The sequence below is a fragment of the Hippopotamus amphibius genome, chromosome 8 (genome assembly GCF_030028045.1).
Source record: "Hippopotamus amphibius kiboko isolate mHipAmp2 chromosome 8, mHipAmp2.hap2, whole genome shotgun sequence".
In the NCBI taxonomy this organism is placed as follows: domain Eukaryota; kingdom Metazoa; phylum Chordata; class Mammalia; order Artiodactyla; family Hippopotamidae; genus Hippopotamus; species Hippopotamus amphibius.
The window spans coordinates 75991198-76279555 of NC_080193.1; the positions used below are offsets into that span (position 1 = coordinate 75991198).

General features: G+C 43.2%; 4 protein-coding genes across 14 annotated transcripts; 2 read left to right on the top strand and 2 right to left on the bottom strand.

Annotated features, from left to right (window-relative positions):
• Positions 1–30757: 30757 nt before the first annotated feature.
• NGEF (neuronal guanine nucleotide exchange factor) lies at positions 30758–73148 on the top strand. The gene is made up of 13 exons (XM_057746853.1): positions 30758–31033; positions 31745–31887; positions 37344–37642; positions 59108–59268; positions 60553–60705; positions 61953–62082; positions 64937–65011; positions 67120–67209; positions 68284–68447; positions 68919–69074; positions 69839–69918; positions 70664–70768; positions 72167–73148. The coding sequence occupies exons 1-13, from the start codon at positions 30927–30929 to the stop codon at positions 72355–72357; spliced, it is 1854 nt and encodes a 617-aa protein (XP_057602836.1). The 5' UTR covers positions 30758–30926; the 3' UTR covers positions 72358–73148.
• A 2343-nt stretch (positions 73149–75491) lies between these two features.
• Positions 75492–218620, bottom strand: GIGYF2 (GRB10 interacting GYF protein 2). Of its 10 annotated transcripts, none has more exons than XM_057744115.1 (31): positions 218562–218620; positions 213788–213852; positions 194559–194642; positions 184882–185011; positions 183885–183980; positions 173901–174012; positions 170022–170133; positions 169120–169160; positions 146486–146665; positions 142829–143046; positions 142581–142737; positions 142304–142489; positions 139066–139262; positions 137911–138070; positions 132418–132584; positions 129835–129926; positions 128657–128764; positions 127176–127276; positions 125379–125479; positions 123427–123588; positions 122063–122221; positions 118649–118885; positions 107106–107228; positions 103803–104015; positions 103466–103671; positions 102154–102308; positions 100405–100613; positions 98191–98338; positions 82016–82147; positions 75750–75932; positions 75492–75659 (listed from the first exon to the last, which is right to left on the bottom strand). In XM_057744115.1, exons 3-31 carry the CDS (start codon positions 194597–194599, stop codon positions 75550–75552), a joined length of 4236 nt encoding a protein of 1411 aa, XP_057600098.1. In that variant the 5' UTR covers positions 194600–194642; positions 213788–213852; positions 218562–218620; the 3' UTR covers positions 75492–75549. The 10 variants fall into 10 exon arrangements, 9 of the variants coding, with proteins under 9 accessions (XP_057600098.1, XP_057600099.1, XP_057600101.1 ...); XM_057744116.1 differs by lacking the exon at positions 218562–218620 and adding an exon at positions 215292–215350; XM_057744118.1 differs by lacking the exon at positions 218562–218620 and adding an exon at positions 215281–215350 and having other exon boundaries at positions 100411–100613.
• On the top strand, positions 157899–165783 carry KCNJ13 (potassium inwardly rectifying channel subfamily J member 13). Its single transcript, XM_057744123.1, has 3 exons — positions 157899–158002; positions 162686–163161; positions 164891–165783. The coding sequence occupies exons 2-3, from the start codon at positions 162702–162704 to the stop codon at positions 165511–165513; spliced, it is 1083 nt and encodes a 360-aa protein (XP_057600106.1). The 5' UTR covers positions 157899–158002; positions 162686–162701; the 3' UTR covers positions 165514–165783.
• A 9597-nt stretch (positions 218621–228217) lies between the features above and the next one.
• EFHD1 (EF-hand domain family member D1) lies at positions 228218–273922 on the bottom strand. Of its 2 annotated transcripts, XM_057745817.1 has the most exons (5): positions 273561–273728; positions 273001–273086; positions 247680–247827; positions 240701–240835; positions 228218–229518 (listed from the first exon to the last, which is right to left on the bottom strand). In XM_057745817.1, exons 3-5 carry the CDS (start codon positions 247791–247793, stop codon positions 229384–229386), a joined length of 384 nt encoding a protein of 127 aa, XP_057601800.1. In that variant the 5' UTR covers positions 247794–247827; positions 273001–273086; positions 273561–273728; the 3' UTR covers positions 228218–229383. The 2 variants fall into 2 exon arrangements, with proteins under 2 accessions (XP_057601800.1, XP_057601799.1); XM_057745816.1 differs by lacking the exon at positions 273001–273086 and having other exon boundaries at positions 273561–273922.
• Between the last annotated feature and the right edge of the window lie 14436 nt (positions 273923–288358).

The window sequence follows — 288358 nt, forward strand, 5'->3', positions numbered from 1 at the left end:
GAAACAAATGTGGACCCCAAGGAAAGGAACCATCTCTGAACCACTTTGAAAAGTACTCCACCCAAAAGGCTTCCTGCCAGAGGCCAGGTGGACCTTGGCAGAAAGAGGCTGCAGAAACTTGGGGCATCATGCGTGGCCAGCTTGAGAGCTTTGCACATGCCCCAAAACTACAGTCAGAGACCCCCAGCAAGGTATCTCTGAGGAGCCCCACAAGTGCCCCACTTGGAGGGCCCAAAGTGCAGCCAGGGGGATGGGGAGAAGACAGAGCACAAGGCAGAGGCTTCCTAGCTGTGGGAGCCCTGGATGAGGAGAAGGAGTTGGAGTTTTGAAACAGCTTTCAGGTGCGCTTTTCATACCCAGCAAAAGAGGCCATTTGTTTATAAGCCGAGTGACTAGAAAAGCTTTGCATGTGGTCTGCCTGAAATTTCACCCAAGGCTGGGCAGGTGATGCCAACCCACAGAGCAGGCTGAAGTGGGGAGTCAAGGGGAAGTTGAGAATCCTTCCTGTCTGCTCCACTGAGTCAGCTTGGCCCACAGAAGTCACCTGTGCTTTCTTCCGTTTTGGGCTTAGTGAGGACAGAGGTCTTGGGGAGCCTATCTAGGTCTCAGGGGCCCCACTATGACATTTGTTTCTATTACATTTTCTGAGCTGGATTTGTATGGCCAGGTACGTCACAATGTACCTGCTACAGAAAAGCTTTCTAGGCAAAAACCTCCTGATTAGCTGTCCGGCTCCCAGAGCTTTGAGATACTCCTTTTATATGTAAAGTTCCAATTATAAGTTTCTCCTGGGAAACACTACCATATGACAATTAATGAGCCACCACATCAGTATTTGCTTGACATGAGACATCTGGGGTACCATTAGTGTGTGCCATCCATCCTTTTCTGTTCACTCCTCATTTCACTAGCACCTTGGCATTCAGAGGCTCAGATCTTTTTTTGTGTAATTTAACCTCTGCTCTTGCCCACATCTCTGTGTCCCTATCTTTACATACTGTGTCCCTCATGTAAAGTGCCATGGTTGACCCTGGCCATCTCTTGTTCAGTTTCCATAGTCACTTTCCCAATGCTGTTAGCCATCCATTCCTGTTGAAGTCCCCTTTGCTGTAAGCCAGGAAAATAATTCTCTGCCTCTTTGCTGATTTGTCCCTGTAAATGCAAGCTTCTGATCTAAATTTGACCCCCCACCCCTACCCCCACCCCCCAAAAAAAAGGAATAATAGAGAACACTATATGATACAAAGACTGGAAGCAATTGAAGGACTAGAGTGTGATCCGTGCTGGGCCCCAAATATTTTACCCCTCTTTTTTGTAATTGTCACTATAGTAAATGCTTTCACAAAGGCACTTATTAAAGGAAATTTTACATTACAACAGCATATACAAATCTTGGGTGTATAGCTTGATGAATGTATTAGTCAACTTGGGCTGCCATAATGAAATACCATAGACAGCTGCTTAGACAACAGAAATTTGTTTCTCACAATTCTGGAGGCTGGAAGTCCTACATCAGGGTGCCAGCATGGTTGGATTCTGGAAGGACTCTCTTCCTGGCTTGCAGACAGCTGCCTTCTTGCTGTTTCTTCACACAGTGGAGAGAGAAAGTGAACTCTGGTCTTTTCTTCTTCATGGGGGCCCCACCCTCATGACCTCATCTAAACATAATCACCTCCCAAATACCATCACACTGGGGTTTAGGGCTTCAACATATGAACAATGGGGGCAGGATATGATTCAGTCCATGGCAATGAACGTTTACATACATATACACCCACTTTACCATCAACCAGAAGAAGATCTAGAACATCAACCATGAAGCTAAGACCCTTTTCCTGTTAATACCCATCCCTCTCAGACAGAACCACCTTCTGATTTCTATCACTATTAGATGAATTTTGCTGGTTCCTGAACTTCATAAAAATGGGATCACACAGTGTGTCATCTATGGTGTCTCTCTTACTTTGCTCAACATAATATTTGATATTCATCAATGTGTGTGTATCAGATTGTTCTTTTTATTGCTGAGAAGTATTACCACAATTTGCTTATCCATCCTTCTGTTAAGGAATATTTGGATTGTTTCTAGTTTTCAACCATTATAAAGTTGCTATGAATGTTCTTAGAAACGTCTTCTTGTGGATTACATTGCTATGAATGTTCTTAGAAAAGTCTTTTTGTGGATATATGTACTCATTTCTCCAGGGTGTATACCCAGGAGTGGAAGTGCTGGGTCTTAGGATAGGTGTTTATTTAACATTATTAGAAACAGCCAAGTAATTTCTCAAAATGACTGAGTATTTTACACTCCTACTTTACACTCCTATCAGCAAGATATCAAAGTTCCAGTTGCTCTAGATCCTCGCCAATGCCTGGAATTGTCAGTCTTTGTAACTGTATCCACTCTAATATATTGTGATTTCTCACTATGGTTTTAATTTGTATTTCTCCAATGACTCATGATGTTGAGTACCGTTTCATATGTTTGTTGGCCATTCATGTAACTTCTTCTGTGAAGTTCTTGTTCAAGTCTTCTGCCCACTCATTATCATTTTTCTAAATTTGTAGGATTCTTTATACATCTTGACCACAAATCCTTGGTCAGATAAATGAATTGCAAATATGTTCTACCAGTCTGTGGCTTGTCTTTTAATTTTCCTGTTTTTTAAAGAGCAGAAATTTTGATGAAGACTAACACCATCTTTTTCTTTTATTGTTTGTCCTTTTCCATTCTAAGAAAGATTTGACTACTTCAAAGTCAAAGACAGTTTCCTGTCTTTTTTATGGATGTTTTATACTTTTAGCTTTCACATTTAGGTCTATGGTCCATATGGATATCCAGTTGCTTTGGCATCATTTATTAAAAAGACCTTCTGTTTCCCCCAATGAATTGCATTGGTGTTTTGTTTGGTTTTGATTTTGTTTTTCCAAAAATCCACTGACTGCAGACACATGAGTCTTTTCTGGACTTTTATTCTGTTTCATTGACCTAATTAATTAGTTTTTCCTTATGCCAATATTACACTGTCTTAAATACTGTAGCTTTATGCTAAATTTTAAAATCTGGTAGTGTAAACCCTCTAACTTATTCTTTTTTAAGATTGTCTCGGCTATTTTAAGTCCTTCGCATTTCCATATAAATTTTAGAATCAGTGTGTCAATTTATGCTCTGAAAAAAAAATTTGCTAGGATTTTGGTTAAGATTGCATTATCTCTATAGATAAATTTGGAGATTACTGACACCTGAAGATTGAACAATTTAAGGTACCAATCTATGAACATGTTCTAATTTTCCATTTATTTAGATACTTCTTAAGTTAATCCAGAAGTGATTTTGTAGTTTACTATAGAAGATTTACACATATTTTAATTATATTTGTTCTTATGCATTGAATGGTTTTGATCCTATTTTAAATGCCTGTGTTTTATAATTTCGTTTTTCACTTATTAGCAGTATACATAAATACAATTAATTTCTGCATGTTCACTCAGTACCCTGTGACCTTGATACGTCCATTTGTAGTTCTGTTTGTATATTCCTTTGGATTCTCCACACACACAATCCTGCCTTCTGTGAATAAAGATAGTTTTAGTTCTTTCTTTCCAATCATCATGACTTGTATTTGTTTTTTCTTATCTTATTGCACTGGTGAGGACTTCCATTATGATATTGAAAGAAGTGGTGAGAGTAGGAATCCTTGTCTCATTCCCTGGTCACAGTTGCTTTGATTGCAAAGATCAGCGCCTACTCAAATTTGTTCAAGTAAAAGGAGCACACAGTAAGGATGCTGGAATCCCAAAGAATCCAAGTAAAAGAGATGAAGCCCAACTCTACAGGAAGGGAAGAGCCATCAGGAGAACCACTTTCTCCTTTTCTCAGGGGTCATGGGGCCCACTCTTCTCTGCTCTGTGAACTGCCTTATTCTCCTGCTCTCTCCTCAGACCAGCTTCTCCTGCTTGTCATATTGCATATGACCCAAAATGGCAGCCATAGCCAATATGACCTTTCAGCTTGGCTCTCCACAGCCAATGGGGACTTTTGTGTCTCTTAGAAAGAATTTATAAGGAAAAGAATCTGATTGGCCATCCTTGGGTCAGGTGTTTAGCTCTGGGCCAATCAGCTAAAAGAACAGGAGGCAGGATTAATGAGGTCATTCCTACTTTAGAGGCAACTGTGTTGGGGAGAATCTTTGAGAAGTATGTGAAAGAGAGCCAGGCCCCCCAAATGGACCTCATGTAGTTAAAGTCTGGGTCTTCCACACAAGGAAATGCCAAAGGGGGCGTGGCTGAGGTGAGAAGCAGCAGAGTGGAAGTTAGAGCAGTAGGGGCTGGAGGCTAGATTAGAGGATTAACGTCTTCTGAGACCCAGATGGTCAAGGACACAGTCCTCCATTTGCTAGAAGTTTGGGTGGTGCTGATTTTCTTCTTAGTGGTCAGTGCCTATTCCCAGAGGTTCTAGAATTGTACGCAGCTCACCCAAGAGGTGTCCTGCAAGTTCGCTTCCATATGCCCACAGGCAGGGGGTCATGATGCTGCTGGGCAGTGCAGCAGGAGGGGAACACAATTACTATAGACAGATGTGCTAGAAAGAGGAGTACAAGAAGGGAACTAATGTCTATTGAGGGACTTTAAGTATACTATCTCTTTAAATTCTCTTACGTTATTCCCATTTCCCAGATTAGAAAACTAAGACTCAGTAAAAGTTAGTAACTAGTCTGAGGTTGCACAGCTAGTAAGAGAGCCAGACCATGAACCCAGAAGCTTCGACTCCACATCCCATGATCTCCCGCTCCCCTGGCTGCCCTGAATGGAGGTATTGCCAGAGTAAACTTGGCTGTGAGAAGGAGGGTGTTCCTGTTAACCTGCCCACAGTGGGCAAAGCCCAGAGGTACCTCCAGTCCATCATCAGATTGGTCCCTTAGGGGTCCTCTCAAGTCAAGGTGTTATAAGTTGGGTCTTTCCTATAGATGCAATGTCCCAGAAATCATTTCACATCATAAAAGTGCCAAATTGATAAATACAGATACACATATATGAAAAAAGAATAGAACTCAAATGTGCTTTTATCAATTGACATTTTGATAGAAAACTAAACTACATCATAAAATTTCACATAGAGCAATTTTTCTGCATGAACTGAGCAGGCTGATGCTTCTTAAAATATTTGTCCACTGACCTTCTGACTGAAAATGCCTTTGTCTTTTCCTGGCTATGCCCTGAGGGAATTGCAGGAGTTTCCAAGGGTGGTCAGCCTCCCTTAAGCATTAGAGTCACCCCAGGGTTGACACTCTCGGGGCGGCCAGGGGCAGCCTCACTAACTGTTAACAGCTCTGCTCCAATTGGTCCAGCCAGACCTTCCTAATTATTAAATATCGTGACTATTATCCCTGGATCCATCTCCAAAATCATCATTGCTGTGAAATTCCTCACTGCCATTAAAGACTTGTGCGTGGCACTGCGAGTCTTTGCATGCTGATATGAGGCAAGGACCAGTTTCCATATTGGAAAGTGTACATGTTTCTATGGAAATATACAAGTTCCGTGTATTGCAGCCCCAGAGGTAGCTTCTCAGATGTTCATAAATGCTAGTTGGGGTTGTCACTAGGAGAGCCTCATAGTCTTTACAATCTGTAAACACAAGAAACAGATGTTGAGTCACTGCAGATTGGGGACTGCCTCTTTAATTCAAGGAAGCTGTTTTGGGTTTTGCCATTAGTCATTTGGGGGCAGTACAGGAGATGAAGAAACGCAGCTTGACTCCGATCAGCCTCTAGAGCTACCAACTTATAAGAAACACAGGAGAGACAGGAACCAGTAAAACACACTGCAGTTGCAATCAACAAAACGACCCAATTTCTCAACTAAGTACAAGGAGAAAACAAGAAAGTGAGGTAGCGATTCAAATGTTCTCAAGCGGCACCAACCAACTGCAACGCACAGACCTTACTTGACTCCTGTTTCAGACAAACAATGTGTCCCTTTTCTGGGCAGGAAAGTTTCAAAGACAATCAGGGCGCTTTGAACATGGATCAGATGTTTGATGAGACTAAGAAATTATTAATTTTTTAAGGCATGTTAAAGGTATTTATAGCTATTTTTAAAGTCCTTTACTTTTAGAGATACATTCTGAAATATTTTGGATGAAATGATATGATGTCTGGGATTCGCTTCAAAATAATGCAGGCCCAGGAAGGCGTGGGTAGGAGTAGAGATGAAAGAAGATAAGCCATGAGTCTGTAACTGTTGAGCTGGTGATAAGTATTTGGGAAGTTCATTATACTTTTCTGTCTACGTTAGTGTATGTTTGAAATTTTCCATAATAAAAAACTGACTTTTTATTACATTTTTTGAGAGCTTATTTTTTAAAACATAAAAAGGCAGGCGTGGAAGTAGAGACCCCTCAGCCCCTGCCCCCATCCCCCTGCCTCTGTCCGCTTTTCCAGGAGACAGAATCGTCAGCCCTCACCACTGATCATGGTGGCCTAGGGGCATCGACAGTAGGCCCCCTGAAGGCAGGACCATGCCAAGTTTTGTTCCCCCTGAGCACTTAGCATTTGCTTGACCCACCAGGAGCACTCAATATTTGCAGAGGCAGGGAGGCTCCCTGGGCAGAGGTTGCAGCGTGGGAACTTGACGACCCTTTGAAGGCACACCTGTGCGGACTAGCCCAGCAGTGGCCCAGGGCTGTGCAGATCAAGGCTCTCACAAAGCCAGGTCACAGTATCACTGGGATAGGTAACTACTCCCTGCAGCCCTGGCAGGAATGCAGCAGCTCTAATGTGGAGGGGTTTGCCGGGCCAGCTGCCTTCTGGAGATAACCCACTTCTCCAGCTTCCTCACTAAGACAGGAGACCCAGTACCCTCAGCAATAAAAATGCAAATGGAGCACCATCAGTTAACTTCCATTCTGGCATCCCTCCGCCTGGGCACTGGCTAAGCCCGGAAGTGCCCACCCCATCCGAGCAACACGAACAAGGACACCTGGTGCACTCAAAGGATCTCAGGCCACTTGGACACGGTGACTGAAGAGGTTTAGATTTTCTATCTCCGAAATTGTTTCTATTCTTACACTGTCTCTGAACAAATATAACTGTGACTTATGTTTCACAGTTTATGCAGCTAATTTCATATACTTTTGACAGCTCTATCTTATTTTCAGCAGTTCTAAACTTTTTTTCCTTTTGGGAAGTTGAAGGACCGTATTCCCCACCTCCCCACCAGGCCTTGACACGGGCTGCAGGGCAAGTGGCTCTTTCAGGGTGGCCTTGGGATGGGCATGGCCGCCTGCTTTCCCTCCTCCTGCCCGGCTCAGAGGTGGCCAGACAGAGGCTCGGGAACGTGCAAAGGACTCAGATCTTAAGAGGTTAAGTGGACAGTCTCCTGGACTTGCTAACTCCTTTAACATTTGAAATAACGACGATAATAGTAATAATAACCGGCATCGGGCTGGACTTGACACATGGGTGTTTTGTGTTGTTTTTTCTTGCCCGCACTGCACACAGCTTGTGGGATCTTAGTTTCCTGGCCAGGGATCGAACCCTTGCCCACTGCAGTGGAAGCACAGAGTCTTAACTGCTGGACTGCCAAGGAAGTCCCTGATGCATGGGTTTTACCTACGTAATTATATCTTTAGTGTCTTAAACTCTTGACATCTTCTCGCTTGTTAAATTGTCCTTTCAGGTTTACTTTGCCTTAATTGGGTTATTCTTTACCTATCATTCTTTTAATTTTTAGCCTTCCTTATTTTACTCTTTCACCTTCCTTCTTGTTCTCCCTCTATTTAAATCACCTTTTAAATATTTTCCTTTTGCATTTTAACTTTATAATTATTTCCACTAATGGAATCCAGTGCTTTTCAATGAGGTATCACCTCACACCGGTCTAAATGGCCATCATCAAAAAGTCTAAAAACAATAAATGCTGGAGAGGGTGCAGAGAAAAGAGAACCCTCCTGCACTGTTGGTGGGAATGTTAATTGGTACAGCCACTATGGAAAACAGTATGGAGCTTCCTAAAAAAACTAAAAATAGAACTACCATATGACCCAGCAATCCCACTCCTGGGCATATACCCTGAGAAAACCATAATCCAAAAAGAAACATGTACCACAATGTTCATTGCAGCACTATTTACAATAGCCAGGACAAGGAAGCATCCTAAATGCCCATCAACAGATGAATGGATAAAGAAGATGTGGCACATATATGCAATGGAATATTACTCAGCCATAAAAAGGAATGAAATCGAGTTATTTGTAGTGAGGTGGATGGACCTAGAGTCTGTCATATAGAGTGAAGTAAGCCAGAAATAGAAAAATAAATACTATATGCTAACTCATATATATGGAATCTAAAAAAATGGTACTGATGAACCCAGTGACAGGGCAAGAATAAAGATGCAGATGTAGAGAATGGACTTGAGGACACAGGGTGGGGGGGGAGGTGAAGGGGAAGCTGGGACAAAGTGAGAGAGTAGCATTGACATATATAAACTACCAAATGTATAGATAGCTAGTGGGAAGCTGCTGTATAACACAGGGAGATCAACTCAATGATGGGTGACGCCTTAGAGGGCCAGGATAGGGAGGGCGGGAGGGAGGGGATACGGGGATATGAGTATAAATACAGCTGATTCACTTTGCTGTACAGCAAAGACTGGCACAGCAGTGTAAAGCAATTATATTCCAATAAAGAGCTAAAAAAAAAAAATCCAGTGCTTCTGGCTTTGCTCTAGTACCAAACCCTCCTCTCCCCCCACCACCCACTTTATTTTGTTTTTATCTTACTGTTTAAATCCCTAAGCTTCTGGGGGTTTGTAGGTTTTAACTTATTGTCTTATTTCTTATTTCTTTTTAAGTTATAATCCTTTATGTGTCCTTTTATTTTGTTTGCTTGACTGTTTACAACCATAACTTTTCGGTAACCTAATTTTGTTCTTAAATTATTATTTTATTGGTTGTATCCCTTATGCATAATGTTAATTATTGTGTTTCTTTTGTTAGTCATAATCCTGTATCTTATGGGTTGTATTTTTCTCTAATTCTTTTGAATTCTTTTTTTTTTAATATTTATTTATTTGGCTGTGTCAGGTCTTAGTTGCAGCATGCAGACTCTTAGCTGCGGCATGTGGGCTCTTAGTTATGGCATATGGGATCTAGTTCCCTGACCAGGGATTGAACCTAGGCCCCCTGCATTGGGGGAACAGAGTCTTAGCCACCGGACCACCAGGGAAGTTCCCCTTTTAAATTCTTAATTTTAAAAATTTTACCTCCTGGGCTGGCCTTGGGGAGGATGTGGAAGCCGGGGCAGTGGACCCAGGAAGCCTGTTTCTCTCACCTTCAAGACCCAACTTGCTCCGACCTTAGGAGGTCCAGGCAGGAGATGAGAGAGGTTACTCAAGTTGGGCTTGAGTCCTGGGTTGTCCTCATACCAGCGTGTGGTTTGGGGTAAATTCTCACCCCTCCCAAACCTCAGTCACCTCATACTACAAAGGAAAAGAGCCAAGTTTGAAACCAGAAAACACATGGACAGGGCTGAGCACATACAAGTACACAGTAAACTATATCTGTCCTTGGGGGCATCAGAGAATACCTACAGTGTGGTTTCATTTTTGTAAAATTCAGAAACCTACCAAACTAAACAAGGTGGGCAAAACCTGAGTCGAATCATAGAAAACCTCAGAAAAACCAAATCAAGAAACAATCTATAAAATAGTTGGCCTGATATCATTGTGTCAAGGTTACAAATGCCAAAGACTGAGCAACTGTTCCAGATTGAAGGAAACCAAAGCAGCTAGACACCTAGACATACTGGGTGACCCTGGATTGGATCTTTTTGCTATAAAGGACATTATTGGGACAATAGGTGACATCTGAATGGAGTCTGAAAATTAGTTGGCAATAGTGTATCCAAGTTAACTTTCTGATTTTGGTGATATTTTGGTTATATAGCAGTTAGTCCTTGGTTGTAGAAAATGTTCACTAAAAAGTATTTGGGGGTGATGGGACATCAGTCAGCAACTGACTCTCCAGTAGTTCAGAAAAAGTTTAAAAAGAGAAAGCTTCTTTGTACCGTACTTCTTACTTTGCACGGTATTTCATACTTACAACTTTTGAGATTTTTTCAAAATGTAAGAAAAAAATGTAAGTATCTTGCGTCTTGAAAATAAAAAAGGCTGCAGGCTTTTGATCCAGACTCCCAAGTTTGACTCTGGCTCCGTTATCTACTAGGCGTGACCCTAAGCAGCTTACTCAGGCTTGCTTTGTTTCAGTTTACGCATCTTTAAATTGGGGGTGATTGCAGTGCTAACTCACTGGAGGCATTGTGAAGAAAACTAAGTTACTATCCATAAAGAGCTGAGAACAATGATCAATACCCAACATGCACTACCTGTTATTATGTCTCAAGGATTTTAAAGTGCTCTCACTTCAGGGCCTTTGCACCCGCTTCTCCATCCACCACTGTTGCCTGGATACTTTCTATTCATCCTTCAGGTCTCACTTAGCTTCTTCCAGAAAGTCTTCCCTGACCTGCCATCCCTCCCTCACTTCCTGCCTCGGGCTGCATTAGAAACTCCTCTCTCAAGCTCCCACAGCACCATGTACTATCCTCATCACATATATTAATTTATAAGTTCCTGATGACATCTTTTCTATCAGGTGATACTTAGCTCAAGGCCCAAGATAGTATATGAATAAATGAATGCATGAATGATCTGCATGCATGCCTCCCCTGTCATAGATTTGAGAATGAAACACCCATTGTTTGAGGATGTGCTTCCAGGGCACAACTTTGGAGGGCACCATTCACACTATATAAAATGGACCCCTGGAGTTGGGCAGTGCACAGCCTGAGGTGCTGTACATGGCAGCCCTGAGGACAAATCAACAGTTGCCTTCATAGATGATTTATTCTGCTATCCATATACCAGTAGGGAGAATGAATCATTTTTGTGGTTAGCTGCTCTAAAACAAAAATCATTACTCCTGGCAGATGCTTCACCCCTCCAAACCAGAGGACTCCATTTATTTATTCATTTAATGAATATTTATTGAGTACCTCCACTGTTCTGAGTGCCGATTTCTATCAGAAAACTCCTTATTTGGTGACTTGGGGACATTTAGCAACCACTTCACTGGAAACTTCCCAGAAAGCTGCAATGCCCTGAAGCCCATGGTCCAGGAGCCTATTGTTGGGCTCTAGTTGTGTAGCTCTGATGCATCCCTGCTTGGAAAGGTTTCCAGGCCCCAGTCACCTCAAATCATGCTCCATGGAAAGAACTGCGACCTTGACTATATGTGTCCTGGAACAAACACAGAACAGGTCTTCCAGGGAAGATTCTGGCTCTAGGCAGATCACTGAAAAGTTTGTGCCACTTAATTTTCATAGAAGGGTGTATGTCAACTGTCCTCTGGCCTGATTTATCACTGTTTGTTTCTCATTCAGTCATTTTGAGCATGTTGGTTGTGTAGGAGTAGTACTCTCAGATTTAAACCATCAATATCAAGAGGTAGATACACTAATCCCTTTTCAAAGGGAGATTGAGCAAGACAATTGATTATGTTGCCAAGACTTTCCAGCAAAAAGATGGTAAGGTTAGAAAATACAAACCCCCAAAATGTTGTTTGGCAAATAACACTATTTCCTTGTAGAAACTGACACATGAAGTTATCTACTATTGGGAAAATCATAGTAATTACTGTGAGAATAATCAATAAAAAGGTACTAGATGCAATGATAGATCATCCCCCAGAAATCCTGGAACTTACATTGATTGTCTGGTAGATAAAGCAGTGTACAAGAAAAAAACAAATGCCCAGCAGCAGAAAAGTTTCTGAAATTTAATAAATATTATGCTACTCCACAAAGTCATGAGAAATCAGTGAAATCAATGAAAGAATGTATGGAAAACATTTAAAACAGTGCTTGCCATAGAGTAGATGCTTGATAAATGTCTGCTGGAGTTTGAATAGCTTGAATTTCCTCTGCAATTCTTACATGTATTATCAATTCTTATATTACATGGTTCTTATATATTGTCCTTGGATTTATATTCATATTTCCAGTTTCCATTCATATTACTCCGGCTTTATTTTTAAAGACCTGCCTTAATCGCCATGCAGAGCACACATGGTCCAGGTCCTTGCCTGAGGCGTGAGCCCCAGCCTGTCACCAACAGAGCCCTCCTGGAGGCAGCTGAAGGTTTTGTGGCCCTTTTATCCTTTGGTAACCTGGATTTCATCCCTGGATGCACCAGGCCTTCACAGGGCTCTGTACTTTCCCTCTACCTTTCAACTCTAGCAGCAAAGCCTCCCCTAAGCCTCACTTCAATGTCCTGCCTCTGGCTTAGTTACGAGATAAGTCAGCCATAGAAAGACAAATACTGTATGTTTTCACTCTTGTGACATCTAAACATAAACAAATGAACTAAACAGAAACAGATTCACAGATATGGAGAGCAAACTAGAGGTTGCCGATGGTGGGGGTGGGGGTGGGGGGGAGGGGGTAGGCAAGATGGGGGAAGGGGGTTAAGAGATACAAACCACTGGGTATAAAATAAATAAGGTGCAAGGATGTAATGTACAGCACAGGGAACATTGCCAATATTTTATAGTAACTTTAATGGAGTTTAATGGAGCATAATCTGGAAAAATATTGAATTACTATGTTGTGCACTTAAAACTAGTATTGTAAATCAACTATACTTCAATTTAAAAAAAGGAGATACCATAAAAAACTGCTACTCAAAATTTCCTGTCACACTGACTACAGCAATACCGTGAAGCAGGTCATCTTTCATACCAGAGTAGATGGGAGAAATGACTTCTTTTGCTGGGATTTCCATTGCACATGAGGGATGGGGCGGGGGCGTGGGTTACAGAGAGAGAAGAGAGTGATGTGGCCCTCGGCACTCTGGCGGCACCCAGGGCAGGCAGCACGCAGTGCCCTGGGAGTGTCAGGCCTCCCCCCGTGCGTTTCTCGCTCTGACGTGGGTAATTGGCACCACTGGGCTCCTCAATCCTGACACTGTCAGCCATGCAACTATAAAACCTCCAAATGAAGATCTTGACTCCACTCTGTGGAATAAACACATGCTCTGTTTTGGCCGAGGTTAATTACTATGCCAGGAGTCAGGTCTTCCCAGGTTGCAAAGCCGTGTGCCAGCCAAGACAAGGCCATCACGCCTGGCCTGGGGAGAGCGCTAAGGACCTGTGTGTGAGCCAAAGAAACGAGATGCTGAATTTGGGTTCAGGTGGAACATCAAATCACGGGTAGTTCATTTTACAGAAAGAGTCTGCTACATCTAAAGGGGGCACAGGAAGTGCCTGGGATGATGCATGTGTGGAAAACCCCATGCTGCCCGAGGTAACTCCTGGCCCAGCAGAGAGGGCTGAAGGGACAGTGGCTTCGGCAGAAAGGACCCTGTGTCTTTGTCCACTTTGGGGTCTCTGCTTTGGCAAGTGTCAAACACAAAATGGGAAAGCGACACTGGTTGTCCTCAGAATTTTCTGGCAAAAAGCTGAAGGAATGTGGGGTAGTCCACCTCCAAGACCCCCGGTGACCCTGCTGCCCAGTAGTCACTGCCACCCACTGAGTGTGGGCTGCACTTTGTGACCACTTCTAACTGGCAGGCAGGCGTAAGGGCATGTGAACTGGAGTCAAGGTCATACAGGCAGCAGGCATTAGTCTCTCCCTCGCGTGGATCACTGCCTCTGGGGAAGCCAGCTTCCACATCATGAGGACAGTCGGTAGCCCAAAGAAAGGCCCGCGTGGCAGCAGCTGGACCGCGGCCCCATGAAAGTAGCATGTGCTTCCTGGTCCGGGGAAATTACCTGAGAGAATAAAGGTTGCTGTAAGCTGCAAAGTCGTGGGGGCCATTTGTTACACACCAGTAAATAGTTAACACGTGGGGAACATTCTATAAACCAGGTTAGAAAGTAAATTCTACCCATGAACACTATATGCTGGGTAGAATGCTTGGCATCAGGTCCCTCTGACCCTATCTGTCTTTCTCCTGTTCCCTGCCATCTGGGGCACTACACACACACACACACACACACACACACAGGGTCCTCACATGCCTCAGGCAATGACTGACACCAAAGTATAAAATTCCAGCTTCCTTGTGACAAGGGGCAGTTAATGTCCCAGAGCCTCTGTGGGAGAGCTGAGACTGGGGCTCTGCCTGAAACCCTCGTACTTGGCATTTCTACCCCCTGTCCTGCTTCTCCACTCCCTCGCTCTTTTCTCCCTTAAGGAGTCATCTGCGCTCGAATCTTGATCTCGAGGGAATCTGACCTAGGATACCCCATGTTAAAACCCACCCTCCTTTAAATAAGAAAAATAAAGATGCCAAGTCTTAACTGAAATTTCCCCTTAAAGTTATCAGATTCTTAAAGAAATTTTTCCATTCCAATAATTAACTTTTAAACAAAATATGTTTACAATTCTAAGCATATAATATAGCCACTAATTTTTCAAGAAGTATTTACTAGGCCTCTATGATAAGTAAGTTAATAAAATAAATGCTTCAGCGACTATAGATGAAATAATGTGCCCTCAAAGAGTGTCTCTACAGAAACCATCAGTGTAATATTATCAGCATCACGTTTGCCGTTTGGGGGTTTGTGAAGTGTGTTGGATGCTCCAGCGGACGCGGACGCCTGGTCATGTGCAGGGGCTGAGTGTGGATGCTCACTCATGGAATTAATTAATGACTGGACACAGTGGCAGCTGGTACACATCTGTCCACTGTTCTTCCTTTTTCCTGAAGCATTCAGTGAAATCAATCATATGTTAGTGAAAATACATGTATAGGGACTTCCCTGGTGGTGCAGTGGTTAAGAATCCATCTGCCAATGCAGGGGACATGGGTTCGATCCCTGGTCCAGGATGATCCCACCCCCCGTGGAGCAACTAAGCCCATTTGCCATGATTACTAAAGCCAGAGCACCTAGAAACCATGAACCTAGAACCAGTGCTCCACAGCAAGAGAAGCCACAGCAAAGAGAAGCCCACTCACCACAATGAAGAGTAGCCCTCGCTCACCACAACTAGAGAAAGCCTGCATGCAGCAAAGAAGACCCAATGCAGCCAAAAAGAAAGGAAGAAAGAAAGAAAGAAAGAGAGAGAGACAGAGAGAGAGAGAGAGAAAGAAAGAAAGAAAGAAGGAAGAAAGAAAGAAAGAAAGAAAGAAAGAAAGAAAGAAAGAAAGAAAGAAAGAGAAAGAAAGAAAGAAGAAAGAGAAAAAAGAAAAAGAAAATACATGTATACATATTCACTTCAAAAAGAAACAAGAGGAAGAAGAAGTAACTGAAGAACCAAAGAGATTTCAGGGCACAGGAAATGGCAAGGAGATTTTCTTTATTTGAGGAGGCACCATTAGTTTTTGAGGTACAGGACCCAAACGCAGAACGGTACAAGAAGGTTGCAGCAGCCGTTCAGAATGCAATCCAGCGCTACTGTGACGAGAAAAAAAGAGCTACTACCCAGACATCACTGGATCGTTTTTTCAAGAGGGTAGATAGAATTGAATCCAGCAAGGAACCAGAACCTGTGCCGTCAACATTAGGCGTGATTCACTTCATTGTACAACAGAAACTAACACAACATTGTAAAGCAACTATACTCCAATTAAAATACGAGAGAGAGAGCGAGAATGAACCAGCACACAAGGCCAGTCTGGTTTTGATGGTGACAGTTTCAGAACAACTGTCTCAGACAAGGGCAGGGGGACAGGCAGTGGTGAGGGGACTTCCTAAAAGTGACCTGAGGTCACAGCAACTGTCAGGACTAAGAGCCCCGCCCCGACCCATGTGGCCCTGGAACAGCACGTGTCCATGGCGAGAGGTCCTGCCCTCTTGGTTGTTCTTTTTGTAAAATCGGAATACAACTGTCTAGCCTGGCTGAAGGCAGGGGCTGGACCAGGAGACCGTGTGAGTCCCTTCTCCGCGCCCCCAGACGCTCATCTCCGGGCCTAACACCCTGCCCCATACTCTAGTGGGAAAGTGGAGTCAGGAGTCCTGGGGGCTGGGGGAGCCAAGGGAGAGTGGCTGCAGAGCCAACCCCACTGCCCATCACTCAGTACCGGCAGCCCTCCCTGACACTTCAATTCACACATATCTTAGAAATGTTCTTTTCCTACAAAATGAGCCATGTTTTTTCAAATTTATTTATTTATTTATTTGTTTAAATTTTTTTTGGCTGCACCTTACAGCTAGTGGGATCTTAGTTCCCTGACCAGAGATCGAACCCAGGCCCTTGGCAGTAAGAGTGCAGAGTCCTAACCACTGGACCGCCAGGGAAATCCTGGGCCACATTTTTAAAAAAACTTATACAAACAACACAGCTCACTGAATTTACAAATCCATTATAAAACCACATAAACCCTAAAATTAAAACAACCAAAAGATACAAAAAACGTTATCAAACCAGGTTGGCTTTGCCCAACACGCAACAAGCCAAAATGCTAAGACTCTGAAGTTTGCAGCAAGGATAGGGTTTATAAAGAAAAAGGGTGAGTCGATGCGCGTGGGGAGCCTGGGGAGCGTGGGGAAAGGAGATTGGGAAAAGGTGTGGCCATCATCGTTCTGAGCAGGTGTAACTAAGCTACAGGCCTCTGCACGTTCAAAAATGGAGGCTCTTGGCATGACCTGAGAGCAGGGTTTTCAGCCCTCTGACGTCAAAGGGTCACTGAGTGAACATTTGCTTGTGCCCAGTAGGAGGGTCAGTGGTCCTATCCAGTCCTTTTTTTTTTTTTTTAATAAATTTATTTATTTATTTTATTGGCTGTGTTGGGTCTTCGTTGCTGCTCACGGGCTTTCTCTAGTTGCGGCGAGCGGGGGCTACTCTTCGTTATGGTGTACGGCCTTCTCATTGCAGTGGCCTCTCCTGTTGCAGAGCACGGGCTCTAGGCGCATGGGCTTCAGTAGTTGCAGCCAATGGGCTCAATAGTTGTGGCTCACGGGCTTAGTTACTCCGTGGCATGTGGTATCTTCCTGGGGCAGGGATCGAACCCGTGTCCCCTGAACTGGCAGGCGGATTCTTACACACTGCGCTATCTAGGAAGTCCCCTATCCAGTCTTAACCAGCCCAGCTCGAACTAGACGCCACTGACTCTCAGCCCAGCTCAAATAGAGGCAGCTGACTCCATGTTCTTGGAAAACAACTCAAGCAAACATCTTCCTGTTTAGGTTAAGCGCCACTTGGAAGACACACAAGTCTTAGAGTGACCTTGATTAGTGAAGGCAGGTGAAATGGATTTGACTAATTACCCACGGTTTCAAAAAGATTATTCTCAAAAGAAAAATACAAAACGGTCATAAACACACACACACACACACACACACACAGAACCCAACTTCACTAGTAAAGAAAAACATGCAAAACAGAACAAGATATCATTCCTCAGGTATCAAACTGGCAAATTGCTTAAAATTCTAATACTGAATACTGGAAAGGATACAGAGACACTGGTTGGTGTAAATTATTATAACCTTTTGTAATTTCATGATATATGTGAAAAGCAATAAAAATGCTTTTGACCAAGAGTCTATCCTGAATCTTTGACCAAGAGTCTATCCTGGAAAAATAATAAAAAATCAGACAAAGGTGTTTATCACTAAGCTATTCACACTTCATTGTGTTAGATGCTTTCAGCACCTATGAGGATCCAGGCTTTTCTCTAGGCACCAGAAGGTCAGCAGGGGACACAGGAGACCAAAACCTCTGCCTTCCTGGGACTCACATTCCAGTAGGGCCTCCCACGCTTGGCAAGGTGACTAGTAAAGGCCACTTCATTCCCTCAGCCTTTACACGGGCTTGGCCAAAAAGTTCATTCAGGTCTCACTCCCCTGGAACTCATCACTAAAGTGATGAACGTATTTTCTTATCTTTGTTTTAATATTTATTGGAGTATCGTTGATTTACAATGCTGTGTTAGTTTCAGGTGTACAGCAAAAAGGGATGATTCAGTTATACATATACATGTATCTATTCTTTTTTGCATTCTTTTCCCATTTAGGTCATTACAGAGTATTGAGTAGAGTTCCCTGTCCTATTCAGCAGGTCATTATTAGTTACCTATTTTATATGTAGTGGTACGTATATGTCAATCCCAATCTCCCAATTCATCCCACTACCACCCCTTTCCCCCTTGGTATCCATGTGTTTCCCCCAACTTTTTATAAAGAAAAAAATTTAACATACAGAAAAATTGAAGGGAAAGTACAATGAATTCCCACGTACCCTCAACCTAGACCCCCTAAATTATTAACACCTTGCATATTTGCATTCTCTTTCTCCCTCCTCTGTTCCCACTAAACCACAGGAAAGTAAATTGCAGGTATGAAACACCTCACCCCTAAATATCCAGTGTAAAGCTTCTAGGAATAAGAATATTCTTCTACATAATCACAAAGCCATTATCACACCTAAGAACATTCATAATCATTCCATAGTCTATCTAACAGCCAGTCTATATTGAAATTTCTTCCAATTGTCCCCAAAATGTCTTTTTTTTTTTTTTTGGAGGGAGGGGTGGTGTTGTGCTGCGACACTTAGGATCTCAGTTCCCTGACCAGGGATTGAACCCAGGCCACCGCAGTGAAAGCCCCGAGTCCTAACCACTGGACTGCCATGGAATTCCCCCCAAAATGTCTTTCACAGCTGGGATTTTTGAATCAAGGTCTAATTAAATTTCAAGCACTGCATTTATCATATGTTCTCTTTAGACTCCTATAATCTCAACAGTCTCCCCATTTTTTTCCATGACTGACTTTGTGAAAATCCAGGCTTATCAATTGCAGAATGGCCCCCATTGTACATTTGTCTGACTGCTTCCTTTGGCAGAGTTTTAACCTGTTCCTTTACTCCCTACATTTTCTTTATACTGAAAGTTAGGGCTAGACGCTTGGTTAGATTCTGGTTAAACATTTTTAGCAAGAATGCATCCAAGTGGTGTGCACTTCAAATTGCATCCTATCAAGAGGCACTAATGTCAGCTGACCCACTATTCCTGATGCTAAATTTGATCATTTGGTTAATTCAGAAGCTACCAGATTGTTCTGAAGTAAAGGTACAATTTTTCCTTTTGCTACTAATAAGTTATCTGTAAAGTAATAGCTTGAGACCATGTAACTATTCTCTTTCCTGAATCTTTCACTCAGTGACCTTTTAATAGCCATTAACAATCCTTCCTGAATCAATCATTACATTGGAAATTGCAAAATAGGAATGTTCTATTATTCCTCCTACTTACATTAGTTGATATTCTTCTATGAAGAAGACCTCTCCTCTGTTTTTTGTTCTATTTTATTTTTGAGTTTCACTGTGAATTCACCACTGTGCGTGGTGGTTGTTTTTTAATTCAATATGTCCATTGACTCCATTACTGTCTTATTCCTGTTGATGTTCAAACTGTCACAGATTTGGCTAGTAAGAGCCCCTTTAAGCTGGCTATGATGTCCCGTTGATATATTCCTTCACGTCCTTGAGCACTTCCTTACTTTCTGACACAGGAAGATACTTTATATAATGTCTATATCCCAGCCCTGGAGTCAGCCATTTCTCCAAGGAGCCTTAGTTCCTTTTGAAGGAATGAAACTTAGAAACCAAAATCTTCAGGCTCAATGTGTTCATTACTATTGGAAGATCATCGCTTCTAGGACTGTTCAGTGGACAGAACTAGGAGACGTGTGTGTTCGTATGTGTGTGTGTGCATACGTGTGAGTTCATATGGAGACCTTCAATGCCAATCCGACACACAGCATTCCTCCTCTCTCTCCCTATTCCATATTTTCATCTCCCTTTTCTAACAGTGTGGCCCTTGGTTCTCAACATCAATATTTTATAGAATAATGCTCTATTCTATAAACACTCCAAGAAGAATTTCACAATTACTCTACCAGTACCATAACCAATAACAAATCTACCATATTAGTTTCCAAGAGCAGCTGCAACAAACTACCACAAACTGGGTGGCTTAAGAACAACAGAACTTTGTTCTCTCACAGTCTTGGAGACTGGAAGTCCAAAATCAAGGCAGGGCCACGCTCCCTCTGAAGGCTGCAGGGGAGACCCTGTCCCATGACTTTCTCTTAGATTCTGATGTTGGCTCACAACACTTGGTGTTTCTTAGCTTGTAGAAATATCACTCCAATCTCTGACAGTGTCTTCACATAGTGTTCTCCTGTCTGTGTCTGTGTCTCTGTGTCTAAATTTCCCTCTTCTTATAAAGACACCGGTTATTGGATTAGGGCTAATCAGTATGATATTATCTTAACACCATTACATCTACAAAGACCCTATTTCCAAATCAAGTCAATTCAAGCTACCAGGCATTAGGACCTCAACGTATCTTTTCATAGGACACAACTCAACACATAACGTCTACTAAGTTTAAAATGTCTTTGCTTTTTTTAGTCCTAGAATAGATCTCAGTAATGACACAAAGACAGAGCACTGCCTTAAAAATTACTTGAATTTTTTGTGTCATTATGTTATCAACTTGATAATAAAGTTCATTTGTTTCAGTTTATTTTCATTTCTAGCGTTTGATTCCCCCCATACTTTTAGATTTTTTTAAATTATTTGAATATATAAAATATCTACATGGTTATACATTCAAAGCTATATAAAAAGTACACTCAGAAAGGTCTTACTCTCTACCCTAATAGAGGGAGTAACCTATCTTTACTAGCTTTTCTTTTTTCTTTCCTGTGCTTCTCATTTGGGACGGGGTGGGATGCAATGTATAATTGCATGACTTCCTCTTCTTTAGTTCGCAAGCTGTGTGTGCTCTTCCATACCTTGCCTCTTTCACGTAGCACTGGAAATCACTCCATACCGGTTCAGAAATGCCTTCCTCTCTCTCAGTTCTGCTACATAGGACTTCATCGTGTGACTATAGCATGGTGTAGTCAACCAATGTTCTTTGGATGGGTATGTAGTTGCTTCCAATATTTTGCTACCAAAAATAATGCCATGAAGAATGACCTTGTGCGCATCTTGTTTCGTATTTCAGGAGGTGTCTTCTGGGTAATTCTGAGAAATGGAATTGCTAGGTCAAAGGAGAAATGCATGTTGTTTTAGTCTGATCAGGCGCTTATAACAAATTTCCTCAGATTGGGTGGCTTATAAGGAGCAAACATTTATTTCTCACAGTTCTGGAGGCTGGAAAAGCCAAGACCAAGACGAGGGATGCCTCGGGCCTTTTTTATAAGGGCACTAATCCCACTGATGAGGACTCCACTCTCATGACATAATCATCTTCCAAAAGCCCCACTTCCATCACCTTGAGGGGTTAGGATTTCAGCATGTGAATCTGGGGGGACGCAAACACTCAGTCCATTGCACACACGTGGTTCTGTCAGTTACGGTCAAATTCCCTTCCATAGGAGGTTAGGCAGATTTGCTCTCCCATCAGCAATGCACAAGTGCCTGTTTCCCCTGAAGATTTTCAATTTGGCCATACCAGAAAATTTAGGACACTCTGTCTTTAAGACACACACACCGTCGGTGGAGATTCCAACATGTGAAGTGTTGAAACAGAGGCCTTGGGTTACCGAAGGGACACCATGTATTCTCAGGTGCTCTCCACAGGAAGGAATTTTCTGGTTCTGTTCTATTGTTTCTCTGACTCACTGTGTCGAGGAGGCTTTCCTCTCTCCTGGTAAAAATCCATCACTTCTTACAGAAAACACTCCACTGATGACAGGTTAGAGACTCTTTTTTTTTTTAAAGAACAAATGCTAATTTCAAATGGAAGAATGTATTTCTGGTGAGCTTAAGACCTTCCTCTGAGACCCCCCTACAAAAGACTCTCATGGCTAGGAAGAAAAGAGCGACTAATAAGGACCATCTCTTTACCCTGAGCCTAACAAAGAAACAAGCTTCAAGATCCCGCTGACTCTGTGACAAATAAAAGCTACTCCAAGGGCTGAGCAACACATTAGAAATAGCAGTAATTTAGCATGCGATCTTCACTGCATGGAAAAAATGAGACATGCGTTTAAAATTAGGAAAAGAAGCATCAACTGGTCAGCTCAGGGGAGGGTTGAACAGTCAACAGGTAAAGAAACTACAGTGAAATTTCACTTCTTTGCTAGCAAACTGACGTATCCCCCAGGAAATGATGGTATTCGACTAACAGTGCACTCACCTGCTAAAAGAGTAGCAAGGAGAGAAAGTTTGTATTTAGTGAGGGAAAGGAAAGGGTTTGTAAATGTTTCTATGACTGTAATTTATCAAGAAGCACTGGGATGAGACCAAAAGAATGCCTGTGCTTTCAAGCTTCCTCCACTCCACCGCCATTCGGTGACTATGTCTTGAGCCTCCAGGATGTACAAGGTCTGTGCAGGCGCAATGAATGGGGTGAGTCCTGTCTACATGAACAGTCCAGGAGGACAGAGGATTCATTCTCCAAGAAAATGATCACACCTTAAGAGCAACCCTGGTGAAGTGCTACAGGAGATCCTACGTGAGGGAATACAGCCTGCCATGGGATGAGATGCAGGGTGGGCTTCATGGAGGAGGTGGCATTTGAGCCAGCACAGGTGGGATATAGCCACGCAGGAGGCAGGGAAAGGCTGGTGGTGTTAGGAGACCTGCCTTTGACGGGAGGCAGTCATTTCTTTGATGACTCCTTTGATGGGACCAGAACTTCAGTGGAAAAGGAAGCAGCATTCTGGTTAGGAGCTGTACACGTGGGTTTATGGAAGGAAAGGGGGAATTTCTGGAAAAGGGACTATTTTTACAACCAGGCAGATTAGAATATCAGGTAAGTGCTTTAATTTTAGAGATGCCAGGAAGTGATCTACTGTAAAATTTGAATTCGTGATTCTTTGGAAACTGAAGAGGTTTTTAAAAGATAGGTTTATGTAATGAATTGAGCTGTATTCCCCCCAGTAAATCTAGAGAATACAAAATAGCTAAGCCCCCTTTTCCAAGTTTATCAGGGTTCCCTGTGGTTATGTGAACCCTTTAAACTCATGTACTAAATGTGTGCACACTAAGGGACTGATTTTTTTCAAGTAACTTTTTTCCCTTATTACATAAGTGACACATTTATTGCAAAAAAAAAATTTTTTTTAAACACGTTTAAGTAAAAAAATGAAAATTCCCTCAAAATCTGACTAATCAACTAGAAGTACTGTGAAATGTTTCTGGTGATCATTCTTCCAGTCCTTTTCAAATACATACGTATGCTTAAAAGTCCTCATATATAACACTGTCGATAAACAAAATAAGATAGTACTCCCATTCAATTTGGGAATTTGCTTTTCTAGTCAATATATTATAGGCATCTTTCCAGATTATTAAAGATTTTCTAAATCATTTTAAGGATATTCCATTTTAGAGACGTCATAATTTAAACAGTCGGTCTCTTATTATCAGACTTTTAGACTACTCCAAATATTTCACTAAGTGACACCATAATAAACATTCTTGTAGCTAATTTTTCACATGGATTCTCACAGTTCATTAGGATACATTCCTAGAAGTAGAATCGCTTTGCCAAAGAGTATGGACATTTGCAGATTTATGACATGGGTGTCAGGGGGCCCTCTAGAAAGTTTGCATCAACTTACACTCCCACCTCCAGAGGCAAATGACAGTTTCCAAGCCTTGGCTAACGCTGACTGTTCATTTTCTAAATTCTTTGATTGCTGTGTATCTGATATGCTTTTGAAATGTTGCGCTTTCTCTTTATTATAACATTCGTTTGTTGTACACTGTGGTCACCAGTTTCCTTATGTTAGAGCCTTTGAAATAGAAATACCCAACAGTAGTCAAAAGCTCTGAATTCCTGGGAAGAAAGGCATTTCCATCAAAGTGATGACGGGTAGTCAGGGACCTGGAACCGGGCACTTTGTCTGGTAGGACACCTCATTCGTGTTTCTAACAGCTCTCGTTTTAAAGTGACCAGTCTCTACCAAAGACATAGTGGTCTTTTTAAGAGGCTCTAAATCCTTGAACGTTTAGTCCTGGTGACTCAACACAGAACATTCTTTCTATTGGGTGTTAATGGCGAGGTGATTTGTTTCAGTAGGAAATGAAAAGTTGTTATACTACTTACTTCTTGTTAAGGAAAATATTTCTCTAAAATCCAATTATTTGCAATTTTCAAGGAACAATGTGTGAACAATGTTTAGTTATTAATTCTATTAACTACATGCTTTTCCTTCAAGTCTATTTTATTTACGAATGGACATCTTTTTCTTTCTTGTTTCATATCTTAAGTAGTTTTGCTACATTTGGTTAATAGTTAAGGAAATGCATTCTCCATTACAATAGTGAATATATTTTAGTGCTAAATGTAGACTTCCTAAATAATAATAATAATAATGTCACTTTGTATAGTATACTATGGTTTACAAAATGCTCTAATTAATATAGGACTAAATTAGATCTAACTATATAGTTTGTAAGGTGATTTAAAATGAATAAATGTTTCAGTGGAAGGAATGTGCTATTAATGCCTTTACAGTTTGAGTTCCAACTAAGAGCGTATAAACCCTAAAGGCCACAACCTAAAATGTAAATTATTAGATGAGGAATGTACCAAGGCAACTCCTAATCTCATTTTCTCCAAATTTCATGCTCAACGTATTTTGGAAATAACAGTATTTTCCTTAAGTTCCCCTTATTTCAGAAATGTTCCTATTGGTCAAAAGTATATGACATCCCCCATAGCCAAAATCCTCAGGCCCTTTGTGTCCCCAGCTCCTGGTTAGGAATGTTCCAAAGAAACCCACATCCCAGGCCCTCTCTCATTTTCTGCAGTTTCAGACAAACACATAGCATTATAGTGCTTTATCCATGAGTTATTCTGGAGAGCCTGTTTTGAGAAATACATTTCTATCAAGCCCATACAGTTGTCTGCATCTCACAATTGATGATATGGCCACCAACTGTCTCAGCCTTTTAAGGACAGTACTAAGGACACGTGAACCATCAAGATGCTTTGGAAATTCTGATATTTTACTGGCCAAGCAACATCATCCAGGCTGCCTCTCACGCCTGCAAGTGGAGCAAAGCTCGGCTGCCTATTTTTGATTCTGAAAATGTTTTCAGCAGAGCAATATCCAATCTTCAGCAGCTAAGCCCTAAGACCGCAACGCCTGCTTCCTGTGATCACTGAAAGCTGTCCAGCACTCGCATACCTGCTTCAACCAGACAGAGATTTGTACACATCTCTTCATCCCTCTGGGCTTTTCCCTTTTGAACCCAAACTATAACAACTGTCCCCCATAGCAGCCAAAAGAACAAAAAAAGAGCAAAAAACAAAAACAAAATGCTCCTCACCTCACCCAAACAGTGAATCCAGTTTTAGTGGGGTTTTTTTGACTTTCCACAACAGGTCAGTTACCTCCCCCATGCTTGAGGCACCAACCCCAGAAGCCTGGTAGTTCCCAAAGAGGTCAAAGAAACATCTTCATTAACCAAAGAAGGGCAAGATATAAGACCAAGGGAGTGCTAAGGCTATACTCAGTAACTAGAAGAAAGACGGAAACCAAGGACATGTCAACGTAACACCGACCAACTTCCCCATATTGCCTTATTCACTGGCTATTTCCTGATGCCTCCTGGCTGGGCTGGATGCCAGTGATGCAGAGATAAATGACATCTTCAAAGCTGCCCCGCCCCCAAATCTCAGGTCACTGAGAAGAGAAACCATGCAAGGGGGTGATAACAGGGCAGAGCTAACAGACCACAGGTAGGGCCATGGGCGCTCTCAGGGGTGACCCAGCTCCCATCTGGGCAGCCCCAGTCTAGGCTGCACGTTAACTCTGTTAGCAATGAAGTACCAGCAAGGTATTGGGGGGTTACTGACGATAACAGAGGTGTGAAGACAGATGTGTTTGAGGAAAACTCACCCGGCAGCTGCGTGTGGGACAGACTGAGGGAGAAAAAAAGAGATCAGGGAAAGGAAGGCTGTAGGAGGAACGTGGTCACTGTACTCTAAATCAGATTCAAGGCTTGTAAGGTTAGGGGACAGCCCACAAGACCACCCTCAGTTCACAAACTCACGGGAAGGACTCAGAGCTGTCACTCACCGTTATCAATTCATTACAATGAAAGCCTATGGTTTTAAATGAGACAAGGGTAAAGATGCATAGGACAGAATCCAGAAACGTTCCACTCAGAACTTCCAGTTGTCTTGTCCCTAGGAAATTGTGCACAGAGCTAATATTCCCAGGTGACAATGTGTGTCAATATTGCCAACCAGGAAGCTCATCTGAGCCTGGGTGCCCAGAGCTTTTAATGGGGCTCCATCCACTAGCACCGGTTGGCCACCCAGATGGCTAACCTCAGTCTTCAGCCCCTCTGGAGGCTGAGCTATTGACCCACAGCCCAAAGCCTGCCCCTTATCTGAGGTGGCTCCAGCCGCCAGGTAAGCAAAAAGACTCTTATCAGACATTCCAGTGGCTTAGAGGTCACCTCCCAGCAGCCCAAGGAAAAGGCCAGACCTCTCTTTGGGTAAGATTAATTCTTTACTAAACAGGGATAAATTGATTGTGTTTTAAACCTATTTCTATAACATGTTACAATCCCACATTTACAAATTATCCTCATGATAGAAAGTAAGGAAAGATCTCCACCTTCATCTCACCAGTAAAATACTTCCAACCACTTTCGGACAGTCTCCTTGTGCGGAAATCTTTTTATCCACTGAATACAGTTTCTCTTGGAGCTTCAGTGAGACAGGCTACATCTTGTTTTTCTCCTAATTTTCTCCCTGGATTTGAGGGGTCCATTTAGCCTCAAGCCTATAGCCTTCTGTGGATTGACTGCTGGGGCTACTTCTCTGGTTTAAACTTGTTGATTTTCAAAGCAACTGAAAAAGTCTTTTAAGAGTGACAAAAATAAACTGTTTATGGATTTAAAAGATGCACTTAATTAAACGTTTTCCAGCACCTGTTTCTAGAAGTTTTTAAATGTATATTTGAGGATCATCTTCTCACTACAAAATCATTTTCCTACTAGATTTAAGAATAGACATGTTTTGGACTTCCTAGGTGGCGCAGTGGTAAAGAATCCGCCTGACAATGCAGGGGACACAGGTTCGAGCCCTGCCCTGGGAAGATTCCACATGCCACGGATCAACTAAGCCCGTGCGCCACAACTATTGAGCCTGTGCTCTAGAGCCCGTGAGTCACAACTACTGAGCCCATGTGTCGCAACTACTGAAGCCCACATGCCTAGGGCCCGTGCTCCACAAGAGAAGCCACTACAATGAGGAGACTGTGCACCACAATGAAGAGTAGCCCCCACTCACAGCAACTAGAGAAAGCCCGTGTGCAGCAACGAAGACCCAACGCAGCCAATAAATAAATAAAATAAATAAATTTAAAAAAATTATTAAAAAAAAAAAGAATAGACGTGTTTTAACCCATAATAAGCTCGTGGCATATCATGTGACCCTAAAAGTATTTAGAATAAGAAAATAGAGGGCTTCCTAGGTGGCGCAGTGGTTGAGAATCCACCTGCCAACGCAGGGGACATGGGTTCGATCCCTGCTCCAGGAAGATCCCACATGCCATGGAGCAACTAAGCCCGTGTGCCACAACTATTGAGCCTGCGCTTTAGAGCCCGTGAGCCACAACTATTGAGCCCATGTGCTGCAACTACTGAAGCCCACGCACCTAGAGCCCATGCTCCGCAACAAGAGAAGCCACAGCAATAAGAGAAGCCATGGCAATGAGGAGCCCGTGCACCACAATGAAGAGTAGCCCCCACTCACCACAACTAAAGAAAGCCTGCACACTGCAAAAAAAAAGACCCATCACAGCCAATAAAATAAATTAATTTTAAAAAGTTATAACACAATCGTAATAAGATTAATAGTTTAAAAAAGAAAAAAGAAAATAGAAATTTGCAGTTCCTTATCCCACACTGTAGTCCTGACTTACCAGCATATACTTCCAAAAGCTGCCATTAGCCAGCTTTGTGATCTTGCGTTTGTCATTTTAACCCCCCGGTTCTGCTTCTTTTTCTACAAAGTAAGAGTTGGACCAGATCATTTCTAAGTTTCCTTTTGCTTCTAGCAATTCTCCCTCAGCATAAAGTGACATTTTATAAACATAAATGAGAACGCCTGAAGGCTGAGGTTGCTACATAAATAGGACTCCACTTTGTTTCCAATATTTACCTTTTATAACCCAAAGGAAGAAATAATCTTTACATAAAATATATAAAATAACAAATATTTTTTAAAAAATATATCACTAATTCCTTAGCTTATAGAGCACCAACCATGGACTAATCAGGTGTAAATATTTGAAATATTTACCTACACTTTATTTTGTGAATGATTCAGAGCGAAATGTCAGTTAAATGGAGATTTTAATAATAGCCTGCACAAGAAGCACTAAGTATGATAGAAAATAGAACATGGGGAATTTAGCTTAAGGTTATATGCCTTCAGAACTCAGTGACTTTCTAAACTGATTTTATAATTAGAAGGGTATTTTTAGCTTATTTTTCAATTGGAAGGTTTTATTATACTCATCTTAATATATATAATTTCACTTGAATATTTTCTGATTTAAAAAAAATAAGCGTTTCTCCTCAGTGCAACAAACTGTGAAAGTAACAGCTTCCATCTACTGTTACATCAAATTTCAGGGGCGGTGAAACCATGCAAAGCACCAGGTCCTAGTGACTGCCCATCCACGGCACGTCCTCAGATCCCGATGAAAGATGAGCAGGACACCAGGGTGCCCACCCTGGAGGGGCCCATGTTTTAGTGTAAGGACGGCCCTATTCACAGGGAATTACAGTGCCAGGCAATGCCATTGGTTATACAGGGTGCCCCAGGGAGCCTCAACCAGTAAGGGTGAGGGACTTGGGGGGTGAGGTGGGAGGGTCTAGTAGAGGAAGATGGCAAGGAGTGGGACACCTGGTAAAGTGCCCATTAGGGAGCCACGAGGTGGCCTTCACCCACAGGGGATGGGAATCCAACGGAAGTTTCTAAGCAACAGAGGGAGGAAAGCAGACCCATAGGTTAACAGGAGACAGAAGGATGGACAGAGAGAAGAGGTCCAAATACCAAGGAAGAGTCTGCTTTGAAAGACTCTGGGGATCCAGTGGGCCCAGTGAGGCATTGACACGCGGGGTGACAGGAGGTACAGGAGCAGCTGAGGCTGGCTTTCATGCTGTGCCTGGCCTCCTGGTTGGCTACTGGCCGTGACCAGGATGTGAGTGTGCTGGTGGAGTGTATAGCAGACCCCAGGTGGAGATGGCCAACAGACAGAGGAAAAGGTAGAGCTCAAGAGAAGGCTGTCTGGAGATACTCAGAATGAGTCAAGGAAGGGAGGGGCTTGGGTTGGAAAGAGAGAAGAGAAGAGCAGATGGTTGTCCCCTCAGGCCTTAAGGGCAAGAGGAGATCAGACCTATCCGTTCTGGCCCTCGAGGGGAATGAGGGCTAAGCGGCAGCTTTAGGAACTGGTTTGCCTCAACCTGAGCACCTTTTCCTGGAGTCGGATGGAATGTGCACCGACCGCCGGTGACTCCAGCTGAAGTCTGGGACGGGAAGTTCCCATCTTGGCAAAAAGGTCCCTTCTTAAGCTGCTTTCTCTCCTTTTCCACCCCAACTCTCCCTTTACAATTGCGGCGCTCTAGACGGCTGTCTAAGGAATGCATGAAAGCCAGCCTACTAACTAGTAAGTGAACCCCTCCCACCAGGAATATCTGCATCGAAAAATGAGGAATTTGTTAATTTAAACAGATGCCCGGTGGATGGACTGTGCTGACTAAGGTGCCGAGAAGATTTTTCACTTCGGTCTGCAAAGCGCTCCCCCCTCCACCCGCCCGCAGGTATAACTCCGGAAAGCGGGAACTGGCCGTGGCCCGGCCCGCAGAGGCAGGCCGCCGTCTCCGGCACAGCCCAGCGGAGCGGGGAACGGGGAGCGGGCGGGCTGCCCTTAGAAAGGGACACCGGGGAGGGCGCCGCTTGTCTTGCTGGACCAGGAGTCGGATTTTGGAGTTGTCCCTCTAGATTTCCAAGTCACACTGGACCACTCACACTCCCCTCGACTCCAGTTTCCCATTTTTGCTTGCTCTCTGTATTCGAAAGCGAGTTGAACAAGCAAACACAAAGGTGTAGATTCCAAAAGTCAATGTGACGGGGAGGAAAACGGGTGGAGCCTTGGGGGCACTTTGTTTCTCCTCCTCTCTCTCCCCTATACCCACCCCGGGCCTCCAGGACCTCAGGGTATCGAGGGGCAGCCACACTCGTCCGGGAGAGGCCTCCGTGCTGGCCCCCTCTCCACAGTCAGGTCAGGAGCGGACGTCCTCGAGGGTCCCTCGTGGCTGGGCCCGGGACGGCAAAGGCGGGGGTCTCCGGGTCGGTCCCTGTGAAGGATCGCAGAGGATGCGCGGCGTGGGCAAGGCGGAGGTTCGAGGGCGCACGGGGCAGATGGTCCCCTCGCCCCTACCTTCCAAGTTCGCCCCGCGAGCTGGCGGGGTCTGGCCAGACGGCAAGGAAGGGGTGGGAAGGCCAAGGTGCAGCTCGCTGGCGCCCACCCATCCTGCCCTCCTCGTCTTCCCTGGCGGGGCACGGCCGCGGAGGAGGAGGGAGGCGCGGGCCTGGCGGGAGGTCCCCGGCAGCAGTCGGCGCCCGCGGGGCCTGGGTCGCGCCCAGCCCGGGCTCCCCCGCCCCGCTGCCGCCCGGCTTCGCCCCCGCCGCGCGCGCCCCTCCCGCCTCCCCCGTTGCCGTGGCAACCCCGGGAGCCTCCAGGCGCGCGCCCGCCCGCCTGCGGGAGCGCTCGGCAGTGGCAGCGGCGGCGGCGGCGGCGGCAGCTCGGGCTCGAGCCGAGCGCTCTGCGACCCCGCTCCGGAGCCAGCTCGTCGCCCACGGCCCGGCTCCGGGCTCCCAGCGCGGCCCCCGACCCGGCCCCAGAGCCTGCCCGGCTGCCGGCCCCCATGGAGCTGTTGGCCGCAGCCTTCAGCGCCGCCTGCGCGGTGGACCACGACAGCTCCACCTCGGAGAGCGACGCGCGCGACTCAGCGGCGGGACACCTGCCCGGCAGGTGAGGACGAGCGGCCGTCGCGACCCCCGCGCACCATCGCGGCGCGCCTGTGGCCCCAGCTTGCGTCCCCGGCCTGGACGCCTACCCGACCGGCCTGTCCCCCGCCACCCGGCCCCCGCCCCGCGGGCCTCGCCGCGCCTCACTCCCCCGGCGGCCCCCATCGTGCCCGCACGCCGCCTGGGCTCGGGGGTGCGCCCCAGCCGGACCGCCGACATCCCGGTCCCTGCCTCGGGCCGCCTCCCGCGCCCTCGCTCGGGAGCCCTGGGCACACGCGTCCCGTTCGGTGCCCCCGTCTCCGCGCCGCGTGGCCCTGGGACGGGAGGATCGCTACCCAAAGGGTGCCGGGGGCCGTGTGACAGCGAGCGGCGCGGGGTGCGCAGCGCGTGCAGTGCTCCCGGCCGCTGGACCCGTCGGGGCGGCGGGTCGGCGCCGCAGAGCGGGCAGGGCGCGCCAAGTTTCCGACGCCTGCCCGCGAGCTCCGAAAACATGAAGGTTTGGGCGGGCTGGTGTGGGAATGAATCACCCGGTCGCGCCCTGGTGCGGTGACAAAAAGGGGCCTGTGGGGTCCGCTTGGCCTGCGGCCGCTAGGCCTAAACATCCAGGGCAGGGTCCAGCTGGCCAGGGCCGCCTGTGCGGACTCCTCTCTCTAGCTGGCCGAGGTGTGTCGTTGCTTAAAAATAACCAGCCCCTCCGCTTCTTGCTCTCTGGCAGCGAGTCGTCCTCCACCCCGGGAAACGGGGCCACACCCGAGGAGTGCCCGGCGCTCGCCGACAGCCCCACTACGCTCACTGAGGTCCTGCAGATGATCCACCCCATCCCCGCCGACTCCTGGAGAAACCTCATCGAACAAATAGGTGGGTTGTCCCCGGCGGCGGCAGGGCGTCACTAAGGGAAACGTGGGCCCCTGGTGGACTCTGAGGGTTCCCCCGCTGTGGGATGCCGTTGCGTTTCACCTGGGCACATGTATTTGACGCGGAAGGTTATTGACATTTTCGGTTCTAAATGGTTCCATAGGCAAAACTGCCACGTTTTAATAGTGGCTGTATAGTTGGGCTTTCAGTAAATGCATTTCTTTCCTGCTCTCTTGGAGAGGTGTGCTTGCTTTGCCCCTTCCTGGGGAGGGCTCTGTGTCCTCTTGTCTCTTCTGCCAGCAAGTCCAGGGGTGAGGCGCTTATGGACCACGCGGGAGGGATGGCTCTATGAGCCCCCTCCATCCCCACCCAGGGGCCTGGGGAAGATCTGGAAAGGGAGGGGACGCTGCAGAGGGGACTTCTGGAGAGAGTCAGGCTGACTGGGGCAATTCAGGAAGGGGTGGCAGTGGCAGACTTTGCACAAGGGAAGGAAAGTTAAAGCAGAGAGAAGGTGGGAGCCCCAGAGGCCTCTGGGTCAGGAAGGGAAGCCTGACTCCACCTGCCTGTCCAGAGCATGGCCGAAAGTGTGGGGCACAGTCCGCCTGTCCAGCTCCTGCACAGCTGCAGCTGCAGCTCTGTGAAAGCAGAAAGTGGATTGAGAAGGCGTCCCAATCCACTTGCACTTAAAAGTCAAAAATTGCTGATGACATCACACTAGTTCTCATCCTCGTCACCAGAGGTGGCAGTGAGTGGGTGACGTGGGTTATTCAGGAATGGTGCTGCCTAGAAATCTTTTTGTTCTTCAGTGTTGTCAGAGCAGCAGTTTATTCGCTAAATTAAAATTTTGGCTCGAAAATTTCTTGCCTGAGTTCATCACTGTCCTCCATCACAAACTTCAGACAGACGTGAAGTGTCTCCAGTAGAAGTGGACCTTCCGTTGCCCCTGGAGACCCGCGTTTAGGAGACCTTTGGGGCAGGTCCCCTCTTCCCTGGCTGGGGATTATTCCGGACTGAACCCTGGGAGGAGCTTAGCCCTTGCAAAGCTGAGAGTGGAATGAATTGGGAGATTGGGATTGCCATATATACATTACTAATAAGAAAAAAAATACCAAATTGTGCACTCTAAATATATACAGTTTATTGTATGTTAACTGTATCTCAATAAAAGTTCTTAAAAAAAAAAAATCTGAGGGGGGAGAGCACACTGCACACTGTTAAGCTGCGCTGACTCCAGGGATTTTGTTCCCAGCAGGCCCCCTGTGTGTCGGGCTAGGTGGTGATGGTGGTGGTGGCTTTTCCTTTTGTTTGCTGGGATAGATGGAGAGGGGCTGATCTGAGAACAAACATTTCTGAAAATTTCTTTCTCCCGCCTCTGCCACATTGCCCTTGTGAGGAGGGCCACCTCGGCCTTGGCGTGCCCTGGAAGCCTCGACTTCCACCCTCCAGAAAGGGATCCTCTGAGATCAATGTCAGGACGAGGAAGGAAATCCGAATGGGGATGGGGAGATCCGGGCCTCCTCTCACAGAGAGAGGCGCTCCCTTCTGCAGTGTGGGTGTGTGGAGACCTCCTTCCTGGAGAGCCCGTGGCATAAGCTCAAGTCTGGGAGTTGGGAGCCCTGAGCTCTGGTGCCTGCTCATCCTGGCCCTCAGTTTCCTCATTTGGTAAACAGAGACTGACATTCCAAGGCTTTTCTCCCACTGTCTGCTGGTGGAATGGTGAATGTGTTTCTGGCTTCTGGGCTGGATGCATGGTGGGTGCTCAGCAGATGTGCTGAATGACAGCACAGGGCCGAGGCTGCCTTCTCCTCACATCCTTCGTCATAGACTCAAGGCCTGTGCCCAGCAGATTCCTACAAGAGGCCAGCTGCTTTTAGCTCAATGAATGAAGTGAATTCTTTGCCAGGTTATCAGGAAATGACAACACGTTCCTAAAGACACAGTGGAATTAAGGGAAGAGGAAAGTGGTAAGACTCTGTGGGCATCTTGTAGACCACTGTGTTGGATTTTGCAGTGGCTCCCACCCAGGGAAGAACAGAGTGATGCCAGGACTATGCATGACATGGTACACAGCTGTCACTGTAATTGGTGGTGGCCCCGAAGATCATAGACCGCGAGACCCTGTGATTGTGCGTGTGTATGCACGCGTGCGTGCGGGCGTGCATGTGTGTGCCGTGACTGTCTCTGGCACCTAACAAATGCTTGGTGCATAAAAGGTGCTCACTAAAAAAATAAGTGAATTCCCTGCCCTTTAGAAATTTCTATGTGAAGGATATAGCATTTCTATATGAAGGATACAGAATTTTTTCAAAGGAAAAAATTATTCCCTTCAGAAAGTGAGATTTTGAAGGCCTCCAGGAGCCGTGCTTATCCTCCTTCTGCAGGGTAGCATAGCCAGCCTGATATATATAGATCATTTTAATTAGGAGAGATGGGAACTGAGCCTTCTAATTCTGCCTGGATATAATACCAGGTGCAAGATTTTACAGGTAAAGTTAATTTTGCTTACTGAATGTACAAAATAGAAAATAGAAAAACATGGTATATCAACAGTATATCTCAAGTACAAAAATTTAATCAGATAATATAGTTTCTCAGGCAAAGCTGCTCTATTTCTGTTGTAATCTGATTTTTAAGGCTAATAAAAATAAACAGGTTATGAAAAATGGTTACACAGTGTGTCAGACAACTCTTTGTAATCACAATAACTCCAGGAAAACTGGTATTTAAATTCATATTCTGAAGACTTAAAGAAATATGAAGGTTTGAGAAAATGCTAAAATTACTTGGATTGGGAGTCTTTGAGTGTAATAGAATATCCAGCCAAAAAAAAATGACCTTAAAGAATGAAAGTATTCTATCTCAGTTAATGAGTTAAGGAATGAGGTAGGAAGTTCTGCAGTTGGTTCATTAAGTCAAGCAATCACCTAACTCCTTTCCCTCCACCATTCTCAGCATTTGGGCTTCATGTCAAAAGATGGCTGCCACAGCTCCATGCATCACATCCTCAAGTAGTCATGTGTAAAAACCAAAAAAAGCAGTTTATCTTCAGGTGTCTCCTGGGGAGGGACATCTTTTTGAGAAGCCCTTCTCAAAGATGTAAGATGTCCCCTTACTCTCCTTGGCCAGGTCGTGTCACATGCTCATGTCTAAACCCAGCAGTAGCAAGGGGAAGGGAAACATCATGGTAGGTTTTGCTCAGTCAACATTCACCCACTTCCCTGAGCACAGACTGGGTTAGCACCCAAACAAAACCCCTCCCCTGCCAGCTGGGAAGAAGGGATGTGAGGGGTAGAGGAGAGGCAGCCACAGTGTCTGTCACAATGTGATTGCAGAAATATCACGTTCAACCCAACTACCCACAATGCTGATATTTTTGTCTCTTTTCGGCATACATGTAACATCATCATGTGAGGTGTTGGAGATAGCATTTGCCCATCATGGTATGCATGACGTATTTTTGAACCTTCGAAAAGATGCCAAATTGGTAAGATATTTTTGAGAAGCTGGGAAACTGCGTTTTTAAAGATGTTCAACTCAACAAATATTTGCATACTACTATGTGGGAGACACTGTGCTAAGCATTGAAAAGTAAATCCAAGTCAACTCGTGGAATCTTGGTTTCTTTCAGCCTCTGTAAAAACATTATCAGAATCACAGGAGATTAATTGGTTTGATGTTTGATGTTGACAACAATAGTTACATCTTATGCTCATACTGAATGAGTGTATGTAGTGACTTTAAACCTCTGGCTTTATAGATCTTCAATCTGGGTTGCATTTAGCATAGATTTAGATTTTCTTTTTCATTCCTTTGTCAAATTAACTCCATGTTGTAATCTGCTGGATTATAACATTGTAAAATCACAGGATCTTTTTTTTTTAAGCAAATGCTATACTTGGCATAAAGATTTTATAATTTAGCATTATGGAGCATAGGAAGCCAACTAATTTGATCCACAGGGTAATTTATTGGGTTCCTGTTATTTATAAATTATGAATATAATTTATCCAGCCGTTTTTCAGGATTTTGAAGATAGTCTGTTTTTTCCTTCCTTTTTCGTACTGTTTAGATATATTTAACAATTAAAGAAGGAATAATAGCTGATGTTTGTATTGCATTGCACAAGAAAGTGCTTTATAAGTGGTACACTTATCTGAGAAAGTCACCTTTGTTTTATAGATAGATATATCGAAGGGCCCCGACTGCCCTCCCAGGCTCCAGACCAGTCCAGCTGCCCACTGATTCTCTCCACCTGCGTTCTCCTCAGGCGCACCTGGATCTCTCCACCACCCATCCCCCAGTCGGACCCTCCTCCCATGTTCCTCGTCTCCTTGAATAGGGCCATCAGACTTCCCTGCCAACTAGTCACCCGAATATCATTCATGACCCAGCACCAGCCAGTCACCAGGACCTGTCTTCTACTTTATAACTGTCCCTGAATCAGGCACCTGGCTCCATCCCTCCACCACCACTGCAGTGCAGGCCTCCAGCATCGCTGCCTTGGAGAACTGGCATGGCCTCTTTCTCCCCATCCGTAGGCCTCCGAAGATGTAGACCACAGCCACTTGCCCGGGGCGGGGGGGGGGGGGGGGGCTTCCCTAGGGGCTTTCCTTTTGCTGGAAAGATAGACAAGACCCTTGGGGTGACCTTCTCTCCTCCCAGACTCATTGCCAGTAGGACCCCTCCCCCCATCTGGCTCCCCTTCCCCTCTCCCTAGGCGGAGAGCCCCCTTGCCACTGAAGCTTTTCTGCTGCTCCTGTGTGGAGAGACCATCCCTCTGCCCCACAGCCAGGATATCAGAAATGAATTTTCCTCTGTGGAGATGCTGCATTTTTACTAATTCCTCATATCCCCAAATCTCCTTGGAGACTTAGAATGCATTTATTTCAGGTCAGGAAAGTAAGTCTGAAAGCGTGAAAGCAAAAAATGAATGTTTCCCTTTTGAATCATAAGGTTGGTGAGGTTGGTTTTTTCCTTCAAAATGAGAATTTACAACTACTCCCATTTCACAAATGAATATACTTGAGTTTTAATATTGAAGCATTCAGGCTTTGAGAAGCATCCTGAAGGGATACTGAAACATAATTGGGCTATTTCCATCACCTCCGCGCATTAGTTATTAACACGTCAAGCTCTGAATTCTTGTTGTTTGCCAAGTATGTGTGTGAAAAGCATATATTTTTGTGACTGGATTTTGAATCTGTTCAGGGATTTCTTTATTCTTTGTTGAAAAAAAAAAAAAAAAACTTAGGCATGCTGATCCTTCCCATGAAATGAAGACAGTGGCAGTTTGTTCGGTGGTAGAGCCTTTCCTGAGACCTGTGGGTCTGGCTTTCTTTGTATTTTCCTAGGCAGAGCATTTGCCCTTGATAGGAGTCCAAAGCCTTGACTTAGTGATTCATAAAGATCTTGATCTGAAATCTTTTTCATGTCTTCAGTACAATTTGATTTGGTTTCAGGGCTCCTGTATCAGGAATACCGAGATAAATCAACTCTTCAAGAAATTGAAACCAGGAGGCAACAGGATGCAGAAATACAAGGCAATGCAGATGGGTCCCCGGCTAGCGAGGAGACTCCGGAGGAGGACGAAGAGGAGGAGGAGGAGGAGCTGGCAAGCCCACCCGAGAGGAGGGCTCTGCCCCAGATCTGCCTGCTCAGTAACCCCCACTCGAGATTTAACCTCTGGCAGGATCTCCCGGAGATTCGGAGCAGCGGGGTGCTGGACATCCTCCAGCCGGAGGAAATCAGGCTGCAGGAGGTAATGGGCTGCCCTGGGGTGGGAGATTCTGTTCAGAACGTACAGGTGTTTTAACCCGCATGAGTGAGGCTTCTTCTGTGGGATGAGGCTCCCTGGCTGGTTCACCAGAGGAATTACTGGCAGGGTACATCTGTCCAGAACATGCAGGAAAATTCACATTATTTCATTGGCAACAAAAACTACTGAGTTACCTTCTAGGATAGCTCAACCCCAGTGTTGAATGTTCTCCGCATTGCTATTTCGTAAGATAATAAGCATTTTCTCTCGGTTGTTCTGGGGTATTTCCTTGGCGCGCATGAACCCTATTGCAGCGGGCGATGCTGAACTCATTGTGACGGTGAACTAACTCCGTCATCCAGCTGTGCGTCACTTTTCCCTCGCAGTCTTACCCCACGTCTTCATTTCGTAGTCACCTGAAGCTTGGATGAGCGGGGTCTGAAAGAAAGCCCTCGGCGGCATTCCCACCCCTCCTGAGATGGTGCGGGAATCCGGAATTTGTGTCTCTCCCGCTTTGTCTGCTGGCGCAGGCAGACTGCCGGGCAGTGAGGCTGAGGCAGGATCACGGAGTCGCCTAACAGTCTGTTGCTGACGGGGAGAAATAATCCATACACCACAAACAGTCATAGAAATGAGTAGCTAAGAAGTCGGAGTGTTCCTTTTAGCTGAACCCAGATAGTTTGGGTACAGAGGGGAAATTCGTGGTGCGGAGAGACAAGTGTGGTCAATTGTAAGGGGAGAGACTGGTGGCGAGAAACGGTGACTCTGCAGGTGTGTGTTCATCGTGAATGTTAAAAAGTGGATGAAGAGGGAAAAGTGAAGAAATTTGTTTTTTTCTTTTTAACTTGTCTAGTCCACTTCCATCCTCTCTGTCCTCTCTCTCACGCTCCCTCTCGCCCTCAGCCCCACTCCCCTCCACTCACGTGCCAGTCCAAGCCTGTCCTTGAACTTGTTCCTAGCTGCAGTTCTGACTCCAGATATTCTGTGCGATTTTAATCCCCGCAGTTCCCCTGTCTATAGAAACGTTCATTCTTCGTATTTATTTAAAAGGCGAAACTGCAAACCGTGCGCGCAGGCAACGACCAAGACGGAGACTAGCTCCTGACCAAGGTCATTCAGCACAGACTCAGGTGGCACAATGCGTTTGCCCCTCCAGAAGGCCTGATTGACACTTGATGCTTGGAGGGCCACCCAGGGTTCACTGCATCCTGCCCAGTAGACGCAAGAGGGATTGGTCTCAACTCTGACATCACTGTGACTCATGAGCAGTGCTTTGTAAACAGTGCCACAGGAGTTTTTTATGAAGCTTCTGGTGTCCGTAGTGTCTAGTCATCCTGACGGGGCTTCTCGCAGCTTCTCACCAAGATACTGGTGAGGGATGTAAAGAACCACGCACCCCACCAGAAGTGAAGATGCATGGTTGGGGGGATCTCCACGAGGCAGGTGGAGCTGGACTGAGGAAAGCCCTGCAGGCTTTGCCACTGAAAGCAACCACGTGGACGATGCCAGAAGCCACAGAGAAATCCGCCTGCAGGTGGCCGTCCCTCCTACCTGAGAGACACCAGCCACTGACAGAGCCATCATCCCTAACTTTTTTTCCTTCCAATTTTCTTGAGATATAATTGACCCACATCGCTGTGTAAGTTTCAGGTGTGCCGCATGGTGGTGTGCCTTCCATGCACTGTGAAATAACGACCACAGTAAGCTTGGCGAGCATCCATCATCTCATATAGGTACAACGATAAAGAAATAGAGGAGAATTTTTTTCCTTATGATGAGGACTCAGGATTTACTCAACTTTCATGTGTAACATGTATTTAACAGCAGTGTCACTTATATTTATCGTGTTGTATATTAGATCTTATAACTGGAAGTTTGTACCTTTTAACTGCCTTCATTCAGTTCCCCCTCCGCATCTCCCTACCCCACCCTGCTCCACCCCTACCCCTGGTAACCACAGTCTGATCTCTTTTTCTATGAGTCTCTTTTGTTTTTGAAGTATAATTGGCCTACAACACTACGCTGGTTCCTGTTACACAACATAGTGATTTGGTATTTCTATACATTTCGAAATGGTCACCTAAATGTTTTGACTAAGTCTAGTTACCATCTGCCGCCATAACAAAGGTATCGCATAGGTATTGACTCTATTCCAAGCTGTACATTTCATACCCGTGACTCATTTATTTTGCAACTGGAAATTTGTGCCTCTTAATATCCCTCACCTCTTTCTTTCCTTCCCTACCCTCTTCCCCTCCGGCAGCCACCTATTTGTTTTCTGGATCTATTTCTGTTTTGTTATGTTTGTTCCTTTGTTTTGTTTTTTAGATTCCACATACAAGTGAAGCTTTTACACTTACAAGTACGGTATTTGTCTTTCTCCGTCTGACTTATTTCACCTAGCATCATACCCTCTAGGTCCATCCGTGTTGTCTCAAATGGCAAGATTTTATTATTTTTTATGAATGAGTAATATTCCATAGTATATATATATACCACATCTTCTTTATCCGTTCATCTATTGATGGGCACTTAGGTTGCTTCCATATCTTGGCTATTGTAAATAGTGCTGCAGTGAACATAGGGGTGCAAATATCTTTTGAATTACTGTTTTCATTCTCTTCAGATAAATACCCAGGAGTGGAATTGCTGGATCATATGATAGTTCTATTATTAATTTTTGAGGAATCTCCATACTGCTTTCCATATTGGCTGCACCAGTTTACAGTCCCCCCAACAAGGCACGAGGGTTCCCTTTTCTCCACATCCTCACCAACACTTGTTATTTGTTGTCTTTTGGATAATAACCATTCTGACAGGTGTGAAGTGATCTCATTGTGGGTTTGATTTGCATTTCCCTGCTGATTAGTGATGTGGAGCATCTTTTCATGTGTCATTGGTCATCTGTATGTCTTCTTTGGAAAAATATCTATTCAAATCCTCTGCCCATTTTTTAATAGAGTATTTTTTTATATTGAGTTGTATGATTTCTTTGTATATTTTAGATATTAACCCCTCACCAGATATATCATGTGCAAATATCTTCTCCCATTTGATAGGTGGCTTTTTCATTTTGTTGATAGTTTCCTTCTTTGTGCAAAAGCTTTTTAGTTTGACAGAGTCCCATTTGTTTATTTGTGCTTTTGTTTCCCTTGCACCATCCCTAACTTTGACTTTCATGTAAAAGGAATTATACAATGCTATTTTGCATTTGGCTTTTTTCACACAATATTATCACCACGGGGCCTTTTTTTTAGTCCTCAAAATAAGGAAAAGTGTCTCGTTTCTGGAGGAATGCTTATTTTTTTACATTGATAATTAGATAAATAAATTTAAAATAATTTGGAAAGCTTAGAGATAAACCCCAGTAGAACTTAAAACATGATATAAACCTTCTACAACAACAAGCCAAAAGCAGAGAAAGCAGGGATCTTGTATAAAAGGAAAGCAAACAGTAAAAAAGCACAAAAAACAAATAGCCTAAAATAAGGTGGCTGGGACTTCCCTGGTGGTCCAGTGGCTACGACTCCTCGCTTGCAGTGCAGAGGGCCTAGGTTCAATCCCTGGTCAGGGAACTCGATCCCACATGCCACAGCTAGGAGTTCACATGCCGCAGCTAAAGATCACACATGCCTCAACTAAGACCCCATGCAGCCAAATAAATAAATAAATAAATATTAAAAGTGAAATAACATAAAATAAGGTGGCAGGGTTCATAGTAAACGTATCTGTTATAACCATAAATGTAAATTGTTTAAATCCTCTATCGAAGGACAGAAATTATCCAACTGATTAGAAAACGAAACCCATGATATTGTCATACAGATTAGAATTCAGGGCAAGAACAGTTACCAAAGGGAACATTAAGTCATTTTGTATTGTTAAAGGTGATCACTTTATTTTTTAAAGTTTTACAATTAAATAAGCTACTCATTAATACATTTTCTTTGTTTAAAAAAGTGCAATGAAAGCACAGGTGTGCAGGCCTTTTTGCAGCTCCTGGGTTCTCACTGGAGGACCAGCTGTGTTCGCTTTCTCCCTCCTGGTGAATTACAGTCATAAGGCATCGTGTGATTGCGGACTTGAGACACTTGTGAAGACGCTTAAGTGCAAAATCCTTATAGATCTTTATGTTGTTTCCCCTCATATTTTACACTTACTTTACTCAAGAGCAGTTTGATTTGGGTTTTAGTTTTTAGCAATTAGACTTTAACTGACCTCTTAGAGCTTTCAGCTTCCTTTTCATAAAAACAGCTCCCTTTACACTGAAAATTCTTTAGTTTTTAATCACTTAAGGACATAATTGCAGATCAAGTACGACTGGCTTGAATAAGTTTAAGGACACACACAGGGGCTCACAGGTGGGGAGAGAAGTGTGCCCGTGTAGGGAGTGGGAGGGTGAGGGGGTTGGCAGCCTGTGCCCAGCCCTCAGCGGATCCTTGCAGGGCTTTGCAGGGAAACAGTGAATGTGACCCGGGCCCATGGGTCATGTAGAGCTGGGTTAGGAGAGCTTTTGTGTGCCTACATCTTCGTGCTCGTGGGAGACCACAGCTGTAGGAGAGATGTCCAGAAGTGGAATTGTGGGTCAAAAGTGAAGTGCACTTTAAATGGTGGTGGATGCACCAAGCTGCCATTCTAACAGGCAGTTCAAATGTCATACAATTACAGCAGTGAGAGAGAGCACACGTTCACACACCCTCCTAGCCCTGTTAGCAAACTTCTTGATTTTTGCTCTAATCTGTTGGATGAAAAATCATGTCTTGTTTTAACCTGCCTGTACTTGATGACTTGTAAATTGTGGATCTTTTCTTATGCTTATTGGCTGTTTCCGTTTCTCTATCCATGGATTGCCTGTTCTTATTCTTTGCCCTTTTTCTATGGGGTTGTCTTTGTTTGTCTTCTTGATTGATAGCAGCTTTTTACATGTTCTGGATATTATTTGTTTATATTTTCTTTCCACAGTATAATGTAGGGGAAGTGATGTAGCACAGAGTTTATGCACAAAGGCACTGGCGCCCAACTGCCTGGGTTTGACTCTCAGTTCTGCCACGTCTTAGCTGTGTGGCTTTGGGCAGGTTACTTAACCTCTCTGTGCCTCTGCTTTCTTATCTGTAAAACTGAGCTCAGACACAGGGTTGTGAAGATCAAATGAGTTAGTACAGATAAAGAGCTGACAACAGGCTGACATTGATCAAGCCTCCTCCAGTCGTGGTATCTTTCTCCACTTAAAAATCTTTTCTCATTTTTATGGAAAATCTGTCAGTCTTTTTATTGATTTAAACCTGATCTTCTGGCTGTTGCCAGGTACGATTAGGAAGGCCATTCCCAAGAGGTCCACTTTACAATGAAAAGGTAACTATGATAAAGTAACTTGAAACCGAAGTCAAATAGAGCAGAGTCTTCAGAGACATGAGCAGAAGCTGCCATACACACAGTACTCTTTTTTTTTTTAATAAATTTATTTCTTTATTTATTGGCTGCGTTGGGTCTTCGTTGACCACTTGAGGTGGCTTCTCTTGTTGCGGATCACGGGCTCTAGGCATGCGGGCTTCCGTAGTTGCAACTCGAGGGCTCTAGTGTGCAGGCTCAGTAGTTGTGGCGCAGTTGCTCCGCGGCATGTGGGATCTTCCCGGACCAGGGCTCGAACCCGCGTCGCCTGCACTGGCAGGCAGATTCTTAACCGCTGCACCACCAGGGAAGTCCCCACACTATACTATTTCTGTAGGGGTGGGGCATAACAGGGATGCAAGGAATCTGAAAAAAATGAGGTTGACTTTAGTTTTACTGAACTTCGTAGTCTCTAAAGCTGCACTGCCCACTACGGTAGCCCCTGCCACGTATGGCTCCTGAATGCTTGACACGTGGCTAGTCCTAACTGAGATGTGCTGTGTGTAAAATCCACACCAAATTTTGCAGACTTAGTACAAGGGAAAAGAAAGTAAACTATCTCATTACTAATTTTTATATTACATGTTGACATATATTCTGGATATATTGGATTAAATAAGACATATTAAAATTTCCCTGTTTCTTTCTACCTTTTTGAATGTGGTTACTAGAAAATTTTAAATTGTGTATGAGACTCATATTTCTATTGCCTGCTCTAAAGAGAGGCAATATTTTATTTCCCAGTGTCCATAAATACCACCAAAAAGTGGCCATATATTAAGCCATAAGAAAAAGCTTAGTAAATATTTATTAAAATTATATAATTTCTCACTACAATGCAGTGAAACAAGAAGATAAATTTAAGCAATGTAAAAACCTGAAATCAGAAATGTTTAAAATGCTCCTAACTTTTGAAATAGAGAAATAAATTTTATAATTACAGATTATTTCAAAGATGATGAGGAGGATACTACATTTAAAAACATATGGAGGGGGCTTCCTAGGTGGCATAGTGGTTAATAATCCTCCTGCCAATGCAGGGGACATGGGTTCGATCCCTGCTCCAGGAAGATCCCACATGCCACAGAGCAACTAAGCCCGTGAGCCACAACTGTTGAGCCCATGTGCTGCAAATACTGAAGCCCATATGCCTAGAGCCCGTGCTCCGCAACAAGAGAAGCCACAGCAATGAGGAGCCCACGCACCACAACAAAGAGTAGCCCCCACTCACCGCAACTAAAGAAAGCCTGCGCATGGCAAAAAAAAAAAAAAAAAATATGGAGGGGCTTCCCTGGTGGCACAGTGGTTAAGAATCCACCTGCCAATACAGGAGACATAGGTTCGATCCCTGGTCTGGGAAGATCCCACATGCCTCGGAGCAACTAAGCCCGTGCATCACAACTACTGAGCCCATGCTCTGCAATAAAAGAAGCCACTGCAACGAGAAGCCCACACACCACAACGAAGAGTAGCCCCCGCTCACCACAACTAGAGAAAGCCAGCACGCAGCAACAAAGACTCGATGCAATAAATAAATAAATATTTTAAAAGAACAAAAAAAATATGGAATGCTGCCAAAGATGCATTTGGATAAAAATTCACAACCTAACATCCTTTAATTATTAAATAAGGAATAAATACAAAGGTAAGTGAACTAAGATGGCAGCTTGAGACATTAGGGGGAAAACACACACACAGACACACTCCTGGAGAAAGAAGGCAGGGTCAAGATCTGAAAGATATCGTGTAAAAGTCTTGGTGAGATGAGTGATTTTCTAGGAAAATATAAGCTACAAAAATTGACTTAAAAATAAAAATTAAAATAACCACCAAAATATATCAGTAACTTTAAAAATCTGCAAAAGAGATGTTACACCCAGATGACTGAGTGGTCCCAAATGGTCAAAGCACAGAAGAGTCCCGTGTTGCTTAGAACAGCCTGGACCACTGCTATCCAGCAGAACTTTCTGTTATGTTGTGTATATTCTCTATCTGCATCTCCAATAGTCAGTAGCCACATGTGGCTACTAAGCATTTGAAATGTGGCCAGTGCAACTGAGGAACTAAATGTTTAATTCTACTTAATTTAAACTAAAATTAAGCCATGCCATTGCTAACATACTGGTCAGTGCAAATTAGAGCAGGGATCATCAAACTTTTTCTTAAAGGGCCAGATAATAAGTATTGCAGGCTTTGTGGGCCATACAGCCTCCTTCACAACCACTCAGGTCTCCATTGTAATGTCATAGCAGCAAATAGACAACGTGTAAAGGAATGGACATGAGTGTTTTCCAATAAAACTTTATACAGTTACAGGTGGCCCGCCCTGACCCCTGGTCTAAAGATAAAAAGGAGGGAAACACAAATTATTTGAGGGTAATATAATATTAGTAACCAAATCTGGTCATTAGAGCACACACACATTAAAAACATAAACCATAATTATAGATAAAGACTTCAACATTCCTTTCAGTAATTAGTAGAACTAGGACAGACATAAAGTCAGTAAGGATATAAGAAGAATTGAATGCCAACAACCAACTGGAACTAATTAACATTTATAAAGCATTCCACTCAGCAGTAGCAGAATGCACATTTTTCTCAAGTGCACATGGAACCTTCACCAAGATAGACCACAGCACACTTTAAATTAGAAGAATTTAAATCCTACAAAGTATGACCTGATCATAATAGAATTAAACTAGAAATCAACGACATAAAGATAACAGGAGAACTTCCAAGCACCTGGAAATCAAGCAGCACATTTCTGTGTAATCCCTGAGTCAAAGAGAAAGTCTCCAGGGAATTTAGAAATAAACTGCCCCTCTTCACAGGTGATACGATTGTGTATGTAGACAATCTCAAGGAATCTCCAAAAAAAATTCTTAGAACTGCTAATAATAATACACACTGGCTAAAAAACAAAACTTAAAATACAATACCAAGTGCTGGTGTGGATGCAGATTAACTGGAACTCACACAGTGCTGGTGGGATTACAAAATGGTACAGCTGCTCTGGAGAATTGTTGGCAGTTTCTTATAAAGTGAAACATACATTTACCTACAGCCCAGCAATCCCAGTTCTGGGTATTTACCTAAAGCACTGTCTCCACAGCAACACTATTGACATTTGGGCTGGATCATCCTTTGTTGGGGGGATGCTCTCCTGTGCATTGTAGGTTTGGAAGCATCCTGGCCTCTGCCACCAGATGCCCGTAGCACCCTTACTCCCAGCTGTGGCAACCAAAAATGTCTAAAGACCTAGCTGAGTATCACCCAGGGAGCAAAAATAGTTTGTGGTTGAGAACCACTACCCCAGAGAAACAAAAACCTATGTGTACAAAGAAATCTGTACATGAATATTTATAGTAGGTCTATTCATAATTGCCAAAATCTGGCAGTAGGTAACAACCTAAATGTCCTTTAACAGATAGGTGGATAAACAAACTCTGGGACATTTGTACAATGGCATGCTACTCAGTGATAAAAAGAAATGAACCATTGTTACACATAACTCAGATGAATCTCAGAGGCATTTTGCTAAGTGAAAGAAGTCAGAAAGTTTACATAGCGTGTGATTCCATTTATATGACATTCTGAACCGGACAAAGCTATAGGGACAAAGAACAGACCAGTGGTTGCCAGGGGTGGGGGGAAGCTGTGGCTAGAGAGGGAAAGCACAAGGAGTGTTTTGGAGTGATGGAATTTGTGTGTCTTGGTTGTAGTGTTGGTTACAAGAATTTATACGTGGGTCAAAATTCATAGAACTGTACACCCCCAAAAGTCAGTTCTACTGTATGCTCATTTAAGAACTAAAACATTGTAAAAAAGAATAGATATCCTCATTTTGTTAAGTACTCTCCTACCCCTCCCCCAAAATAAAACGTAGATCTATCTCTCTCAGAATTAAGGCAGAAAGTTACATGAAACATAAGTAAATCAAATCTGGAGATACAGTTAAAGAATTACATTGAGCACAGAAATTACTGCAAAGATGGTATAATGTTTGAAACCAAAATTTATCATATTAATAGGCCAGAGGGGGGACTTCCCTGGTGGCACAGTGGTTAAGAATCTGCCTGCCCATGTAGGGGACACGGGTTCGAGCCCTAGCCCGGCAAGATCCCACATGCCATGGAGCAACTAAGCCCGTGCGCCACAACTACTGAGTCTGTGCTCGAGAGCCCGCGAGCACAGCTACTGAGCCCTCATGCCACAACTACTGAAGCCCCCAAGCCTAGAGCCCGTGCTCCACAGCAAGAGAAGCCACTGCACTGAGAAGCCTGCACGCTGCAACTAGAGAAAGCCCACGTGCAGCAACGAAGACCCAATGCAGCCAATAAATAAATAAATGTATCAAAAATAAATAAAAAATAGGCCAGCGGAGAAAAATACCCTGATCTTCAAAGAGGTTGAGAAAGGAAGTAGTACATCAATTTCCATCTAAACAAAACTCGGAAGGATACTTTCTGAAATTTACAAAGAGTATCAGATCTATAACTAACATCCTACTTAATGAAGAATCATTGGTGGCAATAAAGGTGAGAGGACAATGCTTGGTAACCCTGCGGTTGCTCTGGAAGCTGTGGCCAGTGCAACACAATAAGGAAAGGAACAAGAGATAACTCCATAAAGAAGGAAAGTCAAAAGCACCCTTATCTGCCAATGACGGCTGCCTACTTAAAAATCCTGAGGGAGTAAAAAATACTGGATGTCAAAAGGCAGTGCAGGGAGGTGGTGGATTATAAAATAAACATGCAAAAATTAGTTGGTTTTGTACACATCAGCAAAATCCAGGTTTCCATCAATTAGAAAGTTCTATTGATGAGAAAAAGATAAGCACCCTAAAGAAAAATGGGCAAAACAGTTCTCATAGAAAAAGTGGCCGGTAATTAAATGGAAAAAGGAAAAAAATCAAACTCACTGGTAATGAAAGAGGTACAAATTAAAGCAACACTGAGGTGCCGGCATTTCAAAATGGCAGAGACTTTTAAATATAAATATCTTTAAAACCTAGTGTTGGGGGGATTTTTAAATGACTATTCTTGAACACAGCTGATGGAAAGAGTATAGCCATGCTTGTATTAACCCCCTTACAAGAATGTTTGTATACTGTCTAGTGTTTCTGTTTCTAGAAATTTATCTTGAAAAATAATCAGAAATGTACATGAATACTTATTAGGCTGTCCATTCAAGCAAAACTTAGGGGAAGAACAGAGGAAGAACCCTAAATGCCCAATGATAGGGAATTATTGATTTAGTAAGAAAGTGTACAGCTGTACAAAGACACAAGCATTAAAAAAGTTTGTCCTCAAAGAATGAAATAGGTGAATATTCATGACATTTTTTTAAAAATGCAGGATAGACCATTACATGAATAGTAGAGTGGGCATAGAAAATAAAGATATTTAATAAGTTACATTTTTGTCATTTCCAGTGGATCAGATCAAGTTATTTAATTAAGTTAGGATGACCTAAATATAACTGCTATCCTATGAAGCAGTGAACAGCACAGGCACACGCGCTTCAGTGCATCTCTCTCTCTCTCAGTCTTTATAGACTGACTTTTCATATTTATTTTAAAGCGCTTAATGAGAATTTCTATCGTGTTTAATATCCAGCAATGGACACTGAGACCTTCCAAATCTTCTGCATCAGATCATCTTTCCATTTATCAAAGCAAGTCAGGCAACTTGTACTGGCAGCTCAGTCTGTTGTTGGAACATCTCTTTAGCTACAAGAGCAGCAGGTCCCAATGAACTACTGTTCGTACAAGGAAAATACCCCCACATGATGGCATTTTGGTAGGTCCAAGTCTTAATCAGTCACTGAAGAATCAGGATTTAAGAATAAAATTGTATGTTTTCTGCCTCCTTTTTAAAGTAAAACTTAGGCAGCTGCAATTGGACAGTGTTATCTTAGATGTTGTGTAGAATTTTCTTGGTTTACTTTTTGTTTTTTAACTTATTCTGAAGTGCTTGGTTCCCACCCTCCTATTTGGAATGGTTTCTCAGTTACTGTTTGAGAACACAGTGGTTTGAGAAGACACTTAGACAAATATTCAAATTACAAAGTTAGGAAGGGGGCAGCTGGGGAAGGGTCCGGTGTTCGAATGGGGGAGGTGGGGACAGTCACCAGGACAAAGCGTCAGGCAGTGCTCGACTCTCGCCACACCCGACACCGGTGTCGTGAGAAGTAAAGGCGGAGCTGGAGGTGCCGCCCCAGCACCGTCCCTGGAGCAGTCGCTCCTGCCGCTGGCGTGGCATGCGTCCCCAGATCAGACAAAGACGGACTCCACGTGGTCCCTGATCTTGGGGAGCTGGCTGTGCACAGATCGAAAAATGAGCAGGGAGTAGTTTGAGCATCTCCATGGAAGTAGGGATACACGTACACTCTTGGGGAGTGGTCCGCGCAGGCTGACTGTCGTGGTGGCACCGCCCCTACGTGCCTGAACTAGACTTCCAGCCTCGTCCCCGTGGAAACGAGGTGGGAAGGGACTTCCCAGGGAGCTAGGAAGTTTGGGTATAACTCAGTCTGAGTCTGCTCGGCTTCTGAAATCAGAGCTGTATTTTTGTTGCCTTTCAACTTGTTTTCACAACTTAGAACTGAAATATACTTTCATTTTTTTTCCAAAAGAAAACTGTTCATTTTAGAAAGAAATTACTTACGGTTTTTGATATGATACACTTCTATCAGAAAATTAAATCATGATTGGTATTTTATTTACCAGCCTTCATTGAATCATATATTTATCTCTGTTGGATAAACCCTAACCACTCAGCAAATAAATCCCAAAGCAGGGATCTTTGCCCCATGCTTTAAGGTGGACAATAGCCATCACCCAAAATATCAGGTATCTCCTGTTCTATCTGATTTAGAAAGCAAGCACCTATACCTACTTTAGCAAAGTGACAATGTTACCATTTATCATTTTTAAAGTAAATCTTTTGGATAAATAATTTATGCACCTGATCTAAAGTTGAAACAGAGCAAACAGAATTACAGTGAAAAAATTTCCCCCGCCAACCCCGGCCCTCAGGACCAGTATGTGTATGTGCGTGTGTGTGCATATGTGTGTGTATGTTACACAAATGGTAAACTCTGTGTACATTGCTATGTGCCTTGCCTTTTTTTTACTTAGCAAAATATTTTGACAGTATTTCCAGATCAGCCCAGAGTTCCCCATTCTTTTCTTTTCTTTTTTCTTTTCTTTTCTTTATTCTTTTCTTTTCTATTTTCTTTTCTTTTCTTTTCTTTATTCTTTTCTTTTCTTTTTTTCTTTCTTTTTTTTTCCCCCTAGCTTTATGGAGCTCCTTTGTTTATGATATTCCATAGTTTATTTAACGAGTCACCTGTTGATGGACATTTCTAACTGGAACTGTTGGGTTAAGGTTTACATACTTTTTAAATTTTGAGAAGATACTGCCAAGTTGTCTTCACACTTCAGCTGTATGAGAGGGTGCTGGTTCCCTATCACCAATATGGTATAGCATCCAACGAGTTTATCTTGACCAGTGTGCTAGATGAGAAATATTGCGTTGTTTTACTTTGCATTTCTCTTATTGTGAATGAGGCTGGACATCTTTTCAAGCATATGTCTTTTAAAATTTATATCTATTTTAGTATGTACTTTTTTGTAAGTTATCTTATTAACCAGGTCATCTTGAGAAAGCTGAACAATTGGCTTGTGGTGTGTGTGAGCTTGCCAAGGCTTGGGTTTGGGCAGCGGGTAGTGTGGGGTTGCACTGGGCGGCCCAGCGCCTGCATGCCAACTCACATTTAATGTGTGACCCGTAGTCCCACAGCAACCCCAGGAGTAGTTGTCATCACCCTAGGTGACTGTGAGGCTCCGTGACTCCTGTGAAGGGCCTTGGTCTTGGCCCTTCTTGTGTTCCCGCCCCCTCGCCCCGACTAGAGACCACGCTGCTGCACAGCAGAGCCTGGGCTCTGGAATCCGACTCCATCGTCATTATTCAAGGATGCGAGAGATGCTTTAGTGGCTGCTTCTTAACTAAAAGCCTTTTCAGAGTCACTTCTGTCCACCCTAATGCCTGTGGGGTGTGGATTACTCTTCCAGCCACAGAGGTGAGGAAAGCTCTGTGCCTGGACAGTCGGATCACGTGGGATCCAGCAGCAGGACTCAAGGCCCAAAGCAGAGAGCAGTCGTGGCCTCTGACCTCTGACGGAGGACACCCCTCCCCAGCTCCTGCTGACAGCCTCAGAGGAGAGGGGAGGCAGCTCGCCTGAGCAGCTGGGGCGGCCTCAGATCTTCGGGGGCCGAGGGCTTGTCTTTGGGTTCTGTGGGCTGCGCAGGGGCTGAGCACCTTGAGCACAAGGCTCAGACTCCAGCCGACCAAGGTGGTCACGACTCCCGCCCGCACAAGGGCACAGAGCCTGGACTGTGACGTCCCACGGCCTCTAAGGTAGCCTGAGCCCGAGGAGGGTCCCCCGAATGCTGCAACATTCTGGCCCAGCTTTCTCGCCATCTCCTCCCACCATCCTGGCAAAAGCGCTAATAATGAAGTCAAGCATCAGGCAGGTGCGCTAATGCTTAGGACCCAGGGTGAGAAGTACAAAAGAAAGGTACCCGGGAAGGTTTTGGGGCTGGGGGGCACCAGGGGTCCTGAAACTTTGCCATGCCTCAGAACAACCTGGGGATCTTGTTAAAGGACAGGTTATGCATGGGGCTGGGGAGGTGCCCAGGAATCTGCATTTTCACAAACACCTGTCGTCTTGGGACCAGGCTGAGAAATGCTGGATTTTTTTTTTTCCTTCTTGCCTGGCTAACTCTTATTGGTTATTTGACTCTGACAGCCCCTTCCGGAAGCCTTCTCTGGCTTCCTGCCTCCCCCTCTCCCCCTGCCAGGGCGAAGTCCCCCCCCACCCCTCCATTGTGGGCATCACTGCAGGGCTGTCATTGGCTGTGCCCAAGCCGCCTCCTACATGGTGTGTCTGTGTCCCTTTGTGTCCCCAGCATCAAGCCCAGCCACTACCTGGAGGTGGCTCTGGGCATGTGTTTGTGGAGCGAGTGAGCTGGGGAGGGCAGCACAACATCACGGACCCCAGCCCCCCAGGTGTTGTGGTCTCTTGAGCTGGTGACCTCCCAGGGGCAGAGATCCCCAGTGCCTGCAGCCCACAGCTCTTAGTAGGTGCTCAGTAAACATTTGGAGTTTCCTGTGTGCTGCACTGGGGCCAGGCCTTTCAGGAAGCCACCTGGTAAAGGAGATGGGACATTGGACGTCCAGTCCAGCAGGAGCCAGGAAAGGAGGACGAATGATGGGACATGGGGCCGTCTGTGTCCTTGTGAAGAGATGCAGGTGGCCCTGAGGAGGAGAGGTATGGGAGCCAAAGTTGTGAGTTGTGGGCACGACTCACCCACCTGTACAACCCAGAGAACCAACGCCAGGCCTGCTTCGCATTTGAGTGCTGGTTTAATTAGAGGTTTTCCCTTAACAAACTTATTACCAGGCACCTACCTGAAAGCACCGTGTAGAGCTAAAAAGATGACTAAGGATCTGGAAAGAGCCTAGGGTGGGAAGGAAGGAGCTTCTACGTAAATAACAGCAGGCCGACCTGCGAGGAGAGGGGGCACCAGCCTGGCGCCACTGCCGGCCTGCAGGCTCGCAGGAAAGCCTGTGCGTTTGTGTGGAAGGGCGTCTCTAGCAGAGCAGTCAAGGCACAGAGCCCTGAGGTCAAAAGGATGGGGTGCAAACCTTGGTTTTGCCACTCACAGGCTGTGTGGCCTCGGCACTCTTGTCCGCACAGTGGGGACAGTCACACAACCTCCAGGGTTGTCGTGAGGACTGAGAGAGGTGACACGTTGGAAGTACTCAGCATCACGCCAGACATGGGTTGGGAGTTGAGCAAATGGCAGCTGTTACTATGATTTGCCCGCTGGTGCCATTTATATCTGATAACCCTGCATAGACAAGGTGGAGAGAACAAGGACATTTATGGTCACTGTTTACCAATGAAGTGTCACGCTCATCAATGCGTCTCAGACAGGAAGGTAGTGACTAAGAGAGAAATGTAGCCAAGAGTTTACTGGATTTGGAGAGAAAGTGATGCCCAGTCTGGCAAAGGGGCATCGGGGAGTGGTCAGCAGTTGTTGACCTTTTTCTCCCCAGTGTGAGTTTTTGGAAGCAGCACATGCTGTTTTACAGAATATTGGTGAATGGTCATCATTCTGGTCTGAACCTCCCCAGTGACCTGGGAGCCTATAGCAGAGAATGTCTCCTTTCTCTGAACTGTGGTCCCAGGCCTCGTTTACAGCAATTTGGGATAACGTCTGGCATTGCCTTGTTCCTCGAGGGGGTGTGTCCTGTGTCAGGAGGGGCCCTCCTGCCCTCACCCTCCAGTCCACAATCTGGTCAGATGGGTGGTGAAGGCAGCATGGACTGAATGTCCAGTCTGGAGGATGGAGAGAGACAGAGTTCTTGGAGTTGGATTGAAAGCAAGTGGTGCCTTGGCCAGCTCAGGCTGCCGTAACAGAGTATCTCAGACTGGGTGGCTAAACTACAGACATTTATTCTCACAGCTCAGGGGGCTGCAAGTCCAAGATCAAGGTGCTGGCAGGGTTGGTTTCTGCTGAGGCCTCCCTCCTTGGTTTACAGACGGCTGCCTTCTAACTCTGTCCTCACATGGCCTTTCCTCTGTGTGTGCACATCCCTGGTCTCTTCCTCTTCTTATAAGGACACCAGTCATCTTGGATTAGGGCCCTACCCTTATGACCTCATTAACTGTAGTTACCTCTTCAAAGGCCCCATCTCCAAATGCATTCACACTGGGGGTTAGGACTCCAGCACATGAATTTGGGAGGGGACACAATTTAGTCCATAACAGGTGGGAAAATACAGTCTGCCTGAGAAGATCCTTTCTGTTCATCTGCTCAGACAGGAGCTCATACCTGGCCACTGTGGAGAGTCTGTCCTGGGAAGAACCTGGGACTCAGCCAGAGGTGAAGGGGCCTCCCGGGACTTAGGGGCAAGGGGATGCTTTTGGTCCCTGGCTGTGCCGACAACACACCAGACAACATCAGCAGTGAAGGGAGGTAGTGGGCAGTATCTGTCCTCGGTCAGCCCGCCTTTGTCTCCAACCCCTGGTGACTCAAGCCACACCATAGCATCTTAATAGAGGTCATGGCATCAGAGATGGCTGTGAGTCATTGACACCGAGCTCAGGAAGCTGAAACCAATCCAAATCAAGATAGAATGACCACATATGGGATCCACAGGGACTCGTGAGTTGTAAGAAGGAGATGTGCAGGTAAAGAACGAGACAGAGGACTGTTCAGCCTGGAGCTTCGCTGATGCTGTAAGAAGGAAGGACCAGCACCAAGGGGGATGTTGGTGGGGTGTGGAGGTCGATGGGGTGAGCTGTCCGGCTGGACCTTGAGGACCGATGTCGGACAATGAGATACCACAGGCTGAACTGTCTTAGATCACAGGAAATTGTGGGTTGGTAAACTGAGTTCTTAACAGAGAGAGCTCTTTGTGTTTTGGGGGCTGTTTTTTCACTTTTTCTTTGATCAGAAGCAGACTTTTCTTGGTGTCCCAACCTATTCTTTCATCCCTTTGCTGATGGATCAGGGGTCTCCTCTATTTCTTCTAATGCATTGCTTGACTAAGGTGGTCCAGATGGGCCTGACTCAGGGCCCTCTGGTCCCAAGGCCTCATGAGGTCACTGAATGCACACAGCACCAAGGCCTGGGCTGCATCTGGGGAGGAGTCCTGGCTCTGTGCAGCTGTAGGTATCTTCCATTCCGTGGGGGTGGTGCTGACGTGGGGTGTGCAGGCTTGGAAGTCGGGAGATGCTCACCGACCAAAGCTGAACCTTCTCTACTGATCTGAGAGTCTGTGGTGATGGTCCGGGATGGAACTCCTTTGATTTCTCTGATACATTGTTTCCTTTCTTTGGAGAAAAATCTAACTTTACTGAGAAAAATATGATCCAACTCTTACCAAGCCTGTGGGGAGACAGGCGTGTCTTCTCATCCACAGGCTGGCTGGGGAAGTGGCCCAGGAGCCCAGGAGTAGCAAGTAGCCCCCCGGGGACTCTGGAATGCAAAGCTGTGTGGTTCAGGTCCACGCAGAGGCCAGCAGGGTGGAGTTGAAACTGTACACGGGAGCCTGCTGTGCCCCCACATGACCGCTCTAGTGGGCTGGCCACCAACCCCCCTCCCCCAGCTCCCTCTCCGCCACCCTGTCTCCTGCCTTCACCAGGTGCCCACACCCCTTCTCTGCACGGGTCATACTTTGGGACTCAGACCCAGTGTCACCTCCTGGTACAGGCCCTCCTTGACCCCTCTGGCACTCAAGGTCCTGTGAAGGTGACACCCAGATGTCAGATGGATCATGACATCTGTCTGCCAGGTGCTTTGAGATGGGCCGGCTCCAGCTGGGTCTTTCCTCTGGGGACCAGGGTCCTCGTTCTGCACATGTGGAAACCGAGGCTTAGCAGGAGGAAACAATTCCCTGGCTAACTCCAAGGCCGAAGCCTTGACCCCTCTTGCTCCTCAGCGGCCTGCGGTGGACACCAGGCCCAGTACAGCCCTCACTAGATGCAAAACCACCTGGACTAGACCCTCGAAGAAATGTCCAGAGTTGACCGGGTCTTACCCTTGGCAAAGAACCCAGACGGGAATTGGACTTAGTAGTCGTGGGGCTGGGAAAAACCAGGAAGCAGATCGTGACTGTTGGTAGATACCAAGCAGAATAATCAAGCACTGAGCACCATTGGGAGACCGAGCCGTGATTCATAACATCTGGGTCAGTCTAACTGAGCTCCTGAGGAGCATGGTCCCGTGTGAGCCCTGCAGCCCAGTGGTGGGCAAGGAGGGGCCTTAGCCAGCGGCAGAGCAGCAGCTGCTTGTGTCAAGGAGGGATGCTCTGCAGTAAGTAACTCACGCAGTCACGCTCACACTCACTCACAGATACACACTGACCTGTACCCACAGTCACACAGTCATCTCGTATACAGTCTCGTGTGCTCACACACACTCACACCTCTTCCCATCTGCTCGCAGCATCCCTCACACCCGACGGGATGCACTTCGCTCCTGTCTGTGTGCCTTCACTACCCTGAGATAGACGCTCCCAAGGCAGCAGGGAGTTTGCCATGTTCACGGAAGAGGAGTGCCAGGTGCCTGGACCAGTGCTCATCAGCGTTGGAGGGCGAATGAATGAGTGAGTGACTGAGTGGATGAGTGAGCTGGACCCCTGTCAGCGCCACGTGCTGTGCAAAGGCTTGAATGACTGAGAGGAAAAATAATATTGATGAGGAAAAGACAACCGTATTGACGTGGCAAATTATTTGACATATAAAATAAAGACAAACACCCTGGAAAACTAAAATCCACGGATGACTAATCACCTATAAACAGAGAAAGAGGGAGTGAGTGTGGTGAATGGGCACAGCTGGGATCAATTAGCAGTGATTCAGGCCCAATGCCCGCTGCGTGTCAGCAGCTGAGAGGCCCACCTGCCTCTGCCCGGTGGCCCCCGGCCCCTCATCCTCCTGGAGATCAGGATGCTGATGCTCTCAGGGGTCTGGGCACCTTTCCCATGTGTGATCCCAGGTGTACCTCACAGGCGTCGTTCGGGAAGACGTGGTTTAGCAGACGCGCCTTATCTGTGGGGCGACATCCTAGGCATGGTGGTTTTTCCTTCCCTTGGTATCTGCAACACTCATCCATCTCAGTTAGGGTTTTTTGTTTTTTTTTTTTCAAATTATATTTGCTTAGAACGTGCAAGCTATAATGGCTTGCCACTTTCTTAAGAAACTTAAATTTAGCAGCAGGAAAGTGATTTGTTTTCAGCATCTGTAACGGAGACGCTTCCAGGAACTTCCTGTCCAGCGAGTCTCAGCCTTGCCAGGCAGGGCTTGGGTGGACGTTGGCAGAACAGAGGGTGGGGCCTTCCGTGCTGGGGCCTCAGCTCTGCCGTGAGTGAGGCCGGCAGGATGTTCTTTGTGTGGCTTTGTATCTTTAAGCAGACGAAGCATCTGTGACTTGGGACCGTTACAGAGAGGCCACCGGCTCATTTCAGTGCCTCATCTCATTCTCTTGAGTGAGGCACAGACAGTGGGGGACCGGGTGGGCTCTCCTCTACTGGCGGCCCACGGTCTGTCATTGGTCGGCCACCCTAGAGTGCTGTCTGTGTGAACGTTCTCATTGGTGCTGGGCAGGTTTATGCTGTTAAGCACCCCCAACTTACAAATCTGTTGCTTATTTTAAAGTGCTTTGCCAGGTTGGCTGTTTGTCCGCGCTTTGCATGGAAGCAGCGGAGTGGCTGCCTGACAGCCCGCCTGCGGACGCCACTGAATCTCCACTCTGCCTGTGTCTAAGTCGGCAGGGGTGGGTAGTGGTGGGCAGAGCCCAGCACGTGGAAAAACCTCAGGTGGAATCTTCCATCCTCCAGCAGTCACTTTGGGGGCATTACTTAATCTCTGCATCTGGGTCCCTTTTAGTAAAATGGAAATTTCTGCATGGCCCTCCTGGGGGACCAGTGGGGATGAAATGAGAAAGCGCCTTGTGTGTTTGGAATACGGGCTGATCCTTCCTCCCTCTTCCCTTCCCTGCCTCCCTCCCTTCACTATCCTTCCTATCTCCGGGAGCACTAGCTTTCATTGCCAGAGCCCTGAGCTCTGGAATAGGGTTCTGGCCAGTGGGGGGGGGGGGGGTGGAGGGCCCCAAAGGAAGTGAGACGTAGGGTGGTCGGGACACTGGGAAGGGACCGGGGCCCCCGCACTCAGCACTGTCCTGTCTCCCCGCCCTCCTCTGTCCGTCCGTGTTTGTCTCCTAGGGCTGCTGTAACAAATTACCACAAACTGGGTGGTAATTTATTCTCCCTTAATTGTAGAGGCCAGAAGCCTGAAATCAAGGTGTTGGCAGTTCTGCTTCTTCCGCTTCCAGTGGCTCCGGGCGGAGCTTGAGGTGGCATCACTCCAGTCTCTGCCTGTGTCCTCACATGGCCTTCTTCCCTGGATGTCTGTGTCAGATCTCCCTCTGCATCTCTCCTATAAGGACGCCTCTCATTGGATGTACACCCTCAATCCAGGATGGTCTCCTCACCTTGACATCCTTAACTTACATCCACAAAGACCCTTTTGCCAAATAGGTTCACATTCACAGGGGCTGAAGGTCAGGATGTGGACACAGCTTTGGGGGGGGGTTCAATTCACCCCACTACACGGTCCCTTCTGGGCAGCTACTGTGGGACCTGAACCCACCCTAAGTTGAGGAACAGCGGAGAGAGATGGGGGGAGGAAGGTGAGGGCGGTCCCAGGGTGGCGTCAGGAAGAGTCATGGGTTTGCCTGAGAGCGAGTTAGGAGGGCGCACCAGCATCTACCGCCCTCGCTTCACAGATGACACGTGAGGGAACAGAGGTCCGGTTAGTTTGCTGTTTCACAGGCTTGATGAGCAGGTAATAAGCGTGATAGAGAACGAAGGGCCTGAAAAAGCTTATTAGATTATGGATTTGCTTCTCTTTTTTCTCTCTGTCAAAATGAAAATTGCTTTAGGACTACATTATAAAATCAGACCTTGAAAGAAACAATATGTACTCATTCTTGGGTTTTTAGACAATCGAAAGAGTAAAAAGAAAAGATAAAAGTCACCCCCTGCTGACACCTGTGGTTGACATCATGGCCTGTTTCCTTCCAGACATTCTTCTGGGCGTGTGGAAGTGGGGGGTCCTTCTACTGCTGACTCGCTCACCCATTCCACACCAGGAAACAGTCCAGAGTCACCCTCAGCAGCTGTCAGGGCCCTGGTGGATGGCTGAGCCCTCGTATTTGACCTGGCTCCGTACTTGGACACGAGGCCATCTCCAGCTTCACTGCTGTGAGTGGGGCAAGCCGTCTCTGCAAGGGTGTTGGCCGCCGCAGTGGCAGCACCTTTCCAACACAGATCCTGACACGTTCACTGATGAGGGCACAGGTTCGATCCCTGGTCAGGGAACCAAGATCCCACCAGCCATGCATTGCAGCCCAAAAATTAAAATAAAATAAAACCTTTGCATCTGCCTGAGAGTAGGGGGAGGCGCGTCCTGGGTACTGACCACTGGCCCTCCTCGTCCCAGGCCATGTTCGAGCTGGTCACTTCCGAGGCCTCATACTACAAAAGCCTGAACCTGCTGGTGTCCCACTTCATGGAGAACGAGCGGCTGAAGAAGATCCTGCACCCGTCCGAGGCGCACATCCTCTTCTCCAATGTGCTGGACGTCATGGCCGTCAGCGAGCGGTGAGCCGCTGCCCCCGTCCTCCGGGGGCTCTTCCTGTCCCTCGTCCTCGCCTGGGGCGCGGCTGGGGCTGGTGGCGCGCGCCCGTTACACTGGCTTCTCTGCTTTTGTATGTTTGGCATCTGGTGTAATAAGATATAACTAAATACTTAAACCCAAAGATCTGCTACGCTCGCAGCACAAGGCTGGTCGCGTCCCCACCCCCGGACAGGACGGTTGCCTGCAGGTCCCTCCCGCCCGCGCAGGTGCTCCGTGTGTCCCGCACAGTCAGGCACGTCGGTGGCAGGTGTCACAACCGGGTCCGGGGGTGTCTGTGTGAGCTGCTCTTTATCCTGACGTCACAAGGCCCCGGCTTGATGCACGCAGGGCGCAGGCCCTCTGAGGGCCAAGGCGGAGCACAGTCCCGGATTTACACTTTCTCTCCTCCAGTTGCGTGGTGTTTGCAAGAGTGTGTGGAAGTGGCAATTGGGACTGTGCATGTATTTTGCCGAAAGAAAGATGGGATGCGCTTACGTGGAGAAGGAATAGACATCTATTGACTCATTATTGCAAAGGAAAATTGAACTCCAATCATTCTGTTGGGATAAAAGATCCATTTACCATTTTCACTGTAGCCTGGGGAGGTTTACAGCTAAAAGTGCAGAACTCAGCTTTTTGCAGCTGGTCCGACCCCACCTGTTCAGATGTGAAATGGCACTCAGGCAGCAGTAGCCCCACGCCCATGCGTGGCTGTCTGGGGACCCTCCTGAACAGGTCCCCCTCCACACGGACACCCCACCTTTCGGTTTGCAGCCCCCGGATCCTTGTGGAGCCCCTGCCCGGTGGGCTCAGGAAGGTGAGAGCTGACTGAGACCAGAGCAGCCTCGGAAACCCCTCTGCCTATGCCGCCCACCCCTGCTGAGAGAGGAGTATCTGCTTATGTATCTATTTATATTTTACTATGGAAAATCCCAAACATGCAGAAGTAGAGACGCCAGTGTAACAAGCCCACACTGCAGCACCTAGGTTCACCCACATCCCCACCCTGCCCCACCACCCACGGGATCCTTCTGAAGCACATCCCCATCGTCATCTCACTTCATCTGTGAACACATCAGTGTGTATGTAAAAGATGAGCGCTCTCCCTTTTAAAAATGCTCCTTATGTCATTATCCACCTAAACAACGGAACAAGTAATTCCTTGATGTGATGGAATATGCCCCCTCGCTGGGCCCTCCTCCTGTTGTGTTGGTTGGTTCTGTGGAGACATGTCCGAGTCTCCCCTAACCCAGCCGCTGCCCCTTCAGGTTTCTCTTGGAGCTGGAGCGCCGGATGGAGGAGAACATCGTCATCTCGGACGTGTGTGACATCGTGTACCGCTACGCCGCCGACCACTTCTCTGTCTACATCACCTACGTCAGCAACCAGACCTACCAGGAGAGGACCTACAAGCAGCTGCTGTGAGTGTGGCCGGGCAGCGGGGCCGTCGCACAGGCGCAGCCCAGGCAGCCTCCTGCTCTCATGCCAATACTGAGCTGTGGTCCCTGGACCTCTGCTTTCCCAGAGTAGCAGCCATGCCCAGCACGTTCTGGGGCTTTCAGTGTCACTAGGGAAATATTGACCCTGGGACAGTCAGCCACTGGACCTGTGTCCAGACGGCTGTGCAGAGCTCTGTGCAGTTTAGGAAAGGGGGTTTGAGGCCAAGAGGACAACGTGATGCCCAAGATGGCAGGAAAGTGGTTTGACAAAGGAAGGGGTTGGGGGGAGGGAGTCTTTTTGGTGGTTCTTCAGCAAAGCCCTTGAATTTACGAATCTGCCCATTTTGTAAACTTCCTTGGGGTTTCCACTGATGAGAGGATTTTTTCATCCACTTGCCCCTTTTGAATTCTTCACATTTCTGTGCCATGTCTCAACCACAGTTGAACTGGTGGTGTGTTCTGAGCACGCTCACGGGCACCAAAGGGCTCTCCAAGTAGTGACCTCTGGCTGTTATGTTTCACTGGGTCTTTCCATCAAGCCATGCAGCTCACTGGGGATGTTTTAAAGTTTGAGCATTCAGGGACTTGGATATTTTACATTTGGGGTTTGAAATTGGAATTAGAGGGAATCGGGATGCCAGTTTTGAGGACGAACATTGAGAAGACAATCACACAGGAGAATAGGACTCTAGATGCTGCAGTCCCCAGGGGTCCACTGGTGTGGCCCGTGAGAGCAGACTCTCTGGGCCTGAGTGCCATGTCCCTAATGACCTGCAGTCCAGGGCCCGCGTCTGATCTCCAGCAGTGGTTCCCACTGCCCAGCCCATCTGCAGGCGAGACATCCCCGCCTGGCAGGAGTAGCGCAGGTTCTCCCTGCAGCCGTCTCCAGCTCCTGTCGCTGTGTGGCTTTACCTTGCCACCATTTCCTGCTGGTAAATCATCAGATTATGCATCTGATTCATAGTCTTGGCCACGAGGAATTCTTGCCCTCCCACACACAACATATTTTGCTAAGTCTTCATGGGCCTGGCATGTGAAATCACTATTGTTATTTAACTTGTACACGAGCAGTTTATTTTCCATTAAAAAAAAAAAAACAGCAAAAGAGAAGTCAAGGTGTTTCTGTGCATATAGGCTGTCTGGTTCCTATGAGGCTGTGGATGTGGAGGAAGCCCCTTGATTCGTGCCTCCTACGAGCCAGAGACCTACTCTCTTGTCTGTGTCCCCAGCCAGGAGAAGGCAGCCTTTCGAGAGCTGATTGCGCAGCTGGAGCTGGACCCCAAGTGCAGGGGGCTGCCTCTCTCCTCCTTCCTCATCCTGCCTTTCCAGAGGATCACGCGCCTCAAGTTGCTGGTCCAGGTACTGGCCTCTCCCCCGACACATGCTTCTGCTGTAGGCTGTTTCCTTTGGTCATCCCAGGTCCCTGCTGGCTTTCTAAGAAGTCCATTTGTCCCACAAATCCTAATTATGCTCCTACTGTGTGCCAAGCAGTGGGAGACTCAGCCCCTGCTGCCAAGGAGCCACATTCTGGTGGGGAGAGATCAACACACACACACACACACACACAAACACACACACACAAACACACACACACACACAAACACACACACACACAAACACACAGAAGAAGTGGTCATGGCTGAGGACAGTGAAGCAGGGTGACATGATGGGGGTGACTGCCTGCCCACTGCCAGTTGGGGGATCAGGAAAGACTCTCGGATGAGTGACATTTAAGCTAAGACTTGGCTGACAGGGAGGAGCCATTCACCTGACAGGGAACTGCTTATGCAAAGGCCCTGGGGCAGCAAGCTTCCCAGACGGGGTGGCCAGCAGTGAGCTGGGGGAACATGATGGGAGTGCGTGTGCAGATGTGGGCAGAGGCTGATCAGGGGCCTGAGGGGCCAGGTAAGACATCAGGTTCTATCCTCAGTGTGACAGGGAGGCACTCCATCTCGTTGACGCTGGTAAGAGCTCAGAGCAGCTGCCTCGTGGAGAGTGTTGGGCCGGTGGGCAAGAGTGGGAATGGGAGAAGGGGTTAGGGAGTGATTGGAGAAAGGAAGGTGGGTTGTCGGGGTTTGGGGTGGTGGGCCCTGGGGGGGACGTCAGTGAACCCAGCTGTGCACTTGCTTGTGGAGAGAGAGGGAAGGAGGATCTTTGGTTTGAGCAGTTTGGGTGACTGTGCTGTTTCCTGAGGTGGAGACGGCGGGGTTCGGTGCTAGAGCAGCTGAGTTTGGGAGGACTTTGAACCGTTGAATATCCAAGTTTAGAGTCAAAGGGAGAAGTCAGTGTGGGAGTTCTCAGCATCAAGGTAGCATTTAATAGAAGAGACCACCATGGATGGAGAGAAAGGGGTCCCGAGACCCAGCCCTGGGACTTCCTGCCCAAAAAGGAATGCAGTGAGGGAGGAGGCAGCCCAAGAGAGCTGGAGCCCGGGACGCCTGCAGAGGGTGCGGGATCTGCAGCCGTCAGGCTCCAAGCAAGACGGGGTGGAGACCACCCTGCGGCTGCCGCGTGCTGGCGGGTAGAGGGGAGCCCCCCACCACCAGGCAGATGACGTGGGTGTTGTGGATCCCAGGTGTGGCTCAGAGAGGAACAAGCTGAGATGGTGACCTGCGAACCACAGTTAGGGGAGGTCAGAGGTCAGACAGGCGGGAGGCCAAAGGCCATGGGCAGCTAGCTCCATGGGAGAAGGGCAGTATCAAAAAGAAGAGGTCGGAGCCTGGGAGGAAGAGGCTCAGAGGCCTGGGACCAAAGAAACCCGAGTCAAAAGACGGCCGGGCAGGGGTGGGTGGTGAGGGCGACAGTGCTGTGGGGAAAACAACAGGGACCAGCCCAAGTCATAGGGCGCCATGAGTGAAAGTCACAAGGGAATTTGTTAAACTTGGAAACAATGAAACGAAAGACAGTGACATTTTCTACTTACGGAGAGAAAAAAACTTTTTTAGGAAAAGGTCATATAGGGATATATAAAAAATCTTAACTTTTGGATGATAAAAGCCAGCAACACTAAAATCAAGACCTATCTTCATGTTGTCATGAGGAAAATGGTAGAATGGGGGTGGGGGATGGGAATGGATGGTCTGAGTTCAGAGGAAGCATGTTCAAGAGGTGAAGGTGGGTGGGGTGTTCCAGGTAGAGCCGCCAGTCACTGCCTGGGTGGGGAGGGCGCTCACCAGAGAGGAGGCTCTTGCACCAGGCTGAGGAAGCCACACCATCCTCTGTTTGAGGCCAGAAGCAGGATCTGGTCAGATGGGGTTTTATTGCAGTGAGAAAAGGTGGCGCCTGAGCCATACTGTTCACTGGGAGATGGATTTAAAAGTCGGGGGATGGTTAATGGCAGGGTTTGGTGACCCCCATGTGGGTGGAAGGCGGGGTAAGGAGTCACTGGAGCTGACTGTGTGTCTCTGGCTTGGAGGCGGGGCAGGTGACCACCCAGGAGGCTGGGGGCCTGCAGCTGAGGGACAGTCCAGAGGCGGGAGGGATCTGGGTCTGGTCTGGAGCTCCAGAGAGAGTGAAAAGGATGCCATCATTCCGGGGTCCAGGTGGCGGGGGTCGTCCTCAGTGGTACTGGGTGGCTGGAGCGGGTGGGGGTGGGGGGGTGGCGGAGGTGGGCGGTGCTCGGATGCACCCAGACCTCTTTATGGGACGAGAGCAGGTCCAAAATGTGGGCATGGTGAGACCTGTGAGCAGAGACCATGTAAAGTATGGAGAGCAATGCAAAGGTTGTCATTTAAAGGCAAAATTCAAGCAAATCCAACTGTTGGGGAAAAAAAGACTTTAATCAACAAAACCAGAGTTACCAAAGCCTCAGGGTCGTTGCTACTTGGCTTCAAATGGCAGACCCACTGGTGCTGCTGCAAACACTGAGCTCACCCCAGGGACAGACCAGCCCTGGGAGAACCGTTCCTCACTGCCGGGTCCCGCCCTCTCCCTTCCCTGCCGCACGTGGTCCCCCGCTGCTGGGAGATGAGGGCTCTGGCTCGGCCCTCGCAGTGAGTCCTCCTGGGAACCCTTGGCTCACGGTTGCCATCTTAGAGCTGGGCAAGGCTTGTGTGCGATGCTTGGCGCTCGGCCAGGGGAAGGTTCTCCCACCCTCTGTCGGTGCTCTTTGTGCATGGATGTTGCAGCCAGGAAGCTGCCGCTGCAAACTGGGGTGAGAGGGGAGGAATGGCCGTCCGTGATGAAACTAGATGCGGACTTTCCCTGTGCTCAGAACATCCTGAAGAGGGTGGAAGAAAGGTCCGAGCGGGAAGTCACTGCCTTGGACGCCCATAAGGAACTGGAGCTGGTGAGTTGTTCCTTCTCTTTCCACGTTTCCAGGTAAACTGTCTTCCTCCTCCAGACCCGCCTTCCCGTCCCGCTCCCTCCTATCTCGGTGTGTCTCTGGAACATGTAAATTCATTTTCATATTTGCTTTGGCATTCCGGAAAAGTCGCTGGGTCTAAAAAATAAGTCAGCTGGGCTACCTTCTCACCCCAGGCTGCTGGCACGCAGGGTGGGCCAGGCCGCGGCTGGGCGCTCTCCACCTGCACACACATTCGTGAACCCCTCCTGCCAACCCCCACTCTGCGGGCGCCCACAGGCCTGGGCGCTCCCATCAGCGACCCTCGGAGGCCCCACGCTGGTCCTTACCTGTTTCCCTGGCTGCGCTCTGAGGCCGGTTCTAGCTCTTCCTGGGCCCTGATGCAGCTCTGCCCTGCACCCCTCTTCCCCCACCACCCCACCACCACCCCGCCTCTCCTGGCCCTCCAGCTGCACCTCTCCTCTGTCTCTACGAGAGGACTCACCGGCCCCTCCAAACCTGGGCCCTTCCTGCCCAAGAGCGGAGAAAACATCTCCGCTCCCCATCCTCGGAGAGCAGGGGCTGTGCGGGAGGGGTCAGGGAGTGTGTCTGTTCCCACAGGTTTGTCTTAAGGGGCTGTCTCGTACGTTTGGCTCTGGGGTGTCTGCTGGAGCTGCGACTTGGCAGCCGTGTGGGGGCCACTCTGTCATGCTGGTGACCCCCTAACGGATGAGAGCCTGGTGTTGGGAAGTCCTTTCTGCTCAGTGTACCAGGGGCAGCAGCTTAGTGAAAAGACTAGCCCCCGTGGGCATCAGGTGGTGGTGCTAAGCCACGTTGAGCCACGAGGACTTTGTAAAGTAATGCAGTCTTTTCCCCTCAGGGGCCTCTCCTCCCATCCCTCACGGAGGCCAGTTGGCCACCAAAATCCTTTTGGCGATTATACCCTTTGGATACTGGGAAAAACAGCACTCCCCTCCCAGCCTAGTTGGGGAAAGAGTAGAGCCTCGAGCAGGCTGGTCAGGGAGGATCAGTGACCTGCCAGCCAGGCTGCATCTCTTGGGGCCCTCTTCCCGCCCCTGGAACACACACACCTGATCAGAGGGGAGCTTCATTCCGGCCCCCACTGGGCAGCCGGCCACACTGGGCCCCAAGGGGGTCTCTGGACACTGGCAAGTGTTTTCTATTTTCAAGTTCTTTTCTGCTTTCATCTCCCCTTCCTTTCCTTATGATGAAAGGTATACTCTTAATTCTCATTATTTGCCTTTTTAAAATAAAGGTGGTTTTCTCCCCCCTAATTTATAAAAATTATGCTGAATATAAACAAGTCCACAAACTGTTCATAAGCAAAAAGAAGCTGGTAAAGATCAGCAGTTCTCCCGCACCCCACTGCCGACATGCTGGGGCCTGCCCTTCCAGACCCCTTTCCAAACAGACACCCGCACACACAATTGTATTCTCTGCAGAGAGGGCTTGTGATTTATGAGTTGGCTTTGCTTTCCCTTTTAGTGCATGTAAAATTACTGCACTTTTTCATGATTTCAGAGTACAGTGTTAGGTGGATTTATGAGGTTAATCAATCCCCGTTGACGGACATTTAGGTTGAGGACAGTTTTCCTCGTCCTGAATGCCACTGCAGGGAACGTCCCAGTACCCACGTCTTTGGGCCCTGTCCTCGTTCCTGAGTGCCTGCTGAGTGCCGGGCCTGTTCTAGATCCTGTGCAGATATCATCTTTTGGAATGAGTCCCCCAAATCCCAGAAGATGTGGCTTCATTCAGCTTCTTGGTACCTGGCTTGCCTCCCAGGAAGGTGGGGAGAACCTGTGCTCCCCCCACAGTGTGTGAGACAGTCTGATCCCCAGACCTCGGGCATTTCCAGTCTGACAGATGAGAAGGGGCGTCTTCCTGTTGAAATTTGCACTCTTAGGTGATATGAGGTGTCGGTATCGATTTATATGTTCTCTGGAGTTCACATCCCAGCAAAGACAAGGCCCTAACTTTCTCCACTGGAACTGAGACCCAGTTGAGACTGACCAGCCGTGGCCTGAGTGGGCCCGAGGAAGTGACCAGAGACAGCTGGCTGCTGGTGGCCTGATGCGTCCTGCTTCTTGTCCCAGGTGGTAAAAGCGTGCAACGAGGGCGTCAGAAAAATGAGCCGCACGGAGCAGATGATCAGCATTCAGAAGAAGATGGAGTTTAAGATCAAGGTGAGCCTGTGCCCGGCCACCTGTCCCCGACCCAGCCCGGCCATGTGTCCCCAACCCATCCCGGCTGGCCTGGCGCATCAGCCACTGGCTGGGCTCACTAAACGGCCACCCTTGGGTCTCAGCACAGTGTCACCTCCACCGAGGCCTTCCCCAACCCCGTAGCTGAAGGCCCCCACCTGCCCCCAGTCACCAGGCCATCACATTGGCCTAGACTGTCTCCTGCGGGACAGTGCAGGGACCCAGGAGCTGTCTGCTTTCACTTACTGGCTGTGTGACTTTGTATAGTCAGCTCACATGAAGAACATAACATGGACCCGTCCAGAGATTCTTAAATCTGGGTGATTTGAAAATCTAACGGAAGTTACCGACCTTCTCCCCCAACTTTGTGTAAAGCTTCAGGCATTAGCAAACCTAAGGGCCCTGAGGGCTTGGGTGTCTGGTGATGTGGGCACATAAGTGACGGTGCCCACCGAGGGTCCCTGAGGTCATGCTGGGTTTGGGAGTGAGCCCCAGTTGAGGATGCAGACCTCTGGGCCCCCCACGGAGCTCCACCTGCAGGCCGAGTGCTGGGAGCTAGGCGCTGGGTGCCTGCCCGGGAGCCACAGAGTGGGGACCTGCAGGCCCGGCCTCTTTGCTCTGTGGGACCCAGTTCTCTCCTCTCCCCTATGAACTTGGCCCCTCCTCTGATTCTGCATCACATAGGCTGAGCCTAGTAGGGGGATGACCATACACACACACACAGAGGCACCCACATGTCCACACTCACACGTGAGTGTGGACACACACAGGACACATAGATACAGTTAGACATGACTATGTATACGTAGAAGCAGACATGGATACACAGACAACAAGACAGGTACACACCTGCCCACGCAGGTGCACACACGCGCGCACACACACACGCCCTTCCCAGCACCCGTCCATCCCTCCCACTAGCGCCCTGTGTGTCCTGGGCCCCGCGCGGCCCTCACATACAGTTACTTGCGGTCATCACTCCAGTCGGAGCACCGGGGGAGCCCGGGGGAGCGCGGAGGGGCACAGCCGTCCTGACGACGTCCCCTCCTCGCCCAGTCAGTGCCCATCATCTCCCACTCACGCTGGCTGCTGAAGCAGGGCGAGCTGCAGCAGATGTCAGGTCCCAAGACATCCCGAACCCTGCGGACCAAGAAGCTCTTCCGGGAAATTTACCTCTTCCTCTTCAACGACCTGCTGGTGATCTGCCGGCAGATTCCGGGGTGAGTGGCAGGCAGGAGGGATGGGGAGTCACCGCAGCCTCAGGGCGGCGGGCGTGGTGACAGGATGCTGCTCAGGCTCTGCATCCGGTTGGAAGGTCTGCTCCATTCTGGTCCAGCCTTGGGCCTTTAGGCAAGTTTACTTAAACACACTGAGCTTCTGTTCCCCCTCCTGTCAAGCGGGGACCGTACCCCTAAAGATGTGGAGAGCCCAGCTCAGTGCCTGATGCCTGGGGCGTGCTTAGCAGAGCAGCCGCTGCCCTGTCATGGGCCCTGACTCCTTGTCCACCGTCCACACGGTGTGTTGGGGGGGGTGGGGGGGGATGAGGGGGACAAGGGGTCAGGTGGAGGGCTTCCGGAAGGAGGTGAGCAGTGGCAGCAGTGGGGTGGTTGCGCTGGCCAGGGTGGGGCATTTCCTGGGAATCCAGGCCTCCTCGGGACTGACACACCCCTCCTGCAACCCTTGATCCCCAGAGACAAGTACCAGGTGTTTGACTCGGCCCCACGGGGCCTGCTGAGAGTGGAGGAGCTGGAGGACCAGGGCCAGACTCTCGCCAACGTCTTCATCCTGCGGCTGCTGGAGAACGCGGACGACCGGGAGGCCACCTACATGCTGAAGGCATCCTCTCAGTGAGTGCCTGGTGCCACTGTCACCTGCCCAGGCACACTGCCAGCCCTGCTCCCATCCTTCCTCCACCAGACCCTGCCGGGAGGGTTTCTGTGCAGTGTTAATGTTGGGGTATGGGGTAAGCATGTTGCTGGGTGAGTGTGTGTGTGTTCCCTTGAGCCTCAGATTCTGGGCAGGCCCCTCTGTTCCAATGAGCTGTTGTAGAGCCCTCGGCCAGGCGGACCAGTGGACCACTGTTGCTGTGTGGCCTCAGGCCAACCTGTCACCTCCAAGCTGCCAGGCCAGCTGCCCTGCAGCCCCAGGGCTCTGAGAAGGACAGCCAGGGTCCACGTCGGGCGATGCTCTGTGAGCCCTGGAGCCAGGACTCCCTGTATGGCGCCCAGCCCCCTCCACCCCAGAACTCACAGGTGTCGCCCAGCATATGGAGGTCCAGTTCCGACTGCCTGGGGTGCAGATGGTGTCAGCCTCTCCCAATTCCACAACCATGGCTGAGGGCAGCTGGCCGCCAAGGGCTCCCCTCTGGGTTAACTTTGGAGTGTCTTGGGCTCGCCTTCACCCACTGACTTTAAGGATGCACCAGGGAGGTTCTATAGGGCTCCACCCGAGCCTCGCCATTAGATTCCTGGCCCCTCCATGCCGTCCTGCCACGGCCCCATGCCAGGCTCGGGACCCAGTGGCCAGCCTGCTAGATGCCTGGTGCTGTGGTTCCCCTCGTGTGGGGGCCAAGGCTCTACGGTTGGGGCATTTGTCCTCTTCCTTGTCCCAGGAGCGAGATGAAGCGTTGGATGACCTCGCTGGCCCCCAACCGAAGAACCAAGTTTGTTTCCTTCACGTCCCGGCTGCTGGGTAAGTGGCCCACTGGGGAGGGGGCGCCCGCCGGCGGGGCAGGTGAGGGTTGAGGACGCCTCACGGCGGCTTTGCCCTTTACAGCTGCATCAGCCTCAGGGGCCTCTGGCTCCGCCTAAAGGGCCTGTGAGGCCCACTGGAAGCCTGCTTCGACTGCCCGGGGGTCCTTAGCACCCCACAGAGGACACAGGTGTGCCTGAGCTTGGCAAATGTTGTGATGGTTAGTGAAGAAATAAAAGCCACTGGGTCATAAGTGGCAGATACTGCAAGGAAACCAAGAGAGACTTGGGCCCAGAATGCAAATGCCAGTGTTCTCTGGGGCAGCCAGTTGTCTGAAAACCTTACAAAATATAAAAGGGTGCAAGCCCAGCTACCTGATAGAGAAGCTGCCATCCTGACTGTGCTCATTGAGTCCTGACTGTCCCCAAACTTCTCCCAGGGCCCAGCCCAGGACCGAGGAGCTCCTTCTGAAGTCTAAATAAGAGCCCCTCGTGGCCTGTTCACCCCTGTATCCACGTAATTTTTGTTCAGAACTCCTGGATGTTTTAACTGCATTTTCTTTGAAGCCACACTCATCTCTCCTTCAAATGAGCACTTTTTTAGTTGCTGCGGGAGTTTGCATTGTCTCTTGGACAGGCAGCGAGTCCCTGCTAACTGCAGGGGTGGGGGTGGGGGGGTGGCCTATGTACAAACCAGGGCAGGTGACATGGTGATAAGGACATGCCACCCCCCCTCCTTCCTTCAGACTGCCCCCAGGTCCAGTGTGTGCACCCGTACGTTGCCCAGCAGCCGGATGAGCTGACACTGGAGCTGGCCGACATCCTGAACATCCTGGACAAGACAGAAGACGGTGAGGCCCGGGACTGTGTGCCTCTCCACTCATGGCTCCCTGCCCCCACCTCCCGGGGCTCTGCACCAGCCTGAGGGATGAGGTGGGAGCATTTCTGCCCCACGTGGAGAAGCAGGCGGGAGAGCCGGCTGAGAGGCAGGCAGAGCCCAGGGCCCTGCTGCGTCTCTGCTCCCCCAGACCGTTCTGCCCATCCTGGCTTCCCCTGGGAGAAGGCATCTCTCCCAGTGCCTCTGCTCTCCTTCCCCGGAGCTGCAAGGTCTGCCTTCCCCACTTAGCAGGAGGCCCAGCCAAGCGCCTGGCTCCATGTCCCCTTACCCTCCGTCCAGCCCTGGCATCAGGCCCCACCCCCATCACAGTGGGAGGGATGATGACCCTGACCCTGACCCCATATTTGCAGCAAGCTTCCAGATGAGCCTGTGACCACCAGGCTTGTAGCCCCACATGGGCCAGGAAGCCACCCGCTGGGACTCCTGCCCATTTCTGCTGTTGGCATCAGTGCCAGAGGTTTGCTCCCCTCCCCTGAAAAATGGATCCCTTATTTCTACATCAATTGTTCCTAAGCTAAAGCCCCCAAAGTGCACGAAGCATCTCCCCCAACTCTCGTTCCTCCTCTTTTTTGAGGTCCTGGCTGGAAGGTCTCAGGCTGGTGACCTCCAGGGAAGGCCATTTCCACCATTCCCTAATCCTAGGGGCTCAGCATTGGAAGAGCAGTGTTTTCTATCCTCCCCCCCACCACCACCACTCCGCAGAATATGAGCAGCCTGACAGCCCTCCCACGTGGCCTGCAGAAGGCACGTCCCTGGCCCTTAGATCTCAGGTCTTAGCCCTGCCCCAGGACCTGCAGTTCGGGCCATAGGCCCCTGGCAGAGACACTGTGGTATGGGGGTGAGGGGTGGAGTAGAGAGCCAGGCCACTCGGCCAGCTCATGGCTGGCCACTCTTGGCTGACCACCCAGCTCTCAGGAGGCTGAAGCTGAGGGAGGGACTGCCCAACAAGAGGGTGATGGTGGCATTCCAGGTCGGGTAGCCACGCGGCCAGCCCCCACCAGCCCCTTGATGCCTTTTGCTTTTGTGAGTGGCCCTTGGGGTCTCCTGGCCTCATGTGGGGCAGCCTAGGATTGTCAAGGGCTTGGGAATGGGTTCCAAAGTCAATACATTTGGGACACGCAATGACACAGAGGGTAGCTGCTTCTGCCAGTGCCCTGGGCACACACACACAGCTTATGGGGGGTAAACCTGGTCTGAGCATTTCCAGCAATGGCTTTGAGGGCAGGGAACCTCTGGAAAGACTGGTTGGACTCCTGCGTCTCCCTTACCTCTGCTCCCCACACAGGCTGGAGGGAGGCCCAGCCCACGCCACTCACAGAGCTGCCGACCCTCTCTTTCCCCCGCTGTGCAGGGTGGATCTTTGGTGAGCGTCTGCATGACCAGGAGAGAGGGTGGTTCCCCAGCAACATGACTGAGGAGATCTTGAATCCCAAGATTCGGTCCCAGAACCTCAAGGAATGTTTCCGCGTCCACAAGATGGATGACCCTCAGCGCAGCCAGAATAAGGACCGCAGGAAGCTGGGCAGCCGAAATCGGCAATGACCCCTGGCCCCCAGCCTGGTGGAGGGATGTGGGCAAGCAGGAGCAGGGCCTGGCAGGCAAACCCCACAGACAGGGCAGGGGCTCGGGGGGAAGGCCGGTGCCTCCCCGGGCAGCAGGGTGTGACCTGGGGTGCCTTTGCAGGAGTCGCCCCCACCCCTCATCCCTGCCACATGGTTAGTGCTCATCTGTCTCATCCCCTCGCTCACAAACTGGAGAAAGGGTGCCCATGTCTCTCCTCTGCGGCGTTTGTAAATGAGAAAGTGTATTTTAAACAGTGTTACACCACTTCTTCTTCTTGTCTCGTAGCGGGGGTGGACAGAAGATGGGCAGGCTCCAGGGCCCTTCCCAGGCACTGAGAGGCCCCAGACCCAGGGTGTTCCTGGCCAAGGGCAGGTGCAAAGGTGATATGTCATGACCCCTGCACGTGTCCTCTCCCCTGGAAGCTGTTAGAATTGGCCAGGCATACAGGTGGACCACTCTTGCCTGCTGAGTTTGATGAGTGGCCCTTGATCTCCAATTCAAAGGACTGAGAGACCAACCGCCTCTGTCCATCTCCGCCCCAAGCCTCCGCCAGCCTCTGGCTGCACGGCCAGGCCCTGCCTCATGGCAGGCCTGCCAGAGCTTGGCTGAGGACCCACGCCACCTTTGGCTCCCTGACAGGCTGGACGTAACTTGTATCTTCTGGCCCCTTCAGGAGCCCAGCTGTTATAAAGGAATGACTTGGTCACTACATCCTGTATGGGTCATGGTTCCAAGAAAAGCAAATATCATTTTTGGCTGCATTAAAAGAAGCATCATGTATAAAATAAAGGAGAGGAAGATCTACTTTTTATTACTCTGGTGCACACAGGAATGAGGTGTTTCTGTCTGGGCAGAGAAAGAAGAGGCCCCTTCAAGGCTAGTGGAGGAGGTGTGTTCCAGGGAGAGGGTTAAGGAGGCTTCTAGTGGAGGAGGAAGCAGCTGGGGTTGGCGCCTCAGGATGGAAGTGGATTTGGACCTCCACTTGTGGAGGGACTCCAGAAACAGAATAAGCTGTTTGAGGCAATGGGGGAACACCCTCTGCAGGTCCAGAAGGCAGGTTTGGCAGACCACTGTGGGACAGAGGTGTTGGTGGTGGTTCCATAGGGGATCTGACCACCAGACTTGGGACTGGGACTTCCTACCTGGCCAGTCACTGACCTGGGGCACTTCTTCCTGCCTTCAGAGGCAGTAGCCAGTTACCTGGAGGCTGCAGCTGGCCCTCAGAGCCACCCCACCCCTGGTTCAGTCCTGGAATGTGGAGGGCCTTGAATCCAACCCCACCCAGCCCAGCCTGCCTGGGGCCACGCCCGTTCTGCCAGGACACACTTTGATTAGAAGCCCAGGATTTAGATCACGTGGGACACTGCAGCATCTTCCCACAGGCCACAGTATAGCCCTTGGCATTCTTGAAACCTCAGAACCTTTGAGAATTGGGTGAATCCCTGGAAGATGCATACACGTGCAACATGCTGGTCCAACTGGAGAGGGACCCCCTGGTCCCAGTGAGGGACTGATGCTCTTGGGGCCTCCTTGCTGCAACCCCAGGGGGGAGTACCTGCCCCTGAGTTTCCCAGGAGATGGGCCATTTCTGAGCCCTGTGCTGCTCTTGACAGGGCTAAGGGGGTGGGGGGTGGGTCGTGGTCCTGGCCCTTATCCAGCTTTTCTTTTGGGAACTAGGAAACAGCATCCTGATCTGGGTCATCTGCTCAAATGAGGGCTTGGCTACTGGAGGTTACGTGTAATCACGTAAACAGTTTCATGAAAACTGGTCCGTTTTATAACAGTCTTTTATAAGCAGAAACTTGTAAGCCATGATATGTTTGGGGGATTGTGAGTGGGTACCACGTGTGGTCATCTGGAGTATCCAGGAGAAAACTGGCCTTAGCCAGAACAGGTGTAGTCAGGAGCTCAGAGAAACCAAGGAGGCCAAAATAGTTGCTGGAGACAACGGTGAAAAACACAGAAGAGGAACAGCTCCCTCCACCAGCACTCACTCGGAAGGATCCTCTTGTGGCCCAGGCGTGAAACCATCACTGGGGCTGCAGACAGTCTCCCCTCTAGGCCTTAGGGTCCTCACTCCACGGGCCTTTGGGGGTAGAGAGAGGACGCAGTTCTGGCTTCTTTCCTGCTGCACCCAGAGCAGGTAAGCCACTATTTTAAATTCCTCTCTCTAAATTATAAAAGTTAGGCTTCCTGGGAAGTATGGAAGACAGAGAACATGACCACGGACACAGAGCCACGGCCAAGCTTGGGGGCGGGGAGCGCAGCTGGGTGGTTCCTCATCGCTCATTCAGTCCCCGTGATTTCAGGGCTGAAGTGAAAAGAGTTGAGCTTGAAAAGTCTTTTTGTTTTCGTTCTCTAAGCAAACAGCCTCCCGCAGTGGGGTTGCCCGCTCTGCCAGAGCCCCAGCGAAGCCACTCTCGCATGGAGCTCGACCCCAGCCAGGCGTGGGAGGCGTCTGGGGCTGTGGGTTGGGGAGCCGGGATAGGGGTCCACAGCACCCGGGCATCACCCCTCCTCTCATCGCTGCTGGGGTTCCCTGGCGTAGAGCGGTCCCCAGGGGTCCTGAGGGTGCGGGTCTGCGGCTCAGAGGCCACAGACAGCGTCCAGGCTGCCAGAATCAGAAGACGCCCCCACCCCCAAAATCACCTGGCCTCTGGCTGGGAACCGGAACAGCGGGTTACGCTGACCCCGCCATCACCCAGCGCGGCCACAAGAAGCAGGGCGGTGGGCCTGGGGCAGGCTGGTGCCTCTCCCGCCACCCCCACCGCCCCCATCCCCGAGTCTCCCGCTGGTCCGCGATCGCAGCGCTCCAGGGCCCAGCGGAGGGGATGGTCAGAGGGCAGGCCCGAGGCAGGTCGGGGACGACCAGGGGGCTGAGGCGCTGGGACTCCGCGCTCCCGAGGCCTCGCGGAGGCCTCTGCCCATAGCGCTTCCCAACCTCGCTCCCGCACCCGGCGGCCTCCGGCGCACGCGCACCGCGCCCGAGCTCCTGCAGGGGCCCCGGCGCACGCGCGCTCACGCACGCGCACGCTATCGCGCGCCTCGAGTCCCGAGCACGTGCACGTCGCCCTCCCCCGCTCGTCCACACACTCACGCGCCGACACACCGACACACGGGGGCGCGCACCGCGGGGTGCCGCCGAGCCGCACCGCGGCCCCTTTATTCGCTTCAGGAGGCGGAAAACTTTCTCAGCGCGACAACCACGAGCGCCAACACCACGCAGGTGGCCAGCAGGGCGGCGATGACGATGGCCGCGATGGCGCCGGGCCCCAGCGAGCCTGCGGAGGACGGAGGGCCGCGTCAGCCCCGAGGCCCGGCCCCCCACCCCCTCCTCCCGGCCCGCCCGGGCCCCGCGCCCCCGCCCGTACCGCCGCCCTGGTCCAGACGCTCCCGCGCGGTGCTGTCCTCGGGGCTCGGCGCGGCGGTGGGCGCGGGCGGGCCGCTGACCGCCGGCTCCCGGGCGGGGCTGGTGCTCTCCACGGGGCCTTCTCCCGACGGCAGCTCGGCGGGCTCGTTCCACAGGGTGGGCACGGGTTCTTGCGGGCCCTCGGCTGCAAGGCCAAGGACGCTTGTGGGGGCGGGCGGCAGGGCCGACGGGGACGTCGCCCTGCCGTTGACCGACTGGGAAGGGGTGCTGGGGGCGGGGCTCTGGGGCTCAAAAAGGTGCTTGCCTTCCTGTTTCGCAGGTGAGGCGTCAGAGGCCGAGTGGCCCACGTGTGGCCCCAGAGCCCCCACTGGGGCCAGGCAGCCCTTGCCCATTAGGGGACCGGTTGATGGGGGAGGAGGGCGCTAAGGGACCACAGCCCCCTGGGAGAAAGCTGGGAGAACTTCGGGCTGGCAGAGAGCTTCGGGGCAGGGCATGTCGTCTCCCAGCACAGTCTGGGGTTCCCCATCTGGACTGCTGGGCTCTGTAGGCCCCGGGGAAATGACACTTATGAGGGATCTTCTCCCTGCAAGGGCAGACACAGGGCAGCCTTCACCCTGGAGAAGGCACCAGGAGGGTGAGGCAGTGCCCTCTCCAGGAAGGAACCAGGGTTCCTGCCTACCCAGGGTGTGAGGGGCCACTGCTGTGGGAGGTGGAGAGGAGACGCCCACCCCACACCCCAGGGGCAGCCAGCCCTGCTTCTCCTTGGCCCTAACCTGGACAGAGAGGAGCAGCCCACAGGGCACGGGGTCTAGCGCCCACACAGGCCTCCACATGCCCGGGATGGTACAACGGGCCTCTATAGCCTAAGACACTGTGATGCCAGCATACTGCTGCCTCCAGATAGAACAGGGCCAGAGGGATGGGCAGGGGTGTCTATGGTCAGTATGAGGGAAGCGCCAGGAAAGGGTAACCCCTCAACCCCCACACTAGCTGGGGCTCAATCCTCACATCAGTCTTTAGGCAGCCTTTTCTGCAGGAGCCTTTCTCTGCTCATGGGTTGGGAGTTAGCAGGATTTAGGGTACACAGGGGCCCCAGGGAACAAGAGGGACAGGCTGAGAGGCCTGCATGATAACCCCAGCCTCATACCCCTACTTTGGCCCCAGCCAGCCGACACCAATTTTGCTCGCCTTTCAAGGATCCTAGCCTGAGGAGCCCCACAACAACAACCCCAGTCCTGGTGCCAGACGCCCAGTCAAGTTCAAGACGAGGATGGTAAGCAGGCTCCAGGTCTCCCCACCCCAGCCCTGAGTGATCTCTGTTGTGATCCAGGGATGCTAGAATGGGCTTAGTGGGCATCCCACGGCATACCGTCTCATTGACAGCAGCTGCTCTGTGGAACTGTCGTATCCCTGGCTTCCGAGAAGACCAAGGCTCAGTTTCAGCTGAGGTGGGTGCTGGCAGTTAAGTGCTGCTGGGGATCAGAGCCCCTGGACAACACAGTAACAGGTTGTGCTTCCCCAGAAACTTCCCCAGAAGTTGTGATTCAATCAGTACAGCCCTGGCCAGCCCATCTGCAGGTCCCTGGGGCACCTTTCACTCTTGGGGGCTCCACCCCTGAGATCTCCCTGTGGGCACAGACAAGCCAGACCCACACCCTGCTTCCAGGCTCACCAGCTGCTGGAGAAGGAGGTGCTCTAGGAAGACACAAAGGTACTTCCAGTGTTCTTCTGCCAACAGTGTCCACCTGGGGCAAATCATGAGTGAACAGCCAAACCCAAATTCCAGGGCAGTCTTAAAATAACTAGGCTTTCAAAAATGTTAAGGTCATGAGAGACAAAGGCGAGGAATTGTTCCAGATTAGGGACTGAGGAGTTGTGACAACACAATGCAATGTGAGTTCCTGGATGGAAATTTATGGGGTCCTTTGGTGAGCTATGGATTAGGCTGTAGTTTATATAATGGTACTGCATCAATTTTCACTTCCTGATTTGGATAACTGACTATGTAAGAGAATATCCTTGTTCTTAGGAAGTATTTAGGGGCAAAGAGGCATGATGTCTGCAACTTACTGTCAAATTGTTCAGCAATCAGATAGGTAAGTGAGTAGACAGACAGGAGGACAGTGAGAAGAGCAAATAGAGCAAAATATTGGTAGTCGGTGGATCCAAGTGAAGAGTCTGCTGGAGTTCATTGGTTTCCTCTTGTAACTTTTCTGTAAACTTAAGATCTTTTCATGATAAAATTTTACAAGGTCCCCAGCTCCCCAGGCCCTGTGCCTGGCAGCCTCTCTCAGGCCTTGGCTAGATCAGTTCCCAGGCTCAGCTTGCAGGCAGGGACCACTGTCACATTCCCAGGCTTTGCCCGGGCCTGTGCCCCTTTTCAGAAACACCCCTAGCAAAGAGGCCTTCCAGGGATGGAAGGTCCCTGCACCCAGCTGGGGGAATCATCCCTCTCCCAGGGCCTAGGCTGAACTGCAGTGCTGGTATCTGGGGGCCACCCTGGTTCACCACCTACTTCAGAGATTTCCCTGTGAGGAAGGGGAGAGTGACTCTGTCAGGCCTCCCCTGTCACTGCCTGGGAGGGCTGGAGTCTGCAACGTTGTAGCTGCCATGGAAGCTCCAGGCCCTAGGCATGCTTGCCCTGGGGCTAAGCAGAAAAAAGGCCTGGGTCTCCCCACCGCTTGGCAGGCCCTGAGGTACAGGGCTCGCAGACTGCCTGTCTCCCAGATAAATGGACAAACCACTGGTCCCCACTTGCTCCCCACACAGCCAAGATGGAGTAGCAGCCAGGCACCTCCATGTCCTACCACCACCAGCCAAAGCTCACCTCCAGATGCCAGGCATCTGGCCAGGGAGGCCACCACAGGGCTACTGGGTACCAGGGCCAGCCAACCTGGGTGGTGTCTGAGGAATCAGCCCCAAGCTCAGGAAGAGAAGTGACAGGCCCCACAGCCGCTGGAGGGCAGGGGCTCACTCCCAGGACCTAGCGGTCACCCTCTGTCTGTTGCCAGAGACTGGGAGCCATCTCTGGGGGATGGAGGCCCTCTGAGCAGGGTACTCGGGAGACACACCCAGACCTTCTCCTCACTCTGTTCCTCCCCATAGAAGCCTAGACCTTCCCTGCCAGACACACCATCCCGGGCTGCCTCGTCCCTGCCGTGTGCACCCCCTCCCACCCCTTCAAGGCTCAGCCAGTCTGTGAAGCTTGAGAGGCTGAACCCATTGACTTCCAAATCAGGAGGGCTGGGTCCAAATCATGGTACCATCACAGCTTCACCCTGGGACCATGGCAGACTGACTTCACTGTCTGCCCTCACTTCCCAACCTGTGAAATGGGTGTTAGACCATGCCTCTCACGACCCTCACCAGTTGGTAACTGCTGTCAAGGCCATCATCAGCTGCCGCCTCTGCCCTAGGGCCTCTCTGGCCTGGGCAGCATGGCCCTCACCACTCTGTGGGCTGTGAGCCTGCTGCAGCTGACCATCACAGAAGACCCCCAGAGGCTGACCCGGACTTCAGGGACTCATCTGCACCCAAGCAGCCAGGGCCCCAGGCTCCCTGCCAGCACAGGTGGGTGCCCCAGTGGCACACATGGGCCAGAACCACAGCCTGAACTCAGTCACCAGCCCTCCAGCAAAGGAGGTGCAGCCGCCAGGGAGGGGCCAGGCATTTTCCTGTCCTCATCTGCGTGCCTCAGTGTTTTCTCAATTTGCTGCAGGAAGAGGGGAAACAAATGTATCCCCCAAATCTCTCCTTCTGGGGAGTCATGAACAGAAGCCGTCGTCAGGCAGTCTCCCCACAGCAGGTCCCATGTGAGGAGGAGGAAGATGGGGGAAAGAAATGCCAGGAAAGGGACTGGCATGAGGGCAGGTGTGGAAGGCGAGCAGATATGTCAAGTGAGGACGGAGAAGGGGGAGGACAAGGACCAGCGAGAGCAGCGTCCTGTGACCCCACACTCTGACCGAGGAAACCAGGAGAAGTGGGGGCCTCGTGACCCTGCCACAGGCCTGGGCACTGTGGGCTCTCCCCCAGCCCCGCTGCCCCCAGCCGCCCTGCCTTTCAGTAAATAAGTTTGTTTAACGCTCACTCTGACCACTGGGCCCTGAGGCCAGGCACCCGAGCTCACAGACGGCCTTTGTGCGGCCATGAAGGGCCTTTTCATCCCTGCCCTGGCCTCCCGCCTGCTCAGCCTGGCCTGCTCCCCCCACCTCAGTAGCTGCGGCCACGGGCAACCAGCAAGGAGGGCAGCAGGCCAGGCCTGGACCTCAGCCACAGGGCCACTCCCTCCCCGCCTGCCTGCTTAAGACCCCAGCCCAGCGAGCAGCAGGCCGGGGGCCTGTGGGGCCTGCTACACACCTGCTCTGGGCCTCTAGCTGGGGGCGGGGCAGCCGAGAGCCTCCCCAGCCCCCTCCCTCCCAGGAGGGCAGGAAGAACAGCAGCCAACCAGAACCCCAAAGACTCCAGGGTGGGGTTGGCCTGCCTGCCCTCGGTAGGACACGTGGCGGGACCTTGGGAGGTGAGGCCAGGTGAGGTCCCAGTTCTGCCAAACACGAGGCTGTCCCCAAGCATTCCTGTGGCAGCAGACGCAGCCCACCCACCCGTGTTGTGTATGCACAGTCTGATCCAGCGCCTCTGGCCGGTGGCCTGGCTGGGAAAGCTGGCTGCATGGGGACCAAGAAACTGGACAGAAGCTTCCCACACAGCTCCAGACCCCGGGCAGACGGGCGCCAGCACCTTCACCTCTACCCACTTTGACCACCAGGCAGGAGAAGCTTTTCCCTGGGGTGGATGGGGCACAAGGGAGCCATGGAAGATGCCCCCCTACTTTACATCACTTCCCCAATTCCCTGGGTGCCACACCAGCCCCCTGGCTTGCCTACCTGGTGCCCCTCCCACCAAAAGGGAGGCTGGGTGCTTTCCCAGTCCTGTGAGGAGGTATTTCTGCCCTGAGACTATCCTGCAACCAGCACAGGGGCTGGGGACATTTATACATGTTCCCCTAACATTCACCGAGTGCTACCAGCTGCCTAGCCTGTCCTGAAAGTTCATGTGTGTGAACCTGGTAGACCTAGCGTCTCACGCGAGAGGAGGAGGCACTACAGTTATCACCGTTGTATAGAAGAGGAGAAGCACAGAGAGGCTGAGAAACAGTGAGGAGGACAGAAGCAGAAGGAAAGCCAGCCTATGAGCTGCTTCCTACGGCAGCATCTATTGAGAGGCCACCAGGCCCACAGGCTCCTCACCAACCTCCTAGTTCCTCCATGTTTGTGCCTGAGTGTGTGGCTGTGGGAGTCCCCCTAGGCCTCACATCCCCCAGCAGCTCTCCCAGCACTACCTCCACCCAATGGTATCACTGCCTCCCCGCAGATCCACAGACATTCCCCAAAACCCGTGCTGCAGAGGGTCTCCAGGCCCCCAACCACCTGCACATTTTTCCAGCCCCAGGACTCCCCTCAGGAGCCCTGAAACACTTCTCTTTGGCCCACCTCATGGCCATCAGAGATGGCTTTCTTCCAGGAGAAAGACCACCCATGACCCGTCTGTGCCTTTTCTCTCTCAGGCTTTGAAGCCAGCCTGGGCCAGCCCCTCCCTGCACAGGGCCCCACAGCTGTGCCCAGGACTGGGGCTCAGGTCCCAGGAGCCTGCCACCCCAAGCCTGGTGGAAACTTTCTTCTCATCAGACCCAGACCTGGCCATTTTCAGCTTTAGGGCAGAGCCTCAGTCCAGCATCCTCATGGTTTTAAAGGGGTCTCTGCTCCTGTGCTCCCTCCGGAATTTCTCCCAGGATGGAAACAGTATCTGGGTCTTTACTCTCAAAGGACACTTCAGAAAACCAGCAGAGAAGGGCTTGCAGGGCTTGAAAAATAAATGGCTGGGCTCTGTGGTCTTATACCCAGGGGCCTGGGGCCTCTGCCCCTCAGCTGCTTGCCTGGTGCCTGGTGCCCCCTTCTGACTCCCAGATCTGAAGGCCTTCAGATTTTAGGGTGCTGGAGTGATCCCTATGTCCCCTAGGCAGCTAATGTCCCTGGCCCGACTCCCCAAGTCACCCTCCTACTTCAGAGATCACTGTCTCTGTGGCTAACAATTCCTGAGACCTCTGATGCAGCTGCTGCCAGCTGGCCTCAGGGGAGCCTGTCACAGAATCACCCCAAACGGCCACCCCACCTTCTGTGAATCGCTTTGCCTGGTAGGCATTAGAGATTCTGGCCTAAGGTACTTCTTAGCCCTGGGAGGCTGGTGGTAGTGGAGCCCAGGGAGCACCCTTACCTGTGAGCACCGCAGGGGCCAGGACCCCGGAGAGGAGCAGCAGCACCATGCGCAGGGCCAGACAGGATGCCATCCTGGCCCGTGAGTGAGCGCAGCCAGCGAGCAATGTGCACCGGGGACTGAGCTGGTTAACTTCAGGGGAGAGGGAAAGAGGCATCAAAGGGCTGGGAAAGGTTTTCATCAATGCAAACTCTGTCCTCCTGGGACACCGTGCCCGCCCCCCACACATGAAAACACACACACACAGAGCAAAGCTTACAGAACTGACCACTTTCCTGAACTCTGGAGCAGCCCCACCCTCAGAGAGGGAAAGAGGAAATTGTTCTCTTTCCCGCTCTCCGTGTCTCTCTCTCTCTCTCTCTCTCTCACACACACACACACACACACACACACACACACACACACACAAACACACAAACCTGGGCCACTGAAAGTAAGAGATTCTCAAACCTCCATGTGCAAAAGACTCACCCAGAGAGCATGATAAATGCAGATGGCCGTGGCACTCTGTTTCAGTGGGTCGGGATGGGCCCGGGAATCTGCATGTTAGTGTTCAAGGCCCAGGCTTGGGAGACTCCAACCCTAGGCTGGCAGCACTGAGCAGGGCCAGATTCCGCTCACGCTTGGGCTCTCGATGCCTGGCGAGGAGTGGGCGCTCAACAGAGCTTGTTAAAGCAGCACTTTTAAAGCAGTTTCCACCCAAACCTTCTGGCAGCTCTAGTCTCTCCAGAAAAACCCATGTCATTAAAACGCTCTGTGTCCCTTCTTCTTGCTCTCTGTTCTCCCAGGTACCTGGGACTTGAAATAACCACCTATGTGTTCATGACACATGTTTCCAGCTCAGGTCTGGCCCAGAACTTCAGCCCCATCACCCACTGCCTCCCAGACAGCCCCAAGGGTATCTAATGAGCATCTCCAACTTAAAGTGTCCAGAATAAACCTGACTCCACTGCCTCCCCAGCCCTGCTCAGTCAGTTAAATTCCAGCCCACCACCTTCCAGATGTCCTAGCCACATAATTAAAATTTATCTTTCCTTTACTCACCATGTCTTATCTCTCAGAATGTACACCCCCCTACTTCAAACCCTTCATGGTTTTCCAGTGCTCTTAGAATAAAAAGCCAAACTAAGGACTTGCCTTGGCCCTGCTATGTTCAGTCTGCTGGCCTTGATGAGGTTCCTCAAATACACCAAATGTGACCCTGCCTCAGGGCCTCTGCACTTGCTGCCCCCTCTCCCAGAAAGCAGTCTCATGGCTACCTCCTGATCATCATTCAGCTCTCAGCTCTGATCACGCAGCCCCCATTCGCCCATCACATCACTTTAAATTTCTTCTTAGCATTTATATTTATGTGAAACTCTCTTGTTGCTTTTACTTTTTGGTTAATTTTTTGAGGAATGATCTATATATTGTGAAGTACACAAATCGTACTTTACAGTTTGATGAACTTTCATACACGTATACACCTGGATAAACACCACCCCAAAATCAATACAGAACATTTCCAGCACACCAGCAGGATTCCTCCTGCCCCTCCCTAGTCCGTGCCCTCAAAGTGCCACTCTGTCTTCTGTCACCATAGATTAGCTTTCTCTACTCTTGAACTTCAAATTAAATCATATGACACAAACTCTTGGTCTGGCTTCTTCTGTTCAACATTCTGTGAGATTCATCCACATCATTGCATGTAGCAGTGGCTCATTTTTTATTGCTGAATAGTATTCAATTGTATGACTATGTCACAACTTATCCATTCTTTTATCCATTTATTTATGTCAATTTGGGTTATTTCCAGGTCTGAACTTTTGCAAATATAGCTCCTGTGGGTATTCTTGTACCTGCCTTTGGTGAACACATACACTAATTTCTCTTGGTTATGTATCTAAAGATAGAATTGCTAGGTAAGAGTATAGTGTTTAGATTCTGTAGATGCGAACAGCGTTCCAAAGTGTGTTCTTATTTATACCCATCAGCAGTATGAGAGTTCCAGTTGCTCCACATCCTCACCAATACCTGGCATTGCCAACCTTTTTATTTCCAACCGTTCTGATAGGTATGTAGTGGTGTCTCATTGTGGTTGTGCTTCCATGACTAATAAAGGTGAACACCTTTTCATGTTTATTGACCACAGGAATATCCTCCTTTCTGAAGGGTCTGCTCAATTTTTTTGCTGATATATCTATTAGGGTGGTCTATCACTATGAATTTATTTTTAGGATTTTTTTGGTGTGTGTACCCAGACAAAAATATGTATTTTTTTCAGATATATGAAACGGTGCCCTTAAATGAAGTGTCCATTGGTTGTCTGTCTCTACTCTGTGACTAAGTCCCAGACAGCAGGGATTATGTTTAGTTCACCAATGTATTTCTAGAACCTAGTACACGACAGGAACTTAATATTGGAATTCAATCAGTTGGGATTTCTAGGATAGAAGTAACATCGAGCATCTTCTCACTTCACTCATGTGTTGGTACTGCTTGTTTGCTCTGTCTCCCATCCTCACCTTTCTGTGCCCTGCAATGTAACGCAGAGTCAGATTCCCAGATCACACTCCTGAGAGATTCTTGCCAGCTGACTCCCTGTTAGCATCTGCCAATGGAGACACTGGTGGGAGATGAAAGGTGGGAGAGGAGGAAGTGACTCTCTTTCTGATTCAGACTTCTGACAGTATCTCTGGCAATGGCAGCAGCATTGGCTACAGTAACTTCAGTAACAAATAAGTTACTGCAGGGGCAGCCTCAGAAGGCTGGACGTGCAGGCTCCGGGATCCTTGTCAGGAAGCTGAATCCAGAGCCTTAGTGGACAGTGCCTTGGCCTTTGAGCAATCTTTCTTCTCCTCCAGGCAGGCTGGTGTCAATTTCTGAGCTGCAGCTGCTAATTTAGACAGTCCTTTAGACATCTTTATAACAAACTCCTGTATTAAATCTCTTTTGTTTGAAATACCTAAACTATTTCCTAGTCAGACTCTGACCAATATAATGCTTGGCACCTGGAATGATCCCCAGAAACAGACCCTAAAAGATACGTTTTCCAGTTTGGTTTGCCACCCTGTTTGAGCTTGAACGCAGACAAGACCTCATTGCCAGTGGAAAATGAGATCTGTTAACACATGGCATACCACATACTAAGACCTGTGGTTGTTTAGCATGAAGTGCCTCTTAAAGACAAGGCTTAAAGGACCAAGTATATGCTGCACCTAGTGATGACGAGCAAAAGGACAGTGAAATGAACTGGCTACTTTTCACTGCCTTGGGTGCTTAAGGAGAAGCTCAGGGCTTTAAATTCAAAGGTCAAGGCATGATCAGAGAGCTGGAGAACTTCTATGGCAGCCTTTTAAAAATCTCTTATTTCTTGCCAGAGCTTAATCGGCAGCAAGACAGGCCCCAAATGTTTTTGGTTTGCAGAATTACAATCTTAAATTGAATTCATAGCTTTTGTCAGTTTTTTTAGGTGAAATTTATGGCACTGATTGGAAAGGACTGAGACCTTGAGATTTGGAATGGGGGGTATGTGGGTAGACCCAAACAAATCTGAGAATCTTCCACTCACAAATCCTCAGGCCTCCCTTACAGAAGCAGCAGCCTCCTTAAAGAAATGGCTAATTCCAAATTTGGAAAAGTAAAAATAATGATAAGCCTAGAATATCTCATGACAAATTAAGAAAGTGCTCAAAGGATGATAGGGGTGTGGCAAAAGGACACACAAAAGTCAACTTGGAGGAACTCCAAATGGACAATTCATGCACCAAAAATAGTATCAGATTATAACCTACAGTGTGTGTGTGTGTGTGTGTGTGAGAGAGAGAGAGAGAGAGAGAGAGAGAGAGAGAGAGAGAGAGAGGGAGAGAGAGAGAGAGAAGTGCTTCCTTATAGTAGAATGCTGACTAATAAATTACAGGAAAGCTTGATAACTACTAATTGTTCACGCAAGAATCATCAACAACCGCTAAAACTAGTGGATAAAAGTTTGATGAGAACTGGATATTTACATAATCTCAAAGTAGCTCCCATAAAGAAAAAAAAATCATTACAGCGGAGAAACCAGGCAGATACCATATTTAATTAAAGTTAGCATCACCAGTAATGGTTCAAAGTGACATCATATGCCTCCTGATATGAGGCATCAAGGACATAACATCACTTCTGTAGTATTACTGCCCAATTGCATAATCTCAATTAAATCATGAGGAAAATACCAGACAAATGTAAATTGAGCACATTCTACAAAATAATTGTCCTTTAAAAATCTCAAAGTATGATAGAGGAACTGTTCCAGATTAAAGACTGGAGAAACATGACACACAAATACAAAAAGCAATTATGATGGCATCCTGCACCTTTTTGTTTTTCCTTATAAAAGACATTAGTGGAACAATTGGTGAAATATGAATGAAGCCTGGATATTAACTAATAGTATCATATACTTTATTTCCTAATTTTAGTAATTGTATTGTAGTTACGTAAATGTCCCTGTTTCAAAGAAACACACTCTGAAATGTTTAGGGATAAGGGACATAAGGTCTGCAGTTTGCTTTCAAGTGATTCATAAAATATAGTTACTGAGATTCATTACTGAGAGTGTAGTTATCGAGAAAAAAATGATAAAGCAGGTGTGGTAAAATGTTAGCAACTGGAGAATATGGATGAAAGATACATGGGAGTTTTTTCTACTGTTCTTGCAAGTTTTAAGTCTGAAGCTATTCAAACTGAAAAAAATCCTTCTCCCCAAAAAGAATCACTATATTTCAATGAATAATGAAATAACAGACCTAGGCAATGATCATCAATGAATGTTAAAACTGCTACACGAAAGATCAACAGAAATTTTATAATGGATGAATCAACCTGATAGCAGCAGGACTGATGAATTTTGACATAAGTAAAAATGGGACAACCAGATAATGCTGTCTGTGAGGCAACAGGACGTACACCCATTAAGTATTCCTGGGGGGAGGGGAGAATCTGAATCTAACCAAGTCTCTAGTCCTGACTACGCATTTATAGAAAATGTAGGGGAGATTAACAAATTAGCACCGTAAGGGTGCTTCTTGCTGAATCCGCATTATGAGATGTTCTGTGGGTAAATGATCTTGTTTTCTCAATTTTTTTTTTTTGGGAGGGGAAACTGGTTAAAGAGACTTAAACAAAGCAACCAAATGTGATCCATGAACCTCATTTTGACTCAAACATTTGTAAAGAGACATTTTTGAGATGACCTCAAAAAGTCATAAATGGACTGAGTTTAGATATTAAGAAATTATTAATTTTGTTAGTGTGGTATTGGCATGTGCTTTTTTTTTTAAGGTATCTTTGTTACCATGCATATTAAAATATTTATTAGTGACTCAATGATATCTAGGATTTGTTTTAAAAAAATTCTAAGGGGGAAAAGGTGAAATTTAAAAAACAAAATTGGAAAAACGGGGACTTCCCTGGCGGTCCAGTGGTTAAGACTTTGCCCTCCAATGCAAGGGGTGTGGGTTCGATCCCTGGTTGGGGAACTAAGATCCCATATGCCTCGTGGCCAAAAAATCAAAACATAAAACAAAAGCAATATTGTAACAAATTCAATAAAGACTTAAAAAAAAAAGGAAGTTCTTAAAAACAAATTGGAAAAATGTAGGAGTTTGTTACATTAGTTGCTATGACTAAATGTTTGTGTCCCCCAGCACTTGTATGTTGGAAATCCTAATCTCAACGTGATGGTATTCAGAGGTGGGGCCTTTGTGAAGTGGTTAGGTTTAGATTAGGTCATGAGGGTGGGGTCCTCACAATGGGATAAAAAAAGAATGATTTTTAAGAGATGAAAAGATGGGATAGAAAGACCTGAGATCTCTCTGCCACGTGAGGACATAGCAAGAAGATGGCCATGTGCAAACCAGGAAGATGATTCTCAACAGACATGGGATCTGTCAGCACCTAGATTGTGGGACTTCCCAGACCAGACTAAGACTCTCGTCTACTTCAATGTATGCTTAAATTTTTTCATTTAAAAAAAAAAAAAAATGAACTCGGGCGAAAGCTAATTGAAGACGAAAGCTGCAATAACCTCAGGACTGTTAAGGACTCAAACCCATTGGGAATGAAGGTTTAGGTCACCCACCAGCTGAGGGGCTGGTGGAAGGCAAAAAGAACACGAAATGCGAAGTAAATAAGGAAGTTGTACAAATATCACCCACAGCCTCATGACAAGGCACAGAAACGAAAACTGATGTATATTTTATTCTTTGCTGTATATATACGTATATACACCATTTTTTCATATATATGTGTGTGCATATGTAAAGTAAAATTTAGTTAAGATACTAAATATCCAGGTGAGACTGTAAGTGAATTGAAGAGATATTAGTATCACCTAGAAATGAACAGGACTGACCATTAGATATGTTAGTGGTTTCTCTACAGTTACTAATCCTTCAGTAATCTTACCTCCTACTCTTCCAACACCAATTCTTTTCTTTCTCCCCTGCCCCCCACCCCCATTTCTTTTGACTGAATACCTAGGGTGGTTTCTGATTCGTGATGGGGCCCTGACCTGCTTAGGCTTAACTTGATATTATCAAAGGAAGTCAGAAAATCCAAGTCAGTGACTCTGTCCCTTAAATGAGGCTCACCATGCTTACATTTTGACCTGGGCCTGCTTTAGTAAAACCATAATGGGTACTTGTCAAAGACCCACACTAAAACACAAGTGCTAAATCTGCAAATGCCAAGTGTCAGCAATATGCTGTGAAGATGCACGGGTGCACACACTGATCAAACCTGCACACACACTCAGGAGGTGAGAGCTGAAGGAAACCCCACAGATCAGCTAGGCCAGTGGTTCCCCTCTCAAGCTGTCCATTTAGAATCACTTAGGGCACCTAAAAAATAATTTCCAGTGGTGGGCACCAACCTAAATTAGAAACTGTGGGACATGGGGCTCAGGGACTGATTTTTGTTTCAAGTTCATCAGATGATCTGGACCAACCCCCTCATCTGACAGGCAAGGAAACTGAGGCCCAGAGACAGGACAGGAGGACAGTTTAATAATGAAACCAGTGCTAATATCCAGTCTCCTGGAACCCATACCACACTGCCTCCCTGAGGGCTACTTCTTTACACTAATTTTAAAATGTCTAAGAGGTAGGTTACCCATATTTAAAATGCTCCACTGCACCCACACATGAGCCCACAAACTCCCTTCTCCCTTCAAAATGGCCTACAATTATTTATCAAGCATTTATGTGCTGGGCATTGTACTATGCAATTAAACTTTAAGTTACTGATCATAACTATCTGACAGTTCCCATTTCACAGATGGGGAAACAAATACTTGCCTAGAGTAGGTGGTACGATCAACATTCAAATCTGACAGTTTGACACCAGTGCTCCCATCCACAAGACACTCATAGCTTCATGCCATAGGGTACCTTAAAAAAAAAAACACACACACACACACCAAAAACCTAGATTCTGTATAGAATTGGGGGATGCTAGACACAGCAAGGTTGAGCCCTTGGGAACCACTCCAGGTCCCCAGCTCTGCACAAGAATGGAACAGAGCCTATTGTGAGCCGAGCCCCCTTGTCAGGGTAGCCGCTAGGAATCCTTTCCCATGGTGGACGTACACAAACTCAACCACCCCAAACTCTTCCTACTTCGAAGCAGAAGGCTAAGGCAAATGATTATGGTAGAGGCTGCTAACTGCCAATGTAACATCCATTTCCTGTGTTTCTTAGAAACAGAATCCCAATGGTACTTGGTGTGGCAAACCACTCAACTAAAACCCCCAGATTTCCAGCCTTTCTTGAACTGTAGTTACGTATCTACATTCCAGCTGATAAGACTTAAGATGTTGGGTACAACTCCCAAAGGTGCTCCTGAAGGGGGGGGGTGACTGAGCAGGGAGGTGTGCTCCCTGTGCCTCGCCCTATTCCTTTCTCCTTCCTGGAACATGGGCGTGATGGTTGGTGCTCTAGCGGTCACCTTGGACCATGAGTGACCTTGAGAATGGAAGCCACAATCAGGAGGGTTAAACAGAAAGAATCTGGGTCCCTGAGCCACACCAGCCTTGGGCTGATGACCTCCAAATTTCACTTGAGAAATAAACTATCTTGTTTAAATCATTGTTACTTTGTGTCCTGTTATATGCAACCAAACCTAATACTGACCCACTGACCTTCAGCACTATTTCTCAAGCTAAGGGAGGCATTCAAAGGAAAAAGCAATTTGCTATCAAGGGAAACTAATCTTCCACTCCTAGATTTGGGGAGACAAGTAAACAATCTTTAAGACATGTCTCTGCTTAAGGCCAGCTGGAATGAACTGAGTGTTGAAGCTATATGGTGAGTTCTATCCTCATGATGTTTTCACTTTGCCAGCAATGAAAAGAAGGCAATGGCAGCTTTTAGGCTGCAGGGCAATTGCTGCAATTAGGGAAGAGCCCACTTCTCTTCCTTCCCAACATCTATGTGCTGTTTCTCCCATACATTGAACCACAGCAATGGTTGTTACTTTAGCTGCAAAACATTCCCATGGACAATTCCTGGAGGGAAACTCTTCTCTCAGAGGCTCCAGGTGCCTTGTCCAGAACCAACACTACCAAAAGCTACGCAGGTCCGTCATGCTCAGGGCATCCAACAACATCCGTAAAATGAACACCACACATCTGGCTACCTCAAGGTTCCCAGGCTCTCCATGGTCCCAGCAAGCACTGCGGCTTCACCAGGAATTGCCTGCACTCACAGCCATCCTCTAAAGCTGGACTTTTTTTTGTTCCAAAAAACACATCAACTATGAGGCCAACTTCATTTGAAACGTGCTCTCAGCTGTACCTTACTCTACTTAGAGCTTGCATGCCTGTTGCTCTTTTAATGAAGTGTTACTTTCCACACTGGAAGCAGAGGAGAGAACTAGGTTTATTTCACAGCAGAATCATACACAGACTTTTTAACTAATAATGCAGAGGAGGCATTCTGTATAAAACAAATTCCAACTTTTTCACCTAGTCAATTTAAAACAGTTGTATAAAATGGTGCACACATACTACTTATGTGTGTATATATATATTATTATTTAAAATAAAGCCTGAAGTACCATTATTCTGAAATTAAAAAGAAAAAAAAAACCCTCAACTTACAGCCAAGTTGAGTTGAAGCTCCTTGATGTACACACATAAACTCATTTTATGCAGCTATTTCCCCAAGACAGCAATAGTACCTCCCATCCCACACACTCTTCTATTAAGTGACCTCACACATCAAGGGAGATGAGGCAGGTGACCATGTTCCCAACCCCCTGAATTTGAACAGCTCTTGACTACTTTGACAGAATAAAGTGTCACAGAAGTGACACTATGCTGCCTGGTTCTCTGGGGTAAGCTGACTGCCAAATGAGAAGTCTGCCTAACCTGAAGCTGCCATGCTGGAGAGTGCACGTGCAGTTCCTCCAGCCATCAACCCAGCTGAGTTCCCCGCCGACAGCCAGCAACAACTGCCATTCACACGAATAAGCCATCACGCTGCCCAACCTAATGGAACCTTCCTAAGCTCACTGCTCCAGCTGACATCTGACCACAACCAGAGGAGACACCGTGAAAGAACTGCCCAGCTGAGCCCTCGCCCTGTCCTGACTCATGAATTTACCAGTAAAATGAAAGGGTTGTTGTAAGCCAACGTGTGGGGGTGATTTGTAAACAGAACACCAACAACCTGGGGGAAAGTGTCCATAATCAAAGTATCTTGTCTGGGTGTGTTTTTTAAATCTCTGACTTAAAACAAATGGAAGCAAACACTGTACAAAACAAATACTTTAAAACTCAGTAAGAGTTTAGATGATTTGCAAGTAAGTTCACAGAAAGATAAGAACTTGGTTGCTGGAAGTGAAAGAGAAAGCGAAAGAGAAAGCAAATGAGAATGTGAAAAATTGGTAGAACTGAGACAGAAACAAACATTCCTAGGAAAGAGTGGTTTCTTTCCACTATGTGGGAAACTCCTCAGGTAGAAGCAATGTTCCTGGTTAAGCAAATGGAATGTTCCATGACTAAACGACTCTGCTCCCCAAAATTTGCCTACCCCTCCCCCAAAATGTTTGTATTTTATTCATGTTTAAATTTCCCCTGAACAAGCATACAGTAGAGTCTAGTTTGGGGGATGTGGGCAGGCTCTGGAGGGGCACCTTCAGGAGTGTGTGCCTATGTTGTGAGGGCAGGAGACGATCCACAGATCAGCAGAAAGGGGCAAAGGAGGAAAGACATTTCATCAGCTTACCCACATTTACCTTGACCTCTACACTCTCAAACACAGAACCAGCCAGTGATCCACAGCCTGCCAGAGAAAGCCACAGCTGCCTCCGTGTCTTGGGTGCTCATGTGTTTGGAGCTTTTCCATGGTGCCAAGAAAATGGCTTAGTACAAAACTCAGCTTTGACAAGGGTGAGTACAAGAGGTGTACTCAGATAGAATACCACCAGGTTTTATTTAAGTTCTTTTTTATTTTCCTCCACACTGGCAAAAGTTCCGAGGGAGCTTAAAGTTTTGTAAACATTTTAACTATCCCTCTTCCCCACCCCCCACTTTTGAATTTACAAAGCAAAGGAGAGCAGGAATCCCAATTTTTAACGGTTCCCCATCTCCTCATGCTATTTGATTCAAAAACTATATACAAGTTTGTAGCAGTCTCTGTATAGTTATTGTACATGTTTAGGAGGGAGGGAGGCAAAAAGGGATAGGGAGAATGGTGATCCAAAAGAATAAAAATAGAAACCGAATATAATTATCCAAAACCAAACTGCTCTCAGAGCAACTCCAGCCTTCTTTGGGCAATGACGACAGACAGAAAAGGCGCTCTACCTGGAGCCACCCGAACCACAGCACTTCTTGCACAGGGATGGACGGTCCGATGGCTCCAGACCAAAGAGTGATTGGCAATTCCAGGTGATGTTCTGTGGAGGGGGCTGGCGGAGGCAGGAAGAGTGTTTGTTTATAAATAGGGCTTGAATACATTTATTTTTGAAGTGAAGGGGTATTAGGAAGCCATGACCAGAAGCCAGAACCAGGCTTCTCTCCCGTTCTCTCCCATCCCCTCCATCCCACTGCAATCTCCTGGATAGTGGTTTCCGTGGATGAAGGTCTTAAAGATGGTCAGGTTTCGTATGTTCTCTTTTCAGAAAAGGCAAGCAACTTGCCATTCCAGAATCTTTAAACAAAAGCTTTCAGGGCCACAGCAAGACACACACGCAATGCTCCGAGGAACCAGATGAAATTCTGGGCTTTTATCAGAAGCAGAAGTTTATCCCTATCCAAAATGAAATTATACAAATTCATACATATGGTAAAGATCCTAACCGCCTCTTAAACGAGACAAATTTTCAGCAGAAAGGCCCAAAACAAACTGGTCCTAGTCCTCTGAAGTAAAAATATTTATGGGAAAAAATCCGTTTTTGTAAGAAAGAAAAATTAAAAATAAGTCCCTCTCCCAGGCCACAGGGTTTCCTTTGTCCAATCAGGTTGGAGTATGCCAGGGGAGAAGTCAGCTTGCTGGGAAGTCACTATCTAATGGAGAAAAAACAAGGATCCTTTCTCTGAAAGGATGCTCAGAAAGAACAGGCGAGGGGTGTGCAACATCAAACCAATCAATCTAAACTCCACCCCACTAGGGCCTCTTTGATGCAATCCCAAAGTTAGCAATGGCAATGCGACCTTCAGGCTGGAAGAGCCCTGACTGCCTCTATCGGACACTCAAGGCACAGTCCAGGGGCATCTGGTTGCTGGCCAATGTCTGTTACCAGTAACTCTCTTCATGACTGCACCAGTCAGACCCCTTGCCCATCTTGGGGGGGTGGGGTGGGGGGCAGGGAAAGAAGAAGAAGAAAAACAAAATAGAAGGAAAAAAATGACAGGAGAAAGTAAATTGCTATTGGCAGATCCCAACACTTTCTCGGAGACAGTAGGTGAAATCACGGCACAGTAAACATGTGCTGCCCAAAATCAGCCTTGTTGGGGAGTAATCCCAACTGCCACCCCCGAGACACAGGGTCCGGTCCACTTATCTACAGTCTGAGATGCTCACCAACAAAAATGGTTTAAAGAATCTTGGACACAAAGGGCTAGAAGAAAAAGCCTGAGATGATCGGTTCTGTGATTTGTTGCAGTGATAAAGAATATATGGTGAGTGAGTGTTGTGTCCAAAGGTGGAGAATCCATGGTCGGCAGAGAAAAGAGGGAAGGCCAGTCCACTCTGGCAGGTACTCAGTAGTCATCCAAAGTCTCAATTTCACCCATATTGAGTCGCTCTGATGAAGCATTGACTGAAAACCCTGCAGGGAAAAATTGGCAATGAGTTACCAACCAACCACACCCAGACAACCATATGGCTCAAATTTCTAGGCAGGCGGCTGGAATTTTGGTCTCCTATATTTGAGCACACCAATAGGGATACTGAAAGGAGGAAGAAGAAAGGATAAAAGTCAATGTAGTGGGGTTTTTTGCCCTTCCAATGAGAGATTCTGTTTTTATATATCTTATTTCTTAAGATTCTGATATAATTTAATTAGAGAGGGGAAACACACACACACACACATACCCAGCATCACTGCTTGAAAAGAACTGCAAACCACTGCCTGACAAAGTCCTGAGTAGAGCTGGGGTGTGCGTGTGTGTGAAGGCCAGGCCAGGCTAGCTAGGGGGAACGTTCACTCAGAAGGTTATTAAGTGGTAGGAGGCTCCAGGGAAGACCGGTTACGAGATCCTTAGAGCCCTCAGATGTTCTTCCTATCATACAGCAGACAGCATAAAAACATTAAACTACTTTATTCAACTCAATCTACTGTAAGCAGACCAGCAAAGGCAAGGATTTCATTTAGTGATATTAATTAAACAAAATGCAATCTGCTTTAGAGAAAGCAGAACAAACAAGCACAGCCACCGAAGACAACAAACAGCACTTACAAACTCTACTGAGGTTTGAAAACCTAATGCCATCGGCCACGTGTAATTTTTCAATAAACTCCATAATAAGAGATTGATAAAAAGTACTATTAACAGGGCCTCTTTGTAATGAGTGATTCTCAAAAAGCTTTCAGTTCATCCACCCTAAATGAAATTCCAACGTTTCAGCTGCTATTTGAAGATCAAAAAGCAAATAGGCGATGCTCTCTAGTCTAAAAGCAGTTCTGTTAATATTATTTGAGTTTTCTGCGCCCCCCCCTTTTGATCTTTAATGTTCAAGTTTTCAAATACACATTTTAAATGTACCAATAATAAACAAAAAATGTCTTACATAATAAAAATAGCTTAATTATATTATGTTTTTGATTCCAAAATATGATTTGAAAACATAAACATGCCTATTTATTAACCATGGAAGCTGTGGTACAAGCTGCTTACAAGGCCTCCTATTGGGAGAGGCTAGGATTCCAAACCCCAACCTGAGTTCTACCCCTCAACTGTGTTCCTATAACATGCAAGACTTTTTTCCCTTGTAAATAATGAAAGCCTTAGTGTTCATATTTGAAAATAACAGTTATTTAGGTAAGTGTAAAAACCTAAAGACCAAACAGTCTATGAAATGAACTATTACTCCATTCCGAAGCAGGTTTTTCTTTGACTTCACATATATCTCAAGAACAAATGTAATGTGATAAAAACAATAATGAGCTACATGAACTGAAAGTGGGAATGTAATAAAAACACAAACTAAAACAATTTTAGTCATACAATTTTAGTCATAGGAAGGGAAAAGAAGCCTGGGGTCAGAAAAAGTTAAGTATTCATTGCATAGTATGATGACTACTGGGCTGGGCTTTTAGCAGACATGGTCTCATTTACCTGGAAAAACAAAACAAAACAGGGAGGAAGGCACATCTCCTCCCCACTTGACAGAAGGGGAAGCTCTGGGACATCATGAGACCCCGAGCAATACAAATGCAGATGTAAGCCCAGCACACTCAGCTCTAAAGACTACACTGTTAGGTTTACAACAACAGACTCTCACTCACATGATTTCTTTAAGGTTTGGGAGACTGCTTCTACAAGGAAACTATGACTGGTGAAAAACAGTGTTGTGTGTATGTATTTCTCATATCCAATGGCTCACAATGGCACTTGGTAGCTCTAAAAACTAGAAGAAACACAAGAGTACAGTGGAGGACATGATCATTAAAATGAAGCTGGAATCTCTCCGGGAAGGTTTGTTTTAGAAGCAAAATTCTCTTTTGATCAACCACCACTTTCTCAATGGATACTTTGGGGTCAAATTTGAACCTGTTTTCCCATTATGTGTATGGGGAACTTGTGACTGATGGATATTTGTTAATTTTTCTTAATCTGTAAGTCAATAAAGCATATATCAGTTAAAAATAATAATTAATGGATATGAGTAGGTAAGAGGTGGAAATTATCAGAGGAACTTCCAGAAGAAGGTTTAGTTGAGCAGAAATTCTCATTTTCAGTCCAAGCAAGAGCCCACCCAAGTAAGTTTCTTCAGTATTTTGTTGAGCAGTTTTACTTCCCTTATAATTTTTTTCCTTCCCTTTCAAGACATATATATTCCTTAAAACTCTATCCCTAGTATGACCTATGTCTCATCCCCCTGAAGGGGGCTTTTAAGTCCCTTTCTTAGGTCTACAATAGGAGATGGGGTCAGATCAATACTTAATCCAAAAATCTTTACCTCATTTTCAGAGGAACCTTCTCCCTGAGAACCTAACCCCCCTCCCCCTGCCAATTACCACAGCTAAACAGCAGGGGATTCTTAGCTAGAACTCACAACCAGAACAGAAGGAACACTCTTAAATCTTCATTCACTTATTTCTGTCAAAACTGGCCAAAATTTTGGACTGTTCCATCCATCCTTAACATAAACTTCCAAGACAGGCAGAAGAAAACAAAATTCTGCCAGATCTCTAGGTTTCCAAAGCCAGCTTGTAGAGCACCGGTTTCAGAGGGCAATCCTCAAAGCTAGGTTTTTGTTACTGACATTTTGATTTCTCCAGGGCAGGGAACCTCTGAAGTATGGATCCTATCAAGGGCAGAGCAACCTACCTCATGCTGTGCTATCAGCTCTTTCATCTCTGTACGATGACTCCCAGTCATTTCACGCGCAATCCACCCAGCACTTAAACACTGTATCATTCCCCCATAAGCCTGCTCCACTTCTCAATGTTCATCATTTTAGCAAAAGGGCAACTCTTTCCATCCTGCTGCCCAAACCTTTCCATTCTCCTTGTCCATCCCCTAAACGTCTGAAATCCATCTAACTCCTCTCCGTCTCCACTGCTAAAACCCTATTCCAGGTCACCAGTATCGTTTACCCAGTCTATACTACAGCCTCCTAACTGGTCTGCCTGACTTTCCAACCTGCCATCTCTGCCAATATAACCATTCTATTCCAGACAACACAGTTTTATAATAGCCTAGTCTACATTCATAAACAGAGAATAATTTTAATTTCATCCTTGTCTGTGAGGTTGTTAGGCCAACTTAAGAAACACGGCCAGCCCATCAGCTTTGCCTATACTGTTTATTATTCCAGAAACACTATTCCCTATCTTTCCTGTCTTTCCAAGCCCCAATTAGGTGTCATCTTTTCCACGAAGCTGCCTTGTATGAAGACACCGGTCCTCAGTGCTAGATAAGTATAGCCATGGGTAACACAGAAGAGTAAAGAGAGAACAGGCCTGCTCTGAAATCCCAGCTACACTGCTAACTGCTGTGTGACTTTGGAAAATGTTCTAAATCCTCTAGACCTTGGTTTACTCACTAGTAAAGCTGGAACATCACTTTATAATGCAGGGTAATTCTGAGAATCATATTATATATATAGTGAATGTCAACAAATATTGGCTCTTTTCTTTGAACATCTGACTGGTCTTCTTCCACACAAATCAACATTTTAAATTTTAAACAACTTTTACTATTCTCCATTAGCATTATTTTCCAATTAAATTCAAAGTTTTTTAGGGAAATTCATATCAAATATGAAAAAAGACTTTAAAATTTAAGGCACCATACAATATATTACTTTTCTTACTCCCTGTACACTGAGATGCCCAGTAAATACTGACTACTTATGTGGAACTGATCAAAAAAAATTACTTTTTATAAGAAATATTTCCCTTCATGGAAAATATTCCACCATGGGACTCACATATAATCTGCCCCCAACACCCAGCTAAGAGTTTAGGCCTATGCTCACCTAATAAACTAGGATCTGCTCGGACCATCTTCTGCTTTTTCTTCTTCTTGCCACTTTGTACAGCTTCAAAATTGGATTGTTGGTTGTTGCTTTGATTAGTCTGAAATACTGAATGGAGTGCACTGTGGTTCATCCCCCACACAGAGTCCTATAAAACAAGACAGCACAACTGAGGTTACACAGTGGATACAGGCTCAGCCCACCCTAAGGAAATGGTTGATTTGGCCTCACCTTACCAAGGATGAGTTTAAAAACAGAAAGCACACCATGGATTCTGGTAAAAACGAAACCAAGAACAGTCCACTGAACCACCCTCTCCCTTCATTTAGATTCTCAGACATTCCACTTAAGCTCTGTGTCTCCACAAGGCCAGTCCTAGTAACTCCAGGTGTTCATACTGCTGTGATAGCACAGCTGTCAAAACCTCTCCAGATATACATGGAATCTGTACCATCCACTAGGAATTTGCTCTCTGGCAATTTACACCCTTCACCTACTCAAAGTAGAGGGTTCCTCTGTTCTCCAGGCCCCCAGACAGAGGGGATAGCTTACAGACCAGCTGGCAGCATGTTATCAAACAAAGTTAATGTCATATACTTTATTCCTATTAGCAATCCCAGAAGGGATCTGTTCCCAAAATATTATTCATATACTTTCTACCAACTGATTAAACTATGAAATAGTCTACCAGCCATTCACACTTATTTGTTGCTCTTATTAGAGTAATTCATTTTAAATTGAGATCAGATTCAACGAGCTAGGTGAAGGTACGTGTAGTGTCGGCGGTGGGGGGGAGGAGCAGAGAGAGCACCGTGGAAGGACAAGCCTGGCTGTGAACACACTTCCTACTTCAACACAGAGGAGGCCATTTCACAAATGCAAAGAGACTTCTGTACTGCTATATGGTGTCTTCTCTTTTGATTCCTTAAAATATTTTTCCTGGTGCTACTTGTGTTTATATCTTTCACTTTCCTTCAGTTGAACCCTGTTAGCCCCATCTATCCAAATGGATTTTAAATGCCCTGTACTTCACTGCATCTTACATATTCCTAGAAGTGCCCTATAACAAACATTATCTCTAGTAGAACAATTATGGAATTAAGGATATAAATATTCTTAAGCCTCTCTATGAGCTCTGCCAGCTTGTCCTTCAGAAAACTTGAAAAGACAATCCTCATTATTTACAGATTCCATATCTGCGAATTTGCTTACTTGCTATAACACATTTGTAGCCCCCAGATCAATACTCACAGTGTTTCTGTGGTCACTCTGGACATTTATGTATACAGAGCAGTGAAAAACTGAGCTGCTCAAGACACACCTTCCCCGTTGAGGTAGAACTGGGCAATACTCTCTGCCTTCTCGTCTCAGCTCATACTGTAAACAAGCATCTTTCTCAGTCTATTTAGAGTCATGTTTTTCACATTTTTGTTGGTGATTCATTGTTTAAAATGGCCCCCAAGGGTCAAGTGCTGTCTAATGTTCCTAAATGCACAAAGGCTGTGACATGCCTTATGGAGAAAATGTGTATGTGAGGTAAGTTTTATTCAGGCATGAGTTACAGAGCTATTGGCTGTGAGTTCAATGTTAAGGAATCAGCAATGTATTAAATAAGGCATTTTAAACAGAAGCACACACAGAACAAGATTACATAGTGATCCACTGACAAAAATGCTGTGACCATAGGTCACAACCTGCAGAAACCGACTCTACATTTCCGCCAGGAGCAATGGTTCAGTATTTGCTAATTCGGTGTGGGCAGCAACTTTACAGAACATAAACTATTGCAAATAAACCTTTTACAAACCCATCAACAATGTATGAAATGTCTGGCAGGTTACGGCATAGGCAGTACTGGGTACGGCGGACCCTGAGTACCAGAGAGTTAACGTTTGTAAGTTTTAGCTATTTAAAACCCAATTTATGGGTCTATGACAACTTGAACTTTGCAATTTGACAGAGGCACTTACATGAACCAAGAAAAATCGGGCTGGTATGCTAATAGAGAATGAATGGTTATATTGCTATTTGGGAAATTCACAAAGGTCTCTGGACATGCAATTTGAAAATATCAAGTCTACCTTGTTTTAAAAGTTTCCAGTCATATGATATATGAAAATGGTAATACTGTTTTAATTTTCCTTTCCCTGGCTGCTCAGCATTTCAAGACATCCACACTCACAAGAGCACTGCACTCACTCTGCTGCCTCATACCTGCTGCTGCTGCTGCTGCTGCTGCTGCTGCTGCTGCTGCTGCTGCTGCTGCTGCTGCTGCCGCTGGCTGGCTTTCTGTTTGGCACGGCGCTCAAGGAACTGCTTGGCAAACTCCTTGGCCTCAGAGGTATCTCCTAAATAGGCCCTAATGTAATCATGCACCTCATAAGGAGATTCTACTTCTTTCAGGAAAGAAACAAATGTGGGAACTGTAACATGAGAGGGGAGAAGACATAAAAAGTAACAATGAAACATCACACAGAAAAGTTCAGTTTCAGTTTGTAATATATTTTAATACCTAATACAGGCAATAATGATGGATCGTTGAAAGGCATGCAGCTATTATGTTAAATATTCTTTAATCTACTCTGTAGTGGGGGCTGGGGGCCACTATCATTGTAATGCCCCAAATCATCAGAAATAGCATAGAGATGAAGATATCATGCATGTTTAGTTTCACTAAATATTATTTTGGTAGAAACTAAAAGTTATGTTGATCGAAGCAACTGCTTGCCTAAGACTAAAGTCATCTGGGGATTCATTCCTTTTTTTCCTTAAATTCAATCCATTTTATTAAGTTGCCATAGTGTGTGCCAGGCACCATGACAGAGACTTAAAGACACAGCTGTAGCCTCCTTTCACTTCACTGAGATATGCTAAGTTTACAGAGAAAAATGGAACACGAAGCAATGTGGTACAGGAGAAAAGCATAAGTATCAGTTAGACAGACATGGGTTTAAAACCTGACTCTGAAATTTGCTGACTGTGTGACCTTGATGAGTTACTTAACCATTCTGAGCCTCTGTTTCCTAATTTATAAAATGGGGATAATATCACCTACATTGTAAAGGTAGATCATAAAATTACCGCAAAAAAACAGATTACTAGGATAACACACGCTAACCCCTAGAAAGTGCCTAGTACATGGTAGGTGCTTAATGGATGGTAGCCATTACTATTTTTTACTATTGTTTTCTCTGGCTGGATGGGACCATGAGCTATTGTTTCAATGTTACAAAGGAACCCTTCCATTTCTCTACTGCTCTGTTTTTAAAAGATTCTTGGTTTTAGAAAAGACATTAGAGGTGGACTAGTTCAACAAAGCCCATGAATTATGTATGGGAATCCCTTCCACACAAGCTGACTAGTCTCTGTTCAAAGATTTGTGGGTAGGGGAAGGACTCACTTGCACCTAAGGCAAGATAATTCTCTTTGTGAACAACTAACAATCAGCAAGTTTTCTTCAAACTGCGCTGAAATCTTTTCACTTGCATACATTATGGGTCTTAGCGCTTTCCTACACAAAATAAGTCTACATGTTCTGTCACATGATTCCCAGCCCTGCCCCCAAAGGCAGGAAGGGAAAAACCTCACATCACCTCAGCCTTCTCTTCCCCAGGCTGTCCTCTATCCCCACCATAACAGTTACTCACTCTCCTTTGACCATCTGGCAATGCCCCTCATAAAATGAGCACTATGGAACTATGACCTCTTCTGCTCTGTACCTCAGCCTGAGATAGCATCTACTTTTTGGTAACCACTGATAACCTATTTCAGCATAGTATTATAGAAATTTTCTCACAAGTAATACTATAATACTATTAAAGAGTCAAGTTCTTACTGTAGGTTCAGGACTTGACCTCCATCAGATTTCACCTCCTGAGTGCTGGCCCATCATTCCAATTTTCTAACTCTTTGTGGGTCCTGCTCTGCCATTCCACATGCTGGGTTTCCCTCCCCAATTCTTACCATCCAAGTTATTTGCCGTATTAAGGGCATGAAGCATCTGTTCACACCACTGGGTAAATCCATCTTGGGCTTTATTTACTCCCTGAAAGAGCTTCAGCAATTTTTCTTCTTCTTCTACTTTCTTATTCTGCCGGTTAGACACACCTACAGATTTACTAAAGCAAAACAATATGGCGATATTATATTCCCAGAAACTGTTACTATATGATTATACTCTAACACCATAAATAGATAATGTCTTGGCAGCAATGGATGGCTGTCCAGCAATCCAATTCTTGGCTCCAAAAATGAAAACAAACAAACAAACAACAACAAAAATCCAAAACACAAAACTAAAATATTGGGGGGGGGGGGTTAACTCAATACCCCTTAAAATCTAGCCTCTGTTAATACATTCTAGTTGTGAATATTGGGCTTCATTTCAGAGAAATTATTAAATTCTTCTATATGTCCATCAGTTAAGATTTTTAATTTTGCTAAGCCTCAGTTTCCTCATCTGTAAAATGGTACTAATACTTCTTTGGGTTATCACAAAGCAGTAAAGATACTACATGCAAAGGCCTATAATAGTGCCTGGCAAAGATGCTCAAAAAACTGAAAGTTATTTAGTGTCCTATTCATAACACATTATGCCCTCAATCAAGAAATATTCTGACAACACTACCATTTATTAAGTAGTTACTATGTGCCAGGCACTTTACTGACTACTCCACACGTATTCACTTAACCTTTACAACCACACCCATGAAGCTGTTATCATTATCTTCATTTTACAGATGAGGGAACTGAGGCTCAAAGAGGTTCCCTCTTGCCCAAGGTCACACAGCTAATAAGTGATAGTGCTGGGATTTGAGTTCGTGTATTTAACATTAAAACCCATGCTCGTTCAATAAAACTGTATATGAGGAAAGAAAGATGAATGTAAAATGTAACTAATTTATCATAAAAATAAAAAGGTTTTAGTGTTTATAATACTCACAGTATAACTAACTTAAAAATATAAGTTTAGAGAACTGCTAAAATCTAGAGAATACCTTGGAGAAATATTCAACAGCAATAACAAAAATACTAAGTGGTTACACATGACAGGCAATAGACTAAGTGTCCAGCAACCAAAGGAGCCCCTAGTGATAAAACAGATTTGTTTCCACAGGGAAGAAAAGCAATCCTCACACTATGACCTCATGTGCTAGGATGTAAGTGAAAATAAGTAAAAACTAACTACCTTTCTCTGGCCACCCAATATCCTACTCCTCACACGTCCCTTCCCCCAACCCACCAAAGAGCGTAGGTTGATCATTTTGAGCCCTACCTGAGACTGGCGTTGTTTTTATTTTTGTTTGTTGAATTCCTAGGTCCCACCTCCTTCACTGCATCATCCCAGAATCCCATGTTGGAGTTTTTAGTGTCAGCATTACTCCAGATACTACTGACTAGGTCAGATGCCCACTGGTTAGGGGGACCAGTATTTATAGAGCCCCATACGGAATTCCCAATGCTGGTGTGCAGGTTGGAATGCTGTTAAGGAAAAGGAGACAAATAAAGACAGTTAACAATATTTAAGAAGATAAAAACAGAGTCCACAAAAGTCAGAAAAGGTAACTTACACCACCAGTCCATACGACGACTGCGTAGGGAAAGGAACCCACCGTATTATTCCGGGCTCTGTTTGATTGCTGGTGCTGCTGCTGCTGCTGTTGCTGCTGCTTCTGCATTTGCCTGGCTTCTTCCTGTTGTATCTCCAGAAGAGACTTGGCGGTACCTGCGGGTTTGCTGACATTCCCCCAACCGGAGAGTTTCTGCTGTTGCTGCTGTTGCTGCTGTTGGAGAGCTTTCATCAATTCCCTCTGCTGGCGCCTCTGCTGCAGGCACAAAAACAGAAGCTACCTCAGGATTCCAGCTTTTAAAATAATAGTTACAAATGTCCAGTATACTAAATGGAATGTATATACACAGTAGCTATATAAAACTAAACACCTGACAGAGTGAACTCCTCTACTGCAAATAAAGATGTAAACTACCAGAAGAACTAAGAGGAAAATAAAAAGAAAATTAAGAATTACTTCTTAAAAATTAAGTAGGGCTTTTGGTTAAGCATAAAAATGAAATACATGTTTACTTTCAAAGCCCTAACAAAATGACAGAAAAAAATTTTTTTTCTAACGCATAAACCTTAAGGACAAAGAAAACAGAATAGACTTTAAAAGCTGGAAAGCAGGCAAATAAACAGAGCCAATATAACAGACCCAATAAATTGAAACCTACATAAAGCAAGCTCAGAAATAGGCCAATTCATACAGAAAGTTCAGGAATTAGAGGTGTGGGTATCTCAAAAAGAGGAAGACAGGCTGAAAGTCTGTAAAAAAAAAAAAGAACAGGACTAAGACTCTGACTACCTCCCCCACCCAAAGCTGCTGGCACCTATCCCCCCACCTCCCCAGCAGAAAATTAAAACTTTTCTTTTTAAAGAGGCTGGACCAGATTAGTGGATTATACTATGGGAAAGCTGACCCAGCATAAGAGAATACACCTGCAGATACCAACAGATGGTGGGACTCCAACAGAACAGACCATTATGGAGACCATTACAGCAAAGCCCAGCAAGGTGCTGTATATACCAGAACCTTCAAACAGCTTTTCAGTGCCTTATTCCAAAATATGAACAACTAGCCCAGGATCAAACATTTGACATAGCTTCTAAGATGAAAGCCAAAGACCAAATCAAACAAACCAAATTCTGTGAAATCAGAAACAAGACAAGGGAAAATATGAGCCAGCTTTTTAAAAAGCTATCAGTAGGGGCTTCCTAGGTGGCGCAGTGGTTGAGAATCCGCCTGCCAATGCAGGGACACCGGTTCAACCCCTGCTCCAGGAAGATCCCACATGCTGCAGAGCAACTAAGCCCGTGTGCCGCAACTACTGAGCACATGTGCCACAACTACTGAAGCCCACGCGCCTAGAGCCCGTGCTCCGCAACAAGAGAGGCCACGGCAATGAGGAGCCCGCGCACCACAACGAAGAGTAGCCCCCACTCACCGCAACTAAAAAAAAAAAAAAGCCCACACACAGCAAAAAAGACCCAACACAGCCAATAAAATAAGTAAATAAATAAATTTATTTTAAAAAAAAACTATCAGTAAGAGTAAGTAATATTAAAGAGGTAAGATAGTGCATTCAGTGACACAAGAATAAGAGGCTATAAAAAGAAACACTTAAAGGAACAATACACAGACTCAGAACTTTAAAACAGAGAACACTACTTTAGAAGTTCAACAGAAGGACTGAAAGATAAGACTGAGGAAATATCCCATCAGAAAAGATAAAAAGAGATGGAAAGTAGGAGACAAAATATGAGAAAATCAAAATCAGTCCAGGAAGACAACATGCAGAGGACAAAAATTCAAGAAAAACAGAGCACCTGTGTAGCAAGACAAGCACTTTCAGATCTGAACAGGTTAGAGGGTCCTGGAAAGGACACCTCCAGGGAAAGAATGAAATAGAATTGTCACAGGTTTTCCCTATGTGAAAAATATCTACTGAGTGGCATTTTATACCTTTTGAAGAGTGCAGGAAGACTTAACAGTTCGAAGAAAATTAACCGAATAAAAACACAAGGCAATTATTAACTTCTAACAGACAAAAATACGAATAGGAAAAGACCTTTGATTCCAACTCTGATGACCACTATTATTATTTTTGCATTTAGCAGAGACCAAAATTATTGGAACAAGTTCTAGCCTTGAAGGGGGAGGATATACTCTGCTCTACATCCAGTTGTTAACCTTTTAGAAGAGAGAGATGATTTCAGAAAAAGTTCACTCTTTTTTTTAAAGAGAGTGGGCAATAAGGTAATTTTTAAGGTGAAGAAACATTTTAACCTACTGGATGACATCATGCACACTACCTGGTGAACATATACAGACAATTCCCACGGCGTTCAGTGAATCACACCACCCAGACCAGAATGACAGCTTGCATTCTCGAACAAACTGACTGCTCTGCCTCAAATCATATTATCCACAATAAATCACTTTCTTCAAGACTCTGCTACTTCATGACACTTTTTCAGAAAGACCTTCCCAGACAGCACAACCTAAAACTAGACAATCAATCACTACCACCACCAATACTATTCCCAACTCCCAACCCTCTCCCAATGCCCCTTTCCACTTTATTTTTCTTTCTGACACATATTGCCTTCCAGAACTCCATGTTTTAATTTTTATTGTCCATGTGCCCTCAACTAAAGGTAAGCTTTATGAAGACAGAGAATTTTGTCTGTTTTAGACTCAGCTATGTCCCCAGACTAAAACTGTAACTGAGTAGCAAATATGTGATGGACAGATGGGTGGATGAGTGGATGAACATGACACCTAATGGCATGCTGAACCAAGCCATTTTACTTATTCATTTTCTCCTTTCTGTCAGGAACTGTGTTCTGCCCCACCCCACCCCCCTCCCCCCACAACCCCTTTCACTCTTTTGTATCCTTCCTATCCTAAAGAGGAACTACAGGATATAGACTCACAAGCAGAGAGACTATTTCTGTCATATTTTAAGTTTTTCTAGATTAATCAGAAATCCCTTTAGGGGAAAAAAAGTATTCTGCATTCTATGCACCAAATTTACAAAGTATATCTGCACAAAACTCACCCCCAATTTTGAAACACCCATGTAACTCTTATTTATGAACCATTCTCTCAAGAGCTGTGGTAAAATGTTTAAGGTAACTTAAGGCACATTTATGTATCCAACCTTAATGTTATTCCTGTTAGAGCCTTCATATTTGCTAGTGACCATATTACAGGCTAAAGAGCTGAATAATAAATATCCAATTCAGGTACACAGCAACTCTGACAATAATAATTATCTTTAGTAGCCACTCATCCATAATGCACACTAGCTATTCTGAAACACCAATTGTCTACATCACTTTTACTTTTAAAATTTACCTCCTCTCGAAGTTGCCGTTCTCGTTCCTCTTCTAGTTTTTGGATTTCAGCCAATGATAGTGTTGCCTGGGACTGACATGCTGTCGTATTGGACTGCTGGCCCCATGTTGAAGAAGAGGGAAGCTAACAAAAAAGGAAGGCAAAAGAATTCATGAGGAAACATGGACAGGAAAAAGGGGCAATAATGCATTATGTACAGCCAGAACATTCATGTTTCCTTCAGCTCCATTTATAACATTCAATACAAATTTCCTTCTTCAATCCTTTTACATACTACTCTCCCAGTCAGTTTGCTTCTTCTACTTAACTTTTTTTTGTCACAAGATTATTTTAAAGCAACTTAAATACATCAATAAACTTTTATTTGATCTACCATTATGAAACTGCAAATCTGTTATATCTGGATTGACAATACAGCAATATACTGCCATAAAAAGGAAGAACTAAACAAAAGAATCACCAAGTTTTTAATCCAAGGAGGTAATAAAGGACAAGATATGCTACTTTCCAGTGAAAAGGTTAAGGGTAAGACTTCTGAAGGGAGAGCTGAGGTGGGTAGCTGATGGAAGATGCCAGGCACAGCTTTCAGTCAGTCTTTCATGAAAGGGAGTTAACCAGGCTGTGGCTTCTAGTCATGAGCACTAACCTAGTTTTAATCAGTAATTCTATTTTTCCTACCCCTTAAAATTATCAACTAAAATAAAGTATAAATATATGAGTCCTGAATACTTTAGAGTGTTCTCAAAAGCTTGATTATTTCTAAGGGAATCCCTTGGTCGTTCTGGGCCAGAGAAAGATACACTCTAATTTTGAGAGATCTTATGGCTTTTAAAAACAAACAAAAACAACAAAAACAAAATCTAACCAGACTTAAAATATGTTTATAAAACAACACATGAGCATGGGTGGATCAAAACAAGCAAAATGCCAAACAGCCCCCAAAAAGAATGGCTCTTCATCAGGAATCTCTAACCGATGGAATAAGAGTAAAAACAGTTTAACTGGTCACTGATGTTACCCAACAGCTCTCCAAATTAGTACCCTCAACACGACTGAACATAAACGATCCTTAACATTTTTTGCCCAATAATGGGTAGTAGGTGCATTTTGAGAGAAATGTTCTAGGGTAGGCGGGGTACAGAAAGAAGCTGAGAAAGATGGGGGACTAAGTAGGCAAAGTTGAGCACAAATGCACTCTTTTTCTCCACAAAAAATAACACATTTGGAAAGTGCTATCGAGATCAAATCTGGCAGCAGATCTCAAACCTGGCAGCATCACCTGGAGGATTTGTAAAAATGCAGATGCCCTGGCCCTACACTCAATAAATCAGAAGACCCAAAGGTAAAACCAGAGAATTCCCGTATTTCTGTAATTCTGATGCAATCAGCCAGCAACCACTGATGTTGTCTAAAATCCAAGTGGCTGTATCATCCAACCGTATCCTGGGAACCAACTGCCAGTCCTCTTCAGCAGAAACTCAGCCAGCACCAAGAAGAGATTCACTGCCCCCTAAAATGGCCTATTCCCCTTTCAGGAACCTCTGAAATCTTCCTATATTTTGTGCCAAAATATACTTCACTGTACTTTTTGCTCATGATTCATAAGTCTGCTCTCTGGAGTAATGCAGAACAAATCTAAGTCTTCTTCACATGACAGACAAATGTCTGCAGATAGCTATCATTTCCCTTAAGTGTTATTTGTACATAAGAAATAATACCCCCAACACTCCATCAACACTGCCTCAGGGCATTTTCCAGTTCAACCAACATCCTGTACTGCCCACTGAGAGGACTGAAGTTTGTCAGTCATGCTTTTCAGAACAACTCTCTCAAGTCAAAAGCAAACAGTAGGAAATTTGGTACATTTTCTGACCCCTGAATGCCTAATATCCTTTGTTGATTTTAAAAAACTCTTCCCCCACTGCCCTGACACTGCAACCTTTCTTTTTCAACACTATTTTTCATAACATTTCTTTAAGAAAATCTCCTAAAACTCAGTAAGAACAGAGAGTCTGCAATACTTGCACCATGACCCCCTCTCTCCCAACTCCTAGCTCAGCCAGACAGAAACACTACCTCAGATGAAGGCAGCCAGGAACACAGGCCTCCCTCTCTCCCCTAGTCAGTGGGCTTGCTTCCTGGAAAGAGCACAATATCAGCAATTCTCATCGTGGCTCCAGCTACCTGCTGCAAAGGCTAAGTTACAGACAAGTACAGCTGAGAGGTGGGGGCACTCCCTTCTTATGCCTAGACCCCCACTTATGGGATGGAAACAACACAGTGCTACTGAGACTACTAGGGCCCTTACTGCCACTGCCCTAGCTTGAAAGGCAGAGGTTCCATGCCACCAGGAGAGGCAAGCCAAGAAGACCTGAGGATACTGCCCCTTCCCCAAGGGCTCAATTCATAAAGCAGGTACCACTCTTCCCAGCTCCAGAGCTGTGGCTCAGGGACTTCTGCCTCAAGGTAGAGGTAGGGGGAATAGACTGGAACTGGGAGAGCTCCAGACCTCTTGCCAAAGGAACTGACTTCATTTGTAACAGAGTGTGGAGAATGAGGAGTTCAAGCCTAAGGGCACTTTCAAAACCAGTGGATGTTGGGGTGAACGGCAAGGGGTAACTGGTAGATTCACTAGAAATACAGGCTAAACTGTAGGTTGCTTCTTTGTCTCAGAGAACCAAGCTGCAAGAAGTCCACCTAGGGTTAGAACGAATCTCAAATATAAACCTCAGGAAGTATTTCTTCAGAAAAGCCTGAATTTGACTGGATTAGGCTTTTGAAACATTTTATGCCCCAGGGCTCTTCTGAGAACAGAGTAATCCCGTTAGCAATTAGTGGAGTTATCAGCTAAATGTGGAACAAGACAGTCAAAGAGCACCCATCTCAAACCACTGTCATCTCAGAGTGACTGTGAGCATACCCAATGCTGCATCCCCAGAGAAGCTGCAGCAGAGGCTTCACACTTATTGGGGAGAGGTGGGGAACTTCATTAAATTAATCTAGCTAGCCACAGGACAAATAATAATGATGAGTGCGGGTGAAGGGAGAGGACCAGAACCCAGAATTGCTACAATGCATTAGCAAAAAAGTCTAGTTTCCAACAAAAAATTATGAAACATGTAAAAAAATTCTGAGAAAGTGTATCTATATACCAGGAAAAAAGCTGGCAACAGAAATTGCCTGTGCGAGTGAGTGACCAGGTGTCAGATCTAACAAAGACATGAAAGTCTTTATAAATATGTTCAGAGAACTAAAGGAAACCATGATTAAAGTAGTAAAAATAGGTATAACTGTCACATCAAATAGAAAATATCAATAGATACAGAGATTATTTTTTAAAGACCCAAAAGGAAATTCTGGAGTTTGAAAGCACGACTGAAACAAAAAAATCACTAGAGGAGCTCAAAAGTATACCTGAACTGGCAAAAGAATTCAGTGAATTTGAAGCAAGATCAACAGAGATTATGCAACCCAAAGAACAGAAAAAAAAAAGACAGAAGAAAAATGGAACGCCTTAGAGAAATGTGAGATTCCACTGGGTGCACCAACATATGCATTACAGAAGTACCAGAAGAAGAGAGAGAAAAGCAGAAAAATCATGGCCAAAATCTCGAATTTATTGAAAAACATTAATCTACATATCCAAGAAGCTTAACAAACTCCAAACAGGATAAACCCAAAGAGATCCACAAATAGACATTATCATGGTAAGAGAGCTGAAAGCCAAAAACAAGGAGATGATCTTGAAAGCAGCAAGAAGGAGGAAAAACAAATTGTCAGTTACTAGGGAATCCCAATAAAATCAACAACTGACTTCTCATCAGAAACAATGAAGGCCAGAAGGCAGTGGGGTAAGATATTCAAAGTCTTCAAATAACAGAAACTGTCAACCAAGAATTCTATATTCAGTAAAGCTATCTTTCAAAAATGAAGATGAAATAAAAAACATTCCCAGATAAATTTAGAAAATTTGTTGTCAGCAGACCCACCTTACAAGAAATACTAAAGGAAGTTCTTCAGGCTGAAAGCAAGTGACCCTAGAAAATAATCTGAACCCACATGAAAAAGCTAAGAGCACCAACAGAATTATGGAATTAAAAAAAACAGCAGAACATATATATTTCTTCTTTTAACTGATTTAAAAAGCAACTGTATAAAACAACGTATATATATTGTTGGACCCATAACATACAAAAATTTAATATGTTTTTCAAAAATGGCACAAAGGAGATAAGTGAAAACAAAGCTGTATTAAGCTAATGACTCCAGATGGTAACCTGAATCCACAGGTACAAATTAAGAGAAGCAAAAATGATAAATAATGTTATATAATGAAAGCTATTCATACATACTTGCTCTCCCCTTCTCTCAGCATCTTTAAGAGATATGATAATATAAAGTAATAAATATATCATTTTATCCCTGCATTTGTAACATTTATAGATGTGATACAACAAAAACACTAAAAAAGAGGAATAAATGAATAGAGCTATAAGGGAGTAATATATCTATGTCAAATTGGAATTAAGTTAGAGCACATCTGAAGCTGATTCTGATACGTTGTGTATGGTAGGCTCTAGATCAACCCCTAAGGAAATAAAAAAATATAGTGACGAAAATCATTAAGGATACTAAAATGCTGCATTAGAAAATATTTAATGTGAAAAGCAGTAAAAGAAGAATAGAGAAATAAAAAGGACATAAAAAACAAAAAGTAAAATGGCAGATATAAACCCAACTATATCAATAATATCATTAAATGTGAATAAGGTTAAAGAACCCAACAAAAAGGCAGAGATTATCAGACTGAATAAAAAATAAGATCCAATTATACTGTCTAAAAGAGATACTTTATATGCAAAGATACAAACAGACTGAAAGTAAAAGAACAGACAAAGATTTATCAGTCAAACAAGCAGCCACAAGAAAGCTGGAGTCACTATACCATTATCAGACAAAATATACTTTAAAACAAAAAAAAAACATTAATAGAGATAAAGAGGAACATTTTATGATAATAAAAGGGTCAATCCAGCAGGAACATATAACAATTACAAACATATATGCACCTAACAACAGCACCAAAATACATGAAGAAATGGCAGAAATTAAAGGAGATATAAACAACTCAACAGTAAGTACCTTGAGACTTCAATACTTCACTTTCAGTAATAGACAAAGCAACTACAAGATTAACAAGGAATTAGAAGACTTGAACAACACTATAAACTGACTAGACCTAGTAAACATCGATTGAACACTCCACCCCAAGAGTAGACTATAAATTCTTCTCAAGTGAACAGGGAGTGTTCTTCAGGACAGACCTAAAGAAAGTAAAACTTTATGCTAGAAGTAAAACTTTATTCTATGACATAAAACTAATGTCAATAATTCATTTTTGAAAAAATACAAATAATACAAAGTATGTTCTCTGATCACAATGGAACAAAATTAGAAATGAGAAAGGAAGAAATTTTGGAAACTCTCAGGTAAGTGAAACTAGAACACTCCTAAATAAATGGATCAAAGAAGAAATCAAAACTTATAGGGAGCAGCTAAAGCAATTTATAACTGCAAATGCCTAATTAAGAAAGAAGAAAGATATCAAATGAATAAACCAACCTTCTACTTTAAGATACTAGAGAAAAGGAGCAAACTAAACTTACAGCAAGCAGAAGGCAAGAAATAATAAAGATTAAAGAAGAAATTAATGAAATAAATAACTGAAAAAGAGAAAAATCAATGAAACCCAAAACCAGTTCTTTGAAAAGATCAACAACACTGACTTAACCTGATTGTCAATGGGAAAACAAACAAACAGAAGACTCAAATTACTACAATCAGAAATAAAACAGGGACAATGGAATATTACTCAGCCATAAAAAGGAACGAAATTGGGACATTTATAGAGACATGGATGGACCTAGAGACTGTCATACAGAATGAAGTCAGAAAGAGAAAAACAAATATTGTATGTTAACACATATATGTGGAAACTAGAAAAATGGTATACAGATCAACCAGTTTGCAAGGCAGAAATAGAGACACAGATGTAGAGAACAAACATATTAAAATAAATACATACATACAGAAAAATTTTTTAAAAAAGGACATAAAACAGGGGGCTTCCCTGGTGGTGCAGAGGTTAAGAATCTGCCTGCCAATGCAGGGGACACAGGTTCGGGCCCTGGTGTGGGAAGATCCGACATGCCTGGGAGCAACTAAGCCCGTGCACCACAACCACCAAGCCTGTGCTCTAAAGCCCACGAGCCACAACTACTGAGCCCACGTGCTGCAACTACAGAAGCCCACATGCCTAAAGCCTGTTCTCTGCAACAAGAGAAGCCATGGCACTGAGAAGCCCATGCACCGCAACAAAGAGTAGCACCTGCTCGCCACAACTAGAGAAAGCCCCTGCACAGCAATGAAGACCCAACACAGCCGGAAATTAATTAATTAATTAATTAAGAAAGAAAGAAATAAAATAGGGACATCACTACTGATCTTACAGAAACAAAAAGAAATACAAAGGAATACTATAAACAACTGTTTGCCAATCAATTACATAACTCAGATGAAAAAGACAGATTCCTATAAAGATATAAACTAACCCAAACTAACTCAAGAAGAAACAGACAACCCAAACAGACCTAATAGAAGTAAAGACACTGAATTAGTCAAAATCAAAAACTATCCACAAATAAAAGCTCAGGCACAGAAGGTTTCACCACTGAATTCTACCAAACATTTAAAGAGGAATTAATAACAATTCTTCAAAACCCCTTCCAAAAAAACTGGAGGGAACATTTCCCAACTCATTGTTCAAGGCCAGCATTACTGTGACACCAAAACCAGACAAAGGAATCACAAGGGGAAAACAGACAAACACTACAGACAAATATCTCTTATGAACATGGACATAAAAATCCTCACCAAAATACCAGCAAACCAAGTCTGGCAGCATACAAAAAAAATTATCATTGAATACCAAGTAGGATTTACCCGAGGAATGGAAAAATAAAAACAACATGATCATCAAAATAGACACAAAGCATGTGACAAAATCCAACAGCCCTTTATGATAAAAATGCTCAACAAGGAAGGAATGGAAGGGAACTTCTTTAGCCAATGAAGGACATCTACAAAAAACACACCTAACATTAAATTTAATGGTAAAAAGTCAGATGTGTCCCCCCACCATCAACCCAAGATCAGAAACAAAACAAGAACATTCACACTTGTCATTTCTATTAAAAACTATACTGGGGTTCTAGCCAGGGCAACTAGGCAAGAGAAAGAAAGAAAAGATTGGGAAAAAAGAAGTAAAACTACCTCTATTTGCAGATAACGTGGTCTTGTGTACAGAAAATCCTAATGAATCCACTAAGAAACTATTAATAAACCAGTCCAGCAAGATTGCAGGATACAAGCTCAATATACAAAAATCAACTGTACATCTATACACCTGCAAAGAACAATCTGAAAATGAAATTTTGAAAATTCCATTTACGACAGCATCAGAAAGATGAAATACTTAAGAATAAATTTAACAAAAGAAGTTCAAAAGTTATACTCTAAAAACTATAAAACACTGAAAGGAATTCAAGAAGATCTAAGTAAACAGAAAAATATCCCATGTTTATGGATCAGAAGACTTAATATTGTTAAGATGTCAAAACTCCCCAAGCTGATCTACAGAGTCAATGCAATCCCTATCAGAATCCCACCTGGCTTCTTTGTGAAAATTCACATGGAATTAAAAGAAACACAGAAGAGCCAAAACAGTATGGAAAAAAAAGAACAAATTTGGAGGACTCACATTTTCTGATTTCAAACTTAACTACAAAGTAACAGTAACGTGCAGGCAGTGTGTTACTAGCATGGTGACCACACAGATCACCTGAACAGAATGCAGAATGCAGAAATGAACCCACGGGTCTAAGGTTTAAGGAGAGTGCCACAGCCATTCAATAGACAAAGAACAGTCTTTTCAACAAATTGTGCTAGGACAACCAGATAAGTCACATGCAAAAGAATGAAGTCAAATCCTTATCTCACATAATTTACAAAAATTAGCTCAAAATGGACCAAAGAGCTAAAACTACGTCTTAGAAGAAAACGTAGGATTCTGTAAAACTTTATGACCTCAGATTTAGCAATTCTTAGATATGACGAAAGCAGAAGCAACAAAAGAAAAAACAGATAATTCAAGACTTCATCAAAATTTAAAATGTGTGCATCAAAGGACACTATCAAGGAGGTGAAAAAAAACAAATAACAGGAGAAAAATATTTTTAAATCATTTGATACGGGACTTAAATATCTAGAACACATAAAGAACCTTTAAAAAACTCAATAATAGGGACTTCCTAGGTGGCGCAGTGGGTAAGAATCTGCCTGCCAATGCAGGGGACACAGGTTCAATCCCTGCCCCAGGAAGATACCACATGCCGCAGAGTAACTAAGCCAGTGCGCCACAATTATTGAGCCTGCGCTCTAGAGCCCGTGAGCCACAACTATTGAGCCCATGTGCCACAACTACTGAAGCCCATGCACCTAGAGCCCGTGCTCTGCAACAAGAGAGGCCACCGCAATGAGAAGCCCACGCACCACAACGAAGAGTAGCCCCTGCTCACCACAACTAGAGAAAGCCCGTGTGCAGCAACAAAGACCCAACACAGCCAATTAAATAAGTAAATAAATAAATAAATAAATAAATAAATAAATAAAAATTTTAAAAAAACCCAAAAACTTCAATAATAAAAAGACAACCCAGTTCAAATATAGGCAAAGGATTTAAATAGACATTTCTCCAAAGAAGATATACAAATAGTCAATAAACACATAAAAAGATACTCAACATCATTAGTCATCAGGGAAATGCAAACCAAAACCACAAGTTATCACTTCACACCTACCAGGATGGCTATAATAAAAAATGCAGGTTGATGAGGATGTGGAGAAACTTGAATCCTCATACACTAAACATAAAATGGTGCAGCCACCTTGGGAAACAATCTGGAAGTTCCTCAAACCATTAAACACACTGTTCTTATATGACCCAGCAATTCCAGTTCTAGATATGTATCTCCCTACATAAAACTTGTATATGAATATTTAAAGCAGCAGTAGTCAAAGCCTAAAGGTAGAAACAGCTCAAATATCCATCAACTGATGAATAAACACACAAAATTTGGTACATACACACAATGGAATATTATTCAGTCATAAATGGGGGGAGAGTATTGATATGTGTTATAACATGAGTAAATCTTAAAACATGCTAAGTGAAAGAAGCCTGTCACAAAAGACCACATTTTATATGATGCCATTGATCTGAAATGTCTAGAAATAGGCAAGACAGAATAATGACAGAAAGTAGATTAGGGGTTACTTAGGGCTGGGGAAAATAAGGGCTGGGGTGTGATGGCTAGAGGGTCTGGGGGTGGGGGGAGTAATGAAAATGCTCTACAATCTATTGTGCTGATGGTTGCACCTATCTATAAATATGCTAAAAACCAAAGAAATGTATACTTTAACAGACTGAATTGTATGGTATGCAAATTATATTTTAAAAAAGCTATCTTAAAAAACTTTTTTCTCATGACAGCCTTCAGCAATTCCTCATAACCATCTCCAGTTCTTTATCTTCAATCAGAATGCTTACCTGCAAAATAGCTCTAAAGTCTTTATGGGTGGTTAGGAGGGCAAAACCAGACACACAAAAGACACAGAAAAGTTAGAGATCTGGAAGTTACCCCTGCCTTTGTCTTTTCTCTCACCCCCATATTCTGATCAGTCACCATATCCTGTGATGTGCGGCCTCTTAAGATAGTCTTTTGACAGCCCTTACAGGGCCCTGGAGCCACAGACACATGGGTTCTAATACAGGATTGTGCTATCAACTCTCTGGACCCAAGGCAAGCGACTTAGCTTCTTAACATTTCTCCTCTTTGGTAAAACACAGGTATCAATACATAAGCTTTATAAGGGTGGTTGTGGGAAAGAAAAAAAAAAGGAAAACTATCAGTATATGGCTGACACAAAGCAAGCACTAAGTTATTAATGGTTTCTCCAACTCCTCCTTTCCAATCTTGCCACCACTAGGCCTAGATCAAATTTTTCTCTTCCCTGCCTAGACAATTTCATCAGCCCCTCTCAACTGCTCTACTGACCTCCTTTCAAGTCCATCTCCTATTTATTTCTCAAAGTGACTTATTCAGTCCTGCAAATCTAGCAGTGTTATTTCCTAGCTGAAAATATTTCTGTTTACCACTCTAGGTCCTAATTCCTTAAGAGTATATACAGCCCATGGTGATCTGAATCCTCCCACACTTATCTCATACCTCACTCTCCAGCAACTTCTTTCCACTCTCACAAACCCCCTGCATTCTCAAAACTGATTGACTTTTTTTTTTCTTTAAATTTAATTTTTCCCTCCTTTAATGACTCAGTTTGTAAGTTACTTCTTTCAGGAAGCCTTCCAAACTTCTCAGATGGACAGTGGTTCTCACATTAGTGAGCATAAGAATCCCTGGAGGGCTTATTCAAACACAGATTGCTGGGTTCCATTCCCAAGAAGTTCTGATTCAGTAGGTCTGGGATAGGACCCAAGAATGTGCATTCCTAACAAATGCCCACATGATCACATCCTAGGAATTACTGCTTCACGCCCCCTCTCTCACGACACTCACCCCACTGTATTCTAATGTTCTGTTTATGTCTTTATTCCATGAGCTCCCTGAAGACAGGGGACACTAAGCCTTATGGCTAGCCAGACACCCCATAAGAAGTTATGTAGACCCTACAATAAATCTGCTCCTCCCTCTCCAATTACTCAGATTTCATCAACAGTTCCACTACTTTCCCAGTCACTGAAGGCTCTGAAGAGTTACTGAAGAGCCATCCCAACTTCTGCCTTTGTCCCCCAGATTCAGAGACTCACTAAGTCTTGCTGATTGATATTAGGCCAATTCTCATCCTCTGGCCCTATCCATTCTCACCACCACCATCTCTTTACTGGTCTCCCAGTCTCACTTTCTACTTATTTCAAATAATGCTTTGAATCCTCCTAAAACAACATCTGCATACATCACCTCAATACAACCATCAATAAACTCCACAGTCAGCTGTGTTTCAAGCCCTGTGTGATGGTTCCTACTTACACATCCAAATGTTCATGCTTCCTGCCCTCGTAAGTCTATGAACTGAGGACAGCTGCCTTCTCTCATTTATCTCTGTCTCAGCAGTGCTGAACTGATATAAAGTTGGCACCCCAATGTTTAAATTTATGAACCATACAGATATACTTGGTTTTGCCTGCATCACTGCTTATGTCTGACCCTTTTTTATTTATTCTTCCCTTGTTTAAATGCCTAACACGAGGTACATCATATTTTGTTGATCAAAAAACCAAAGTAACAATATTTAACATAAGTACACTGTTTCACTGCTACTGCACTGCCAGCATCTACCTAACTAAAAAACGTTAGCAAGTAGCCCCTAAGGTCAATGGACTGGTCTGGTTGGTGTCTAGGCTTTACCTTCATCTGTGCCAGCTGCTGCTGCTGCTGCTGCTGCTGCAGCCTCCGGAGAGCCTCTTGCTGCTGCTGCCTCTGGCGCATTAACTCCTTCTGCCGCTGGAGCTCCAGCTCTTTCCTCTTCCGTTCCTCCTCCTCGTGCCGGAGTCTGGCTGCCTCCTCTTCCATTCGCAGCCGGTTCTCCTCTAATCGACGCTGGGCTTCTTCTTCTTCCCGGGCCCATTTTGCAGCCTCCTCTTCCTTCCCAGAAGGAAAAGTAAATCATAATAAAATTTAATTGTATTTTTAAAAAATCTGAATCACTTTTCAAAGCTTCAGTCAGAGGCATGCTTACAGGATAATTATGTTTAATTTATTTGCTAATTTCTACATAAAAGGAATGTCACTTTGAACATCTATGGTAAGTACTGATCTCTAAGAGATCACCACAAACTGCAAGCAAGTCTCTTGGAAACTGTTCCAATACTGAAACACAGCTGGCTTTTCAGGGTGCTGAGTGCAAAGAGCTGCCAGGACCTGCAAGGATACTGATTATCAGGAATGCCCAGACAGTTCCAGAGCCGAAGCAACTTGACAAAACCACTTAATTCCATGCCAGGTTCTCACCCCTTATGGCTCACAGGGCCCTTGGAAGATTTCTCCTTGACTCATCCTCTACCCCTCTACTACTTTCTGCAGTATCTTGGCTCATTTTCCTTCTACTTCCCTCCCTCAAAACCATCCCACGTGCCCCTGGAATACCCCGGCCTTCCTCCGTGGAGCTGACTTACTATACCTGCAACGGTCTGTCTTAGCCAGACAGCACATTCCCCTCCATTCTCCAGAACTCAGGGCAGAAGCCAGCCACTCTATAAGGACTTCCCTAGCTTTCAGGAGTTAGACCTCCCCTCTACCTTTTGGTTATACCCAGCTACACCTTGTCCTCCTCTCTCTGTCTGCTCTTACCCCACGTGTGGAACAACTGTTATTACCTATTCAGCAACCATTCCTCCCAGGCTGCTTCTTTGTAGACAGAACCTCCTGTCACATCCAAGGTTTAAAATGCCAGATTTAGTTTTTTAAGCTTCCAATGTAAATAAGGACACCCATGTGATCCGATTTAGGCCAAGGAGATGCTTCTAGAAAAGATACTCTTCCCAAACAAAAAGGAAAGAAGCATGAGAGAAGGGCCACTCCCTTTCTAGGTACAGGGTATGGTATGGTATCTGAAACTCCTAACCATAAGGCAAAAAATATGAACTCAAAAGTCAACACACTAAGAAATGGTAGAGCACAGTGTGAACCATGAGGTAAAAAAGTCAACACACCAGGAGATGACAGAGGAGAAGCATGCAAAGGATCTGGATCCTTAATGACATTACTGAGTCACTGAAGTTCATGTTTAACTGCCTTATCTCCAGAACACCCGGATATGTGAGGCAATAACGTTATCTACTGTTTAAGTCATTTTTAGGTGAATATTTTGATTTTTCAGCTGAAAACATTCAAAATGTGGCATGTATTTCTTGTAAAATCATCACCTATATAGTCTGTGAGCTTCTTGAGGACAGAAACAATTTCTCAAAGTTTTGGACTCTACCAGGAGACAATCACAATAACTGGCATATGGTATATTAACAAAATATATTAACTGTAAAATGAATAAACCAAAGAATGAATCAATCTAACCTGGAAGTTATCAACCTCTAAAGAATTTAGATTTCTCAAAGAGTTTCAATCAAGAACCTAAGCAAAAGCAGGTAATCTCCAGCTCTGTGTCAATCTAAGCAACAAACAAAAACCTACACCCATAAGTGTGGACTGCTGCACATCGTGACTTCCTTCTGAAGAGTACAGTAAGGGGGAAAAAAAGTAACTTTACAGTGGAGAAAGCTGACAAGCACTACTGCAGCCAGGTATTCAATGTCAACATCAATAACTACAAATCATGTTGGTAAGATGTACCTTTTTTTTTTTTTTAAGCTCTTTACTGGTATATAATTGCTTTACACTCTTATACCAGCTTATAAGGTACACCAAAGTGAATCAGCAGTATTTATACACACATCCCCATATCCCCTCCCTCCCGCGACTCCCCCAGACCCTCCCCATCCCGGCCCTCCAAGGCATCACCCATCATCGAGTTGATCTCCCTTTGTTATACAGCAACTTCCCACTAGCTATCTATTTTACAAGATGCACCCTTAGTATGTGATGAAAATGGTACTTTACTTCTATAATCTTCTTCCCAAACACTCTAGTCTAATTGTGAGAAAAACTTCAAAGAAATTCTGATACAGGGTTACGCTACAATATACTGACCAGTATTCCTTAAAACTGTCAAAGTCATCAAAAACAAGGAAAGTCTGAGACATTGTCACAGCCAAGAACAAGCTAAGGAGACATAACAACTAAATGCAATATTCTGGATGAGATCCTGGAATTGAAAAGGGACAGCGGGGGAAAGCTGAAGAAATGTTAATGAACTATGGTCTTTAGTTAATAACAATGCATCAAAATTGACTTATTAATGTGTCAATACTGGTTTATTACAATAAATGTGCCACACTAATGTAAAATAGTAACAGGAGAAACTATCATCCCAATTTTTCTGAAAATCTCAGACTGTTCTAAAAATAAAATCTACTAATTAAAAAAAATCTATCTCTGTTCTTGAGCTTCTCTGGTGGCACTGGTTCAAGCCCTGGTCTGGGAAGATCCCACATGCCACGGAGCAACTAAGCCCGTGCGCCACAACTACTGAGCCTGCTCTCTAGAGCCCGTGAGCCACAACTACTGAAGCCCGAACACCTAGAGCCCGTGCTCCAAAACCAGAGAAGCCACCGCACCGCAATGAAGAGTCGTCCCTGCTCCCTGCAACTACGGAAAGCCCTCGCGCTGCAACGAAGACCCAATGCAGCCAATAAAATAATAAATACATAAATAAATAAAATTACTTTTTTAAAAATCTATCGCTGTTTTTAAACACTAAAATGAAATGCCTCAGGGGTTCTGGCAACCCGTAGCAGCACAATGGCATAACTGTGCTAGAGCTAGACAATGGCCATCACTGCATCATCTTACAGACACACTAAGCAGCAATGAACTGTGCACTGTGAAAGTGTGAACCGGGAAGCACCCTAAAGTGAAGAACTGTCAACCTCCAGATCTCCACATTTGGTTTTTTAAGGGTAGGCCTTCTTCAATTTCTCTCTGGTGTTCTGTTTTTGTTTGTTTTGATTTCTTGACATTTGTTCAGCTTTTATAATTACATGTAGGATGGTTACCACAAAAGTAATAAGATCCAGTTAGATCTCTTTTGGTAATTTTCCGCAACCTGAAAAAGTTTTAGGTAGGCTCTCGTAATATCCTAATACTTTCTTAATCACTAATTCCTAGCTTCAAAGAAGCAATGAGAAGAGCAAACCATCTGATCACCTGCTTGCGTAACAGTTCTTCCTGCTTCCGCCTCTCTTCCTCTTCTCTTCTCCTCTCCTCCAGTCTTCTAAGAGCTTCTTCTTGCTGCTGTCTTTCTTCCTCTTCTCTTTGTCGCCTTAATGCAATTTCCTGCTCCCTCTGGCGTCGCAGAGCCTCCTCCTAAATTAAAAAATGGGTGCGTGTGAGTGTGTGTGCACACGTGCCTGCATCTCAATATACTATATCATAATTTGAAAAGAAATAGGCTATGTGCTGAGATTCCGTTAACAGTAAATATAAAAAGCATCTAGGGCAAAAAGTGCATATGTGAACTGGGGAGTAGGCATATTAAGAGTTAAAATAACTTGTATTTAAAATATTAATAGTTAAAGAGCACTACATGTGAAGTCCATCCTGGTTTCTACGTTAGCTACATCATTTCCTGATGAATGCTAGAAAGGATTCAGGCTTTAGTTTCTCTGTTGCTACCATTAGTCCCTATTTTTTAAATTAACTGAGAACCTAAGGCATAAAGAAAGCAAACCAACATAGCCACCAAAAAAGGCCTGGTGAGGCAGAGATAAGTTCTCCAGTCAGAAGTACTGAATAAAGCCACGTGTCTCAGTACATGTTCTTAAGAACTAAAGTCCCATGGATATTAAATATACAGAAAAGTGTCCCACTGTCAAAATAACTTAGGAAAAAATAATGGGCAACACAGAATTAAACAGGTTTCTTTACTGTAAAACTTCTTAAAGTCCTTACATGCGAATGCAGAGTGTGACTCTAAGAAATACTAGTAGTTCGAATCTAATCTCAGCATGGACGTGGACGCCTTTTGTTTTTCAGAGTTCTTCTTAGGGCAAAAAACAAGAAGGAAATATGAAGTAAAGGCTAGACACTGGGGCTGTTACAGAGTGGATTCTTTCAAATTGGATCTTTAAAAATACCAGTAGAAAAATGGCCTAAGCATATAATAGAGAATTTCCAAAAAAGAAATACAAATGGCCACAAAACATGAAAAACATTCAGTGTCACTGGTTATAAATATTTAAACAAAGACTTAATTACTTCTGAAATCTAACCGGTTTATAAAACCCCAGGAATATGGAAAAGCAATCATTTCCAATGATTTACTAGTACTGAAGAATATCCCTCCAGTGGGTGTTAGTGGATAACTGACATTTTTCCTAAAGGGAAGTGAGTCTCCTAAATTCAAATCCCAATCATGCTGCTAACATCCTGATGCCTTAGGGAAGCCATCTCTGGGAAAACTATGACCTGTGAAATGATAACTATGACTTGTGAAATGACGAGAGTGAGCAAGATATCCTGAAGGCCCTCCTTCAGCGGTAATCCTATTGGCAGAGTTCTCAGAGACACACCTGTTTCCTTCGGGCAAGCTCTTCTTCCTCCCGCCTTTTCCTATCTTCTTCCTGCTGTCTCCGAAGCATTTCCTCCTGTTGTCTCCGGAGTTCTTCTTGCCTCTTTCGCTCCTCCTCTTCCCGTTTTGCCCTCATTTCTGCCTCTCTTCTCTCCTGTTCTAGCTGTGGTTACACAAGGGTACTCTTAGAAACTTGAAGCCAAGCACAGGAGCATTCCAACATCACTGACCAGTACTGTTGGGAGCTGGTCAGTGCAGACACTGGAAGGTACAGACACTACCATTCACTCAGTTACTTGCACTGTAGTCCAACTGGGTGATGAAAGCAGCTCTGTAAGAGCTCTAAGCTCTGCTATATCACAGTAATCAGAAAAGTTTTATGCTCTTCTAAACTGAATGCACTCACCCCTACTTTGACCTGCCCTCTTCACTCCACACTACTACTGCACCACATCTCCTACATGTGGGAGAGACAGTGGCCAGTATGAGAGTAACATCAGAAATCTCTTGGCATGGCATTTCTTTGTTCATCCCTACAAATGATTTTCTGATTGAAGATCTGACAGTGTGTCTAACAAGGTTTCAACCACAATGTTGTTGAAAAATTACAGAATTCTTTAAAATATGAAGACCAACCACTTAACAAACTCTATCAAGTAAGTTCCCAAATACTAGTCAAATCCAGTCCCTAGTCTCCAGTCCTATTGCCACACATATAATTCAGGCCTTTACTTTCTTGTCTACACTCTTAAGAGTGTCTTATCTGGCTTCCCAGCAACCAGTTTTGCCCACAGTCCCCAGCTCAACATCTAACCTCCACCAAAAAATCACTCCCAGGCTTACATTTAACACCATCCTTCACCTTGAAAATAAGTCTTCAATGTGACACAGGTAAGGATCCCCTTGACTGGCCTGCCTCATTTTCTTTAATCTCTCTCATCATTTATTCCTCAGACATACCAGCCCTAGGCTAGACCAAATTACCTTTTTCCTGTGCCAGGATGTTCTTATATACTTCTAGTCTTTATAGACAGGCCTTTACAGGTCTTGTTTCCTCCAACTGCAGTTTACTTTTCATCTCCTTCTACTCTGTCAACCCAAAACCCTTCAACTGACTAAATCCTACTCTCCTTCAAGTGAAGTTAGCTCAGGTAGTACTGTCCAACCAAAGCGTCACCCAATTCCTGACCCCACCTCTCCGACTAGGTAGCTGCCCCTTGTGTTCCTTGTCTGTGTCATCATCCTCCCAATCCCCTCAACATACATATACATATAGATAAGAATGCAAGCTTTCATCATCTATGTGGTCCCAGCACAAAGCACTATGGAACAAGAACAAACTCAACAACTGTTTGAATTATGGTCTGTCACTCACATGGAGACAGATCCTGACCATGAACTCTTTTCATATTCTGGCACTCTAAGAATACTGTCACTGCCTCAGGGGATAAGAATGCACTAAATATAAAAAAGGAACAAGGTTCTCTCGGAGGCATGAGAACCCAGAAATCATTACAATGACACTAGGTGTTCAGAGACAACCTCTTCTGACAAGTACTAAAACCAAAATTCAAGATTCCTAGCTCCTCCAGAAGATGTGAGCAGAATACAGAATGTAATGTTAATACTGAGCTTTCAATGTAGTGGATGTTTTCTTATAGTCTTGTAACAAGCATTGATACCATGAATAACGTAACATGTAACCATGATCATTAATGTGTCAACAAACCAACTGTAATTGATTTAAACTTGTTACTTTTAATTGCTCTGAGGTCTTTTTGGGGAGAAGAAGGCACAATAAAGACAGAGTATGAATGTACTTATAACAGCTACATAGCCGTAAACTAAAAGGATATATGTATAAGTAGCTAGAGAGACAGAGGCATCAGTAAACGAACGTGTATGTCCTGCAGCTGGAAAGCATGCCCTGCTATGGGAGAATGAGTTTCTGACCTTTGCAGCTTTTGCCTTCTCCATCTGCTGAAGCTGTTCAAGGGCAGGTCCTGGAGTTGTGGTGTCAAGGGGAAGATCCCATACACTACCACCTTCCCAAACTATAAGACATGAGGGGAAAAAAGTGAGGGCTATTATCAGAGCTTACACACATGGCTAAATATCCAGAAGCACAATGAAAAAAGCTGCTTCCCTGTCCCTGAATGAGCTCCATCACATATATCGGTTCTGCTTCTAAGTAGACTGAACTACCAGTGGGCTCTAGTTTATATCAATACCCTTCAACCCATCTAGAAGGAAAGAAAAGTACCAGGCATTTATTAGGAACTAATTTCATCCTCAAAAAAAACCCTTTATCTGTTCATATCCCCATTTTTACAGATGAACAAGCTAATAAGGGTCAGAGATAGTTTGGTGACATTCCCAAGGACACATGGCAGGCACACAGCCATGCCAGGATTTAAATCCCAGTGTATATAGATATCAAAACCAATGGTATTTCCAGTAGCCATACAACTTCGTACTGCATACCAAGTGGAGAGTGGGGTTAAGAGAGGTATAGCTATAGAACTTGAGAATTAAGCAGTTGCACAATATTGTGAATGTATTACACATGCCACTGAATTGTTCACCTTTGAATGGTTAATTTTATGTTACATGAATTGCATTTCAATAAGAGAGAGAGAGAAAGAAGTACAGCTGGAGCTGGGAGTCCTCTGGAAAGGCTAGGCAGGTCTCACAAATGATACTGGGTGTCCTGCTGACCTGAAAGGCAGCGCAGGGTCTGATCTCAAAGTAAATGAACAGATAAAGGCTTCTAAGCCTGTTTTCCTACTGCCTGCAAGGTCTGCTTACACCACTTTTCAGCATTCTCTATTTCCTACGTTCCTATTATAGTCTATTTATGGACTATAAATCATCATCTGTATAAAACCAATGGACTGTTTGTAAAGGACCTTAACTGCATCATACCTGAAGAAAGAAATTGTTTAATATGATAATTATAGTTTTTTAAAAAGTGGAGAATTTTTTAACATCCTAACAACTATAAATGACTACCAAGAAAAAATGACACACAGCATGGGAAGATGATAAGGGACGATAATCAGTCCTCCTCCTGCCATAATCCCCAGGGTCAATGTTAGCTATGACCTAAATGGCTCAATGGCTTTAAGAAAAATCCATCAATGGCCATGGTTCCTGAAAACTATCAACACCAACTACAACCTCCTATAAGAACTATTCTTGGTTTAAACTACCACCTCTGCATGGATCAGACCTTAAGAAATAGAAGTGTTGCACCCATATCAAGATGTTTCAAAAACCCCAGCCCTAAATTTTCCAATTTGATGCAAAAAGATCAGAGAATGAGGTAAGAATAGCCTTTTCTATTCCCAAAATTTGGGGGTACCTGCAGTGTTAAGCTACTTATCAACCCTTGACTCAAAAGAATAGATCATCATTACTTATGTTTTTACTTATACTTCTTCTCACTCTGGCAGAAGCGATCAAAAACAATTTAAAAGACTTTTCTACAGTGGTTAGAACAACATAAAAAAGATAGGCTGGCTCAATTTCAAGAAATCTATCTACTAAATAATTTCTAGCAACTGCTTAACAGCTATTTTCAATCCTTTGTTGTGGTCTATTTAAAACAAAACAAAAACCCCACTTTTTATTAATATTCAATACAAAACAGGTCCAAAAACTGATATATTTTTTAAAAACTGAATTCTGAAAGTTATTAAGAGTCTAAATCCTTGGAGCTATATACTGAAGGCCAATCTAAGTTTTTACCTGTAGGCTGTGAGGCTGGTGGCTGGAGTTCCCATATAGAACCAGTATCTGGCACTGACACAGACCTAGTTACTGAGGGAATGACGTTCTGATCAGATATTCTGCAAAAGGGAAATCAGAAGATTAACTTAACTTGTTCTTACCATTCACAAAAATAAAGAGATATTTTCAGATTATCTGTAGATTTCTGAGGTTATTTGGCCAGAAAACTTCACTGTTTTAACTAAGACATAACATTACCAAAACATTCAGGAAAGAAAAAAAGGATGGAGGCAAGGTAACCACACTTCTGGACTCCTCAAGGTATTAGCAAATTTTGATTTCCAAATAATGGATACGTCAACTGTCTTTATTTTTTTTTAATGAATTAATTAATTTATTGGCTGTGTTGGGTCTTTGTTGCATGGGCTTTCTCTAGTTGTGGCAAGCCAGGGGCTACTCTTTGTTGTGGTGCACAGGCTTCTCAACGCGGTGACTTCTCTTGTCGCAGAGCAAGGGCTCTAGGCGCGCGGGCTTCAGTAGTTGTGGCACGTGGACTCAATAGTTGTGGCTCTCGGGCTCTAGAGTGCAGGCTCAGTAGTTGTGGTGCACAGGCTTAGTTGCTCTGTGGCATGTGGGATCTTCCCAGACCAGGAATCAAACCCGTGTTCCCTGCATCGGCAGGCAGATTCTTAACTACTCCTGCACCACCAGGGACATCCCTGCCAACTGTCTTTAAAAAACCCAGAATATCTCAATAAGAGTCACAGAGGCAGCATGTTACCATGAAAAAACTCACAGACCGTAAGTCAAAATGTCTGCATTTTAGTTCTATCTCTGAAGTTTTCTGTGTATTATGTCAACCAAGCCCTTTAGCTGCTCAGTTTGCCCTTCTTTAAAATGGACACCTTAACACCTAACCTGCCTACCTCACAAAATGGGTTATGGTTCAAAAGAGAAATATAAAAGGTTTTGGTTAAACTGGACAGTTAAGTTTTTAAGAGCAGTGACTGACACCTTTGTGGGAGATACAACAAATACTACCCTGAATGACACTTTGAAACAGCAGGAATTTAACACTTTCAGCATAATTTCCTTTACCTTAGACCTACCTTAATGGCTTTTGGGTCTGGAAAATTATAACTCTGTATGGCATTGTTATTATCTTTCTTGATATATATAGGTAAAAATGAGATTAAATTTCTCAACTACAATTTTTTTTTGCTGATTCCATGAGACCACACTGCTTTTCAAGTGTTCTTATTAGTATTCTTTGGTTATTATTGAAAATTTCTCCTCTGAGAAAAAAGACCAAATAAATGCTTTACTTATTATTATTTTTAAAAACTATGTTCTGTTTTTACACACAACACAAAGATATGTGTTGTGTGTGGTAACTTCACACATTAAAAATTTCCTTTCCTCTCTTTCTTTAAAACATACACACATACACACACACACACACATACACAAGGTGACACGTCATGGAAACGACCACCAACCTCATCTTCAGTGCCTGGAACTGCTGGAGAAGAAGTGCCAACTGTTGCTGCTGCTGGGAAGATAGTGCTGCTTTCTGTTGTTGAGCCAGAACTTGTGCATATTGTTGTCTTCAAAAAGTAAGATACAGTATAACCTGTCTATCCACATTTAGTTCACTTTACTGAGACATTAAAAGACAACGTTCAGCCCCCTCACCCCCCAAAACACCATTAGCAATAGCTATCAAATATATTTTTACAATTCTTCATAATAGTCAAACAGTTCTACAGTTTATTCTAGAAAGAACTGAACTAACAGATGACATGCTTCTGAATGAAAAGAGAACAGAAAAAAAAAAAAAATTTAACGAAATGCCAAAAATTGGAAAACTCCCTAAAGATAACAGCAGCCTTTTATTAGAAAACAATTGAAAAATCAGACAGGTTCAAATTAACAGCTATTTCCACCTGAAGAACTCTTTGCAAAAATAAAATCACTTGTATAAAAATTCTCAAATTTATACGCTTCAGCTTGGAAAATTTAGGTAAGGTTTTTTTCACTAGATCAGAGGTGGACAATTTTTTTCTGTAAAGAGCCAGACAGTAAATATTTCTGGCTTTGCAGGCCATTCACAACTACTCAATTCTGCCTCTGTAGTGCAGAAGTGGTCACAGATAATACACAAACAAATGGGTATGACTCTGTTCCAATAAAACTCTGCTTGTGAAAACAGGTAGCTGGCCAGTTTGGCAACCTCTGCACCAGATGACAGCAAATCTTACTTTCTCTACGAAAGGGACCCACACCTAAGTGATTCTGCCATCATTCCTTACCACTACTAATAGTACTAATAGTATAAACTTATACTTCTTTCCTGCCCTCTCATCGGTTTTTTCTCTGCAACATTCAAAGTTGAGCCATTTAGAAGGCACTTAGTCTTAAAGTGTTTCTTGATTCTTGCTTTAGGAGCCAAAGGTCTTGCAAAATTATAGTTATGTGTCATCTTCTGCAAACTTCTGATACTTAAGAAACAAGGTAAGACCAAACTTAGAATGCATACTGGGAACATGCCACTGACTGGATGACTGAAATATCCTATAAACTTTTAGTTTTCTGCTGTAAAAGGTGAAATTTGGGAGCAGTTTATATCTAAAGGCCCTTTTGGTGCTGCAGTGCAATGGACCCCATTAGTGCTTACTGTATTAAGAACTGCTGATACTGGAGATGCTGCATCTGGTATAAGGCTGTGAGTTCCTGCTGCCTGGTCAGTCGTTCCTGGTCCAACTCTCCCTGGGAGTGAAGGGATGAAGGAAAGAAATACCACTGAATAAAATGAAAGACTAAAAGCAATTTAGTACTTGTATCTGAAAGGAAAATGAATCCTAGACCTTCACATCCCACCCAACCTTTATGCCCCAAACCCAAAACACAACTATTTAAAAAAAAAAAAAACAAGACTTCAGAAACTAAACACTGCCATCTACTGGAAGAAGGTTGTTATAAGAGATTATAATCTCGGCATTGTAAGAGATTCCCTAAAGTGGGAAAGGCTCCTTATTTTAGCTGCTGTTCTCCACTCCTGCCCTTGAAGCTGAATGTTGTACTGTACTCCAGAGTTATTACTGTAACTTGTATAATTCTCCCAATCTTAAAAGTGACTTATAAATTTGGAGATTATGCAGAAATTAGAGAAGTAGCACAAAACAGAAAGGAGTAAAATTAAATGTTATGGTAGGAATTTTATGACACATAACAAATACAGAGAGCCAGCGTGTAAGTATGTCTTCTTAAAGAGAAAGTTAAAATTAAATGGAATATAAAAGAGCTCTAAAAACTGTTTAACTGCATCCAAAAATTAGGTGTTTCTACTGCTATTACTACATCATGAGTTAAATAAGCTGTAGGAAAACCCTGTTTTTTAGCTTATGTGTCAAATAACATGGCTGGAATAAATTTTGGAAAGCTAAAAGTGGGGGAAAAAATGAAAGGTGAAGTATAAAATAACAGAAATAAAAGCATAAGGGTGACATTAGACTGAACTTAGACAAATCATTAGTGAACAGTTTATATCTTTATTGTACACTGATAATAGTTTAGAAAAAAAATCTGATACATGATTTCTTGGAATGGGGTTCATCTGAAATTCAAGGACATTTTTCTTTCTTATTAAATATTCATGGATAGAAGCTACACTAGGTCAGTCTAAAATTAACTTAAGGGCAAAGGCAATACTTGACAGGAAGCATAGCTTCCCATGGTTTTTCCCCTTAAGTGGGTCTGATTGAGGCTCAGCCCCTGTAACTGGACGTCAGCAAATGGATTAGAGCAAGCATGCCAAGCTCCAAGTGATAAGCTTTGAGCTCTGAAATATGCAAGATAAAAACTCATCCCAATTCTGAGTAGGTGATAAAAATACAATTTATACACAATAATACACAATATAATTTTTCTTTGGATTTACAACAGAAATGTCAGGAATAATTCCCCTCAACTAGGAATCTTCATTGCTCTCCAAACTATAGGAGGTCTCAACCCATCAGTGGATTGTGAAATCAATTCCTGAGTCAAGATCAACATTTACATAATGAAAAATAAGAAAAGAAACAGAAAAAAAATATGTACATGGTACCAAATGTTTTATGAAACTTGTTTCAGATATATCTGCACATTACTGCATGTACAGAGGAATGATATAAAAATCTTTTTTTGTTTCTTTTTTTACTATGGGTTGTGGTCAAAAAAGTTTGATAGCCACTGTTCTCACTTATGAACTCTCCTGGCTACGGATGCTGTGACTGACTTATTCATCTTCATCTCATAAGAACCTAACACAGCCCTGGCACATAGCCTCAATATATAACTGGTGAGTAAATCAATGGATGTTACTGTGGAAATCCAATGTTCACATTAAACGTTTTTGACTATGGCCACTTTTGACTATGGCCAGCAACCTGACACTCCAACCTGGAGAAGGAAAATGAGGCAGAGATCCAAAGCCCTCCAAAAGGAACTCAACAGGGAGAGGCCCAGGAGCAGCTGCAAAGACGACTTCCTCTTCAAAGGTACTCCAGTGTCAGCACACCAGAAGGGCTATGTTATGATCCAATTTTTAGTTAAAATATCAGTAACTAATATTAAAAAAAGAAAAGTCTTCAAAATATCCTGAAACAATGGAATTTTATATTCGTAACATTTGCTTTAAGGCAAAACTCAAATTTAAGGACTCCAGAAGACAGAAAGCAAGAGGCAAATAAAATGGAGAGGAGAATGTGCATTCTAACTATAGGCAATGAGAAACTCTTTAAGCCAATTGTGAAGCACAACAGGTAGAGGTAAAAGCTCTGAAATGAATTTAGAAAGGTAAGGAGCCAGAACATGCATGACTTGGTAGGGAGGTCAGGATAAGATATTCTTCCCTCAACACATGCTGGAAAGCTACTGATGGATTCTATTTCTTTAGAGTGTGGTGTGTGTGTGTGTGTGTATGTGGGAGAGAGAGGGAGGGAGGGAGGGGGAGAGAGAGGGAGGGAGGGAGGGGGGAGGGAGGGAGGGAGAGAGGGAGAGAGGGAGAAGAGGACGGACACAGGTATCTGAGTTTGGAAAAGATCATTATAGCTAGGTATGTAGTCTCTGACTCAGATTTCCCACTGCCATTTCAATTAATTGCTTTCAAGAATCTACAGTTTCTTCTTTATTAGATGTAACATCTGGATTGTGTTTACAAAGAGAAGCAAGTGCTTCTGTGTCTACTATGTGTTCTGGGTGAGCATAAGGTACTTACCATATGAGGAGAAGGAGCTGGTCCGGGAGAGAAAGGAACCCTTCCCCACATTTTCATGATATCGCCAAGAGGTTGGAAGCTTTCATCACATGCTCTCTTCACCAACAAAGACATAGTGAAATAGCCCGCCTGAAACCATTCTGCCATCTCCTGATTATTGAAGGGACCTACAATAGCATTAATTAAACAGAAGGGCAATAAAAATCCTTTCAAGCTAAAGAGGAAAAAAAATATTTCCTGGGTCTGATCCTCACCCAGAGGTAACAACTTGTTTCAGGTGGCACCCATCAAATATCTTGTATAGTATCTTAATTTAATTTATCACAAAAAGTAGCGAACAGGCTTCAAAACTAATAAAATACTACAGAAACAATCTAGAAACAAGCCTTATGTCTACACATCCCAATTTCTCAACGGTGTTTTAATTATTTTAAGGAGCATAACTGTCTTCATCTCATGCAATCTCTAAAGTTCATTTGTCAGAAAAGCATAATAACATTGAAAAGAGTTAGTGTTTGTTAGACTTTGTATCACTTAGGCATAGAGAATATAAATATGCAGGGCTGAAATATGCTCGTCTCTAATTTTCATTTTCTGTCAGTTTATTGCAGGTTAGGCAAAACAGAAACAATAATTAATTAAATTAAGAAACATTACAGTTTATTTATCCAGGGTAGACTAAATCTGGCTTTGGTAAGGGGAAAAAAACTAACATTCTCTAGATGTTTTACAATAAGAAATAAACAAATATTTTATACATAAAATTAACAAACACACTCTGATCAATAACCAGTGATTCAGCCAATATTTACTGAATACCACTCATATAGGTCCAGGCAGGAAGATACAGCAGTAAACAAACAAAGCCTTGGAAACTTCCACTTCTGGGAAGGTGCAGTAGATGTACTTTTCCCTGCTTCTTCTGCCAAATACAACTAAAAACCCTGGACATTATATATAAAACAAATGAAAAAGAAGACTCCAAAAGGCAGAAGGTGGCCTAAGGAACCAGATGGTGATGAATTCCCTGGGTTTTCTTTTGACCTCATACTTCCCAAATTTGGAGCTGAAGAAGCCAGCAACAAGAAACATGGCCCAATATATACAACTGAAAACATGACCCAATTATAGGCTATCTACAAGAAAGTCACTTCAAATAAAACAATATAGGCAGGTATAAAATAAAACGATAGAAAAAGATATATCAAGCAAACATTAATCAAAAGAAAGCCAGTGGCTATATTAGTATTTAATAAAGTAGGCTTCAGAACAAAGAAAACTACCAGAGACAGAGAGGGATATTATATAATAATAAAGGCTCAATCCACCAAGATGTATGCACCAAACAACAAAACTGCAAAATATGTGAAGCAAAATCTGATAGCTGAAAAGAGAAACAAACAGATCTACAAGTATAGTTGAAGACTTCAACAACTGACAGAGCAACCAGACAGGTAATCAGAAAGACTACAGAATTCAACACCATATCAACCAATAAGATCTAAATGGCATTTATAGAATACTCCAAAGACAGCAAAATACACATTTTTTTTCAAGTACCCACAGAACATACAGCAAAAGAGACTATGTTCTGGATCATAAATAAATCTCAACAGACTTTTAAGAATTGAAATCATATGTAGTGTGTTCTTTGACAACAAGAGAATCAAACCAGAAATCATACACAGAAAGATAAGAGGAAAATCTCTAAACACTTGGAAACTAAACAATACACTTCTAAATATTACACAGGTAAAAGTGGAAGTCTTAAGAGAAAATTTTTTTAAATACACTTAATGAAAATACGTATACCAAAATTTGTGGTACGCAGTTACATAAGCTCTGAGAGAGAAATGCATAGTATTAAATGCTTACATCAGAAAAGAGAAAAGTCTCAAATCAATAATATAAGCACCCACCTCAAGAATCTAGAAAAAGAGCAAAATAAACTCTTAAGAAGCAGGTGGAAAGAAATAATACAGATAAAAGCAGAAATCAACAAAATTAAAAACAAAAACAATTGTGAAAAAAATCAATAAAACAAAGCTGATTCTTTGAAAAGATCCATAAAATTAACAAATCTTTAGCAAGACTGACAAAGAGAAAAAGAGAAATGAACAAATTATATCAAGAATGAAACTGGGGATTATCACTACAGAACCTGCAGACATTAAAAAGATAAAGGATTAAGAAGGGAATACTCTACACACATAAATTTAGATGAAATGTACCAATTCATCAAAAAACACAAACTATCAGAATTCACTCATATTAAATAGATAATTTAGATAGTCCTATAACTATTAAGGATATTGAATTCGTAATTTTTAAATTCCACTAAAGAAGTCTCCATCTGGAGAATTCTACCAAACATTCCAAGAATTGACACTCTCTGTGGCAAATATATGAATGTTTCGCAAAAAACTAAAAATGGAACTACCATATGACCTAGCAATTCCATTCCTGGGTAAATACAGCCAAAAATCAAACACTAATTCAAAAGGATACATACACCCCAATGTTTACAACAGCATTATGTACAATTGCCAAGATATGGAAGCAACCTAAGCGTCCATCAATGGACAAAGACGATGTGGTATATACATATACAATGGAATGCTATTCAGCCATAAAAAAGAATGAAATTTTGCCATCTGCAACAACGTGGATGGACTGGTGAAATAAATCAAAGACAGACAAATACTGTATGATATCACTTACATGTGTAATCTAAAAAATGCAAACTAGTAAATATAACCAAAAAGAAACAGACTCACAGACATAGAAAACAAATCAGTGGTTACCAGTGGGAAGAGGGAGGGGTGGAGGGGCAATACAGGGGCAGGAGATTAAGAGGTACAAACTATTTAAAAAACTACACACACACACACAAAGAATTGACACCAATTCTAAACACTCTTTACCATAAGAAAGAAGGGGAGGAAATAATTGCCAGTTCATTTTATGAAGCTAATATTACCCTGATACCCAAAACCAGACAATGAGCGTACAAAAAAACAAAACAAAACACCAAAAAAACTACAAAATATCCTTTAGGAACAGAGATACAAAAATCCTTAGCAATATAATACTGAGTAAGATTTTGCAATAAATAAAAAGAATTACACACCCTGACCAAATGAAGTTTATTTCAAGGATGCAATCTGGTTCAATATTCAAAAACCAGTCAATGTTATCTACCATATTTAACTAAAGAAAAATCATATGATCATATCAATAGATGATCATATCAATAGATGCTAAAAAGGCATTTGACAAAATCCAAAATTCAATCATGATAAAAGCTCTCTTCCTTAACTAAACAGCACCTATAAAAACCCAATGGCTAACATTACCACTTAATTATTATTGAAGTTCCCCCTAAGATAGGAAAGTAGGATAAACAAAGCAAGTATGTCTGCTCTCACCCCTTTTATTCAACAGTGTTGGAATATAAAGTAAGGCAACAAAAGGAAATAAGAGATATACAGATTGGAAACGAAAAAAGAAAAATGTCCCTATTTGCAGATGACAATAATGTCTACACAGAAAAGCCTATGGAATCTAATGAAACAACTCCTAGAACTAACAAATGAGCTCAGCAATGTCACAGAATAGACAAACATCTAAAATTCAATTCTAGATAGTAGCAATGAACACAGACAATGAAATATAAGATTTGCAATTGCTCAAAAAAATCATATACTTAGGTATAAATTCAATAAAACATGTACAGAATCTATGCTGAAAACCAAACAGTGCTGATGAAAGAAATCAAAGATCTAAATAAACTGAGAGACATACCATGTTCATGGATGAGAAGACCTAACATGGTAAAGATGCCAATTCTCAACTTACATGGAAAAGCAAACTAGAAAAACTAAACAGTAATTTGATAAGAAAAATAAACCAAGAGGAATCAATCTCCCCAATTTCAGGACTTATACTTTATAGCTATGGTAATCAAGACTACATAGTATTGGCTGGAGAGACAAACACAATGATCAAATAAAGAATAAAGAACCCAGGGAATTCCCTGGCAGTCCAGTGGTTAGGGCTCTGTGCTTCCACTACAGGGGGCACGGGTTCGATCCCTGGCCAGGGAACTAAGATCCCACAAGCAATGCAGCATGGCCAGAAAAAAAAAAAAAGAAAAAAGAATAAAAAACTCAGAATTGACCAACACAAATATGCTCAACTAAATTTTGACAAAAGTACAAAAACAATTCAGGTGAGGAAAAGATACACTTTTCAACAAAAGGTCCAAACAACTGGACATCCATAGGTAAAAAAAATTAACCTTGACCTAAGTCCTATACATTATATAAAAATTAACTCAAAATGGAACACCAACTTAAGTGTAAAACATACAGCTATAAATTTTTGGGGGAAAAAATCTTTGGCATGTGAAGCTTGGCAAAGAGTTCTTAACACCCAAAGCACAATCCATAAAAGAAAAAAACTGACCAACTGTATTTCACCAAAATTTAAAACTTTTGCTCTGTTAAAGACTGCTCAGTGTCTGTTCTGAATCTTGACTGTATTAGTGTATCAATATCCTGGATGTGACATTGTTCTACAGTTTTGCAAGAGGTTACCACTGGAGGAAACTGAGTAAAGGGTACATGGAATCTCTGTATTATTTCTTACAACTGCCTGTGGAGCTATAATTATCTCACAGTAAATTTAATTAAAGCATACACTTGTATATGTTTTAATTACAACACATTCTACAGGCATGTAAACAGATCATGAACAAATACACACACTGCCAGGCAGTGATAGGTGCAATGAAGAACAACAAAGCAGGGTAGAAGGACCGGGGAGAAAAGGGAAGTTATGATGTTAGAGTGAGGTCACAGGTTGTACTTGGTAAAACACTATCATGAAACTGACACTAATACAGTCAACAACCAATTTCAGGTTATAAGCAAAAACTTCAAAAGCAGAAATGAAAAATCGACAAATGTCCTTCAACATCTTTCTCTCCCCATTCTAATCTAACTTACACACCATACACATATTTTAAGCAATTAGTTTACAACATGGTACTCTTTTCTTAGGTATTTTAAATAGTTCTTTACCATTTATGATATCAACTCCACTTCCGTTAAACCAGGGTCTTTCAAGATGCCTCCCATCATCTTTTTTTATGATGGGGGACTGAAATACAATGAATGTATGAAACTCAACTGCCTAGTTAATAGCTGGCATGCCAGAAATGAGGGGGTCTTAAGCATACTGCTTACATCCCTATCATCTTAGTAATCACATTCTGCCTTGTATTCAAATTATTTTCACTAGACTCCCACCACTGAAATTGTAAAGTACTATGGAAGAAACCTATAAACAAGCCTTCTATATATATGAAGAAAGCCTATAGTACTGACTTTTGTTCTACTATTATGCAAATTAACATTAATCAATCACCATCTAACAGAATCTGGAGGTAATGACATACTTCTGTACTTAAAGTAGAATGGAATAACCTACCTTGAATTTCTCCCTGAGGATCTTTGTAATACCACTTCTGCATTGCTTCATGCATCAATGGAATTGAGACTCCCTTAGCTCTGTGCTCTTGCAATTTTGATGCCAGTCTCTCATCATCTAGTGGACTGTCCTGGAGATAAGCCACCATCTTCTCAGCTTGCTATGGGAAAAATTAAAAAATGAATTGTGGAAACAAATGATCCCAAATTAATACTTGTACACATAAAAACTGTCTGCCTTTTTTGGACTACTTGATCTGTGAGAGGCACTGTACAAATAACAAAGTAGGCAACAATTTAATTCATCCAACAATGCCATGACGTAGGTACCATCCCCATTTTACAGAGGGGGAAACTAAAGCTCAGAAGGGTCAAGTCTTGCTCAAGGTCTCAAAATTATTAAGCAAACCCAAATGAGACTGAAACACAAGCTGGTATGGATCAAAGCCCAAGCTTCTAATCAATACATTTATAATAAGAGTGCCACCTAAACAAACAATCCTGAGTTATACCAACTAAACCTGTAAAAATATGAGTGTTAACAGATCAAAAGGCTCAATTAATACAATTATAAATAAAATCTTTTACAAGTTTTACTAAGACACTGCCCCCTTTCTTCAAATTTCCTGCCACCAACCACTCCACCCTGAAGAAATAAGAATTTCTTCTGTAGAAAGCAAGCTATCGTTTAATTCACATATAAACATATAAACTATTGTATATCAACTATTGTATATAAGATCTTAGGGAACTCTGTAGACATGAGTATGATGGTAATATCCTCAGAGTTAAACTATTTTCCTTGTCACACTTTAGGCAAAAAATATAGAAGACACAGTGTCTATCCATAGCTGCTTGTATTCGCCATTTTTGGCATTCCATTCATTTCCAAAAAGAAAAAAAGAAAAGCAAACAGCCAAGGGCAACCTCAGAAGAGCAAAAAATAACCTGACATAATGACTACTACATAGCAGAAACTTAAAAGCATGAAATGATTTGAAAGACAATTACTCATACAAATAAAACTAGACATAAAAACAACTTTTTCAGTACACAAAATCTAGTGCACAAAAGTTCCATTTTTGAATATTCATTTAATGCTTTTCAACTTTTATGGCAGTTCGAGAGGAGAAAAAAAGAATTATGTGATTTGTACCTGCTCCAAATGTTTGAGGCCCTCTTCATCATCTGGCTCTGTGGAAACATTGCCCATACCAGGAGCACCTACAACCGGAGTTTCAACTGGCCGGAGGGCAGGACTAGGATTGGGAACAGGAGGTGGAAGGATGAGAAGAGGAGAGGCTGTATCTGAAGGAATCTGTGACAGGGGCTGCTGGACATCAGGAACCATTTCTAGAGGAAAAAAATTGCAGACAGATGAAAATTCTTTAAAATACAGAGACTCTTATGAAGTTACTCTTATAAAGAATAACTATCATCAAGTTGGGCAGCTTGCTAAATGGATTCAACAGATACGTGAACTGTGTCATGAACACTGCTGCTACTTCTTATGGAGAAGTATAGTATTTCTCCCTAGAATGACAGAAGTACCTCCACAGGATGACAACAAATAAGATGAAAAGCTATTTAAGAAAGGCCTCCTACAGTGCCAACCTGTGTCACTAGAGCATCTACCCAATAATTATAGGTCTACCTCTCGAAAACAAACAATTAGTCCAATCCCTTCTTTTTAAACTGAATAGTAAAGACAGTTGAAAAAGCACTGCAAATCTCCTCAAAGATGCCATATGTCAGCATAAAAAAACTTTTATTAAAAATATCTGCAAGTATTTTGAATAAGTAATTATTTCAAATTATTATTAACATAATTCAATGCAATACATTTTGTAGGATAACAAAAAGCTCTTGGAGTCTACCTGTAGAGTGCAGGAGGCTCTTCGCAATAAGAATAAAGACTGCAAAAGAGGTTCTGTCTTAGTTCCTATTTCTAACCTGTCAGTATGCAGGCTCTTAAGAAGGAAAGGGGGATGGAAGTAATTAAATACAGTTGCAGTTTCCCCTTTGAAATCTTGTTTGTTCAATTACAGATAGCTTCTCCAAATTCCTGTTCCTCTCACTCTAACCTTTCTTTGCCAAACTTCTTAAAAGGACAGTCTATAGAACCTGTCTCTACTTCACCACCACCCACACCTGCTACAATGTGACTTCCACTCCCAACCCCCCCCCCCAAGCAAAGTTTCTCTCCCAAAGATAAGCAGTGACCCAAAGTCCCCAAATCCCACAGCTTTTCCCAGTCCCCATTACCTAACCTTAGTCTGACACTATTTCCCCAATTCTAAACTGGAACATTCTCCTTCCTTCCTTTTCCTGCACTCTATTCTTGCCTCTGAAGATTTTTCTCTGGCTCCTCTATCTACCCTCTAAAAATAGGAATTTCCCATGTTCTGTTCTCAGTCCAATTCTCCTCACCCCTAACAAGTGTATGTAATCTTTTAAATTTTCATTCTCTCTGTGGCCCTAAACTCTTCCCATTGAGCTACAGTCCCCTCACTCACAACTGCTCTCTGGCCATCTCTGTCTAACTTCTCATCAACACCTGAGACTCAATGCTCACAAGTGAAACTGCTTTCTCCCCTCCCAAATGTGCTCCTCAACTTCCACTCTTTTTCTATTAAGGATACCACAATCCTCTCAGGTACTTCACTCATCTTTGACTCTTCCCTCTTCTTTGCCCTGATACACAACAAACAGTAACTACGTACTGCCAATTTCCACTTTGAAATCTCATCTGCTATTACCTCCCTTTTACAAGAGCAGTGCCTACATCACAGTGACTTCTCAGGACACCAACAGGTCACAGAACAGCCCACCTGTCACCAAAACCTACCCTATACACACAGCTGTCAAATATACATTCCAACCATGTTTCCTACCAGCCTCCTTTTCACACCTCATACTTCATCTAAATAAAAACAGGAGCTGATTTCCTGCCCATGCCTGGATCAGTCCCACTTCCTCACTGTAGCTTTCACTGCTACCTGGTACTGGAATGCCCTCTCCTAATTCATCCTGCTACACCTACCTCCAAATTCTACTTATTATTCCAAGACAAGCTCAAAGACACGTGCTTCCTGAAGCATTCCAGGAGTTCGCCAATCATGAATTCATATCATTACTTTTTGTCCTAGGTTACTGACATACACATACTTTATTTCTCCTATAGACTATAAATCCAGAATTTCAATCTTTAATGCACTTCTATGCAGTTTTCCCAAAATATACAGGTCTAGACCCCATCCTAAAATCTCCTAGAATAAGGCCCAGGCATGTACATTTAAGAGTATGAGCCACAAGTAATTTGGGGGCACATCTTAACTGACAAGTAATTACTACGAATAAAAGATGTCTCAAAATGTACAAGTCCCATGGTGCCTGGTATATACATAGCAGAGATTCAAATACTCGCTGAATTTATTCATTCAGCTTAGTTATAGACATTAAACAAACAAAAAATCCTTGGTTCAAGCTATCAAAACAGTATTTACTGGGCAAAAAAGAGAATAAACAGATCTTTATAATATTGTATTGTTAGATTAGAAACTACTGGTGGTTTAAGGAGAAAGAGCAGACACCTAACCTAGCTTGGGAACTTGGGATGGGAAGAGTTTCAGGCACAGAGAACAGCATATGCTAGGGCACAAAGGCAAAGAGAACAAGGCACATTTCAGGACCTAACAGGCTATGAAGCTGGTGAATAGAGTACAAAGTAGAGACAGCTGGTGCTGAAACTGCACAGAGGGAGGCAGATGTCAGATCACGCAAGGTCTCACAGGCCATGTTAAAGGATGTGAACTTCTATGGTGAATAAATCAATTCACCTTTCAGTATCAGGCACCACACTGTCATTTTTTAGTATGTACAAGAAGAAACATGGAAATGGACATTAATATTGCCTACTAAGGTATATGAGCAACTAAAATCAATACAATAACACTGGAGGAGATATACTTTAAGCTTATTCTCTAGAAAAGATGATGGGACTTCCATAGATTCACCTTGGCCTCTTTTGAAACAACGGCATTCTGGTGTGTCATCTGGACACATACACAGCCATTACATAAAACAAATCTGATATGGGAATCAAACTACCACAGAGGATCCCAAACCCAGTTTGCCTGATTGACACCAGGGTGGTTATATCATAGCACCCTAGGAAGTGATACTACCTTGCTGCTTCTAATTTTGTTTTGATGAATTCTGGGATAGATACACAGGGGAAGCAGTGTTTGGGTAGGTTTACTGGTAAAATAATCTATTCCAATAATTCACCACTAGAAGCAGTTCAAAGAGGCATAAACAGAAGCCTATCTTATCAGTGATCACTGGCCCCAGCAAAATCCAAGTTTGGCTTGTTAACTCTCATAAATACATACCGTCCCCCCTGCTGGGTACTTTGGTTGATAAACTATTTTCTGTCTGACTCTCTTCTTCAATTTTTTCCATTTGCTCGGTTTTGGGTTCCTCTTTCCTCTCAAACTGTGGTGCTTCCTGAGGCTGATGGTCTGAAGGAGTACCTGGTCTAGCAGATGATGAGGTTTGGGGTGTTTCCTCACTAGCTTCTGTAACATGAAGTAATCTTAAATCAACAACTTAGGAAACTTTTAGTTTGATTTAAAAAAAAAAAAAGTAAAGGACAAAACTGAGCCTTACCAACTCTGTCTATCTTTTCTCCTTCCTTCTTATTTGTCTTATCGGGTTCTTTGGCTTCTTCATTATGGCTACCTTCAGAGTCAGAGCACTCCTCCCCTTCTTCTACAGGCCGGAAGTCCATCTCCTGCTCTTCTGGAATAGGCTCTTTCTGTACTTTCTGTAACAAGAAAATAAAGCCAAAGGTTAAAGAGCATTTGAGTTTGGAAGAAGGTCAGTACGTGTCATAACATTTAAAACAAATTTCTTACCTTTAGAGAGAGGAAGGCTCCAGATGAGTCAAATGTGCCCATTTCTTCTTCAGCATCCTCTAAGCACCACTCAGGCAAGCTATCCCTGTCATCGTCTATGCTCCCACTGCCAGAGCGCACCCTTCGGTAACCCCGTTCGTCATCACGATCTCGAAAATCAAACTCAAACCTTCGCCGTCGTTCCATGTGTTCCCGCCAGCCTGCAGAACGAGGGCCATCTGGGATGAAGAGGAGGACACAAACCTTAGAAAAGTTTTATGACAGTATCTGAAAAAGAAAACCACGGATAGGAAACAAAGGAGAAAACTACAACTGACAGCAAATTCAAATGGATCAACCTACTACAGAGAAAATTAGGCAAAGTAAACAAATCTCAAAGCTCAGCATTATATACTACACTCCATTCCTAAGTGACAACAGTAGTTATCTTCATTAACTACTGAGTCACACAACATACTCTAAAGCTTTTAAAGATAAATTTAAAACAAATCACTTTTAAAGGACAGTTCTTCAAAGTATAAACTTTTAATAAGTTCCAGATAACTGAGTGAAATGCTGACTAGCCACTCACGTAGGCTACTCCTAGCCCAGACTTAGGGCACTGCGTATCTTTCCATACTAAGGTCCATGCCTTCCCTTTGACAAGTCTTAAAGCATTTTCTTTCTTCTGATGAAAATATCATTCTTTATGGATAAGATCAGCTCCCTTCATAGCATAATAATATCCATGATATTATGATATTATGTCAGTTCATAACATCAAACTCATCATGTCCATTTACTAGTGCCAGGATCCCATTTGTAATTCCGATTCCCAAAAAAAGTCATGGAATTATAGCACTGACATGTCATATTTGGCCCTATAGCCTAATTTTATAGTTTAAGAAACAAAACCTCTGACAGCAGAAGTAACTTGCATAATGAAAAGTAGAACTAGAATCCAATTCTGCATCCTCTACTGCTTTTTCCACAATAACATGGTTATTCTCCTTTTCCTTTTCTCTCATCTCTTAACTCTCCCTAGGGAGTTTTAATTTCTGTATAATACCCCCAGGGACATTCCTAAATCCATCCTTGCATATTATTTAGTACATCTACTTGCCAACAGAAAACGACTGCCTAAGAATAAAAGATCCGAGTAAAGGTATTTTCTCAAAAAAAAAAAACACAAAACAAAACAAAAAGAAGGGGGGGACCCTGTTGTTAAACTCTGACAAACATGAGTCTAAGAAAGTCTTAAAGAGAGACACAGTTTTTAACCTATTAGGATTTTATATCCTTGACTGCTTTCTTTGTGGGAGATACATAAAAGAAATGAAGTCAAAGTTAAATATTACTATACTGTTGAGGCCCGATTTGCTAAAACCAGCAATCTAAAAATCAAACTGAAAACCAAAGGGCAAAATGTTAAAACACCAAATACAGACAGCATCTTATAAGCCACTTACAAAAAGGTAAGAAAACGTTTTTCTCCCACTTTCCACACTTTACTTACAACAACATACAATTTACTACCTTCTATGAAAATGAAAGAATTTTATACCCAGATTGTCTAAATGTAAACCTAGAGTCATTATCCCAGAGAAGTATTCATGATCAAAAGCTGAATTCCAGAGTACTCTGTCTGCTACTCTCATTTCTAAGTATGCGCAGTGATAGGAATCTATCCTTCCAGGCATGTGGCTCATGTTTCCCTCTTTTTAAGTTTCCTAAGTTCACCTCCCAGAGTGGGTGCTTAGCTCTCCTTAATGTTCCAAACTCCATACAAATCCAGCTGTGAGCCATACTTTAATAAAACTAACTTTTTTTTGTTGTCTTAAATAGTTAATAAAATTTTATTCATGATACTAAATGTAGTGGATAAGGCACATCTATTGCTTATTAAGACTGACCACTACTTTATAGACCTTATATCAGAACTAAAGTTTGATACTATTTTCATAAGTCAAAAATCATTATACTAAAAATTTTAATCAAATCCTAAAAGATTAACTAAAATGTTAAGAGTAACCGAAAACAACTGATATAATCAGACTTATTTTTAATATGCTAGGTTGAAAAGGTAGATGGTATTTTCTTAAACACATATTTACAGTATTTTTTCAAGCCCCCATGTATCTTTATGTCCCCCAAACTGTCTTCTTAAAATATACGGATTAAAAAAATTGGAAAATTGTCAAGTTGATGACAAAACTAACATGAATGTCAAATACTGGAGAGAAAAATTCAGAAAAGATGGGGGGGTAAAAGGACTACATATGTATATATATATCCAAAATCTAAGCTCTTGGGTGAGAAGGGTAAGTGGTAGAACACAACACTAAAGTTTTACTTTTAACTCGCTTTAATAGAATCAACATCAGACATTTGGGCTCAGAAACACTGTTCATCTTCCAAAACATTCACCTTGTTTGTTTTTGATCAGCTGGAATTTTTCTTCTCGCTCAGCCCAGATCCCGTCCATTCTTTCACTGAATGCTTGTTGGGAACACAGCCTACAAACCCTTCTGCTTACAGGCAAGCTCAGCACAAAATGCGGTGATGCCTTGTAGAGAACTGTAACATTTGGTTGCCCAGGACACAGACTGATGAGAATTGCCTAGATAACTGTGATGCAAACAATGCCCACTAATGACAGAAAACTCTACCAAGAGGCAGCCAATGAGGAGGTGGGCTAAAAGCATTATAACTCTATCCCAAGATTAACTTCACTAAGTTTCCACCTGCCCACAACTCTATAAAGCACCCTGAATGCTCGTTACAATGTTTACTCAAACCCAGACTAATGGTTTGTTAATAACTTGATTTTAAAAAGTAAATGAAAACAGTTTACATTATTAAAGCTTCCTTGGCATACAGTCAACAGATACATACTGTAATATGCTGTTATGCATGTGAGATTCAAAGGGCATGTACACTCTGTGTATGCTTCAGTTCTGCATGACCCCAAGATTCAAACTCCAGTGGCATCTGATGATCATGAGGCATGCAATCAGCTCTTGGGTAGGGAACGAATTTTCATACAAAGCACCAGTGTCTTCAATTACTAGCATATATAACGTCAGGGAAGAATAGTTTGAAGCATTCTTAAGAGTCAAAGAGAATAATTTACAAAACCACTAATCACGACTACTCTCTCTCCCTTTTCCTAAAGTTAGAGGGACAAAAGAATAAACTTGTGATTATGTTTTTGACCTGGGTTTAAAGTTTATTCTTCAAATAAGCAGAAATCACATTTTCAGGACAAAAAAATAAATCCTTTATTACGCAGGGGAAAAAAACTCATTTTAGGGGGAGCATATATTCCTAAGTAAGCATATAATTATCACTTATAATAAGAAAAAAGCATGCTGAAGAAAGAGTCAAAGATTTAGAAAAACTGAATGAAACCCTCTCTCCCCATTTTGCAGTTAAGGACAGGTGCTTCCCATTAAACCACACTGCCCCAGAAAAATAAAAGTGACTTTAATCAACTGAATAGATGTGGGGAATTTTTATGTTAAAATTTTTTGTGGTTACAAGACCGAGTGTGATGGCATAAATATGACTCCTTTTTTTCTCTTTACCAGTTTATGTTTTCCACTTTATCCCTAACAATTTCCACCAAATCCTCACTTATTTTGGTTCCTGTGTGCTTTTACTCAACAGAATTCTTACCAGGACTGTGAGGCCGCCACCTCTCTCCATCCCTTCTTGATCCAGCTAGTCGCCAACCTCCATCTTCATCTTCTCCATTCTGTTCCTCTCTAAAAATACGCCAATTTTCACTTTCTGATCGTATAAATTCATGCTTTCTTCCCACTGATGTTGGTCCACCTTCATCAAAATTCGGTCTCCCTGGAAAGAAAATGAGTAAACATCAGCCTTAGCCAGCAAGGATTTCGAAAACAGACTTGACTGCTCAAATCAAGCTTTTCTGCAAATGTGTCCATTTCAGTGCTCGGGCAGTATGAATAAAATAACTGCAGATATATGCATATATTATTAGACACATTTCTTAAAGCTGAATGTTCAAAGACTGGGCAATTATTTTTTCAAACAAAAATAAAATGTGCATTTTTTTAAAAAGTCATGCAAAGAAAAGTGAATCAATCTTCCCCCTACACAAGACACCCCTCCCCTCCTGAGTCTTACTCCCCAGAAGCAACCATCAACAACAGTTTCTTACAAAGCCTTCTAAAAACTGACCATGGCTATACTTATGCATGTATATACAGCTCCCTCATTCACACTCACGTAACACGACCTTCAGACTTACATATATTGTTTTGTACTCTTGCTGTTTTCACTTGGCAATCCTTCCTTACCAGCATATATTTCTTTTTTTTTTCTTTTTTTAAGTCAAACAATATTTTTAACTATATGATTTACTAAATCAATTTAATTTATTTAATCAACCTCTACTGGTGATTCTGTCCAAATAGGATATCTGTAAACTTCAACCTCTCTTTTATTCAAAAACAGATTATAAACTCAAAAGCAGAGAGTATAAGCTGTAACTTTTCATTTACTCTAGCACCTAGTACATTACAGGCATACAACAAATTGCTTTTCAACAAAATTCAAAGCTAAACTATGTCTTAACCTGATGCAACTCAGGAGTTACATTAACAGTAAAACAGAGCCTGTCATGCCAAGTTAACTAAGTTGGTACTTTCAAAGGACAAGAGAATTCTAAACCATGCAAATTCTTTAATCACCACACCACATGTGCTAACATACACAATTCATAAGAAATTATACAAAATCTCACATTAGAGTATATAAATATCCAAAACATACACTGATGTCTTCAGTTTATAACAATAAAAGTTACATATTCTCTCAGTGACAACCTCAATTCTTTTCATTAAACCATATTAAAAGTGAAGAGAATTGTACATTTGAAAATGAAGAAATTCTATTTTCTGGTCATCCTCTTATATTCCATTTCACATGTATTAAGATTCCACATCCTATTTATCTAAACAGTTATTAGGTTGTTACCACATATTACTTTATTACAGGATAAAATATCTTAGAATGGGGGAGGTACAATTATTTGCTGGGCAAAATATTCTTATTATGATAAGCAGCCCCTAAGATAGCCCTCAATAATCCCTGCCTTCTGGTCTCTGTGTAATTTCCTCACCTTAAGTGTGGACTGGACCTACTGACTTGCTCCTAACAAACAGAATCCAGCAGAAGTGATGAGATGTCACTTCTGACATGAAGTTAAAAACTTCCATCTTGGATGCTCTCTCCGAGGGAATCCAGTGGCCCTGTTGTGAGGCAGCCCTGTGGAGAAGCCCACATGGCAAAGAACTGAGGCTTGCCAACAGCCTCGTGAGTGAACTTGGAAGTAGATCCAACCCCAGATGAGCCCTGAGATGACTACAGCCTCATGACAGACCCAGGCCAGAACCACCTAGCTAAGCTGTTCCTTCTTGGCCCACAGAAACAGATAATAAATGTTTGCTGTTTTCGGCCACTAAATTTTGGGGTAACTTGTCACACAGCCATAGTTAACAAAAACACATTTAACTGATTTAATCTTTATAACAATCCTCAGTATTAGAAATTATTTTTCCCATTTTACAGCTGACAATATTGAGGCTTTAAAAGATAACCCAGGAGAATTGTCCAAAATCACACACCACTATTTAAATGACAGACAGGATTCAAATGTTAATCTTATTCATTTAACAACTATTTATTGCACACTGCCAAGTTTCATGAATTCAAGTATAGATACATTCTGGGCTTCCCTCGTGGTGCAATGGTTAAGAATCCACCTGCCAATAGAGGGGACATGGGTTCGATCCCTGGGCCGGGAAGATCCCACATGCCACGGAGCAACTAAGCCTATGTACCACAACTACTGAGCTTGCACTCTAGAGCCCGCAAGCCACAACTACTGAAGCCCACGCCTACAGCCTGAGCTCTGCAACAGGAGAAGCCACTGCAATGAGAAACCCACTCACGACAACGAAGAGTAGCCCCCACTCGCCACAACTAGAGAAGGCCCGTGTGCACCAATGAAGACCCAATGCAGCCAAAAATTTAATAAATAAATAGATAGATAAGATATTAAAAAAACAAAAAAAGTATAGATACATTCCACGTCTGCCCTTGGGTTAGAAGACGTTCCAGGCTCTCTTGTTTAGAATAAGGAGGGACAAGACATTTTACAAAGCCCACATCCATCATATGACTTGATGGAAAATACAGCTATACTTACAGAAGAAAAATTTTAAACAAATCCCTAATGTGTATAAATTGGTAAGTGGTGGGAAATGACTTCTAACCCACGTAATCATTCAGTCACAAGCAATATGTGCCAGGCATTTTGGGAATACAATCGCATGATGGATGAACTGGTCAAAAGGCTCATTTCCATCTACTTTTACACTAAGCCTTTGAGAAGTAACGAGTGTACCTAAAATAAGCAAAGTACAAAACAAAACGAAACAAAAACACTAATGGCAAAATTCTTAATTCAAAAAAACCTGGTCGTTATAATTTCTTCTAACAGATGATAAGTTGCAAAAAAATTAAAGATATTAAAATTACCAGTAATTCAATCTTAGAACTCTATGCATCTGTGGTTAGCTTTTTTTTTTAATTTAAATTTATTTATTTATTGGCTGTGTTGGGTCTTCATTGCTGCACACAGGCTTTGTCTAGTCGTGGTGAGTGGTGGCTACTCTTCGTTGTGGTGCACGGGCTCCTCATTGCCGTGGCTTCTCTTGTTGTGGAGCACAGGCTCTAGGCACGTGGGCTTCAGTAGCTGCAGCACACGGGCTCAATAGTTGTGGCTCACAGGCTCTAAAGTGCAGGCTCAGCAGCTGTGGCGCACAGGCTTAGTTGCTCCACGGCATGTGGAATCTTCCTGGAGCAGGGATCAAACTCATGTCCCCTGCATTGGCAGGTGGATTCTTAACCACTGTGCCACCTAGGAAGTTCTATGGTTAGCTTTTATATAACATTTTTTAAATGTAGTTTCAATCAGCACAGCCACTTTTTTGTAATCTACTTTTCATTAAATAGCAAATACTTTTGTTATTATACATCTTACTAATAATATAAATGGATACATACCAGGTATACCTTGTTGCTGTTGCATAACTACTAGATTATTCCCCTTTGTACATTTACTTTATAACTAATTTTTTGAGAACGAGATAACAAGGGGAAAAAATCTGTGTGTGTATATGTGTTTTGCTTTTCTGAATTACTTCTGAAAAAAAACTTCAAAGAGTAAAATTACTAGGTCAAATGACAGACTTCATACATTGACATACCTTTTTCTCCTCAAAAAAGGGGTAGATAAGACCATCAGACCATTTTAGAGTACCAAAACTAAGTGCTGCTATCATTTTGAAGCTTTTCTACTTTAATGGTTGTAAAATGGTATACTAGTATAATGTGGCTAAAATATGAATTTTCATATCAAAGATTTTTCATATTGTTTGCTGACTTTATTTCCTTTCATGTGAACAATTTGTTTGCATTTTTTTCTAATCTAGCAGCTTCTTTAACCTTCTTAACTGTCAAGTCCTACATATACTTTTCATATTAGTACCTAGGAATAAGAAAAATACAATGGACAGGATAGGGTAAATACAGGGGAACTAAAGGAAGAAAAAAAATCTGGCTTTTCTGCTTACTGGAAACTATCTTGTAATTCTCAATCTGTTGGAAAATCTATATCTCATAAAGTCTGAATGACTATTTATGAAATTCTTTTTTCCAAGAAGGATTCAGGACTGAAATTCTGAAGATACAGAAGATCACAATACCAAAGAAAGAACGAAGATGGAGGAGTCATAGACCTTATTTTAAATTCTGGCTCCAATTCTTATCTATACACCTTGACTAAAGAAGATCCCATTCCTAATATGAAAGTGTGTGTGTGTGTGTGTGTGTGTGTGTGTGTGTGTGTGTTGAGGCAGCCACCTGAATTTACATAAACACTAGCCCATTCCAGCTCAAAAATTCTATAACAAAGGAGTTCAGATTTTGTTACCAAGTGCTTGTTTCTACAAAACAATTCCTAAAAACTGCAATATACTTTTTGCTATAGCAAATACTGCATAATGAATAACTGAAACAGAACGATCTAGGTGACAACTTCTCCAGTAAACCATGGAAAACCAGAATAATATAATTCTGACATACCAAACATATCCCACATATAAGTGCAAGGTAAAGAAAGTTTTGCCTCCAGGTGTCACTGTTATTTTTCATAAGAGAAGGGTGAAAAGAAATCAAGAACTTTTTTAAAATGGACCATACTCATCTCCTCCCCCTACCTTTAAGAAAACTTACTATTGAGGTATAACACTCTTATAAGAAAGTACACAAATCACAAATGTACAATTCAGAGTTTCCATAAAGCAAATATATCCACCTAACTATTAAGATTTAAAAAAAAAAAAAAAAAAAGAAGAGAAGAGAATTACCAGGACCTCTCAAAAGTCTTCATGTCCTCCCAGTCAGTCCTTCCCAAAGTAAACACTACCCTGCCTTCTATCCCCAAAGATTAGTTTGCCCACCTTTGAACTTTTTTATATAAATGGAATATTTGTTTATGTCTGGCTTCTTTTCTTTTTGATTGAAGTATAGTTGATTTACAATGCTAATTTCTGCTATATAGCAAAGTGATTCAGTGATGTATACATATATAGATAGATATACACACATTTTTTATATTCTTTTCCATTATGGTTTATCCTAGAATACTGAATATAGTTCTCTGTGCTATACATTAGGACCTTGTTGTTTATCCATTCTATACATAAAAGCTTACATTTGCTAACCCCAATCTCCATTCCATCCCTCAGCAAACTCCCTCCCCCTCAGCAACCAAAAGTCTGTTCTCTATGTCCGTGATTCTGTTTCATATGTAGGTTCATCTGTGTCATATTTCAGGTTCCACATACAAGTGATGTCATAACGGTATTTGTCTTTCTCTAACTTCACTTAGTATGATAATGTCTAGTTGCATCCATGTTGCTGCAAATGGCCTTATTTCATTCCTTTCCATGGCTGAGTAGTATTCCATTGTATATATGTACCACAACTTCATTCATCTGTCAATGGACATTTAAGTTGTTTGCATGTCTTGGCTATTGTGAATAGTGCTGCTATGAACATAGGGATGCATGTATATTTTTGAATTAAGAGTTTCATCTGGATATATGCCCAGGAGTGGAATTGCTGGATTATATGGTAATTCTTTTTTCAGTTTTCTGAGAAACCTCCATACTGTTTTCCATGGTGGCTGTACCAACTTACATTCCCACCAACAGTGTAGGAGTATTCCCCTTTCTCCACATCCTCTCCAGCATTTGTTACTTTTAGAGTTTTTGGGGTGTTTGTTTTCTGGCCACACCATGCAGCTCACAGGATCTCAGTTCCCCAACCAGGGACTGAACCCAGGCCCTTGGCAGTAAAAGCACAGAGTCCTACCCATGGGACCGCCAAGGAATTCCCTGTTATCTGTACAGTTTTTAATGATGGCCATTCAGACTGGTGTGAGGTGGTAGCTGGTTGTAGTTTTGATTTGTATATCTCTAATAATTAGAGATGTTGAGCATCTTTTCATGTATCTATTGGCCATTTGTAGTTGTTCTCTGGAGAAATGTCTATTTAGATCTTCTGCCCATTTTTCAACTGAGTTGTTTTGTTATTGTTGAGTTGTATGAGCTTTTTGTTTATTTTGGAAATTAAGCCCCTGTCAGTTGCATCATTTGCAAATATTTCTCCCATTCTGTAGTATGTCTAGCTTCTTTCACTGAACGTTACAGAAAATTCACCAATGTTGTTACAGAGAACAGAAACTTGTTCTTTTGCATTGTGGTACGGGATCTCACTGTGAACAGACCATAACATATTACTCTACTATTGATTCGGGTTGTTTCTAGTGTTTTGCTATTATAAACTGTGCTGCTATAAACATTCTTGGATACAAAATCTGGTGAGCATATGTTTGCACTTCTGTTAGCACTGACCTAAGAGTGAAACCACTGGGCCATAAGGTATAGTCAACTTTAGTAAGTACTATCAAGTATTTTCCCAGAGACACAGCACTACTTTACCATTTTTTGCTTGTTTGTCTACTCAAAACTCTGGAACACACTAAGATGAGTGCTTCTTCCATGGACAAATAGAATTAAAGACATAATATTAAAAATATAAAGAAGAGATTTAGACATAGCACCTACCCTCCAGGTTCACAGTCCAGGGACATACATGTAAACAAATGACTTAATACATTACAGTTGACAAAATGCATTGATATATCTCATCTGATCCTCATAACCACAAGGGTTGAGTCAAACATTACCATCTCTATTGTTCTTGTGAGGAAAGGGATACCTGTAGCGGGATCTCCCATGGTCACACAGCTGAGTAGTGACCAAATCAGAAATAGAAAATAGATGTTTAAACTCCTAATCCAGGGTTTACTCACAAATTAAACCCATCAGAAACAGCCAGAAACTCTACCAAAACTAAAGTAGAAACAGGAAGTTCTGGAATCTAAATCTGAAGAGCTCTAAAAAGGCAATAGACACATCATGCATAGAAAAGCTTGGGGACAGAGACTGCCAAGATTTCTAAATGTAAATAAATTTGCTAAGCTTCCAGCAGATAAACAATCTTAAAATGTGTACATTTTGAAAAAATGTTAAGATCAACTTATATATTAACAATATAAAGATTGTATTCAAAATTATTTTGAGGGGAAAAAAATGACTTGAAATACTATCTAATAAAATACACATTTCCAATTACTACTAATATAACTTACAATATAAATTACACTGTATGCAAGAATTGCTCTAAAACATTAAAATCAATCCTTTATAACCTAAAGATTACAGCAGATTTGTATGTGTGTAAATGTGGGTGGAGAGTGGGGATGCCAATGAAAACTTCAACTCTATAATGAGTTAAAAAATAAATATATATTTGTGTATTACTGATACAATTCAAAATAAATATTACTAATAAGAAAAAAATATCAAATTGTACACTTTAATATATGCAGTTTATTGTATGTCAACTGTATTTCAATAAACATTCTTAAAGAAAAAATAAAATAAAATAAACAATAAAGTTGTTCACGGGCCAACTCAGAAGATAATATCTAAAGTTCCTTTAATGTCTTGGGACTTCCCTGGCAGTGCAGTGGTTAAGACTCCACAGTCCCAATGTAGGGGGCCTGGGTTCAATCCCTGGTCAGGGAACTCGATCCCACATGCATGCTGCAGCTAAGAGTTCACATACCACAACAAAGGAGCCTGCCAGTGGCAACCAAGACCCGGCACAACCAAATAAATAAAGTTCCTTTAACGTCTGAAAATTATAGGACTCCACAGTGACCAGGGCTAAAATGAATGAGGGAAGGCCCACATGGCCTTTCTTAGCACTTAAAATCACGTCTTCCTCCTTCTATAACATCAACATCATGACAAAGTTGAGTAACCAAGTATTTTAGTTAATTTTTAAAAAAATCTTAATTTGTAAATGAGATGATTTAAAGGTAAACATAATTAAATAATTTACAAATTAATGCCTGAACAAAATATTCCTAACCTATAGTCAACAAATGAGCTTGGAGGCTATGAACCCTTAAACTGGAAGCACATATCACACTGGCATGCTTTTATCTTTTTTCAGGTAAAAGCATCTAAGGTTTTTGCCAGGGTCTTAAAGGTATCTATGACAAATTTAAAATATATTTTTTCTATTCAATATGGCAAACATGAGTTTTAGGAGCAAATTATATTACCTGTATAACACATTTTATATTCTTATATCAACAATTCCTCAAGATGTATAAAAAATGCTAAAATACAATGGCACTACATGTATAAATATTTTCCCCAATGGCAGTAAATATTTGGTTGTTTCTGCCTTAATGCATTAAGTCTAAATATGACTCTTTTAAAAATTAAATTAAAATGCAGTATTGGTTTTAGTCTGGTCTAACTGAGTGGACTTCCTAAGGAGAAAGAGCAGTAAAAGGGCACCTGTGTGCATGTTTGACTTACAGCCAGAAATGGTGTTTATGGAAAACTTCAGATGGAGCAAAAAGGCACTCAGCCAACAAAATCTACAGCTGTGAGACTTGGAACTTACAAGTGCCCAAACTCCAAAAGCAAAAGTGGAATTATGGGACAGACTTTGAAGCTTGTTTATGTGCAAATTTTTCTAGCAAGTAACTTTGTATTCCTCTATTCAGATATATATTCTCTGATTAACACTAAAAATATTTTCTAACACCAGAGAAAACAGTGAGAGGGAATCCCATCCAGGTACTGATATAAAGTAAACCTCCTCCCCGCCCCAACTGCAAACAAAACCCAGGGGAACTAGGATGGAGTAGTTTAAATTCTATATCCAAAGATTTGCAACTTTTCTCCCATCCTAACCCCTGAAGAGGTAACAAATCTGCTCTACCCATTAATACGGTCCTGAAAAAATAGCAGTTCTAGCTGGAAGGGAGAGACTAGAGGGGGTGCAGTACATCAGATTCTGAAAAAGTGCCTCATGTGGTTTGAATATGCCCCATGTTCCTGTAACCTTTATGTTGAGTCATCTGCTGGACCCAGACGCTGCCTGAAATCTCTGGAGAAGACGATCAGTAGTGGGCTTCAATGCAGAACTAGAAAGTGACTAGGCATCTTCTAAAGAAAGCTAAGTACACTGTGTAAGAAAGAGCACAGGGTTAAAGTTTAAAAATTGTGAGATTATGTGGATACCAAGGGGGAAAGGGGAATGGGGTGGTGGGATGAATTGGGAATTGACATATATACACTATTGATACTATGTATAAAATAGATAACTAATAAGAACCTACTGCATAACACAGGGATCTCTACTCAATGCTCTGCAATGACCTAAGTGAGAAGGAAATCCAAAGAAAAATAGATGTATACATATAAAATATATGTATACATATAGCTGATTCACTCTGCTGTACAGTAGAAACTAATACAACATTGTAAAGCAACTATATTCACAAAAAAAAAAGTTGTGAGATTATGTATGTACATAGGCAAGACATTGCACTCCAACTAAAGGTTCTATTGTTTTCAGGTACAATGTGGTACAATTACGGATTATATACTATAGTGCTTTAGCCACAAAGCAAAGCAAACAATTTAGTGATACAGAATTGAATTTAATAATGAATAATGTACCTGATCATGGCATCTTGCTTAATCGTTATAATTTAGAATAAAAAAATCAATCAATGAACAGATATCTAGCATTTATGTTCATTTATAGGAGAATGTTTTAAAGCCATCTCCAACTGAAATCATTAATTCTGTTTAGATATGAGAGCCCATGTATCTTACGGTGAAGTTGGTTTATTATCCGTGCCCATTATCAGTTTCATCTCAGCTAACCTGGCAATCTCAAACAGAAATGAATTTAACTCCTCAGGCTATTATTATGGGAGCACTGTGCTCCTGAGCAGGCACTCCAGAACTGCTCTACGACATCCATTCAGTTAGCAATTAGGAATCACTGTCTACAGACCACAGCAGACTTTCAAAGTGTAAAATTCAGAAACCAGAATACTTCTTCACTTGAGACATTTCTTTCTTGACAATCATCTTGTAAATCATTTCTGTCTCAATATATTATGGAAAGAGGCTTCTAATTTTTGTAAATTCCTTTATTGTCTTGCTTACTATAATGTCTATTCAAGACACATGGCAGATACACTTTCAGTACTGCTTTCTAAAAGGCAGTGTTACACTGTATTTACTCTGGCTTCCCTCTTCCACCCCCAATCAGTTAACTGGCAACTGATATGAAGCATAATTCCCCACCAGAACATGCAGGGAAGGTGCATCACATCACAAGTCCCTCCTTTATGTTTTTACCTTCTCTGGTTCCGAAGGTCAAAGTTTCCAATGCTGTGTCTGAACTTGTATCAAAATGTTTGGCATTAATAAAACAAAGAAGGAATTAATATATTTTTTAATTGTGGAGGGAGGAGAAGGAATCTACAAAGGCGGATTTCACTTTCTAAGTAGCATTATATTGGTCTACATTAATAATTTTCCCAGCAGGCCTTCCATGATTTTACTATGAACAATCGCAGCCTTTGTACCTCAGATCCCCTTACATGTGACATTTGATCAAAGTTTTAAAAACAGCAGCTAACGAAAGTGGAGAAAAGTCCTGCTCAGTAAGGCATTATACAAAGCCATCCCACAGCTCATTTTGAGGTTGCTACAAGCTGGATTACAGACTTTTTCCAGCTAAACATTACTTAGACATTAAGTTAAATTTTCTGTACCCTGAACACTATATTTATTGCATGTCATCATACTTCTGCTCAGGGAAACATCCCCTAAACATCACTAAAGCATGACTTAAGAAAATCCTTCAGTTCTTTCACACAGGTGTGTTTTTTAAAGATAAGTGCAAGGAATCAGACAATTAAATGTATTCTTATTCAAGGTCTCTGTACATACCCTTTAAAAAAATTAAAAAGTCTGCCTCCTTGCCCCCCCAAAAAGATTTCAGGTAACTAAATTACCTATTATTACTAGAATTAGTGGTAGTCATTCTGATGAGATGGGAAATGAAAAGAAAACTAGTAAAATCAATTCATTAATTTATACCTGAAAGTCCTTATCGAAGGAAATATTTCCCAAAGAAATGGAGGAAAAAAAGATTAGTAAAGGAAATATCTCACACTTAAACATGCTATATAAGGAAAGATGGCTGAAAGGAAATCTTGCAGGGAATTTTATCCCTTTGAACTTTTAAATAAACTCTTAAGTAAGATTATGCAAACTTACTAAAGACCGGTCCTGATTAGAGGGAAAAAATGCACCCCTTCTCCAAGTCAGTTCTGGAGGCTTTCTCCAGAGTTGTTAAAGTCTGTGTTGGGTAAAGAAAGACCTCCTAACAAACCAGCATTCTTTTCCACATGATCAGAGCTAATTGGCCCCCCTGCAGACTAAGTGACCAATCACATCAGCTTCAGCAGAAACCAGCCCCCACGACATTATAAACAGAGGAATGTGAACTGTAAATCCAGTCCAAGAAGAGAATCTACAAACTGGACGTGTAGATTAAAATTACCTCATCGAAAAGACAGACTCTGAAAGTTTCCTCAAGACCTACCTATGCATATAGGCTGACGCAGCAAAAGAACTGGTGAGTACATGAGATAATATTCAATCTTATTTTTTTCCTTAAGGGGAACAGAGAAAAAAAACTGACAAATAGGGATGGAGCTAGATATTGCCAATAGAATTTTAAAACAAAGACATTACCTACAGGGTCATACATTAAGGTTCCTTATTCTTCTTCCTTAAGTTTGAGAAATAGAATAATAGTCCTATTGAGCGCATTATTGGAAATTTTCTTCTTCATTGTTTTACTAAATGTATACTAATTCTCCATTATGATACAGAAATGAGAAGAGAAAGACCCTAGAAAAAATTCAGTGGCTTTTTAGAAAATGTATCTTTTTCTTTTGGAAGGGATTAAAGAAACCCAAAATAAGCAAACAAATAATCCCCCAAAAAATCATTTTGTTTTTATTTTTTTAATCCATAGGAAAAATGATGTGTGTCCTAATTTCTTTTTAACCATGAAATTACTGCTGCAATTAGGTGCTTCTACAAATAAGAAATTAAAATATAAAAGAATCTCTGAGCTTATATAATAGAATTAGAACTCACACTGTTTGCCCTAATTATGGAGAGCAGGAGAGATGATTATGACTCTCTAGTCTTAAAGTGTTTACACCAGAAGTGAACAAATACATAGTAACACTGTAACCATTTAACTTTTGTAGTTATTATAGCTTATATCTTAACTGTTTATATGAACTACACTACAACCTTACAACATGACAATAAAAGACAAAATTTTGAATGCTACAACCTAATGAATAGAATGAATCCATTATTTTGATGACCAATGAAACATCCAAACTATCGTTTTTATAAAGTACTATTTTTTTCCATCAAACAGTTTATAAATGGGCAATATTTTATAGCCCACACAGAGAGATACAAGCAAACCATCCCAAGCTTCTATTCTACTTTCTACTCTACTTTCTTTCTACTGGGATCAATTTACAAGAATCATATAAATACAGACTAAGACACATTCAAAAAGCAGTTGTGTGGATGTAGAGATATGAAAATTACCTGGAAATATAATAGTATGAACATAATGTCTGTCTATCAGACACTTTTACATTTGATGGAAAGAAAATCTACATTTACTGGGCAATAATAATTTAATGTTTCAAATGCCATACAAGCAGATATAAAATTATACAGAAAAAAAAAAATCACACAAGAAACCTGTAACAGCTGAGGGAAATGGTAGTATGTTTACAAACATCTAGGATTTTAAAGGATCATGTTATTTAATTCCCTCTCTTCTTTCTTTCTCTTTTTAATATAAAGAAGCCTGGCCAAGGGAATTGGGTGGCTTGCCCAAACTGACACAGCTATGTAACCAACACAGCCAGAACCCGGTGGGCTAGATTTCCCACCCTGTCTTCGTTATTCTAAACTACACTGACTACATGAGTCCAAAAAATGGGTAATCTGTTAAGTGGGGATCAAAATCTTACTTCTCTCAACTACTCCACTTTCTAACACCATCTAAACAAGATTTAGGAAGGTTTTATATATAAAAAGGATAATGCTTCACTGTTTTGATATTAACCTTTTGACTACCCTTTCTTAGTTGCAAGAGAAAACAAAAATTCTAAAAGCCTAGAACAAGTGTGCTACAAAAGCTATAGATAAGAAGTTACAATCCTGAAAAGGCCCAAATGACAATAATTAATTTTGTTAGCTACAGTATGTATACAAAGGCTATTTCCTCAGGTAATGAATTTTATTACTTAATGAAACAGATTGAAAATCAAGAAGAATCATGGACCTTCCCCCCCCACAAATTACTGTGACACAATAAGCAATCAGTGGTTCCATGAGTGGAACAGCACTAGTGTACAGGTCCATGATGGGCATCTTCACATAAGCAGGAAGCAAGAAACAAAGGTCAAAGCCAAGGACAATGCAAAACCACACAGTGGTTCACAAACCTAATGAAGGCAGCCACCTACCCTTTACTGCTATATCCTTCTTCCTCAAGTGTCAAAATGTCTTTTCTAAAATTATGATGAAAGTATTATATTTTAAAATTATTTTCTTACCTGGCAAAACACATATTTGGCAATGCTTTATAAGAACTCTCCTCTCCACATTTTGTTTTAAGTCTACTGGTCTGTAGAATCCAAGACCAGACTATGTATAATAATTCTGATTGTGCTAGTCTTCAAGTCTTGCAAGATGTCTTCCCTAACTGAAACCTACAAACCATAGGTCTTAGTCCAAGAATTTTTGAAGAACAAATATTTTGTAGGGGCTCTTGGACAAAACTAGTCAAGCAGAACATTGTGTTATTCACAAAGGCTAACTAGGGTCAAAATGTCTATTTTTGAGGCAATATAGCACTGACTCTGGACTACGGACGGAGCAAGAATTGACTACCACTCACTACCTTTGTGATTTTAGGAAACTCACTGTGCCTCAGTTTCATTATCTATAAACTGGGCATTAATAATGGTACTTATTACTATGAAAGTTAAGAAACATTATTAATACCAATAAAGCAACTAATAGCCCAAGAGGTTACTCTGTGCCAGGCACTGCTATTGGCTTCACATGACTCAATACATGTGAAGTGTTTGGTATGATTCCTGGCACATAATAAATAATATATATTAGCTAATATTATTAATCATTACTGAAAAAAATCATGCATAAAGTTAACAATGATTCAAAATGGATATTTGAGACATTTACGGGAACAGGTAGAACATCTACCAAAGGTGCTAAAAGTCAGGCTGTCAAAGACTATTTTGTGAATGCAGTATCAATCATCTTGGGAAAGACTTTTATCTCACCAACTCTCTACATAGACAGCTTCTTGTAGTAAAACAAAAACAGGAACAAAAAAAAAACAACAAACAAACAAAAAAACACCAACTGTAAAGTTAGCCAGACCTGGAAAATAATCCATATGTCTTGTGAAAATTTCTTTTATCTGCCTGATCCTCAGTGACCTCATCTGAAAAATGAGATAAGAATGTCTATCTTGCTGAGATACCAAAGAATTAGAGAAACTGCAATACAAAAGCACCTAGCACAATGTCTATAAATAATTTGTTGTTATTATTACAATTTCCAAAAGGGCAGAGATCAGGCCTTTTAAAACATCAAAAAAAATCTAGCAAAATGAGTCATTAAATAGCTGTGTCAAGAGAAAAAAAAAAGCTAAATAAAATAATGACAACTTGCTAGCATAATAAATTATAAAACATTAATGCCCTAAGATTTTTTCTTAATTTATAACATGAAACTGAAATGACCATCTAACCTAAATAAATTTAACAATCAACCCAGTGTTCCATCAGCAACTGAAATCTGAAGAAAATATAAAAGAATGTCTTTAATATCACCAATAAATGTTAAATCAGCCTTAGGACCAAAAACGAGGTATATACCCAGCTGGCCAATGTCCAATTCCAACAACACAGGAAGGCAGTCTCCAAAGCCCCAAAGTCTCTAGACATAGGAGGGTCCAGCAAACTTAAGCAACCACCTAGCTCCACAAGCCTCTAGTCCCCTTCTTAAGCACCACTGTCACTCAAAAGGTACGAAGGTGATATGTAACACTTCCAAGGGCATCTACTTCTGAAGGAAGAAGCATCAAAAAGTCACATAAAAACTCCCAGTATTAGACTGTGTCAAAAAAAGAAAGGCATGTTCAAGGGACACAAAGCTGCATTTCCCATTCTGTTTCTGGTTGCCTCTGCATAAAAGTCTTTGACATCTTTGTCATATGCAAGGATGGTCACATGGAAAGCATACATTAGATTTATACTCACCACACAGAGAAAAGCATAAACAGATGAAAACTGTTTACAGCTAAAAACTAACTTTACTAACATGTTTTTAAAATTGACATTTGATATCTAAATAATTATTTTAGTTCATTACATTTGAAGCTTTTTCTTCTGGTTCATTTACTTTCAAAATTAGTATTACCTTGTAATCTCTACCTGGTATTTATTTTGCCAAGAAAATAATTTCCTCTCTAGCCCACAATCTAATCAGCATCTAGAATATTCAAAAGGGTGGCTATCCATCAGCCTTAGAAGGAAGGACTCCATGAAAATGGCCACAAAGTAACAAAAACAAAAACTAATCATGAAACTTTCAATAGGCTAATCATAAAACATACAACAGAACTATGGATCTCTATCTAAAAGCTTAATCTTATCCTAGCACTAAGTTTGGCTTCAAGACATTTTCAGACAGTTTAACATTACACTTTCTAAATGATTTCTATTTATTTAAACAGAGGAACACATATTTAACATTCCTTTTAATTATAAATAATTCATAGTTATAAACTATTCATTAATTATGGAAAGTTGTTATTTACACATAATGTTTAGTCACATCAACACATACGTGAAGCCTGGACTTGTGCAAGAAAGATACAGGAGTGTCAAAAATCATAATCCCAACCCTTGGGCATTTGTTAAAATGCCAAGCAATATTTTAACAGTCATTAAAGGAACCAATAAGAGATATCCTAAGGCAATCCAATGATTAGCTATCAAATGAATGACTCAGTAAGTGCTCCCTTACATAAAGAGGAAAAGAGAAAGAGCTATCAGACTGGGAAAGCCTGTCCAACAGCTGGGGAAGCATTTCAAAAAAACTACAAAACAAAGTCTCAGAATTTATTAATATTAATTGTAAAACAGTTAAGGGTTTACTAATTTACTCTTGATTTCAGAGAATTACAGCCTGAGATGGATGGCAGTAATTGCAAAGTTACTGCTCCTCTCCTAACTCAGAGATACCGGAGGATGGTCACCAAGGATGGCCATAGCACACTTCAAATGGATGGCGCTCAAAGAGGTCTTGCATATCTTCGAGATGCTTGGGGAATCCTAATGGACATGCGCTGGCGCTGGATGATGTTGGTTTTCTCTGCTTCCTTTGTTATCCACTGGCTTGTCTTTGCAGTGCTCTGGTATGTTCTAGCTGAGATGAATGGTGATCTGGAACTAGATCACGATGCCCCGCCTGAAAACCACACTATCTGTGTCAAGTACATCACCAGTTTCACAGCTGCATTCTCCTTCTCCCTGGAGACACAACTCACAATTGGTTACGGTACCATGTTCCCCAGTGGTGACTGTCCGAGTGCAATTGCCCTACTTGCCATACAAATGCTCCTAGGCCTCATGCTAGAGGCTTTTATCACAGGTAACTGTTTTTGTTCTTAAAAAAAAAATGTATGAATGTTTTGGAATGGGTATAGTCAGGTATAAGCAACTGTATTAAACAATAATTTATTTGCATTATTGGCAGGTAATGCCTGAGCCTGAAAAGAAACAGCCCAGGGTCAAACAAGAGGAGAAATTTTAAGAAACCTCACTCTATACTTAAATTTTACCTACTGAAACTTCTTAAGAAAAAAGGGATCATTATGACACTGGCCAAAAATATATTACAAAAAATCTAAAAGGAGTTTTTCAGAGAAGCTAAATGTTTCATTAAGTAAGTGAATAAATATATTCAATGCATATTTTGACAGTCATTTTACCTAACAGAGGAATTTGATTTTTTTTTTTAATCTTTACTGAGCTAGAATTTTCTCCTCTGAGTTCATCTTTTCAACATTTACTCAACACTACTGAGCCCAGAGCACCACAGTCAGCACTGCATATTATAGAACAAGTATACATATCCTCAGTAAAATGCACTGGAAATAGGCCACAAAGATTATGAAATTTTGCTCATAAACCTGGCAATGCATGAGACTCTTTTCTCTAATAAAGTAGGGCTAGCGATATATGCAATTAAAAAATAATAAACAAAACAGAAACACAGTACCCAACAACTATCTGAGAGGGTACGCAGTGGGCGATATTAACAGTGATCTGGAATAAAGTCCCAGGGTGCTACCAACTGGCTTTCACAACCTGCAGCAAATCACTTCATCTTTACAAGAAGAGTGCTTACACTGGGCCAGTCATTCGATAAAATCTAGAGAATCTAGGAAAAACTTGCATCTTTTTTTTACGCTAACATCTAATTGAAATTTGGCATTTCTCCTGATTATAAATGTAAGCAACAAAAAAAAACAAAAGTTTCAGCCATACCTGTAATTGTGATACAAATAGAAATCACAGATATTTTTGTATCACACTATAATACTTCAAAATTACAGTACTAAACCTCTGCTATATTTTTTTATTTAATGCATTAAAAAAACACCAAAAATACAATTATAATTTTTTAAATGTTCAACTGGATTTCAATATATTTGGCTTCCTTTTTATGTATTTTATTTTAAATCATTTAAAGCATAATTCTAATAAGAGGTCCACAGACCTCAGTCTGCCAACATTTGTGGCATGAAAGTGGTTAAGAAACCCTGATCTACCTGTGGGGGGCAAAAGGAGAATGCCCCTGAAGGGTACACTGAATCACCTTAGAGCCAGAGTCTTCTCAAAAGAAGAAAGGTTTGTATACATTTCAAAGTTAAAAATTCTTCAATGGATCACTTGTTCTACTGGTCCCCTCCCTAGCCCAAATCTTTCTACTATGAATCTAACCTCTGTTTCAACTTGAAGTAATCTGGTTGCAACTAGATTGCATTTATTTTGGTACTTTTTTTTAAAGCAGAAGCAGGAATATAGGATATGACCACTCTTTTGACTTCATAACAAATTAAAGTTTTACATTTCTATGTAACAAAACGAATTTTGCTTACCCATTTTGAAACCACAGTTTTAAAAAATAAGAATGTATGCACTGTTATGCAAAATTCTTCAGGCCAATGAGAAATTAACAAGTTCAATTCCTGACTCATTTGGAAGGCACTTTGGCACCAAGAAATGTATAACAATTTGCTAGATTCTTCTCATTCAGAAAAGGTAATGATATTTAAAGTGTTCATTCTAAAAAAATTCAATGGTTTCTAATTTAGGTGCCTTTGTGGCGAAGATTGCCCGGCCAAAAAATCGAGCTTTCTCAATTCGCTTTACTGACTTAGCAGTAGTAGCTCACATAGATGGCAAACCTAATCTTATTTTTCAAGTGGCCAACATTCGACCTAGCCCTCTAACCAGTGTTCGGGTCTCAGCTGTACTCTATCAGGAAAGAGGAAACGGCGAACTCTACCAGACCAGTGTGGACTTCCACCTTGATGGCATCAATTCCGAGGAATGTCCATTCTTTATCTTTCCACTAACCTACTATCACTCCATTATACCATCGAGTCCTCTGGCTGCTCTGCTCCAGCATGAAAATCCTCCCCACTTTGAATTAGTTGTGTTCCTGTCAGCAATGCAGGAAGGCACTGGAGAAATATGCCAAAGGAGGACATCCTACCTACCCTCCGAGATCATGTTACATCACTGTTTTGCATCTCTGTTGACCCGAGGTTCCAAAGGTGAATATCAAATCAAGATGGAGAATTTTGACAAGACTATTCCTGAACTTCCAACTCCTCTGGTTTCCAAGAATCCAAACAGGACTGACCTGGACATCCATATCAATGGACAAAGCATTGACAATTTTCAGATCTCTGAAACAGGACTGACAGAGTAAGAAGTATCCACAGCACCCTATTTTTTAATGTATTAAATATACTCAAGCCAGTTATGCACCTATTTTTCCTTCATCATATCTCATGTTTTCTTTTTTCCAATGCTGATTACATCTTTCTGAGTACATCATGGTGATCAAGCCTCCACCCATAAAAAATGGCTGAGCTAACAATACACACTGTGGAAATATAACACTATACAAAGTTTGTATCTGTGATTATCTGCTGAAATCAACGCATCTCAATATAACAGACATTTACAACAACAGAAATGTTGTTGGTGAGTTTGTATGGATGTGGTATGATACTAGTAATGAAGGTAAAATGGACAGTGAAGTTTAACACAGCTGAACTCTAAGAAAATCGGCCATAAATTTCTCATTTTCATCTGCAAGTTGAAGCAGCAGCCTAGTTTCAAACCTAGCTCCCTGGGCAGAATGATGATTTCACAATATTTAGTGAACACCCTTTTAAAACTGTTATTTGTTCAAGACAACAAAGATCATTCCTTTGGTTTTTTATAAAACAAAACTGGGGCAAACATTACCCCCTTAATTTTTAACAGCTAAGAAAAAAAATTCACAAGAAAACAGCACGGAATAATTTATACATAACTCTAAAAGTATTTGAACATGACACCCAAACACATGCACATATTCATATATTTGTGGCAGAAAGTGATCATAGCAAGTAAGATAAGGTCTAGCCTGATGAAAACTGCAGGGTGGTATTTGGGCAAGGAGAGGCAAAATTATACCTACTTTAAAGCCATCATGCATACTAATCAAACAGTGTTTTAAAAATTATAAACAACTATTCATCTGAATGACTTCTGACCTAAGTAAAACATTCCTTTTCTACTTAGGATCCAATCGATGGTAAAAAAAAAAAAAAAAAAAAAAAAACCTCACAGATGCAAATATATTTACGTTTTTGTAGATATAAAAGGTTCAGATATAATTCAACTAGGGAAAATATCTCCAATAGAAAAAGCAAAAAATAATTAGACAATGAAGTATTTTCAAACCCAAATTCCTGTTTTGAACTTCAAATAGTTTTTTCTATAAACACAAAATGAGTGTTTATTCACCAGTAGGAGGTTGGGCTAGATGAACTCTATTATTTCTTTCCAAATCTAATACTCCATGAAAATTATGCTTTCTCTGCTTTTTAATTTTACATATACTAAGATGAACACTTTCCCTTACCTCCAGTTTAACTTAAGACTATCCTTTGTATACTTGTCATTTCAATAAAAAAAAAAAATCAAACTGTCCTCAAACAAAACAGGAACCAAAAAAGTCACCCTATCAGATTTCAAATAGATGTGTTGCTTCTCTTCTTTCCTGAAATTTCCCTTATCTAGGTTAATGTGGGAAAAGTGGAAGATTAACCCTCCCCATTGGTGATGACCCACGCAGGAATCATCTCTTGAAATAAATACCAGCTAGTTAAAGGGAAGCAGTTGTGAGAAGCAGGGCACAGCAGCAAGTCACATTTTTCTACTCTTTGACCAAAAGGAAAAGAAAATAAAGAACTGTGGAGTGGTCTAAGACTGACAATAGCAAAGTATATCAAGGACACAGAAACTTAATTATTGTGAACTTTTGCTGTTGAAAATCTTAGGCATTCTTAAGTACTAGCTAGACCAACAGGTTTTTTTCCCAACCTTAAGACTGTTGTAACACATATAGACAGCAGGAATTATTTCTATAATAAAGTAACAAGAGTCACCTAACCTGTGAAAATAAAGTAGTATTGAAGATTTACATGGTATGTTTTTTCCTAAGAGCTCTACATCACCTACATAGATACTAATTCCAGCAGTGCAGAGAGGTTGCCCAAAGTGACACATCTAGGAAGTGAGCAAGACCTGTCTGGGATCTGAGTTTCAATATAGATGCAGTATGTTCTCAAGTCAGAGGAGTCTCTTACTATACTATTTATATGTAAAGTTTGCATCTGAAAATTAGATATGGCTTTCCCTATACACACCCCCCCAAAAAAACTCCATTGGTATACTAATGCTATTTAATAAATAGACAACTAAGAAATGCAATCAAATACTTCTGTCTAGGAGGTTGAAAGCTTCTGAAAGAACTGTTCATGATTCTTTCACTTCAAAGAATCACACCTTCTATATTAAGGATTAAGTTTTCTGCAAAGGCCCCATTATCCTTTCAGAAATGCAAACTGAAAGGGGGAAATTTACTAGAAAGTGGGAACAGCGACTCGAACTCCTGGCTCTACAGCTCACTTACCTGGGCCGCCTGGGAAAGCAGTGACACTATCTTGGATATGTGAACAGGAAGACCACGTTGGAACTAAGTTAAAAAGTGTTTGTGGAAACCAATCCAGATAGTACAACAGTCCCAACAAACTGAAGACAAGTAGATACTAAAACTCATAAGGCCTACTTTTATATATGTACAAGCCCATATTACCAACTGCCAGCAGCAGCCTAATACCCAAAAATTACTATATCTGCTTCAAAGCATTTCACACCAAAATGCACTGAGTTGAACCTTTCAGTATCACATAGATTTGTTTTTAATGATCTTTTAATTCCATCCTCACAGAATCATACTGTAGGATGATCATCAGAACTGATCTCCCCCTATGGAGCAATCGGTTCCTATTGAATACGAATTATAATATGAATATTACAGGCCTTTTTCCACCTCCACGTTCTCCCGTGGGTGTTCACCGGGGTCATGCACAATTCTAACCCAGATTTCTCTAATTCCACTCATTTCTCTACACGCAAGAAGCAAATACATGATAAGAACCATCTCTAATTTTAAAAAGGACCAAATCATTTTGGAACCTTCAGTACTCAAATTATATTAATTTGATGTCATAGGACATCACACAATTGATCAGTATGTCAGTGTGTCCCAACAAACTAGTTAAGTACTGCTGTTCTTGGAGAAAGATACACTATAAGCAATTTTTTTTTAAATCTACAATATTTTCAACAAAAGTAGATTACTTATAAAAAGAGAAGCTCAGAATCATTAGCACAGTTTATTTAATAACCTGAAGTGAGCATCTTATGAAAAAGTTTTCATTACAAGCAACTACAAAATATTTTTATAGGATCTATGTGGAAATTGCCCTTAAAAAAAGATAGATTATACATCAAAAAGACACGATGACTAAATGGCATTTATAATAAGAACACCCATAGTTTTAGCCTTTGCTCTCTGATACAAAAGCAAACATTCTAGTATTTTCTCTATTTCTTCTCACCTGTGAGATGCTATATGCACTGAAAAAGGAGCTAACAGACTGCTTCCTAACTTGAAATTTCAACTTATAAGAGAGTCTTAAGAAAGAACACATCTCTTGCAGAGAACACACAGACCCAAAAAGTTAAATCAGGTAAATCCGAATAGTTGCATTTATCATCCCTGGTTTCATGCAATAAAGCCCTCAAATAACCATGGAACTCTAAATGCAAGCAATGCTACAACCCCACCTACTGGAGAGATGCAGGTAACTGAGTCAATTTTTAATCAACGTACCCTTATGTGCGAGTCTTGTTAAGAACTAATATCATGGAAATCCACATAAAAATACTTCAAAACAGTAAAAAAAAGTCTTACCTACATCTTTTCGCCCTGGTTTCTCAAAACGTCTGTCACCCCTAGAAAAGGTAAAAATAAGTTTCAAACAAAACTTGAGAGTAATACATAGATTTCCCATCCATGACATCCATTTTCCTTTCTTTAATAGCATTTCTTTCTTTTTCAAATTATAAAACAAATACATGGTTATTGCCTAACATTTGGAACATACAGAAAAGCACAATGATGAAAACAAAAAATAAACACTATCTTACCTACCAAAAGCTAGCTTCTATAGACAGAAATGTTATTTTTTTAAATTAGATACATTTTTAATTAGGCATGTTTTATTTTAGGTATCTGCTGTATAGAGCTTTATGTACTGCTTTTAGAATGTTTTTACACATCACTAAATATTTTCAAAACTGTCCTAACTCTAATGGTTATACAGTATTCTATTGTGTGGATATGCCATTATATAAGAAACCACACTGATATTAAGCTGTTTGGCTTATTTCCCATTATTTTATATTATAAATATTATCACAGTGGACATCGTTGTATATATATCTCTGTGAGACTGCCTTTGCTCATCTTGAAACACTTCATACAGAGATAAGCAATATAGAGAAGATGCTCTGATTAACAGCAACAAATAATAAAATGAAAATGCTTCCCACTGAGCACTAATCAAATAGCAAATCTAATTAACTATTAAATATCCATGCTGGCACTAAAATAGTCATATATTTCTCCAAAATGCTTCTTCCTTTAAATAAGGACCATTTAAACATTTCTAACATAACTGATATTTAATTAACAGCATTTTTTGAAAACTGAAACCTTGTATGTACAAAGAGCCTTCTCCTCTGCAGAAAGCAGAAAGGAAATGTTTTTTACACCAAGAAACCTTTATACCAAGATGTGGATCCTTTAGTTACCTTTCCTCCCAGCTCTGCGACCTATGCATTTCCCTGCCACCTCCTCGACCAAACACACCCTCTACTTCATCAAAGCTTCTTTGGTAGAAACCACATTCACCTCTGCCTCTGCCTGAAAATAAGAAAACAGAAAAAAATGATAGTCAGATGTCAACATTTGTCACAAGTTCAACACCAAACATTAATCTTTTAAGCCCTGTCTATATATAAAGCAGGATGTCTACATTTAAATATTTAGCAAGGCCCAATGGATCTTTACCAGTGAGACCAATGGCACCACTGAAGTAGCTAGACCACAGGAGGATAAAAAAACAAGTTAGAAAAATGTGTAAGAGTCCCAGTTCCAGTCTTGAACAAGAAATAGTATCAACATTAAGCTCTTAATAAAATATTCAATAGTGAAATTCTAACATCAGTAAACCATTACTACAAATTAAACCTTTTACTGGGTTATCTTCCGCAAAAATGGAAGATGTGGAGAGTTTGAGAAGAGAGCAGATAAAGCGCAAAAGCCAAGCACAAATGTCAAATTTCTTTAACTCCAGAGAAAGGATAATTTAATAGGGTCAACTCTAAACTGTAAACTTTATGAACTAACTCCTTAGAGGATATCCCACAGCAACCAAAGGCACTCTTTCCCCTTTGCTCAAATCTTGAAGAAAAATATCAGGCAGCACTAAAAATCTGAACCACAGAGATGGTAAGAATTTGTGGATGTAGGAATTCAGAGGCTCCAGTGGTTCAAGTGTATACTGGCCTTTACTGAAGGCAATTTGAATAGGTCTATCAAATTCTGACTCAATTCTAACTAGAATTATCCTAATAGAAATACTCACACAAATATGCAAGTACATTTATATGAACACGTTCACTGCAATTTTTAAAAAAACAGAAACTTAGTAAAGGACTGGCTAAATAAATTCTGGTAAAACAGTTCAATAGAACACTAGGAAGCTACAGAAGATAAAGTAGTGACATTTAAAGAAATCTACACTATTCTGCTGAATGACAAAAGTATGCCAAAGAACAACACATATAAAAAAGATTCCATGTATATAAATGATATGATGCATAGTTAGAAGCAGGAAGGATATATATCCAACTGCTGCATCTAGGGGCAGAAAGCAGTACTCACTTTCAGCTTTATATTTTTGCACAGTGTGAGGATTTCCCAACTAATGTACACCATTTGTATTCAACACACAGGTTAGAAAACTGGAGGGTGGGGAGGTGCCTAGGGATGTATTTACACCTAGATGAAATCTTAGCCATTATCCCTAGCTCAACTTCTCCAAGAGTATAAAACTACCCAAAGAAAAATGATGATGAATCTTGAATAAAGGCATGAATGCATTCCAAAACTAAATACAACTGAGTTAAATAAGTGTTCAAATACCCATGCAGTATTTCTACTTCTTAGTTATAATTTATCAAGAATTGACTCAGAATACAATTGTACTTCTACATGACCTTATTATGGAATACAAAAATAATGCATAGAATTTTATGTACATAAATACCCTCTCAACTAATCCAAGTATCAATTTCTTCATCTGTAAAAATGGAAGTGAGGACTAGGGTTGAACTATAATCTTAAAGTTACCTTCCAGGTGTACGAACTTAACTTCAAGTCAACTTAAAGTCAATGTCCAGTTTCATAGCTCTATCCTTAGGAAATACATACATTTTATTTAAGATCCTAAAACAGTGTAATACAAACAGTTATATCACACTGGGATGATCCCCTACAAAGATATTTTTAGGGTGAAAGAAAAGTCCCCTGCCTTTTAGACAATAATTTTCTCAAGAAAACCATTAAGTATACAGCACCCTGAAAAAGTGTTTTATTCTGGAAACATATGAAAAACAGCCTTCAAAAGCTGCCAGAAAAATAAGCAAACCACGGACAAAATATTTTCTGCCAGTTATGACTAGCATTGGCACTGGTCCTCCTTATGAGTTCAAACCTTTCTAAGTGGGCACAAAAAAAGAATCAGATTCTGGAGCTTTCCAGCTTGTGAAACGTAAGGAACAATCTTCAAAGTACATGATCCATATTCATCTATAAATGTAGTTCCCATATAAGAAGCAAGCAAATATAACATGGTGAATCTTTCACAAAGTTAAATTTAAATGACTACCCTACTGTCTGAGTTTTCACCCTATTCTTTGGGAGGATTAAAATGCACTTCCTTTAATAATGATGAAGACAGTGGCTGACAGCTGTATAGATATGCTTTACTGTTAAATGTCTTAACCAGATAAAATAAAAAGATGACAAATTCATACTGTTTTCCTGTTTGTTTAAATTTTACTAGTTCATGATATTCAGAAGTCTGGAAGTCAGTAGATTTTCACATCAAATGTTTCTCAAGTTGGAAAGGGCCAGGATAATCATCTAACGTTAGCACTGCCTGTGCAAAAAAACCCCACACTAATCACTATTTATTTAACCCACAAGTTAAAATTAAGTAATAAGTGAAGAAAACAAAACCATGGATTAAAGAGCTTTCCAGCTTGTAAAACCATTAAAAAGAAATCACAGTTGGGACAATGGTGTTAGAAATATATTTTACCAAGTCAGTTCATTCACTTGACTAATTTCACATCATCCATTCACATCAATGTTAATTCACTGCTTTTATCACATGCCCCATTTAAATTGTGAATGTAAGAGTTCTATCCTATGTGATAACCCTACACACTTCAAAGAAACCAGAAGGCAGGAAGAAATTTATCAACCCTTCATTAGTTTCTTGATATGGAATTTTTTTAAAGCCTATTTAGACAGATTGGTTGGTATTTGCAATACACAACATTGGTGGTTGCTTGAGGAACAAAAAACAGCTGCTTGTGGGCCATACTTCTTAATTAATAAGATCTTTCAGTGTCATGCCCTGAAAAGCACTAAAGGCAAAGCTGCCTGAGTGCAACCTCCCCTCGCTGCCAGCCCACTGCAGAAAAACATAGGAAATACCCAAGTAGCAGGCCACAGCCATTTTCAAAACACCCTCATTGCACCACAAGAAGCCCAGATATCAGACAAATTCTGGACCAACAGAACCTAATTGCATATGGGAATCTAAACGGCCTGTGGACCTTCTGAAGCACACACATGCTTAAATCAGTCTTTGCAGACATCCAATTCTTCCTAAAGCACCTCTTAAAATTACAAGGTGTGTTTAGATTTCTATGATTTAACCAACTTAGAAGTAAAAGCTCAAGTAAATATTTATATTACAAACATTAAGAATGCCCTTAAGTAAAAGATCAACAAACCCCAAATAGGGAGCAGACATCAAAGAACCAGTAATATCAAAATAAGAATTATTCTTCTCAGAAAAGATAAAAATCTATAAAATATAAAACTATACGTTAAATAAAGGGTTACTGCATAATTTTTTTTTGTTCTACACCCTAAACATAGGCCTAGTATTGAGGAGACAGCTTTTACAATCACCTCTCTCTGGCTGCAGGCACTCCTGGCACACGCCTTATATAGAGACCCTGTGTCACAGATGCCTGGCAGGGACTTGGGTGCCACTCCAGCAACCAAGGCGCTTCAAGGAGCTCTGGCCCTCAAAGTGTAAGGTCCCCCAGGGATGAGGAACGTGGATAATGAATATCTGCCAAAGATAACGGGGACCATCCAGAATCACTCACACACTAAGCTAGAATTGCCCTCCTCTACTCCAAATCAGCATTGTGGAATAGATACACTGAGGAACAGTTCAGAAAAGAAATGTTCAAGACATGTATTATGCAATTAATGTCAAAGAGCAGTCTTTTCAAAATCAAATATCAATATATTTTTAAAGTGACTTCCCTATCCTCTTTCTCCACCGTCTCCGTTACTACTTTTTTCACATGAGAGCTCACCTCGCCCTCTTGAAGAACTTCGACCTCTAGGAGCCCCCACCACTGTTCCTCCTCCTCCTCGTCCTGTCAATCGCAGGACAGCAGCACTATTTACAGACATGGAAAAGTTTCTCTGCCAAAAAAGAAAGAAAGAAAAAAATGAATAAAACAGATAAAAGTGCATGTTGTTCTTCGCCATCTCTCACTGCATGTATAAAATGGCATCTAATGACTACTAACAATGGGAAACGCTCACTACACAACACACTAAGATGCTCCAAAACCTGTTTTTAGCTAAAACTTTCAAGTTAACATTTCAGATCAACAAACATTAATAACCAATGCCTTACACTATGTTAGGTTTTGTGAGGAAATATTAAACAAACTTTAAATGCCACACCAGGAAACAGGATATTTATGCATCATAACATATACAGAATACTCAGTAAAAGAGATCTGAAAGAGTCCCTTTAACTACTGAAAGGTGGAAATGAGAGGGAGTCACAAAAGGTCTGAATCAACAGTGGCATGATAAAGAAAATACTGATCATTTTGCCTCATTCTGCTCACCAACGTAAATTAGCAACTCCAACTAGCATTTAATAGAATGACAGGTATCAAGAGTGAATGGGGAATGGCAAAGTAAGAATCTACGTAAGACCAACCACCTAAACGGGAAGGGAGAGAGAATGCTTGAAAAACACAAACAAAATTCCAATCGCTTGGTCATTTGCCTGCACTTGCACCCGCAGTCAGTCTGGAAAAGGGTCAAGTACAACAAAAATAGTAGTGGGTGGACATCCTTCAAACATGAAGAGGGACACAGGAAGACAGGAGGTCTGGGATTCAAAACTATGTTTAGTTGATACTTGGATAAATGGAATATACAGAGTTTATGAAAAGGTAAAGCAAGAAGCAATTATAAAAATATTGAAAAATGATCTATAACATATATCAAAACGCTGGGCATTTGAAGAATTTCGCAAGAGAGTTTTAAACTCAGAAAATGTTGGAATATATCCTTACCTGAATGCTTTCTATACACTTAGAACCTAATAGACATTTGTGCAAAAATGCAGAGGTGTGGTACAGTGTGGAAAATTCAACTTTGGCGTGCCTGCAGCTAAAGGGCCCTCCTGGAGGAGAGGTAAGAAGTGAGGTTTAAGAGTACACCAATCTGGTAGCAGCTACCTAGATTACAGGCAAATAGAATCCTGGAATTCAACTAATATTTTAAGTCCAAATTGTTTTCCACTGTGAAGTCCTGATTTGCTGTTTTGATTCAAAGTCAACTGAAATGTGATGTCTGTAACGCTTCTGAAGAAATCACCATGTAAATGGTTTTAAAAACGTCTATTTTCATTAGTGAATTTCTTGGGTTTTTTTTTTAACTTTTTTTTTAATACTTATTTATTATTTATTTATTTTATTTTTGGCTGTGCTGGGTCTTTGTCGCTGCACTGGGTCTTTGTCGCTGCACCTGGGCTTTCTCTAGTTTCGGAAAGTGGGGGCTACTCCCTGTAGTGCGCAGGCTTCTCACTGCAGTGGCTTCTCGTGCTGCAGAGCACGGGCTCTAGACGCACAGGCTTCAGTAGTTGTGGCTCGCAGGCTCCAGAGTGCAGGCTCAGTAGTTGTGGCCCACGGGCTTAGTTGCTCTGCAGCATGTGGGATCTCCTTGGACCAGGGATCGAACCCATGTCCCCTGCACTGGCAGGTAGATTCTCAACCACTGTGTCACCAGGGAATTCCCTGAATCTGTTTTATTATATGGGTCATTTTCTCCTCACCTGTCATTACTTGTCTTTTTCAGAACTGCTTTCAATACAATTTGTTCAGGTAAATTTTAGAAACTTATCAATTTAAGTAAGTTTTTTCCTTTGACTTTCACACGTATATAATCACATAATCAAGTAACTTCAAAACTTAAGATGCAACTGATAACTAAACACTAGAGGCAGATACCAAACTTGATTAATACTTATTTCAAAGTCTTTTTTAATAAAACTTTTAAAAAAGCTGGTTGAAACAAATGCATTAACTTACCTTTCAGCACAGAGGAACCAGTGGAGTTACTGAATAATGCCTCTGGGATAACAATTAAGCACAACTATGAAGTTCCAAAATCTAGATTAATATATTCTAATACTAGAAAAACAGAGGTCAGAGCTAACAGTATTATGTATGCCAGGATCTGACACTGTTGAACACCTCATTAACCAAAAAAGTCTTACATGTATGAAACTCAAATGCACCCATCTACAGGGCTTTGGGAAACTCTCATATGCTTTCATACATCCTCACACATCGCAGCTGAAAGTACAAACTAGTATAATCTCTGGAAGGCAATTTCTCCAAGTATGTTTAAATGTCCATACCCTTTGACACAACAATTCCTCCTCTTACACATGTGAAAAATAACAGAAGCAGAAAGATTTTAACTGCAGTATTCTTTGTAAAAGCAAAAATGGCAACCAGCTAAGTATCAACCAAAAGGAGCTAATTTAAAAATCAAAGCCATCTATACATGGAATTCTATGCAGTTGTTTAAAAAAATGAGGCTGGGACTTCCCTCGCAATCCAGTGGTTAAGACTCTGAGCTTCCACTGCAGGGGGCAGGGGTTCGACCCTGGTCAGGAAATTAAAATTCCACATACCACACACGGTGTGGCCAAAAAATTAAAAATTAAATAAATAAATAAATAAAATGGCTAATTGTGTTTAAAAAAAAATGAGGCAACTCTATTACGGTGAACCACATAAAATTGCTAATATTCAACCATTTCTGATTCAGAATACTACAATCTCATATAGTCAGGCTAATATACAAAGATATAAAGCATAACTGGGGTTAAAAGCATGGAGAGGCTAGACTGCCTGAGAGTGAATTTTGGTCCTTTACTCAACTTCTCTGTGCCTCATTTTCCTCATCTGTATAACGTGAATAGGAATCTACTTCATGGGTTGTTGTACAACGCATTAAGCAACAAGTGTTTAAAACAGTGTCTGACACATATTAAAAGCTAAATAAATATCTGTCATTATCTCCCAAACGGATGCTTAGGTGAAAACAGTGAAGTGTAGAACTGTATGTATAGCACTGCTACCATTTATATGTATTGTGTTCAAAAGAAGAGATACATAAATAGTTGCATATGGGGACTTCCCTGGTGGTCCAGTGGTTAAAGACTCTGTGCTCCCAATGCAGGGCACCCAGGTTCGATCCCTGGTCAGGGAACTAAATCCCCCATGCCGCAATGAAGATCCCACGTGCCACAAAGAAAGACCCGGCACAGCCAAATAAATAAATAAATATTAAAAAAAAAAAAAAAGTTGCAGATGTATTAAATATCCTAGGAAGGGAACACAAGAAAATGGAAACAGTTGTTACTCCTGAGGAAGAACAGGTAGAGAGAGCCTGGGTTACAGGTAAGGGAGAGCCTGGGTTACTCACAGACTTGCTTTTCACTATATGTGCTTTGTGAAGTTTTATGTATATACATGTATTATCTATTCAAAAATGCATAAATGAAGTGATTTTCTTTGATGTCAAATAAATAAAACACACCAATCTGGTAGCAGCTACCTAAATTACAAGTGTAATGTAGAGAGTCAGGCTTTTCAAACTGAGACATACAGGGAAATGCCAAACTAAACAGCAACTAGAAGATCTTATTTAAGCACTAATTTTGTTCTAAGAAAACCTTTTACCTAGTTACATTTTATACATGCATGTATGTATATATGTCTGCATATATATACCTGTGAGTATATTTGGTGAGGGGGGGTAGGGAGGGAGTGCACACAAGCAGAAAACTAACGTGCATTTTAAAGACAAAGTACCCTTTTCAGGTAACTTCAGGAAACAAGATATGCAGCAAGAAGCTATTTTAGGTTATTAAAATTATTTACACCTCCCTGATAAGAGTAAGAGGGTGAATATGCACGCAAAACTCTAGTCTAGGAAGATCTAAACAATTCCTGAACAGGTACCTGACCATCCAAAGTAAAAACTTCAAAATGTTAATGAATCTTTTGCCAGCTTTAAGTACTGTCCTACTCCAACATATTTTACAAAAGGAAAGGCTACCAAGTGTCAGGAATTCCTAAATTATGCATTTTTAAATGCTTCCAAAAATGCACCCTGATGATCTTCTGGGATTACCATGAAAACTTCCCATTTCTTACATTAAGCCTTAACAACTTCAGGTAGAACTTTTCCATTATAAAAACAAAATGAAGAGTCACTCTAGAACTAATTTTGGTGTGTAGGTGTACTGCATACCTAACTTTATTCCTTTTCAAATTGTTAACCAACAGTTCCCAGCAGCATTTGTTGAGTAATTTTTGATTTTTCATTTGATTTGTATAGCCCTTAGTTAATACTACTTTCTTAGAAATGTTACAGGATTTTTCTGAATGACTCAATTGTTTCTTTTTTTTTTAATTAAAAGTCTATCACATTTTCGTAATTAGTAGCAAGTCCTCTTCCCTACTTATCACAAAACTTTTCTGGCCCATAGAGTCTCTAAGAAATCTAGGCAGTCATTTAAGGAAAGATAAAAAGAAATTATTAAAAATACTCAAAAACAGTTGGAAAAATAATCACAAAAGATTGAAACTAGCATACTAAACTATATAAAGTTAGCTTCTGTATTAAAAAAATCATAAATGAAATCAAATGCAATTTAAAATTTTAGAAAATGTAACAGGTTAGGGTTAGGGCTAGCTCAAGAAAAAGATTACTATTCAAATGAAAAACTGACAAAAACAAAAAATTAACAGAAATAGTGCAAACATCCGAGAAACTGCACTAAAGAAAGAAATGCAAACTAAAACAATGGAAGAACATTTTTTCCAAATTTGCAGAGAATTTTTTCAATGTTGGAAGTACAGAACAAAGCTTAGTATACACCATCACCTGCACAAAAGGGGGGGAAATGTATTTACTTGGAAAAATACATAAGAAGCTGCTAACACTGGCTGCCTTTCAGAAAACGAGACAGGTGGCTGGGGAAAAGGATGGGATTATACTGGATTATACTGTTCTGTAAATTTTTATTTCTAAACCATATGATTTACTGCTTATTCAAAAGAATTAATTAATAAAAATCCCGAACATGGCAAAAGTAATGGTAAAATGCTATAGGTGTGTCAGCAGTGAAACAAAAGAAATATCCTCATACAAAGTTTCTTGAAAGCGATTTAGCAGTATGGAATGATTTGGTTTTATTTCCGAACTTTCAATTCTAATCAGCTGTTGTGTCTTGAAGCCACATTTTTTATTACTGTAGCTTTGTAGTAAGTTCTGAAACTGCAAGGATAGGTCCTCCAGCTTTGTTGTTTTTTTTTTCAAAATTATTTTGACTGCTTCGGGTCCCTTGCCACTGGGATTTTGACGGGCATTGTACTGACAGTAGATTGATTAACAATATTAAGTCTTTCACAGCTTAATAAATGCTGATGCCTTTCCATTTATTTAGGTCTTCTTTAATTTCTTTCAATAGTGTATTATACTTTTTATTGTAAAAGTTTTTTACCTCTTTAGTTAAATTCATTCGTATTATGTTTTTAATACTACTGTAAATGGAATTGTTGTAATATCCTTTGCAAATTGTCCATTGCTAGTATACAGAAATGCAACCGATTTTTGTGTATTGATTCTGTAGCATACAACTGTGCTGTATTCACCTATTGGTGCTAATAGTTGTTCTGTGGATTCTTTACGATTTTCTACATGTAGGATCATGTCACCTGCAAATAGAGATAATTTTACTTCTCTTCCAGTCTGGATCCTTTTTATTTCTTTTTCTCACCTAACAGCTCTGGCTAAAACTTCTAACACAATATTGGATATCAGTCGTGAAAGCAGGCATTCTGTCTTGTTCCCCAATCTAAGGGGTAAAGCTTTTATCACTGTGTATGATGCTGGTTGTGGGTTTTTCATAAATTATATATAATTATATTAAGTCCACTTCTATTCCTAGTTCGCTAAGTAGTTTATCATGAAAAGGTGTTGAATTTTGTCAAATGCTTTTTCTGTGGCCACAGAGATGATCAAGTGTTTTTTTTTCTTCATAGTATTAATGTGGTATATTATATTTATTTTATGTTGCGCTACCCTTGCATTCTGGAGATAAACCCCACTTGGCCAGGATATACTTGGTGTATAATCCTTTTAATATGCTGTTGGATTCAGTCTGTATTGGTGTATTTTGACAACTAAGGATACACAAAAAAACAGACTGTTTAACATACTAAATGTTAACAAGTAATTATCTCTACACAGTGAGTTTACAGGTAAGATTTTCACCTTTCTATACTTTCTACAATGAATATGAGTACCTTTTACAGGAAAAAAATAAGTATTTTACTGATTTTAAAGAATATATAGGGCTTTCCGGGTGGCACAGTAGTTAAGAATTCACCTACCGATGCAGGGGACACGGGTTCAAGCCCTGGTCTGGGAAGATCCCACTTGCTGTGGAGCAGCTAAGCCCGTGTGCCACAACTACTGTGCCTGCACTCTAGAGCCTTCGAGTCAAGACTACTGAGCCCACACACTGCAACTACTGAAGCCCGCCCGCCTAGAGCCCCTGCTCCACAACAAGAGAAACCACCAAAATAAGAAGCCTGCACACTGCAGTGAAGAGTAGCCCCTGCTCTCTGCAACTAGAGAAGGCCTGTGCACAGCAATGAAGACCCAACACAACCAATAAACTAAAATAAATAAATAAATAAATTTTTAAAGTCAATAAAATAAAATAAAGAATATATAAAGAAATAGTCATGGATGGACCTAGAGACTCATACAGAGTGAAGTTAGTCAGAAAGAGAAAAACAAAAATCATATATTAACACATATGTGCAGAATATAGAAAAATGGTACACATCAACCGGTTTGCAAGGCAGAAATAGAGACACAGATGTAGAGAACAAACATATGGACACCAAGTGGGGAAAGCGGTGAGGGTTGAGGGGGAATGAACTGGGAGACTGGGATTGCCATTTATACATTACTAATAAGAAAAAAATACCAAATTGTACACTCTAAACATATGCAGTTTATTGTATGTTAACCATACCTCAATAAAAGTTCTAAAGAAAAGAAAAAAGAATATATAAAGAAATAGTAAAATCAACACAAAGACAATCCAGTAAGAACAATGGGCAAAGGACACAGCCAAATCTAAAAAACCATAATGTCCCATAAGCATATGAAAAGATGCTCAACCTTACTAGCAACATGTGAAATGCAAATTAAAAACAATTTATCACAGCCATCATTTTGGCTAAAATTTTAAAATCCAGACCTGGAGAGTTGCGTAAAAATGAGACCTCTCATACACTACTGATGAGAGTCCAAACTGGCTTAAATCACTATAGAAATTAATATGGCAATACCCAGTAAAGTTTAAAAAAAAAAAACAACAAAACTCAGCAATCCCACTTTTTCAACACACGTCATAAGAATGCTTACTGCAGCATTGTTAGTAACAGCAAAAATTGAAAACAACCTAAATATCCAACCAGAGGAAACCAGAAAAACTGGATTTTTCTCACCTATGAAATACTATACAGCAGAGATGAACAAACTAAAGATACGTGTATGAACACAGGTAAAGCTAAGAACACATGAAAAGATGCTCGACATCACTAATCATTAGAGAAATGCAAATCAAAATCACAACGAGGTATCACCTCACACTGGACAGAGTGGCCATCATCAAAAAATCTAGAAACAATAATTGCTGAAGAGGGTGTGGAGAAAAGGGAACCCTCCTGCACTGTGGGTGGGAGTGTAAATTGATACACCCACTATGGAGAACAGTATGGAGGTTCCTTAAAAAACTGAAAATAGAGCTGCCATATGACCCAGCAATCCCACTACTGGGCATATACCCAGAGAACACCATAAGTCAAAAAGATACACGTACCACAATGTTCACTGAAGCATTAATTACAATAGCCAGGACATGGAAGCAATCTAAATGCCCATCAACAGATGAATGGATAAAAAGGTGTGGCACATATACACAATGGAATATTACTCAGCCCTAAAAAGGAATGAAATGGAGCTATTTGTAGTGAGGTGGATGGATCTAGAGTGTCATACAGAGTGATGTAAATCAGAAAGAGAAAAACAAATGCCATATGCTAATGCATATATATGGAATCTAGAAAAATGGTACTGATGAACCTACTGGCAGGGCAGGAATAGAGATGCAGACGTAGAGAATGGACTTGAGGACATGGGGTGGGAAGAGGAAGCTGGGATGTAGTGCGAGAGTAGCACTGACATATACACACTACCAAATGTAAAATAGATAGCTAGTGGGAAGCTGCTACAGAGCACAGCGAGGTCAGCCCGATGCTCTGTGAAGACCTAGAGGGGTGGGATAGGAAGGGTGCGAGGGAGGCTCAACAGGGAGGGGATGTGGGGATATATGTATATATACAGCTGATTCACTTTGTTGTACAGCAGAAACTAACACAATACTGTAAAGCAATTATACTCCAATAAAGATGGAAAAAAAATATAAATAAAAATCATTACTGAAAGAAAAAAGCAAGCTGCAAAATATGAACTACAGTATGCTATCTTCAATATAAAACTTATAACTCTATAAAAATGAAACTCCTATGGCATATGGATACACAAATATGTAATGAAAATACAATGAGGGGCTTCCCTGGTGGTGCAGTGGTTAAGAATCCGCCTGCCAATGCAGAGGACATGGGTTCAATCCCTGCTCCAGGAAGATCCCACATGCCACAGAGCAACTAAGCCCATGTGCGGAAAAAAAAAAAAAATACAATGAAAACATTAAAACATGAATGATGAAAGTAATCCAATTCATAAGTAATCTCTGGGACTGCAGGGAGGGGTACACCCCAGGCAGTCTCAAATGTATGAGAAATTTTATTTTTTAAAACAAACATACACACAAATAATTTTAAGATTTGATATATGTGAATGGAAAATATTCTGGACTTTGTAATAATATTCTCTATACTTGTCTATTTGAAATGCTTCATAATAAAAATATTTTTGAGAAAAATTAAACCAAAATATACCAATGTCAATTTTTTTTAAAAAGGAAATTTGTCAATTTTGAAGAATAACTTTTAAGCAATCACTAGAGACAGGGCCTTTCCTTTCCCATATACTCTTTATAGCAGTAACACCTTTTAGTCAATGAAATTACCTGCTGATGACCCCAGATGATACTGGGTTTCATGAATAAAGCCTGACTTAGGAAAAACCATAAACTTATAAAAGTATGCTGCTGAAGATCACCAAGATTAATATCACACCTTTCTTAAAACTTAACACAGGTTAACAGAGCGTTGTTTTTTTTTTGTTTGTTTGTTTGTTTTATGGCCACACTACTGCATGGCTTGCAAGATCACAGTTCTCCGATAAGGGATTGAACCCAGGCCCCGCTGCAGTGAAAGCACTGAGTCCTAACCACTGGACCGCCCAGGGAATTCCCAATAAAATTCTTTTAACAGGTTTTTCTTTCTTAATAGAGTGACTTCGTCATGCAAAACATGGCAAGCATGCAGAGGAAACATCCAGGGTTGTCACAAAAAAATAATGATGAAAAATGTGCTGGAATTAGATAGTGGTTGATGGGTTATACAACTGTGCATCTACCGAAAACTATGGAATTGTATACTTTAAAAGGGTCAATTTTATGGCATGTAACTTAGGTCTCAATAAAGCGGGTTTTTTTAAAGTAATGATGATTCTTCATTTAAAGTGGCATTCCAGCATCCCAACAAAGCTCTTATTTCTTCATTTTACTATAATCACTATAGTTCCTTGAAATCAGAAACTATTATTTGTCTACAGACACAGTACACTATAAAAAGACAAACACAAAACCTGCTACTTTCCAGCCCAAAACTGTTTCTCACAATATCATTTTAAAATCTTCATATTTTCATGCCTCAGTGGCAAGGAACAAGGGTTTCACCTGAGGCTCAAAGCTAGGCACAAACCTGTTCTTCTTCTGTAAAGGGTACAAGAGCCAATGGCGGCAGGGGCTCCTCCTGTAGGATAGGCAGAAATTCTTTATCCAGAAGGTCTGAAGGTATCTGTTTGACCAAACACATGACCATGAGATTAATGCTATCCCTCCAATTATAAGAAGATAAAACAAGAAAATATTCTTTGGTTTACCTGTTGCTGATCATTAAAAATATGGATTAAAGCTTATTCAGCCGCAATATTCTGAAGGGGTCAAACATTAAAAGACCCCAGTCACTCTCCCTGTCCTCCCATCAGACTACCGCTCTCAGATGTGATATATAACACTGACTCTGGTATTCCAGAGTGCACATTTAACTCAAAGCACAAGGTGGTAAGGAAAGTTTTACAAGCAACTGTATCTGTCCTTAGCAACCATCATTAAAATCTGATGCTTAATCCATTAATAAAATTAAAAACAAAGTATAGTTAAAAAATAGAAAACGTTATTTCTCATTAATCATATAATAAAAGTGTATTTTATACTGTTTGAGTTTTGATCATTTATAAGTAACACAAATGTGGTGTCACAGTTTAAAATTTTGTCCCCTCTCAAAATTTTATATTTAACTCAAAAGAAAAGATCAAGAGAAGCATCTGCCCTTCTCGCTCCTAACTTCTAACTGGAAAGAAGAATAAGAGACGCAGTAAAAAGTAGAAAAAAATTCTTCCTTTCTCAGCCGTCATGCTGGGATAGAAGTAGAGGTTAAGAGGAAATTAGTTAGACAAAGGATTAAGTCCTGACTACTCTTCTGTTTCTATGAAGCTTTCTACTCCTGTAATGAAATCTTAGGTCTTCTCTAAAAAATAAAGGGTACATAAGATTTAGAACAGCCTCTGTGAACTATTGCAGGTTTCAAAGCAGGAAAAAAGGTAGGGAGAAAAACCATGGCTATTTCATATATCAACACATAACTGTACATAATCTGAAATCTCATTCCTAATACTGCACTCTTCCTACTTTCTTACCTTGTTGTCTTTAAGGAAAAGTGCTAACATTTCTTCTCTGCCGTAACGATAGTCTGCTAATTTATACTTCGGCAATGCTGGAGAAAGAGGAGGGGATGTAATACTCCCACCACTGGACAGAGCTCGGAGCCTAAAATAGCAGACAGAATATAAGAATGAAGTGTCAAATATTCTGGCAGTAAGGACCTCTTATTTTCATATAATAGACTACAAAAATTTTCACTTTAGTTCTTTAAAAGAATAGAAAGAAAACCCATTATCTCGAGGTATCCAAGATTTTAGCTCTAATACAATCTGCAGTAATAGCTCACTAAGAAAACAGTTCATTGAGAAATAACTAGACAACCACATGGAAATTCCTTAACTTAGAAAGTATGGTGGCATGTCCCTGAGAAGCTTAGGGGGCGAGGAGGGGTGAGGAGTAACATATAAGACCTTTATATGTTACTTTTATGGTATATAAAAGTATATAATTTACTATATGTAAACTATAAAAGTAACATAATTAAAACAAAAGTGATATATCACCTTATACCCACTAGATTAATAAAAGTTAATAAATCTGACAATACCATTTGTCAGTAAGGATGTAAAACAATGCAAATTCTCAAGTAGTATTTGTGGGATTATAAACCAGAACAGCCACTTCAAAGAATGATTTGCTAATATTTAACAAAATATTTAACAAAGTATGCTACACAAAAGAAAAAGCAAAATACAGAAGCTTATAAAAAAGATGCTTTTATATATGCCTTCAATATTTCATAATTCACTTTTAATGAAAGCAATTAATGATCAGTGTAGAAAAATCTGAAAATGCAGTGAAAAAAGTAAAGTACAAGGAGAAAAAATATAAAAGCCAAATTTACTGCTAAGAAGCAAAAAGTAAAAATATATTTTGAGCTGATAACAGCAGTTCCCGTTAAGGAACAGAACTGGGAAAAGAAGAACATTTTAATTTTATAAGATGTTTTTATTTTAAAGGTGGCAGGGGAGAACCTCAGCAAAAGAAGGCAAGAGCAGGTTCCTTCTGCAGCACTGTGTCAAATAGCAAATGGGAAAACTACCATCAGGAGTAGCTGATTATCTGGGAGTGGCCCAAAATTCTCTAAAGTCATAGATAACAAGGGTAAAAGGGACTCAAATGCAGTAGTTTAGCTCAAAGGAAAATCCAACAGAAGCATTAAAATATATCCCCCAAAATGCTAAGCTTTATTGACAAAAAAAGGTTTGATTAAAAATTATACATTAAAAAGTATGAAGGCCAAGCACAGTAAATACTTGCACATTATTCAAAAATGGCAGAAAAAAATAGTATGTACATAGTAAATACACAAAATGTGTTTGCATGTAGAAAGCAATACAAAAAAAAAAGTATGCATTAGTAAAGTGAGAGAGACTATAGGGTTTTGGTTTTTATTTCAATGTTTGTATCTTCTCTTTCCACTTATTTTTTAATGTTTTATTAGGACAATCTTGAACATATATAAAAGTACCAAGAGACTATAACTGCCATGTACCCATCACCCAGTCCCCAATCCATCCTTCTCCTTCTACAGCACCATCTAACCATCCTTTAACATTGTTTTGAAGGAAATCTTTGGCTTTCAAGATTTTTGAGGGAAATTATTTTCAAGTTTTGAGAAAATCTTTTGAAGAAAAGTTACCATTTCATCTGTAAATATTTAAGAATGTTATCTCTAAAAGATAAGGATTTTTAAGTCTGGATTTTGCTGATTTTTATCCCTGTGATATAGTTTAACACATTTTTCTGTTCTCTGTATTTCACGTAAATTGGTGACTGGATGTAGAGATCTGATCAAACTTGGCAAGACTACTTTCACTTGGTGGTGTGTTATCCCATCAGGAGTCAGGTACTGCCTGGTTGGTTTTGCAAAGCTAAGCAGTCCCTGATGACCAAAGCTTAGATCTCTAAGTTCACTAAGGTTGCAAAGTGACTTTATTGTATCATTTCTTTTAGCTGGAGTAGTTCTACAAAGAGAAACTTCCCTCTTATACTACTTGGTATTATTACCTAATAGGATGTAGCTCATACAAGAAAGGAAGGAAAAAGTCTTCATTCTTCCTTTTCGTTTATTAATTTTCAAAATAATGACTTGGTTCACTAACATCCTCCAACAGCTAACAAATTATTTTTTATTAATGTATTTCAGTTCACTGCAATTATTCTCAACAATGAGCAAACTGTCTCATCTTTGCCCAGTGGGAGACGCTTCAGGTTGGCTCCCAAGTCCTTCTGACCCAACCCTAGTAGTCTTTAATAGCTTCTTTTCTATCTGGTATGTCAAATGTTCCAAAACCAGCTTATCTCTTGCCTCAGTCTTAGAAGCAACCATTTCACCAGGGAACCTGATCCTCTTTAGTAATACATATATAAACACCACAATCTGGGTGCTAGGAGTGTTCACTGCTACTGGGTTGGTCTTTTGTTTTCTTTTCAATTATTCTTGGACTCAGACGTCACTGAGTCCAACTTCTCTATCAGACTGGCTAAACAAGCCAGTAAGAAAACAACACACCCACAAAGGAGTGATCCAACCACTGCTGAAGGACCTTCCAGTGCAGTGGTTCACACCAAATTCATTTACCGTTGGGCTCTTTCCTGAAAAAGTGGAATAATACCCACTGAGAACTGAAGCTGGGAACGTGACACATACATTACCTCATTTAAGTTTCACAACAACCCTGATATAACAGATGAGAAAAACAAAGCCAAGGAGTTAAGCAATTTGCCCACAATCACAGCCAACAGAACAGAGTCCAAAACTAGGTTTTTATGACTAAAAAGAACAAAATCTTTTCAACAGTGAGGTCTCAAATTTTTATTTACATTAGCCAAGGTTTATTCTGTCAAAAGTTAATTTTTAAATATATATACATATATATAATTAGAAATTATTTTTAATTATCTTTCTTATACTGAGTCAACATGCTCCCCAAGAGTTTCTACCACTAGAGGGCACATCTAAGTGTTCTTCCAAGTGAAAATTATCCCGGTGTCTGCAGTTACTTCATCTCACCAGAGACTTTCCCTCTCCTCTCCCTGCCCAACATCCCTAACTTCATCTGCTCCTCACAAGGTTTCAAATCCACGCATCAACCCCAAGGGCTTCCCATGCCTGTGAACTGAACACTTCTTATAGGCCCAGACCTAAAGAGTAATGCGACCAGAATGCATACTCAAGAGACTCCTCCAGCTACTGTGAAAAGAGCAGACCAAGGCAAGCTGAGAGTAATTCAAACTAGAAGACAGTAGCCTGAATCAGGATAATAGTTGTGCTCTACTCAATAATTAACAAATCCTACCCCAAGTCCTCCTTCATCTACAGATATTTGGAAAAGCTAAAACATATTTGGAAAATGTCCTCCCCTAAAAATCCACCAGTGATCTTTAGCTCCTCTAGGATCTTTCTCCATACAACCCTCTCTTCTAGAAATTCAACCCTTCCCTACTGGCTTTCCCCTCATCTCTAAATACACCTAACAGTGATTTGTTTAAAACTCCTCTAATCGGCATCCCCCACTAGCTATGCAGCACTGGTCATCTTTTCTCTTTATTTCAGAGACATCTCCACATCCTCACTTCCCAATCACTTCAAAATCCAATGCAACTGGCTTCTTCTCTACCACTCCACTGCTCTAGAAAAGTTCAATAACCTCAACACTAGGCCCAAGTGAGATTTTGCTGCTCTTATCATCTTTATCTTCCTGGCAATACGGGGATCTGTTTAACACAGGAAGCCCAGCACTACTCCTAGTAGTGCTAGTAGTAACTGATAGGTAGCAGCAGCAGGGCCTTCTAAAACCCCTCAATACCCCACAATCCTCACTTGTTAATTGTTGTCCAAAATTCAAATTTCAGCTGATAAAAGTAATTTAGAATGTCAATGTAGATGTGTGAAGACATATGAATCAAAAAGCACTTCTGTGTAAGTTCACAACTCTCAATTCCAGCTCTGAACTCTCCCCTAGAGAGTAAGGTTTTCTTATTCAACCACTCACAGTCCTTCAAGTTTACCATACCCAAAACCTTACTCATCAGTTTATTCATCCCAACCTCCTCCATCACCTGTATTCCCAAAGGAAAGTAAGGACACCACCATCCTCTTAGCCACTGGATTAAGAGTCTGGGAATCATCCTTAACTCCTCACCTTCTAGCCATCTCCCATAACCAATTACCACGTCCCACCAGTTTTAAATCCTCTCTCTCTCAAACCATCCTCTGGATCAAGTAAACCATTATTGTTCACATTTTTATTTCTTACCTCAACTGCTGCAACAGCATCCTAAACGATTTAACTAGTTATAGTCCATCCTCCATACTACTACCAGTTATTTATTTTAAATGCAAATCTGAATAAAACGCTCCCTTGCTTAACAATTCTTCATTTGCACACAATAATCAAATAAAATCCAAAGCTTCTTAACATAGAAGGGCCATCTGCAAGCTCTTCTCTCACACTTCACATTAAAGGTAAACTTCTTGGAATTCCCCCCTTAAACCTACAGTTTCCTATCCCCTTGTCTTTACACACACTCTTTCTGCTGTCTGGAATATTTTTTCTAACCTAATATTTTTTTCACCTGGGCTGCGGTGGGGACTGCCCAGAAGCAGAAAGGTTAAGTGAAAAGGAGGAAAGGAAAAGAGAGAATGAGGAAGATGAAGAGCTGGAAAGAGAGTGGTAGGAGGGAAAGGAGAGAGGTCTAGATCCTCAGGGCCCTGGCTACACACGACTACCTGCCCAATGTTCATGGAACTAATTAGCTAGTGGAAGAAAAAGCTGATAAACAGTCATACAAATAGAGAGCTAGTGAAGGATTTTGGAGAAAACTTGATCCAATCTACATTTTAATATTACTCTGGCCACAGTGGGGAGAGCAATTAGAAGAAAAAAATGGAAGCCAGGAAACATCAGAAGGCCACTCCTTATAGTTTATGTCAGAGATGATGGTGGCTTACACTAGGCTGGAGGCAGTGAAGATGGAGAGAAATGAATGGATTCAACAGATATTTTGGAGGTAGAATTGACACAACATTGTGATGGACTAGACATAGGGATACAGAAGTAAAAGAAAATACATAGGATAACTCCAAGACTTCTGGCTTGAGCAAATGGGCACACTGTGGTATTAAGATGGAATAAAAAAAGAAATTTAAAAGGGCAAAATTCATGAGCTCAGTTTTGGAAAACTGTGAAGGATTAGATGCCTATAGGTATCAAATGAGCAGCTGAATATCCTGTACTGGCATTATACTACCTTTACAGCACTGACATTACCGTGAAATTATTTAGTGTCAGTTCCCCCACTAAATAAATATTTCAAAAGTAAGTACCATGTCCTTTATCTTTGTTGCCTCAGCACCTAGCCCAAGACATAAAACATACGAGGCACTTGATAAAATGTTTTCTAAACAACTCAATATTCTCTTCTAAAATACACCCTAGGATAACATCTAATTTACTATTCCTTCAGATGGTAGTTATCTTTTACCCTTTTTGAAAACCGGGACTGTTAATGAATTCTATCGTCTAGAACATCTCTCATTTTCTCCACAATTCCACAAAGATCATGAATAGTAACCTAGCAATCTCAGGTCTGACATCTCTTGCCCTCACGTCCCCCACCCTAAGACTTGAATCATTCTACATTTACTAAGTGCCTACAATAGCTAAATAAACAATGGGCTTACTAAAATGAGAAATACAGTGCTTTTCTTAACAGAATTAGTTGTCTTCCAAATAAGGTAAACACTTATAAAGAGGCACAGCAAAAGGTCATAACTACTTTAATATAGGTCTAAACAAAGTGCTTTGGGAAAAACAGAAGTGCCTCATTCATTTTGCAGGGAAAAACCTGGGAAAACTTCCTCAAGGCCATGGACACGAGACAGAAGAAACCCCAAACAAGGTTCCTGGGCTCCTTCCCCATAAAGCCAGGTAACTGTCTGCAATTATTCATTCCCCTATAATAAACTCCTCCATTATCCAGACTTATCTGAGTAGATTTGGAATGCTCAAAATTAAAAAAAAAATAAAAAAATAAAATCCCAAAATAAAGCAAGTTATAATTAGTTTTCCTTTTTTAAAATGTTCTGAAGTATACAATTATTTGCAAAGAAAAAAGAATAGGAGGACACCAACCAAAATATTAACAATGGTTCTTTGAGTGGTAGGATTAAGGAAAAATTAGATCTTTTCTTTTTCCTTTTGTACTATTGCTTCCTCCAAGGTTTTCTGGAATGAGCATAAATTATTTTGTTACTGAGACTAACAACAAAAAATTCTTTAAAAACCTAAATCTACCAGATTTAGAACTAAAAAAAATTTTTTTTTCTTCAAGGTAGTACTTTGTGTTCTGTCAAGAGTGAAGTAAACAGGCAGGGGATGGGAATTAAATTCATACAATCCTTCTTGTGGTCAGCCTGTCCATATATCATCCAAAGCCTTAAAAATTAAACTTTTGATTCAATAATTCCACTTCCAAGATATTACTCCAAAGGAAATAATCAGCAACACAAACAGAACTGTTCAAGGATGTGTATACATAGTGACAATAGCAAAACATTAAAAACAACTTTACTTTCCAACAATTCACTCATTCATTTACAAATATTTATTGAGTACCTACTATGTGCCAGACACTGGAGATACAGCAATGAACAAACTGGACAAAAATCGAGACCAAAGTACTTGCCCTCAAAGGAGCGCACAGTCTAGTAGGGTGGAGGATGGGGTATAAATAATAAAAAAAATAAGTAAAATATTTGGCATGTTATATTTTGATATAGATGAAGAAAAAATTAAACAGGGAAGGGAGACGGGGGGAGCTATACAGATGGTCAGAAAACGTTTAAGGGGGTACACTTGAGTAAAGACTTAAAATGACTCTTTGTTTTATACCTAAAATATGACCTACTCCTCCATTAAATCTATCACACTCTTTTTAAAACTGCATTGGTAATTATGTAATACATCTCCTTATCCTAAATATAAAGATAAGCTAAGGCCAAATGATTCTACCAGACCTACCTTTAAAAGGCCATGTTTATAGTCATTCACGGTCTGTCCCTATCACAATTTTCAATGCTCTCCCATCTTCACTACTGCCAAATCTCTTCATTTTATACATCTCTTACTGAACATTATGTTTTACATCATTATAAAAATGATGATCTTAGTAAAAGGAACACAGTATCACTAAATGTTTCTGTATGGTTTAGAGTTACACACCAATTCAGTGTAATCACTCTAAATTTTGATGCTCAAGTTATTCTGGACACAGCTCCTTACCTCAAGTTTCACAATGAATGTAATGTTACATGCAGAAAAAACACAGCAGCAGTCTCTATTCATACTGCAGCTTTCTAGATCAGGGTTACCTGAACTACTTAAGGGTCTCATATATTCCCTTTGCCAGAAGAAATTTTGATAGATGCTGCAAAGAAGGCAGTATGCCTACTTAGACCTTCACTCCTCAGTTTATCAGCATTTCAGATGACTAAGAGAAGGCTCCTAAACTAACGCCTGCAGGGTAACAGAGGTAACAACTAGGTAAAGCTACTGCTTACTCATGGCACTGGTAACTTCCCTCTGCTAAAGTTACCTCAATTCAAATTTTGTGTAAAACACTGGGCTGATCAAACAAAACCCCATCAAACAAAACTTCAGAGTACCAATGAAAAAGATGTGTAAGACACTAGTGATAGACTTTGGGAACCCATGGTTTAGGACAATGGCCAGCAAATTTTTTTCTATAAATGGCCAGAGAGTAAATATTTAAGCTTTTGAGCCAGATGGCCTCTGTTGTAACTACTCAACCTTGCCACCATAGTGTGAAAGCAGCCAGATAACATGTAAATAAATGAATGTGGCTGTGTTTCAATAAAACTTTATAGTCCCATGGCCATGGTTTGTCAACCCATTTAGCATCAAGTTAAATGTGGAATGACTTCAGAATATCACCAGGAGTGGGTTTTTCTCCTTTTGTTTTAGCTAAATTCCTGGTACTATCTCTCTTTGTTATCTCTTAATAGATAGATACTGGAAGAAAAAAAAAAAACTTCCTTAAATTAGCTGACAATTTTAATCAAATTTTTACAAAGAAAGAGACATGAGAGTATATAAATACAAAAGAGCAGCAGTTACAAATTCTAGATGAAGGCAGAAAAGCTGCACACAAAATGGTTTACAAAGTGAGCTATAAGAATTTAAAGCCACTCAGTAAGATGTGAATAAAGTTTCAGCTACAAGAATGTCCACCAAAAATATTTTTATAATAATGAAAAACTGAGAACAGCTTATATATGCTACACCTGGAAAACTAGTTAAATAAATGATGGTACATCCATACAATGCAACCATTTAAGATAATACAAAATATTCATGGATAAAAAGATATTTTTGATATGGTTTTTTTTTAAATGCAGGTTACAAAACTGAATGTACAGTATGATCCCATTTTTGTGAAAATGCACATTTACACAAAGAAGCATACATAATACCATCTAGAAAGATACACCAACCTATTTACAGTGGTTACCATGGATAGTGAAATTATGGTGATTATAACTTCTTCTGGATTACTTGTAATTTCTACCTTTTCTAGAAGTATATACTGATTTGGTAATAAGAAAATTACTTTTAAAATATAAAATAAGAACTAAAACAGGCACAGAATTATTTAGGTCAACCTTTCCAAAATAATTCCCAAAGTATGTAAGTTGCATCAGTTCTTAGAACTTCAAATAGTGATTTCTCCTCAGTCTCCAAATGCCAGCTATAAGGGCCAAGAAAATTTAGGCATTACATGTAAAAAGAAATGTATACAATAAGGTAAGTTAATAAGAGTCCCCAAAGAGGGAGTTACTACAGGAAGTCTGGATCATTTATCAAACCACCACCACCTAAACAATCAGAAATATTTAAGACTATTCCAATTTATCTAATTTATATACTGCCTCTGGTTCAAGGTTTGAATGGAAAAAGCAACTATCATTATTCACACCACTGACGAGAGGATCTTCAATCATCAGCTCTGGGGGGAAAGGAAGGGGGGGGGAAGTCACACTACAACGTGATGGATCTCAAAATTCCATGAGAATTCCATATTCCGGGTCCAAACATATCTGTAAGAGACTCAAAGGTCGATTAATTGTTATCATGGCAAATACTAACCCGATCCTAGATGGGCTTTTAATAGCCAGTATAATTCTGGATCACCTGCCTAGCCCATGGATAAAATAAAACTCAAAAAATAATTCACTAAAAGCTATTTTTTCAAATGAGTCTATGAATAGCACTCACAAAACAACATGGTAGCAGAAAACACATACACATAAAAATGTTACAATTACATAAAATTATATATGCACCTAGATAAGGGCTCAAAAACAAAGTAAATAATTTGCTAGGATGGTGGGACTGTGGGGAGTTTTAAATCCATTATCATTACAAAATCAAAACAGGAAGATTTTTTAATAAAGTCACTAACCAAATATAATTTATTACTAGATTGGCTATATTGTTTTCAACTAGGCACATAAAGCAAAGTCTCAAAAACAGGCACATTTTATAAACCCCCCAACACCTGCACAAATACCTTACTACTGTACTAGTCATCCAATATCGAACAGGATGAGATTTTGAGAACTCACCATTCAGGCCCGAAGTTCAGCGTCTGCGTTTCCGCTGCCATTCTTTTCTGTATGTTTACAATAGATTTTTATATGTGGAGAAACCTGTTAAAGAGAAAAATATCTCCATACAGTTGGTCAAGATTCAATGCAGAATTCCAGTCCAGAAAGTATGGTTAGGGAGTGTGTTTTGCTTGTGCTCCTCTCAACCAGTCACCAGAATGGTCTTTTAATCCCTATTTACAACAATATAGCAGGCAAAGTAAAACGAATAAATCCACCTTTACGTTCCAATTCACCACCTTTTTATGTTTACATGGGGAAAGGAGGCATGGTATAAGATGACGCTGGTGAGATATATGGTAGCAGACCATGCAGGGCACTGGGGACCAAATTAAGTATTTCCTTTTTTAGCCTTTGAGCAATGGAGGGAATGAAGGGTAACAGATTTACATTTTAATTTTGTATTACTCCCTTGTAATGGCTCTCCCATCACCATGAGGTGTATCAAAGATTCTCCTTACCTATCTCACAGCTTCCACCACAACTCTCCCCACTTTCTGCTTAGCACTTTACACTCCAGTGATCCGTTAAAACTTGGACCATCAAGTTAATAATAATAAGCTAATCAAGTTCACGAGTGATCTTTCAAGAGCAATTTCAAGATACCAGATTTTAAACCGAAAAGTTAGACAGGGAAAGACAAATACTGTATATCACTTATATGTGGAATCTTTAAAAAGCCAAACTCATAGAAACAGAGAGCAGAGTAGTGGTTACCAGGGGCTGGGGGAAATTGGGAGATACTGGTCAAAGGTACAAACTCGTTATAAGATTAACAAGTTCTGGGGATCTAAAGTACAGCATGGTGATTATAGCTAATAATACTGTATTATATACGTGAAAGTTACTGAGAGCAGATTTTAAATGTTCCCACAAAAAAAGAAATGGTAATTATGTGATAAGATGGAGGTATTAGCTAATGCTATGGTGGTAATCATTTTGCAATATATAAATGTATCAAATCAACACACCTTAAACCTTAAACCAACACAATCATGTCAATTATATCTCAAGCTAAAAAAAAAAAAGGACATGAGTTTAGAAAACAGAAAATACTATAAATAGTGTAAACATACTGTAAATATCTCCAAGATATATCACATCACCCTGACTGTTGCTGTTTAAAAGATCTAAAAACAATAAACTAGAAATTGGTCTAAAACACAGAAAGGGGAAAGTAAAAATGTGCTAATGTCCATAATCAACTATTTATCTGCCCTCTTCCTGGAAGGAATTTCTGGCCCTATGTCAACCATGTGAGTTCCAAGGAGATTCCCATGTTCCTACTTAACCCTGATCACCTTTTGCCTGGCCAGACAAGCGTGCACCACAGACTCAAGCTGAGATCAACTTAGTGCCCTCCCCACCTCAGAAGCAACTGATGATTCCAAAAAAACATAAGGCATATAGTTTTTCACACTTTAAACTTTCAGAAACTGGAAGAGCATCTTAATCAGTGCCATGCTACAAGTGCTACTGGCCCACAATGGAAGTTGTGTCACAGCTGTCACTGTCTGCACAAGGATAAGGGTAAAACTTGGTAGAGATGCTCATTACTGTCATCCTTTCAATTGTGTTGTTCCTAGTACCCGATTTTAAGTGCTGTTTAAAACACCATCAAAAAGACCATGCTATGACTCTAAATTAAAACGTATTGTGTAAAAGAAAAGAAAGCAGATACAGTAATAGGATATTAGTGAAATAACTCTTCATCACTGGAGGAATGATTTCAAGAACAGAACCTGAGAAAGGGAAAAAAACCACAGGAAGATAAGCTTGTTGCGGTTTGCTAGTGAGACTTGACACTGCCCGATCCACGTGGCCACATGCAGCAGCCCAGAGGTATTTAAAGGAGGAAAAATTAAACAGCTTAGACGGCTTTTAAAAACTTCGTCAGCACCAAATCACTGAATTTTAAATCAAGGAGAGAATAATGGAGCACTCTCTTAAGAAATGTTTCATCACCAATACCCTTAACGACATGACACTACACTGGTGGGGAGAAGGGGGAAGGACACTTTTACAATCCTACGCTGCTCACGATTTAGAAGAGTCAGACTTAATGCATAGAAAGCTGAAGAATACCTTAACCAATTTATTTCACTTCTATTTTCCTTTTAGTATATGCACAAAATATATACTATATAATAAAAATCTATTAGACTTATTTGCTTTAAAAATATAAAATAAAAAGTCCAAGTAATTAAAAAACTGTGCTAGCATTTACTTGGCAGTATGATTTGTTCCTTAGTAATATACAAAATGAAGAATTTCATAACTGATGCACATTAGGTTCAATTAAATTATGGTACATCCCAAGTGAAATCACTTGTCAAGGCAGTGATGATGACCAAACATCAGGTAAGGTGCCCACTGTAGATTAAGACAAGTATCCTGGGGCTTCCCTGGAGGCACAGTGGTTAAGAATCCGCCTGCCAAAGCAGGGGACATGGGTTCGATCCTTGGTCCAAGAAGATCGCACATGCTGAGGAGCAACTAAGCCCATGGGCCACAACTACTGAGCCCACATGCCACAACTACTGAGGCCCAAGTGCCTAGAGCCCATGCTCTGCAACAAAAGAAGCCACCGAAATGAGAAGCCCGTGCACCACGACAAAGAGTAGCTCCCACTCACTGCAACTAGAGAGAGCCCATGAGCAGCAATGAAGACCCAACACAGCCAATAAGTAAAATAAATAACTTTTTTTTTTTTTTTTTAAAAGGCAAGTATCCTGCTTACAAATCAGCTGTGTAACCTTATTTAGCATAAATCAATTCAGTGTGCTTGAAAAAAGTACATGGACCTTCCTGGCTAACAACTGTAGAAACTACAACTGTAAGATTTTATTGTAATACAAAACATCTTGAAGGAGTGTTTTTCCCACCATTTTAAACCCCACCTAGCCAAATGTTTTATATTCAAACCCTATGGGACTTTGACCACTGGCAAACAGCTCTAAATTAATAAAGCAAGTCAAGATTTGAACCACACTAAATTTATAAGGTAAGTGACTCTCAATTAAAAACTGAATTACCTGTGATATTTGTGAAAATACTAAAATTATTCTTAGAGATTTTTCTTTTCCCCTTTAAATTACTACCACAAGGTTCCACAGGTCATGGAAATACAAACTCCAGGGGCGCCATTACCATGAAGGATGCAAATGGAGCCCACAGAGTGTGCTGTGCAGGCACTGGTCTCGAGTTACAGAAGCCCCGGACTCAGGCAACATCTAAAGAAGACAGAGCAAGGTAATCTTGTTCCAGTCCTCTTTATCACTCATTCCACCTATAAACCTTTAGGAAGAGTCAAAATAACCATACAGCAAAAACATTATAAGCTCAGAAGTTTTTTTAATGCCTTGAGCTAGGAGCCTAACTACCATTTACAACATGGTTTCCATAAGATTACTTCCAACCGTAAAGTTTTCTGGAGAACTCTAAAGAACCTAGAATAGTAATCCAAACAATTTAATTACCAACTAAAGAGACCTACATTACACAGAATGGTGTTCTGCTCATTCTCCTTTATGAATTAAAGCAGGAAATCTATGAGCTATGACTGTTGAAGAAATCTAAACATGTAAAGTACTATAACTTCTAATTCCCCACTCCAGACTGCTCCTTCCAAATCAATTTAAATGAGCCCAGTTCTAATGTGCTTATTTATATGCACTGGAGGGACTGTCTTACACAATGTCTCTGAATTATAAATTATTTGGAATGGAAAGTGGGACTTATTTCTCAATTGCCCCTTCTAAGGATGCAGTAAGGTATCGAAATGAGGATAGGCTTTGTCACCATTTAAACCACACCAAGCTAAATGTTGTCAACTCAAACCCCCAGCAGACTCGTGACCATTAGTAAATAGCTCTGAATTTTTATAGCAAATCAGGATCTGAACCAGACTCTGGAAGCTGTGCTCCCACCCATGCTCTTCTGCCTCTCTAGATTGCCTTTTCTTGAAACTATTTCCTTCCTTTTCCTCCATGACCAGCACTATACTGATATATTTTTCTTATCTTCACTTCCTTCCTATTTGGTCACTATTCCCCAAAAGTTTCTCTTCTTTTCTAACTTCCCTCAGTGTACCCATGGCTTATTTAACTATAAATTCTGTTTCGATATTATCTTGAATCTTATTTACAATGGTGTTCTCTACTAACACTTCAGGTAGAACTCTGCCTACTAAATCATGCAGGATTTAACATAGGACACACAGTGGGAGTGTTATTACAGCAAGCACAATGAAAAATTCTTCCACAAATTTCTAAACTGTCCCCCACCCCTACTGTGAATTACAGATTTGATTTTTTTCTCCCATGACCTATGTGGCTTTCCAGCAGCCCGCTCCTCCTGGATATGTATCTTACCGATAACTGATCAAGGTACCACTGTTTTCACAGTTCACTGCTCTGCCAGGCTCCAAAACCTAGAGTCATCTGAAACTCCTCCCTCTTCTCTATCCCTCATATCCAATCATTTTGCCTGAAATTTGGTCAATTCCTCCTTCAAGATTCCTTCCGCATTCTCTTTTCATTGTAGCCAAACATTTGTTAACTCGTGTCTGGATTATTACAATAAAATTTCTAACCTTCTTCCCTGACTCTGCCTCTAACTACATCCAATGAGATTGATCTTTCTAAAATACTGCTCTAGTCATGCCTACCCTTGATTATAACAGTCACTAAACCTACTGTGTATGGTCAAAGCTCCTCATGTTTAGGTTCCCATCAATATGACAATCTGTACCTTCTCAACTCAATTTCCCACTGTTTCACTTCCAAACTCAAAGCCAAATGATAACTTCCTACTTCTCTATTGCATTCTGCTTCTGTGGTTCTGGCTCATGCCATTTCCTTACCCAGAAGGCCCACCCTCCTCTTTTACGGTGGCTTATACAAAACCAAAGATCCATTCAAATAAACACTTCATAAAATATTTCCCAAAGTAGAAGGAAAATCTAAACAAATGATGCAGAAATGGAATGGAATCTATAACATGCAATACTGGACGTGGGATGCTGCTTGAATCTGCATAGAAAAGCTTTAAAGAAAAGAGAAAATGGAAAAAAAAACAAATTTGGGAGGAAGGACATACTGTTTTGGACAAAATGAATGTGAGGTGCCTGAGGAGCCATCCAAAAGACCATAATATGCATACACCTTGAACTCCAGTGTAGAGTCAGGATGAGAGACATAGATTTGGAAGTAAATCTACAGAACTGTAACCAAAAATTGAATGAAACTATCCCAAAGCAGAAATCAAGAAGGGACAAGCTCAAGGGACAAGCACAAAGCCTCAGCACACACTGTGCAGGAGGATATGGGAAGGAAAAGAAGACTATGTAGTTAGGTATCTCTAGCTCTAACCTTTCACCTGAAGTCAAATTCATTGACTCTAGCTTTCTCCACATTCCTTTATCTACAGCAGAAAGCAGAAAGAGCCAGGTTCTTTGGAGAGATTACCCATTTGCTCAACAATGCTAAAAAACTAAAGTGAAGTTTGGTAAAGTAATGGCCATATCACAGATGTCTTTGTGTTTTTACATCTCAAGAGCAATGGAAGGCTATGAAAAGATTTAGGCAAGAAAGTGTCCAGGATGAAATCTGTACTTTAGGAAGATCATTCAGGATGCCAGGAGGAGAATGAATCGTCAAGAGCCTGAAGAGAAAGGAGGAGCATTAGAAATCCAACAGACCGTATGGATCTACATACCAGTAGAGAAGAGAGCACAATAATAATAACTATATTCACTGACATGAAAAAATGTCAACAATATATTAAGACAGGTTATAGAATACAGAGAATATAATTATATTCAACATACTTTAAAATACATTCTTAATGGGTACATACAGATATGCCCCCAGATGTTAATATTTACTTCTGAATGGTGGAATTATGAGTAATTCTTTTCCTGTTAAGTTACTAATTTGTGTTAACAACAAAGATAGCACTGGCAAAAAAAAAAAAAAGTTAATGGAAGAATTCAGACATTTCAAATATTGGAGTCAAAAAAGAGAAAGCCTGAAAAGTCTTCATTGATTCCCACAATGAAATCATCGGTGACTTGAAGAGTGCACTTATACAAGTGTGGTGAGGGACAGAGCCAGATTTCAGTGGTTGGGAGGTGAGGAAAGGAAGACTACAAATGCAGTTAACTTCTTCTAAAATCTTAGCTGTGAAAAGGTGAAGAGAAATGAAGCAGAGCACAAAGAAACTTTCCACTTTTATTTTAGATGAAAATATCCTAATGGAAAAGTACTAATAGAATCAAAAAGTGAAGAAACAATTTAGCAAAAATATGATGGAAGTGAAGCTCTGAGAAGGCAGGATGGATGGGGGTTTCAGAGAACAAAAGGAAAAAAAATGTATGCCTATCCACTTGTGACAAGAGCAAAGTATGTCCAAATGACTTAAGATACCTTTTTCGTGGGGTTTTTTTCTTTTTCTGGGGGGGGAGGGGGGAGGAATAGTAAGTTGTGGGGAATTCACACTTGATGGCCTCAATTTTCTCAGCTAAGTAGACAAATGACAGAGTAGATGATAGGGTAAGGTTTGAGAAGAATGAAGAAATGTTATTTGCTAATAGTATTGTTTTTAAAAAAAAAACTTTAGGAATAATTATTCATTTAAAGAAATGTTAGATATTACAGAAAGTTCGCTCAGTTTCCCCTGATATAAACAACTTACATTACCACAGCACATCTGTCAAAACTAAGACACCAACGTTGGTACACCACTAGTAACTAAACTCAGATTTAATCAGTTTTCCCAACAATGTCCTTGTCCTGTTCCAGGATCTAACCCAGGACCCCACACTGCAGTTGGCTCAATCAATACGGAGATGGTAGCTATCTGCATGGTTGTGGGCTCCTTTCTCCAACTTAGCAGCCTGGGTACAGGGCAGAGAGAGCTGACAACAGCACTGAACCTAGGTTAGGATTTTGTCAACATAGTAAATGCAAGAATAATAGGGCAAAGTGGAGGATGCTGGCAAAAGTGTGATTGAGGCACAATGAGGAAGTAAAAACAAAAGGGAGTTTACAAATTTGAGATGTTGGTAACATCAAAAAGCAGGTATAGTAGGAATAAAAATGAAAGCACTAGAAGAATTAGAGATGGAGGTAAGTTAAGGAACCAGGAGCCTGGGAAGACTGGATGGGTCATCTCAGGGACTCTGAAGTAACTTCAAGATAATGGCAAAGAGAATAAAGAAGAAAATGAAGGATGATGCCACAGGGTCTATTATCTGATGATAATGAGGGGAACAGACAGTTTTATTGTCAGACAGCATGAACTTCAGAGGAACAGGGATTTTGCACAAAGAAGGATGAACAATGGCTAAAGTGAGGATATATAATCTATCATCTAAGCCAGAAAATGTTTGTGTGAAAGAAATATTAATAATTACAGAGACACAACAGGAGCATTTCAGGCTGAATGGTCATCCTAGTAAAGAAACAGAACAGGCATGTGAATGGAAGAGGAGGAAGATCCTGATGCTGTCTGCTGACTCACCTACCAGTGTACAGGCAAACTACTGATAACCTCAGAGGGATAAAGGGAGGGTAAAATTATCAGGGGAAGATGGGCTTCAGTTACATTAATAACACTGAAAAAACATCCTTTGAATAGCTTAACACATGGCAAGGTAATAACACTCTCAACCTCCCTCCTCTGGCCTTTACTCTCCTTTGGCTACTCCAATTCTAGGCATAAGAACCTCAGAGAAAGGTCTACCCTCAAATTTTAAACAGAGTTGACTTAAAAATAGCTGAGAGAATATTTCTACATAACTGCTATTTCAGACCCTGTCCATTATTCAAAATTCGTTATAAGTGAATTCAAGTAATATATTTCTTCTGCAATCAATACCAGGAAGTTGGTCTTCTTCGATAAACTGCATCCTGTGCCTGACAATGAATGTTATTTAATCTGGCCTGTCAACTTTTAAAAAACTCTAAGCTAAATCAGTCCTTACTAGCAATTATTTTATCTCTGATTACTAGTATATAATTATTTTTCTTTTTTTCTATATATTTTTCTAGTTTTCCTGACTTCTTCAGCTCCTATTTGGGACCTCGTCTATCACTCTGTGTGTGGGTGAGTACATGTTCATGCATGAAGAAAGAGAAGAAATCAACCTAGCTTTTCTTACTGTTGGGTCTGCAACAAAGAAAAGGGAGACTCTGGCCTCTCAGCTCTTAAGTTTACCATTTTCTCACAACCTGGCACCGTGTTGAGGAGCCAGATTGCGTGTGCATCTTCTCAGCACACATAATCACTATCAACATGAGGGAGCTACAGATCTACATAGTAAATTCTGTCTGGACAAAGACAGCCAGGAAAAGCCAAAGCAGAATCAAAATCCAGCATAATGGCTACTGTTCTACTCCGAAAGTGCTCCCAATATTGCTTCCCAGAAGAAGTCTTGATATACTGATTAGCTATCGTTATTCTACCAACAATTCAAAACATATAACCCTTTGAAAACATCCTGAATCTTTCTTACATAAATTATCTACTACTGCAAATCTCCCTTGCCTGGATATGTAAAAATTACCCAGAAAAAAAACATGGTAAACCTGGAATGAAGTCCAACCAGTACTACGCATAATCTGTCAAAAGACTAACACAAAATGAACACCAAGGAACCTTAATCTGCCTCCATCTTCCCAACCTCTATTTCCCAAAAGCAGAAAAAGGAACTACTCTCCTAGCACTCTGCACATGCACCAAATAAATACTTCTGTGCCCATTCCAACAACCATTTTTATCTTAGCTAGATCTGGATTCAGATAACACAAAATTGGGGAATTTCCCAACAGTCCAGGGGTTAGGACTCTGCTTTCACTGCTGAGAGCAAGGGTTCAATCCCTGGTCGGGGAACTAAGATCCCACAAGCCGTGGGGTGTGCCCCGCCCCCTCAAAAAAGATAACAAATTAATAACTCCATTTCAGCAAATTAGTTCAACTGCTTCAAGAAACAGTTTGGCAATATCTATTACATCTAAATATACACCTATCTGGTGATCCCACAATCTGCTGCTAGACATACACTCAGAAAATTTCTATTAAGAGTATAAGATATTCATAGTAGCTTTATTCATAACTACCGAAACCTGACATTTGGCTATTATGTTTACCAACACAAATGTCCATCAACAGGTGAATGAATAAACAAATATAGGGGAGCTTCAAGGTTGGTGAAGGTGTGGAAAGGATGGCTCACCAAAGAGCTGTGAAGCTCTGCACCCCTTCTCACATACCTTGCCCTACGCATTTCTTCCATCTGGCTTTTAATGAGTTAGGTAACATCATTAATAATGAGACAAACCGACACCATGTGCCTCCTGATGTAATACACTAAGAAGGACACAGCATCACTTGTGTTACATTCCTGACAATAATGCATAAACTGAAATTAATCTTGAAAAAAATTAGATAAGCGCAAATTGAATAGACATAAAATCTATCAACCATAGTCACCAAAAATACCAAGGTCATAAAAAGACAAAGGCTGAAGAACCATCCCAGGTTAAGAGAGACTACAGAGATATAAAAACTTAAGTGCAGGGAATTCCTTGGCAGTCCAGTGGTTAGGACTCCGTGCTCTCATTGCCGAGGGCCCATGTTCAATTCCTGGTCGGGGAACTAACAAGCCGCACAGCATGGCCAAAAAAAAAAAGAAAAAAGAGAAAAAAAAGAAACCCAAAACTAAGTGCAAGTATGATTCCTAATTCCATCCTGAACCAGCAGAAAATATGCTATAAGACACATTAGAGACATAAATAGAATAACTTGAATAGGAGTTATGGATAAGACAATGGTATTGTATCAATGTTACTTTTTTATGATTCTGAAATTTTTACTGTGATTATGCAGAAGAATGTTCTTATTATTAGAAAATAACACTGAAAGTTTAGAGGAAAAGGAGCATGAGGTTTGTAATGGACTCTCAAATGGAACAGAAAAAAATTACATAAATTTAAAATTATATTTAAAATTATATACACATATGTGTATGTAAGGAGAAAGCAAAAAGAAAACAAAACATAAAGCAAATACAAGGAAATGTTAAAAACTGGTGACCAGGAAATTCCCTGGCAGCCCAGAGGTCAGGACTCCATGCTTCCACGGCAGGGGGCACAGGTTCGATCCCTGGCTAGCAAACTAAGTTCCAGAATGTTGCGTGGCCGAGGGGGGTGGGTGGTACTGATGACCTAACTGGGTGCAGGGCATATGGAAAATCTAAGCAATTTTTTGCAACTTTTCTGTAAGCTTGAAATTATTTCAAAATAAAAATTTTTTAAATTGTAGTATATTTATACAACAAAATACCAACAAAGAATATACCCAGAGAAAACCATAATCCAAAAAGAAACATGTACCATAATGTTCTTTGCAGCACTATTTACAATAGCCAGGACATGGAAGCAACCTAAATGCCCATCAATAGATGAGTGGATAAAGAAGATGTGGCATATATATACAATGGAATATTACTCAGCCATAAAAAGGAATGAAATGGAGCTATATGTAATGAGGTGGATAGACCTAGAGTCTGTCATACAGAGTGAAGTAAGCCAGAAAGAGAAAAACAAATACTGTATGCTAACTCATATATGGAATCTTAAAAAAAAAAAAAAAAAAGGTACTGATGAACCCAGTGACAGGGCAGGAATAAGGATGCAGATGCAGAGAAGGGAATGGAGGGCACGGGAGAAGCTGGGACAAAGTGAAAGAGTAGCACAGACATATATACACTACCAACTGTAAAAGAGATAGCTAGTGGGAAGTTGCTGTATAACAAAGGGAGATCAACTCGATGATGGATGATGCCTTAGAGGGCCAGGACAGGGGAGTCGCGGGAGGCAGGGGATATGGGGATATAAGTAAAATACAGCTGTTTCACTTTGGTGTACCTCAAAAGCTGGTACAAGAGTGTAAAGCAATTATATTCCAATAAAGAGCTTAAAAAAAAAAAGAATAAAATAATTCAATCTCAAAAAAAAAAAGAACCAACTACTGGTAACTGCAGCAATAGTGCATGAATCTCAGACATGTGTCCAGCAAAAGAAGCCAGCCAACAGTGATTAAGAATCCGCCTGCCAATGCAGAGGTCACGGGTTCGATCCCAGCTCCAGGAAGATCCCACATGCCGCGGAACAACTAAGCCCGTGTGCCAAAAAAAAAAAAGAAGCCAGCCACCAAAGAATATATACTGTATGATTCCTTTTATAATGTTCAACAGGTAAAATAATCAATTTTGACAGATGTCAGAACATTGCTCATCATGGAAGTAGGGACTACTTACTGGCAAGGAGAAGAGGGAATCTTTTGGGGCACTAGAAATGCTCAGTATCTTGATTTGGGCGGTGATCACAAAACTATATACATACGTAAAAAATTTTCCAACTATACACTTCATATTTTGCACATATTTACTTATACTTTACACTTCAATTTAAAAAAGGTTAAAATAAACCATAAATGGTTTAGCTAGGAGAAAAAAAACAGTACAATTAAAAATATTTTAATGGACATGAAGCAAACTATTTTCAATGCAAATCTTCTGATAACATTAAATTCACTCCCTACTTAAATTTGTCAAAAAAATTTATACCACTATCATGATGAAATAATCCATAAATCTGTCAACTCTTTTAAGACCATAAACAAGTCCACATTCAAATGAAGCAAAACTCAGTCACTAGGCTACAATATGTAGGTCTCAGATGCATTTTTTTCAAACTTCAGAAAAAGGCTAAGTAAAACAATGAAAAGGTTCAAACATGAGAGGGGAACCACATATACCACATCACTTATAATTGTAAAAGACTGTAAGCAATCTTGTAAAAACAGCACATTCACTCAACAGACTACAGGTACAATAACGTCTGCACACAAGAGTGTAATTACACATACAGTCATCCCTTAGTACCCAAGGGGGACTGGTTCCAAGACTCTCTGCAGATACCAAAATCCAGGGATGTTCAAATCCTTTACACCTGGCCCTCCACATCCAAGAAATGGAACCAAGAGAAGGCCAACTGTATGTCATAAATAGACAAAGAGAAAACAGAAATAAAGAAATGTTCATGAGGTGGGATTAATGATTTTTTCTATTTTCATAATCTGCAGTAATATTCTTCAATTACTTTTATAACAAAGTATATTTTAACTCCCACAAAAAGTGTTTGCCTCCCCTGTTCGAAGTACTTTTACAACCACAACATAAAATGTCAAAGAAAGTTAATTTCTTTTAAATATTAACTCAGTCTAAAAAACAATTTTAAGGTACAAAAATAAAAGGAAATTCTCCTCCCATCTATTACAGCAGAAAACACCTTTTCCTTCTGCACCCATCTGTATGATACCAGATTTCTTCATTTTTAAACATGTAAACTTTTTAAAATAATTTTTAAAATATGATCTGTTAACACATCTACTAATGATAAAACTTAATGAAGCAAAATTAGGCTTCCATTATTCACTTTATTACTAAACATTTATCCTAAAGAACAAAGAACTCCCCTTCCTCCCCAGGAAGTCAGAATTGTCTACATCTGTCTGCATCACATATTATTATACGAAACTTTGTAAAATACTATTTATTTCTATGTTAATTATTCTTTTCATGGAATATCTTCAAAAGAATTATAGATGCTCTGTTGGCTTTTCTCCTCATCCAAAAAAGAATTTAAATTCGTAATTTACAGTGCTGAAATAAACACTGCAATCCAGCACAATCTGAATCACTACCCACTGCCATGAAACTAAGGTCAGCTTTATTCCTAACAGCCCCAAAGCAACATAAATGGATAAATAAATACTATAATGACCATACCTTGGAATATTCTCATCAATAAAAACACCTAATTACTGATACATGCAGCAACATGGATGTATCACAAATATTATGCTGAGCAAAAGAAGCCAGGCCCAAAAAGAATAAATACGGAATAATTCCATTTACATAAAATTGTAGAAGAGGCAAAATTATCTATAGTCACAGAAAACACATCACTGGTGGGAGAGGGGAAATGACTGCAAAAAAGCAGGAGGAAAGTTCTGGGGGTGATGAACATATTACATATCTTGATTGTGGTTATGGTTAACAAATATATACACCTCTCAAAACTCATCAAGATGTACACTTAATATAAGTATACTTAAAACGAAGGCATTTTATTGTATGTAAATTAAACCTCAAAAAATTAATTTTTAAAAAGGCAAAGCTTACTAAAACAAGACTGCCTCCCTCAAAAAGCAATGCATTCCAAGGCTAACATTTTATACTTCTTTTATGTTTAACTGCCTTTCCTTAAATCTATTAAAATAGATGTTAAATAAAGTTTTGGATAATATTTAAAACTGAGAAACACTCTATAGAACCGTACCATCTTATATAGTACCCATTAACCACATGTGGCTATGTCGTTAAATAAATTAAAATTTAAAATCTAGTTCCTCAAGGGGGAGGGAGGAGAGTAACTTTACAGTGGACAAACCTGACAAAGTATAACAGTCAACCAAGTATCAAAGTCAATATTAACAGTGATAAATCAGTACATGCTCTTGATATGATGTGATGAAAACAGCACTTTATCCCTGTGGTCGTCCTCCCCAGAACCCACGACCCATAACTAGGAGAAAAACATCAGACAAATTCAAACAGAGAGGCATTCTACAAAATACTTAACCAATACTCAAAATTGTCAAGATCATTAAAAACAGGGCAGTCTGAGAAACTATCACAGCCAAGAGGAGTCGATGGATACCTGACTAAATGTAATGTGATGTCCTGGATGGGATCCTGAAATAGAAAAAAAGACTCAGGAAAACTAAGGAAACCTGAATAAACTATGGACTTAGTTAATAAGCAATACTGGATAATTAATTGTAACAAATGGACAACAGTAATGTAAGATGTTAACAATACAAAAACATGGGAGCGCTCTGTACTGTATCTTCTCAGTTTCTCTATGAATCTAAAACTGTTCTTAAAAACAAAATTAAAATAAGAGCACGTCAGCTGTAATAAAAAAAAGGAAAGGTTTTTTTACATTTTAAAAAATGCATTTCCCTCAGTCACACTAACCACATGTCAAATGCTCAACAGTCACAGGTGGCTAGTGGGTATGGTATTTGACAGTGCAGATTTATAGAACATTTCCACCATAGCAGAAAATTCTGTTGGACAGCACTGGTGTAGAAGACTATTTCTATTGGATCATCTTAGAAGAGTATTTTATAACTGATTGCAACTTATGAATAAATCTGTATCTACCCAGAATTAAAAACCCTCACTGAAATCTAAAAATTCTCAACGATGTGTTTATCCCAGTTTCTATTTCAAACAATTACTTTTCTTCGAAAATGCCTTTTAAAAGTCAACATAATATCAACATATATAAATGTAATAGTGAAAAACATTCCACTCCCCAGAGAAGCAATTCTCCAAAACTCTTTCAAGATATCCAAGCTGTCAAAACTGTTAAAACTAAGATATTCTTCGCATTTTTCACTATGTTGGCACTGCACTAATCATGGGTAAAACTGCTGTCACCTTAGCATCATTCAAATTAATAGCGCCAAACTATGCTAGTAGGCACTGTATTCTTCACTGCCATGTGTCATATATTCACAAGAGTTAAAAAAAAAAGCCAGGTTTACTTAAGAATGACCTTGATAAAGCAGTAAAAACTACTATTTTGTTAAACTTTCTAATATTCTTAATGTGAGGAAATGAGAAGTATATACATAAAGCACTTCCACTGCATACCAAAGCCTCAGAGAAAGGCACTTATGTGACAGCTTTGAGTTACAAGCTCAACTAGCTACTTTTGTTCATGAAACATCATATTGACTTGAAAGAGCTGACACACAAAACTATTCCGACCTGGGTACACAGCAAACATTTTTTTCAAAAATGAACAAAATGAGACTATCACTTTAAGGAAAACAGTTGGTAGTACTTGCTGCCAATTATAAAACCTGAGGTTTCAAGCAAAAGTTAAAATTTTAGAAAACTTCTATTCACTACCATGAGCATGGCGGGTTTTTCTAGTACTTATACTTTTCCAATAAGTAAAGGCTTTTCTGGTGGGTGTCGATACTGTGTTTTTTGATACATTATAAAATATCCATTCAATGCACAAGACAGACCAATAGATTTTAATGTAATGGAATATGAAAGTGCATTGATAAAATTCAAATTTCACATTGCAACTAACCTTTAAAAATTACTACTTGTCAAATTTTAGTGTAATATCAAACAAAATCTGCAATTATCTGAAAAAGCTCTTAAAATATTCCTCCCTTTTCCAACTACATACACATCTTCGTGAGAATATCCTTCAATAGACTTCAATTAATGTAATAAACAGCAACGGATTGAATGCAGAAGCAGCTATGAGAATCCAGCTGCCTTCTATAAAGCAAGACATAAAAAGCAATTTGTGAAAAGGTAAAACAGTGTCACTCTTTTCAGCAAATTTTTTTAGAAATGTTTTAGAAAATAAGTATTTTTCATTAAAAACATATTTATGTTAACACGTAAAGAAATTATTGCTATTTTTAAATAAATTAATGAATCATTTTAAATTTCTCAATGTGATAAAGATAGATATAACTGAAAAACCAAAAGCTCTTTGGGGTCCTCTAACTCTTAAGAAGGTAAAGGAGTCCTAAGATCAAAAAGTTGAGAACATCTATCTCAGAGTAAGAGGAAAAAATGACAAAAGAACTACATAAATTAACAGAACAAATGAACATACATATCCTGGAAAGCATATCAAAAGGCATAAAATATCCCAGACAACAAGAACACCAAGATCCAAATGTGACACTTATTCAAAAAGTACTTAGGGTTTTAAAAATGTATCTTTTCTAAGGACAGAGAAACTTTCCACATTGTGAAATTTACTTTATGATTTCCTGATTGCCCCTACCACTAGGCTGTAAGTCCCAAGAAGATAGGACCTTGGGTGTTTTGCTCACCACTATGGCTAGCCTAGCACTTGGAACAAAGCAGGTATTCAAATATTTGTTGGATTGAAAACAAAAAAAAAAAAGATAAAAGACTTAAAAACAGAACCCACTGAGGTCTCTATCCAAATTATAAAGATGACATTTTACAATCAAAATGTATTTACATAGCAATAGCAATCATAACCGCTATCATTCATCAAAGGCCTATTTACTATGTGCCAGGCATTGTATCGGGCGTTTTAGACTCTTAATTCCCAAATCACCATGCAATATACTTTACAGTAAGGAAAAGAAGCCTCCAAGAGGTTAACTTTTTTATCTAAAGTTACAGGTAATAAGTGACAGAAAATTAAACCCACATTTCTCTGCTTAATGGCCACAGGCTTTTTCTCTACATATTGATGTAGTGCTCAATACTGCTTGGTTACCGTTTTCTTTTTTTTTTTCCATTTCCTTGCAGTTTTCAGAGGAATTCGTTTTCTGTCACTTTTCTCCTTTTTCCAATCTCCCACTCTTTTCCACTATCCTCCAACTTCTACCCCTTTGCATCATTCAATTAAGCAATACAGTGAGCCCTCTGGTTGGGGAAGATTATATATTCTTATAACACACTATCAGAAACTTCATTAACAATGGCAGAAGTAGTATAAAAGGTTAGAGTGTCAGATTTCAGAACATGAATTAAGGCTCTGACCCACTGATCTTGCAAGATGGCTTCATCCAGTTACTCAACTGGCCACGGTTAGGGTAACAACATCTCAATTCCCAAAGCGCTTAACCATAAAATTCCCTGGATGTAACCATCTCAAGGACTGAGCCACGATTTACCAATTATTAAGTACCAAGACAGTACCTCTGCCAGTTTTTTGTCAGTCTCTGCACCCAAAGGACCAATACTGAAGAGACCAGAGCTCCCAAGACTTCCACCAGGTTCAGAACAACTACACTAAAAGGAGCTTTGTTCCCAAAGAACATATTGGCCATAATATCACTACCAGAAAAGCTATTACTGTCATTCTCCCCACTTCTCCTGAACAATATATAAATGTTTCCCTTCTTCTCCCCCTTTGGGTGAAAGGAGAATAAAATTAGCAACCAGTGAACTATTCAAGGAAAAATTACAATGCCATAAATATTACCGTATCATTTGATAATCTCATCACAAGCCAATCTTTTCCAGAGAGGGATCCCCAGAGCCTGCGAAAGTTTTACACTGATTATGCAGCAATCTTTTTAAGCCTCACAAAGCCCTGAAAATGCCTTACCTCAACATTCAGATTAAAGAAAATGTACAATATGAGAAAGGACTCTTCTATCTTAAAAATGAATTTAGCTGCAATCCGCTAAAGAAAACTTGGCTGAAAAAAGAAATCAAAGGAAGTCAAATCTGTGGTCTGTCATTCCATACATCATTCTATAATAGATCACTTTTATTAGTAATCCCTATGCTTTGCATCAAAATCTCAATATACTAATAAACTAATGTAAGATTTGAGTAATAAAAAATGACTTAAGCAATTAGATGTCACCAAGTACATACAAGCTACAAACAAAAATAAATAGGACTTCAAAATGCTCCATTTAAAAAAAAGTTTGCTTCAGTATTACCTAATAATTCTAGTATACAAAAACATGTAATACAAAGTTTACATGTAATACAAAGTTTATACTGTCTCCCTGATCAGTGAAAAGTGAAAGTCCCTGCTACCACTCAAATAATATGAATATAGATTCATATATACAAGTCCTAAAAATAAATTAATTAAAAAAAGTTCCCACATGAAAAAAAAAAAGGCATATCAACATTAAAGTGAGTTGTTAAAACATAAATATATTCTACTAAATTTTTTCAAATTCTGTCCAAATAAACATTCAAGTAATAATAATAATTAAAAAAAAAAAAAGAAGTCCTACCCTTCAAATTCTCTATGGCTTCCTCATACTCAAGTGTTACTTAATATTGTAAAAAGTATACAGAAATTAAAATTTATAAAAGCAATCAATGAAAAATAATCAACGAATTTTTCCACAAACTAAGCCTCTTATTTGCTTATGTTCATTTACTGAACCTTTATTCCAGATAGTCCTCTGAACCCCCAAATCAAGAAGCTCTGTTACATATGGACACCAAGTGGTGAAAGTGGGGGCAGGGGTTGGGGTGGGATGAATTGGGAAATTGGGATCGCCATACCTACATTACTAATGAGAAAAAAAATATCAAATTGTACACTTTAAACATATGCAGCTTATTGTATGTCAATTATATCTCAATAAAAGTTCCTAAAAAAAAAAAAAGGTTTGTTAAAACACTATACTAGGAAGTTCCAAGAACACTTGGTGAGACCTACTAGGCCCCATTCACCAAATGATACATACATTCTAACTCTTCAGGACAGGTGAATTGAAACTGCCAAGATAGATACAGGAAGTTTTTCTAAGAAAGGAAAAACATTTAGAGGCTTCTGTGGGATTCTGCCTAGAAAAGGCAACATTCCACCTTCTCCGAGACTTGCCCCCACTCTTACCAGTGGGACCTTTCAAGACCCCAACTCCACAGCCACACTAATTGGACCAATAATGGAAATTTGGACCAAGTTCAACCAGTCAAATTTTCCCTCCCAGGAATCTGAAATGGGGACACTGAGCTATTAACCAGTTGGCTAGTGGCACCAGAGCCTGAGTTTATATGTGGCTCCAAAAATGAAGTGGCAGTTTTCATCTGTTTTTATTAAAGCAGAGAAGGCCAGAGCATAGAAAGACAACTAAAGCAGGATATAAAAAGACAAGAGATGACACCTACTGGCCAGCAAGGAGAAAAGTGCTCTCTGGACTACCATGTCTCCTGAATGCTTCCCAGTATCTGGTTCATGTCCTTCATGAAGCCAACTGCTCTTGGGTTCCTTAAGGTACCACCTTACCCCTCCCCTCAAAGCACTCCTCTTCCTGTTTCATGCCATCAAAAAATCATTATGACAATTTAAGACACAAATTCACACCAGGATCAATGCAGAAAGGATATGATTATTCTTATAGTTCATAAGGGATCTGAGCAGTAACAGAGAAGTTGTTTCTAACCACTATCTATAACTTCAGGAGAAATAATAGGACAAAAATAACCAAAGCCTTAAAACAAAAATTATCTGTTTGCATAAGCCCTCAGCTTTGTGCTTCCTTTCAAAACTCACCTTTCAAAAGTTCTGCTGGTTCACAGCAGGAGGTTTGAGCACACTATGTTCAGGTCCTTTTAACACTGTAAATAACAAAAGTATTAATGTAAATGACCCAGCAATCTCTTAGGAAAATTTAAAAACACAATTTTTATCATGAATATATTTTACAAGAAACGGATTCCAAATCTGGTTAAAATATTAGAATCACCTGATATGCTTATAATCTAGATTCCCTGTCCTAACCTCTAAAGAGTCTCTCTCAATAGCTCTGGAATGGGACTGAAAAATATATTTTCTTAACCGAAGTTCTAAGGCATTCTGATGAAGTTAACAAATGAGCCCCACTATAGGGTTTCAGGAAATGATTATTTTAAGGTTTTCATTCAAAACTACATTACAGGGATTCGGTATTAACTTTTTTAACATATCTGATAGAAAAATGACAGCCAGTAAGAGAGCAATACAACATGTACCCTATGCAAATAATCAACAAACCCCAAGATGTATGACCACTGTCAAAATGTCCAAGGAGCAAAGCTCCAGATATGCTTTCAGTTGCAAAATCACAACCTTCTTTTAATGCTCTGATGAGACAATATCTTAAAAATCCACAAGATGGTGATATTTCAAGTGACAAGGAGTGGACTGAAACAATAGCTTCAAGTGATTTCTAAGCTAAAATCAAACGATGCTTTGAAGGCTGCTACTAAAGAGTCAAAAAAACAATAATTAAAAATTAAAGTTGACAATTTTACTAACAGCAGGAAAGCAACTTGAGAAAGCCACTTCCACCTTTGATTTAGTTTTGCAAAAAAGTACCCATGTTACAATGTCCAAAAGGTCATCCAACTTTATCTACTGCACTCTACTTTTTATAAGAGCAAGCCGAAGCAAAAGAGGGAGAACTAGGTAATAAAACAAACTCTTCTCTGGGCCTAACTCAAGAGAACAAGCTCTAGGATCTCCTATTATTATAAGTATAAATAAAGTTCAAGTTCAATGAAACCGTACTTAAGAAAATATTAAACTGTGTTCTTTACTTAATAACTTGAGGTACAGAAGTATATCATACTCTGAAAATACTTTTGTGAAATTAATTTTGGCCACTTAAGAGAATATTGTTTTGTTTTTCAAACCCCTCCCCTCTTCTCCCTCAACCTCAAACAAGCATTATGGGCAATTCAACAAAGGTATTCCTGTATAGTTAATCTAATATATCTCTCAGTCATCTGAGAGCAGAAAAAATGAAAAAATGCTACCCTGGTCAAGAAATATTAGGAGTCTAACTATAAGTAAATTTGTCTGTGGAATAAAAATCTACTTATACTTTTAAAGACATGAAATTCTTCAGGGCATTAAAAATAAAAGGAAATCTTAGGACTTGATCACCATAAAATCCTAGTGGGGGTTAAGGGAGGGAAAAAAAACTTGGGTTCACAGTCTTACAACAATGACCAAATAATGTTAAGGTAATCCAAATCGCTGAAGAAGATAGACATTGAACTTGCCTCTAATATACCTGGATTAACGCCAACATAGGCTGTAGATTCAACCTAATGAGACTGGTCCCACTATAATCTATAAGAAATAGAATAAAACAGACAGTACTGAAAATTTAGTCATTCGGGCTAACAGAGAACTCCAAATGAAGTCAGTCTTCGAAAATGGCACAAATCAAAGATGCTTATAAGGGTAAGGATAAACGGGACAGTAATAATCTCATCACCCAAAATGGTTCTCCCAGATAGCAATCACTATCAACAGTATCATCTTCCAGTGTGAAGGTCAATAAAAAAAATAGACAAATGGAATATTAAAATGCAGAGTCATGAGAACAAATGAGCTGATATGACATCAAAGACACTGTAATTTGGAACTGTCATTTCAAAAACTCAACAAAGGAACAAGAGAGAGAAATGCAATTCATTAAAACACTATCTCCTCACTAGCATCACTATGTCTCCTCTTGGCCAAGGAGCTTCACTCACACCCTGAAGTTGTAATTCCTAACTTCTCATGATTTTCAGGCAAGCCAAGACAAATTCTTTTTCATATATGCAACTCACCAACAAAAGCATTTCAAAACCAAAATATTAAATTCCTCAGGTGAATTAAAATGAAAGAGGACATATGAAAGCTCAGTAATAAAAAAAAATGGAGATAAGCTGAAAGAAAATCAGTAAAATTTTTTTTCCAAAAAAAAGTCTACTAGTATAAAATTAATTGAAGAACTAGTACAAAAGGTCAAAGCCGAGGAAGAAAATACTCATCACAAAAAGTTTCTACACATGTAAAACGCTATAAAAGATACAAAAACAAGTTAGTAGAGCAGTCCCTAGGGAATTTAAAACTAGGCTAGATGGCATAGAAATCATTAAGAGGAATTCGTTACCACTTAAAACAACGTGAGTTATTACACTTCCTCCAGGTTATATTCCTTAATCACCTGTGACTAAATGTCAAAAGAAATTCATTTCCCTACATTTTCAAATATTCTGAAATATTTCAAAGATCCTCTTCTCAGAAAGCAATTTCTTTTGAAAAATCCTTTTATCATCAATCTCATTTAAAAACTTTTACTTTTGAGAAAGCTATTTCATGACAATTTCCTGAAATACATTATATGAGTATCCTGATTTTTCCAAACTGGGGTGGGGAAGGCTGTCAAACTGGGGGAAAGGCGTTGGGCATAAATGGCCCAAATCTGCAGACTGATTTCCCTTTCTAAGAGTCACAAGAGGTGTGGAAAAAGATTCAAGGACAACTGAATAACCCCACTCATGTTAGGACCAATGAGCTGGGTACACAATTCCTACTAGGTTCCCTCCTGATTGTGCCTCTCTGGCTAGACTGGCCTCCATACTCTTCCCAGCCACACCTGATCTGCTCCCACTTCAGTTTCTGCCTCAGGGTCTTTGCCCTCACTTCCCTAGCCTCGAGCATTCCTCCTCCACAGAGCTACAGGTATAGATATTTACCTGTCTCAGGTCTTCCCTCAAATATTAGCTTTTCCCCAGGCTCTCCCAGGGCACTCCACCTAAAATTAACCCCTCCCCTAACTCCCTATTATCCTATTACCCTGTCTCATTTTTTCCCACATCACTTATCACTACACTATATATCTTACCTAAGTATGTACTTATCTGTCTAGGAATGAGCTCCATGGAAACAGTAATTTTGGGTCTGTTTTGCTCCCAGCACCCAATAGTGTAGCAGGATCTCAATATTTTTCAAAAAAATAAATGCAGAAAGAATAAATGAATGGAAGCACATAGACCCTTCTACCTCCTCAGTCTCAAAATTCTAAAATGCTTTGTCGAGTATAGAAAAAGTTCAAAACCCTTTCTTTTCTAGTGAATCACCACCATCACCAGTGTATTCCCCAGTATTAAATGTCAAAAGGACTATGTGATATTCTTCCAGATACATGTCACTTTTTTTTTTCTAGTGTCTTCTACTGATGTCAACATTTGATGTAACAAGAAAGTACATATTCCAGTTTGAGCACTCTGAACGCTGCTACACTAATTAAAACACATAAAAACATCAACGAATGAGACAAAGCATTTGTATTCTAACCAAGATAGACAAACTCTGAAAGGCCAGAGCTACAAATATCAGAAGGATGAAAGTTAATGTTCAGAAACGATGACAATTTTTTTTTAATCTAGGAAACCATTAGATTCTAAAAAATAAATACTATGTAAGGAAAGAGTATCCCATGAATACACACTGGGAATCAAAACTGCAAATAATCCAAGGTATTTAACATTGAATAAGTATAATCGAAGGTATACAACACTGGATAAGAAGCTGTTCGCAGGTTCTGGCCCCTTCCTCAATTTCTTGCAAGTTAAACTGAAATACTTACCTTTCTTACAGAGAAATTAGGTGTGCTTAAGTGCTCTCTCAGGCAAAGAAATTATAAAAAATTAAAAAACAAAACAGTGCTAGATAAATGCAAAGCAACGTTACTGCTTCCCGAACACGGTCATACAACCTGCTTCTTTATACCCCTTTCCCTGGTCGCTTGGTTTATGTTTCAGCCATAAAACTGAAATATTCTGAGGGCTTCGTGGGGAACTGCTGTCACTTAAGTATAATGCCCACTTCAACCTGATGTGAACGTTCGGGTCCCAAAGCTGCCATGGGTTCTACTTTCCCAACCTCCGTCCTCGGTTCCGAGCATGGCTCCACCTGGCTTCAGGCCTGGTCCAGACTCAGTCCTCTCGCCACGGAAGGAGTCTCCCCAGTATAGATGCTCGGTGAGGAAGGCAAAGGCGCATCTCCCAGAGGCCAGGTGTGGGGAGGAGCGCGGGCAGCAGCAGCTGTCTGGCCGCAGCAGCTGTTACCCCGGACACCCCGAGGTTGCGCGGGTGGCTGGCCCCGAGCAGGTAGCGGAAGGCGAGCCCTCTGGTCCTAAGTAAGCCGGCCTGACACTGTCCACCCCACCACCCTCTTCCCTGCCTCGGCTCCCCCTACGATGCCAACGAGCCCCGAAGAAGAAGAGCTCTCCAGCTGGGCGGCCGAGACGCGCCCGGGCCCGGCGTGACCCCGTTCGGGGAGGTGGCTCCCTCCGGCCCCGCACCTGACCTGTCCCCTCGCCAGACGCCCGAGCCGGCCGCGGCGGCTGCCGGGCGGCCTGGGGGTGTCCATGCGGCTGGGCCGGGTCAGGCCGGGGCGGCGGAGACGCGAACGCAGGCGGCAGGCCCGAGAGACCCGGGCGGGACGGCGGAGCCGGGGCGTCGAGCGGAGCCGGGCAGGGGAGCGAGACCCACTCGCTGGTTACCTGCGGTCCGGGACAGCGAATCTCTCAGAACCCAAACCAGTCCTCAGCCTCAACAACACAAGATGGCCGACACGTCGCCACGCACGTCACGTGACAGCGCGCTCGCTTCGCCACGCCCCCTGCTCCGCTTTCGCCCCGCCTCACCTCCCTCCCAGCTCCTCCAGCCTCCCACGACATCCTTCCTTTCCGCTGCCCCGCTCCCCTCTTCCCCGGACACGCCCCTGCCGGAGCCCCGGATGTCAGGCTGGAGGAGGGCGGGGCCGCGGTAGGGCGCAGGCGCATGCGTCTCCCTTGGCCCGAGCTCGGTGCCTGCCCTTGAGTTGAGTAGAGTTGGTGTCCACAGTTGGATCTGGGCCAAGTAACATGTGACTCACCGTCCTATGTGCCCAATCCAGAGCCCACTGGCAGTTCAGAAAGCTCTGCATCATTTAGGAGCTGATTTTTCACACCAGAACTTTTCCACAGGTTTTCATCCAGCATTTTCCTGCCCGTTTGCCATCCTAGAGAAAACGGGGAAGTGACAAAAGCTGAAGTTCAAACCAGTTTGTCTGCTTGTTAACGGTTGTGGTAGAACTGGGAATTCATTCTAGATTCTTGCAATGTGACAGCTGAGGAGGACTTTAGAGCTCCCCCTCCTAATACATCTGGGACTGTAACTCTTTGGCCTAAAAATCTCCCATTTGGGAGTTGACCAGATAAAATACAGGCCACCCAGCAATATCAGGGACATACTTACACCATAAAGTTATTCGCTGTTTTCCTGAAATTCAAATTTAACTGGGCACCCTGTATTTTTATTTGGTACATCTGGCAACTCCACCCTTCTCAGGTCATCCCATTCTTTCCTTGTGCCTCCAACCTCTCCCTTATTTACAGGATCCTTCCTGTTAGCTTTTTAAAATACTCAAATGTCTTTCATCTTAAAAGTTAATGTTAAAAACTCCCAATTCCTCCTCCAACAACCTCTCTACCTCTCTGTTCCCTTTCAAAGCCAAATAGCACAAAAGAGGTGTGTGTAAGCACTTTCCTGATTTCCACACCAGGCAAGCAATCACCAACCATTCCATGTGGCTTCTATCCTGACCCATCCACCTACTGCTTGCTCTAAGGACACCTCAACCTACAGATTGATAGCTGGAGTTTTTTAGTCCTCATCTTGACTTAGTGCCTCCCATCTTCAATGTGATTGACCACTCCCTACTTTCTGAATTACTTTCTCCCTTGACCTTTATGCTCTCTCTTGATGCTCAAAGTGTGATCAATGGACTGGTAGCATCAGCCTCACTTGGAAGCTCGTTATAAACACAGAATCTCGAACAGATCCTCCACAGTCCCATTCTGCTGAACTCTAGAATCTCTGCCACCCACATTGTTGCCCTCTCCTTCCTCTGTCCCCTGAATTTAATGCTCCAGATATGCCCACGTATGAAGGTCCTCAAATATGCTAATCTGTTTTAGCCTTTGCATATGCTCTTCCCTCTTGTTATAATGCCATTCCCAACACTTACTCCACTTCCTGCCAACCTGCATGACTCCTGCTCATCTTTAAAAGCCTAAATCTTGGTGTACCCTCCCCCCAAAAAAATAATAATAATAATAAATAAAAGCCTAAATCATGTGTTACTAATGTGGCTTGTCATGCCACATCTCTGATGCTATGCCACCTGTGCCTGTAATTTTATATAAGAATAAAATATATACATACAGAATTATATATATAAGGTATAATTTACATATAGTAAATTTTAGCATTTTTAGTATGTAGTTTTCAACTTTTGACAAATTTATACAGGTTGTATAACTACTACTAAAATCAAGGTACAGAATAGTCATATTGGTCACAAAAGTTCCCCCAATGACCCTTTGTAGTCAGCCCTAACACCCACTCCCAGTCCTTGAAAGCATTGTTCTGTTTTCTGTCCTTATAGTTTTGCCTGATGATGTCATATAAATAAAACCATAGAGCATATAGCCTTTTGAGACTGGCTGCTTTCTTTTTAAATTTTCTTTCTTTTTTTTTTTTTTTGCTGTTTTCGTTGGCTGCTTTCACTTAGCATCATACATTTGAGATTCAGCCACACTGTTGCATGTTTCAGTACTTTCTTCTTTGTACTTTCTTCTTTTTTATGGCTGGGTAGTATTTCATTGTAAGTATGCACTGTATTTTTTTCATCCATTCTCCAGTTGAAGGACATTTGGATCGTTTCTATTTGGGGAGATTATGAATAAAGCTGCTATATTCACATGCAGGTATTTGTGTGAACAAAGGTTTTTATTTCACTTGGGTAAATACCTAGGAATGAAGGTATTGATGCTTATGAATGAAATTGATGTTTATGTGCCAAATGTTTGTTTAACTTTATCAGAAACTGTCAAACCATTTTTCAGAATGCCTTAGTCATATTTTTAGCCCTAGAGTATAAGCTTTCAGAGAGCAGGAAACACATTTAAGGCATGATGATGATGGTGTTGATGAAAGCTAACAGAATCCCATGCTTTTAACCACTACACATACTGCATTATTCAACTTTGCACCCTCAGCAGCTGGCATTGTCCTGGCACACAGTAGATACTCAAAAAATACCTATAAAACCAAATAAATTCTTGATTACCTACTCCTCAGGAAGGGCACTTTTCTTCTTTTATTCGCTCTGTCTCTCCAATGTTTCATCAAATAGTAGTTTTAAAATTACAGCAGTAGACTCATGCCTGCCCTCATCAGGGATAATAACAAAGTTTCAGCTTTATTGTATCATGGATAGAAACAGAGACATTGAAAATAATAGATCATTAGGGGAGGGAGGAGTAAGGAGTTTAGCTCAAAATAAATTTAATTTGTAACAAACGCAGGTTGATGGACTGTGACAGATTATATTTTTCTATAGAAAATACAGCAACATCTGTTCAACAACATACTCCTTTAAAATCTTGTCACTACCCTCTCTAGAGATAGAGTCTAATTCCCCTCCCCTCGAGCCCTTATAACCAATAGACCGTGGTGGAAGTGAAACAAGATGACTTTCAGTGCTAGATCATAAAGGCCATAGAGCTTGTTTGCTCAGTCTCTTTTGGAGCAAGAACTGACATATGGTAAGTCCAAATGCCCTGAGGCTGCCATTCCGTGAGGAAGCCCAAACAACAAGCAGAGGCCTAAGTCATTGCCCCTATCAGTAGCCCCAACTAAAGTCCCAGCGTCAGCAATCAGACATTTGAGTGAAAAATGCCACCAGGTGATGCCAGCCTCAGCTGTCGAGTCACAGCCAAGCATCCAAGCCCAACACATCGTGCAGCAGAGACAAGCAACCGCACTGTGTCTTGTCTGAATTCCTCACCCACCAAATCCATGAGCGGAATAAAATGGTTGTGTTAAGCCACTAAATTTTGGAATAATTTGTTACACAGCAATAGTGACTGGAACATCATTGTTACAGATTGAATTATGTCCCCCCAAAAGATATGTTGGCCTCCTAACCTCAGAATGTACCCCAGAATGTAATCTTATTTGGAGATAGGGTCTTTGAGTTAATCAAGCTAAAATGAAGTCATTAGGGTAGACCAAAATTCAATATGACAGGTGTCATTATAAAAAGAGGAAATTTGTACACAGACATACATGCATAGAAAGGGAACACCATGTGAAGATGAAGGTAGACAACCAGGTGATACTTCTACACCCCAAGGAACACCGAAGATCGCCAGCAAACCACCAGAGGCTGGGAGAGAGGCCTGGAACAGGCTCTCCTCAGAGCCCTCTAATGGAACCAACCCAGTCCACACCTTGATCTTGGGCTTCTATCATCCAGAACTGTGAGACAATGAATTCTGTTAAGCCACCCAGTTGGTGGTACTTTGTTACAGCAGCCCTAGCAAACTAATACAATCATCTAAAAATGTAAAGAGGCAATTTGAAATGAAGGAGATTAAAGGGGGGTCCGAGCCAAAAATCTGAGAGTCACCCATAGAGAGGGAATCTTTGAAATCCTGGGGAATCACCCATAACCAGCAACTGCAAAGAGGAAAAGTATGGAGTTAAGGCAGTCTCTTGGGAAGAAAAGATGTAGCTGTGGACAGGAAGAAGTTACAGGTAGGACCAGGTTAGAAGCAGGAACCAGTCTCAGAGCAGTGGGAGGAAGAGATTGAGCAGCGATGCCAAGTCTGCAGAGTTATCAAGAAGTCTGGGGCTGGGGACTAGAGATGTCTATGGAACGGGGAGAATAGTAGATTACAGAAGACTAAGTGATGAAGAAGGGAGGATGCAGAAATTTGAAAGTGGGTAAAAAAGGAGGATGGATTCACCAGTGGAGAGGGCAGTGCCGCTCAGATTGGTACCCTAACCAACAGTGTTGGGTACACAGCTGAAAAGCAAAGAGAAAACACAAGGAAAAGAGTGTGGGAAGAGAGCGAACCAGAGAGCACAGCAAATATCAAGGAAAAGCTGCTCAGAGGATGACTATGGAAACAGATACATTTTTATGTTTGAAAACATTTTTTATTATAAAAGTACTTGCATATTTTAAATTTTTTATTTCCAACCTCCAGATGTGTACCAAGAAAATTAAATCATTAAAAACTATCTTGGAATATAGGTAAATGCTCTATGATGTGTCCCAAAACGTTATTCATTTTCTCCTGCATCTTGCATATTTAGGATTTCACACTTGCGCTGTCCCGAAGAGTTTCCACATGCATGTTCAACTGCTCTTCTAACTTTCTTTCCACTAAGAGAGTCCCCTCTCTTTTTTTATTAACAGTTGCAATAGTAGAGCAGTACATGTTTACAGTTTAAAATTTTTTTAAGAGTTCAAAAACATACAAAGGAAAAATTTTAATGCCCCACCCCAGACCTACCCAGGACCCTTAGCTTTTCTCCCCTTTCAAGTAACCCACTGGTGACATTCTTGTGTGGCTTTCCCCAACATGTTGTATAAATAAACAAGCATGACCTGCTTGTTAATTCTCAGCACGACCAAGAGCTGAGGTTACAAGCAGTTGCCCCCAAATCTACTTGGTCACTGACCTCATGCAGCTTAGTCGATATGGGCAGAGATATGGCTTTATAGCTCTCATGTAAAACAAAACAAAACAAAACACCTGAGCAGTACTGTACATGCTGCTCTGCTCCTGGCCTTTTTCCAAGAATATGTCATGGAGTCCTCCACATACTTTTCAGTGGCTGCCTAGCAGTGATTACTTACATGGATGTATCATAATACACTGATCCTCTGCTGATAGACGTCTTGATTGTTTCCATTATTTTTGCCATAACAAACAATGTGGTAATAAGTATCCCTTTAAATATACCCTTGTTCATGTTTATATTTACCTGTAGTGTAAATTGCCAGAGGTAAAACCCCTGGGTCAAAGCTTATGAGTATCTCTGCAGCGGACATCTGCCATTCTTTCACAACTGTTCTGTACCTGAAATACTTTCCCGTGTTTGGGGAAAATAAGCATCTTGGTGGGAGACAGAGCTCACCTCCCCTTACAGAAGACAAATTGTCCAGATCTTAACCCTTCCCACCCCCAACACATGGGTGTGTAACTGGGCTTAGCCTCAGACTCTGAATCTGGAGTAAGCATCTCAAGACGCGGGATACCCCAAAGTTCTTATCACCCAGGGCCGTGGCACCAGGCCTGGCTTGTTCCCATGGCATGTTTCAGCTGTAGTGCCTAGATACCTGGCCTCCTGCCTATTTTCTTAACCTGGTCCCCCAACCCTGCTAGTGATTCTGCAAACTCCTCAGTGTCTTTTTGATCAATTCTCCTTCTGCTAAATTAGTCTGCTGAGATTCTGTTACTTGTAATTAGGAAGCCTGACTGATTCTGTAGTAGCCAGTCTCCACGATGGCTCCCAATGCTTCCTACCAACTGGGATGACCTGTGTAACCAGTAGGATATTGTGGAAATGACAGAGCGTGATTGATTGACTTATTTAGGCTGTGCTGGGTCTTCATTGTGGTACGCAGACTCTTTGTTGTGGCACCCAGCTTCTCTCATTGTGGCATATGGGATCTTAGTTCCCCATCCAAGGATCGAACCCAGGCCGCCTGCATTGGGAGCATGGAGTCTTAACCACTGGACCACCAGGAAGTCCCAACAGACCATGATTTCTGAAACTAGTTCTTAAAAGACATTGTGGCTTACACCTACTGTCTTGTATCACTTGCTTTGAGGGAGACCAACTGCCACATTGTGAGGACAGTCTAGCCATCCAGTGGAGAAATCTACGTGGCAAGTAACTGAGGCCTCTGGCCAACAGCCAGCACCAACTTGTGAACTACATGAGTGACTCACCTTAGAGATGGATCTTCCAGCCCCAGTCAAGCCTTCAGATGGCAGCAGCCCCAACTGACACTTTGACTGCTCATGGGAGACCCTGAACTAGAACCCAGCTAAACCACTTCTGAATTCCTGACTCTCAGAAACTGTGTGGCATAATAAATGTCAATTATTGTTTTAAGCCACTAAGTTATGGGATAATTTGTTAAAGAAGAAATAAATGACTAACATGCATACAAGTTTAAATTCTAACAGTCTACCAAATTGCCCTTCGAAAGGACAGCAGTAATGTACACTCCCACCAGTACCATGTGGCAGAGTGCCAAAAGCGATTGGTTTGGGAAAGGAGAGGAAGGGAGCAGGGACACTGATCCCTGATAAGCTCCCATCCTCAGTGTCTCCCTAAATTGTGGAATTATAAGTTGGCCCTCTAGGAGCACCCGTCCCACCTGCCCCCCCCACCCCCACTGCCACCACCAGTCAGGCTGGTGGGCAGGAATGTGGCCAGAATCTGGCCTGGTGTACAAACAGAGTCAGCGAGGAGAAATCTGAGCAGGGACAAGGCCACGGGTGTCAGGTCACATGATTGGGCCAGGAGGGCTCAGCAAGCGTCAGCTGCAGGGGCATGGCAAGTGAGCAAGCAGATTGGCAGAAGTCTCTCCAGGCTGATTGGGAAAGGGGACTGAAAAACACAGAGAAGCTAGGTGAGTGGGCATCTGTGCTTGGGGCCAAGACAGCAGCCTGGACTGAGCATGTCTGGGCCACCCTGGCCTGGAATCCCTTGTATGTGACTTTAAAGACCTAGGACTCAGAAGGAGAAAGAATTGTAGCAGGGGAAGGTAGAAGGCAGAGAGGGGACCCATATGTCTTGAGCACTAAATATATGCCAGGTATGGAATCTGCCACATAGACAATCACCATTCCCATTTTACAGAAGAGGAAACAGAGGCTCAGTGAGGCTACATGAATAGCCTGGTGTCTGATTGCAACTCTTATTACATCACAGTCTCCAGGGCAGAGGCAGAACTGATTTGTTTGTTGGTGCTCCCTATTTCTCAGTCAAAGGAAGGCCTTTGGGGAATAGACTCATCACCTCTCCAGTGAGACAGATGTCCACCCAGTCTCTGCTGTCCTCACTTTCAGAGCTGTCCCCTCAGGCCAGGCTCCTATGTCAGGGGCTTTGCAGGGCCCTGAGTCAGTGGTAGTGGTCCTCCCTTGTCCATCTTTGTTTGCTCCAACGAACCTGGAGCATCCTTGTGACATGAACTTGCATGGGGGTGGGGGTGCTGTCACATGCCAGGCAGCATGCTGGGCCTACAGCAGTGGGTAAGGCAGCTTCTGCCCTTCAAAGAGTCCATAGTCCAAAGAAGGAGGAAGGGAAGTAAAGAGAGGGATACTGCATAATGTCATAAGGATTACCGTAGAGAAAAACTTAGGGGGAAATGGGAATCCTGAGAAGGGGCACCTAGGCTGAGGGCATCAGGAGAGCTTCCTGAAGATAATCTCTGAGCTGAATCACAGACAATGAGAAATAGTTTGCCAGGGGAAGGGAGGGAGTGCCAGACAGAGGGAACAGCATATGCAAGAGTCTGGAGGAGTAGCACTTTCTAGCAACTGCTAGGTATTGCATATTCCAGGAGTGGGGGAGGGGCAAGAGATGGGGCAGGAGGGGTGTGCAGGGGCCAGATCCTGAAGGTGGGGAGCCAAAAACTGAACGAGAGATGTTAGCAACAGTTTACAGTTTATAAAGATGATTCTAACTGCAGGGCAGACAGTCAGGGCAAAATGAGGGCAGGGATACCAGTTAGAAGGCCACTGTAGAGACTCAGGAAAGAACCAGTGAAGGCCATGGCCATGGAGATGGAGGATGGAAGCTGTGGATGAGAGGCATGAAGGGAACACTATCTATAGGACTTCCATGACCAAAAGGGGGGCAAAGAAGTCCTGTCTCTGGTCTTTGTAGTTTCATAACCCAGTATTTGTCCTTTTTTCCCCTTAAGTCCTTCTGTGTTACATTTTCTATCATTTGCAGTCAAGGGGTTTTAGCTCACATGGGCCTCGCTGTCCATGGAGGGAAATGGACATTTGAAGTAATTACACTGTCGTCTCCATTCCTTCCTTCCTTCTTTATTCTTTTCTTTCTTTCTTCCTTCCGTCCTTTCTTTCTTTTTAAGTTAATAGATTTTATGTTTTGGAGCAGTGTTAGGTTTACAGAAAAACTTAGCAGAAAGTTCAGTTTCGTATATCTCTCCCCACACCCCCACCCCCCCCAGTTCTACCTATTATTAATATCTCGCATTAGTGTGGTACATTTGCTACAACTGATGTGCTCATACTGACACATTATTATTAACTAAAGACCATAGTAACATTAGGGTCCACCCCATGTTATACATTCTATATGTGTTTTGACAATGTATAATGACCATTATAGCATCATGCAGAATAAGTTTCGCTTTTCTAAAAATCCCCTGTTCATCCCTCCCTCCCCGCCCCAACCCCTGATAACCCTAATCTTTTCACTGTCTTCATAGTTTTGCCTTCCCCAGAATGTCATATAGTTGGAATCATATACAATGTAACCTTTCCAGATTCTCTTCTTTCACTTAGCAATATGCACTTGTTTCCTCCATGTCATTTTGTGACTTGACAGCTCATTTGTTTTCATCACTGAACAATATTTCATCACTGAATTCATACGCCATTGTATGGATGAACTAGTTTGTTTATCCATTCACCTGTTGAAGAACACCTTGGTAGCTTCTGAGTTTTGAATTATGAGTAAAGCTGCTGTAAACATTCGTGTGCAGGTTTTTGTGTGGACAAAGATCTTAGCTCATTTGGATAAATACCAAGAAGCATGATTGCTGGATTATATAGCAAGAGTCTCTCCTTTCCTTTTTCATGTCCACTTCCTCTCATGGGGAGGTTGGGGTGACCCTCCATGGAAAAAATGATGCCTGAGAATTGTAGGTCTTGGGTTTGTGCAGAAACAGAAATTACCCTCCTTGGGGATCTAAGGGTGTTCTTTTTGGCCAGGGGTCCTTACCTAAGTCCCCTAAATACCCTGGAATTATACATGGGAGGAGGGGGTCATTAATATTCATCAGAGTTTCAAGGGGTCTAGGAAGCAAGTGAAATTAAGCTACAGATTTTACCTGCAACTGAAAGAATCCTCAGTGATGGGAAGGGGAAGAGTAGCTGACAGACAACCTCAATACCCAGAATGTTGCGGAGGGAAAACCAAACCTCTAATCACTACTTCTAACTCTACTTCAAGGACTCAGTGTCAAATGGGAGACTGGGCTGGATGAGGCCCCCACAGAAAACATCCTTCTGTCTCCTCCAATTCAAAGAAGACAAGAAGCACATTGATGTGATGGCAAAGTTCATTTGCATCGTTTATTTAAAAAGGACAGCTGTAAGGTAAAAAGGCAGATGTTTTCTTTATTGTAGACAGCAGTTAAAAAAGAGAAGTAATAAATATGATGCTAAAAATTCTTTTATAAAATACAACAAACCCCTGATATTTGAGCAATCCCAAGATCTCATAACATATAAAAATTTGTGCTGAAGAACAGCTTCACCTCAGCACCTTAGAGCAGATGTTGGAAACTGGCTAGATGGCAAGGATGGTCATGACTTTTGGGGTTTTGAAAGGCTCTGGATTTGTCACTTGGGAATGTCAGGAGTCTACTGTAATATAATTTGCATAAAGTCAGAGTTAATAGGAATTCTTCTGCTCATTAATATCACTTATAATCATTCTTTCATTCTTATAGTTAAGTAGCACAGTATTTAAGAGTAGGAAAAAAAGGCTGAAGTGGGAAGGGGATGAAAAGGATGGATCTAGGGGGAATGCTAAGAGGACAGGAGAAAGGTGATGGGAAAGAAGAGAATCTCCTGTCTTTTCACTATTTTGTGTCATCTCAGCAGCATGTCATGCCCCCTATTGGAGAGGGGACATGGAGTGGTCCAGCCGGGCCTGCCTTAAACCTCACCATCATCAAAGGACAGAAGATGCAAAAGTGCCTGGCAGGATCAGGCTGAGAATGAGAACAGGGAAGCTGGATGGGGAAGCAAAGCAGAGAGGGGCATGACGGGAAGAGGCAAAGAAAAGGATTATTCAAGAAAATGGGCAATATTAACATCATAGGCTTCAAGGGACTATCTCCTCTGAGGACCACTAAAGAAAGAGTATCTATACAAATTAACACAGAGGACCACTCTTTGATATGGAGGGGGAAAGAGACAAGGAAAAAGTAAAGGTTACCAAGTAAGAGGCACATTCTAGCTACAGAGAAGGGCAGAGGAAGGGGAACAGGACAGAGACTTGAGCAGGGCAGTTGGACCCTCTGGCAGGGGCTCTGAAATGGGGATGAGAGCCGCCCCCTGCCACCTCTGTGAGGCTAAGGAGTTTGCACTGGGCGGCGGCTGTGGAGGCTGGTTGGGGCAAAGGGTCAGCAGGGGTGAGGATGCCGGGCCAGCTCTCCCCAGGGCATCTGTGAGGCACAGCTGTGGACAGAGGTCAAGGTCAGCCCAGCTAGGTACTGAAAGTGGCCTTGAGCTCCCGGAAGGCTGCCTGGCGGAGCCTCTTCTTCTCTTCAGCCTGCTTCCGCTCATCTTGCTCTGCTTTTAGCTCCGCTTCAAACTTGCTGGCAGAGGACAAGGCTTGGACCTGCAGAGAAAGAGCGAGGGCAGACCAACAGAGTGAGAGAGGAAAGACAAACCTGGAGATGGAGCAGCCCATCAAACAGAATTCGGTTGTCTACAGCCCCACGACCTGGGGCCCTGGTCCTGCAGGGAGGCAGGACCTCCTGCAAACACTCCCTCCCTGTGGTCCTCCAATGTTTGCTTTCTAACAGTGAGGACGCCATCACTTTATCTGCCGCTGTGTTACACGTGCCCCTTCCTATCTGCAGGGGTTGGCTTTTCCACCTCAGCTTCTTTTTCAGGGTACTCTTAACAACCACACCTATTGCCCACTTCTACTTTCCACCTTTAATTTCACAATAATATTCTTTAGTTCTGGGGGAAAACAAAAACAAAAACAAAATAAGCTTCCTGTGGGCATTTCAAATAGGATTGCATCAATCTGCCTGTGTCCAAAAGGGATATCTTTATAATGCAGTTTTCCCTGAATGACGCAGTTTTCATTCAATACTGGTTTTTTTTTTTTAATTTTATGTTACCAACTAAAATTTTCAGTTTTCTCTGAATCAGTCCTTCTAAATTTACTTCCAAATATTGCATGTTTTTTTGTTGGTATTGTGAATGGAATTTGACTCCATCTTCAATAATACGGTATCAGATAAAACCATCTTATCCTCTATTCTAGGACTGATTCTTTTTCTTTGTTTCTTTCATTTTTGTTTTCTCTCTTTGTCTCATCAATTTGGTAAAATTTGCAAACACGTTGGCCGTGTACATCATTTTTTAGTTATTGGACTGCTAAGTTGCTCCCCAAACAGCTGCTCCAATTTGCGCCCCACCATCACGGAATGCAAGTGCTCATTTCCGCACAACCTTACCAGCATCATCATTAACCTTTTTCCTGTTTGCCAATCTGAGAGGCAAAAAAATTGGCACCTTCTTTTATTTCCTCTTAGGTGAATTACATATTTGTATCCTTTCCCATTTTCCTCTTCAGTTGGTGTTTTTTTTTTTCCCTTTAATTTGCAATTCTTTACATAATTTAGGTTTAGTCCCCCATTAGATATTTTTTTCAGTTATTTTCCTCTAGTCTTTTGCTTGTCTTTTAACTTCAAGGTATCTTGGGTCATACAAATATTTGATTATTTTTTAAGACTTTTTTTCAATGTGGACCATTTTTAAAGTCTTTATTGAATTTGTTACAATATTGCTTCTGTTTTATGTTTTGGTTTTTGGGCCCTGAGGCATGTGGGATCCTAGCTCCCTGATCAGGGATCGAATTGGCACCCCCTGCACTGGAAGGCGAAGTCTTAACCACTGGACTGCCAGGGAAGTTCCCAGATATTTAAATTTTGATATAATCAAAAAGTTCAACTATTTCCTTTCTGGTTTTGTATTTTATATCATGTTTAAGAAGGTTTTCTATACCCCTATGGTTCTAAACCCATTTTCCTGTGATTTCTTCTAATACTTTTGTGATTTTATTTTCCCATTTAGCTAAGTTCCCTGCAATTTATTTTAGTGAGGGAGTGTAGTGGAGGGCTTACTTCTTCCTAAGAGAATAGCCAATTGTCTCAACACCTGTTATTAAATAGCCCATTATTTTCCCACTGATTTGAAAATGATCTTTTCCATATACTAAATTCCCACATGAAGCAGATATGTTTTTATTATTTTCTATCCTGTTCCACTAACTAGTTTGTTTATTCCTGCACCTGTACTGCATTTTTTTTAATTAATTAATTTATTTTATTGGCTGTGTTGGGTCTTTTTTTTTGCTGGGCTTTCTTTTTAGTTGCGGTGAGTGGGGGCTGCTTTTCGTTGTGGTGTGCGGGCTCCTCATTGCCAAGGCTTCTCTTATTGTGGAGCACAGGCTCTAGGCCCATGGGCTTCAGTAGTTGCAGCACATGGGCTCAATAGTTGTGGCTCACGGGCTCTAGAGCACAAGCTCAATAGTTGTGGCACACGGGCTTAGTTGCTCCACAGCATGTGGGATCTTCCTGGAACAGGAATCGAACCCATGTCCCCTGCATTGGCAGGCGGATTCTCAACCACTGCACCACTTAGGAAGCCCTACATTATTTAATATTACTGCCTTATAGAATGCCTTGATTTTTGTCTGTAAAGCTTTTGATTTCTCCCTCGAATCTGAATGAGATCCTTGCTGGGTAGAGTATTCTTGGTTGTAGGTTCTTCTCTGTCATCACTTTAAATATATCGTGCCACTCCCTTGTGGCTTGTAGAGTTTCTGCTGAGAAATCAGCTGTTAACCTGATGGGAGTTCCCTTGTATGTTATTTGTCGTTTTTCCTTTGTTGCTTTTAATAACTTTTCTCTGTCTTTAATTTTTGTCAATTTGACTACTGTATGTCTTGGCGTGTTTCTCCTTGGGTTTATCCTGCCTGGGACTCTCTGCCCTTCCTGGACTAGGGTAGCTATTTCCTTTCTCATGTTAGGGAAGTTTTCAACTATAATCTCTTCCAGTATTTTCTCAGGTCCTTTCTCTCTTTCTCCTTCTGGGACCCCTATAATGCGAATGTTGGTGCGTTTAACATTGTCCCAGAGGTCTCTTAGGCTGTCTTCAGTTCCTTTCATTCTTTTTTCTTTATTCTTTTCTGCATCAGTGATTATCACCATTCTGTCTTCCAGGTCACTTATTCATCCTTCTGCCTCAGTTAATCTGCTATTGGTTCCTTCTAGTGTATTTTTCATTTCACTTATTGTGTTGCATATCTCTGTTTGTTCTTTAATTCTTCTAGGTCTTTGGTAAACTTTTCTTGCAACTTTTCGATCTTTGCATCCAATCTTTTTTCAAAGTTCTGGATCATCTTCACCATCATTATTCTGAATTCTTTTTCCGGAAGAGTGCCTATCTCCTCTTCATTTAGTTGTTTTTCTGGGGTTTTATCTTGTCCCTTCATCTGGTACAAAGTCTTTTGCCTTTTCATTTTCTCTGTCTTTCTGTGGCTGTGATTTTCAGTTCCACAAGATGAAATACTGCTGATACTGCTTGATTCTGCTGTCTGCCCTCTTGTGGAGGAAGCTATCTAGGAGGCTGGTGGGTGCTTCCTGATGGGAGGGACTGATGGTGGGTTGGGCTGGGTGGGTGGAGCTCAGTAAAACTTTAATCCGATTTGGTGGGTGGAGCTCCGTTACACTTTAATCTGCTTGTCTGCCAGTGGGTGGGGCTGTGTTCCCACCCTGGTGGTCCTTTGGCCTGAGGCAACCCAGCACTGGAGCTTACAGGCTCTTTGGTGGGGCTAATGGTGGACTCTGGGAGGGCTCACGCCAATGAGCACTTCCCAGAACCCCTGCCGCCAGTGCCCCTTGGAGAGCCACAGCTGCCCCCCACCTCTGCAGGCAACCCTCCAACACCAGCAGGTAGGTCTGGTTCAGACCCCTATGGGGTCACTGCTCCTTCCCCGTGGGTCCTGGTGAGCACACTTTTTTGTGTGCCCTCCAAGAGTGGAGTCTCCATTTCCCCCAGTCCTATGGAGGTCCTGCAATCAAATCCCGCTGGCTTTCAAAGTCTGATTCTCTGGGGATTCCTCCTCCCGTTGCTGGACCGCCAGGTTAGGAAGCCTGACATGGGGCTCAGAACTCTCAGGACTTCTGTGGTATAACTGTTCTCCAGCTTGTGAGTCACCCACCCAGCATTTATGGGATTTGATTTTTTTTTTTTTTTGGCACACGGGCTTAGTTGCTCCGTGGCATGTGGGATCTTCCTGGAGCTGGGATCGAACCCGTGACCTCTGCATTGTCAGGCAGATTCTTAACCACTGCGCCACCTAGGAAGCCCCTATGGGATTTGATTTTAATCGCCCCTCCTACCGTCTCATTGAGGCTTCTCCTTTGTCTCTGGATGTGGGGTGGGGGTTTTTTGGTGAGTTCCAATGTCTTTCTGTCGATGGTTGTTCAGCAGTTAGTTGTAATTCCAGTGCTCTTGCAAGAGGGAGTGAGCGCAGGTCCTCCTACTCCGCCATCTTGATTCCTTCCTTCCTAGAATTCCTTGATTTTTTAAAAAATTTATTTATTTACTTATTGGCTGCATTGGGTCTTTGTTGCTGCGCACAGGCTTTCTCTAGTTGTGGCGAGCAGGGGCTACTCTTTGTTGTGGTGTGTGGCCTCTAGGCTCGTGGGCTTCAGTAGTTGTGGCATGTCAGTTCAATAGTTGTGGTGCACTGGCTTAGTTACTCCGCTGCATGTGGGATCTTCCCGGACCAGGGATCAAATGAAGCCATGTCGCCTGCGTTGGCAGGCGGATTCTTAACTACTGCACCACCAGGGAAGCCCTAGAATGCCTTGATATTTATAAAGAAGGTAAATATTCTCTTACCATGTTGAAGAAGCATATTGTTTCCTTATTTTTAAATGTCTCATGAATGAGTATTAAACTTCACCAAATGCCTTTGAGACATCTAACTAGAATAATCACTTTTCTTATTTAATCTACCTATGATATGAAAAAAATTTTAAATTATCCCTGCATTCTTAACATAAATTTCAAATGTTATAACTGCATTCCATTTCTTAATGTTTTAAGATTCTTACAGCTATATTCATCAGACTGATGTTATTTTTATCTGATTTTGTTATCAGAATCATAACGGCTTTAGAGAATGAATGTGATATAATGTTTTACAACATATTTGAGTTATTTTTATAACATTAAAAGCTGTATAATATTGAAGAATTAATCCCTAAATTCCTAGCACTTTACTATTTTGGCAGGAATTAGGCAGGGTTGTTAACTTTCTAAATGTCTTTACAAGTCATCAGATTTTCTATTTATTGCCTCAAATTTGTAGAAAAGCATCCCCTTCATTGGAATGAATAAAATAATAATTTTATTATTTTTTATTATATAAGTTTCAGGTGTACAGCATTATAGTTCAGCATCTGTATACCCTGCAGAGTGATCAGCACCATGAGTCTAGCTACCATCCGTCACCATACAGTTGACCCCCTTCATCCATTTCTCCCACCCCACCCCCCCAACCTCCTTCCCCTCTAGTAACCACTAATCTGTTCTCTGTATCTATGAGTTTATTTATGGAGATTTTAACAATTTTGTTTTTTTCTTTTTTTCTTTTCTTTTGATTTTAACGATTTTAAATGGATATATCATCATCTCATTATTTTTACCTGTGGGCATCGTTTCCTTGATTTCTCCTCGTTTCTCTATCACTAGCTTCCCTGTCTGGGTGTCTCATCAGTCTATTGCTTGGTCCACTCATTCACCTCTCTGCAGTGCTGTAGCTGAGATTTACCATTCCTTACAATGCTCTTTATTTAGTCCGTTCTGATTTTCATTTCATTACATCCATGGTAGCCCAATGCAGAGTCTCATATTTCAATGAAAAGTTATAATCTCCTTTTCCAAATTCTCCCTGCACTTTACAAGGATCCATTTCTGAAGACAGGATAGCAATGAAATTATCAATAGGAAGTATGTATTGTGTTTTTACTCTTTCTGAATCCAAATCTCCAGGGACAGGGACAAGGAAATTATGTTTTCCAAACTTCCCAGGTATTACTTAGGCCCTCGAGGCCCTGCTCTGGCCCTGGCTCCCTATGTTAGAGTCCCCAGAGACTGCTCTTTCTTGACTATGGCAAAAAGTCCAAGTTGGAACCTCAAGTATTCACAATGGTTGTAGAACCCTACAACCAAGGTTCAAGCTCCTATTTCCTAATGTGTTGGCCTCGCCCTAGTTTACTTTCTAATCCAAAACGGATGCCTGACCAATCTTTGCAACAGCACCTGTCACAGCACCTTCAACTCCCAGGACCTGCACTTCTGCCAGACATGCTTCACCTCTCGCCTCCCACTCCGCCAAGTGCCGCCCTCGGACCAAGGACTTTGTCTGTTCCTGCTTGCAGGCTGAGAACATGTTTTTCTTAGAAGTCTCACAAGGACGGTCTCTTGACCCACTGGGAGGCAAGGATTTCAAGTTTGGGCTGTGCCTTCAGTAAAGCTCAGCCCTCCTCCTCCCATCTCTTTCCCCACAGCCGTCATCCAAATAGGGATGTCCTTAGGGATCCTGCCACTCTCAGCAGCCCACCTCCTCCCTCCTTGAGAAAACACAGAGAAATGCGGTCTGTCCACTCTGGACTCCTCTCCCACCCACTTTATCCTTCCCCCCTTTCCCTGTGCTTCAGGAAGGGAGACCCTGGGCACTTCACTGAATATCTCTAGGCCCAGAGGTATACTGGCTGGTACCTGCTTGCAAGCCAGTTGTTTGACTTTTAGGAATCTGAAGAGCTAGTTGTTAAATATAGCCACTGTTTAGGGACTTCCCTGGCAATGCAGTGGTTAAGACTTCGCCTTCCAATGCAGGAGGTGCGGGTTTGATCCAGTGGTTAAGACTTCGCCTTCCAATGCAGGAGGTGCGGGTTTGATCCAGTAGTTAAGACTTCGCCTTCCAATGCAGGAGGTGCGGGTTTGATCCAGTGGTTAAGACTTCGCCTTCCAATGTAGGAGGTGCGGGTTTGATCCCTGGTCGGGGAGCTAAAATCCCACATGACTGGTGGCCAAAAAACCAAAACATAAAAACCAGAAGCAATACTGTAACAAATTCAATAAAGACTTTAAAAATCGTCTGCATCAAAAGAAAAATCTTTAAAAAAAAATAGCCATTGTTAAAAATTAGATTTATATACTTCACAAATAAATTATATTACAAACAAAAGTAATACATACTTAAAAGTCATCACTTCCTGATTGTTTCACTAGATTTTACTATTATCTGTGTTCTTGAGGTTATCTACGTCTGTTATATCTCTAAGGTGAAATCCTATATGATGATGTGCTACCATGAATCTTCCCAACTCCACATTTAACAGCATCCTATTGGTAGCTTGAAAGCCAGTGCAGGGAACATGAGTTCCATCCCTGGTCTGGGAAGATCTCACATGCCGAGGAGCAACTAAGCCCATGCACCACAACTACTGAGCCTGCGCTCTAGAGCCCGAGAGCCACAACTACTAGGCATGAGCCCGAGCGTCTAGAGCCCATGCTCCGAAACAAAAGAAGCCACCGCAATAAGAAGCCAGCGCACCGCAACTAAGAGTAGCCCCCACTTTCCACAATTAGAGAAAGCCCGCCCATAGCATCAAAGACCCAATGAAGTCAATAAATTAATTAATTAGTTAATTAATTTAAAAAAAGAATCCGCCTGCCAATGCAGGTGACATGGGTTCGTTCAATCCGTGGTCCAGGAAGATCCCACATGCTGCGGAGCAACTAAGTCCGTGCGCCACAACTACTGAGCCTGCACTCTAGAGCTCATGAGCCACAACTACTGAGCACTCGTGCAGCAACTACTGAAGCCTGAGCACCTAGAACCCGTGGTCTGCAACAAGAGAAGCCACTGAAATGAGAAGCCCGAGCACAGCAACAAAGAGTAGCCTCTGCTTGCTGCAACTAGAGAAAGCCCAAAGCAACGAAGACCAAACGCAACCAAAAATAAATAAATAAATAATCTTAAAAAAAAAATCTCCACTGACCCAGTTGCTGGACCTAAGACCTTTGCTCTGGCCTCGTCTCATTCAATCTCTTCTTGAACTTGCTCCAAAATAGCGTTTTCTCCAGGGTCTCCTTGTACCTCTGGTTACTTCCTTCCCCACAGTCCAGTCACCATTACGTTCTGCCCTTGGTCAATTCCCTCTAGTTCTTGGGTTTCAGACTATATCTTGTGAAGATAGCTCCTATGGTCTGTGTGGCTGGGTGTCCATGAAACATCTGTTTCTTCCTTCTTTCTTTCTATGAGATGCTCCCCTAGCCCAAGAGTCTAGGGCAGACTGACCTTACCCCTGGGTTCGAGGAGCAAATGCCAATCAGGGTAGATACTCCAGCCCTTGCTAGTGGTTGGTTCAGGAATGGACAAATGTGGAAGAGATTATTTCATGACCTTCGGTATCTAGTATGCTCCTCTTCCTTAGTAGCAGAATTACAGCTGGGCACATGGATCCCCAGGGGGAAAAAAGGCATTTTGTAGCCTCCCATTTAGCTGGGTGTGGCCAAGTTCTGTCCAACAGGACCTGAGCAGAAACTGTTAGCAAACAACAGTGTGCCCTTCAGATGAAGGGGCAGATCTTCCCCTCACCTGAAGTCACCTGGGACCTCACAGTGAAGCCCAGCTTGTCACTTTTCCTCCCTAAACCATTCACATTCAGGAGCATTGATCCTGTCTTGATTTTTTTTTTTTAAATATCACCAACCCCTGGCCACACAACTCCAATAACCTCGTGGCATTTTACTTTCCACCTCCATTCAAGTGGTCCTAAATACTGAGTTCTAGGGAGTTTGGGATCCAACCCCACCTCCTCCCCACCCCCATTGTCATGCTCTTCATTGAACCCACAATCCTTCTCCAACTGTCTCTGGAGGCCTCCCTGAGTCCAGCCTCCCCCTTAGGCAAGTCTGTCCTCGTAGTGCCCACGGCTGATCATGTCAAGATCCTGCTCTCCAAGCCTCGCTATGCACTGGATCCACCTGCAGAGCCCAGGTAGAGTTGGGTGAGGTCTGGGAAGCTGATCAGCAGATAATTCTGGTGATCCACAGGCTGGGGAAGGCCTGACCCTCAGGGGAGGCCAAAGCTCCCTGTCCAATTGCATCCAGTACCGACAGGAGCTAGCCTCCAAACACTCCCCCCACCCCATGCCTTGGAGCCTTTGCTCTTGTTGTTCCCATGGCAGGAACGCCTTCCCTTCCCTGATTACAAGGTGAATTCCCATTCATCTCTGAACATCTGCCACAAATGTCGGCTCCCTTATGGCCTTCTCCCAAATTCGGGTGATGATTCCCTCCATTCATCATTCATGCAAACATTTCTTGAGGGCCATTATTAGCCAAGCACTGTAATTACAAAGATAGCACACCTACTCTGCCTTTGAATCTGTGGGTGAGGAGGCAGACATATAAACACAACAAGTTCAAAAATTTTTATTGTTATTCTTTTCATCTTTCCTCCTGGCTGTAAAACTAATGCACACACATTATAAAACCTAGCAAAATTATAAAAAAAAAACAAATAAATCCCTCTGACATCACTATTACTATTACTTTGGTATATAATTATCCAGGTTGTATTTACTATTCAACAAAATTGGGTTTCAAACATGCTGTTTTCCCTAATTCATTTGGGACATCTGTCCACACATAAATGCAGCTGCATCTCATTCTTTGAGAGCTGCAGGGTGTGCAAATGTGTGGGTATACCACAGTGGACTCAGTTCCCTGGTAATGGAAGTTTTGGTAGTCTCCAATTTTCCTCTGTTACCCACAATACAATATGAAAATCCTTATCTGCATATCTATGTGCATTTTCATGAGTACCTCTGAAGGATAAAAATCCTCAAGGCAAATTTCCGGAGGTAAAGAATATGAAATGTTAACAGCTGGCCCCAAACGGCTCTCCAAAAAGTTGGGTCAATTTATACTCTTACCAAGAGCACCTAAGAATGCCTTAACAGGTAAATTATAATACTGCCTCCATTCATAATAGAGGCACCCAGAAGAGTATGGACATCCTCAGCCCCGAGAGTCAGGAAAAGCAGCCAAGTAGAGGCAACTCTTTAAGGTGGGTTTGATAGAATGAGTAGAATTTTCAAGGAAGAGGCATTTGGATGGGACATTCCAGGCAGAGGAAACATCGGGTACTGAGTCCCGGTTGTGAAAAGGTGTGGCAGTACTTGAACTGTGCACAGGGGTGAACGAGGCTGGAATCAGATTATAAAAGGTTGGGAATGCCCAGATTAGTCATTCCTGGAGACTCCATACAGACTCGAGCGCTTGACACATCGCACTGCAGCAGTGCGCTGAAAACAGGGTCCTGCTAACTTTGAGTCTCAATCCCAGGCCCCTGACCAAGGCATTGCAGGAGATCTGCAAGTGGTGACTCAGTCAATGAATGGAGAGGACTCATCCCACCAGAATGAACTGCTCCCTCCTCCCTCCTCATCTTTATCAATGCAGAGTTCCTCCAGAGCTTGATTCGGTGCCTGGCATTACCAGAACTGAGTTGAACCAATGTTAAGTCACGAAGGGCCAGCCAAACCACTTCCAGGATTGGATACACAATGCTGGTGTTGAAGCGGCAATGAGTGGTCGGCCTGTCCCTGAAACTGCCAGGTGACAGCAGTAGGGATTCAGGCATTAGGAGGCCACTACAATTCACAGTTTACATACTGGCAGAAAGATGATGGACTGTGTCTCCAAGCAGCATCACAGAGAAGTGAAGAGAGAGTGCTGCTTAGGGGCCTGAGAAGGCTGGGCTGTGTCACCAAGGACACTGTGTCTCTGGGCAAACTCCTGGAATAAGTCAAAGCTCCACAAGAGGCTGGCTTCTGCCTGGAGTGGTAGGGAGTCCCAATGGCTCATATCACGTACAGAGTGCTCTCGGTGAGCCAGGAGCTTGCTAAACACTTCATACACGAGAATGCATCTAATTCCCATGGCAATCTCATTATCAACCCCATTCTACAGATAAGGAAACTGAAGCACAGATAGGTGACAGGTAAGTAAGTGGAGGGGGCAGAACCTGAACCCCGGTAGCCTTATCCACTGCACTCCACTGCTGTGGAGGGGCATTCGGAGGGCTCTCCTGATCACTCTTTCTGCCGGTGTGCTCTGCAGAGAGGAAAATGACAGCACCAAGCCAGGGGTAAAAATCTCCATAAACGTTCAAGGACTGTATGAACTTGTGAATGAATGGAAGCACCCAGAAGGGCTTCAAGACCATGCACTGGAGATGTCCTTCCCAGCTCCCAGCCATCGTCAATGCTGCAAATACTGATTCTGATTCAGGGCAAACCACCAAGGCACCCTCCTCGGGCACCATCATTCACTTGTTTACACACAGGTGTCTAAGATGCAAACACGGAGGTAGCTGTTCAAGTAACTCAACTGTGGTTTGGGGTAGAGAGGAATTTTTTAGGAAAGTCTCAGTCTGGGAGCATTGCACCAGCAAACCTGTTTGAATCAGAAACCAAGATCGAATGCATTTGCTGTTTGGCAGTTTTCCTGTTTTGTTTTTAATTTTCAGGTGGCACAGAGACACACTGGCATTTCCCTACAATCTCACGCGATTAAGTTATTGCTGTTTAGCTTGTCCTGAGGGAGTTAATGAGCTACTCGCTGGCTGGGAGCTCCTGCTGGGCAGGGCGCAGGGAGGAAGGGGTTGTCCCGCACAGGAAGGAGGCACCTACCTTGGCTTCAAAGAAGTCCTTGGCACCTCTGACGCCCTCCAGGGCAACATCGATCTCAGAAAGCTTCGCCAGCGCCATCAGCCCGCTGTCCTCTTGCAGTTCCCCGGCTGCAGCCTTGTGGAATATGAGCAGGAACTACAGAGGAAGGTTATTAGGGTCAAAGTCAACATCACGGAGCGATTTATAACAGTCCCCTTTGGCCCGAGCTGGGGTCATTGTAGCCAAGCCTATTAAAAAGGGTGTATATGTATCTGTGTGACAAACTATTTTTTCCCTTGTCACATTGTTAAAACTGAGAACATGGGGAATTCCCTGGCAGTCCAGGGTTAAGACTCCATCCTTCCACTGCAGGGGGTGCGGATTCAATCCCTAGCCAGGAACTAAGATGCCCATTTTCCCACAAGGATGTAGAGGAATGGGCACCCTCATATTTAGTTGATGGAAGTATAACTTAAATCAAAATTTTTAGAGGGCACTTTGGAAATATTTACCAAAAATAAAATGCTTTCACCCTTCCAATCATTAATTCCACTGCTGGGAATCTATCCTTCATAAACATTTACACAATAGTTTAAGAAGTATTGTCTGTAAAAGCAAAGAATTGGCAATATCCTAGTTAACAGCCAGGAAGGAAAAAATCCAGTAGACCTGTATGTACTATTTTTTATACTATTTTTTAAAACTAAATAATTCAATATTTCTGACATTTTTAACCATTCCTATTTTCCATTTGTGTCCCATTTTTGCATTAGACTATTTACCTTTCTTGGTGTTTTCTAAGAGATTTTTATAGAACCTTGTTTCAAATACCTTATGTTTCAAATACTTTAGCCCTGTCACTTGCCTATCAATTTTGTTTACGGCAAAATTTTAAAAAAAAATTATCGATCTTTCTTTTTCTCTCACCAATGTTATGCTTAGAAAATCCTTCCTCTCCACCAAGGTTACAGAAACAATTGCCTGTGTTTTTGTCTAATGCTTTTATGACTTTTTTAAAAAACATGTAAATATTTAATCTCTGAAATTTATTCTGATCTGTCATGTGAAGTTGATCATTAACCTATTTCCTTCCAAAGGGTTCGTTAGTAATCCCCACATCATTTACGGAACAATCCATCCTCTTCCTCCAGATTCAAAATGTGACCTGAATGAATTTTTCTTTAAAGCCACTGTACTGAGAATACTTTTTAAATAAATAAATAGGCCAACCTGAAAGTACTCCCTGCCCCACCCCACCCCCACCTGCACGTCCTTCCATTGTCCCCAAGGCAGTTTTACGGCTTTTTACTTCGCTTCATTAAAAAATTTTGTGAATGTTTTTGTCCAATAACTTTTATCCAGTTTCCATAGTTTATATTTCCATCTAGAAAGAATAGAAATTGATGTATTCCAAGCTATCCCAGAAACAGACTCCTCCAGGTTTGCAGGTGTCTAAAATATGTGTGCCTAAAGGGAAATTTCAGTTTTCAGGGTTTTTTTCATGACCATCTCCTCTAAAGATTGTCTTCCCCAAGAGGAAAGAACATTACCTAAAGAAGAGTGAGAGGTAAGACAACTTCAACACACTTTTTCCAAATTCCAACTTGGGTGTCTTTTACTGCCAACGCTCTTAATTCCTAGAGGGAAGTGTGTTTCATTAAGGGCAAGTCTCAGCTTCCACCACCAGCACCCAAAACTCCTTGCCAACAAGTCTTTCTTTGTAATTCTTGCTTCCCAGGTCCTAACTCCACTGCGGACATCACCAAATACAAAGCAAGCAGTGAAGCAAGATGTTCCAGGACGTTCAGCTTCTCAGAGACCACCGTGGTCAGCTTGATTCTACAGAAACGGCCGTGTTCACCCACCTGCAGCTTCAAACTCTCTCACTAGGGGCCAGCAAAGACTCAGTTTGCTGAAGACTATCAGAGCCAGAACACTGGCTCCAAAGAAGCCTCGGAAATCAAGCCTGTTGAAGGCGGTGAGACCCTCAAGAATAGTATGGGGGACAAGAGGGCTGGGGGACGGTTGTGGCCAGGCTCTCACGGAAGAGATTAAAGCAGCCAAGACTTCAGTGCTGCAAACATAAGGCTAGGGCAGAAGACAGAAGTAAAATACCCCTCCATCCCTCAGTGCCCTGCCCATCCTTAAAGCACTTAGTTACAGGAGCCACTCCCCTCCCCAGTGCTCCATAATGTACACACGAAACAGGTAGCCCCTCCGTACCGGGGAGGCAGCCTAGGAAAGATGGAGCACTGCCCCCAGGCTAGCAGCAATCCAAGTGACCTTAGGGAGGGAGGGTCTCTTCATCTCTGAAACTCATTTTTCTCACATCTGCAGCAGAGATGACAATGTTGGTGTTTACAGAAGGGCTTAAAGTATTCTTCAAGGGTCCTTTCCCCAGAGTGGATCTCAGCCACGTGTGCTTACTCTCACTCTGCCAGCTCAGCAGATGACCACCAGCAGCACTGTCATAACTTAGGGGTCCCCCGCCCCAGCCAGTTAAAGAAGAAGAAGAAAAAAAGTTCAGCTCAACCTGATAATGTTCGGCCTTCCATCAAGCATGCCACACTTTCCCATTTAATTTATTACAATCACCAACCCCTGAATGACAATTTCTCCAACTGCCCAGCCTTGTTTGTCTTCCTATTTATAGTCCACAAAGACTGGTATGTTGTAGAGAATTGGAAAGTGTCCTAGTTGTGACTCTCAGCAAAGAGGGGGGAGGGGAGGAGAAGCAGAAAACAAAGAAACAGAGAGAACTAGCAAAGCTAAAAAGCAGTTTCAGACCAAGCAATCAAATGCTTCTGATAAATTTAAGAAAATTTTTAATTTCATGGCTCTGAATGGTGATGCAAACACGTCCCCATATTAGCTAGAGACACACTTGTTGCCTTTAGCGCAAAGGGGGTATTCATTATACAAAAACCCTAGGGAAAAATACAGTGGCCTGGAAGAGGACTGGAACAGGGAGAGGCAATGTTCTCAGGATTGGAGGCAACATTCCCTCTCAAGTTCTTGTGTCCCGACCACATGGTAGAAAATGGCCACCCCACACTGAGTTATTCTTGTGGGAAGAGCCACTTGCAGAGCCAATGTGCAGTACTTCAGCCCCAATTTCAAATTCCCAGATAGGGAATCCAATTGACCTAGTCTGGCCAGAGATCCATCCGTGGTCCAATCAACCATGACCAGGCAGGGGTGCAAGCCAGTACAGCCAGGGCTGCCTAGGGACCCACCCTAGGGAGGGTGAGGTGGGAGAAAACAGGACAACAGGACCTACAGTTCCCAGTACTGACATGTAATCTAGTATACCCCTTATTCAGCCTTTGTACAAAACCATCACACATCTGGTCTTGGAGCAATTCTGCTTTGAGACAGATGTAATGGAATTAGTAAGGACTACAAGGAGAAAAGAGGAAGCTATTAAGGCCTCACTGTCTGCCTCCAAAGTAGAATGAGGTAGGGAGTGCCCGGAATCCGATTCTAGATCCCTAGAGCTACAGGGACAGAACTGCTAACTCTAATCCATTCTTATGACGTCTTCTACATGTCTGTACATGTACACAGACCACGAATGCAAGAGACTATATTTTATATATGGTTTGGAAATCTGCTTTTGTCCCTGCTTTTTACACTGTCAACATTTGTTCTCTGGTCATCAAACACTGTGCTACAACATCATTTTTAATGGTTCCATGTATGCCATCTTCTAAAATGCCCCTAATGTGCACATATTATTTTCATAATAGGAAAGAAATGGTTTAAAAGATCAAGTTCCTGTACGTTGGGGGAAAGTAGCAAAATGGTACTTAATGGAGACATACCTTCTGTATTTAGATGTAACTTGCTTCAGTTGAATTAATCCAAAGAAAAAGAAAGGGAACACAAACTCACCAAGCATCTACTAAGTGCCAGGTCATGAGGAAGGAACTGTAGAAGTGAGCAATTTTGTCTGTCTGGCAACTCCTGCCACATATGATGATGATGGTGGAGCTGTTGACTATGGTACCCTGTGGCACATGACCTGGACCTAGCCAATCACAGTACCCTGGATGCAATGATTGGTCCAGGAAGTGGGCATGTGTCCCTATTAGGGCCAATTAGAAGCCTTCTTCTGAAACTGGTATGGACTCTGGCATAAAGAAGCCCTCCACCCCCTGGGGCAATGTAGCCTGGAGCTGCCAACAGCCATCTTGGCAGGCACCAGGGACAATACACTGTTTGGAAAGAAAAGATGAAGTGGACATAGAAAAAAGCACAGTCGAGGGACTTCCCTGGTGGCGCAGTGGTTAAGACTTTGTGCTCCCAGTGCAGGGGCCTGGGGTTCAATCCCTGGTCAGGGAACTAGATCCCACATGCATGCCACAACTAAAGGAGCCCACATTCCAAAACTAAGGATCTGGCAAGCCGCAACTAAGGAGCCGGTGAGCTGCATCTAAGACCTGATGCAACCTTATTAATTAATTAATTAAAAAGACACTCTTCTTTAAAAAAAAAAAAGAAATAAGCACATGTTGAGATATGGCAAGAGAAAGACCCTGGCTTACTTGTGTCTAAAGCACTTCCACATCTGCATCTCCAAGGTATGTGAGCCAATAATTGTTCTTTTCTTGTTTAAATTAGTTAATTAGTTCTCTTTCTATCACTTGTAATCAAGAGTTCTAACCGATAGAGGCACAGAAAGAGAAATTGGTTCTCGAAACGGTCCAGAGCAAAAGCTATTAACACGCCTATTTTAAGGACAGAAAATCTGAAGCTGAGAAGTAAAATAACTTGCTGCAGTTATGCAGCTCTGTGTGGAAGTCAGAGGTTGGACTGTAAGCCTCTTTTCATTACACAAACACAGCATCAGCCCACTGGTGGCTTACAACATGGGCGAACACCAGCAGAGTGAAATACTAAGAGCAGGAGGTTGGGCTGTGGATGGCAAACGCATCTACACTTCCAAATCCTGTACCTCTAAGTACAACTGCTAGAGATGGGACCACAGTGGGGCTCTGAACTGACAGAGGACTGAATATGAATGTCACTGAAGGTCTGTAGGCAGGTTGAGGACCCACAACAAAACCCTTTGAAGGAACTTCCCTAGTGGATCAGTGGTTAAGAATCCGCCTGCCAATGCAGGGAATGTGGGTTCGAGCCCCGGTCCAGGAAGATCCCACATGCCGAGGAGCAACTAAGCCCGTGCACCACAACCACTGAGCCTGTGCTCTAGAGCCTGTGAGCCACAACTATTGAGCCGACATGCCACAACTAGCGAAGCCCAGGCAAGTAGAGCCCGTGCTCCACAATAAGAGAAGACACCGCAATGAGAAGCCCATGCACCGCAGTGAAGAGTAACCCCCACAGCAACGGAGACCTAATGCAGCCAATAGATAAATAAATTTATTTTAAAAAAACAAACAAACAATGCTTTGGAGATGTCCAAGCCTCTGATGTCCACCATCTGGGTGAAATGGTCAAACCAGCAGCTAACCAAAAGCTAACTGAGCATCTTGGATGCAGACGGGGGCACATTTGGGTGGCTCCTGGGTAAAATGGGGGGAGGGATTGTGTCTTAGCTCAGTTGGTGACTTGCACAGACTTCTAAGCACCCTCAATTTCTGTTCTCCAGAGGTCACAACCTTGCCATAGAAGTTCTTCTGCAACCTCGCCTCCAAAGCTTCACCAAGGCAAAATCCTTTGCTTCTATATCCCAGAAGTACCCAGATCAGAAAGAGCCAATGCCCAGCACAATGTATGAATGATACAAAGGAACCAAAGGAGAGGTAAGGGAGCCAGAGAGGCAGCTGGGAAGTTGAATGTGGTGAATGACAATGAGAAGCTGTAACCCAGCCCAGCCCTAAGCTGGGACCTGATTTCAGGCAAGTGTGGACCCTTTTGGTCTTCTAGCTCCTTAGCTTTGAAATGAGACGTCTGGTACCAGATTATCCTGAAGGTGATTCCCAACACAGGTTTTCCCGTGATCCATCTCTGTATCTGCCAGTTTGGGAAAGGAAGAGATGGAAGATTCTGGAGATGATCTGTGGGCAGTGAGAGGCAAGGCCAGTTGGGGAAGGGTCTGGTTGGCTGCAGAGACCCCCAGGAAGAGCATCCAAAGGCCCTATCTAGCCTGGACAGAAGATCCAATATTTGGCTAAAGTTCTCACCCTCAGTAAACACCAGGAGACAAGGACAGTCCTCTCTTCTCTAAGCTCCTAAGGGCCCCAAAAGAGACACAACTGAAAACGAGACCACAGCAGCCGGGCTAATGTCCAAACCTTTAGTCTGGATGGTGTTGCCAGAGTTATTCTAATACCACGTCACAGACATCTCTAAAAACCTTTCAACAAAACTCAAACACACAAGACATGGAATTCCCTTCCTTGTGGGGCTGCATCCTTGCCATGGAAGAAACCTAATGGCCTTGAGATTTATTCCCCCAAATAAAAATGGCTGAGGTTTTCACCCATTGGGGGATCAGGTGAATCTATATGGAAGATATCTGTACGAACACAATTTCAGGGGTTCAAAGACCAAAAAAACCCATCCTTGAACCTGTTTGGAGGGGAAGGTCCATGGGCACAGAGTAAGACACTTTGTATAATTGTTTGTTTGTTTGTTTTTTTACTATTTTTAAATGCTTATTATAAAAATGAACAGTTTAAATATATTTTTTAAAGTGTAAAATTATAAAACCACCCAAACTTTGCACCCACAAACATCCACTATGACTATTTTGGTGAACATCCCTTCAGATTTCTCAATACTTACCATTTTACCCTTGTGAGGTTATCCTACCCACACTGACTTTCAATCTGCTTGCTGAGCACTTTTTCATGCCAGCACTGCGGTTCACTAGCTCCTTAAAGATATTTTAAAAAGCAGAACTGCAGCTTAAATATCCAAGTGGCACTCAGGAGAGGCCAAAGCCATTTGCACTCCAGGGGACTATAAATCTGCGAGTCCTCTCAGGAGGTCCTCCCCCTCCAGGGGCTCAGGGCCAGCAGGATGCAGGTACCTCACGGAAGCTGAGTTTGCCATCAAAGTCCTCGTCCACCTCCTTGATCATGCTCTTCAGGCCCAGGTGGGTCTGGGGGGCCCCCAGCTTCTCCATCATCAGCTTCAGTTCCATCAAGTCAATGAAGCCATCCCTTCCGGCATCGTACCTGTGGGTTCAAAGGCAGGGTGCTGGTGAGGGATGGCCACAGCCAGGACCAAAGAACACTTGTTTTTTTGTTTGTTTTTTAAGAACTTTTATTGATATATAATTGACATATAATAAACTGCATATATTTAAAGTGTACCATTTGATCCTTTTTTTCTTATTAGTAATGTATATATGGCAATCCCAATCTCCCAATTCATTCCACCCCAACACCCTCTCCCCCCCAAGCACACTTGTTAATCCACCAAATGTGTAATACTTTTGGCCTTATTTACTGACTCAAAGGACTCCTGCCTTGCACTCCCCCCTGGGTCACTGCATTGGAAGGGTCCCCTCTCTCTCCTCCAACACCTCTGGGCTCTGCAGGTTGTGACTCAAAGTGGGTCTTGTACTGCAGGAGTGTTTTCATGTCTTTTAGCTCCTTAATTAGGCCATACGTTTCTTGAAGATGAAAAACATGCTTGTTTACCTTGATTTTTCCCAGTTTTGGTCAATGAACGTCCACTGAACCTCCTGATGCTGGACAACAGACTAGCTGCCACAGGGCACCCCGTGCACCCACTCTACTACACGGAGCAATTGACAGCTCTGGAAGCCTCCCCTCAGTCACCGGCCCCTGGGTCTCCGCCACCCCCACTTCCACAGCCCCTCCTCTCATCCGCTGGTCTCCTGTCTCTGGAAGCTGCTTCCTGCCCTGGTGCTAGGCTGTGGGTCAGACCTGGCCCCAGCGCTCGGGTTTCATGCTTTGCCCTTGGACTCACTATCTAGTCTCCAGGTCTGAATGGTCACATCTGTGTGTCACAGACGAGTGGAGTCGCAGCTCTGCCCTCTCGGCTGAGTTCAATACAGAGCCAGCACCTCTGCTGGCTGTCCCCCCAGCCCCCCAGGAACCTGCTGGAAACAAGCCCAGCCTCCCCATGGCAGGGATCAGCCCCTGCCCTCTACCCCCAAGCACCCGGTTCAGCCCCATGGGAGCCCTCCTCAGCCTTGTGCCCCGGTTACTCCACCCACCCCCACCCTTCTCTACACACCTGGGCTGTTATGAACCTTTCTTACACACTCCCTGCCTCTTCTCCCAACAAGTCCATCCTATTTTCTGCTCCCCAGAGACCCCTTGTTGTTGCTCAGGTATGAACATCACGCCTTAAGAAACAAATCTGTTCATAACAGCCCAAAGGCGGAAACAACCCCAGTGTTCGCTGAAGGATGAACAGATAAACAAAATGAGGTATATCCACACAATAGGATATTATATATTTACATGATAGAATATTATTCGCCATTTAAAAAATGAAATTCTAGGGACTTCCCTGGTGGTTCAATGGTTAAGACTCCATGCTCCCAATGCAGGGGGCACATGTTCAATCCCTGGTTGGGGAACTAAGATCCCACATGCCACGTGACTTGGCAAAACACTTGAAAAATAAAATAATAAAAAATGAAATTCTGATACATGCTACAACATGGATGAACCTCGACAACATTATGCTCAAGTTGAAATACCAGACACAAAAGGACAAACACTGCATAATTCCACTTATACAGAAAGTAGAACGGTAGTTACCAGGGACCAGGGAAGGGTGGGGGGAGTTATTCTTTCTCGATTTAGAGTGTCAGTTTGGGACAAGGGAAAGGTCCTGGAGGTGGTAATGGTGATGGTTACAGAAGAATGTGAACATACACTGAACTCTACATTTAAATGGTTAAGGCGGTAAATGCTATGTGTATTTTACAACGGTTAAAAAAATTAAATACATGAACAAACAAACAAAACAGGCTTCTTCAATGTCTATCTCCACCCCCACCTCCGACTCCACAAAAGAAACCACCATTGTTGGGAACCACACCACCACCCGCCAAGAAATGTAGCCTGTGGGCAACCAGAAATTCAGCCCTGTGGGCTGGTGGTATTTTGAGGCCCACGTGGTCATGCTGGAGATGAGGCCTGGTACTCCCCAGAGTGCCCTGTTCCAGCCACAGTGGCCAACTCATACCATTCCTCCCACCCAGAACATACCCCCACCCACCCTCCGCAGTGGCCTTTTCTGTCCCCCAGAGCCGGGGAGGGCCCCTGCCTCCTCTGATCTCCAACAGCACCACCCACTGTGCTCTGTTCCTCAGCAGACGCCACCTCCTTCAAGCGGCTCTGTGTTCCTGCTGGGCTCCCACTGCCTCCTTGCCTGGAAGTATCACATTGCAAGACGCTAAACGACACAGACAAGACCGCCGGAAGCCTGTTGGTGGGCTCTGAGCATCCTGAAGGACAAGACAGCTGTTCCAGTGTGGAAAGGCGCGACGTGCTTCTGGGTTTCCAGGAAGTGGACAGAGTATATGAATCACAGATGGACCAGCGCAGGATCTAGTATTATCAAGGGGGTGGTGTGTGAGCACTTAAAAGAGGAAGCAATGATTGCCACAGGTTTCCTAAAAGTGATTTAGGAATTGACCACATTTACTTGGTTTTTAACTTGTTTTTAAAATAAACCAAAAAAAAAAAGAAAGAAAAGGACTTCCCTGGTGGCTCAGCTTTTAAGAATCCACCTGCCAGTGCAGGGGATACTCGTTCAAGTCCTGGTCTGGAAAGATCCCACATGCCGCAGAGCAACGAAGTCTGTGTACTACAACTACTGAAGCTCTGCTCTAGAGCCTGTGAGCCACAACTACTGAGCCCAAGCACCTCAACTACTGAAGGGTGCGAGCCTAGAGCCCGTGCTCCGCAACCAGAGAAGCCACTACACGGAGAAGCCCATGCACCACAACAAAGAGTAGCCCCTGCTTGCTGCAACTAGAGAAAGCCCATGCGCAGCAACAAAGATCCAATGCAGCCAAAAAATTAAAATAAAATAAAATAAAATAAAAATAAAATCTTCATTGAGATATAATTTACATACTATAAAATTCACTCTTTTAAACTGCAGAATACAGTGATTCTTAGCATATTCACAAGGTTGTACACCATCATCACTAATTCCTCAACATTTTCATCACCCTCAAAGGAAACCTGTGCCCTGTAGCAGTCATTCCCCACACCCCTCTCCCCTTTCCATATCAACTACTAGTCTGCTTTCTGTCTCTATGAATTTGCCTATTCTGGACATTTCATATAAATGGAATCATACAATATGCAACCTTTCGTGTCTGGCTTCTTTCACTTAGCATAATGTTTTCAAGGTTCACCCATGTTGTAGCACATGCCAGTCAGCACTTTATTCTTTTTATTTATTGCTGAATAACATTCTATTGTATAAATATACCATATTTTGTTTATCCATTCACCAGCTGATGGACACTGGAGTTGTTTCCACTTATGGCTGTGATGAGTAATGCTGCTATGAACACTCATGTACAAGTTTTTGTGTGGACATATGTTTGCATTTCCCTTGGGTCTATATCCAAGAGCAGACTTGCTGGGTCATATGCTCATTTGTTTTTGAAACAGAGTTGTCAAGCTGGTCCAACAGAAAATCGTGACTGACCTGTTATCTCTGCCAGAGTCAACAAAGCCCCTCTATTAGGCTTCTGGGGGAAAGACAAACAGAAGTAGATGCTCATACAATTCAATGGCTTGCCTGTTAGGTGTAGGGCCACCTAGGAAGAGTGCTGACTATCCAATTTGCTGGTAACACAAAGCTGGGGCAGGATCTAGGCCTAAAGGATCTCAGTAAGCTGGTGATGTCCAGGGAAACAAAACAAAGCAAGGAAGAAATCAAAGTCCTAAAAAGAATTATCATATAATTCAACAATTCCACATCTGGGTATATACCAAAAAGAACTGAAAGCAGAGACTGGAACAGATATTGGTACCGCATGTTCACAGCAGCATTATTCACAAAAACCAAAGGTAGAAACAATCCAAGTGACCATCAACAGATGAAGGGATAAATAAAATGTGGTGTGTACATACAATGGAATAGTATTCAGCCTTAAAAAGGAAGGAGGGGCTTCCCTGGTGGCACAGTGGTTAGGAATCCGCCTGCCAATGCAGGGGACACGGGTTCAATCCCTGGTCTGGGAGGATCCCACCTGCCTTGGAGCAACTAAGCCTGTGAGCCACAACTACTGAAGCCCGTGCACCTGGATCCTGTGCTCCAAAACAAGAGAGGCCACCACAGTGAGAGGCCCATGCACTGCAATAAAGAGTGGCTTCCACTCGCCACAGCTAGAGAAAGCCCGTGTGCAGCAATAAAGACCCAATACAGCCAGTAAATAAATAAATAACAAAATTAAAGGAAGGAAATTCTGATGAGTCACAACACGGACGAACCTTGAAGACATTCTGCTAAGTGAAGTAAGTCAGATTCAGAAGGAGAAATACTGTATGATTCCACGTATACGACACATCAAGAACAGTCAAATTCATAGACAGAATGTAGAATGGTGGTGAGAGAGAGGGAGGTGGAGAGTTATTGTTTGTTTTTTTTTAAATAAATATATTTATAACACTTTTATTTCTATAATAAGATATTGAGAGATATACCAGTTATTGTGTAATTTCATCATCCCAAGAATCCTGTGATGCACAAATATTTGTTATCCCATTTGACAGATTAGAAAAGTGAGGCATAGATTGAAATTGCCCAAGTCCACACCGTTTATAAAGCGTAGCCAGTATTTAAGCCTAGGACTATATGAATTCAAATTTACTCCTTTTTGTCTTTTTTCCTTTTTTAAACTTATTTTTTTTTATTTATTTTTTTATTTCTTGGTTGCATTGGGTCTTCGTTGCTACACATGGGCTTTTCTCTAGTTGCAGCGAGTGGGGTCCACTCTTTGTTTCCGTGCGTGGGCTTCTCATTGTGGTAGCTTCTTTTGTTGTGGAGCACAGGCTCTAAGCTCGTGGGCTTCAGTAGCTGTGGCGAGCAAGCTCAATAGTTGTGGTGCATGGGCTTAGCTTCTCCGAGCTGTGTGGGATATTCCCAGACAAGGGATTGAACCCATGTCCCCTGCATTGGCAGGCGGATTCTTAACCACGGTGCCATCAGGGAAGTCCCCAAACTTATTCTTTTTTTTTTTTAAGAACTTTTATTGAGATACAGTTAACATACAATAAACTGCATATATTTAGAGTGTACAACTTGGTATCCCTGTTTGACTGTTATTGTTAACAGAGTTTCAGTTTCACAAGTTGAAAAGAGTTATATAGGGAATTGCCTAGCTTCCAGTGGTTAGGACTCTGCGCTTCCACTGCCAGGGACCGAGGTTCAATCCCTGGTCAGAGAACTAAGATCCCACAAGCTGTACCGCATGACCTAAAACCAAAAACTAACCGCCTCATATTTCGGGGCTGCTCTCCCTCTGAGAGCGACCATATTCTGTCTGAGGAATATGTATCTTTCTAAATAAACTTGCTTTGACTTAAAAAAAAAAGAAAAAAGTTACAGAGATGGATGGTGGTGATGGCTGTACAACAACGTGAATGCACTGAATGTCACTGAATTGTACACTTTAAAATGGTGAGAGTGATCAATTTTAAGTTATATACACCTTACTACAATTTTTAAAAGAAAAAGTTCTGAAACTAAGTCTGCTAAACTGACCTCCCAGGTACATGTGTTGAGGGAAACAGAAATCAGTGGCCCATGTGAGGACATTTGCAGGTGGGTGACACTCCACTGAGTCCAGCAGGCTGCCCAAAATCCATGGGGTGAAACAATGACAGCAAGAATGAGAAGTCCCGAACCCCGAATGCAGAGGGCCACAGTCCTCCCCACCCCATGACAGTCTGCTCCACTCCTGGCCGACCCCACACTTCAGGGGGCCTGGTCAGTGGGGGCACCCAGAAAGATGAATGGACTTAAGACCCCATGCAAAGACACCTTATGCATTTAAACCTCCCAGGAACATCCCAGAGGACCTCCAGAACTGGGCTTTGTGTGTGGATGTGACAGAGACGGGCTTAGCCAAGCACAAGGAAGAACTTCTTGGCAAAAACAGCTAACACGAGACCTGAGGTAGATGAGCTCTTACAAACAGGCCGGAGGAACAGTCTCTGTTACAGGGAGTCCTACTCAAAGTAAACAGACTTCTCTAGTGTGGAACTTTCCAGAGCCTTCCATATGGTCATGTGTCTGCAACTTACCAGAGGGAAACAGCACCCAGACTCATCTGACCACACAATCCTCTGCGTTCAGGGATTTTCCACTGGAGGAGGCGTGTCTCAGCCATCTAGTGTTCCAAGGAAAACACTTTGGGAAACGCTTCTCAGAGCAATTCTACCTTAGGAAGGCGGCCTATTAAACGGCCCCGATGTTCTGCTCCAGGCCGAGATTGGGACTGAATGTCCTCCACCCGCTGCTCAGTGCACAGCACACGTTCCTACGAAGTTTGCAGAGACCGAAGCCACGAAGCGGGGTGCATTCAAGATGTGGATCTTTCAGGGCAAAGGCAGCGGGTTGGAGTCTGAATGCAGAGAAGAAAGCAAGGAAAGTGAAGGGAGGACGAGAGCAGCTGAAAAGCTCAGGTGGAAAGAGAGGGGAGGGGGTCCCAGGAACAGGAGATGAAATGGGACAAGATAAGAAAAGGTCAGGGAACAAGGCAGGAATTTGTCCTCACCCAGCAGGGGCAGGAAGGACCAGGGTTCCCTGCTAACCTGAGCCAGCCTCCCTAGCACAAAGGGCAGTAAAGGGGTGGGACAGGGAGGGTGGGAGGGAGGCTCAAGAGGGAGGGGATATGGGGATATATGTATACATACTGCTGATTCACTTTGTTGTACAGCAGAAACTAATACAATATTGTAAAGCAATTATACACCAATAAAGATGAAAAAATTAAAAAATAAGTGGGGTCATGGCAGGGAGGGCCTTGGAGACCTTACCCCTGTATTTCTCTGGGGTTCTGACTGAGGAGAATCAAGAAGGGTTGGAGGGACCTCCCTGGAGGTCCAGCGGTTAAGACTTTGTCTTCCAATGCAGGGGGTGCAGGTTCGATCCCTGGTTGGGGAGCTAAGGTCCCACATGCCTCGGGGCCAAAAAATCAAAACTAAAACAGAAACAATACGTTAACAAATTCAATAAAGACTTAGAAAAAAAAAAAGGTCCACATCAAAAAAAAAAAAAAAAAAGAAGAAGGGTTGGAAAACCTCTTTTAGGTCCTCAAGGCTAAAACATTCTCCAGGCCTAAGAAAAAGGACAAATATATAAGAAAAGGCCTCGGCAAAGTCTGGGTGACAGGTTAAAGGAATTCCAATGTTTTTCAATAGGCAGGAAATTTTGGTTTGACCACTTTGGTGAGTACGTGCCTGGGAGCAGAAGCCCACCACCTGGGTGGGCAAACCCCAGACAGAGGAAAGGGCCAGGCGTCCTGTGGAGATCACCAGTTTGGCACAGGAATAAAGCCAGTGTGTGGCGTGAGAGGGGATGTCTCCAAGGCCAGAAGGGCAGGGAAGAAAGGAGTCACGAACCAGCCACCGCCTCCACTCCCAGGGGAGGAGGACTCAGCAAGACTGTGTCCCTTTGTTCCTGCCTGAAGCACCAGCCAAGCTCCATAGTTAAGTCCTGGGAGGACCATAAAGTGACCACATTAGTGGTGTCCTCACCCCTCCCTATGGAACTGGGGTTCATAATCCAGAAGCGCATCCGTCCCTCTTTAAAGTGACCGTCCCTGAGGGTGTGTCCACAGCCACTTCCTTCAGGGCCTGCATGTGCAAGACAGGCAGGCAAAACCTCCCAGGTCCTTCCTCATCACCTTACTGTTTTATCTGCTCCTCTCAAAGCATCTGATGACTATATGTGTTCAGTGCAGACAATGGGAGTCAAAGCACCTAACAACTACAACCGGCCTGCTTTGCAGTTCACAACACATTGTCTCATATACTAATCCTTTCATCTTGACAGCAGTCCTATGAAGAATTAATAACAGCCGCCTGCGTTTGCAGTTTATTAAGCGCTTACTAAGGGCCCGGCACTGGGCTCAATCACCTCATTTAATTCAGCAGTGCTGTGAGGTGGTAATGAGTCACCGCATTTGACAGGTGGTGAAAGCTGAGGTGTGCAGTAAAGCCAATTCCTGTGGATCAGAACTCACCTGAGGCGTCCGAGCAGGTACTTGGCTTCAGATGGGAGCAGGGAAGGCAGCGACACCCGCGAACTGGGCTTATATTATACGCCCCTTAACTCAGGCAGGGAGCCAGCGTACAGATAGAGTGGACACACGATGTCCCAACAAATAGCCCACTAGCTAACTATGTGATCCACACCTTCTACAGTTTATATCTGATGACTTTGGCAGAAATCATAGGAGTCACGTTGCTGAGTCCCGCATGTGTGTGGATTCCGATTTAGGTCTCAAACCGTGGTTCTGCCGACTGCCCACATATGCAAAATTATTCATTTTTGACGCAGAGAATACTGATGTCTCACAAATGTTGGAAGAAACAGTCTCACCGAGCCAGCCCTTCAAATAAACGTGATCTGATGTAACCCTCCAACACTCCTTTGATGACTGTCGCACTGCCAGGCTGATGAAGAAACCAGGCCTACCTAGGTCAGCCAACCTAAGGTCACCAGGCCCAGCGAGGTTAACCCGGGACCAGGGGACGGGGGCAGGGGGATCCCCACTTGATACCCAAGCCCACAGGCTGACCCCAGGGCCAGGCAACACGGCCACCAGAGGTAGGTTTGGGGGAAGAAAGACTGGATATCAGATCAGTCCTCACAGAACGCCAAGGTGGCCCCTCCAGTGACAGTTGACAGAGACAAGTCAGCCAAAGCTGAGTCAGAGAGGTGTCCTGGGGAAGTAAGGTGTGAAATGGGTAAAGGCCCTTCTGAAAGTTGCAGGACATCAATGATGCACTCCACCATGGATGTGGTTGAAGGAAGCTGGAGGTGAGGACCCCTGGCAGAGGCCCCCAAGGCTGGACCAGGGGGCAAAGCACTCACCCTCAACCTGCTCAGAGCCCCTCTCTCAAGTAACTGCAGTGTGAGGACCGCCTGAGACAAGACCATCTGCGAACTGGTGATCTTACACCAAACCTTTGGGCCTGTGGGAAAGATGAATGTGGTTGGATTTGTTTTCTTCATTCTGGAAAACTCCATTGCTTCCCCTCCCCCCCACGAAAATTCCATCACATTCCTTGTAATTTGGAATCCAGCCCCATGGAAAGGGAGCAGCTCCTAGAACAACCTGCCCAGATCAGGCCCACCTGCACTGCTCAGCTGGCAGGGCCACCCGCCAGTTGTGGGACCAGGCGCCAGGGTAGCCAGGAAGGAGCCCCAGCCCTGGGCCCACTGGGGCCTCTCCTTCTCCCTACAAGCCTGCCCTAAGCTGCATCCCTCTCCCCCTATTTCAAACCATCACAATATTTCCTTTCCCCACCCCTCGGTAGTTTATATCTTTCAAATGCTTGCAAGCTCATTGGAGTTCCCTTAAGCCCTTGGCTCCCGCCCTACCAACATCTTAGCTCCTTAGACCAGTTTCTTTTTTTCTATAATTTAAATTTTAGGGACTTCCCTGGTGGCGCAATGGTTAAGAATCCATCTGCCAATGCAGGGGACACGGGTTCAAGTCCTGGTCCGGGAAGATGCCACATGCCACAGTGCAACTAAGCCCGTGTGCCACAACTACTGAGCCTGTATGCCACAACTACTGAAGCCCACACACCTAGAGCCGGTGCTCTGCAACAAGAGAAGACACTGCACAGAGAAGCCCATGCACCGCAATGAAGAGTAGCCCCAGTTCATGCAACTAGAGAAAGTCCATGCACAGCAACTAAGACCCAATGCAGCCAATAAATAAATAAATAAATAAATAAATAATAAATATTTTAAAGTAAAATATCTGCATCTTACTTTAAAAATAAAATAAACAAATTTTAATCCAGATTTTTCTTATTAAAGGCAATCCAGGGTATTTAAAAGATAAAAATCACTCATAATTCCAAGACCCCGCATCCTTGTTTGTTTTCTAGGGCTTCCTTCTAGCCCTCCTCTGGATTGGAGAGCTTTTTCCATGTTTTTGTTTTAAAATGTCCTCATTCTCTTCATTTTCCTAATCTCTAGGGTCTGGGGAGATTCCAATCCCATCAGCACTGCACGTGGACCTGCAGACAGGCCAGGGTGCAAACCCAGCCCTGCCATTCACTTGGGAGAGACAGGCCACTGCAGACTGACTATAACTGAGCTGTCTGTACCTTGCAGAGCTGTAGAGGGGCCAAAAGGAGATAACACGCCAGCACTGGCCCCCACCACCCAGTAAGCAAGTCATGGGAGGGAGCTATATTTAAAAGTAGGACCTGTCTGTAGCCGTGAAGAGGAAGCAGACATCTTCCAGGGCTGCTGCTCTGAAGAGCCGCCCACACCCACTGGCCTCAAACAGCCTCCACCATCTTTAGCATTCTGGGGGAAACCCAAATCCACAGCCTGCCATGTCCCCTTGGGCTGAATATCCAGGAAGCCCTTACTAAGTGACTCTCATTGCCCACCCATCCTGTGTGAGAGCATCAGAACTGCCTTCCAAGGGCTCACTCGAAAAGGCTTCCAGGGACTTCCCTGGTGGCGCAGTGGTTAAGAATCCACCTGCCAATGCAGGGGACATGGGTTCAATCCCTGGCCCAGGAAGATTCCACATGCCGTGGAGCAGCTAAGCCCGTGTGCCACAACAAGAGAAGCCACTGCAATGAGAAGTCTGTGCACCACAATGAAGAGAAACTAGAGAAAGCCTGTGTGCAGCAACAAAGACCCAACGCAGCCAAAAAATAAATAAATAATAAATAAATTTATTTAAAAAAGAAAAGGAAAGGCTTCCAACTCGAATGATTGGGGTCATCACTGGACAGTGGAATGGAGTGGAGGGAGGCAGGATGGGCTGAGAGTCCCAAACAGCAGGCCCACCACCCTGCCTGCCTATGACCTGGGAAAGCCCCCGGCCTGGCCAAAGGAGCCCAGGTGACCCCTAATCCTCACCCCACCAAAGGCCCACCAGTAAGGAGACAGCAGCAAGGGGGCGGGGGCCGGTTTCCAATGTCCACCCAGTGCTGGTCCGTGAATGGCCACTCTCTTGGCTCCACTGTGCAGAGCCCCTGGGCTTTCTTGGTTTTCACCTCCCCAGAATAATCCTGCTATCAAGGAAGAAAAAAGTGGGTCAGCCTTTGTCTGCCTGAAGCTCAACCATCAGAAACTCCCCAGGGATCCCCAGGGGGTAGGGGGGCTCTCGGGAGGATGGCAGCGCCCCAGAAAATGCCTTACTCTTAGTGTTGGGGGCACTGCCTATACCTCAGAGACCTAGAACATCAGAACACCCTGGCTTTCCCCCAGAAGGGCCTTGTATGGCAATCACGCACTGCCTTTTCAGACAGGCAGGCTCTGGCCACTGAAGGTGTGGTCCCCGGACCAGCAGCATCCCAGTCACCCAGGATTGTTCGAAATGCAGAATTTCAGGTCCCTCCCCAGACCTGCTGAATCAGAACCTGCATTTTCACTAGATTCTCCGTGCTGCCTAGGCTCTCTCAAGAAGGAGAAGGATACTGTACCAGACTATCCCCAAAGCAGGTGGCATTTCCCAGGGCTCTCCTGCTTCTCCTGTGGCTATCCCTAACTGTGCCTATCCAGATGAGCCTCAGGCCCCCCGAGGTCATAGGACTGTGTTTCCTCCAGACTTCCCTGCCTGCACCTTCTCTGAGGTCCTGGTTTCCTGTCTTGTGTGTGGGTCCCCCCAGCTGTCAAATTACCTGCCCCTTCCTCCCTCCTCCCTGCTTCCCTCCTTTCCTTCGTTCCTTTCTTCTGACTTGCTGCAGACTGAGAAACCAGATCTCCAAATGTGTTACAACTGCATGCAAAGTAAGAGTAAGCAGGCTCTGAGGAATGAGGACTCTGAGGAATTAGGTACAAAAGCTTGAGCTCAGAGTCTGATTTCCAATCAGGCTGCTCCCAGCCGCCTTTGTGGGATGAACTCCTGGCTTGAGGAGTTCCATTCACTCACTCACCACCTGGCTCACATCTACCTGGGGCCTCTCAAGAGCAGAAAAAAGCACAAAGACCAGTCCCAGCGGGGAGGCAGATGTCCAGACAATTGAGCTGTGATAAGGCCGGAACTTGGGCAGAGTTGGATCGAACAGGAGTGAGTGTGCAGGGCCCTGGGAGGGAGCCCCAGTCACCAGTTCCGTCCAGAGGTGCCGGGATGCCCCAGAAGCGGGGAGGGAGCCAAGTCCCACAAGGCATTCTGGGAGAGCTGTGTCTTCCTAAGGGTAACAGGGGCAACCCCCAGAGAGTGTGAAGCAGAGAAGCAACATCAAATGGCTGTTTCAGAAAGACCCCTCAGCTTGATGTGCAGGATGGATTTTGGCGAGAAGTGGGGTGGGGAGCGGAGTGAGCAGACTAAAGCAGTTGGGGGACATACAACGGTCCTCGAGGTGGAGAGATGCAGGGAGAGTGAAGGTGAGGTGGGAGTAGCACGGGGTGCAGGAAGTTTGTAAAGAAAGGGAGGGTGGCAGGGCAGAGCTGAGGGGCCACTGCCCCCCTTACAGAGAACCACTGTGTGCTCAGGGTCCTGCAAGACAGCAGAGGGGATGCAGAGTCAGGCAGCTTCTACCCAGGCTTTTCAGACAAGCAGGGAAATCCACTTTGTCCCAAAAACCTGCAGCGGGAGTGCGCTGCCCCTGCCAGGAACTCCCCCACGGATTTAGGAGAGAGCAGAGGGTGCACCAAGCTTCCCCCAGCTCATGCTCTCAGACTGGCTGCCGTAACTCGGTATTGGAAAAAGCCTCAAATTGGGAGGTTTCAGCTACATGCAAATTCTCCCACTGATGCCAGCAACCCAGTGTGGAAACAAAGCAAGCCAGCCCCCGTGAACACCCCCGAAAGGAACGTGCCAATGACAACCGGTTAACAGGTGAGGAGTCCAAAGTGCTTCAGCCACACTCAGGGCACGAATGCCAGGAACCTTCTGGCCACGAGTGACCAGGTAGAGAGGGACAAGCCTTGGAAAACTTCTGAGCTGGCAAATGTAACAGGGAACAATTCAGTCTATTGGAGCCTTGGGGGGCTCCTCCTGAGGAAGGTGGAGGGTGGCGGTGGCTGGGAGTGGGCTCCTGGTATCAGACTGCCCTGGTTCAAGGCCCTGGTAACATTCTGTGCTGTGTGTCCTTTGGCGAGTTACTCCCTGGGCTCTGTCCAGTTGTGGCCAAGATTACAGGAAGGCAGATAAGCTCGCAGCTTCTCAGCAAGCTCATCAGTAAGGGCTTACTTTTTCAGTTTTGGCTCATTAAGAGAAATTTCTCATTAAGAGAAAGACCCTAATCCTGAGGGTCTCCCCCTTGGTCCTTTTGAAATTGGGGCACCTTTGCTGGGTTTGGGTAAGTACAGGCGGCTGGGGACTCAGTTTGGGAACAGGGAATGGAGCAAGCAGATCTGGGAATTTAGAGTTACCAGCCATCCATCCAGAAAGGAGGGGAGAAGGGTGTCCCAGGGGACCACCGCCCTGAGCACACCCTGATGGAGGCGATGGGGAGGCCAAAGGGGCTCTTCTGATCAGGAGTGTTGAAGTGAGCAAGGGTGGGTTCTTTGCTGCAGTAATGGGGTGCCTCCCCTTGGCTCCCAACACTTCCCATAAAAGACCTGATGGGCTGGGAAACTGGGCCGGAGGTGCCTCTGGAAACCTAGTTCTCCTGGGAACCCCCAGGAGCCCTGTGGATCTTGGGGAATGGGTACCCCCAAATAACCCAGGGTTTCCACACCCAGACCTGGTCAGGCTTGGCGCAGCCCCGGCAGTGACCCACACACCCTCGACTCCCAAGCCCAGCTGTCAGGGAGGGAAACGGCCAGGGGGAGGCCCTGAGGGAGAGGAAGGCCAGGGACCCCCGGCCCGGTGGAAGTGGACTGTGGGACTCAGCCGTCCCTCCAAATAGAAAGGAAAAGCACCCGGGCTGCCAGCCTCTGAGTCCTCAGTGTCTCCACCTGCACCTGCCGCTTCCCTGCCAGCGCCCCTTCCCTGTGTCCTTCCTCTAGGCTGGCACTACCTTAAGTCCAGCAGCCCCGCTGGGGGCCCAGACCCGCAGCTCCCTCATGGAAAGAACCCAGGGCTGGACCCACAGTGACCTAATTTAAGGCTGCGACTGCACACCGAGTGGTCACGTGATCTTGGGGACAACCTGAGAAGGTGGTCACTTTCTTTTTTCCACATCTCACTTACAGGCGTGTGCCCTGTGGCACGTGGTTGGTGGCACTGCCAAAGGGGACTACACAGCCCCACTGAAGGCTCCTATTCCTGACAGCCCTGGGAGCTGGGACGTTCCACTGGGGCCGTAATTAGGGCCTCAGGGCAACTCCAGAAGCAGAGCTCAGGCCCCTCTGCAGAGGTCAAGGTACCCCTGCCCTGACTGTAGCCCTGGGTCTGGCCCTGGGGACTGAAGAAAGCCACACCCAACGTAAAGAGCTGTCCCTGCTTTTGGAGGGCAAACACTATGGGGGAGGGGAATCTCCTAAAAATCAGTAATAATGGACAGACTGGAAATTGAGGGGTATGGGGAGAGGCTGTGGGGGGCCAAGAGCACAGCGAGAGTGCGGCCCGGCTGGGGCAACCAGGAGAGAGAAGAATGCAATAGCCAGCTGTGACTGGCCTTAAGGGTCATGTGAAGAGTCTGGATTTGTTCCATGGGCAGCAGGGAGCTACTGAATGTTGTTCTTGTCCCCAACCCACAGGGCTTCTGAAGAGGGAAGCAAGGTAATGAGAGCTGGGCTCTGGCAAGAGGTCACAACATGTAGGATGGACAGGGGGAAGCCAGGTAGGAGGCAGTTGCTCCAGGCCCAGAGCGGGTGGTCCAGCGAGGCCTGGAGGTCAGGCAGCCTACAGAGGCTGTGCCACCCATGGCCCCACTTGGCTGTGCAAGGGAGGGTGGCAAGGATGGTTGAGATTTGGCGGCACAGGGGACAAGAACACAGGCCACCTGGGTTTGAATCTGAGCCCCAACACTTACACGATGTGTTATGTCGGGCGAGTTACCTAGCTTCTCTGTGCCTCAGTTTCCCCATCTGTAAAACAAGGGATGCTAAAAGCACCCATCTCATAGTGCTTACCATGGGTAAACACTAAGAACAGCGCTGCACACAGTAGGTGCTCTGTTAGCAGTGGCTGTGCTCAATAAATCTGGCCTTTGTAGTCATTTAGGGAGGGGACAGAGACCCTGTCACCGTGGCCAAGATGGGCAGAGCTGCACATGATCAGGGGCCAGCACCTCTCCAAGGCTGAGACAGAGCTCACCAGGTCCCTGTGGGCTCAGGGCTAGGCTTGTGAGCAGGCAGACCTTGTTGGCAGAGGGTTGATGACCAGGGACCACCGTCCCAGGCACAGTGTTCGGTGAGCAGTGCCAGGTGGGGCTGGGGGTCCCCAGGAGCTGCCTAATCCCAAGGCTAGGATCAACGACAGCCCTGGGGTCCCTTGCCATTCTGACCAGGAAGGGGCAGTGGGGCCAGCCTTGGGCACGTGACAGTTTATAAGTCCTGAACGACATCCTTCTATTTCTTGCATACCTGATCCGAGCTGGCAGAGTATTGAGGACACAGCGTCAGCCAGAGGCAGCCTTGCATGGGGACATTCCACCCAGTCTTCACCTTCAAGATCAAGGGGTTTACCTTCATTCGTCAACACAGGGGGAGGCTAGGCTGAGACGGAAAGAAAATGGACACCCTCCGACACACTCACCCACTCACCCACGACTTGTACAAAGGCCTCCCCACTGAGAGAAGGGTCGTTAGCAACAGAACATCAGGCAGCCGCTAAAAGGAACGAGAGCCATCGGTGCAGGTGACGCCCACCAAAGATGGCGCTGGCCCCATGCACTCCCGCCTCCCCACCTGGAGACGCTTCTAAAAGGGGAGGAACTCAGAGGCACGGGGCTCATGATGATAAAGAGAATAAAGGAGGATTGGGAGGGGGAGAGGGAGAGGGGGAGGGTCCAGAGACTTGAGATGAAGAACCCCTGCTCTAACCATGCGGTTCACGGAGGCAGACACCCAAGGCCAAGGTCTCTGTGCAACCAAGTTAGTTTTCGTTTTCCTTTACATCTGGAGGTGTGTTTTTGTTTTTGTTTTTGGCCGCACCACATGGCTTATGGGATCTTAGTTCCCTGACCAAGGATGGAACCCGTGCCCCTGCAGTGGAAGCACAGAGTTCTAACCACTGGACCGCCAGGCAATTCCCTAAGCCCTTCCTGACCACAGCCTGGCTCAAATACACCTTGGAGTTCTCAGAGGAAGTAATACCAAGGCAGCCCTTCTGAGGGTGCAGAACGTTACCCAGGGACCCCAGCTGCAGGGTACCAGCCTCCCAGCCCTCTTAGTTGGCAGGAGAAGAGGATACATATGTTGCTCCTGCCCCAGCAACAATCTTCCGGAAGCAAGTCTGGGTCCTAGAGCTCCGGGCTCACTCTGTCGTCCGCTTCTGCTTCTGCCTCTCTTTTCCCTGGGGGCTTGAGGTCTGCCTCAGCCAGTGAAACCTCAGGCCACTGGAAGGGAAAAAGGCTGAGAAGTGAGGAAGGGGATGCGCGAGACCACCAACGATTCACAGGGCTCAGGATTCAGAAGATTCCAAAGCAACTGCCTAGAACAGGCGCTGGCAAACTACAGCCTGCAGGCAAATCCTGCTCACCAAGTCTCATCTGGACACAGCCATGCCGGTTAGGTGAGGTTCCTTGCCGTATTGTCTGCGGCTACTTTCTGTCACAGTGGCAGAGTTGAGCAGTGGCAACAGAGACCCTAGGGCCCACGGGGCCAAACAGATTTACTACCTGGCCCCTTATGGACCAAGTTGGTCCAATCCTGACCCAGAAGGAACCTTGAAGGTTATACAGCCTATCCCCCAGCCTCCCAAGAGCTTCCCAATGCTTTCCTGCTGCAAACCTCTCACTCCATGAAGACAGACCACCCACCTGCCAATGGAATTGCAGAGAAAGGGGCTTACCACCTTTGAGACTCCTCTCTCCATTTCTCAACAACTCCGACCATGAGAAAGTGCTTTCTTCCCTACACTGAACCAAGGCTGTAGCTTCCTTTCACTGCACCCTCATTGCCCATCTTCTGCCCCCAGACTTCAAGCTCTCAGCCTCCATCCTCTGGCTCCAAAAGCCTCGGCCCCAAGGCCTTTGATCCATAAAGGAGCCAGCCCTCCCCAGTCCTGGCTGTCTGCTCCCACCAGCTGTGTCCAGAAAGACCACGACCCCCTGCCTTGAACACAGCAGACTCCCAGGGTCTGCTGGGCTACCCGCGGTGTCTCATCCGCGGACGGTGGGTGGCTTTTCCAGGATTTGCATCCTTCCCTGTCAAGAAGCATTACCTTAAATGCAGCCCACTGTTCAGAGTCTGTTGATCTTCTCAAAGGCAGAAACCCCTCCAGATCAATTTGTATAATCCCAATACCTGGCAGGTGCTCCACGGAATGAATGAAAAAATTGAATGACAACAGGTAAGAGGCTTATCATTATCACCAGCATGGTGTCGCAGGAGCAGACATCAGCCAATGCACAGACAGGGCTAGCCATGGAAGCTGGGGGGCGGGAGCAGTGGGAAAGGGGTCACAGAAGGTCCGTGCAGCCTTGGAACCGATGAAGGATTCACTAGGGGGCGTGTCTTGACAGGCCATTGAGCACAGGTCGGGTTTCATCCTGCAGGACGGCACAGTCCACGCTCCAACAATTCAGGTATCCCTGCACACAGGCCTTCCAAGGAGCATTTTAGGACCAGCGGTGGCCTTCGATTACCAACACTCAAGGGACACAGAAGTGGGGGGAGGCTGCAGAGGCTTGTTCCAGGAGGACTATATGATGGGGAGGAGGCCAAGCACTGTGAGTGTGTGAGAGTGAGTGTGCGTGTGAGCAGGCCTGTAGGCATGTGTGAGCCTGCGAGAGTGCACGTGATACACAGATATTCATGAAGCAGGAAGCTAATAGTAAGCTGTGCTAAAGCTAGCGTAAGTGCTGGGCTCCTGCACTGCATGTCTCTTCCCCAAGTCACGGACAGGCCTGGCAGCCACTGGCTCCCAAGACCCGATTCATTCGACACATGCTTAGAGGTCACTGGCTCAGCCACACTGTACAACCATGCATGATGCAGCCCATGTCCGCCAAACCCCCAAATTCAATGGAAGAAGGTATTGCTATTTACTAGTTAGTCGGGGGGAGCGGGGAGGTCTTACAGGGTTAAGAGTATAAATAGAGTCCCCTGGACCTTAAAGCTTTGAAACCAGGCACTTAACTAATTTTTCAAGGGAGAAAGGGAAAAGGACTTTTTTTGCATCATGTGAAATTTAAATAAGTTACTTGAATTCTCACAAAATGTGATGCTCTGTAATAAGGAGAGTGGAGGAGGCTTCCCGGAGAGAGGAGGTGAGGAGCAAGGAATGAGGAGAAAGGAAACTCTCTGCAAAGATAAACCTTCCAGAAATGGTGGCACCTCCTTCATCACATGCTGGGCAAAGATAACCAGTGCTTAAACCACTAAGAAATCACTCCCAGTCACAGCATCTTTCTGCTGGAGACCAAGGCCCCAAACAGAAGCCGGCCTGGGTTCTGGCTGACCGCCCACCAGGAATTCAGACAAGCCCTAGGCTCTCCTGCCCTACCTTCAAGCAGAACAGTCAAATGAGCAAAATCCAGTGCAGGTGAGGGAATTTCAACTCAAAGGTGGATCACTGTGGACTAAAGACACAATCAGCAGAGTCAGAAGCCCTCGCCTTTCTCTAAGGGGGAAGAAAGCACTTAACTTCCAGTTATTTCCATCCACTTTTTCCTGTCTATAAGGCAATTCACTCGAAAGATACAGATAAGAGTGAGTGGGGGGACTTCCCTGGTGGCGCAGTAGTTAAGAATCCACCTGCCAATACCGGGGGCATGGGTTCGAACCCTGGTCTGAGAAGATCCCACATGCCATGGAGCAACTAAGCCCGTGCGCCACAACTATTGAGGCTGTGTGCAACAGCTACTGAGCCTGTGTGCCACAAATACTGAAGCCCACACACCTAGAGCCCATGCTCCAGAACAGGAGGAGCCACCGCAATGGGAAGCTCGCCCACCACGACAAACAGCAGCTCCTGCTCGCCATAACTAGAGAAAGCCCGCTCACAGCAACAAAGACCCAACTCAGCCAATAAATAAATAAATTTATAAAAAAAAAAACCCAAAAAACAAAAAGTGGGTGGGCTATCTCCCCAGTAAACCTCATTAACAGGGCTCCCTTCACCCCTTTGGCGAATTCCAAGCCCTCCAAGTCCACACCCCTTCCTCCCTCCCTCAGAGAAAAGTCTAGGGAGGAGAAAAAGAAAGTGGGGGTAGGGGAGATGAGAAATGAAGAATTCCAGGACCTTTTCGGGGTTCAGTGGTGATGAGGAGTCAGGTGCTGGCAGGACATCCATGATGTCACCATTTTGGTTTCTGAATAAAAAGACAGCTTTCCCATAGCCAAAGGCTCCTCTCCCCACCCTCTCTTTGGGGAATTGAAACACAAGCTTTTAGTATGCTGCAAAAACATCACAGCTGCATTTTAAGATGCTGTATTTGGGTCCTGCCTGTAAGTGGCTGCCCTCATTACCTCCCTTTGAAAGGGGCCCTGGATAAGCCCAGGGTAATTAAAATTTCCTGTCTAACCTTGACTGCTCCACCAGCTCGTATTACAGCCCTGGACACACACTGTAGAGTCAGTTTCTTTGGGGCCTTCTCACTCTTCGTTTAAAATCAGGCCACTATTCTCTTGGCCCAGGCTATCCAGTAACACGCTTGGAAATGGAGAGGGAACTTTCTCTGGCCAGGCTGGTGACGCCTCTGGCTTCCCACACGCATTAGAAAATTCTCTCTCTTCTACTACACACCAGGCTCATTTGTGGTAGGTCCCAAACGATACAAGGACGAATGACCCCTGCTCCAAGAACCCGATGTGTTCACAGGCTGGAAGAGATTCAGGGTTTTTTAAACCTTGGAAATGTAAGAAATCCCTAAGCAAAATACTTTTACATAGGAAAATGAAATTTGAAAGATCAAAGTATGTTTTGTGGTGTCTTCATGAAGCGATATAGCCCCGAGCAAAGAGAAAGGGCATACTTTATTCCAGTCAAGCCAGGTTCTGAGTGAACTCAAAGGCAACATCAGAATCTGCATCTAGACACTGATTAAAAGTGAAATCCTTGCTGAAAGTAAGGGCACCCCTGGCACGAGTGGGGGGGTTTCTGTTGGTTTTGTCCCTTTGCAGTTAGATGGCAGCTCCATTTGAATCAGGGTTGGGCTTTGGGAAGACCCACCACCCTTCTGTTGGGGGTAGGAATCATTCTGGCTTTGGGTACGTCTCAGACATTCCTAAATCACCTGAACAACCTAAAGCGGTTAAGACTCTGACATTCCTAAATCTAAGGTCCTGCTTGGAAGGGCCTCCGCCTGTCACCACCAGCACACTCCTCCAGGAGGTGAGGAGGAAACAGTCATGCTGCCACAGGGACTGAGCACTTCTGCCCAGGGCCAGTAATGGGTTGAAGAGGATCCCCCCCAAATTCATAGCCACTCAGAACTTCAGAACGTGACCTATTTGGATCTTTGCAGATGTAATAAACTGAGTTAAAATAAAGTCATACTGTGGAATCCCCTGGCAGTCCAATGGCTAGGACTCAGCTCTTTCACTGCCGTGGCCCAGGTTCAATCCCTGGTTGGGGAACTAAGATCCCACAAACCACTCAGTGCAGCCAATAAATAAATAAATAAATAAGTCATACTGGTTTAGGGTGGGCCCTAAATCCAAGGACTATCGTCTTTTCAAGAAGGCCACGTGGGGACTTCCCTTGTGGAGCAGTGGTTAAGAATCCACCTGCCAAGGAAGGGGACATGGGTTCAGTCCCTGGTCTGGGAAGATCCCACATGCCGTGGAGCAACAAAGCCGACGTGCCACAACTACTGAAGCCTGCATGCCTAGAGCCCGTGCTCTGCATCAAGAGAAGCCACTGCAATGAGAAGCCCATGCACCACAATGAAAAGTAGCCCCGGCTCGCCACAACTAGAGAAAGCCCATGTGCAGCAATGAAGACCCAACACAGCCAATAAATAAATAAATAGGCCATGTGAAGACACACACAGGGAGAACACCATATGCCTATCAAGGCAGAGACTAGAGCGATGCGTCTATAAGACAGGGATGCCAAGCTTTGCTGGCAACCATCAGAAACTAGAAGAGGCATGGGAGGGTCCTTCCCTAGAGCCTTTGGAGCAAGCAAGGCCCTGCTGACACCTTGATTTCAGATTCCAGCCTCCAGAACGGTAAGAGAATACATTTCTCCTGTTTTAAGCCACCAGCTTGTGGTCCTTGTAACAGCAGCCCTGGGACACTCATCCACTCACCCAGCAGTGGAGCTAAGTCCCCTCAACAGAGCCCTGGGCACAGTCCCGGGGGGACCAATTACCCACCAAGTGGCCACGTCCCCACTCCACAGCTCAAGCTGCAGGTGAAATCAACTTCAAAGGAGAAACCAGACATTGCAAAGTGTTTGTAAATTATTTAACAAAAAGGACAACACACAATTTGCACATCCACCAAAATTACAGTGAAAATTAGTGACTCAAACTTACTGGCCTCATCATGGGCCAAGCATTGAGCGAACTGCTTCACATACATTATTTAATCCCCACAATAATCTCACAAGGCAGGTACTATTCTCTCCCCACTTGACAGAAGGAGAAACTGAGGCACAGAGCTTTTCAGTAGTAACCTGCCCAAAGTAACCTCCCAAGTAGCAAGTGGTAAAGTCAGGGTCTGAATCCAGGAAGCCTGGCTCCAAGTTCATGCTCTTAGCCTCACAACACTGCTTCTGCAATGGATAAAATGTGGAAAGCATAGAAAACAAGTTGATGTGTTATGTGTTCTTTCAGATTTTTCACATGATTTTTTTTAAATTTATGCATGAAAACCAAAGGGAAAAGAAAAAGGGAGGAAGAGACATTTCATTTCGGGGTAGATGCGTGGCAACGACCCAGCTGCTGGCTGGACAGGGTGCCAGAATGACACATTCACAGGGCAGGGAGAAGAGCCAGGGAGGGGTGGGCATGCCCAGGGCTCCTCCAGGAAGCACAGGCACCTGGGAGGCCCCCACAAAGCAGTTTCCTTGCCCAGGCCTCAGAAAGTGGCCAAAACATGTGCAAGAAACGTTCAGGTACTTCCCTGGTGGTCCAATGGTTAAGAATCTGCCTTCCAAAGCAGGGGACACAGGTTCGATCCTTGGTAGGGGAACTAAGATCCCACACGCCAAGGGACAACTAAGTCCGTACTTCGCAACTACTAAGCCCAGGCACCACAACTAGGGAGAAACCCACGTGCCGCAAGAAAACATCCCACATGCTGCAACTAAGACCCAACACAGCAACGAATAATAAATAAATTAATTAATTAATTAAGCAATTATTTTAAAATTTTAAAAAAGAAAAGGTTCAATGCAAAAGTGCACATTGGGAAGGGGATGTGAGCAAAAATGAGGTTTTCAAGAGAACCTACCTAGATGTAGTTTTTAAACAAAATTTTTTTGTCATGCATTTTTTTTTTTTTTAAAGTCGTGTAGGACAGCAGAAAGAGGAAAACATGAAAGAGGGCCAGCAGGAAAGCTGGGCTGAGATGCGAGCAACGCTGGGACCGCATCATCTCATCAGCTGCAGAGGGCCAAGTACAAGACAGGTGGCACTGCCAGGCCAGCAGGTGGCAAATCCCCAAATGCCAAGCCCCACAGCAGCCTTCCTGGGCAGGAGAGGGCCCACAGCCTACTGCAGCCTGGGCAGGGGCAGCGGGTACAGGCAGCCCCTGGGGCTGGCAGGGCTCAGACAGAGAGGTTCCTGGAGCCGCTGGCTGCCTGGAGGGAGCACGAGGTGGCAGGATGGTAGGGAGTCCAGGGAGTGCCAGGAGGGCTGGTCTGACCTACTAACCATAGGTCCATCATGGACCCTCCATGAGATGAGGGGTTGTCCATCAACTAGAGTCACTGCCACGTGCCAGGTACCGAGGATGGATGAGGACCAAAAGCAGAGCTGTCTCAGCGGTGTCCCAGTGACAAAATCTCCCAGACTGGGGAGTTCTTGACCCCGGTGGGGTAGGGAGAGCAAAGTTTCAGCTGCTTCCCAGGTGAAGAAACTGGGCAGGGAACCCCATGAGGCTCAGGTGGAGGAGGCTGACTTTGTGGAAGCTCAGGGGGGTTGGGTGTGGGTAGAGCAGAAGCCTGAAGACATGGCAGGGTGGGGAGCGTTGTGGACATGGACACGGAGTCTGGAGCCAAAGTTGGGGGACAGCCTTCAGCAAAAGGCCCCTGTTCCATGTCACATGCCGACTTGGCACTCGTCACCCACTCCTCTCACTCAGTTCTCACCAAACCCTTGAAACAAAGGGTTGCCCCCATTTTACAGATGAAAAGACAGAACTGGTCAAACAACTTGCCCTTGATCACAGCTAATGACTCTGGAATAAGGGGGCTATGTCCCCACCCTCCCCAAACTCATGATGGATAATTGGGTCTTGATACTAGGTTTAAGGGGGGGGGGGGGGCTTTCCAAATCACTGTCCTGTCGTGGGAGGAAAGCATCATTTCCCCAGTGGCCCTACTTGGCCCTCATGGGAAGGTGGTACTTTTACCACCAGCACACATCCCCCCCTTCCTCAGCAAGATCCCCATTGCCAGTGCCCCTGCTAGTCACCTCAGGTGTGGGGCACATGACTCAGGCCTGGCCAATCAGAGCAACGAATTCCCCTGGTCACAGCAATTGGTTCAGAGCTAATATGAAACAATAGTAAAGCTACAAAAGACACACACACAATAAGGCGTTTGCTGTGGTTACTCTTCCCACTGGACTTATAGGAGCTGCTGTGGCCACACTGCCACCACCAGGGATAAGCCACCTGAGAATGGGGACAACAGAGAGGAAGCTGGCTTAAGAAAAAGAAACTAAGCTCTGATGGCATCATTTGAGCTCCCAGATCCAGCCGTACCTGACAGCAGCCCTTTTTCAGTTTTATGAGTCCATTAATCCCTTTTTCGTTTATGCCAACTTTGGTTGCAAGTGACAGAAAACCCATCCTAGACTTGTGACTGACACAGTAGCTCTGGAGAAAGAAGTCCCATGCTTGGGCTGGACTGCCAGCTCTGTGGGACCCCAGACCACACACTGCCTTCCCTTAGCTTGACCCTCTTCCAGTATCTGTTTCCTCACCTATGCCACTTTGCTTGGTCGCCCAAACCCCTCTGATTGTATGGACTCCTTTATTACTCCTAGGCAGCCAACAAACATCCTTTCAGAGAATTGTTCCACAGAAAAAAATAATCGTAATAAAAATAAACAAATGAAAGAAATCCAAATCACCCCAAAGCGCCGGGAAGATGAAGGTCGCCACGATGTTCTCTCTGAAGCCAGCTGGACTGGGAGGAACTGCCGGGGCCTGGAAGCAGCCAGTGGGGGAGCAGTATGGGGGGTGGGGAGGCATAACCCCACATAAATCAAAGGGGCTCTGACACACCATTCACTTTTCTGTCTTGGGCCCAGTCGCATTTTTTTGCCTCAACTCAGCCTTCCTTAATGGCCCAAATTAGACCTACCAGATGTTAACACCAGAGAACAGTGCCTGGAAGCCAAGGGACAGGGAAGTCGGGGTGTCAGGGAAGCGGAGGAGATGAGTTGACCTCCGCGCAGGGGCTGGAGCTGGACAACAGCCCAGCCTCAGGAAGGGGCCCAGGCTCCAGCCACACAGCGCAGGCCACAGCGCCTTTAAATAGAACCTCCACGCGGGAGGACAAACACATTCCAAGCGCTTTTTAAACCGCCCCAAGCATGACCTGGCCGGCGGCCTCCGCTCCCCCAGGCATTTTTCCGGTCTTGGCCCAATTCTGGAACTAATATTAATAGCTCAGTTAGGAGCTTACGGTGTGCAAAATACTTTATGGCCTTAAAAGGCAGGGATGATTATTTCCCCCACTCTCCAGATGAAGAAACTGAGGCCCAGGGAGATCCCAGGACACAAGGCCGACTACTGGGGTCTCTCTACGCTGCCTCCACCGCCCGAGGCTGGGGCTCGCCAGCAGCTCCCTCGCCCGATCGGGCTGACACTGCAGGACTGCAATGAGACCCCGCCGGACCAGCTGCCAGCTGCCTCCGGTTCCGAAGGACGCCTCCTGCCCAAGAGGCAAGAGGAAAACAGCCAAGGCGACGCTCCCAAGAGGCTCCCCAAAAGCGCTCGTTCCAAGAACGTACCGATCTTTTGCGAAGAGTTTAACAAACTCCGAGTTCTTGGTCTCTGTTGGTACATCCAGCCCCGCGCTGCAGCCAAGGATTAGTTTCTTTCATTGTTTTAAAAGACAAAGGACAACGAGACTAATTTCTCCCTCGGGAGACGAAGTTAAAGTTGGCAGGTAAGGCGCGGTGCGTCTCGGTTTCCTAGAAGTTGCGCCCTGGGCAAATCTCGGAGCCAGGCTGCGGAGGAGGCGGAACCCGCCGCCGCGCCCCGGGAACCCCAGGCTCGGGCTTGGCTGCCAGAGGGGAACTTCTGACCTGGGTCAGGGAGAACTGCAGCTTCTGCTCTCGGTGTCCCAGCCCAGCTGGATCCCCCATCGCGCCGGGATCACTCGGGGCGCGCCGGATCTGGCGGACGTTGGGTAAAATGCTAAAGACACCTTTGGAACCCCTGCACTATTCCACCCTGTCTCACCCAAGCGGGGCCCGGGACTCCCAGCCAGAAAGACTGACCCACCGGCACCCTCCCCGGGCTCAGGGTCCTTGGGGGCGCACGGCGCAGGGCGGCGCGGAGCGCTCACAGTTTGAACATGCTCTCCAGGTCCTTGATGAGGCGGCGGCTGAACTCCGGGAACTCGGAGTAGGGGTGGAAGACCTTGCAGCGGCGGGGTCGCGCCGCGCCCTCGTTGATGTCCAGCCGTCGGTTCAGCTGCGCGCTCAGCTCGGCGTCGGCTCTGGCGGTGGGCGCCCTAGCGGGTGGCTGCGGCTGGGGCTCGGGGACTGGGGTGGCTTGGAGCGCAGGCTGGAGCCCGCAGTCCCCCTCCTCCCACTGCAGTCGCCGCTGCAGCTTGCTCGCCAGCTCTTCGCTGGCCATGGCCACGGTGGATCCGGGGACGCGGGGACTGGGCGGACAGCGCGCTCCTAGCCGACTCGCGACTCTGCGACTCTTCGCCTAGGCGGCGGGGACCCGGCTGTTGGGTGGAACCGTGGGCGGGGGAGGGAGGCGGGCAGGGCGGAGCCGCGGCTTTAAGGAGGCGCTGGGGCTCGGGAACCGCCCTCCAGGCCGGAGGCCACAGGTGTCTGAGCCTCCCGGGGACGTCGACCCTCTCGCCACTCCCCGGGGCTCCGGACCGGGAGCTGAGCGCTTCCCGGGACGGGGAGTGGACCCTCGGATTAACTGTGACCTTTCTGCTGGCTCCCGGGGACCCTGCGGTCCACCGGGGAACCGCAGCGGGAAAAAGTTTCACTACCGTTCTGGCGGTTCCTCTCTCGTCCCCCCGAAGTGCCCTGAGTGCAGGCGCTCGCGACAGACTGGGGGTGGGGGAGCCGAGCGCCCCCGGGTGACACCCACGCGCCCTCGAGGCTGTGGGTGGCACCCACTGGTCGCGAGGTCTGGGAGAGGGAGGCGCCCGCAGGGAGCGCGGGGAAGGGGGAGCTGAGTTTCAAACACTCACTGAAATGTTTCCAAAACATACTAAAAATACTAAAAACAAATAAGCAAGCAGAAAAAAGAACAAGCAAGACAAACGTGTGGCTCTCCTGGTGGTAAGACACCAGCGCCACTTCGGGGGCTCTGGCTTTTCTGTGAAATACAAGAAAGAAAAGAAAAAGAAGCTTGACAATAAAGAAATACATCAGCATTTTTAACAAGAGGGTAAAAACAAGTACAGTCGTCACTCTCCCTAAGGAAGGCTGATGCGATGGCTGTTACATCAGCCAAGCCTTGAGAAGACTCTTGCATAGGCTGATCTGCCCCTGCTGGGATGGGCTCTGTTATGACTGCCTTGGGGGCTGCTGACCCAGGGCGGGTCTGTATCCCGGGGCTGTGGGCACCCGAGACCCAGGACCAGCCTTTGACACGCAGGCATGTAAGGCGGTAGAGGTCCTGGCAGGGATTCTGAGCATCTGTAGAGCCCTAGTGAAAAAAAAAAAAAAAAAAAAAAAAATATATATATATATATATATATATATATACATTTTTTAAAACATATGTAAATTTTTAAAATATATGTAAATTTTAAAATATATATTTTTTTAATTAGGGAAAATATTGAGTTTTTAAAGTGATCAAATAGAATCTTTTAAAAATCCCTACTAAACAATTTTATTTGGCTTTACAAACAGCCTTTTTCACATCAGAGTTTATGCTTGAAATGGCAATTGATGCACCCCTTCAAATACACCACAGGGCACCAGCCTTCCTGACCTGGTGATGGTGACTGGAAGATTTGCTTTTTCGTCACTTGTGTTGTGAGCACTTTATGTGACATATTTCACACACATACACGCCCCCCCCCCAAAAAAAAATATTTGAAATTCTTAACACTCTCCATCAACAAGAAACTTTACATGAGTAGGTATTAAAAAATATCAACAATAGTTTTACATGCTAAAGTTTACCACAGTTCACATTAATTTAAAGAATCTAATAGCTCTTCCTTTTCTTTCATTTATGATTAGAGTATAATGTTGAAAATTCTCATGATATACAAAAAACTGCACATATTTAATATGTACAATTTGATGCACTTGGACATGTGCAAACACCCGTGGTACTGTTACTAAAATCAAGGTAGTAAACATTTCCATCACCTCCAAAGGTTTCCATGTGTCCCTTTGGTTTTTGTTTTGGGGATTTTTTTCGGTGAGAACACTCATGAGATTTACCCTCTTAACAAATTTTCAAGTGCACAAGACCACATTGTTAACTGTGTGGCTCTGTGTTGCACAGTGGGTCTCTAAGGAAGCGCTTTGGAGTCACATGCATGTGGAATACAAGCTGTCCCCCAGGCACCACTCAAAAGTCACATCACCTACAAGGGGCAGAGTTTGGGGGCTTTACCCACCAGGCACCCCCTAGCCTCCCTGCACTGAGGTAGAAGTGGAAGATGGGACACCTCCTAAGCCATATCCACCCCTGACACCAAAGCAGTAGGTCCCCAGAATGCTCACCAAGCAACAACTGGCCACCCCTAGGGAGAAAGTTTCAGTATCTCACTAGTGACCCAAAGTGAGTCACAGTCATGGCCAAGGATGGAAACCCTGCTTCCCATCTCCCCTTTTCCAGTGTCTAGTTGGATGCCTGACAGAGAACTCAAAACATGATTGCTGAATGATGGGCCAGTATCAATACTACTGTGCAAATATGACCTACGTTTTGCAAAATACATTTCTATGTATAGAAAGAAAAAAAAAAACTAAAGGGAAAGGGACCAAAGTATTACCAGTTGTAAATGTTAGGAGTCAAACCATTTTCATCAACTGTTTTAATTCTCACTTCCCTGAATTTTCTATAATGATTATATAAAACTGTTATAACCAGAAAACAAATGTTATTGCTTGCAATGGAGAAATACGAGAGGGGAGATATTTTAGCCAAAGAGCAGGCAAAAGTATTGGGTTGGCCCAAAAATTTCATTCAGACTTGGAAAACCCAAATGAACTTTTTTGGCCAACCGAATATTTTTGCCTGTGTCATCCCATGAGCGCGTTTATTTCACTAACATTCCTCTGGGATAACTATAGGATTTTCGTAGGGAAAATCAAATGTGTTTTCCCTCCAGGACTTCTTTTTCAGTTCTCTACTGTTGTGTAACAAAACATCCCCAAACCTATGGCCCAAACAACAAATTTACTTTGCTTATAAATCTGCAATTTGGGTAGACCTTCATGGGGAACTCTCTTCTCTGATCCACTTGGCGTAAGCAGGGGCAGCTCTGAGGCTGGAGTTGAGACTCATCTGAAGACCATGGTCACTGGCTTCCCAGGGCGCTCTTGCAAAGAGGGAGAGTCAGGTAGAAACTGTACTGCCTTTTACTATGTAGGCTGAGAAATCATATAGCTCAACTCTGTTGGTCAGAGCAGTCATGAAGGGGAAAGAACATAAATCTCCACTTCTCAACAGAGGAGTGACAACATCATCTAAGAACAGCATGTGAGATGGGATATGTACCATTGTGGCCATCTTTGGAAAATACAATTTGCTGGTCTTCCCTCTGAAAATCCCTGCAGGATTGAGTCTATTGCGGTTCTGTGGCATCCAGACAAGAGCAGGTATGTCCTTCAGCCCAGATGGGTTGGTACAAGTTTCTGGGGCCCTCTGGGAAGTGCAGATCTGCAAGTCACAAAGAAGTCAGAATGAACTGAAGTTTGGAAAGGAAAAAGTCCTTCCAAGAGAGCAGAAACCTGGGACTGCGTCCATCTCTGGAGGCACTCAGTTCTGCTTATCTTCACATTATTAACTTCTTTAAGGAGTTAAAATCTCAGGGCTTTGACTTGTTTTAGAGGAAAAGGCTTTGTCCTTTAAAAATTATGTAATTGTTAGTGTCAGGTGCTCTTTCTAAGTCTCTTCCTGCCGTAGCTCACTGAATTGAAAATAGTCTAAAATTAGTGATGGTGGTTGTACAACTCCATGAATATACTAAGAACCATTGAATTGTATACTTCAAAAGGATGGATTTTACGGCATGTGAATTATATAAATAAATCTGTTATTTTTTAAACAACAATAAGCCATCACATGTTAACATAAATAATATAAGTGAGAAGAAAAACACTACATTTTTGCATGTCTTTAATCTCTGCCTTAATAGAAAACACTTGGATATCACATCTGCTTCTGCATTTGATTTGCTGCAATTTGTTGCTTTGTTTGAAGTATGTGAAGAAAATCCAGGCTTCCGCAGATGACTGGGAATTTAGTGGGATATATAATTGGAAAAGAGAGGAGTATTTGTTTAGTCTTTTCAGATAATTGTGGTTATCATTTTTCTTTGTTTCTACACCAAAACCCCTAAATGATAGTTTCCTGAAGTTTAATTGCAACATGGAAAGTGAAAGCATCCCAACCAAACTCTCCAATCCCTGTTACATTGAAATCCATCACTCTATCTTGCACATTTAATGAGATCTTGATTTAGGCATAATTTTGTACCATTATGCACTGGCCATGTTGACACATTTCACTTATATGATATTAAAGTTGTCCAAAATTGTAATTTTTGCTTGAAACTGAAATTTTTTTTTTTTTTTTTTCCTCACCAAGTGGCATCTGAGATCTTAGTTCCCTGACCAGGGATTGAACCCACAGCCCCTGCATTGGAAGTTCAGAGTGTTACCACTGGACCAGCAGGGAAATCCCTCAAGTGTTATTACTGATAACAAATACTACCAATTGTTTCCAGAAGGCCCTCAATTACTTCTTCCTTTTCTCGAGGGATGTCTCCTTTTTTTTTTATTTTAATTTTTTATTTTTTTATTTTTTACAATAAACTGCATATATTTAGAGTGTACAGTTTGGTAACGAGGGATGTCTCCTTGAGGGCAAGTGACAGGTCTTTGTTTTTGTTTGGGAAATCTTTAAAGTGAGTCACTCAGGCTGGCTGCCTCTCCCCCAGAGGAAAGCCCACAGGCACTACCTAAATGAGCTTTCTCACCTTTCTCTCTTGCCCAGGCAGTACAAAAAGAATCCCTAACCACTCCTTGCCCTGCACAATTGTGGGAGCAATTCCTGGCAGAGAATCAGGCAGAAAAGCTAGGGAGCTTTTTAAACCTTAGACTCCAGGCCCCAGGGTGGACCTAGAGGATCCGACCCCCAGGGGATGCCTGGTCTCCAGGCCCCTTTGGCTCCACGCATCCATGTCTGTGGCTTTGGGGACTTACCAGGGAGCCCCCGGGGGGACAATAAGCTCAGACCCAAGTTCCCTGGACGGCCTCATCTCCGTGTGTGCTCAGAAAGCAGAGACGTGGGGCTATAGCAGATGCTGCTGAAAGCAAAAATAATTCACTTTCCTAGTTCTCACCTGATGGAGCAGCAAAGAACTATGAATGGGAGAAAATGAATCCTACAGGGTTGAAGGCAAGACAAGCCAGACCCTCCCACGTCTCTAGGGGCTCCCGGGTGTGACTGTGAAACCACCCACCCTGCCTTGTCTTCTCCCCACCACACCCATCAGGGTTAGTACCTCCCCAGGGGAGGCCTTCCCTCCCCTGGCTCACCTAGTCAATCAAGTCTTGGTTCCACCCCCTGAGGCAGTTCAGATCTCTCCCCAGCTTCCTTGAATCAAGCCAGAGCTGGTCTCTCCCTGAAGGCCAGTAGGGGACATTGCCAGCCTCTTAAGCCAACTTGCCCTCTTCCCATCTGTCCTTCATTCGCTCACCCAGGCAAGAGGAATTGGCCTAAAACAGTGCTGTCCAATATAAATAGAATGCATATTTTTATTTTAGAATGTGTATTTGGTATTTTAAACTTTCTAGTACCCACATTTTAAAAAGTAAATGTAAACGAAAACAGGTGAAATTAATTTTCATAATATATTTTCTTTAACCCAATATATGCCAAATATTGTCATCTTGACAGGTAATTAGTGTAAAAAATATTAACGAGATATTTTACATTATTTCCTACCAAGGGTTTGAACTCTGAGGTGTATTTTACACTTACAGCTCATCTCAATTCAGACTAGCCATATTCCAAGCACTCGATGGCCACTGCGGTTGGGGGCTACCATCTTGGATAACTCGGGACTAAGAGACAAATCAGAGGGGTCCCTGCTCCCTGGCTCTGACCCTCAGATGGGGAAGAAGTTCTGGTACCGAAAAGTTCCTGTCTGGCCTCACCTCTGGCCTCCACGCCCTCTGATTTGAAATACCAGCCCCCCTCCCCCGACCCGCCACACACACAACTTGTCCCCCACACAAGGTACTGGATCCACCCAAATGTGACCCAGGGTTCCATGGATGCTGGACCTGAGAATAATTCACTAAAATGAAGACCAAACTGCGCCACTGGCCCCAGTTCCCAGGTGTCCTTACTTGTTCCCGTGTGGGTCCCCAGCAGTGGTTGCAGGAAGCTGGTGGGAGTGGGTAGGGCTGCCCTCCCTCTGCAGAGGGGACACCTCAGAGGTTCAAAGGTTTGCTTGGCTGCCAGGCACCTGCTGATTAGAGCATTTCTTAAAGAGTTTGGGGATATTACACTTCATTTGATCCCCCAAGTTCTCTGACAGTGTTTACGTGTAGCACAGGATAAGACAGCCTTTGGGGCTCTAATAATAATAAACTATTTTGGCTCTTCCCTTTAGACACAGAACCGGGAGCCCTCGGTCATGGGGGCAGAGGTGGAAGGAGGAGAGCAGTTATATAAATCCTGGCTCTGTCACTCCGCGGCTGTGTGACTTTGAGTGAGTTACTTAGCTTCTCTGAACTTCTGTTTCATCATATATACAACAAAGATACAGGCGTCATCAGAGATATTGCAGATTTGGTTCCAGACCACTGCAAAAAAGTGAGTCACACGAGTTTTTTGGTTTCCCAGTGCATATAAAAGTTATGTTTACTGTAGTCTATTAAGTGTGCAATAGCATTATGTCTAAAAAACAAAACAAAACAAAACCAAAAAACAAAGTATATACCTTAATTTAAAAATACTGTATCATGGGACTCCCTAGCTGTTCCAGTGGTTAGGTCTCTGTGCTCTCACTGCCAAGGGCGTGGGTTCAATCCCTGGTTGGGGAACTAAGATCTCACAAGTCCCACAGTGCAGCCAAAAATAAATTAAGGAAAAAAACTTTGTTGCTAAAAAATACTAACCATCATCTAAGCCTGAGTCATAGTTTTAACATCAAAGATCACTGACCGGGCTTCCTAGGTGGTGCAGTGGTTGGGAATCTGCCTGCTAATGCAGGGGACATGAGTTCAATCCCTGCTCCAGGAAGATCCCACATGCCGCGGAGCAGCTAAGCCCGTGTGCCAAAAAAAAAAAAAAAGATCACTGACCACAGATTCCCATAACAAATATAACAGTAATGAAAAAGTTTGACATATTGGGAGAATTACCCCAAAATATGACACAGAGACATGAAGTGAGCAAATATTGCTGGAAAAATGGCACCAATGGACTTGTTCAAGGCACAATTGCCACAAATCTTCAATTTGTAAAAAAACACGGTATCTGCGAGGCACAATGAAACAAGATATGCCAATAATACTACCCACAAGACATGCAAGGCTGTTGTGATGACTGATTGTACATAAAGCTCTTAGCGAAAGTTGGTTTAATGTCAGCCTGTTGCTACAGCAGCACAGGTGGTGGCTGAGGCTGGGGTTGAAGGAAAAGAGCCCAGGCCACAGGGCAGGCCTCCAGCTTTCCCTTGGGCACTGGCTAAATCTGTTTGTTGGGGGGTGGGGTGTAGGAGCATCTTGTAGCCCTCACCCACATTCCTGCTACACAGACAAGCAATTCAGCTCTTTCTGATTTCAAAAACCTACACTGGCCAGTGTGATTTGGAGACACCAGGGAATCACATCGCCTCCACACCAATGACTTCTACTTTGATTTTTTGAAAACCTTGCTCTTAGCAGCTCGCTTTACCCACTGTAAATTGCCCAAGAAAGAAAAACTGATGAAAAATTGGGCAATGGGTGTGAGCAAGCTCACCTAAACCGATCTGATCCAGTACAACTCAGACTTTACTTGGTGGGTTACTGTATTGGTCAAAGAAGTTTGGGGTGTGTGTTAACTACTCCCCCACATTCTTGGTATCACTTTGTGTGGAAAGCCAGTCTCAGACCAAATTCTGCTAAACATAAAGATATTTGTTAAACCAATATTCCCAGCAAGCAGACATAGAATAGCTCAGACAACCTATTCTGTAAACTTGGTAAAGTCTCAAGTCCAGCTCTTGGCCCTTTTTAGGAAATCCAGCCACACCCTTCTCCAGAGGCAGCCCACATCCTAGAGACCAGATTCCTTGCCTTATTTATTCATTTATTTTTTAATTTCTTGGCTGCACCACATGGCTTGTGGGATCTCAGTTCCCTGACCAAGGATTGAACCTGGGCCATAGCAGTGAGAGCCCGGAATCTTAATCACTAGGCCACTAGAGAACTCTCTTTGACTTATTTATGATCAGCAGTAAACAACCAGAAATCTTTCTAAATCTATGGCTGAAAACTGGACCATTAAAAATCAAGCCTTAAGGGACTTCCCTGGTTGCACAGGTTAAGAATCTGCCTGCTCAGAAATAGAGACACAGATATAGAGAACAAACGTATGGACACCAAGTGGGGAAAGCGGGGAGGATTGGGGGGGAATGAATTGGGAGATTGGGATTGCCATATATACATTACTAATAAGAAAAAAAGTACCAAATTGTACACTCTAAATATATGCAGTTTATTGTATGTTAACTGTATCTCAATAAAAGTTCTTAAAAAAAAAAAAAAAGAATCTGCCTGCCAATGCAGGGGACATGGGTTCCATCCCTGGTCCAGGAAGATCCCACATGCCGCGGAGCAACTAAGCCCGTGCACCACAACTACTGAACCTGCGGTCTAGAGCCGGTGCTCCAAAACAAGAGAAGCCACTGCAATGAGAAGACCACGAAGAGTAGCCCCCGCTCGTGGCAACTAGAGAAAGCCTGCAAGCAGCAACAAAGACCCAACGCAGCCAATAAATAAATAAATTTTATTTAAGAAAAAATCAAGCCTTAGGGGCAGGTTACAAATTTTGCTGGATTCTCACATCCTATGCAGTATGCGGAGGGGGGAGGATTAAACTATTTTAAGGCAATCCACATATCTTGAAAAACAATACTTCTCATTTCACCAATGAGTGCCTGTTTTCAACATTCATCAGTTTAGTCAATGAGCAACTATATACACTAATGTTTTCTAAAAACATTTCTGACATTGTTAGCTAATTAGTCAAGCTTCATTTATTGATCAAAATATGTGTAACAGAAAGACTTGTATTAGCCACATCTGGAGTGAGATCCTTGTGCTATCATGTTGGCTGGTACATCTGGTCCTTGTTTTTTTTTTCAGTTAAAGTAAAATTCACAAAACACACAATTGACCATTTTGAAGTGTACACTTCAGTTCAAATCAAGCAAAAGTAACCTTTATCATCTGAAGTCGGGGATGAGGGTAGGGGGAGTGGCTGGGAGGGAGCCCAAGAGGGGTTTCAGGTAGTGTTCTGTTTCCTGATCTCCTTAGTAACTACATGAGTGGTTCGTGTTGGAAAATCTCCTCAAGCAATATCTTCAGGATCTGTATTTATGTTTTGTAATTTTTTGTATTTATGTCTGTGGTGGTTTAAAAACATGGCCACAAATTGACACATCTCCCATTGACATGGTCCATGTCCCCACCCCTTGAACTAGATGGGCTCGTGTGACTAGGGGACCAAAAGAATATGGTGGAAGTGATATAACATCACTTCTGAGACTAGCTCAGGAAAGGCCACACTGCTTCCTCCTCACCTTCCAGGAACACTCCTTCTTGCAACCCTGAGCCACCATGCAAGAAGCCTGGTTACTCTGAGGCTGCCAGACTGGAGATGACACCTGTAGGGCTATAGTCCGCAGGCACAGAGGAGTCTGTCCACCCCAAGTGCCACACACATGAGCAAAGAAGTCACCTTGGAAGCCAATTCTCTAGCTCAGCCCTTCCAGCCCCAGCCGTTGAGGTCACCGCAGCTGAGGTCCCAGATGCCCTGGAGCAGAGAATCACCTCTCCTGCACCCCAATTCCTGATTCAGAGAGCCCAGGAACATAATACAACACTGGTGGCTGTTTTACATCACTGCGTTTTTTAAAATTGTGGTAAACACACACACACACACACACCCCATAAAATTTATCATCTTAATCATTGTTAAGTGCACTGTTCAGTAGTGTTAAGTATATTCACATAGTTGTGCAACGGATCCCAAAACATTTCATCTTGAAAAACTGAAACTCTGTACCCATTAAACAACTCCCCTCCCCCTCCCCCCTGCCCCTGGCAACCAGCACTCTACCTTCTGTCTCAGTGAACTAGACTACTCAGGAACCTCATCTGAGTGGGATCACAAGGAATTTCTTCTTTTGTGACTGGCTTATTTCACTTCACATAATATCCTCAAGTTTCACCCATGCTGGAGCATGTGCCAGAATTTCCTTCCTTATAAGACTGAATAACAGTCCCCCAGACTCACAGACCACGTTTTGTAGGTCCACTCATTCATCAGTGGACCCTCGGGTTGCCTCCACTGTGTGGCTGTTGTGAACAATGATGTTGCCATGGACCTGAAAGGCCACTGAGCTTCGAAGTGGTTCGTTACACGGTAGCAAAGAGCTGGGATACCTCAATAAAAGTTTATGAAAAAACAACCACCACCACAACAAAGATGACTGCACTTCAAAAGTGTTACCCAGCAAAGCATTCTTACAAAGATGAGGCAACATGCAGACGCTTAGGGAATGCAGCCCTGTGACTTCTTGAGAAAACAAAACCCTTCCGTGCTGGGACTGCACCACCCAGAGATAAATCCAAACAAACAAGACCAGGCGTGGAAAAGCTATAGAGGAAATTCTGGTGGGGAGCACCAAACCTACTTAAATATAGAGGTCGAAGAAGAGGGTGAATCATGGTTATTCGGTTGAATATGTATGATACAAACCTTGAAGTTTTAAGAAAAAATATGTAAATAATCATAATATTTATAGCCATATAACTAAATACCTAACACTGTATATAGTTATACATGAAGAAGGCAGGATTGTGATAGAGCTAATTTCTTCCTCTAAATAGCAGAAAACAAATCAACTGTATCTATTACCAAACTATGTAGGGTTTTTGTTTGTTTCATTTTTTTAAAATAAATTTATTTATTTATTGGCTGCATTGGGTCTTCATTGCTGTGCTCGGGCTTTCTCTAGTTGTGGCAAGTGGGGGCTACTCTTCGTTGCGGTGCGCGGGCTTATTGGGGAGGTTTCTTCCTGTGGAGCACAGGCTCTAGGTGCGCAGGCTTCAGTAGTTGTGGCATGCAGGCTCAGTAATTGTGGCGCACGTGCTTAGTTGCTCCACAGCATGTGGGATCTTCCCGGACCAGGGATTGAACCCGTGTCCCCTACACTGGCATGCAGATTCTTAACCACTGTGCCACCAGGGAAGTCCCTGTTTCATTTTTAATAATTACGAACACAACAACAACAACAGCAAAGAATGAGTGATTCGTTTAGAAGGGGCTTTCTCTACAGCACTGTCTTTAAGCCCACACCACCTTGAGGTTAGTGGTATTTGCTCACTTTACTGAGGTTCAGAGAAGGTAACCACCCACCCAAAGGCACACAGCTGGTAATGGCAGAGCCCAAACACAGGGTGTCTGATCCCTGATCCCGACCCTTCCAATCCCATCCCTGCAGGCTTGGCCTCTCCTCCCCAGCCTGGAAAGCCCTCTCTTCCTCTGGAGTAGGGAGAATGTCCAGGACTAGGTGTCAGCAGGCTGAGTGAGCTGCTAATTTGGGTGAACTTGGGGAAATGGCCTTCCAGCCTCAGCTTCACATCTAAGATAGAAAGAATGATCCTTTGCTTTCCATTCATCAATAACAACAATGGCGGGCATCCTCTGTGCCAGGCCCGGGGTTACCGGGGCACAAAATGCTGTGATGGAGGCGACCCAGGGAACTACTGACACCACAGGGGTCAGGGAGACCTCTGGAGGGAGGAGAGACACTGGACCTGATAGCTTGGCAAGGAGGGCACAGACAAGGCAGAGAAGTGAGACCCTCTTGGTGGGTGGCAGCTTACCCCTGCGCCTGGTACTCCGGATACACTTTCTGCCACTTTCCATTCATTTTGCCTGTTCTAGAACTGTATACAAATGGAGGCAGGTACTATGTACTTTTTTGTGTCTGGCTTTCTCCATTCAAAATGATTTTGAGGGACTTCCCTGGTGGTGCACTGGTCAAGAATCCGCCTGCCAATGCAGGGGACATGGGTTTGAGCCCTGGCCCAGGAAGATCCCACATGCTGCGGAGCAACAAAGCCCATGTACCACAACTACTGAGCCTGTGCTCTAGAGCCCATGAGCCACAACTATTGAGCCCACGTGCCTAGAGCCCATGCTCTGAAACAAGAGAAGCCACCACAATGAGAAGCCCACGTGCAGCAACGAAGACCCAATGCAGCCAAAATAATAATAATAAAATAAAATAAACTGAAAAGTTAAAATAAAAATAAACAAATGATTTTGAAATTAACGTGTGTAAGTCTGGGTTTCTTCTTATTGCTGGGTGGTAGCACATTGTGTGGCTACACCACAATTTGCCTGTCTACTCATCAGTCATGAAAGTGCTATAGACTGAATGACTGTGTCTGCATTTGGAGCCCTGGAAGGTTATGGGCCAGGCAGGCTGGTTTTGTGTTGGACACTGATCCCTCCTGTCTGCTCTTTTGGACACGGAGCTGGTCTGAGGAAGCGGGCACAGGGTTGGGAGAGCGTGGCCCCCGATTTCTCAGACAGGCTGCCCCCTGCTGGCGGTCACGGGGAACCACGTGGCAGATGGTTCCCTGAGTCCCCTGGCAGATTGGTGGGGAACAGCCGCCCGGCCCCCCACCCCGCGTGTCTGCCTCCTACCTGCCCCATCTCCGGATGCCAGCAGAGGCTTCCTGTTGCAGCACTTGGCTAGGACAGTTCTTGCCTCAGGGGTTTCAGATTTAGTTCTTGGAATCTCTGAGGTTTAGGAGGACAAACAGAACTGCTCTGCCCAAGGGAGGGAGGTTCAGGTGCAGAAGTGGCTCCAACCAGCTGGTGAGTAGCTGTGAGCACGGCTGGCCCACCCACAACCCCAAGCTCTCTGCCACCCTGAGTTCGGCTGCCACAGGGTGCCTGCTGCTGGGGCTGGGGCTTGTCAATGATTTCCTCATTCCCCAGGCGGCTGGAGCCCACTAGCTATGGAAGACCTTGCCATGAAGGTAAAACATACGACATGGGAGGTGGACGGCCCCCTCCCAAGATGCCACTGTGGGCCAGGGTGCAGAGCCCGTGCCCTCACCTGGCTTTAGGGCTCTGGACAGACTCCCCAAGGCTGCTGTCTTCTCAGGATGGACCCCCCCCACCCCTTCCAGGATGCTTGTGGGATCAAGGGGTCCCTGGAGACTCAGTGCGCAGAATGGGGGTCCTGGTGGAGCAGGTGGTCAGACTACTCCCCTTATCCCTGCAGATGGGGTCTGGAGCCTCCACTCCCCAGGTCTGACTGGGAGGTTGTTGATTCATTTGACAATATTCATAGGGCATCTACTATGCACAGATACAGCCATAGAAACCTGGGCTGCTAACTGCTAGTGGTAAGAATAATAAAAGCTCCCATTCAACCAACACTTACTCTGTGCTGTACATGGTACTGGGAGCTTTATATATAGGGCCTCATTTGATTTCCCGAAAGTCTTGCAGGCTAGGTTTTGTCTTATTTAATCTTCCCAGTAGCCTGGTACGTACCCTCACCCTAACCGAATCAGAATCTCTGGAGATGGAGGCTAGGAATCTCTATTTTATTTTCTGGGGTGTCTCCAGCTTGGGGTTACCAAGGAGGGAGATCCTGTGCACCCTGACTTTAAAGATGAGGGTCTCTGCGGCGCAGAACTTGCTCAGGGCATCTCCAGCCCTGCGGGTCTCCGCACTCGACCCGCCCCTCGGAGGAGAGACCCCAAGAGTCAGGAGCAGAGGAGGAGGGAGAACGTGGGTCCCCCTCTCCAGGTGAGTCTGACTGAGGACTTCTCCACCCCCACCCCCACCCGCATCCTAGGGTTGTAGAGGGCTGCGAGATCTTACAGGCTTTTAGTTACCAATTCTCTCTTCTACAAGACAAACTCGAGTATGGGTTTAAAAGTGAAGAGGATTTCATATCTCCCGCCAGGCAGGGTATTTAAAACTGGAAGTGCCACCTAGTGGCGGAAGTGAGGAATTACCGCGTCCCTACAAAGCTACAAGAAATTTGCTGAGAGTAGACCTTAAGTAAAAGAAAGAAAAGAAAAAAGAAAATTATGTGAGATGACAGATGTGTTAATTAACCAAGTGGGAAATCCTTTTACAATGTATACATATATCAAATCACCACAATATACACTTTAAATGTCTTACAATTTTATGTCAATTATACCTCAATAAAGCTAAAATTAAAAAAGAAAAAGAAAAAGATTGGCTGGTTAACGCTGAAAATTACAGACTCAAAAGTGAAAGGGGCTTTAAAGAGCACCTATTACAACCCCCCCATTTTCTGTCTGGGGACTGTCTCATTTGTAAGGACAATGCTCTCATCGTTACAAATAATGACCTGAAGAAATTGAGTGATGACACTTCGGAGGAAGGCCTCTGTTAAAAATAAATCATCAAAAGAAAGCCAGACAGGTCCCGAATATTATTTACCTGCAGGTGGTATGCCTTCCTGCAGCATACCTAAGGCTGAACCCAGCGAGTTCCGGTTCATAAGAAGTGTGGAGCGCCCTCTTCTGGATACCAGTGGTTTGTCACTGACTCTTGAAATTTGCTTCGAAGACCAAATAAAATTCATTATGGCCTTAGCATTTGTTCATGTATGCTTCATTCACTGAGCAAATG

What these genes read in the sequence shown, in the direction of transcription:
- NGEF (XM_057746853.1), top strand. Translation starts at nt 30,927, where the DNA reads ATGGAGCTGTTGGCCGCAGCCTTCAGCGCCGCCTGCGCGGTGGACCAC. An exon ending in AAACCTCATCGAACAAATAG is followed by an intron (nt 31,888 to 37,343) that starts GTGGGTTGTCCC and finishes ATTTGGTTTCAG; the next exon opens with GGCTCCTGTATCAGGAATAC. An exon ending in ATGCTGAAGGCATCCTCTCA is followed by an intron (nt 69,075 to 69,838) that starts GTGAGTGCCTGG and finishes TCCTTGTCCCAG; the next exon opens with GAGCGAGATGAAGCGTTGGA.
- KCNJ13 (XM_057744123.1), top strand. Translation starts at nt 162,702, where the DNA reads ATGGATGGCAGTAATTGCAAAGTTACTGCTCCTCTCCTAACTCAGAGA. An exon ending in GCTAGAGGCTTTTATCACAG is followed by an intron (nt 163,162 to 164,890) that starts GTAACTGTTTTT and finishes TTTCTAATTTAG; the next exon opens with GTGCCTTTGTGGCGAAGATT.
- GIGYF2 (XM_057744115.1), bottom strand. Translation starts at nt 194,599, where the DNA reads ATGGCAGCGGAAACGCAGACGCTGAACTTCGGGCCTGAATG. An exon ending in GTGGCGGCCTCACAGTCCTG is followed by an intron (nt 143,047 to 146,485) that starts GTAAGAATTCTG and finishes TCTTCATCCCAG; the next exon opens with ATGGCCCTCGTTCTGCAGGC. An exon ending in ACCAGCCTCACAGCCTACAG is followed by an intron (nt 125,480 to 127,175) that starts GTAAAAACTTAG and finishes CATGTCTTATAG; the next exon opens with TTTGGGAAGGTGGTAGTGTA.
- EFHD1 (XM_057745816.1), bottom strand. Translation starts at nt 273,853, where the DNA reads ATGGCCAGCGAAGAGCTGGCGAGCAAGCTGCAGCGGCGACTGCAGTGG. An exon ending in CTGGAGAGCATGTTCAAACT is followed by an intron (nt 247,828 to 273,560) that starts GTGAGCGCTCCG and finishes TTGAACCCACAG; the next exon opens with GTACGATGCCGGAAGGGATG. An exon ending in AGGACTTCTTTGAAGCCAAG is followed by an intron (nt 229,519 to 240,700) that starts GTAGGTGCCTCC and finishes CTTTCTCTGCAG; the next exon opens with GTCCAAGCCTTGTCCTCTGC.